The 244,367-nt window shown below is 36.2% G+C and overlaps 2 protein-coding genes and 1 long non-coding RNA gene across 6 annotated transcripts in view; 2 read left to right on the forward strand and 1 right to left on the reverse strand.

Annotated features, from left to right (window-relative positions):
• The window catches only part of LOC125277342 (collagen alpha-1(XIX) chain), a 230,833-nt gene extending 143,017 nt beyond the window's left edge, over nt 1-87,816 (reverse strand). The window contains exons 1-14 of one of the 4 annotated variants that reach the window (XM_048205746.1): nt 87,590-87,815; nt 85,966-86,090; nt 81,903-81,974; nt 79,194-79,293; nt 67,597-67,720; nt 67,092-67,367; nt 66,738-66,818; nt 62,226-62,345; nt 61,795-61,857; nt 22,554-22,607; nt 16,388-16,423; nt 11,925-11,954; nt 11,339-11,365; nt 10,972-11,025 (exon numbers count right to left, since the gene is read on the reverse strand). In XM_048205746.1, coding sequence (XP_048061703.1) covers nt 10,972-11,025; nt 11,339-11,365; nt 11,925-11,954; nt 16,388-16,423; nt 22,554-22,607; nt 61,795-61,857; nt 62,226-62,345; nt 66,738-66,818; nt 67,092-67,367; nt 67,597-67,720; nt 79,194-79,293; nt 81,903-81,974; nt 85,966-86,090; nt 87,590-87,591 — 1,164 coding nt within the window. In that variant the 5' untranslated portion in view covers nt 87,592-87,815. The other 3 variants (XM_048205747.1, XM_048205748.1, XM_048205749.1) reach the window with 3 other exon arrangements.
• Nucleotides 87,817-105,677: 17,861 nt separating this feature from the next.
• On the forward strand, nt 105,678-222,593 carry lmbrd1 (LMBR1 domain containing 1). Its single transcript, XM_048205750.1, is given in 17 exon segments — nt 105,678-105,817; nt 107,804-107,980; nt 120,095-120,127; nt 120,129-120,159; nt 146,020-146,117; nt 147,326-147,393; nt 154,546-154,634; nt 160,277-160,350; nt 167,560-167,685; nt 172,837-172,989; nt 182,384-182,448; nt 182,809-182,911; nt 187,832-187,936; nt 189,956-190,105; nt 194,263-194,344; nt 220,437-220,528; nt 221,704-222,593. Coding segments are annotated over 17 exon segments (1,665 nt in total). The 5' UTR covers nt 105,678-105,709; the 3' UTR covers nt 221,815-222,593.
• A 14,651-nt stretch (nt 222,594-237,244) lies between these two features.
• On the forward strand, nt 237,245-238,238 carry LOC125277346. Its single transcript, XR_007186882.1, has 3 exons — nt 237,245-237,563; nt 237,638-237,744; nt 237,934-238,238. It is a non-coding gene; the product is annotated as an uncharacterized LOC125277346 (long non-coding RNA).
• The last annotated feature ends 6,129 nt before the right edge of the window (nt 238,239-244,367 follow it).

The raw sequence follows: 244,367 nt of genomic DNA on the forward strand, positions 1-244,367 counted from the left end.
TGATGATGAAGACGACGAACGATCGAACGTTCAAACGAACATGATAGAACGAACGAATGAACGTTCAAACAGAATGAACGATAGAACAAACTAGAACGAACGATAGATGTTCAACGAACAAAGATGAAGAACGAATGATCAAACAAATGAACGAATGAACATAGAATGAAATGATAGAACAAACTAGAACGAACGATAGATAGAACGAACAAATGATAGAACGAACGAATGTTAGACGACGATTGAACGATAGATAGAACGAACAGAATGAATGATAGAATGAACGATAGAACGAACGAAATGATACGAACAAGCGAACGATGAATCAAACGACAGATTGAAGAACGATCAAATGAACAATCAAACAGAATGAATGATAGAACAAACTAGAACGAACGATAGATAGAACGAACAAATGATAGAACGAACGATCAAGCGAATGTTCAAACGACAGATTGAAGAACGATCAAACATAGAATGAACAATAGAACAAACTAGAACGAACGATAGAACGAACAAATGATAGAACGAGTGATCAAGCGAATGTTCAAACGACAGATTGAAGAACGATCAAATGAACGTTCAAACAGAATGAATGATAGAATGAACAATAGAACAAACTAGAACGAACGATAGAACGAACAAATGATAGAACGAACGATCGAGCGAATGTTCAAACGACACATTGAAGAACGATTCGAATGAACGTTCAAACAGAATGAACGATAGAATGAAAGATAGAACTAGAACGAACAATAGATAGAACGAACAAATGATAGAACGAACGATCAAGCGAATGATCAAACGACAGATTGAAGAACGATCGAATGAACATTCAAACATAGAATGAACAATAGAACAAACTAGAACGAACGATAGAACGAACAAATGATAGAACGAACGATCGAGCGAATGTTCAAACGACACATTGAAGAACGATCGAATGAACGTTAAAACAGAATGAACGATAGAATGATAGAACAAACTAGAACGAACGATAGATAGAACGAACGTTCAAACGGATGTTCAAACGACAGATTGAAGAACGATCAAATGAACGTTCAAACATAGAATGAACAATAGAATGAATGATAGAACAAACTAGAACAAATGATGGATAGAACGAACAAATGATAGAACGAGTGATCAAGCGAATGTTCAAACGACAGATTGAAGAACGATCAAATGATAGAATGAACAAATGATAGAAGCAACGATAGAACAAATGAACAATAGAACAAACAAACTATAGAACAACCGTTATATAGAACAAACCAACGTTAGAACAAACAAAACTAGCGATAGAACGAACGATAGAATGAATGATCAAACGATAAAACGAACAAACTATGAAACGACAGAACAAATAAATGATATAATGATCAAATGATAGAAGGAACAATAGAACAAATGAACAATAGAACAAACGATAGAACAAATGAACGATAGAACGAACTATAGAACCAACGTTAGAACAAACAATAGAACAAGCGATAGAACGAACAAACTATAGAATGAAAAATAGATAGAACGAACAAATGATAGAACAAACGAATGATATAATGAATGATCAAACAATCAAACGATAGAAGGAACAAATGAACAATCAAACGATAGAACGAACGATACAACGATGAAATGATAGAACAATAGAACAAATGAACAATAGAAAGATCGAACAAACAATAAAACGATAACAAATGAATGATAGAACGATCAAACGATAGAATGAACGATCGAATGATAGATATAACAAATGAAAAAAAACGAACGCTTGATCAATCGATAGATAGAGGGTTGTGTGCCTACTGACAACACATCAATTCATTTCATCTGTCTTTATATGTCTTTCTATACAAAAATGATAGTCTATCCATCAGTTCATCAAAAAATAATGACTTCACTAACTGTCAATAAGTAAAAGAACAATGCCACCTAAATCTCACAAATAATTTAATACTATAATAAATAAAAATACAAATACAATAATAATAATAATAATAATAATAAATTATATTTATAACAATTACATTTATAACCGTAATAATAGTAATATAATATAAATTAAGAACAAAAAGTTAAGAAAAATATGCTATATAATATACTATACTACTAATATTTATTTAAAAAAAATATTCACTATTTTCATAAAGATGAATCACTTGTATTCCTCATTCGTAAGTCGCTTTGGATAAAAGCATCTGCTAAATGAATGAATGCAAGCTTAAAATTCTTGATTTCACATCTCGTAGGTCTATTTATTTAGAATAAATAGAATAAAAAAATGAATAAACAGAATAAAACATGCTAGTATATACGTTCACTGAGATAGAGCTGCAATATTAATTGGGCTGTTAAAAAAAAAAAAAAGATGACAACACTATATATACACACTTCTCTATCGCTGTGAACGATCTTAATTGTCAAATACCTTGGCTTTGATAAAGCTGTTTTGATTTTACAAAATGGATCCAAAGTGATGATTTAATTGAACTAATTTGTTCAGGTCTTCAATGCTGAATACGGTGTGAAACAGCAGATTTGTACATTACAGTAAAGAGTGAGCTCTCCACGTCCTTAGCCGCTCAGTGAAGAGTTTGAAGCTCCTTTTGATAATACTCTGCATCCCACTAGCTTAACAGGCGATGAACACCATTATGTGTGAGTGTGAGGTGAACGCACACATTGAACACATCTACACTGAACCCACACATGACTGTATGCCAGCCAGGGCAGTGCTGAGCGCTGGAGAACTTGGCAGAACATTAAACGAGAACATGCTCCGTGTATGTTCTGGCTTAGGGGCGAGTGCACTGTGATACGCAAGTGTGGGCTGGTGCTTTTCTGTCTCCTAATAAAACCATCTATTTACTGTGGGTGTATTACAGAGGTTTGTGCCCTTTCTGTTTACCCAAGCACACACACAAACGCCCTCCCACACACACCTGTAGCACAAGTAGCTGTTCTCCAACTCGATTCTGACTAATTGCGCAAATGTATGTCAGCTGAAGTTGGCAGCTGACTATGTGTAACGTAAACTGGCAGTCCCGTTGCCATGGCATGCGTGCCTGTGCTTTTCTACGTCCTGTGGCGCAGGAAGCCAGCAGCACAGCTTTGCACACCATTCCAAGCACTGATGAATATTTCAGTGTGCCGCCATCGGGAAGAAGAGAAATCTTTTTTTTTTTTCTGCTGGCGCTCCTCTGCTTCCTGTTTGATCTCTTGTAGCTTGTCACATGGTCCCAAAGTCCTCCAGTTTTGCTCATCATGTGGTGTCAGTGCCATCCATAATGGATAAAAGTAAGCCTTTTCACATTACTATTCATGCCTTTTCTCCTAGTGCAATCCAGTCGCAACGCATTATTATTTAAATCAGCTCAATGCCAACCTCCAACATACACAGACACGTAAACAGACGCACTCGGACTCGTTCACACACACGCAAGCACATGTAAACACACCAAAGTGGTCTCATTAGCAGGGGCGTCACTAAATCTTCAAGTGCTTAGCCCATTAGCACCATACCATAATGCAAAACTGTCTGCAAGTAAATAATATATAAGTACTGTTGCATTTTTTTGCTAGAAAAAAAGCATTATCAAGTAAAAAAAAGAAGAATGAAAGATACAATTATAATATAAAGATAATAATAATAAAAAAAATTAAATATATAACCTTGCTAATAATAATAATAATTAATAATAATAATAATAATAATACATTAAATAAAATACTATATTTATAAAAAAATATTAAAACAGTAATAATAATAGTAAAACATTTAAAATAATTAAATCTATACATTTAATAATAATAATAATAATAATAATAATAATAATAATTAGTAATGCAATAAATGCAATACATACTACAAAAATAGTTAATTTTTATTCATTCATTCATTTATAAATGACCATTATAACATTATTATAGTAATAATAGTAAAAATATCAATAAAAATAAAATAATTTAAATAAAATAATAATACTACACATACAACAAAAATAATAACAACAACAATAGCAGTAGTAGTTGTAGTAGTACAATAAATAAAATGCATAAAATTATTATAATAATGTTATTTAATGTAATATGTTAAAACATACATTCATACCTCAGTGCAAAGTGGTGACAAGGGTCAAAAGTTCAAATTTTCAAATATATATTAGGAATTTGGGTGCGTTCATTCTGCGATCTGATTAACTTTACTGGAACAGTTTCTAGTGGGTAAAAAACTTTTTCCGTGGGCAGACAGACAGATAGCAGCAGAAGTGCGAGGGGGCGGTGAAGTACAGCACTGGGACCTGCTCTGAAAAAGTTACCTGCTAGGTAGCAATTCATTTTCGATGAGAGGAACAGGCAGGCAGAGTGGGCACAATCCCAAGAAACTGCTGCGGTTGAGCCAAAAAGAAGCGGAGCGCAAGGCTGTGTGGTCACAACTCTGTGAGAAATGTTATTATATATTTAGAGCTATTCAGAAAACACCATTAATTTTGGACCAATTAAATTATGTGGTGGGCGGGGCTACCTAACATGACACTGCATGAATAGAAACCAGATAGTTCTAAAACCCTTTTTGTTTAATGTGTTCTCTTATTTAAGCATAAAAAACACAATTTTGTGAGGTTTATACTTAAAACAAGAAAAAAAAGACAATGTCAAAGAGGTATAGTATATATTTGCCAAGAGAGAACTATTCAAAATATATTTTCTGAAAACAAGTCTTATGCAGTTTTGCTTCTCAAGTAAACTGATCATATTTTAAGAATGTTTGAATACTGTTTTTAGAAGAAAATAACAATTAATAAAATGATTTTTTTTGTAGTGTGAGAACACTCTTGCTCTCTCTCTGATCTTCCATCTCATAATTAACATGAGCTCTTATCCCACGGGTGGTCAGATTCATTCCATTGTTATTTTAGTGCCTTTTATTGCTATATGCTTGAGTTATTACAGATATTGACATTCAGACATTATTAATTAAACTTCATCATCTGGATGGCAGGAGGGCTGACTCCTTTGACCCCTTCCACTAAGAAATCTATGACAAAGGCTTTCCAGCTTGCTTCCATGAACATTGATTCAGTCCGCACGTCTCAAATTTCCTGAATATATTATAAGAGATATTGTATTTGCTTAATCAGTGAGGAAGGCAGGTAACCGTAATGTGATCTCTTCCAATAACTCTGAACTATTAAAGGGATAGTTCACCCAAAAATGAAAATTCTGTTATCATTTACTCGAGTTGTTCTAAACCTGAATAATATATTCTTTTGTGTTTAGAAGAAGAAAGAAATTCATACAGGTTTGGAACAACTTGAGGGTGAGTAAATGATGACAGAATTTTAATTTCGGTGTGTCTATTTACACTAAGTGCAAATAGCGTCCCTTGTTGGCAAACGCTATTTACACTAGCTCCCCCCACCAATGTCTGGTTGGGCCAATTTCAAGTTTAAAAAAGACGTGCAGAATTCAACGTCTCCAGTGGTGCAGAAGTAGCACGTGAGGCTTGTAGTACGGCTTTTATTGCGATTGACACGGTTTCGAATCCGCCTTTTGCTGAGCTCGCTCTTCTGATCATAAAACACTCTATTAATGTACAAAAATACTTAGGTGCAAATAGTATCTGCCAATATAAAATATACCATCTAATTGCTATTTACACTTCTTGCAAAGAACTGATACTTTTACATGGTGTAAACAGAATCTATCGCTATTTTTACCTAGTGTAAACAGCATATCTCTAAAAAAAAATTCTGCTATTGTCATTTAGTGTAAATAGAATATATTGCTATTGTCACTTAGCGTAAACAGCATCTATCGCTAAGAAAATATGCTATTTTCACAGTGTATATAGCATCTAATTTCTATTTACACTTAAATAGTATTATTGCTATTTGCACAGTGTAAATAGCATCATATATATATATATATATATATATATATATATATATATATATATATATATATATATATATATATATAAATAAAACAAAAACAGGATGCTTTAAAAACATTAAAACAGAGAATATATTAAATATCACGTAGAGAATACTGATTTTCAGAGAATTTGTCTTGTTTTTAACAAAATTGAACGAGGTTTCTGCTTAAAACAATAAAAAGATAATATTTGAAAACAACATCTTACACAATTTGATTTGAGCAATTTTGTTTATTTTAATGTTTATTTATTTTCATATTTTTTTATTAAAAATCCTGATTCAGACAATTATTTTTGGAAAAAGAACATATCGCAAAATAACGGCATACTTTTTTTTCAATGTTTTCTGTTGGTTCCTGGGCAATATGTGCAGAAAAAAAGGCACCAAAACTGTTACATGCACATTGTCAATGCTGTAACCTCTTGGTTGGCTTCCGAAATAAATCCACGCAAATAAATGCTTACGCTTGTCGTGTGACACAGGCCAATGAGTTAAACTTGCTAGCAGCGAAAAATTCACTGCCGCAAAGATGGCAGCCGTGTATGACTGATAGTGGTGTGGAAAATGAGAGCTGCTAATTGGGTGAGAGTCTCTCGCCAGCAGAGGCTCGTCGTCGTCTAGAAGGCCAGTAATAATGACCCATGTCCCTCCTTTCCCCAAATAGCCTACAAGACTGCAGAGCGCCGCAGTCCTGCTCAACAAGTTACCCGGCTGCATGTGACTCGCCAAATATAACCCGAAACCTTACCACATCCCTGCTTGCCGGGAAGCTGTGCAGTCATCAAAGCAAAGTTATTTATAGGGCCAAATAGTGTCTTTTGCAACAAAACAACACACTTGACACTGATTTAAATGGCAGCCGGAAAAGAATTCATTCTAACTAAGTCTCGCAGCAAACTAACTCGCGTGGGCGGTAAACGCTAGCGCGATCCCTCGCGAGCGCAGAGATTTTAATGAATTCGTGGGGTGCCGACCACAAGATCATTAGAACACAGCGTCTGGATTCTAAACAGCTTTTTTCTGTAACACCAACCAATTAAAGAGGAATCATGTTGGTAGAAGCTGACATTATGTTCAGATTTTTGCACGAAAGGTCATAATGCTAGTGGCCTTTTAATCTCGCAGAAGATAGAGGTACAAAAACATAGTGCTTGTTTTCAGAGAAAAGTTTAATGAAATGTTTAACTGTCTGTAAAATGTGTATGGGTCATTGTGCCTCGAAAGTACCCTTCTTGTTTTGTTCTCTAAGTGAGACAGTACTATCTAGCAGCGACCTAAAAGAGACAGCATTCTCAGATGTCATTTACAGAACTGTACATTTTGCTTTAAAGGGAAAAATGAAAATTCTGGCATCATTTACACACCCTCATGTCATTCCAAACTTGTATGACTTACTTTCTTCTGCAGAACACAACAGATGTTTGACATGAGGGTAAATGATTAGTATCATGAGTAAACTATGTCAGATCTATCTCTTAAAGGAATAGTTCACCCAAATATGTAAATTATTCCATAATTTTCTAACCCTCAAGCCATTCTAGGTGTATATGACTTTCTTCTTTCAGCCAAACACAATCGGAGTTATATTAAATAATATCCTGGCTCTTCCCAGTTTTGTAATGGCAATTGTCCGAGTTTTTGAAGCTTCAAAAAGCTCATCCATCCATCATAAAAGTAATCCATACGATTCCAGTGGGTTAATAAATGCATTCTGAAGCAAATGATGGGCTTTTGTAAGAAAATATCCATATTTAAAATTAAACTTATGCTAGGCCTATGTCATACATCGCATACAGTCATTGCTGGTAGCCAGTGATTATAGTATACAAAGGGCCCTATCATACACCCGGTGCAATGCGGTGCAATTGTTTTTTGCGAGTTTCAGCCCGACGCAGTTATCATTTTCACATCCTGCTCCACGTTGTTTAAACAGCAAATGCATTTGCGCCCATTTGTGCGCCCATGGGTGTGCTGGTCTGAAAACGAGGTGTGTTCAGGTGCATTGTTGGCGCGTTGCTATTTTGAGGCAACTGAAACAGACTGCGCTATTGACCAACTGAAACCTGGTCTAAAGTCAATCGTGCAATATTTGTTTTGCGTGTTAGTAATATGCGCCTATATGCCGGTGCACATACACTCTGATTATTACACACACAGGGACGTGCAGCAGCGCACAAACATAACAAATATTAAAAATAAAAGGATTACAATGTAAAAGATTATTATAGAAAAATGCTTTGGTGGAATCCAGCTTTTCATTTTTGGGTGAACTATTCCTTTAAAGCTATATCTGTGAAATATCATCATTGAATTCCGGACAGACAGAAATACTGATTTAAAAAAAAAACGTCTACACAAATTTTAATTCGTGGTATAATCCATTTCCATAAAACAACATAAAAACAAAGTGAACTGTGGTCGCTTCACATGTCAGCCAAATGGCTCTTCCTGGTTCTTCTGGCTGGTCTCTGCTACACTGTGCACCAGATCCAGATCATATGCCAAATGTCTGGATATTCAAGACTAATAATAGCAGAGCTCAACAATAAGGATGGATCTGCTGGCCCGGGGCCGGTTTGACAGTGTTTCAGGCCAGATGGCAGAAATGTCACAAAATTTTACATTCATTGATCTTGTACAACAATTTTATGCCCTGCAAATTCGTAATGATTTCATTATAGTTTTCAAACAAAATTACGATAATGTTTTTTTCCCTTTTGTTACATATATCTGAGGAAAACAAGAAAAAATGTAGGGCGGGATTTCACTGGATTGTTGGATGGTTGTCATTTGCTATCGGTCGATCTCATGTGAGTGACACGTTATCCCGCCCTTGCGGCAGTAAACACATCATCAGAGAAAAGGAGAGAAGAGATGGTGCAGCAAAAGGGATTAAAGATTACAAGGGCACATGAATTTAAATAAAAAATGATGTGCACGGATAAAACATTTATAATAAATACTGCAATATTCCCTAAAAAAATAAGAATGGTCAATTTCATGGTGACTAATGAATTTATGTGGAGTTAGATAGCTGTATAACTCCTATCTTTCTAATTTCTAGAAAATTTTAAAATAAAATAAAATTTTGAATAAAATATATATTAATAATTTAACAAAAAGAACACATTTAAAAAAATTAAATATAAATATAAAATTAAAATAAATCCTTAGAGGTGCCCTAGAACTTCTTTTTAAAAGATGTAATATAAGTCTAAGGTGTCCCCTGAATGTGTCTGTGAAGTTTCAGCTCAAAATACACCATAGATTTTTTTTTATTCATTTTTTTAACTGCCTATTTTGGGGCATCATTAACTATGCACCGATATATAGGTTGCGGCCCCTTTAATTCTCGTGCTCCCCCTCCCCCGGAGCTCGCGCTTGCCTTGAACAGCATAAACACAGTTTACACAGCTAATATAACCCTCAAAATGGATCTTTACAAGATGTTCGTCATGCATGCTGCATGCATACATCGGATCATGTGAGTATAGTATTTATTTGGATGTATTACATTTGATTCTGAATGAGTTTGATAGTGCTCCATGGCTAAAGCTAACATTAGACACTGTTGGAGAGATTTATAAAGAATGAAGTTGTGTTTATGCATTATACAGACTGCAAGTGTTTAAAAATGAAAATAGCGACGACTCTCTTGTCTCCGTGAATACAGTAAGAAACGATGGTAACTTTAACCACATTTAACAGTACATTAGCAACATGCTAACGAAACATTTAGAAAGACAATTCACAAATATCACTAAAAATATCATGATATCATGGATCATGTCAGTTATTATTGCTCCATCTGCCATTTTTCGCTATTGTTCTTGCTTGCTTATCTAGTCTGATGATTCAGCTGTGCACATCCAGACATTCTGCCCTTGTGTAATGGCTTGATCATGGGCTGGCATATGCAAATATTGGGGTCATACATATTAATGATCCCGACTGTTACGTAACAGTCGGTGTTATGTTGAGATTCGCCTGTTCTTCGGAGGTCTTTTAAAAAAATGAGATTTATATAAGAAGGAGGAAACAATGGAGTTTGAAACTCAGTGTATGTCTTTTCCATGTACTGAACTCTTGTTGTTCAACTATGCCAATATAAATTCAATATTTAATTCTAGGGCACCTTTAATCCTTATTTCTTGCCCTGGATACATACACCAATTGTGGACTGAATACATACACCAATTGTGGAACAGGGAATTGTTCTGCCATTCCGAGTGGAAACATTCCCAACCAGTGTGGACAAAATCCAGATGTCTATGGCACGGTGCATCACTCAATCCATCACTGAACTGAAAATACCCAACAGTGTTATGATAACACTCCAGTGAACACCACTGCAGTGGATAATAAATATTCATTCATTCTGTTGAATAGCTTAATGCTGCGCTTACAGTCCCTGCGGCGGACCCAAGTATTCTCCTCCATCTAAGTGGCATGCATTTTTAATACTTTTTATCACATTCAAGGGAGTCGAGAAACAACTGTACGGCATTCAGGACCATTAACCACTCGAGGAGCCGAGATAACATTTGCGTTAACAGGTGTTAGCATGCCTCTAGTGAAATGGCTCAACGGCTTAGGTAATTCAAATAAGCGGAACATGCAACTGTAATTTGTTGCAGGCAGTCAAATTTCCCATAATGCTTTTCAGGCCGTGAGCAGAGCAACAATTTAACCCTTGACCGATGGCATTAAGAAAATCAAAGATAAAATCAATAATGAAACAGTATCATTTTCTCAATACATTCAAGCATGTCGAACCGTAAATCACCCTTGAGATTGCTTCCCGCTGGGGTTGGCCATACGTGCTCTCAGTCTATGATTGACCTTACAGTTGAATATTCAGAGTCATTCCCATGAGACCAGGCCCACACAGAGCTCTCCGATCTTTTTCTCCTTCCAGCTGCTGCCGGGTCACTCCCGAAGGCTCGTCTCGCTGACGGGTCGGTTACACAAACACATTTGCAACATGGATTCAGCCCACACAGGCAGCAACCTGCTTCGGTTTACTCACCCTTTTGCCCTCTTTTCCTGGTGCTCCTGGTTGACCGGGCAGGCCAGCATCTCCCTGGGGAAGATGGGTAAAGGATCAGGGTTCTAGTTCTCGAAGCATTGCAGGCTAGTCTGGATCTAGGCTTCCACCTGTCTGTGGTCATAATTGCCCTCAAAAACATGATTAGATCCAGAAGCAACATTGATGTGAATATGAGCAGAAGCAGCTGGCTCTGCCTAGACGGGTTTACATGTCGGTGCTTATTAAAGTGCTGAGAGACAGATGTTCAAATGGCATGTTCACAACTCATGGGTGAACTTCATTAAGGAAGGTAAAAAATAAATAAATAAAATTATTCAATTTATGAAAATGCTGTTGAAACGCTTACCTTTTCTCCAGGAACTCCTGGGGAACCCTGCAAAAAAATAAATAAATAAATAAATAAAAAATAAAGATTTTTAACATTCTGAGTATCTATATAACTAGAAGTTTGGTGTCAGTAAGATTTATGTTTTTTAAAGAAGTCTCTTATGTGCACCAAGCCTGCATTTATTTGATAAAAAGACTATTTTAAATATTACCTTTTAGATAGAAAAATAGATTTAAACAAGTAGAAGAGATCGAACATTTTTGAATAATGTTATGGTGATGTCATCGATTTGGGTTACATTTTCACTGTTGAACATTCTTATAATTAAAGTAAAATTATCTACAAAAAAATATATATTTAAGTCAATACATTCTAGTTGAATTAGCTACAGAGATATCTGAAGAAGCAGACTGACATTTCTAGTTGTGTTTAATTAAAAAAGGCAACAGGCTTTCACTATGAATCATCAAAAATTCCAGGAAAATGCAGAGAACGAAGGATATCAGTAGTGAGGGCTGCCTTACAAGCACTGTAATAAAATTCTCATGAAAAAAAAGTGTGCTGGCATTCAGTTTCAGAATACAAAAATGAAACATGTTTTTACCTGGTCTCCTTTTTGAGCTTGCTTTTCAATCTAAGAGAAAGCAGAAGGGAAATTATAACACGTTTCATCAAACAAAGACGGCAATTAACTTCAGCTGTTAATACTGTTAAAACAAAGGTCAGGACCTAAGATTTCTTTACACTACATGACCTACATGAAAGGACAAACCACATGACCATTCGCATGTATACAAGACACATACAGACGGCCTTTCAGATGCAGAGTGTGGTGTTATCTTTCAGCTGGCATCCTCGAAAATACTGACACATCTTAGAAACAGCTGCAAAAATAGCCATTCACTCCTAGTGTCTGGTGAAAGTCAAAGAACAAGAGCTTTAAAAGCTCCTAAAACTGTCAAAATGTAACAGGGGAGAGACGGCCTGTGACATTAGAGGCCGTAAATAAGAACGACAGATGTCTACGCTGGCAAGATCCGTAATAGAATATAAAATAACCTGAAACACTGATAAAATCAGAAATGTCAGCTATAAGCTATTTGTATATACATGAAGAATTTCAGCCACCAAAGCTTGTTAAAATGGCTTTGTACCACATGATTTACAACTTGACTACAAGAGGGAGTGGTGATGCGCGAGTGTGTTGTCGGCTTTCACGTTTGCATCCCTGGTATTCCAGCTTGTCCTCATAAAATGTAAAATTAGCATGAGTAAATAACTGTTATGTCCTGATACAGTTCCGTTGGGATTAGTTTGCTGTTTAGGTTACATAAAGGAGCAGAGCTGTATACTGTATCCTAATACACAAAGAACATCTATCCCGCTGTTGTTTTATGAGATGTAGCAGACGTGCCGAATTGTTAGCTCCCTATTTGAAGGACATGTCTAACCTCCAATGTGTGCTTGTTCGGGTCGACCCTGAGTGATCATGTGCTGGCAGTCCTTTGACTTTTATTTGTTTTAGTTGTGAAGATAAAGAAGGCGAATGGCATATAGTATTAAAATCTACATGGAACTTCTCTTAGAACACATTTTCAACACTGTTTGGGGTCGTAACTACTATATTGCATTTTAACGTCGTGATTTTAACAGCAAAAACACGTTCTGTTTGAACTGGACCTCACAAGGTCTAGAGACGTGTTTTTTAAAAAAGTTTAAAGGTCGGTTTCCACAGAACACGCTTTTGCTGTTAAAAAAGTGAGACGCAGGTCATTAGAAGGAAAAAAGCGCAAGGTCTAGAGACGTTTTTTTTTTTTTTTTTTTTTTTTTTTTTTTTTTTAAGTTGAGCGCTACGTTTTTAGAACGCTGTGTCATTTGCGAGAGGCTGCAGAAGATGTGAGACGCAGTGTTGGGGAAACATACTTTTAAAAGTAATGCATTACAATATTGCGTTACTCCTTAAAAGAAAGTAACTAATTGTGTTACTTAGCAGCTCAAACAAACCTTTCAGCGGTGCTGCCATTCTGGATAAAAGAAGAATAGGATAAAGGAGAAGGAAGTTCAACACTCTTATTTCTAAATCTAATCTAAAGTCATTTTTGCTTATTAGTATGGTTGAATTGGATCATTGAAGGTCAGCAGCAAAGACATTGGTTAAAGGTGCCCTAGAATATTGAATTTATATTGGCATACGGTAGTTAAATAACAAGAGTTCAGTACATGGAAAAGACATACATTGAGTTTCAAACCCCATTGCTTCCTCCTTCTTATATAAATCTCATTTGTTTAAAAGACTTCCGGAAAAAACGCGGATCTCAACATAACACCGACTGTTACGTAACAGTCGGGATCATTAATATGTATGACCCCAATATTTGCATATATGCCAGCCCATGTTCAAGGCATTAGACAAGGAAAGGCAGTATTAGCGTCTGGATCTGTGCACAGACAAGGTAAGCCAGCAAGAACAACAGCGAAAAATGGCAGATGGAGCATTAATAACTGACATGATCCATGATAGCATGATATTTTTAGTGATATTTGTAAATTGTCTTTCTAAATGTTTCATTAGCATGTTGCTAATGTACTGTTAAATGAGGTTAAAGTTACCATCGTTTCTTACTGTATTCACGGAGACAAGAGCCGTCGCTATTTTCATTTTTAAACATGTGCAGTCTGTATAATGCATAAACACAACTTCATTCTTTATAAATCTCTCCAACAGTGTAGCATTAGCCTTTAGCCACAGAGCATATAGCCTCAAACTCATACAGAATCAAATGTAAACATCAAAATAAATACTTTACTCACATAATTCGAAGCATGCATACAGCATGCATGATGAACATCTTGTAAAGATCCATTTGAGGGTTATATTAGCTGTGTGAACTTTGTAAATGCACTGTAATATAGTCGAGCGCTCGTGTGGCAGAGAGCACGCGATTTAAAGGGGCGGCGCTGCCAAAATCAGTGTATAGTTAATGATGCCCCAAAATAGGCAGTTAAAAAAATTTATTAAAAAAAATCTATGGGGTATTTTGAGCTGAAACTTCACAGACACATTCAGGAGACACCTTAGACTCTTATTACATCTTGTGAAAAAGCATTCTTGGGCACCTTTAATAAAGTGAGATTAAATACATAAAGTGTATTTGTGTCATTTAATATAGTTAATTATTACAGGTTTGCATAAAATTCTGCTAATGCATTTCACTGTTTTTATTCATTTTGAGGAATACTGAATGTTTTCGTGCAAGTGAGATGAGTAAATGTATGCTCTAGATTAGAACTACAATATCCATCATGCACACAACATCTCTACACTTTATTTCTCTCAACATGGGGACAGGAGAGCTGTTAGTCAATAAATGTGAAAAAGTAACTTGCATTACTTTCTTGAAAAAAGTAACAGATATTTTGAAAAAGTAATGCGTTACTTTACTAGTTACTTGGAAAAGTAATCTGATTACATAACTCAAGTTACTTGTAATGCATTACCCCTAACACTGATGTGAACGCAGAGGTTAAAGTCACCCGTCTAGCGTGTTTACATTAAAAATATTAGAAAAGTTGCGCAGTTGAATGGAAAAACGTGTTCTATGTGAGCAGCCCCGAACTTCTTTTAACTTGAGCGCCATGTTTTTAGAACGCTGTTCCATGCATGAGACGCAAGCACAAAGGTCAACCGTCCATCTAGCGCGATTAAATAGAAAAACAATGGAAATGCCACAGTGGAATGGAAAAACGCATTTTTTTGCAACAGCTTTAACGCATGTCTTTCAAAATAAAAGTCTCGCATCAGAAAAACATTTAGAATTAAGGTTTCTGTTGTTTCTTTGACTACACAGTCTGCGACCTACTCTTGCGAAAAAAAGTTTGGGGGTAACGCATTACGAGTAACTTGAGTTATGTATTCAGATTCGCATTTTTTGACTGACGCCTCTCCATGATGATTATTCTAAATTAGTTCTAGACTAAATCAAAATGGCAGCACCGCTAAAAGGTTTGTTTGAGCTGCGCCCTCTACTGTACAGGCGTGAATTTGCATTTCCTTCAGCCTGAGGCTTATTCATTTCACTTTTGGTGTGGAAGGGCCTTAACAATTGCCAAAATTAGAACCTTTTTGTTCTTATAAAAACAAACAAACAGCCCAGACCAGATGAGAAAAAGTAACGCAAAAGTAACATAACACATTACTTTCCATAGTATCGCAATTAGGGAGTAATGCAATATTGTAATGCATTACTTTTAAAAGTAACTTTCTCCAACACTGCTTGTGAACGCCTTTTGTCACGACCCACCGGTTGAGAAAAACTGCATCAGAAATCATTCTAATATGCAAATTTGGTGCTCAAATAAAATTTCTTATTATTATCAATGTTGAAAACGCTTGTGCTGCTTAATATTTTTTTGTGGAAACTGAGATCCATTTTTTCAAGATTCTTTGAATAGAAAGTTGAAAAGAACAGCATTTATTTGAAATAGAATTTTTTTGTAACATTGTAAAATGTCTTCGCTGTGACTTTTGATCAATATAAAGAGGCCATCCTGAATAGAAGTATTAATTTTGAAAAAGTTTAGGTTACATAAAGAGGCAGAGCTGTAGTATCCTAACACACAAAGAACATACATCCCGCTGTTGTTTTATGAGATGTAGCAGACGTGTATTGATGTATTTGACAGTAAAATAGTAAAAGAAAATAAACGTGGCAGTGATTTCGGGTATTGATTGGATCATGTAAATTGACAGTTACTTACCCGAATTTAACTAAAGTTGAGGTCAATAATAGTAATTGTCTCTCAGCTCTGAAATTTTGTTCACCTGTATTTCTTACTGTATAACGATTGTATGTAACATAACACCCTATTTGAGCACCTTTCTCATATCTGTGAAAGTGTCAACCATTCTTTAAAACCTTAGCAAAGACTCTCCATAAATCTAATTTCAGTGCTTAATGCTGCTTATGCATATCATGCTTCATATGGGACTTCAAAAAGAGTCAGTTTCAGTATATTGAGCTCTGAAATGACATGCAGCGTTGTAGTAGGGTGAATTGAGATACGTACCGACAGTGTTTCCGAAACCGGTGGGCCTGGTTCCCCCTGCAACAGAGAAGCAATCAAATTCAGAGGAGTGATTTTTGTTCAAATATAAGCAGGTGTCCAAAGAGCTACATTTTGTTCCTAAAATATACAGAATGAGATGAAGTGCAAATGATAACGTACAGTTAACAGATCATTATCACAAACTAAATCAGGACCCTGGTGCGAAGGGGTTTATAGAGTGTTAACAATCAGCTGTAACTGGACATAATGCCACTTACTACACAGTTAAAGGGTTAGTTCACCCAAAAGTGAAAATAATGTCATTAATTACTCACCCTCATGCCGTTCCACACCCGTAAGACCTTTGTTAATCTTCGGAATGCAAATTAAGATATTTTAGTTGAAATCTGATGGCTCAGTGAGGCATAGGGAGCAATGACACTTCCTCTCTCAAGATCCATTAATGTGCTAAAAACATATTTAAATCAGTTCATGCGAGTACAGTGGTTCAATATTAATATTATAAAGCGACAAGAATATTTTTGGTGTGCCAAAAAAATAAAATAAGGACTTATATAGTGATGGCCAATGGCACTTTCATATAGTCAAGGTTATGAAATACAAGCAGATACATCAGTTTAAGTTAAAACCCCTTTGACAAAAACAGGCAGAGCCTGTTTTGAAATTGTTACGCAAATGTAACAATTTCAAAACACTGCTTCATGAAGCTTTGGAGCGTTATGAATCTTTTGTGTCGAATCATGATTCGGATCACGTGTCAAACCGCCAAACTGCTGAAATCACGTGACTTTGGCGCTCCAAACCACTGATTTGACACACTGATTCATTATGCTCCGAAGCTTCATGAAGCAGTGTTTTGAAATCGCCCATCACTATATAAGTCGTCATTTTGTTTTTTTGGTGCACCAAAAATATTCTCGTCGCTTTATAATATTAATATTGAACCACTGTACTCACATGAACTGATTTAAATACGTTTTTAGTACCTTTATGGATCTTGAGAGAGGAAATGTCATTGCTGGCTATGCAGGCCACACTGAGCCATCGGATTTCAACAAAAATATCTTAATTTGCGTTCCGAAGATTAACGAAGGTCTTACGAGTAATTAATGACAGAATTTTCATTTTTGGGTGAACTAACCCTTTAAGCAGTGATTATGCAAAAACATCTGACCACAGATTGCTGTGATTGGCCAATCAGAATCAAATATTTCAGAGTGTTGTGCAATAGGCTTCATGTCAAACTTCAACCAAACAAACAGGAAAACAGGTCTCATCGCATCCACTTTTTCGAAGAAAGTGTTAACGGCAGTATGAACTGACGCCGATATGGACTTCTATAGTAACATGGCTAGTTGTTTTTATTGTTGGCATTTTATTCAATTTTAATTTAAGATATTTTGAAAAATGTCAGTAACCAAATGGTTGATGGACCCCATTGATTTCCATACTATGGAAGCCATTTGGGCCCATCAACTGTTTGGTTACCCATATTCTTCAAAATATCTTCTTTTCAGCAGAACAAAGAAATTCATACAGGTTTGGAACAACTTCAGGGTGAGTAAATGATGACAGAATTTTCATTTTTCGGTGAACTAACTCTTTTTTAAGTGGTTTCTTTTGAAGGCATCTTGTGATTTAATGAAGCACATTCAAAAGTTTTTTGCGCTAAAGTTTGGTGGAAGTTTTTTTGCGCTAAAGAATTATTTTAAAATGATCTGTACTATGGGATTCTACTCATTTCCAAGTAATTATTCAGGCTGATATATTTTAGAAATAGTTCACGCACAAGTGAAAATCTTTCTACGTTTTTAAGTTAAAAAGAAAATTCCTCCATTTTTTAAAGAAACATGTTCTTCTGTGTTCCTTAGAAGAAATAAAGTCATACGGGTTATGAACGACACGAGGGTGAGTAGAGGATGACAACATTTTGATTTTTAGGAAAACTAATTCTGTTAGGCATATCTGGAAAATATTCATAAAAATAAAACAACCTGCTGTTCCCCTGTGCTTATCTGCTCTTAAATAAAGCACTTTCATATAGCCAAGGTTATGAAATACAAGCAGATACATCAGTTTAAGTTAAAACCCCTTTGACAAAAACAGGCAGAGCCTTCCACAAATTCAATTTAAATCCACAGAAACTCCACATCAAAGTTTGCTCAAATATAAAGTTGTGAACACCTAAAGCTGGCCTGTTTGAAGATATTCTGAGTCATTCTATGTTTGAAGAGCGTGACGTGTCTTTCCTACTGTCAGTTTCAATCCAAACTAACGGTTTTCCTCCCTCCCTCTGTCTGACTGGGAGATGAGATGAAAAAGAAGCTAGTTATTCTCTGCTCTAACACAGAGGAGCTCATTAGAACTTCAAGGCTTGAAAACACTGCATTGACAATTACGTGCACACACATGCAAACAAAGAAGCCCAATACTGTAAAAGACAATGGGTAATATGGTAGCTAATTAGAGAATAACATTTGATCTATTGTTTGGAAAGTAGACCCGCTGTGGGCCTTGTGTGTCTGCGTGCACGGGGGGGTTGGGGAATAAGATATCAGAGCAAGAAGCTCTCTTCTACATTCTGTTTCACTGAATTCACAGCTTCCCTGCTGTGAAGGTCTGTCTGTTCTATCAACAGCATCTGTGACACATGGGCCATTACGCTGAAAATAATACATTTGTGATAACAAACATAAATTGTGTTTACAGTACAGTGATGCACTTAAAATGACAGTCTATGGGGCAAGGCACTTGGAACTTGAGGCGAACACAGCAAAAAATTATTTTCTAAATCATTTTTGTATGGATTTACAGGGTTTTTTTTTGTTTGTTTGTTTACTAAAATTGCACAATATACTGCAAAATATATTAAATTAAGTTTTATTATTATTATTTTATCAGACTTGCATTTTTTGTTTTGTTTTAAGAATAAATATAATAACATTTAGGAAGATTTAAAGGTGCCATCGAATTGAAAATTTAATTTACCTTCAGCATAGTTAAATAACAAGAGTTCAGTACATGGAAATGACATACAGTGAGTCTCAAACCACATTGTTTCCTCCTTCTTATATAAATCTCATTTGTTTAAAAGACCTCCGAAGAACAGGCGAATCTCAACATAACACCGACTGTTACGTAACAGTCGGGATCATTAATATGTATGACCCCAATATTTGCATATGCCAGCCCATGTTCAATGCATTACACAAGGGCAGCCAGTATTAACGTCTGGATCTGTGCACAGCTGAATCATCAGGCTAGGTAAGCAAGCAAGGACAATAGCGAAAAATGGCAGATGGAGCAATAATAACTGACATGATCCATGATAACATGATATTTTTAGTGATATTTGTAAATTGTCTTACTAAATGTTTTGTTAGCATGTTGCTAATGTACTGTTAAATGTGGTTAAAATTACCATCATTTATTACTGTATTCACGGAGACAAGAGCCGTCACTATTTTCATTTTTAAACACTTGCAGTCTGTATAACGTTAATGCATAAACACAACTTCATTCTTTATAAATCTCTCCAACAGTGTAGCATTAGCCATTAGCCACGGAGCATAGCCTCAAACTCATTCAGAATCAAATGTAAACATCCAAGTAAATACAATACTTATGCGATTAGACATGCTGCATGATGAACACTTTGTAAAGATCCATTTTGAGGGTTATATTAGCTGTGTAAACTTTGTTTATGCAGTGACGGAGTAGAGAGCTCGGGAGGGGGTGGAGAGCGCGAGCAATTAAAGGGGCCGCAGCCCTGAATCGGCACATTTCTAATTATGCCCCAAAATAGGCAGTTAAAAAAATTATTTTAAAAAAATCTATGGGGTATTTTGAGCTGAAACTTCACAGACACATTCAGGGGACACCTTAGACTTATATTACATCTTGTAAAAAAACGTTCGATGGCACCTTTAACTAACAAACAAAATGCTAGGGTAAGAAAATATAAATTATCTGAGAACATAATTAAACATTAAAAAAATATGAGCTTCATATTTCTACTTTGAAACCCTCTAGAATGCCTTGTCCTATATGCTTCAATGCATAATTGATTTTACCAATGAGTTGAAATTATTAATCTAAAAGTATGCCACAGATGCTGCCAATAGAGCATAACTTGTTTGCAATCTGAAACATTCTTTTAATATTTACATATAATCTCACTATTATAAAGTCTCACAATAAATTTTCATTTTCTTGTTTGTTCATCATACTGTACATTATAGTTTTCCCTGTCACCATATGTGTCACCATATATGTGACTTCCAGTAATAAAATTGATTCCATCCCACAAAACTGAGCAGCATTCCGTGTGCCTGTTTACTGAGGCATTTACTACATGCTACACTCAGCACAACAGCACAAGCAATATAAGCTACATTATTGGATGTAGACATGTTTCCACACACACACACACACACACACACACACACACACACATACATAATGGCTGTGAAAAATATACACATACCTATATAAGGGCTGTGAAAATGAACGTGTTAATGCATGCAATTTTTTTTTTTTTAGATTAACACATTAAAAATATTTTACTTAATTAACGCAGCATCCATTTTTTCCGTCATCCATTAGCTAGAGTTACATTTTATGATCACATTCTTATTCATGCAAATGCTTTTTGCATGCCAAAATGCCCGTTTTGTTGAGTATCCTCGTAAGCAGAGTCTTAAATGAGTTCTAAAGTTTAAAATGAACAGTTGTGAGGAAACGGGATGCGCCTCATGTGCATCAGGTCTTAAAGTGACAGCAGCCTTATAAACCTGCTGCTGTTGTCTTTTAATAAAGCAATAAAAGAAAAAAGAGAAAATTACTCGCTGCTTTTGACTGATTAACTTTTATAGCTTAAATAAGGATTAATCTACATTTAATTTACAATGCATGAAGTGAAGACTGTGAAGTGTTTGACAACTTTATTCAATTTCTGTATATATTTTCTACCCGTTAGATCAAATATTTAAAATATACTGTCTTTGTTTTTTATGCATTAATTTGGAGATTAAATGTGAAGTTATTACAATATAAAATATATTTTAAAAAAAAGATTAATGTTACATGTTATTAATCACAGAAAAAAAATATAATTTTTTTTTAATCGATTGACAGCACTTTTACACACACACATATATATATATATATATATATATATATATATATATATATATATATATATATATATATATATATATATATATATACACACTACGTATATATACACACTACGTATATATATAATTGGTAAGAATTTATGTCTTTGAAAGCAGTTGCTTTTATATAAAAATACAGTAAAAATGAGGAATTGTGAAATATTAACTAATTGTGAAATATTAAATATTCTATTTAAATATATTTTAAAAATGTAATTTATTCCTCTGATAGAAGGCTTAATTTTTCAGCATCATTACTGCAGTCTTCAGTGTCAAATCATTCTAATTTGCTGCTCAAGAAACATTTCTTATAATTATTATTAATGCTATGCTGAATGTCAGCAAATGTATGTCTCATTCACCATCATTACATTTTATTGGGATATACAGAATAAGAAAAAAAAAAATTACATAAATAATATAAATGACAAATAAATATATAATAATTTCAATATGTACCTTTTTTTCTAAAAGTAGTCAAATGTTTCTGATAAAATTCAGAATTATTTTTTTGTCCCTTCTGTTCAAACCTATTATGCAGACATTTCTCCCACAAAAATAATAGTCTGACCTTTCTGACGTCATATTTGAGTTTCAACAAATAACTACTGATAAGGCTATCACCACAAATTTATGGGAAAGCAATATCAAATACCTGACTGCTAATCTGAATATTGGGCTGAAGGTGTCTTTAGCAGATATGGCCCTGGTACATTAGGACTACAGTGGGAAAAATATGAGTTTTCAAAAGTTTAGGGGTGACATTTTCAAACTTTAAAATAAAAATGTATTAGAAATGTTCAAATGGCACAGTTTCCTAAGAATGACTCGCATACAGACTATGGCTTTCTACAGTATGTATATAGGAACTCTGGAAAGCTCCCTGACTGAAAAACATCCTTAAGATCATAGATACTCTGCCTCTATCTCTCTCTGTGCTACGGTTTGTAAAGGTTGTTACAAGAAATCAAACTGGCAGGCCGACTTACTTTATCACCTTTGAGACCAGGTAGGCCTTGAGGTCCAGGATCCCCTTTCAAACCCTGAGGAGACACAACAAACAGGAACCAGTTTAATCACAGAGTCTGCTACCTCACAGCATCCTGACAGGATAACTTAGGGGAAATCTTTCCAGTCAGTGAACAATGTATCAGTTTGACTTCCTCCAAGTTAAGCATTCAGCAGGGAACCACTCCAGCCATCTTTTCGTAAAATCATGCTGTATGTGTTTGGCGAAGCGGCGAGAATGAGTGTCTCAAGGTGTTGATGTGGTCTCATTTACATGACAAATCTGTTTAGTTCTGCACTTTTTAGTGAATGATTTGCACAAATCGCACACCCGAAATATACAAAAACGCTCTCTTTCAGAAGCCCTCCGGCTGGAGTCGGGATTAGAATTCCCATCACCTGCCTGCTAGAGCTTTGTGAGGGGGAATCTGATTGGAGATAAGGCAAAACCACAGGCAAAGTCAAAAGTCATAGTGCTTAAAAGCAACAGAGAGAGAACAGGTGGGGGAGAAAAAAAGGGGAATACAAGAAGGTGAGGGAGGGAAAACTGGCCAAGAAGAGGTGGCTGATAAACGAGGCCTGACACGTATTGACAGGTTAAATTTACAGCAACTCTTGTTAGGTGTGACACATCAAGACCGGCAGCTACACAGAGAGAGATTTCTGAAATAAGTCAGAGGGTACTTAGAGAGAAGGGAACACTGGCCCTCAAAACACAGCAATTTGTCTTAGTTAAGCTTTCGAGTGAGACTATTAATACTGAATTATATTAGGCTCAGATGAGCGCCTTGCCCTTTTTTTAATCATGTCTCGGAGTTCGCGGATAGAGATGCGACTAATTTACTCTTATGATGGCGAAGCTTGTCAAGACAGTTGAGTGAAAGCTCGTTCTCGAGAACACTAATCTGGAGCCATGTCTCCATAAAACAAGATCAATACAAATAAAGTGTGTAAATCTGGAAAACCTTCTTTTGCATCAGCTGTCTTACTATGAGACTCGTTCTGTGAGAATGATGATGGTGAAGCTTTCCAAAAAAAAAGTTATTCAAAATAGAATATTAATTTTAGGTATGCAATCTTAGCACTTCCCATTCTCTGGCTGTTGTTCAAAAGAGTGCAAATGAAATTGCAAGAGAACACTTGCTTGTTAATTGGGGTAATGCACACACCTGCAGACCGGTCGGTCGGTTGGACGGACGGATAGATAGACATAGAACGACAGTATCTGTCACAAAAGAATGAACAATAGAACGATAGATATAATGATAGAACGATAGATAAAACAACAGAATGACAGAACGAACAATAGAAAGAACGAAAGAATGATATAATGACAGAACGATAGAACATGATAGAACGAAAGATAGAACAACAGAACGATAGATAGATAGATAGATAGATAGATAGATAGATAGAACGACAGAATGATAGAACGATAGATCAGTAATAGAATGTCAGAGATAGAATGACAGATAGAATGATAGAACGACATTTAGAACAACAGAATGACAGACAGAATGACAGAACGACAGATAGATAGAATGACAGATAGAATGATAGAACGTCAGAGATAGAATGACAGAACAATAGAACGACTGAACGATAGAACAACAGATAGAACAGAACGATAGATAGAACGATAGATAGAACGACAGAGAACGACAGAACGATAGATAGAACAACAGAACAAAGGAACGAACAATAGAATGATAGATATAATTATAGAATGATCGATAGAATGACAGAACATGATAGAACGACAGATAGAACAATAGAACGACAGGTAGAACGACAGAACAAAAAAAAACGAACAATAGAACGATAGATATAATGATAGAACGATAGATAAAACAACAGAATGACAGAATGAACAATAGAAAGAACGAAAGAATGATAGAATGACAGAACGATAGAACATGATAGAACGAAAGATAGAACAACAGAACGATAGATAGATAGATAGATAGAACGACAGAACGATAGATCAGTAATAGAATGTCAGAGATAGAATGACAGATAGAATGATAGAACGACATTTAGAACAACAGAATGACAGACAGAATGACAGAACGACAGATAGATAGAACGACAGATAGAATGATAGAACGTCAGAGATAGAATGACAGAACAATAGAACGACTGAACGATAGAACAACAGATAGAACAGAACGATAGATAGAACGACAGAACGATAGATAGAACAACAGTTAGAACAACAGATAGAACGACAGAACAAAAGAACGAACAATAGAATGATAGATATAATTATAGAATGATCGACAGAATGACAGAACATGATAGAACGACAGATAGAACAATAGAATGACAGGTAGAATGACAGAACAAAAAAAACGAACAATAGAACGATAGATATAATGATAGAACGATAGATAAAACAACAGAATGACAGAACAAACAATAGAAAGAACGAAAGAATGATAGAATGACAGAACGATAGAACATAATAGAACGAAAGATAGAACAACAGAACGATAGATAGATAGAGATAGATAGATAGATAGATAGATAGATAGATAGATAGATAGATAGATAGATAGAACGACAGAACGATAGATCAGTAATAGAATGTCAGAGATAGAATGACAGATAGAATGATAGAACGACATTTAGAACAACAGAATGACAGACAGAATGACAGAACGACAGATAGATAGAACGACAGACAGAATGATAGAACGTCAGAGATAGAATGACAGAACAATAGAACGACTGAACGATAGAACAACAGATAGAACAGAACGATAGATAGAACAACAGAGAATGACAGAACGATAGATAGAACAACAGTTAGAACAACAGATAGAACGACAGAACAAAAGAACGAACAATAGAATGATAGATATAATTATAGAATGATCGATAGAATGACAGAACATGATAGAACGACAGATAGAACAATAGAACGACAGGTAGAACGACAGAACAAAATAAACTAACAATAGAACGATAGATATAATGATAGAACGATAGATAAAACAACAGAATGACAGAACGAACAATAGAAAGAACGAAAGAATGATAGAATGACAGAACGATAGAACATGATAGAAGATAGAACAGAACGATAGATAGATAGAACGACAGAACGATAGATCAGTAATAGAATGTCAGAGATAGATTGACAGATAGAATGATAGAACGACATTTAGAACAACAGAATGACAGACAGAATGACAGAACGATAGATAGAACGACAGATAGAATGATAGAACGTCAGAGATAGAATGACAGAACAATAGAACGACTGAACGATAGAACAACAGATAGAACAGAACGATAGATAGAACGACAGAGAACGACAGAACGGTAGATAGAACAACAGATAGAACGACAGAACAAAAGAACGAACAATAGAATGATAGATATAATTATAGAATGATCGATAGAATGACAGAACATGATAGAACGACAGATAGAACAATAGAACGACAGGTAGAACGACAGAACAAAAAAAACGAACAATAGAACGATAGATATAATGATAGAACGACAGAATGACAGAACGAACTATAGAAAAGAACGACAGAACAATAGATAGAATGACAGAATGATAGAACTTGATAGAACAACAGATAGAACAATAGAACGACAGAACGACAGATAGAACAACAGATAGAACTACAGAACGATAGATAGAATGACAGACAGAACGATAGATAGAACAATAGAATGGCAGAATGACAGAACGATAGATAGAACATTGAACGAAAGAACGAACAATAGAACGATCGAACAAAAGAAAGAATGATAGAACGATCGAACGAACAATGAATGAACAAACGAACGACAGATAGAATGACTGATAGAATGATACAATGGCAGAACAAATGATAGAAAGAACGACAGAACAATAGATAGCATGACAGATAGAATGATAGAACATGATAGATAGAACAACAGATAGAACAACAGATAGAACGACAGAACAAAAGAACGAACAACAGAATGGCAGAACAGTAGATAGAACGACAGATAGAACATATAGAACGACAGAACAAAAGAACGAACAAATAGAACGATGGATATAATGATAGAACAATAGATAGAACGATAGATAGAACAATAGAACGACGAAACGACAGATAGATATAACGACAGATGAACAATAGAACGACAGATAGAACAATAGAACTGAATTGTCATATACAATATGCTAGTGCAAGTATATAACAATTAGTTCAAACTTTGACCTGTGGAGGGCAGTAATACACTTAGCAGTGTCTACACTGCCGGAATTCTAATAGAGAAGAAGAAGAGAGCTTCAAGATGGGCATTTATGGTTAACCCTCTGGAGTCTGAGGCTGATTTGGGGCCTGGAGAAGTTTTGACATGCCCTGACATTTGTGCTTTTTTCAGTTGTTCATAAACATATTAATGACACAAGTGTCATTACACTGTATTCAGCACAAACTAGGCTACCATAATATGTGAGGAACATGTGTGTACATGTTTGTGTTTTTGAAGGAATAACGTTTATGCGTGGTTACTGAAAAAACAAAAAACTTAACTTCACTGATATAAGGCCAATAAAAGTATATTAAATCTGTGTTCACAAGACTTTTGGGTATTGAAGGTTGTAGACTAGAGTTTTTGCTTCAAAATTATGTAAAAATTATGCTGACTACTCTTTCATTTATAACAATATACTGATTTAGTTTTTGTAAGACACTTTTTGCCAAGAAACACGGTATGCGAGGAGGCGTGAATCTCCATGAATAATGGCTCATTCTCACCTGTGAAGACAAAAGAATTGAATAGTAATGACCTGAAAAGACTTGCATATTAATGAGGCATTTCAGTCAGGTAGGCTGTGAAAAAAAACTTCTGTGATGTCTCAAGCTCATCATGGTATATGAAACATACAGAAAAATTTTATTACAATATAAAATAATGGTTTTATATTATACTTTAAAATATAATGTATTTCTGTGATGCAAAGAGTCTGAATATAGGCTTTTAGTTTAAAAGCATGCACATTTGGAGAAATATAGGATTCTCATATGTTTATGTCAATTTTCTATACAGATGAGTTATTTTTTATTTAATATTCATTATCTCTATGAGCGCTGGTGTTTGCAATTCATACTGCAGCCGGAGGGCGCTCTGTGCATTTTAGTCCACAAATTCACCTAAGAAGAAGACGATATTCCATGAATGGTGTTTACCAATTCATACTACAGCCGGAGGGCGCTAAAGAAACAAAAACTCACTTAAAACTTATCAATAGAAGAAAACAAACAGGAATTTACTGAATGTCTTCCAGAGATCGCTAATCATGGCTTTTTCATCCAGATAAACAATTTTCAAGGCAATAAATACACGATTGAGATGATGAATGCATGTGTTGTCTCTGAATTTGCCTGTGAATAGCGCTGGCTCCGTGGGTGTGGCCGCATTAGTGGGTAATGAGCTGAATCACGGACTTCTGACATGGCTCTCTTTTCATACAGATTACATAAACACAGAATGTTTGTTTTCGATTTGACTTGCACGATTTAAAACCTGACATTTCAACGTTTTGTTAGACATAAGTATGAATTTTTTGTGATTAGTATTCACTAAGTTACACTTCATTTTCTGAGAACTATCAGATTGGAGTTCGTTCAGAGGGAGATGAGAGATCACGCATCATGTTAGTTTTCTTTATTTTACAAAAAGCACAACATTTTGTTTTTACTCTGAGTGTATACAAATAAAAGGAGATATTCTATAGTTTCAATTGATGTATTACTTATGTCTCTATGACAAAAAATGACAGAGTATTTTAAGTCTGTTTTGCTGCAATGTGAAAAAAAACCTGCAAAACGCGCCGGCGCGTTTTTAGACCTCAGAGTGTTAAAACGTATATAATTTAAAAAATTTTTTAGAAAATGAGTGTTTTTTTTTTTAATCAAAAACCTTTTTTATCAATTTCATTTCGATTGAAGAAAGAAGGACATGGATATCTTGGATGACATGGGGGTGAGTAAATTATCAGAAAATTTTAATTTGAAAGTGAACTAATCCTTTAAGGCATTAACTAACATTAAGTAATGAGACCTTATTGTAAACTTACCAATTAATTAAAATGGCAAAATAACCATTTTCAAGATAACTTGCCGCCACTCACATGCAAAACTCATGTGACAACGTTGCATGCTACAATTTAAAGCATTTATCGTTGCATAATACCTATTATTTCACTTACTAGCAAGCGATTACATTTCTACACCTATCGTTTCAAGACCAAACTTTGCTATAACTTTTGCCAAACTGGAGCTATAAAAATGTATATGCAAATAAGAATCAGCACTTGAACTTAATCAGGATTGCAGTACTGTGAAAACACAGGTGGAGGTAAAGCTCACATTGGGACGGCATGATGGAGGTTAGACTGTGGCTGCTTCTAAATGATGTATGTTCAGAGGGGTCTTTGGAGAGATCACTCCCGTCCTGCTTTTAGCAGAATCTAATGACTCCTTGAGGGAACCAGTGCACCTTTCCTTTGTTGTTCCACCTCCCCGAGAGCGGCCCCAGTTAAGAACAGCTGCATTGGCCCTTTTCAGAGAGGCCTGATTTGAGCTCCAGGCCTACAGGCTGTTCCAACCTCGGGAGTGAGGATGGAGAGGCTGACTACATAGTTAGCCTCTGCTTGCCCTGGGCATTTCAGCACAAGCGGGGAGGTGAAGGATGGGTTAAAATCAGGGCTGTGTCCCTCTCCAGGTCCCGTCACATCAGCGTGAGGTCAAAATGCCGCAGGGATGCTGCTCACTTGCCTGATAATTATGTACAGCACAGCGCGTCCTGGCTGCAGAACAGGCCAGGTCACAAAACAATCTGGCATCTTCCCAATACAGAGGCACATGCAGCGTTCCCAAAAAGTGTTTGGACACTGAAGCCACTCTTAATGTATGAATATAAATCACATCAGATTATATATTTAAAGAAATGGCTTTCATTTTGTTTTAAAGAAGTTTAGCACACTTAAAACACTTCCTAAAAAGATGAACAGCTTCTACTGAAGTCTATTTCTACCTAAACAGGCTTAAATTGATCAAATTACAAAACAATAGACAAAAAAAAATCTAATGGAAACATGGTTATTCAGCTATAACATCTGTATGATTTCATACACATCCACTAACAGTTTTGGGTAGATCACTTACAAATTGTAGTCTGTTACGGATTCCAAAATACATGACAAAAATTGAGAGTTAAATAACGTAATCCATTACATTACACATTTAAGGTAATATAATCTGACTACTAGACCATTTGATTACTTTTAGATTACTTTTGACCATTTATTACATTGAATTGAATAGGATAATCTTGTACCATATTGATATAAAAAGACAGAGAAATGACATAATTGACATGAATTTGTACATTTTAATGTGTTTGAAAGACAAAAGCCTTCCAAAGACAGTAATACATGGTTAAATGACTCACTAATGATAATTAAAATAATAATGTGTTCGTCAGGGACTGATTAGATATGCAATGTTGAGAATGATTTCTGTAAATGCACTGATCCAAACCCATAAGACTTTCGTTCATCTTCGGACCACAAGAATCTTTTCAATGAGATATGAGAGATTTCTGTCCCTCCATAGACAGTCTATGCAATTGAAATTTTGATGCTTCAAAAAGTTCATAAAGAGATCGTAAAACTAACCCATATGAATCGAGCAGTTTAGTCCAAATTTTCTGAAGAGACTCAGGCCCCATTTACACTAGTGCGTTTTCGTTTTAAAATGGCGTTTTAAAATGAAAACGATCCTCGTCTACACTGGCATTTCCACAGTGTTTCAGAAACAATCTCCGTCTACACTACATGACCAAAATTGCATGTCACATGACCGTTTATGCACACTGGGCATGCGCATACAAGAGTAAACAGATGCCTATTGCGCATGTCGATGGCTGCAGTATTAAAAAAAAAATGCAGAGTTTAATGTCTGCTAAAAATGACTACAAAGCCAGCAAATATTGCAGTTCAGTCTTCATGTTATTGTTTACACGGTCGTCAAGGATACACAGAGCGAATGTGGGCAGCCATGCCATTGTTTTCAAAAGTGTCCGTTTTGATACGTTTACAATGAAAAGCAAGCCCAGTGTTTTCAAACTAAAATGGGCTCTGCAGCATTTTTGAAAGTCGCCATTTTCGAGGTTCGAAAACGCCGGCGTAGTGTAAACGACAGGCGTAACCATGGCAAAACTTATGCGTTTTCAAACAAAAATGCACTAGAGTAAATGGGGCCTCAATCATATGATGAACAGATTGAATTTAGGCTTAGGCCTTGTTCACACTAGTGCGTTTTCGTATTAAAACAGTGTTTTAAAATGAAAACGATTCTCGTCTACACTGGCGTTTCCACAGCGTTTCAGAAACAATCTCCGCCTACACTACACAGCCGAAAACGCATGACCGTTCATTCGTGTACAAGTGTAAACAGTTCCCTCTTGTGCATGTAGGTAGCTGCAGTATATATATAAAAAAAGCAGAGTTTAACTGCACAATGGCTGCTAAAAATGACAACAAAGCCAGCAAAGATTGCAGTTCAGTCTCCATGTTACTGTTTACACGGTCGTCAACGATACACTGAGCGAACGTGCAGAGCTACGCCATCAAAAGTCTCAGTTTTGGTCCGTTTATACTGAAACGCAACCCCTGCGTTTTCAAACTAAAACAGCTCAGCAGCATTTTCGAAAGTCTCTGTTTTCAAGGGTCGAACACACCAGAGTAGTGTAAATGACAGGTGTTACCGCGGCAAAAGTTATGCGTTTTAAAACGAAAACACACTAGTGTAAACGGGGCCTTACATTCACATATAAACTTTCGTCAACCAATTCTCGTGTGTTACGCACAATACGCAGCACATCCGACCTTTCGCAAGAGGTTTGTTCTCGCAAGTCAAGCAGTTTTGGTTGAACTTCTGTTTATGTTCGCTGATCAGTGTTTATATGGGAGAAAAAGCCTAAATTCAATCTGTTCATCATATAAAGTGATGGATCTCTTCAGAAAATTTGGACTAAACCACTCAATTCATATGGATTAGTTTTACGATCTCTATGAACTTTTTGAAGCATCAAAGTTTCAATTGCGTAGCTGTCTATTAGAGGGACAGAAAGCTCTAATGGTGCGTTCACACCGGACGCGAATGAAGCGGTAATGCGCAAGTGATTTACATGTTAAGTCAATGCAAAGACGCGAATTGACATCCTGCGGCACGAATCACGTCATTCGCGCCGCTTCAATCGCGCAAGTTGAAAAATCTGAACTTTGGCGAATTTCCGCGCCGCGTTAACCAATCAGGAGCTTGCTCTAGTAGTGACGTGACGTAGCGAGCTGAGGCAGAAATTCGAAACAACAATGGAGGACAAAATCATCGTCGCTATACATCTTCATACATTTATAGAAACAGAAATAAAAAGGATCGTGTTTGAAAAAGTGAGTGAGGAGGTCGGACAATCTGATAAGTTGTAAAAAACGGTCTTTACTCAATTTGAGCTATATATATATATATATATATATATATATATATATATATATATATATATATATATATATATATATATATATATATATATATATATATACACATATACATACACACACATATTAAGACTACAAGCCAACTAAAGACGACCAATTGAGCTTATTCGCTGTAATTTACAATTATTTCCCCACTGACAAGTTGTGTTTATTCAGAGGAAGTGTGCAGAAAGCAGTGGGAGAGTCTGGGATACATAAAGGAGCGGGAGAGCCCCTCTCATGACGCGAATTCGCGTCTGTTGTGAAGGGATTTTCACGCGCGAATGAAGCAAATGTCACGCACGAATGAAGCGATTAAACTCAAAATGTTCAAGCGTCCAACTACGCGCGAATAGCGCGATTTAATAAATATTGTAAAAATTGTAAATTACAGCGAATAAGCTCAATTGGTCGTCTTTAGTTGGCTTGTAATCTTAATATGTATATATAGCTCAAATTGAGTAAAGACCATCACTCACTTTCTTTCAAACACGATCCTTTTTATTTCTGTTTCTATAAATGTATGAAGATGTACAGTGACAATGATTTTGTCCTCCATTGTTGTTTCGAATTTCTGCCTCAGCTCGCTACGTCACGTCACTACTAGAGCAAGCTCCTGATTGGTTAACGCGGCGCGCGTTACTGTTTACACGGTCGTCAAGGATACACTTAGTGAACGTGCACAGCTACGCCATCAAAAGTTTTTCAAAAGTCTCACGATCCTTTTTATTTCTGTTTCTATAAATATACGAAGATGTACAGCGACAATGATTTTGTCCTCCATTGTTGTTTCGAATTTCTGCCACAGCTCGCTACGTCACGTCACTACTAGAGCAAGCTCCTGATTTATTTAACGCGGCGCAGAAATTCGCAAAAAGTTCAGATTTTTCAACTTGCGCGATTCGCGCGAATCACGCGTTAAGCGCGTCAAACGGCCGAATCGCTCAATTCGCATCGCGTCATTCGCGCCGCTTCATTCGCGCGAATCGCGCCGCAGGATGTCAATTCTTTGCATTGACTTAACATGTAAATCACTCGCGCTTACCGCTTCATTCGCGTCCGGTGTGAACGCACCATTAGGTTTGGAAAGACATGTGGGTAGGAAATTAATAAAAGAATTTTAAATTTTGGGTGAATTAACCCTTTAATTTCACACCAATTGATTACAAAAATAATAAAAGTTAGTTCTGAGAAAAGCTTTAGTATAATTTGTTTGGAGATGCCATTTAATTAAGAGTGACTTGAGTGTCCAAAAGTGTGCAAATCTGGCCAATATCTACACACAGGGACTTGCAGACATGTTTACACACTCACAGACATAATAAACACCCTATAACACCTCTCAAAAACACATTTAACATGCAGCGACTGGTTTCCACAGCGGTTTTACAACTCAAATTCAAATTCTTATCTGGAAAAACGAACACGCTCTGTCTCAGAGGCACGCATGTTTTAAGTAGAGAGAACTGTTGATATGCTGAATGGCAGGCCTTCAAAGACCTTTGGAACAAGATACAGTGGAGTAACAGAGATATCTCAAGCGCTGGCCACAAATGCCAAGAGGGTTACGCCAGGAAATGCTTTTTGCAAGTTTCCGTTTGCTCAGCGATTCATTGCTACAAATGTTTGTAGTGGAGCTCAGGATGATACCATCTGAATTAAACTTTCACTTGGAAAACATGCTGAGCTGCTTCACCATTGCCAGTGATATCTGTCTATCATAGATGACACTGAACTCTACATTTTCAGTATGTCATACGAAAAATGCTTTCTTCAGCTATTCAAGTATTGAAAACAAATTTGCATCCTTTCATAGCATAGGACATCTATATTAACACTACACGTAACCCGTCATATTCTGAAGGATAGTGTAACTAACACGCCACGTTATGCTCCGAGTGTCTCAACGGACAAGTGATACAAGGCGTCATGCGCATTCCATTCTGAACGTTCTCACATAACCCCCGTGGGCCTCAGATATCAGGTATTGACTTTAAAAGACTTAAATTAGCCAGGCATTAGAACATTTTGACTCAGGGTGGTGACTCTGTGTGAATAATGCCATATGTCTTTAGATATAGTAGATTGATCAAGCTTCTTTCATCTTTTCAAGGTGATCACACAGGGTCGGGCTCTCCGGCTGCACCCTTACAATCAAAGTATTAATACACAGCATCAGAACGCACACTGAATCCACAGCAGCATGGCAAAAGAAATGACGTTTTAGCCGAGCTGTGGCCTTGCAAGTCTGAATTGAGTGTGATGAGAAACGAAGAATGGGTGCCACAAAATACTACCAAGACAATTTATGAGATTAATAGAACAATCAGATCAATATTTCATTTGCAGTGTCCTCGCAGGTTGAACACAACAACAAACTAGTTTGATTCACAAATGCATGATTCTTATGAGCTGGTTCTTTTAGTCAGACTCACAAACGTGTGAGTTATTAGATTGAATTGGTCAAAACAGTTTTAAACACATTAATTAGCAGTTTGAATCATTCATATGACTCATTTGACCATTCTTGGCTTGAAATGAATCTTGAAAATAGGGCTGGGCAATATATCGCATGCGATTCTCACGCGCATTTCGTCAGTAAAGCCGGTTCCCTGATTACCGCTAAATCGCCATCACCTGCTTTCAAATGGAGCGCCTTTTAATAGACAGAGCCGTAGTTCACTGATAAGCCACGCAAAATCGGGTTCATTATCGAAGTCGATTCATCTTCGATACTGAACGCGATTTTACGTGGCTTCTCCGTGAACTACGGCTTTGTCTATTAAAAGGCGCTCCATTTGAAAGCAGGTGATGGCGATTTAGCGGTAATCAGGGAACCGGCTTTACTGACGAAATGCGCGTGAGAATCGCATGCGATATATCGCCCAGCCCTACTTGAAAACCGAACTGAAAAGTGTTTATGTGGTTTTTGTACAGCTTATGAATCTGTGTAATGATTGTATAGGGCTTACTAAAAAATTTTCTACATATTTAATATTTTTACAATTTTGAAAACATTTATTAGTATTTGGTTGTTGAGTCTGACGTCACACGGCAGCGCTTCCGGGTCCAAACGCTCTATCTCATACCACAAGAAAACAACAAACGGTGCTAATATACACACACGATGTGGTGTAATACTACCAAAAAAATTTAAATCATAACCTTTATCTTCATACCAAAATCCCAGATGGCCAGACAGTGATTCATCTTTTATAAATCGTTAAAATATTAATGTCTGTCACGCTGTAAGCATGGAGACTGTTGTGTAGACTAAGTATTTTAAATGTTTAGGGTTTTTGAAATGTTAAATGTTTATTATGAATACATAGCGCTCATAAACGGCCGTTGAGAACGGCATTCTCAAGTGAAACGAATCGAGGCTTGGACACAGAAACGGCGTTCCTTACGTCACGACTTAAAGGTACAGTATGTAATAATTTTGACCGCTAGAAGCCTATTCAAAACAAAGGCGTAGCTTGATGACGCCAAGTTCAAGTGCAGAATCTTGGGACATGTGGTCTCCACCTCAACGGACAGTGCAAAAGAATCGGGATAGGACTCGGGAAGAAATCATGTTCATGGATGCGATTATTAACGTTACTGTAGTATGAAGCAGAGAAGGACCGAGTGTTGTGGGAGCTGAACGAGGCCGCTGGAGCGATTGCGCAACACACGCCTCACGAGCAGCTGAACTTTTATTATGTCACAGTCGCTGGCGCCGCTTCCGCTTTTCCGGTCATGAGTAAGCAGTAAGCTAGATCGATTTTAGAATATCATATTAAATATTGGATGGCTTGTGTTGATAAATGCCATGCAATTCATTTTAAAACCTATTGTATGATGGAGAAAATTCTGTATTACTGTTAATAAAAATAAAGCCGCATCTGACTATGTTATGTTAGCTACTTGACAAAATAGTGTTTGTCTCTGAGGCATGGTAAAGCATGGTACTCGCAAAAAAATTTTAAATAAAATTAATTTATTTAAACCATAAGACTAAACATGTTGAGCTATATAACAACAATTCATTTTCTGTCTATAAATATATCGAAACAGTTGTTCCCTTGCCTATTAAAACATGTAATATATTAAAGCATCTTTGGTGTTCCATGGTTTCTACCAAATAAAACCGGAAACTGATACCATGTATGACGCAATTGACAGGCGACTCCTCACACGTCCCGGAGCCTTGGTTAAAACTGCAATTTTCTCACGATTTACAAATAGGAAACATTTGGGATATTTTAAGTACTCAAGTGAACAAAATATATAACACTGGCCTAGTGGTTTTTGGATATTTTACTGCAAAAATATTACATATTGCACCTTTAACAAGCGGATAAAATGTATCATTTTCTCAAAAGTATTTCAGCTAAATAGTATACCGTTGTTATAATTATAGGCAAATAAACCATAGGCAAATAAATTAACAAACTCAAAACTCTTTTCTGTGAAATTATGATTTTCATGATAAAATAATTTTCAACCCATTCTAACTGATGACATACACCATCACAAATCATTCAGTAACACTTTACATAAAGGGTTAGTTCACCCAGAAATGAAAATTACCCCACGATTACCCCTCAAGTCATCCTAGGTGTATATGACTTTCTTCTTTCAGATGAACACAGATATATATTTTTTTAAAATCCCTCTGCCGGAAGCTAGTTATTTTAGATTATAAAGCTTTAAATATGGATATTTTTCTTACAAAAACCCATTGCTTCGCTTTAGAAGGTCTTTATTAACCCCCAGGAGCCGTGTGGAGTACTTTTATGATGGATGGATGCACTTTTTTTGGCTTTAAAATCAGGCCCCCCCATTCACTGCCATTATAAAGCTTGGGAGAGCCAGGATATTTTAAAATATATCTCAGATTGTATTCATCCGAAAGAAGAAAATCATATACAGCTTGGATGGCTTTTCATTTTTGGGTGAACAGTATTATAGAGTCTTATAAAGGTGGTTATTCATGAGACCATACAATGCATATTATATATATATATATATATATCTTTAAGTAAAGTGAAACCAATCATTTTTGCAATTTGGACAAAAACTTCTAACCTCTAAACTTCATTTTAAAAAAAGTGTTTAAAGCATAAACATGCATGTACATTACTGAAAAAGTACAATATAGAGGTCTAGCTTTATTTTTGATCCCTGCCATCTGGCAAGTAGTTGAAGGAATCGGAACTATAATGTTCATTAAGTTTCGCAAACATGTCAAATGAAGCCTAAACTAAATTAGGGTATTGTGCAATGCTCAATCTGTTTGCACCATCTTTGCTTATGTACGTTTTAACACTAGGAAGAATTAACAAATATCTAGATGCAGAATATCAAAAAAAAAAATCAGTCCACACGTACTCTAGCGGCCTGGCTGCCTGCAATCAACATACTGTATAAAACAAGGCTATTGCTCAATTAATGTGCGATTTGAAAGGAGTTCATAGCAAAGGAAAGCGTGGAAACTGGAAAGTTCTGACTTTTCAACATCAAGGGCAATCATACTTAATGAGGGAAGTTTGGAAAAAGCCTCCATTATATTAAGAAAAGAAAGCAGATTTTCGAACAGCAGTTGACGGTAGCTTTGTTCACCCTAGAGAGTTATCCGTTCTCGCATATCCATTCAAGCACGCCTTTTTTCAGAGGGAGTAGCTCAGAAGTCTTGGCCGATGCTATCTACAATCCATCTGCCAATCATGTTTATGAAATGGCCATTCATTACTGTAGAAATGATCTTCCCAAGGAAATGTCAAAGTATTCTTTGTGTCTCATATCTGATATTGCACACTCACATTCTTAAACAATTGCAACTCTCACACTGACGTCATGTAAATACCACTATACCGAATACACCGCCTCTGCCCAGATGTCTCAACAAATCGTGTAAAACACTGGCAAAAAATGATCATTTCACAGCTGTGTACTATGAAGAGATGATATATGTCTATTTTCAATGTCTAGTAAGTTACGTTGGGTGTGCTACATCTGCATTAAGGAAATAAAAGACTATTAACTCTCAAATGCAAGACTGACTTCACTAATAACACTAATTATGTACAGAAAAGATTCAAGAAATCTTTCTCTAGAATCAAACCATGATAAATTTAAAGACAATAAAATAAAGTTGACTTTGTGTTTATGTATATTTGTTTTAGCCATGCACATAAATACCCTCATTCTAAAGTTGATGAATATGGATCATTTTAGATAATTGCGCATGCCCACAGCTAGAAATTAGCATAGAAATTAGCATAATACACCCCCAAACCATCTCCATTTAAGGGCTTTTTGTTCAAGCTCTCTCTTTGCACAGTTATTCATCATATAGGATGTATAGGATTCTAGTGTTGTTGATTTAACTCACAATGGTCGACCAATGAAAGAGACCTCACCCAATTCCAGCCTCATTCTTGCATAACACTTAGGATAAACAACCAAAAGAGAAGGGCCTCCTAGAGTAAGCAATATACTTTCATCATGAGATGTAAACCAGATCTAACAATCTACACATACATACATGTTTTTATAGAGAAGCAGAAATCAAACTTGTTGCTTAGAGTGAACTCAAGAGCTAAAAATCTCTCCCAGCCATGACATAATTCACAGAGAACAACAGCAGTCTGGTGAAAGAAGTTTATTTTCATATCAAAGCTTTGTCAGAATCAGCCACAATGAGTGTTTCTGAGACACTTTGATGGCCACTTGAATGACATGGGAGGCTGTTCAGTCTAAACACACCCCTAAAAGTATGGCTAAATCTATCAGACAGGCTGTAAAACTGCCTGTCACCACGGCAATATAATCAAGGATGGGGCCACTGTACCCTTGCCAATGTCCCTGGCTGGAGAAATAAATAAATAAATAAAAGATGACAACCGCTTGTGGTTTCTTGTCTGATACATTATATACACAAGTTGTCAAAAAACTAGTATGATGAAAGTTATACACTGTCTTGCATTGAAAAAAAAAAAAAAAAAAAAAAAACTATATATGAAAAAGTGAGAAGAAACTAGTGGTCGACCAATATTGATTTTTTTTTGCTCATGCCTTAGAGAGCGGGGTGGCTGATATTAAATCTCACACTAATTTAAAGATAGTAAAAACACATGAATAACAATTGCAGAAATTATATACTGTAATTTATATGCATTTTACTTAATATTTGCTAAATTAGAAATTAACCACTTGAAAATTAATTACATGAAAGAAATTGAAAAATAAATTGAATGTAATAGTGGCCAATTGGATAAAGCCCAGCATAGTTTGAAATAAAGGATTTAACGTTTGTCGATCGTACATCTCCAACGAAGCTCAACTCCTTTGTCCACATTCAATTTGCACAGACAGACCGTCACACAGAATACACACATTTGTATGCAGTCTACAAATGCACACTCCAGAAGATCTCACAGCTGAATTCAACTACGTCTTGCAAGGTTTGTGAAATTAAATGTTTATTAGATACTCAAAGACTTGTTTCAATTATATAAATGAGTGTTTGCTGAACACTCTCCTTGTAATCACAGAAAACAATTTTCTCTGTAAACCCTAACACTCAAAATACTTAATTGGATTGAGTAGGACAAACTGAATTTAAACATATTAGTTCAGTTAAATTAACTGTTATGAGCATTAGAACTTTTTCTTTTGAGTTTACAGCACTGACATTTCAAATAAACTGAACTGTTTCATTGTTTTGAGTTGTATGAACTCATTTATTTTGATTTAGACTAACTCAGTGGTTCCCAAACTTTTTAGCTTGGAGTACCCCCTGAAGGGATTACCATCCTTCTGAGTACCCCCTCACTTCCACTTAGACTGCAGTCACACCTTGGACGATATTTCCCCTCTTAAATTGATTTTCCAGTGCATATTTTTACCTTTATGAATAACTTTATAAAATAAATAATGTTTTAAACAAAAAAATGTTCAATATTGAAATATGCAATGATAGTAAAACATATGATAGTTAAACTATAATCGCCAGTAGGTGGCAGCAAGTCACTGTTTTTATGAATGAGTCATCAAGTCATTCATTCAGTAACGAAGCAAGTGGCTGTAAATGAATCACTGAATCATTGACTCGCACGATTCGTTCAAAGCTGCAGAATTGTTCGCGAAACACAGACGTGTGTTGTAGTTCTGCTGTGGTTTTCATTAGAACTATTATTTCATTGCAAAATAAAAGTAAATACGGACAGTACTGTGTTTAAAATGTATGTTTTGTTTTTTGACCTGTTGTGTAATAATGTCACGTTCGCAGTCATGTGGATATTTGGGAACAGTTGCATTCTTGCTTGTTATCATCATTAAATAATACAAGAACTCACACAAGGTATGTTTTTGTATCGGAGAAAGTTTGAGTCTTAAATCAAAATTAATCCACTATCTGTGTCTGTATGTTCTTCAGTCGGTGCTAAATCCCCACTTTTACAAAGGTGCACTGTCGAGAACAACAGTAATTTAGCGCGATTTAAGGCAGCATGCTGCACGCAATCTATCATATGCATGCTGTTTCTGTGGATACAGTCATTTCTGACTGCTAAAGATGAGGTAATTAGATTAAAGCACTGGATTTACGGCATTTTGGCAGTTATAAATACATGCTCAGTTTTAATATTATTTTAAGGTAGAATTAAATGAACTACTCAGCATTTCGTTCGCGTACCCCCTTTTGTCACCTCGCGTACCCCAGTTTGGGAACCACAACTTAAAGTTTAACTGAAACTGGGCTGGGAAGTGCTATACCATGCTATTGTTAACATGTTAGCAAAATAGCAAGTTGGCATTTTTTTAATTATTTTGTTATAGCTAGAAATTTATTTACGTTGAGATAACCTGATAATTTTAAGGTAAATGTATATAATATCAATAAAAATGTATGAGTACAAAATAAAACTTTGGGTTACTTAAACTTTGAGTTTCTTAAAATCTCATTCAACTTTGAGTTGACATCTTATTAGGGTTTACAGTGAAGTAAATAACTTGTTTGATTTGCAAGAAAGTTTGAAAGTTAATTAATCTTATGTTAATTGCTATAAAAATGTACAAGTTAGCTCACTCAGTACTTAGTTAGGATCAATTAAAATGCATGAGTACAAAAACTTGATAGTTCTGCTTACTTAAAACTGGGAACATCATAATCAGTTAAAATTATGTAACTGATTACTTCCAATTTGTTAAGTGTTAGCCCAACTTATTCAGGTTTAAAACAGTTAAACAAGAGATGGTAAACTAACCAAGACAGAAAACGTGAGTGATGTGTGCTCTGGCGCTGGCGTTGTCAGAACCGTCAAAATAAAAGTCTCGTGTCTGACACATCGGCCAAACTTATCGACTGATCCCGATAATTTAAAAATGTCAACTATCGGCCCTTGGCGATATATCAGTCGACCACTAGAAGAAACCTCAATTCCTTTCGAAAAGTACTGAGTATCATGGTTTATGTCCCGAAGTAAATGTCTGTGGAAATTGAGAATGCATAAACTGGCATCGCATTAGAAGCCCATTAACGATTTAATGAGTTCATCTTTCCATCGACTATGAAATTGCACATGTACCTCGGTGTGATGCTGAAACTCCTGCATACATTTCCCTCAAATCACATTTTGCCCCCATCCCCATATTTTAAAAAAAACAAAGCCTTGCTTGATGTAACAATCTCTTTCTCTGATTGAACAAAAGACGTGTCTCCTATAGGGTTTCAGAACAGATCTCAAATTCACATGCTGTGCTCACATCTGCCAAAACAAAGCAACTTAAATATAAATTTCAATTTTTTTCTAAGACTAAATGATCAGAGCTATACTATCCACATTCATTATACACTTATGTCAATCATCTCATTTGCTTCCTTCTGAAAAATTAATTAAATTAAAAAAGTTTGCCAAAAAGTATGCAAAAAGCACAGCAAAATGCACATTGAAGGAGTGGTAATATAAAAGACAGTATAAACAAATAAAACGATAATATAAACATCCCAGACAAAGTGGACCAGTTGTGTTGCTGGGATTACTGTATATTCTGGCAATATTTGCCAGAAATCTGTGCACTTACAATTGAAATAGACATACCAGCATGTACTAAGGATCAAATGTGTTTAACGGTCTAGCAGGTGAAGCTGACAGCTGCATGTCGAACCTGAGGAGACGCTAATATGTGACGGATATAGTGAGAATGACCGAGAATATGTGCACCTTGCTGAGCATTTGGTTTCTACAAGATGTCACGACAACTCTCAGTTACGTTTGATTCATTGGAGATCCAATCCAAACTACTTGGCCTCTGGTTCCTCATTGCTGTCTAACAATGCAGCTTTGCACACTGCTAATGGAGGGATCTAGCTGTTCTCTACAGGGAACAGGGACGGGTAAAAAGAATGTGAGAACTGGCTACCATGCAATTCAGCAGTGTGATTTTTAAAGTGCCCCATTACGCTTTTTCGAATATTACCTTTCACACAATGTGTAATATAGCTGTTTGTGAATGTAAAAGGTCTGCAAAGATTAAAGTGCATGACAAATAAAGGAATTATCTCCTAAAAGAAAGAATCAATTCTGTACTGCTGAAACAAGTAGTCAGCAATTCCAGTCTCACTTCTGAACATATCTACATAGGATTGTAACAAATTTGCATAATACCAGCATATTGTCTTCATTGTTGCACGCTGTTTTCTGCGCTTGCAAATCAGGATGAGGATTGTTCAAAAATATTCACCCCCCAGAGATTTATAAAGAATGAAGTTGTGTTTATGCATTATACAGACTGCAAGTGTTTAAAAATGAAAATAGCGACGGCTCTTGTCTCCATAAATACAGTAAGAAATGATGGTAACTTTAACCACAGTTTACAAATATCACTAAAAATATCATGTTATCATGGATCATGTCAGTTATTATTGCTCCATTTGCCATTTTTCGCTATTGTCCTTGCTTGCTTACCTAGTCTGATGATTCAGCTGTGCACAGATCCAGACGTTAATACTGCCTGCCCTTGTGTAATGCCTTGAACATGGGCTGGCATATGCAAATATTGGGGGCGTACATATTAATGATCCCGACTGTTACGTAACAGTCGGTGTTATGTTGAGATTCGCCTGTTTTTCTGAGGTCTTTTAAACAAATGATATTTACACAAGAAGGAGGAAACAATGGAGTTTGAGACTCACTGTATGTCATTTCCATGTACTGAACTCTTGTTATTTAACTATGCTGAGGTAAATTCAATTTTTCATTCGATGGCACCTTTAAGAATCAAGTGTATGTGAACTTTTGAATGGGGCCATAGACCCTTTTCACATGTCCGGGTTTCTTGAGGCGGAAGTTGTCATAGTTGGGTAAAAATGGCGGTGAGTGAGAGAATGCATTAAATATATTTTTTATGCCCCTTTTTCACAAATAGCAAAAGATAAACTCAACAACAGTGCTTTCACAACTTTCAAAAAGAGGAACAGTCAGAAGAGAGAAAAATGTCAACTTTACCGTAACTCCCATAGCCACTGTATTAGAAACACCCTCACATAGTGTTAAGTAGTTTTTGGGTAATTTGATTTAAAAAAAAAGGTAATACAATACTAAGTATTAGGGGTGTGACGAGATCTTGTGTCACGAGATCTCGCGAGACTAAAATGTGACGAGATTTCTCGTCGAGGCTAAAAGTAGTCTCGTGATGTTGCCATGACAGTGTTAGGATGAAGGAATATGCCACCGCTACATTTACATTACGCCTCCACTCCATTAAAAAAAAAAAAAAACATTTAATTCCGTTGGATAACGGTTGCCGCCGCTCCCTATTCACAGAGTTACGCGCGATTGTGAAAGTGAAAGTAAACGCGAGCGCGCATTCAAACGCGATTGAATACCCCGCATTTTGAAAGCGGCTCCCTGATGAATGCAAATATCTCTCAATATGAAAGCTATTTTAGGCTGGGCAGTGTAGTTGTAACCATCTCTCAGCTCTGTATCAAAGAAAAATTTGGTCTTATTTGCACTTTGAATATTGAGAGAGTGCGATTATGGTTGCACTTATTGTAAAGTGTACCATAAAAATGAATAACAGTTTTCTCTTAATCTTATTAAGCACAAACAATAAGGTTTCATTTGTTAACATTAGTTAATGCACTGTGAACTATCATGAACTAACAATGAATGACTATTTTTATTAACTAACATAAACAAAGATTAATAAATACTGTAGCACATATATTGCTCATTGTTAGTTGATGTTGGTTAATACATTAATGTTAATAAATGAGACCTTATTGTAAAGTGTTACCATTTTTATTCATACTGTTTTTATTTCTATGATCAGTTTGGGGAAAGGAGTTCAGTTAGGAGGTCAAAAGTTGTAGAAGCTCATAAATCATGTACAGTAAGGTCTGAAGAGACTGAAATCATACAGAAGAGAAGTCAGTCAGTTGAGTTAGTGGCAAAACCTTTTACAGTGCTTGAGTATTGTTGTCTTTTACTGCATATGATAATTCATACTCAGAAAGTAGAACTGAAATGACATTCATTACAAGATGATTAGTTAAAACATTTCAAATACACCTGCAGAATATTTTTTCTAGTCATGTATTTCGCCATTGAGGACTGTTAAAACGCGTCAGAGTCCGTGAAAAGGGTCCATTTGAATAAATTCAACTTTTATTGTGTCTTGTGGACTATATATAAACCTCTTTTATGTAAAATATCTTAATTATTTAGGACAGTACTAAAGAAAAATAAAAAATAAAACATGCATTTTGTATGATCTCTCTTATTTTGTTAAAAAAAATTAACAGATTCTGCAAGGTGTATGTAACCTTTTGACTACAACTGTGTATACACCTTCTATTGTATAATACAACTAGTATCAGTGAATAATTCTGGCTGTAAGCTACTCAGTGTGAGTGTTTACTAAAACAGGCTATTGTTCACTAATGAGATTCAATTAAACTGTTTTAGTGGTTTTGCATCAGTTCATAATTACAGTTCACTCTCTGTGATGCACAAAGCGCCGCCCCATGCTCTCCAGGGGCCAAAGAAACACAATCTCTCTGTCTTTCTCTATACAAGTCAGTTGTGTGTTTTCAGTCGAATCATGGTGAGATGATTACAAACTGGACAGTCTTAATTACAGCACATTAAATTGCCCATCTGCATAAAGGGATTTATATACACATGAATATGTATGCAGCTCATTGCCAATGCGCTCCTGACAGAGCACCATTGGTTTCCAAGCTACAGCAAGTCTATGCAAATGTGTTTGTTTATTTGCGTGTAACACAGTAAGAGAACATAAGAGAAAAGTGGGTTCGTGCTGTCAGTGCTTCTAAAAAGCAAACACTGACTCCACTACAGCCGTGACTCTGCAGGTAAATCAAATATTAATAGCATGGAATGGAAATCAGAATGTGAATAATTCTTGCATTCAAGGTGATAAACTGAAGCGGTTTACCTTTTCACCTGCAATGCCCTGCCCTCCTGTCACACGTTCACCAGAAGACAACTAAACTAGATACACTTTTGCAAAAAGAAATTTTCCAGTGCTTGCAAGGCAGTAAAGGAATGGTGTTAAAGTTTAAGGTAAGCTTATATTTTAGGCTTTGGATCTACACAAATTCATAAAAATGGGATTCAGAGCGATTCAAGCTTGAAATGCCAAGTTCATGTTTTCCAGAGAAGAAAGATGAATTGAATGAGAAGAAAGAGAATTCTGGGCTTTTGAGACAAGTTTAATTGTTTTTAACTTGACATGACATCTTGAAAACCTGAATAAAAAAAAAAAAGAAAGGCATATGACAATAATAGACCTATTTTGTGTTTGCAAACAGTGATGATGTTTTTTGTGGGCTGAGCCTACTTGGTGGCAGAAAAGGACAGTTCTGCAGTAGCAGTTTGTGGAAGAATAAAAAAATAATAATTTCAAGTTTATATATCACAATTCTGATTTTTTTTTTCTTGCAAATCCGAGTTTATCTCACAATTCTTAGAAGAAAAAAAACAGAATTGTGAGGTATACTCATTATTCTGTCTTTTTCCTGAGAATTGCACACAATTCTGTTTTTTTCCCCCTCAGAATCGTGATATAAACTCACAATTTGTGAGTTATAAAGTCCAAACTGGGAGATATAAACATGCAAATGCAAGAAAAAAAACAAAAAAAAAAAAAATCAGAATTGAGAGAGAAAAATGTTATAGGTTTAAATATCATTTCATACTGTAACTGCTATGAACTGCATGTGAATATTATGTAGACATACAGTTTACATCAAATTCATGCTTTAATAGTAGACTAATCATTGCAGGTTTCATCAGTCCAGTCTGTGACGGTATTCTATCAGTCTTCAACGACGGTATTTTATAAAAATTCAGACAATATTTTTTGCATTCTGATTCTGACATACCAAGGAACAACACAACATTTTTCTTGTATTCTTTGGATTTTGCCCATTTTCCTCCAATTGTTACCACTATTTTTCTGCCACCACTATGCACGCACAGCTGCAAGTGACATAATTGTGACGTCTGCTCCAAATTGGTCTATATGGAAATAATAATAAAAAAAAATCAATTACAGTACAGTCCAAAAGTTTGGAACCACTAAGATTTTTAATGTTTTTAAAAGAAGTTCACCAAGGCTACATTTATTTAATTAAAAATACAGTAAAAAACAGTAATATTGTGAAATATTATTACAATTTAAAATAACTGTTTTCTATTTGAATATATTTCACAAAGTAATTTATTCCTGTGATGGCAAAGCTGAATTTTCAGCATCATTACTCCAGTCTTCAGTGTCACATGATCCTTCAGAAATCATTCTAATATGCTGATCTGCTGCTCAAGAAACATTTAATGTGTACAATTGTACAAAATATTTGTGTACAATATTTTTTTTCAGGATTATTTGATGAATAGAAAGTTCAAAAGAACAGTGTTTATCTGAAATCTAATCTTTTGTAACATTATAAATGTCTTTACTGCCACTTTTGATTGATTTAATGCATCCTTGCTGAATAAAAGTATTCATTTCTTTCATTTCTTTTCAAAAAAATAAAAATAAAAATTCTTACTGACCCCAAACTTTTGAACGGTAGTGTATAATGCTACAGAAGCTTTGTATTTCAGATAAATGCTGTTCTTTTGAACTTTCTATTTATCAAGGAATCCTGAAAAAAAAAAGTACACAACTGTTTTCAACATTGAAAATAATCATAAATGTTTCTTGAGCAGCAAATCAGCATATTAGAATGATTTCTGAAGGATCATGTGACACTGAAGACTGGAGTAACGATGCTGAAAATTCAGCTTTGCCATCACAGGAATAAATTACTTTGTCAAATATATTTAAATAGTACACAGTTATTTTAAATTGTAATAATATTTCACAATATTACTGTTTTTTACTGTATTTTTAATTAAATAAATGTAGCCTTGGTGAGCAGACGAAACTTCTTTTAAAAACATTAAAATCTTAGTGGTTCCAAACTTTTGGTACTGTATATATATATTAATAATAATTTTTTTTGTGCATCACAGAGAGTGAACTGTAATTATGAACTGATGCAAAACCACTAAAACAGTTTAATTGAATCTCATTAGTGAACAATAGCCGTTTTAGTAAACACTCACACTGAGTAGCTTACAGCCAGAATTATTCACTGATACTAGTTGTATTATACAATAGAAGGTGTATACACAGTTGTAGTCAAAAGGTTACATACACCTTGCAGAATCTGTATATATATATATATATATATATATATATATATATATATATATATATATATATATATATATATATATATATATATATATATATATATATATATATATATATATATATATATATATATATATATAGTACAGTATACCATGTTAATGTTAATATGAAATATTGTGAATTACGCATTTCATTGTTTTGTGTTTTAGGACTGAAAGAAATATCTGTACTCCTAATGGAACTGGTATTTTTCTGCCAGGACATTGCCCTATTATTTTTACAGTAAGCAATTTCTAAAGTCACTTTTTATGGCAGAATAAAATGTACATAATGTTTTTGAATTATCTTAATTTGAGGGCTGGACTGATTCATTATATAAAACCAGTGTTATTAATTAAATTAAACTTAATAGACTGACAGCCTTAATATAAAATACATAAAATACTGAGGGCACATCCAAGTCTGAAATGATCTAAAAAACATTAAACCGTTCAAGCTGAATAAGGGCGGAGAATAAAGAGAACAATTTCAATACAGCGTTGCCTTGCAGGCACTATTGAACCCGAAAAACAATGTGTACTAAACAAAAAGCCATATCAATTTAAGACCTTTATATTTTGACAGCTTAAACAACTAAATGCCTTCAGTCACAATCTGTTAAACTTCATACAAATTGCATATCCCATCTCCAGTAGCTACAGCAGTTCTAGTCAACAATTCCCTTAAAATCAAAGCCTTTTCTCCCACAAAGTATCTCTGCGATTAAAAGTCCAGAAGTGAACAGCTCAGTCCGATACAAGCATGTGAAGTCATAAATCTGCAGACTTCATCCCCTGTGGTCTGTCACTGTCTAATCCCTAACTGACTGATGGAAGAGATCCCATCGCCATAATCTGATTTCAAGTCCCTCCAGACAACCCCTGATAAAATAAACCTTTCTAGCAGATTATATGCATCTGGTCAAGATCCACTGGAAAAACACTGCATCCTCAAACAGAATGGAATGCATTCTGAAGTGTGCTATTGGACCTCTATGTGAAGAACCACTTCAGACCAGCGACAGAAACTGTAATCGGAAGCCACTTACAAGTCGTAAGATGCTATTCAAAGTCTTTTAGACTACCTATCCTTTCTTTCAGCATTTATAAAATAGTTTGTGTGGATAAATGCTCACCTTGCCAAAAACACCATCCAGATCAAGAGCAGCTATACCCCTGTCACCCTGAGGAAAGACAACTGACTTCATTTACAGAAGAAAACACCAAATACTCTGGCCATATACGGGTCTCACAGTGATCTACAACAAGAGTTCTTGATTTTTTAAATTGTTGCTTGAAATGTACAAGTCTGAAATTAAAGAGATTTGTATAAGCGTCATTAGGTAAAGATGTTCATCATAATTGAGGTTCATGGGCTAATTTTCTCCAGAGTTTTCTTAAAATTTACAACGGCAATAAAATACTGTAGTATGCGTCCCTGCTGCTGTGGAGTTATTAGAGGGTTTTAAAACCTACTTAAAATTTATGTGACTTGTGAATCTCTCAATGGACACTTTAGCTTGGTTTTAAAACAGTGAACTACCTTGCTGTATCATGTCTACCTTCTACTACTTACATTAGGGTGACCAGATGTCCCATTTCACCATTTTGCTGTATTTCAACTCTACTTTTAGTGTCCCGACTTATTATGAAAAAAAAATCATGTTTTTTCCCCTTTGTCTTCTTTCCTAAATTTTCTTTGCTATAGGTGATCATAAAAGCGAGCAGTAGTCTTCTGTCACACAAGAATAGCCAAATCAAGCCAACTGTGTCATAGCAGCCTATATTTTGGAGAACAAAATTACCATCCAGTCACAAATCATTATCAATTAACTAGCAGTTAGTGAGGGCAGAGAAGATCAAGTCAGATGTAATGTGAATTCAGTTCTTTTTGCACCTGAATGGTCAAATACAGACACAGTTGTCAAAATGCCCATCATGGAGTATCTCACGTAAACGCAGCCGGTAAGGTGAACGTAAATATATACATTGATAAATCCCATCCCTATTCCTCCATGAGAAATCTGGTCACCATAACTTAAATATATACTCATGTCTGGCATCTATAGCCTGGTTAGTGCTCTGACACACTCTGGCGACCAGTGTTCGAATCCCGACTCTAGGTCCTTTGCCAATCCCATTCCCCTCTCTCCACCCTATACTTTCCTGTCAATCTCTACTGTCCCGTCCATTAAAAGCACAAAAAGGCCAAAAAATAAATAAATATAAACTCATAAATGACTGATTTGGTACGCTGTAAACTGGCAATTACATAAATTCAATCGCCTGACAGTTGACTTCAGTAGAGTTTGTTACCTAACCCTAGCTAACAAAACAATAGTCTAACGCATACAACTAGAACGCATAGAACAAATAAAATATTGGGTAAAGTAGTCAATTTTTAATTATATTCAGCCATTTTACACTATACCGTTCAAAAGTTTAGGGTTTGTTTTTTTATTATTATTTTATTCATCAAGGAAATAAACAAAAGGAAAAAGTTTTTTTTTTTTTTTTTAAGAGTTTTCTAATTTAAAGGTGCCCTAGATTCAAAATTTGAATTTACCTTGGCATAGTTGAATAACAAGCGTTCAGTACATGGAAAAGACATACATTGAGTTTCAAACCATTGCTTTCTCTTTCTTATGTAAATCTCATTTGTTTAAAATACTTCCGGAAAACACGTGGATCTCAACATAACACCGACTGTTACGTAACAGTCGGGGTGTACGCCCCAATATTTGCATATGCCAGCCCATGTTACCAACATTATGAAAGGCATTAGACAAGGGCAGCCAGTAACGTCTGGATCTGCACAGGTGAATCAACAGACTAGGTAAGCAAGAACAACAGCGAAAATGGCAGATGGAGCAATAATAACTGACATGATCCATGATAGCATGATATTTTTAGTGATATTTGTAAATTGTCTTTCTAAATGTTTCGTTAGCATGTTGCTAATGTACTGTTAAATGTGGTTAAAGTTACCATCGTTTCTTACTGTATTCATGGAGACAAGAGCCGTCGCTATTTTCATTTTTAAACACTTGCAGTCTGTATAATTCATAAACACAACTTCATTCTTTATAAATCTCTCCAACAGTGTAGCATTAGCCGTTAGTCACGGAGCACAGCCTCAAACTCATTCAGAATCAAATATAAACATCAAAATAAATACTATACTCACATAATTCGAAGCATGCATACAGCATGAATGACGAACATCTTGTAAAGATCCATTTGAGGGTTATATTAGCTATGTGAACTTTGTAAATGTGCTGTAATATAATCGAGAGCTCGTGTGGCAGGGAGCACGTGAATTAAAGGGGCGGCGCACTGAAAAAAAATCAGTGCATAGTTAATGATGCCCCAAAATAGGCAGTTAAAAAAATTAATTTACAAAAATTTGATGGGGTATTTTGAGCTGAAACTTCACAGACACATTAAGGAGACACCTTAGACTTATATTACATCTTGTGAAAAAGCATTCTTGGGCACCTTTAATAATATTTCACAATATTAACTTTTTCAAAAACAAAATATCTTACCAACCTCAACACTTTTGAACAGCATTGTAGGAATTTCTACTACTACTTTTAACTTTTTTTTTGGTTTGTTTGTTTGTTTGTTTGTTTGTTTTTTGTTGTTTTTTGGGATTTTTGAAGAAACCACAATTGTAAGTAGGATATACTTGTACTTATAACTTATACTTACTACTCATATTTGTTAGGATAGGCCAATATTTGGCTGAGATACAACTATTTGAAAATCTGGGATCTGAGCGTGCAAAAAAAAAATCTAAATAATGAGAAAATCGCCTATAAAGTTATCCAAATGAAGTCCTTAGCAAAGCATATCCACTCACAAAAATACATTTTTGATATATTTACAGTAGGAAAATATCTTCATGGAACATAATCTATAGAAAAATCGATAATTTTGACCCATACAATGTATTGTTGGCTATTGCTACAAATATACTTGTGCGACTTATGACTGGTTTTGTGGACCAGAGTCACATTTTGATTTCATGGTGACTAAGATTTCCCCCCCCCACTTTTTTCCCCCAGTTGTTGCAGTGCAATCTGGGATTGCCATATGCAAAGGATATGGGTCAAAATATTATATTTTTAAAAGCAGCACTGATGTGAATGTCATGCCTTAAAATACTGTCTAGATATGCATGTAGCTCACTAGGTTTTGAAAGTGTTTTGTAGTGAAATCACACCAATGCTTCTAGTCACCACTAGAGTGGCTGGCGGAAAAACCTCTACCACTTCCAGAGATCCTATTTTCAAGAGGTTTTGTCTAATCCTACAGGGCGATGCAGCTCACTTGTTTTGCATTACCAAAGTGTTTTCATGAGAGATATTCATAACATCTGCAGAGAAACATCAGGCTACATTTACCACCTGTCACAGAGTACAGTGAAATTCACAGGAACGCTTTGCCTATTTCTACATCTAAATCTACGGTTTGCATATTATGGTCCCTTTATTGCCCAATGAAAACATTGGAAAGAAACTAATGACAGACTAATGAGTTCTGAAGCACACTGAGATAATACAAATCTATTAGTATGGCATCCATCTTACAAGCAAGGAAACAGTCAAAAGCCTCTGTTAACATACACCACAGCGATGCCATACCTTCTCTCCTGGTGTAACAGCAAGTCTGTTTTTTCCTGCATCCCCCTGGAGAAGACATGGCAGATGGGCATGTTGGTGGACAATCCCGTATTGACACATTAAGCAGCGGATTTTGAGGTCTATAGTGCTCTGCACTATTACAGCTGTCTGGGGCTCTTTGTAACACACTGGCCAGCAGCTGCAGAGCTGGATAATATTACTTGATAATTGGGAGGCTACAAGCTCAAGACCCACAGTAACCTTGTTTGATGTGCCTGAGAACATTAGAGTCAAGGTTAATAGAGTAAAACTACTGCAAGTCTGTGGTCCATGTGTAGTACTAGCAAGGATATTCTGAGGATGCCATGGTTTTGGAATATTGAATTAAATTATAATTCAGTATAATTGACAAATTAAAAGGCTTCACTATGCTGGATGAACTGCTTTGGTGAGAAAATAGCTTCTCATTTAAAGGGTTAGTTCACCCAAAAATGAAATTTCTGTAATTTATTACTCACCTTCATGTTGTTCCACACCCGTAAGACCTTCGTTCATCTTTGGAACACAAATTAAGATATTTTGGATAAAATCTGACGGCTCAGTGCAGCCTGCATTGATAGCAAGATAATTAACACTTTCAGATGCCCAGAAAGCTACTACAGATGCAGTTCATGTGACTACACTGGTTCAACCTTAATGTTATGAGTGACGAGAATACTTTTTGTGCGCCAAAAAAACAAAACGACTTTATTCAACAATATCTACTGATGGACGATTTCAAAACACTGCTTCATGAAACCACTGATTCGAAACTAATGATTCATTAAGCTTCGAAGCTTCACAAAGCAGTGTTTTGAAATCGCACATCACTGGATATTGTTGAATAAAGTCGTTATTTTGTTTTTTTGGCGTACAAAAAGTATTCTCGTCGCTGCATACCATTAAGGTTAAACCACTGTAGTCACATGAACTGTTTTAAATATGTCTTTAGTAGCTTTCTGGGCATTGAAAGTGTTAACTGTCTTGCTGTCAATGCAGGCCTCATTTATCACCAAAAATATCTTAATTTGTGTTTTGAAGATGAACGAAGGTCTTACGGGTGTGGAACGACATGAAGGTGAGTAATTAATAACAATTTTCATTTTTGGGTGAACTTACCCTTTAATGACTCGACAGCCTGTCTGCTAATCTTCAAACATGTTTTACGCCAAACAATACTTTTGTTGGTAACTATATGTAGATTTTACTATGTGACAGGTAGGACTCATTTACGCCATTACCACCAGCAAATGTGTAGCAATAGGTGATGAATGAAGGTAAACAAAATATAAAGATTTTTATAAATGTATTCTTTCTACGGCTTCCAGATTTCAACAATTAAATTACAATTACATTTTTAGTGACAAGTATCACTGCTATGTACGCCCTATAAAGCTGTTTTTAATGAACAGATGCAAGTCTAATCTTAAATGTGGTTTTATGCGCAATGTAGTGACCAGTAATCTGCAGCTAAGAGCAATTCACATTCTTTTTTTACGCTCAGTAAAGCACATTCCACAAACATTGCAGTTGTACTGTAGGTTTACTAGCAACATAGCTCAAAATATAGAACATTATTTACAAGATAGACATGCTAATCCACAATAAACTGTTTGCAAAGTAAATTGTAACTGACTGTCATAAAACGTCATCAGGAACGCTGGCCACTGACGTCACTGCCATTATATAATAGGCTGAGGTGCCTCACGTGATCCAAGTTAGCCATTACCTTTTCTCTAATGTTAAAACCCTAGACCTTCACATCTGCCAATAATAAGACCATCTCTGGTTTAGCTCCAACACTAATCAAACACACCTGAACAAGCTAATCAATGTCTTCATGATTGATAAGCAGTGTCCAAAATTGCCCCCATACCCTTAAATAGGGCACTATTTGAGGGGACAGCCATTTGTAGTGATGTCCGAAAGCATAGTAGACGTTATCGAGTGTATTCATTCAATCCACAATGCACAGCAATAATGAGTACAACCGGTGTAAGCTAAACGGCTAGAGAATACCCATAATGCACTGTGATGGTCACACTGAATGAATTCCCAAGATGGCGCCCGCAGCTGAATCATCCATTCATCCATTTTCCAAACCGCTGGTCCAATGTGGCTACAGCATAATATCATACAGGTAAAAATTCATTTTTAATTGATTATTAAATTGTTTAATTAAAGGTGCCCTAGAATTAAAAATTGAATTTTCCTCGGCATAGTTAAATAACAAGAGTTCAGTACATGGAAATGACATACAGTGAGTCTAAAACACCATTGTTTCCACTTTCTTATATAAATCTCATTTGTTTAAAAGACCAGGCGAATCTCAACATAACACCGACTGTTATGTAACATTCGGGGTGTACGCCCCCAATATTTGCATATGCCAGCCCATGATCGAGGCATTAGACAAGGGCAGGACGTCTGGATCTGTGCACAGCTGAATCATCAGACTAGGTAAGCAAGCAAGAACAATAGTGAAAAATGGCAGATGGAGCAATAATAACTGACATGATCCATGATTACATGATATTTTTTAGTGATATTTCTAAATTGTCTTTCTAAATGTTTCGTTAGCATGTTGCTAATGTACTGTTAAATGAGGTTAAAGTTCCCATCGTTTCTTACTGTATTCACGGAGACGAGCCATCGTTATTTTCATTATTAAACACTTGCAGTCTGTATAATTCATAAACACATCTTCATTCTTTATAAATCTCTCCAACAGTGTGTAATGTTAGCTTTAGCCCATTAGCTGCAGCCTAGCTACTATCAAACTCATTCAAAATCAAATGTAAACATCCAAATAAATACTATACTCACAGGAATCAATGTATGCGTGCAGCATGCATGACAAACATCTTGTAAAGATCCATTTGAGGGTTATATTAGCTGTGTGAACTTTGTAAATGCACTGTATTATAGTCAACAGCTCAGAGGGGGGCGGAGAGCGCGCGATTTAAAGGGGCCGCAGCATGAATCGGTGCATAGTTAATGATGCCCCAAAATAGGCAGTTAAAAAAATTTATTAAAAAAAATCTATAGGGTATTTTGAGCTGAAACTTCACAGACACATTCAGGGGACACCTTAGACTTATATTACATCTTGTAAAAAAACGTTCGATGGCACCTTTAAGGTTTATACATAGTTTTCATGACAGAGTTCAAGATAAATCTTTTCATCTTACTACTGGAGCTGCCAGTTTGCTAAGTTTCAAATAATCATCAAACAATAAGTACAAACTATGAAAAAGCGGCAGCCCTTCCGGCGCACTCAGTGTCTGAATTCACTCATTTACTCCCTCAAGAAAACTATATAGGTGGACTAATGTAGGGAAAAATGAATGAGGGTATGGGGGTAATTTCAGACACAGCCCCAGGACTGGAATTGCCCATCCCTGATCTAGATGTTGTGTTTATTCCTTGTACAAGATATGTGCTAAATAAAGTTTGTTTTTGTTTTTTTTTACAGTGGAAGTTTATTAAAATTTGCAGTACACACTAAGAAATGAACTGGTGGAGGGGGAAAAAAATAAAAAATGTCCTATTTTGTAAGCCATGGGGTCTATCAATCAAACTATACTCAAGCTGTCAATTTTACCTAAAAATAACCTTGAAACTCCCTAGATTTTAATCAGTTTACAAAGAACAATATTGAGTAAGCTTTAATGAATTGCGATGCCATTAAAACAACTACTCCAGTTCATAAATAATTCAGGCATGCCGGTGGTCCCTGAATTCAGGTTTGCTGCCCAAAAATCACTCACGTCGTTTTGGTTATAGTTGAATATTGGATTACAGGAGGAGAGAGAGCGCTCTTAGGGAGGGAGTGTGGTTTAGAAAGTACATCTCCATAACAAAAAACCAGCCCAGGTAATTGCATTTTGGACGTGTTGTGCATTGGCTAGTATTAAGGATCTAGAAATGCTGGTTCGCTCTGAACAGAACCCCTCATGCGATTAATCCCACTTCACTCAATCCATGAAACACGATTGCGACTGGCAATTCTCATCGCTGGGTACAAACTCTTTTGAGAGACCCATTCGAAGTGATCCACAAAAAGTGTTCTTGTGTAGGTCACTGTAATTAACCTTTGGGTGACATTCGGTGAGCTTAATAGCTCAGAACACTGTAATCGCCGAGCGCTGTAATATCTGTACGCTACCTTGCAAATTGGCAGAGTTTTATACTCCGTTTCTCTTTTGGGGTTAAAGGTGACTATGTTCACGGTCAGAGACCCTTTCTGTTAGCAGATTTAATACACATCACAAATGCTTCTATTAAACACTTGGCCATCATGACAATATTTTGTAAGTGCAGTTAAATGGCTGTTGGTTAGTAGCATTACAACATATTACACTAATTGGCTAGTTTATACATCTAGTGTTTCATTGAACCGGATTTCAAATAGTATACTTAAACATAGAAACAATTGGTTTGAGCATACATTATGCTTGCAAATTCAAGATAAGCATTAGGGTCATTTTAAAATAATATAATATAATGAGGAGTAAAATTCTTAGTCGTCAATTAAAAAAAAATAAAAATGCAAAAAGCAAAATACAGGCACTATTTTAAGGAAGAGGATTAGGGCCAAGCAATAATAAAAAAATAAAACCATCTCGAGATTAAAGTTGTTAAATTTCGAAAAAAAAAGTCGAGATAAAATGTTGAGAATAAAGTCATTAAATTACAAGAAAAAAAAAAAAAAAAAAAAAAAAAAAAAAAAAATCGAGATAAAATGTTGAGAATAAACTCGCTAAATTACGAGAAAAAACTCGTTAAATTTCGAGAAAAAAGTCGAGATAAAATGTTGAGAATAAACTCGTTAAATTACGAGAAAAAACTCGTTAAATTTTGAAAAAAAAGTCGAGATAAAATGTTGAGAATAACCTCATTAAATTACGAGAAAAAAGTCGTTAAATTATGAGAAAAAAGTTGAGATAAAATGTTGAGAAAAGTCATTAAATTACGAGAAAAAACTCATTAAATTATGAGTTTATTGTCAACATTTTATCTTGACTTTTTTCTCGAAATTTAATGATATTTTTCTTGTAATTTAATGACTTTATTCTCGTAATTTAATGACTTTATTCTCAACATTTTATCTCGACTTTTTTCTCGTAATTTAACGAGTTTTTTCTTGTAATTTAATGAGTTTATTCTCGACATTTTATTTAGACTTTTTTCTCGAAATTTAACAACTTTAATCTCGAGATGGTTTTATTTTTTTATTATTGCTTGGCCCTAATCCTCTTCCGTACTTTTTAGCACACAGGAATGGTACACAAGACACCATGCAACTCAATAGTGAAAAATACTAGTATCAGGCAATTCAAAGACAGACACTTAAAAAATAAATAAGTTCTGCATGCAGTCTATAAATATAAGATTTTTTTCCCACTTTTCCATTCACTGTGCTGCAGTAAATCTAGCCTGTACTAATACATATGCATGCCTCCCATCCCTCCCTGCCTCCATAACTTTGCATTTCTTTTCTACAAAAAACATCACTAAGAATGGTGTGTCGCTGACAAATTACATCGCCAACACAAAGCTTGAAATGTCCGTTTGATACCAGCTTGCTAGTCTATGATATTCAAATGTTTCTCTTTGAGGAAGCAATAAGAGGAGAGAGTCAGCGGGAGACACCGAAAATACCACCAGTCGTGAAATGCATGTGCTTCGTTTATCTGTAATGCATTTTCAGTTTCCACATAGCAAAAATGCAGGCCTGATTCTTCTCCTAATGCTGGAGATGAGCCTTTTGGCTTAAACAACCTCTGAAACATGAGGCTTAGATTCTCATGAGTTTTGAATTATGAGTTTAATGTAAATGTGGCAAATACACACAATAGGCTTATGTAACCACAACAATCATTTACATAAAGACGCCATGAAATAAAAATCTAAGATTTGTGGCTTTTAGTTTGTGTTTATTAGGCCAACGATATATGCCAGCACACTACTAAAAGATACCAGTTTATGTGATTTGTATTCATAAATTAAATAAATAAATTAAATACGTTTACAATTTATGAATACAAAATCACAAACTAAATGGTCAATTCCCTAGTTCCATTAAGATTTATACAAAATGTTTTATTAAGCTCTAGTTTTTTTTACTCCTTTAAAATTCTTAATTCATAATATGAAGGATTATTCAATTTAATTTGATGGAATTTTACTATGCAATTGAAATTAAAAAAAGGCTTTTGTCTAGTAAAATTGCTAAGTGTAGCTTTAGCAATAGAAAATGGTACACTGCTGTGATGTAAACAAAAGCTACTGACTATATCTATAGAAAATACACAGGAAAGTTGTGTCAAACAGTTTTATAGGTTCTTATAGTGAAAAGTAAGTTGTTAAAATGAGCTTGGGCAGAAATTCATTATAATCTGTTTACAAAACTTAACATCCAATTAATGAGTGCCAACTTTCATGGAATCATCCTTTTCATTTGGCATCTAATCATAATACACATTCAGAAGAACTAATATGGGCAACAAATTAAGTGTGTCCAGACTATTTTGACAGTGAATGTTGATTAATGAGCGAGCAACAAGACAAGATAACAGCCATAAGGCAAAAATGTATGAATAATTGATACTAGACAATAACAGCTAACAAAATAACACTCAAAAAATGTATTTAAAAATCTAAGGTTTGTGTCTTTTAGTCCATATTTGTGAACTCTTAGTGTGTCCAGACTGTAGAGCTGGACGATATGACCTAAATTCAAAATCTCGATTAATTGAACATTTTACCTCCATTACGATTAATGAACATTACATTTTTTTTTTTTGCCCTCATAGTTCACTGACATGGTTTGTACTATAAATTTGTTTGACTATTAAAGGTGGGATATTTTTTCCTAATGAAAAAGTGCTCTGACCTAACAGCTCTACATCAGCAGTAATTTTAAACTGGCAAGCCTTAAAACACATGCCATTGAAAAAGTTTAGTGAAGACACAAGCAAAAGTGATCTTGTTTCTGTGTGTTGATAGGTTTTCACAACAAAACCCGCTCAATTTCAACTCAAAATTAGCCCAATTACATTTTGGGGAGTGGGGGTGTGGGGTCCCCCGGTAAAAATCAAGTTCTGGGGGGTAAAATCCACGTTTTTGGTGGGGTTTCTGTTGGTAAAATTCACATTCCAGGAGCCAAATATCATGTTATTTGGGGTTGCTTCAACCCGCGGCAACAGCGTTAAAGTAGCTCAATTCCACGGGAAAACCACGGACTTGGCAACACTGGTTGACTCGCCATTCGAGTTCGCCTCCATGTTGCTTCCATGATGCCACTGACTGGATGGGGCGGAGTCACATGATTGTTTAGGGGAAAGTATTAACAGGATAAAAAAAACGAAATAACTGACATGGGAAAATTACGGCAGTTAGAGGTTCTGAATTTTTGTTTCGATTACTTTTCGATTAATCGTCCAGCCCTACCAGACCAGTGCAAAAATATTTCACTTTAAATGAGAAAATGGCAACAAAATAAGTGTCTAAATGTCCACCAGGTAATCAAAGTCAAATTTAAGAATTCTCCTAAAAAATGACTTGTTCACTGAGGTTTATATAGTTTCTTTGTCCAATAAAATGCTATCTAGTAGAATGGTAATGTCCCTTTTGTCTAATATATCACGAACAAGGGGCAACAATTTAAGTGTATCCCAACAGTTCTGACACCGAGCGCTGATTAACGACCGCCCTACTGTGACAAGACGAAAGTCAGAGGCAGATATGCAAGAGTGTTTCATTCTAAAATAGGACAATGGAAGACTAAATTCCCCGTGATGACCTATTGACTTTAAACTACTGCAAGTGGAGATTTGAGTCTCCGACAAGCATTAAACCTGATCCTAGAATATCCCATGGGATTGTCAACTTATTCCACAGGAGCTATGTAGCATTCCAGCCATGACAATTTGAGAACCTGAGCATGCACATCTACAGTACAGCGATTCAAAAAAAAAAAGAAAACAATAGCCCTGAGTGTCATGAAATGCTGAATTATCCAATTATCTGCCCATACACTGTAACAATATTTGAGATTCCAGTAGCCAAAACAATGATTTTTATCAAGCATAGAGGCACCCTGAACACAATAAAATTCACTTTCACCTTCAGCAGGCCTCTATTAAAATGTTACATTCACAGATCTGATACAATGTCTTTGAAATGCATCATAAATTCAATATGCTATTAACAGAATGTCATGTTCTTGTTCCAAAAGTAATTACACTTGTCCTGTATTCTATTAGATTGAGAAAGTACTGCATCATATTTGATAAAAACACATATAGTTTGACATTGAACAGCCATTCGTTGAGGATTCAATCACTGAAAAATGTGACATCTGAAGGTGCAGGAGCCACAAAATGCAATAATATAACAAACTCCAGTCGACAGTTAACACCTACTGCAAAATATATGCAAAACTTCATTGTTTAAACAGAGCAATTAATTGAACAGACATTTGTCTGATAAATTTCATATATGTGGTCTGCGTTTGCAACACAGGCTATACAGTAATGTAACTGTGTTGTGTAGGATCATTTTAAAAAGATCAATAGAACAACTGTAGTCTCATTTCCTACCGGATTTAAAAACAAAGAACAATTTTGGCAGCAGCTGCATTAATTATGTAGAAAGTAAAGCAACATTTCTCAGAAGTTGGTCCTATAGGAGTGCAATTTATTGGCTGTTTGTTCCCAAAAGGTATTCCGAATTTCCCATCCCAAACTAAGCAAGTGGTTCTTGTCAAGAAACGTCTCTATTCCAAAACACAACAAACTAATTAGACTAATGACCTTAAAGACCATTTGTCTTTAACAAACATATCATCAGCTGTTCATTTGTATGCATTCCAATCATTCTTGCAGTAGCTCCAATCTCTAAGTGACACAAGAAAGGGAACATGTCTATTTACTGCCAATATCCTTAAGACTACAGAGAAGCCAAAATATCGCATTAAATATGTTGGGATAATAATAACTTCCGATAAAAGCTAATGAACTAAAGTGTGCCACAAAGTTTATAATAAATGACAAGAAAACTGCCATAAAGCAACTTTAGTAACTTGTACTGTAAACCAGAAATTGTGAATCTTAATGCACATGCACTCTTGTCATGTCTTTTAAAAGAAAAATCTATTAAATGTCAATGAACAAAGAACTAAGCAATTTTGTGTTATTAAAAAAAATAAAAAATAAAAAAAATCAATGTGTGATTGATGAAACCCATTCCTTACCATGTCTCCTTTATCTCCCTTTTGTCCAGAATGTCCTGCCAAAACCGGAAGCCCTTGATCCCCCTTTCAAATACACACAAGTTACATTATGCAATGTTAATATGCTAAATCGGCTCTCTGTATCAGGTCTAAAACACTGTGATCAAAATTCAAAGAGGAGTCCTAGCCTGAACTCTGGCTCTTTGTACTTCAGAAGAGATTAGCTGAGCATCACCCACTGATGAAGTGCATGTCTGTGCCCAAACACCCCCTTATTTGTGCTAAATTGCTTCTAATAAGCTTTTATTTCTGCCTCTGGCTGTCATCCAGGTATACGGACTGGCATAAATGTGCTTTAATTGGCCATTCATTTTGCATGCGGCATTACCGCAGGATCCATTGTGGAGTGCTAACTCGCTCATTTTAAGAATGCTTTCATGGTTTAACTTTACCTTCAGAGCGGGACAGTGGCATCGGTCGGTGGGGAGCTGAGCTGGCATGGACAGCATTCTGTGGAGGTATCCTGTGACCAGTGGGGCCGCTGTGGGGTTGTGGGTTACTACAGGTTCACACTGGTCAGATTGAAAATAAAGAAATACATGAACCAGTGTTAAATTATTCAAATGTAGACCAAGATAATCAATTATATGCTTTGAATGGGATATGTGGGGGATTTTCTACATTAGTATGTGCATAGTGCATGCGTGCATATTCTTGTGAAATGCTCAACACTGGCAAACTGTTGTGGTAAATATATCAGTAAAGTTATTAATAAGATTTCAATTCTGATGACTTTGGGAAGAGTATTTGTAAAAAAAAAAAAAATCAGCATTACTGTGCAACATTAAAGAGTACATATACTGTATATTACAAACATTTTTCTTCCAGCACTCTTCTGTTCTCTGTGTCCTATAGTATTTGGTTTACGTTTTCCTGAGTGAGAAACCACTTCAAATTTTTCCGTTTAAAAGAAAGCTCTCTGAATCATTTGGAATTAATTGAAAAAATAGTCAGACAATTTTGCTAAACCTGAATGACAAGTTATTTTTACTGAAACAAAACCACAGAAACCATATAGCCTGATTCCTATGGAGCCCCTAAAGGGACATTGTGGTGGGAAAAAAAAAAAAAAGAGATGGGAGGAAAAATTAGTCAATGCTTTTGTTCCCCCCAGAAACTTTGCATTCCCTCGCAAAAACTTTTGTGTTCCTCTGAGAAACTTTGCGTTCACTCGCAAAAACTTTTGCGTTCCCCCGAGAAACTGCATTCGCTCGCAAAACGTTTGGTGTTTTTTGAGAGGGGGAACAAAAAAAAAAAAAGGGGGAACAAAAAACATTTGTGAGAGAAGGGAAAAGCACTGACAAATAATTTTTCCTCCCATCTCATATTTTTTCCCTTCACCATGTCCCTTTAGGGGCTCTGTAGATTATGAGCCAGTTCTTTTCAGTGAATCCAATACATACAGACTACCGTTTTTTAATACATTTATTAGTACAGATTCACGACTGGAATCTTAATATCCCCATCCCTACTCTTACCCCAATAAAACTGGCTCAGTAAACTGTGGCCCCTAAAGAGATGGTCAAATGTTTTGCCTAATTATGTGACCGGCCCTGTTGGCCACTTGGACCATTCCACTTCCATGTGGAAAATGCTAAGGAAACATTATCCCAAATGCTGAGAAGGGGGATTAGCACACAATTGTAAAGACCATGTACCAATTACAACATTGAGCAGGGATGTGGATTTTCTCTAATCCAATCGTTTAAGACAGTATGTTGCCTTTAATTACTCAGAAATTATTGACCGGAGCAACTCGAGCTAAAAGGATGCCCTCAAGGGCTTTGTCCACAGTAGAAACATTCAGTCCAAGAACAATACACGGATATTGCTATGGCTCTGTTCCAAAACCTACTTCAATGCCTATGTGGACAGCATTTTAAGACAGTTTCAAAAGGTAGAATACATTCTTTAGGCCAAATTCTGAGGCAACAAACACAAAAGAGCCCATATCACACCGCTGTTTATCTATTTGTGCTGGCCTCCGGGCGCATCAGGTTCAAGACATTGTTGCTTGCCTGCAGAAAGACCACAGGTCTCTCTGATTTGTCTACATGCCCTCCAGGAACCTGCGGTCGGTAAGTGAGCGGCACCTTGTGGTGCCATCACAGAGAAGCACAAAATCACTCTCGAGAACATTTTCATTTCGTGCTGGTGGAATGATCTTCCAAACCCCATCCAGTTAGCCAATTCCAAACAATTTTCAAGAAGCAGCTGAGAACTTTTCCATCTCTTCCATGAGCACTTAAAGGGATAGTTCACCAAAAAAAAACAACAAAAAAACAACAACGTCCCCTATGCTGTTGTAAACACAATGCAGTGTTTCCAGGTTCTACGTAAGAACACCAGCTCAGTAATGGCTGATGCTGTACAACCCGGAAGTGCTGCACTGTGTTTATAACATCAACAGAAATTGTTGAATAAAGTCGTAATTTTAGTTTTTATTTTCTGCGCACAAAAAGTATTCTCGGCGCTATATAACATTAAGGTTGAACCACTGTGGTCACATGGACTATTTTAACGATGACTTTACTACCTTTCTGGGTCTTGAAATTGGTTATGATGTTGCTGTGTACAGGGAGGTCAGAAAGCTCTTGGATTTCATCAAAAATATCTTAATTTGTGTTCCGAAGATGAACCAAGGTCTCACATGAGGGTGAGTAAATAATGACAAATTTAATTTTTGGATGAACTAATCCTTTAATGTATTATTTAATGAAATTCTTGACCTTGGCCATTGGTCTTCTGTGCACGGCCGAGTGACGCGAGCATTCGTGAGACTCGTTATAAAGCACCGCAGTTCACTCCGTCTTGCCCAGATAAAACACACAAGTTGTGAGAAATCAAAATGAACAAAAACATGACATAAATTACATTGCCTAGAAATTATTATTTAAATAATTATTGTTAAATAATACATTAAATTTCTATTCATTTTTTACTAAACCCTATCGTATAACCCCAGAACACTTGAAATATACGGCACGTCACATGGGATCATTCTATGATACTTTTGTGTCTTTTTTAAAGGTGCCCAAGAATGCTTTTTCACAAGATGTAATATAAGTCTAAGGTGTCCCCTGAATGTGTCTGTGAAGTTTCAGCTCAAAACTACCCCATAGATTTTTTTAAATAATTTTTTTTAACTGCCTATTTTGGGGCATCATTAACTATGCACTGATTTTTTCAGCGCGCCGCCCCTTTAATTCGCGTGCTCCCTGCCACACGAGCTCTCGATTATATTACAGCACATTTACAAAGTTCACACAGCTAATATAACCCTCAAATGGATCTTTACAAGATGTTCGTCGTGCATGCTGTATGCATGCTTCGAATTATGTAAGTAAAGTATTTATTTTGATGTTTATATTTGATTCTCTATGAGTTTGAGGCTGTGCTCCGTGGCTAACGGCTAATGCTACACTGTTGGAGAGATTTATAAAGAATGAAGTTGTGTTTCTGCATTATACAGACTGCAAGTGTTTAAAAATGAAAATAGCGACGGCTCTTGTCTCCGTGAATACAGTAAGAAACGATGGTAACTTTAACCTCATTTAACAGTACATTAGCAACATGCTAACGAAACATTTAGAAAGACAATTTACAAATATCACTAAAAATATCATGCTATCATGGATCATGTCAGTTATTATTGCTCCATCTGCCATTTTCGCTGTTGTTCTTGCTTGCTTACCTAGTCTGATGATTCACCTGTGCAGATCCAGACGTTACTGGCTGCCCTTGTCTAATGCCTTTCATAATGTTGGGAACATGGGCTGGCATATGCAAATATTGGGGCGTACACCCCGACTGTTACGTAACAGTCGGTGTTATGTTGAGATCCGCGTTTTTTCCGGAAGTCTTTTAAACAAATGAGATTTACATAAGAAAGAGAAAGCAATGGAGTTTTAAACTCAATGTATGTCTTTTCCATGTACAGAACTCTTGTTATTCAACTATGCTGAGGTAAATTCAAATTCTGAATCTAGGGCACCTTTAAAAAGCTTGATGCTGGTCGCTAATTCACTGCCATTATATGGACAAGTGTAAGCAGGACATTTTTTTTTTTTTTTTATAATTCTCCTTTTGTGGTCCATAAAAGAAAGAAGGGCATTCGGCATTAGAACACCACCAGGGTGAGTAAATGATGACTTCATTTTCATTTTAGGGTGAACTAACCCTTAAAAATAAATAAATAAACTATTTCACTATCTACTTCACTATATTACTTTTTCTATGCTCTCACTATTTCTTATTCCTCCCTATTCTAGCTTGGACTATCCTGAGTGATGGCTGAAACTTTGTATTGCTAGCACTTCTTGGGTTTATTGCCTCTTTATGATGAATCTCTTGTATTCCTCAATTGTAAGCCGCTTTGTACAAAAGCGTCTCCTAAATGAACACATGTAAATATATCCATCACAGAGAATAAATCCTATAATGCACTGCAATGAGATCAGTAAAAAAAAAATTAAAAAAACACTGAAAACAGCAAAGGAAATGAGAAAGATTATTATAAATATACACCAAAAACTGAAATTTTCAGACCATGCCTTAAACTTTAGTCTATTACTCAAACAAAACCACCACATGAGCCCTTGTGAGGAAGCTGTCTATGTAGGCAGTAGACAGCAAGGTAGCTCACTTGATTTTGGAACAGAGCCTTTGAAAACACAAATGATAAAACAAAAAGAGACAGTTCAATCTTTCACACATTCCCTGAAAGAATAATGTTATTCAAAAGCAGTGTTAAAATGTGACTGGCCTGCTGAGATTTTATTTTATGAATATGCCAAGCCTTCAAGTTTAGTGCAGAAAATTATGGGCTTAGTTTACAGTCAGTTAGGAAGGATCACAGAGTCTGTATCATGAACAATGCAGCACCATAAACCTGAACATCTTACCGTAACTCCAGGAGAATCGCAGCATCTGTCCAGGTCGGCTATTCTAGCATCACAGAAGATCAGAATCTCTTGAAGCTCAATCTGCAAAGGTAAAACTGACATTTATTTGCATGAACACACATAACTGATAAATGAATACAACAGATTTTCAGTAAACCTTATTCAATTTTGACCTGCATCAGGTTCAGACTTAAGTTAGTGAAGTTCCCTTAAATTTATGAGTGCTTTCTATCATCATTTGAGGGAGCTTTCGCATTCACTAACTGTACCAAGCGTTTGCATTCATATTCAGCTTTAGCGACTGAGTGTAGCCTCATTTATGACCAATGATGAGAACCTCTGTCCAAAACTCACATCCACTGGACGTCCATCCTCCACTCGAGTGGTGATGAAGGTGCGTCCGCTGACTTCCATGCCAGACCTTTCAGCGGTCACCTGACGTTCAATTAATTTGCAGTCCAGGTAGATGGAGACGGCGTTGCTCTCGACAGAAACACCCAGCTTGTGAAACTGTCGATCGAAGAGGGCATGAAGGTCTCGGTTCTTGAAGATGTACAGGAGGCTGTTCTTCAGAAAACCCTGAGCTAAAAACTCTACTGTTTTTTTAGCCCCATCCACTATTAATGACACCTAAATGAAGTAGGAAAAAAAGAGATGAACATTAGTGGCTCATTAAGACAGTTAATGAGATAAGCTGACTGAAGTCAGAAGAGATTGACTTTGCAAAAGAGAACCATTTAAATAATGATCATTTTGTCAGTCTTGCAGCAGATATTGGTTTTGAGCATACCCTGATTGATCAATGTCTATTTTACAGATAAAAAGAAATAAAATCTAAATTCTTGGATCTTTTGCATACCTGTGTATCTCCACTTTTATCAAAGATCTGGAGAACAAACCAGCGATCTTTCTTTGTGGTTTTTCTGAGCCGGAACGTGGCAATAATGGAGTATTCATGAGAAAGTCCATTTGGGAACACAGATCTTTAGACAAGAGACACAAAAGTAAGTAAGAGTAAGTAAGTTTCTTATACTTACCAATTAAGGCTTGAATAAAATGTCAAGTAAAAACAGTAAAACAGTGAAATAATATTAATAAACGTTTGTACTACTTAAAGGTACCATCAAACGTTTTTTTACAAGATGTAATATAAGTTCAAGGTGTCCCCTGAATGTGTCTGTGAAGTTTCAGCTCAAAATACACCATAGATTTTTTTTTATTAATTTTTTTAACTGCCTATTTTGGGGCATCATTAACTATGCACAGATTCAGGGGCTGCTGGCCCTTTAAATCTCGTGCTCCCTGCCCATCGAGCTCGCGACTCTATAATACAGTGCATTTCAAAGTTCACACAGCTAATATAACCCTCAAATGGATCTTTACAAGATGTTCGTCATGCATACTGCATGCATGCATCGATTCCTTTGAGTATAGTATTTATTTGGGTGTTTATATTTGATTCTGAATGAGTTTGATAGTACTCCGTGGCTAAAGCTAAAGCTACACTGTTGGAGAGATTTATAAAGAATGAAGTTGTGTTTATGAATTATAAAGACTGCAAGTGTTAAAAAATGAAAATAGCGACGACTCTCGTCTCTGTGAATACAGTACGAAACAATGGTAACTTTAACCAACAGTAGCCTACATTAGCAACATGCTAACGAAACATTTAGAAAGACAATTTACAAATATCACTAAAAATATCATGATATCATGGATCATGTCAGTTATTATTGCTCCATCTGCCATTTTTCACTATTGGCCTTGCTTGCTTACCTAGTCTGCTGATTCTGCTGTGCACAGATCCAGACGTTACTGGCTGCCCTTGTCTAATGCCTTTCATAATGCTGGGAACATGGGCTGGCATATGCAAATATTGGGGGCGTACACCCCGACAGTTACGTAACAGTCTGTGTTATGTTGAGATTCACCCGTTCTTCGGAGGTCTTTTAAACAATTGAGATTTATATAAGAAGGAGGAAACAATGGAGTTTGAAACTCAATGCATGTCTTTTCCATGTACTGATCTCTTGTTATTCAACTATGCCGAGGTAAATTCAATTTTTGAATCTAGGGCACCTTTAATATTTTTGTGGAAACCGTGATACAGTTTTTCAGGACTCTTTGATGAATAGAAAGTTCAAAATGTATTGGCTGTTACTTTTGAATGATTTAAAGAATTCTTGCTAAATAAAAGTATAAATTTCTTCTTCAAAAAAATTCAAAATAATAAATCTTACTGTCCCCAAACTTTTGAACGGTAATAGACCAGGTCTAGCTGTTACTTTACTCCAGTGAATACTTCTCAGGGTCATTTTATTCTATTAAAGGATTAGTTCACTTTCAAATTAAAATTTCTTGATAATTTACTCACCCCCATGTCATCCAAGATGTCCATGTCCTTCTTTCTTCAGTCGAAAAGAATTTAAGGTTTTTGATGAAAACATTCCAGGATTTTTCTCCATATAGTGGACTTCAATGAACCCCAAATGGTTGGAGGTCAAAATTACAGTTTACAGCGATCCCAGATGAGAAATAAGGATCTTATCTAGAGAAACCATCACTCATTTTCTAAAAAAAAAGAAAAAAAACAGGTCAAAGTTTGAACTAAATTGTCAAATACAATATGCTAGTGCAAGTTTATAACAATTAGTTCAAACTTTGACCTGTGGAGGGCAGTAATACACTTAGCAGCGTCTACATTGCCAGAATTCAAATAGAGAAGAAGAAGAGAGCTAGTTCAAGATGAGCATTTATGGTTAAAATGTTTTTTTTTTTTTTTTTTTAGAAAATGAGAGATTGTTTCTCTAGATAAGACCCTTATTTTGTAGAACGCTTTGAAGCTGCACTGAAACTGTAATTTTGACCTTCAACCATTTGGGCTCCATTGAATTCCACTATATGGAGAAAAATCCTGGAATGGTTTTCATCAAAAACCTTATTTTCTTTTCGACATCTTGGATGACATGGGGGTGAGTAAATTATCAGGAAATTTTAATTTGAAAGTGAACTAATCCTTTAAATTAATTCTAAAAATAACCAGAAACACCCTTTATGTAAGAAAATAAGTGGCAAACATATGCATTCAATTAAATACAGTACCTCATACAAAGAGAAAGACTTCAACAGTGAATGATACAGTATATGAACAAAATAACTAAATGAATCAGGCTTCCTAACAAGGACGTTCTAGAAAAACATCTTTGATTATTGCTTCAGTTCAGCAGTAAAGTGCTATTTTCAATCATTTGTCATTTAACACAGTTACTAAATATTAAAAGCAACATATTATACATGAAATGACAGTTAACCTGTGTGTTACTAGCTTCAATAACTTATGTTAGTGCACTGGCATCCATGTTCTCCTCAGTATTTTTTCTTTAGTCTTGTCTGAAAAGTTCATCAGATCGAAAACAATGTAAATGTGTCCATTCATAACAGGAGATCACCCTATTGTTTGAAACCACTGAGATGTTTTCATTGGTCTAAATGAACTACAGTAGCTGTAAATGCAAATTTAAGGAACAAGACGCTAAAAATATGCTTTAAAAAACTTCTATCTGGTTATTAAAATTGTTGAAAGAATAATATTACATTTTTGAGTGAATCTCATAACACTGTAAGTGTTACAAAAAGAATTACTCCCCATTTTCCTTTTTCATTCCTTTCACACACTATTTGGTAATTTACTGGCACTTCATCAAACACAATCAGGAAAACTGACAATGGGGAAATCTCATGTATGAATACTTTAAAGGGACAAAAGAGAATGAGAGAGAGAGGGAGAGAGAGAGAGAGCAGACTTGCAAGAGACAGTCTGAAAATGAGTTTCTGTTCAAATAGATCATTCTCTATTCTCTCTAGGCACGTATGCATAGCGTGTCTAGAGCTTTCACAGGCTGAATAGGGAAAATGCACATTATTAAAATGATATATACTCTGACTTTACATGCTGCAAGATCAAATGCTTTTGGATAAGAGGAAGACACAGAAGAGAGGCTTATGGGAAACTAGTCTAGACCTATTTTGGGACAATGGCCGGATTATGACTAAAACTGACCACAAAATTTTCAAACGCATTTGGTTGGCATACTTCATTCAGGAATGAAAATTGTTATTTACTTACCCTTAAGATACTGTGGAACACAAAGAAAAATGTGTGGAAGGCTTGAGAAGATTTTCATTGAATAATGCCTTAAACTTTAATATATTTCTCAAAAAAAATCATATGGTTTCAGAAGATATGTTAAGTGGAAAAAGAATCATATTGGCCAAGTGCACACTGCAGCTAAATTTAGTTGTCAATTCACCTTATAGTGAAGAACGAGATTCATGAAGTTTTGGAAAGTCTAGCGGATTCCAAGAGAATTCCATCTAACATTTATCTAGAAAAGGAAATAGATACGCTTACAACAGTAACTTAAAACAAGACAAAGACTTTTATGGATTTGCTGAGTAATTGATTTTATGACTACAACCCTAAATTAGACTCAATACGACCAGCCGGTGGAATGGACTTGTGCTGAGCGAGACCTCATAAGTGAGGGCAGTGTTTCGAAGCACACCAACCTGGGCACCGTGACATCAATTCACTTCATCACTGAGCTGTTAAATAAGGACATCAGAGGCCATATGCCAAATATGATGGGATGTAACACTCTAAAGCAGCCCATTTTAAACTAATCTCTGAACATTCAGATTAATAAGCAAATAAATGCTGCCATTGCTACAAAAGGTATCTCACAGTTGCCATAAGTTTATTCACCCATGCATAACATAACATAATGACTAAAGTGTCCCACATTTTGATTTATAATATAATATAATATAATATATTGTCTGCTTTTGCTCAATTTTGCCAATAAAAAAAAATATATCCTATAAAGCCAGTGCAGAACTGTTGTGCGTCACACAGCAACACAACGCAGTGCTTCGTTTCTGAATGAATCCACATTTTGAGTGACTCAATCAGGTGAACCAATGATTTAATGGTCCATTCATAAAGAGAGCCATTTACTTAATTCCTGAATGTATCAGTTGTTTGAACAAATTGAATGAATAAATGAATGAATGACTCAGTGGGCCCTATTTTAACAATCTAAGCACATGGTCTGAAGTGCATGACGCAGGTGCACTTTCTGAATCCACTTTTGCTAGTTTAATGCTTTTGCTAGTTTGGTCGGCATGCCAGGCGCATGGTTTAAAAGGGTTGTACCTGGTCTCTTAATGAGTCATGGGAGTGTTTTGGGCATAAACGTGCAATAAACCAATCAAAGCGTCATCTCCCATTCCTTTTAAAAGCCAGGTGCACTTGCACCATGGCAGATTCACTATTTACATGCTGGAATATAGACAACCTCAACCTGACGAGTCAGTTTAAATACATGTGTGTATTGCCACAATTGGTCAAATAATTAACCAATTTCATTTGTCATTACAGCAAATAGGTAATTCTGATACATGCAATGACATGTAGGCATTTTTATCTTTATGTACACATTAATCTTTTACATTGTAATCTTTTATTTTTAATATTTGGCATGTTTGTGTGCTGCTGAGTGTCACGGTGTGCAACAAGCAGAGTATATGCACGTTATATAGCCCGCCTATAGGCGCATATTATTAACGCACCCTTTAAATAACAAAAACATACACAATATATATATATATATATATATATATATATATATATATATATATACACACATATATATATAATATATATTATATTGTATTATATTATATATATAAAAAAACTTTAAACCAGGTTTTTGTTGGTCAATGGCGCAGTCGTTTTCAGTTGCCTCGAATTAACAACACGTCAAAAATGCACCTGAACACACCTCGTTTTCAGACCAGCACGCCCATGGGTGAACAGATGGGCATGAGTGTATTTGCTATTTAAACAACGTGGCGCTGGACGTGAAAATTATAACTGCGTCGGGCTGAAACTAGCAAAAACACTTGCATTGCGCCGGGTGTATGACAGGGCCCAATGACTTACTCATTTAGACATTTAATGACATTTCACCTACTGGCAGCTTTAGTTTCTTATTTTAGAGTATCATTTCAGAAAAAAAAAAAAAAAAAAATAATAATAATAATAATAATAATAATAATCATCATCATATTTCCTTAATAAAAAAAATCCATTAAAAGTATAGTTCACCCAAAAATGAAAATTATGTCATCATTTACTCACCCTCATAGCCACTGAAGCCTAAAGCTGTAATAAATTCTGTTAAATCAAATCAATCTTTTTTTTTTTTTTTCTAAAGCTACTTTTTGTAATGTCTATTTGATGCTTTTCTCATTTAACACAATAATGACTTTAAAGGTGCCCTAGATTATGTTTTTAAAAGATGTAATATAAGTCTAAGGTGTCCCCTGAATGTGTCTGAAGTTTCAGCTCAAAATACCCGATAGATTTTTTTTTTATTAATTTTTTTTAACTGCCTATTTTGGGGCATCATTATAAACGCGCCAATTTTATGCTGCGGCCCCTTTAAATCCCGTGCTCTCAGCCCACAGAGCTCGCGCTTGCCTTAAACAGTGCCTTAAAGTTTACACAGCTAATATAACCCTCAAAATGGATCTTTACAAAGTGTTCGTCATGCATGCGGCATGCATGTGTCAGATTATGTGAGTATTGTATACTGTTATATTGTTTACTTCTGATTTTTAATGAGTTTGATAGTGCTCCGTGGCTAACGGGTAATGCTACTCTGTTGGAGAGATTAAAGAATGAAGTTGTGTTTATGCATTATACAGACTGCAAGTGTTTAAAAATGAAAATAGCGACGGCTCTCTTGTCTCCGTGAATACAGTAATAACCGATGGTAACTTTAACCACATTTAACAGTACATTAGCAACATGCTAACAAAACATTTAGAAAGAGTTTACAAATATCACTAAAAATATCACGTTATCATGGATCATGTCAGTTATTATTGCTCCATCTGCCATTTTTCGCTATTGTTCTTGCTTGCTTACCTAGTCTGATGATTTGGTTGTGCACATCCAGATGTTAATACTGGCTGCCCTTGTCTAATGCCTTTTATAATGTTGGAAACATGGGCTGGCATATGCAAATATTGGGGGCGTACACCCCGACTGTTACGTAACAGTCGGTGTTATGTTGAGATTCGCCTGTTTTCCAGAGGTCTTTTAAACAAATGAGATTTATATAAGAAGGAGGAAACAATGGAGTTTGAGACTCACTATATGTCATTTCCATGTACTGAACTCTTGTTATTTAACTATGCCAAGATAAATTCAATTTTTCATTCGAGGGCACCTTTAAATTATCATTTGGGGGTAATTTCCAGCCAAATTTGATGTGCGATTAATTAGATAGATAATCGCCACATTGTGTAAATAATTAGATTAAAATCTTTAATCGCTTGACAGCCCTAAATATAAAAGTCAGCGACGAGTGAAAAATGACAAAGACAAAAAATAAATAAATTAAACATTCCACAAGTCTTCCATTGTCAATGAGTACAAAATGCTACCCCAAACTTATGCAATTATATGTGCCAGCATTATTATGTCCGTTTCATTTTCAAATGAACAGATTACAATTGTGTCTGGTGGTTTTGTGCTGATAGTGGCACAGAAAACTACAGACTTCACCTTTAAGAGTTTCATTTTGGCCAAAAAAAAAAAAAAAAAAAAAGAAAATAAATTAGTCAGCCACACAGAAACGGAAACTTTAAGACAAAGAACAAGCCTCAGAAGATTCAGCCATAGCAGTGAACTGAATAAATGTGCAGTATGCCTACTATAGATAGTGCCTTTTATTAACATCAACTCAGGACTAATAGGCAAACATCAAGTCACACGATTAATATTCATGAGCAAAGCTCATAAGCTTTATATTGTGCTTCCCCCAACACTTTTCAGATCGTTCCCACGCTCCTTGCTTCTCATAAAAATGAATACCAAACATGCAATTAACGCATCTTAGCAGAATCATCTGTGAAACAACTAATGGAAAATAGTCTGGGGGAGTGAAGCCTTCTCTTTCCATGTGACCGTATCAACTGGACGACGGGCCCGGCTGCATTTCCTGCGAGTAAAGTGAGAGATGTTTGGAGTTTGTGCTGGGGGCTCTTTGACCCCTCTTCTGCACCCCCTGACACCTCCAGCTGACTAACGCCATCACCTGTCAGAGTTCAGCTTAATTGAGGTCTGGCGGGGTGGGTGTGTGTATGCGTCTGTACGGGGGTCCGGGTAGACAACTTGGCATTCTCGTCCCCCGAAACTGCCCTCCACCTCCAGTCAAGGAGACTCACAGTTGGTCCATGAGGGCCGGTCTGAGCGGCAGAGAGAAAGCCCCACAGCAGGCCGCTGACCACCAAGCACTAGGTAGAGCAACAGATCGCAAATCATCTGACCCACGGCCCCTTCAGGGTCCCAGGGAGCAAACGGTGTGTTTACAGTTGTATAAAAAAACGCTAAAAATATCCTCCCTTTCCCTGTGCAGATGACATGGTGTTATTTTTCACTGGTGAAATGTATGGAGGTACAAGAGATGTCCACTGGGTGCTCTGTGAATCTCTGTGGCCAACCCAGCAGGTGTGCTTGAAACCACAGAGAATAAAAACTAAAGACTATGATGAAACACAAATTAACAAATGGCCTACAAACCTTAAACAATGTACTACTTTAGTGCGCAATGCACAGTGTTTTTCCATATTAGGATATAGTAGCCCCAAAATATTGGACTTTTGGACACTTAATGTATTAATCTTATTGCTTTAGATAAATTATCAAACCAAGTGGCATTTGCGAAAACAAATTACGCTAGACCTTTTCTCAGAACCTCCTCTAGCAATTACATTTAACTAACTGGTCCCAAGGACATTTTTAATGGATTTATGTAGTCAGTTCTCCTTAAGTTTACACAGATGTAGCCCATCACATTAACTATGAGCATACTGAAAGTGTCCAAATGCTTTGTCTTAATCTTGAACCGTATCCTAAAGCAATGAGAGGCTGTGTGGTACAGTAATTATATCACAAGAAAGGGTCAACCTTAAAGAACAGTTTAAATGTCTGAGGACAGTAATGTTTTTTCGAGGGGGAGCAATTATTTTTAATCAGCAAGGACACACTGATTAAATGTCAAAAGTTACAGTAAAGACATTTATAATGTTACAAAAGATTTATATTTCAAATAAATACTGTTCTTTTGAACTTTCCATTCTTCAAAGAATCATGAAAAAATACATATCACGGTTTCTACAAAACTATTAAGCAGCCCAACTGTTCTGAGCATTGATAACAATAATAAATAATAATAGAAATATTTCCTGGGCACAAAATCAGCAAATTAGAATGATTTCTGAAGGATCGTGTGAAACAGAAGAATGAAAATTCATTTTACTGTATTTTTGATCAAATAAATGCCTTGGGGAGCAAAAGAGATTTCTTTCAAAATCACACACACACACACACAAAAAACTTCTGAATGGTAGTGTACCAATGTTTAATAAATTGTAATATAGTTCATTATTTAAAGGTGCTAAAGAGGATGTTTTGTTTTATACATTTTTGCAATATTACTTGAAACTGTCTTTACTAACTGATAAAAGACTATTTATTAGGTGCACTGAAAGGAATAATATTAATATACATCATCTGTGCACGAGGTAGGGCCTTAAAAACATCAGCCAATCGTTTACGCGATCATCGCGTAAATGATTGGCCCTCTGGCTTGTCAATCACTGCCATGACGTTCCTTGTGAGAGACGAGCGCGGTTGCGCGCTCCAGTAACTTTCCACACTCCAGGAGCGCCAAATGCAATGTTTTTGTCAGGAGACAGGAGTAACAACTGCAGATTATGAGTCACCTGCGGTGAGTCCGACATAATGAATCCACTAACACGTCACGAATGCCGGTGGTAAACACTCGTGTTCCAATACTCGTGCACGAGTTTTGGGAGGCGTTCCCTTGAAATGAGCTGTGAAGGAGGGGGGTTGTTCTTATGCATGCGCTCATTTCAAAAACTCACTTTGGTTTCTCAGTCGACGAAAAGATCCTCTTTAGCACCTTTAATTCATGGTTGAAATCATTTCCATCAAAATAATCACAACAGCTCACAACAATTATATTTTGCTAGTGAAGCATGCCATGCTATCTTTCTTAAAGGGTTAGTTCACCCAAAACTGAAAATTCTGTCATTAATTACTCACCCTCATGTCATTCCACCCGTAAGACATTTGTTCATCTTCGGAACAAAAATTAAGATACTTTTGATGAAAGCCGAGAGATTTTAATTACCACTTTCAAGGTCCAGAAAGGTAGTAAAGACATCATTAAAATAGTCCACGCAGTGGTTCAACCTTAATTTTATGGAGTGATGAGAATACTTTTTGTGCGTAAAAAACAAAACAAAAATAGCAACTTTATTCAACAATGTCTTCTCTTCTGTGTCATTCTCCTACACTGTTTACGTTCAGCGCTTTCAGGTTCTATGTCAGAACACCGACCTTGAAAGTGGTGGTTAAATTGCTGTCTATGGAGGAGAAAGATACCGCTCAGATTTCATCAAAAATATCTTAATTTTGTTCCAAAGATGAACGAAGGTCTTAGAGGTTTGGAACGACATGAGGGTGAGTAATTGATGACAGAATTTTCATTTTTGGGTCAACTAACCCTTTAAATAAATGATAATAGGTTTGTGTCCACTGTGCATTAAAAGACAGGAAAATAAAGCTGTGCTCCAGAAAACTCTTAACTAAAAAAATAACCACTGGAATGGCACTCAAGAACAGACATTAGACTTTGGAAAGTAGAACTATCAACCCCGAAACAGAAGCACATAATTTGAATTTGATGTAATTTCACTCAAACCACCTACGATTGATTTGAGCGTGCCAGGCACTACATACATACATTATATATATATATATATATATATATATATATATATATATATATATATATATAAATAAATATAAAATTACAAATTGTTAGTCAAAAAAATATTAAATATGAAATGCTCACAGCATCACAATGAAACTAAAATTACAAATGCAGCCTATTTCTCAATGCATTTGGCAGATGCTTTTATCCAAAGCGAATTGCATTCAAGTTGTATTTGATCAGTTTATGAATTCCCCAGGAAACAAACAAAATCTAGGTCTTGCTAGAGACATGCTTTAATGTCTAATGAGTTACAAAATGTAATGATAACAAAAAAATGTTTCGCTTTTTGTCAGATGTTTTTAGTCAAAAACATCTTTTTTGTTTCTGTCATAATTAACATAATTAGTCATGGCACCACCCTATTTTGTTTATGTTTGGCCATGACGTATGGCCGACTTTGGAACGCTTTGAAGTCGGAAATAGAGAATTTCAACTTCCCAACTCCAACTCTGTCTGGAGCACGCCAATCCCACCAGTTTTTTCAGCAAACTACAAAGGAGTTCTTTTGAACATCAATTTGAACTCATTTGAGCTCTTTGGATTCATGAATATGCCGTGGGTTCTTGCGGTCTGACCAACTTGACCTTGACAGAACACAGCGTACACAACATGCACACATGTCCAAGGCCGTCATATGTAGATTAAACATACCAGCGGTGTCTAACTAACATAGAAGCCTTCTTTGAACTTGGTGTCACCCTTGAGCTATAAGTTATTAGAGTCATTTTAAAGCAATTAATATACAGGACATGATTCCCTATTACAGCTTGATGTCTCTTCTAGGCGGCACTCCATTACAGTCACCTCTCTTTCTCCTTGGTCGAGCCCACTGCCCACGGTCTGCAAATTAATTCTGTCCAAATTATTCAACATGTCTCACGGCTCACCTCACAGTTTATCCTTATTAGCCGATGCGAGGGGAATTATCTCAGCGAGCTTGCGATATCTGGGTCATTCCATGTCAACACACCATTAAAAGCGTACGCGACATCCACCTAGTCTTCTACCGGATATCAGCTGAAGTGAAAGCAAGCTTACACCATGAGAAAATATCGGTTTGCTCTGCAGGAACCCAATAACGGCCTGGCGTATTTTCAAAACTTGAGCGGTGGAAGCTCGTGCGAACCGCTCAGAGAATGCAGTTGTTCAGCTAAGCGACCTGCGCTCTCTCTCATGGAGATTTATATGAGAATCTGTCAGAAAGGAGAACCAAAACACGCAACATGTGGATGTGGGCTTTAATTCAAACTCCCATCATAACATGCTCATCACAGCACTGATTCTGCAAGGAACTGTCCTACTTTCTGCTCTCCAGATGCGAGAAGATTCTGCACATCATCGATCACGTCCAAACTACGTAAACATCCATATGGATATGCACATTTGCTGCAATAACTTCCAGCTTAGCCGTCACAGTTAGCTGTACACCGTTTTCAGACAAAACGACCATCTGACTGATGTGCGAGTGGAAAAATAAAAGGCGCAATATCAAAACCTCATCAACATTTGCAGAACTTACTCTGTTGGTTTAAACAGGGGTTTACTCCCCAGTCTAAACAACAGCCTGTCATCCGTCACCATGCCTTTTCTGAGAAGGAACTTCTCGGCTAAATCGAATCCTGTAAACGAGAGGAGAAAAAGAAAAACATACATTACGTTTATGCATTTGCCTGTCCAAAGAAACTTACAGTACATTTGAGTGTAAACATTTGGGGAATTGAAAACATGACCTTAGAGCTGTAAGCACCATGTTCTGCTAAAGGAACAATCTTAGCTTCGGGCTAAAGAGATTTTCACTAAATGTCGTCCCATACAATCTGCTGAACACACATTTGTAGTCTTTTATGGGGAATGATTAGTGTTAGCATGGCATTACTGTACTGTTATTCATAAAACATTCTGGTTTAGGGCCTCTAAATATTAAACTTCTGCAATTTGTACAAACTTTATTTTGTAGATGATTTCAGCCTTTACACTTTATACTTACTTTACACTTAAAGGGTTAGTTCACCCAAAAATTACAATTCTGTCATTAATTACTCACCCTTAAGTCATTCCAAACCCGTAAGACCTTTATTCATCTTCAGAACACAAATTAAGATATTTCTGTCAGGACCACTATCGTCAAATATGATTGATAATGCATAGAGTTTGTATTGGCGGTATGGTTCTGTTCAAGAACTCCCTGCGCTTCCATGCAGTCTAGCATGGATAAGAGCAGGGAGAGCAGCAATAACCCCCCCTAGGGTAAACAGAACAGAACAGAACCAACATATGCAGATATCATTAATGTCAATTATTTTTTAAAGTACACATATTTCACAAATTAAGGTGTGGTCACACTGCACTTTTCGTTCCATTGACTTCCATTCAAATGCATGTGAACGCGTTAAACCGGAAACGCAAGCTCGTGCGAAAAAAAAATCGTATTTCGCTGCGTTCCAAAGTTCAACTTTGGTGAACTCTGACCTGCGAATTCGCATCCGTGAAGACGTGCGACCAGTAGAAGATCGATTCGTCACGGCATGACCTCTTGGCTGAATTAAAAGAATTATATTTTTGCAGTAAATTTGAGTACTATATTTTTTACATTTTGAATGTATTACTTTAAGTTATATGTGGAATTCATGTTTATAAAAAAAGACGCTGTAGACCGTGACGTCGTATCACCACCGTTACAGCATCCGAAGAAATTTCGCACGTTCAAAGTCTAGTGTGACCGCGGCTTTAGTCTGATTCAGGGAAATCATAAGGCCAAATCCTGACTGACGAGAGGAGGAGGAGCTGGGGATGGAGGAGGGTAATTAGCTCCTGAGAAATGCGATACGTAAACACGGAAGCTCTGCAATGTGTCTTCAATGTAAACTGCGGAGGAGAATGAAATTGTTAAATAAAGTTGTTATTTTTGTTTTGTTTTTGCACACAAAAAGTATTCTCGTCGCTTCATAACATTAAGTTTGAACCACTGAAGTCATGTTGACTATTTTAATGATGTCTTTACTACTTTTCTGGACCTTGAATGTGGAAATTTTGTTGCTTTCTATGGGAGATTTAAAGAAGAGAAAAAAAAAAAAAAACGCATGGATTTCATCAAAAATATCTTAATAATATCTTAATATCGACATGATATTATACTGTTTACGTTCAGCGCTTTCAGGTTCTATGTCAGAACACCGACCTTGAAAGTGGTGGTTATATAGCTGTCTATGGAGGAGACAGATACCTCTCAGATTTTATCAAAAATATCTTAATTGTTTCGAAGATGAACGAAGGTCTTACAGGTTTGGAACGACATGAGGGTGAGTAATTAATGACAAATTTCATTTTTGGGTAAACTAACCCTTTAACTTTTTTGATAATATCCTACTGTCCGACAGAATAGCAAATCTAACCTACAATTTGCATACCAAATCGTGATTGGACATTTTTCTTCCATTCATTTGTATATTAAATAGTGATTGGTCTTTTCTTTCTTGCTCTCTATTTAACCATTAACACTACTGTTCAGTTAAGTTTTTTTTTTTTTTGGGGGGGGGGGGGGGGGGAGTCTATACTTTTATTCAGTATGGATGCATTAAATTGATAAAATAGAAATTGTGACATTATAAATGTCTTTACTGTCACTAAAGACATTTATAATGTCACAAAAATTTCTATTTCACAAAGTTTTCAACATTGATAAATGTTTCTTGAGAAGCAAATCAACATATTAGATTGATTTCTGAAGGATCATGTGACACTAAAGACTGGAGTAATGATGCTGAAACCTTAGCTTTGCCATCACATATATATATAAAAAAAAGAAAATATTATGGTTTTTACTGTATTTTTGATCAAATTTGCTGCCTTGGTGAGCATAAGACACTTCTTTCAAAAACATCTTACCAACCATAAACTTTTGATTGGTAGCGTATATGCAGCTTTACACAGTGACTGTTGATTGATTCTTATGTGCAGCCAACGGACAGCAAAAACTCTGAACTGATGCTGTATTTCACAGAATCAAATCTTAAAAATTAAGCTTACCAACAACAGTATTCTTTAGCTGGCTTGCAAAAACTGGTATTTCCTTTAGGAAATGCAACATTAACAGTATAAACTGCTCTGTCAGCTTCAGCCATGTACAACATTAGGGATGTGTTAAACAGCCAGTTTGATGGTTAACAGCACTGCATAAGGATGAGCTGTGTTTGATTTCTATTTGTTTATACAGTATCTTTGTTTGTACCTGTGAATTCTCTGTGAATGTTCACACTGGTATGCCATATCTCCTCCAGCTTTAAGGGTGGACATGTATGATCTGCAGAGGAGAGGAATATTATACATTAATGAAGCAATTGAACTGGTAATGTTTTAGCTTATTGAACTTATATTTCTCACACTTTACTCCACAGGTGGTTTATTTTTTTAAACGTTTTGTATAGGCACATTACTTCAAGTCTTGGCTAGGTATTGCACAGAAAGAAAAAGAAAAAAAAAAAAAAAAAAAAAAATATATATATATATATATATATATATATATATATATATAAGAACATGTAAGTAGCTTTTATAAACATAACTGGTGTGAGACTTGAGACAAAACAATGCTACTGACATATTTTAAGATATGTCAGTCCAAGTTTCCTTCAGTTAAAACAGCTCAAACATGCATTTTAGTCTAGGACTAGCTTAAGCCTTGTCTGTGAAACCGGGGGATAGTTCATTAGAGAAGTTGTCACAGTGGAAATCTACCATTCAATTTTTCCTCGCCAGTGTTTTTTAAGAAGTTGCCAGCTACTGCCAGCACCCCCAGAATATTTTATTGTATGAATATATGAACATGCAATATATGAAAATAAAGAACAGAGCCTCTTCAAAGCTTCATGCATTCTTTTTTTTAATCAACACTTGAATGTAGGCAAGTTTCATTTAAAAAGCAACATTTTGAACAAAAAGCTAAAAAAAAAAAAAAAAACTGCATTTTTGTATCCATAAGAATAGTATAGAAGCTTGTTTCTGCCACTGAATAAAAATAATAAAAAAGTTATTGCGACTTTTAATCTCACAATTCTGACTTTTTTCTTGCAATTGCGAATTTTTATTTTGCAATTATGACTTTTTACTCAGAATTGTGAGTTATCTCACAATTCTGACTTTATAACACACAATTGTGAGTTTATATTCTGAGAGCAACATCAAACGTCTTTTTTTTTCCCCCCCTCAGAATTGGACTTTGAAACTCGCTTATATCTCATAATTCTGAGAAAAAAAAGTCACAATTATCTTATAAATTGTTTTATTCCGTGGTGGAAATAAGCTTCCATAGGATAGGACCAAAACAGTTACCAATAGGATAGTTACCAAAACATAAATTGAGTAGATTGTGTTCATCAACACCCCCAAAGCTTGCACAGTCCTATACCTCTTCCTGGGTCAACATTTCATTCAGTAACGTTAGGCAGTTTTGATGATCACATTATTTTACATGTGCATAAGCAATATTGCTTGTTTCCGCTTCTTTTTCACCTGTTTTGAGATCCGGAGATTCTGTACTCTTTCAGAAGATGCATAATAGAGCCCCCTACTACAGTGAAAAACGTGGATTGCTGAAAAATTCCGTCAATGGCGGGGAAAGAGTTAAAGGGTTAGTTCACCCAAAAATGAAAATTATGTCATTAATGACTCACCCTCATGGCGTTCCAAACCCGTAAGACCTTCGTTCAACTCAGTTTAAGATATTTTAGATTTAGTCCGACACCTTTCTGTCCCTCCATTGAAAATGTATGTACGGTATACTGTCCATGTCCAGAAAGGTAATAAAAACATCATCAAAGTAGTCCATGTGACATCAGAGGGTCAGTTAGAATTTGTTGAAGCATCGAAAATACATTTTGGTCCAAAAATAACAAAAACTACGACTTTATTCAGCATTGTTTTCTCTTCCGGGTCTGTGTATATCTGCTTTCAATCCACAGTGACGCTGCTTCTTCTTCTTCTGCTCCGGACAGCGACGCTGATGACGTGTTATGTATGGACCAAAATGTATTTTCGATACTTCAACAAATTCTAACTAACCCTCTGATGTCACATGGACTACTTTGATGATGTTTTTATTACCTTTCTGGACATGGACAGTCTACTGTACATACATTTTCAATGGAGGGACAGAAAGCTCTCAAACTAAATCTAAAATATCTTAAACTGTGTTTCGAAGATGAACGGAGGTCTTACGGGTTTGGAATGACATGAGGGTGAGTCATTAATGACAGAATTTTCATTTTTGGGTGAACTAACCCTTTAAACAGCCTATCCGCATGTTTAGTCGTGATGCATCAAATACCTTTCCAGGTTTAAGCCGCTACTGAGTTTCAAGTGAGAATACCATCTCAACAGACATTTATGAGTACTATTCATTCATAGCACACCTTTAAGCTAAGCTTTTAAAAACTCACAGTGTACACACAGTCTGCAGGCTCATGGTGTGCCAGACACCAATGTTTTATATATTCATAAAAGATGAACTAAAAATTTGATTTGAAGCAAAAAATTTAAGTATTTGAAAATCGGACAAAAGGTATTAAGACTGTGTACTTAAGAAGGAAAGAACTACAATTCCATGAAGTACTTCAAATGACAATCAAAACAAAAAGACTAAAACTCATGTTTGAGCCATTTTAACTGAAAGCATGTCTTAAAATATGTCAGTGCCAATGTTTTGTCTCAAGATGCACACCAGTGATGTTTTTTTCTTAAGCACATTTATATAAGATACTTAAATATCCAATTGAACTAAAGCCTAATCCTGGCTTAATCTAAGCCCTGTTTGTGAAACCAGACCTATATTTCACATTCATTGGAAAACATGCATATTTATATACAAATATTTAAATAGTTTGAGAGCGTAAGAAGACTGACTATTACAATGATTCTCAAAGCTTCATGGGAGTGAGTGGCGGTTACTTTGTTGTGATTCCTGCTGGAATTTTTTCAGAATCATGGGTAATGTAGGTTTTCATCAAGAATTCTGATTATTATAAACATGATTATTCAGAAAAATAATTTGAAATAATAAAACATACATTATTTAACAACCTTGTAGCTCACCGTCTGTCTGAATTTAACAGTTTATAAGTTAAAAATCACTTCCCTATGGAGAAAATAAATAGGATTTTTATTTCCGAAACCCCACTTTTGCACTCTAGTCTTTTCATTGAAGCTGAACCAATAAAACAACTATGAAGACATAAAATGTAACATCCCAAACCATTGTTTTGGTTGACAGATATTGTAAATTTATAAAGCAAATTACAAAATTTAAAACGTGACAACTTGCCCCAACCTAATATTTATTTAAAACACCCCAATGCTGAGAACACAATTCAATATTTCAGTCAAAATCCACCTTTGTTATATAGTTGACTTTTGCGTCGATATATCCCAGTTTTAATTCAGTATAAGTAGTAGTAATTACTGAGACCCCAATGTGACAACTAGCCCCGGTCAACATTGGCAGCCTGATATTGCTGAAGAGCGAATTCTGCTTCATCAACAACAATCATACCAAATAAAAAGGATGCTCACACAGACAAAAACGCAAAAACACACAAACATATCTACATCCACAGCCGCACCCCCACAAAACACAGCATTAACAGGAAATTCCAAAAATCAGCACATCTGCTGGCAAACTGCCGACTCTTAAGGAGAAGGAGCACATGCTGTAAATCCTCTCTAAATCTCTTCCTGGATGTCACGCTCGCACAGTGGATCACGGGAGATAGCAATTCACTCAGCTGGCAAAAATATTGCTTGCCTGTCCTCTTGTAAAGGCGACTCTCATTCATGGGCATTTACACTGTGCAATAATATTCCTTAAACCCCCTCAGGTTAATCTGAATGGGGCCGATAAAGCAATTCTATCGGACACATAACACCACGGCGGATGTGTCCCGGTGCTTTCCGACTAACGCCGCCCGGGTCAAGGGCTTGACGCCATGTCCTCGCAGGAAGGAATTTCAAATAGCTGTGCAAGAGTCCCCGCTTCTTAAAGGAGGGCGAGACGCCTTTCATCACAAACAATTCATTTGCATACAAGAATACCAAACAAGAAAGCCAAAACAGAGAGCTAATTAACAGCGATGACAGCGGTGCTCTGCAATAGAGCACTGAAGTCAACATTGACCTCTTGTGCGGAGACGAACAAGGCTTGAAAAACCAAACAGATGTAATCTCTTCTAATCAAACCTTTTGTAAACGGACAAGAATAAGCAAACATCGTGGTGCAGAGCTCTTGGTGACAGCATACATACCTATTCTCTCATTCACTGCCATTCCTGAAGTAAAAGGAATGGAATTTACGATCCACAGGAAAACAGTCCATCTGAGATAGTGAATCATGTCGTCTTTGGCACATGAGAAAGGGCTCCTTGAAAACCTAGAAATAGAAGCAACGTCACTTTTACAACTCTTTGATGCTCTTCTGGGTAACCCAGCACTACTTGTTACTGTCTGTATGACGACTGATTGCTTCTTTTTGATATTCCTTCACAATTCAGTTACGTTTCAATAGGTTTTACTGATAATCAACCATTGAAACTAACTTTAGTGTCCTATAATCGAGGATATCAAACGAATATGAGCTACTTTATCGGATGGAATATGCAGGAACAGAGCATGCTGTGTAAAATTTGTCTAGCACTTCAATTATGTGGTGAAACGTCTTAACGTAAAATGTCAAGTGTGACATTTCACTCCTCAGAATAAACTCCAGCAGGCCAGAGTAAGTTTCCAGCATGAGGTGCTTCTGGGGACCCAGTGCCAGATTCCTGTAAACTAATACGATCCGTTACCCACCGCTGACTGTTGTTATTGAGCTCTTAAGTAACAGGGCAAACAAATTGCGCTAAATAATTTAACACTTGTTGTGGAGTTTTAAAACACATGCAGTTTTGTAGGCTACAATCATTAGTGCATCTCTGCACATAAACATGGAGTAAACTGGTTTGTTGTGAACTTCAAACTCAAGTTCAAAGTTTAAACTTTCAAGAAAGAAATACTACATGGGTAGTGTAGTTTATGCAATGAAAATAGTGAATGAAATTTAAGTAAAATCAAAGTTTCAACCTGCAGTGATGAGTTCATTGAACTTATTCAGGCTTTACTGATTAATAAAATCAAGATAAAAATCTGAAAACTCCTCCTATCAATCAAAAATGACACATTTTTGTAACCAATTATGCTGTTCTTTGATCATACAAGTCATTCTTATTGCGCTATGTGGAATTTTGTACTAGTATTTTTTTGTACTTTTAAACGTGAATTTTAACATCTAGATAGCTATTATTCATACACATTTAAACCTAAAATCTTGATTATTAAAACAGCTCATCTGCATGTGTTAAGTCTAATACACACTAAAAACATAGTAGCTAATCTAAATTAGAGAAACTGTCTAATTTTATCTAAGCATGTATTCAATGTGAAGCTAAAGCTTAAGCGTTAGTATCTAATCTCAGTACATTAATCCATCAATAAGTGTGCTCAAACGCCACGTGCACTTGTTTAATAATAAATATACAGAATGAACACTGCCAAAATAGCTTCTTAAAACTTAACCCAAACTGACTAAACAATAAACAACAATAAAACATACAGCTGATACCTAAATGTGTCACGTGCATGGTCAAAAGCTACTGTTTACTGCAATTTCTCTGTGTAAACGAATGATGATAAATCAGCAATGCTGAACATTCAGTCTCTCCCTCTCTCTCTCTCTCCTTGAAGTACACGAACGCCGACAGCACAGGACTCACAGTGTCGTGTTAAACTCAGATGACATCAAACATGATCATTTGAAAATGACACCGCACACATAGTAAGCAAAAACACCTACAAAGTCACAGCAACCAAGATAAATGAACACCGGCTACTTACATTTGCTGAGAAAGTTTATTATTCCAGCGTAAACACACAGCACAAGCAATTCCTGTTTGGCTAATTAGCGCATTTTAGGCAGCTGTGGGTCCAAAGCACACTTGCAAATAAAAGTGAGAATGAAAGCTCGTGCAGGAACCGTGTCCTTATTTGTCGCACTGCCTGACCCTCCCACCCACTCATTAGAGCACCACACATCAGGACGGACAGGACACTCTGAGGGGCTCCCTGTGGAACACGCTACAGTACACGGGGTACTTGACCAATAGCATGGATACTAACTTTTTTTTTTTTTTTTTTTTTTTTTTAATTACAGGTCAACATTTTAAGAAAAACTTTAAATAAAAAGTAAGATCGTTTATATTTTATGTGCTTAGGTTTTTCCACTTTGTAATCAATTGTATGCATTTATTTTATTAGTAATATGATGTAAACGGCAAGTGTAATAATTATAATAGAATTGAATAAAATAAAATTTGAGAACAATGCTGTGGAAAATAGTTGAAGTAACTTTTAAATCAGCAATTTGTAATGTCAAAATTAAATTGAAATTCTGTTTGGCTATTAATATATGGGTATATTAATATACTGTATACAGTATTTTAATGGGATTCTTTAAAGGTTATTTATTATATTATATTATATTATATTATATTATATTATATTACATTATATTACATTATATTATATTATATTATATTATATTATATTATTTTATAGCATATTATATTATATTATAGCATATTATAGCCTATTAGATTATATTACATTCTATCATATATATATTATATTATATTATATTATATTATAGCATATTATAGCATATTAGATTATATTATAGCATATTATAGCATATTATATTATAGCATATTATAGCATATTAGATTATATTACATTCTATCCTATTATATTATATTATATTATATTATAGCATAGCATAGCATAGCATATTATAGCATATTATAGCTTATTTATTATATTATATTCTATCCTATTGTATTATATTATAGCATATTATAGCATATTATATTATAGCACATTATATTAGCCTATATTACATTATATTATATTATATTATATCCTATTGTATTATATTATAGCATATTATATTATAGCATATTATAGCATATTATATTAGCCTATATTATAGTATAGCCTATTATATCCTATTATTGCCTACTATATTATATAAATGAATGAAACCAGAGTACTTTACTCCATTAAATATTTCCCAGCATGAAGTAAAAAATGATTTCTATCACATGCTTTAAAAATCTTAAAACAACCTTAAAAAAGGTATTTCAGTAACAGTAAAAAACAATGTTTGACACACAAAACAGAGCAATTTGAAAGCTAACATGGAAATATCAGCCACCGTTTGGCTGACAAATATTTTAATAAAATGTAAAAAGTTGGTTTTGTTTCATATTTGAGTTAAGTATTGTCTTTTATTTTGAAGTTTCTATAACTTTTATTTTGTATTGTGCTTTGTCTTGCCCGTGTTCACTTTTCCCTTTCCTCTTTTATTTTTGGTTTTCTATTGGTTTATCAATAATGTCTTATCGTTGGTCATTGTTCATTAGTTTTAATAATCATTGGTTCAGTTGAGCTTGTTATCTTGTGTGTTTCAGTCTATAAATACCACAAATATTTTTTAGATAAAAATGTATTAATAAACTAATAAAAAAAAAAAAAAAAGAAATGTTACTGAATAAATCGTTTATTGCGAGTTTACACTGCATACACAATGCTTGCAATAACAAAAAAAAGCTTAAGATTTGAGTCAAAATTTGAGAAATGATATTGAAATGCAACACTACAAATAGTAACACTACAAATCCCCAATATATTGAGCACAAATCTTCAATATATGGGAGATTTGTTAAGGTGTTTGTGGTAGACCTACATGTGTTACTCAAGATATGAATTCCAGCACTGTGTTTTCAATATGTCTGCAACCTGTTTATTCCTCTGGATGCTTTTATATCAATCTACTACTTTTATTCAATTGAAGCGGGGATTTGCAGCACATTGCAGTATGTCACCTGACCATCTGACTAATGTGACCACCACTTTTGTGTTTACACAAGGCCCTCAACACTGATGAATAATGAGACACATTTTTAGGATTGTGTTTGTATTGGCCTTTTTAGTGTGTCTCCACATTACCATGCACCCCCAACCCAGCTGCTTTCAGAACAGCTGTTTCTCAGACAAGGAATCAATGAGACTTCTCAGCTGTGATTCACTTGCAGACTTGCATTTCGGCTGTGATAGCATCATAATGTCCCCTGTGTTCTGCTGAAGAATGTCCCACCATCGAGAAACAACCACCTTAAGCCTGCAGATGGGGATTTCAGCACTAGGAAAACGTGTAAGACAACATGCTGGCCGAGAATCAAACTTCCCTGTCTAGATTAGTATGAAAGCTCAATATCGGTTGTGCTATTCCCCTGGATGATGACAAATACATTTTGAGTATACACTATGAAAATGCTTCTGTTTTGTTTTCTCTTCTAATTGTAATATAGTGTTATAATATTTGTTTTATTTTTATTTACAAACACACACACATATGTGTGAATATATATATATATAAGAAGTTTCATCTGCTCACCAAGGCTACATTTATTTAATTAAAAATACAGTAAAAAACAGTAATATTGTGAAATATTATTACAATTTAAAATAACTGTGTACTATTTAAATATATTTGACAAAGTAATTTATTCCTGTGATGCAAAGCTGAATTTTCAGCATCGTTACTCCAGTCTTCAGTGTCACATGATCCTTCAGAAATCATTCTAATATGCTGATTTGCTGCTCAATAAACATTTATGATTATTTTCAATGTTGAAAACAGTTGTGTACTTTTTTTTTCAGGATTCCTTGATGAATAGAAAGTTCAAAAGAACAGCATTTATCTGAAATACAAAGCTTCTGTAGCATTATACACTACCGTTCAAAAGTTTGGGGTCAGTAAGAATTTTTATTTTTATTTTTTTGAAAAGAAATTAAAGAAATGAATACTTTTATTCAGCAAGGATGCATTAAATCAATCAAAAGTGGCAGTAAAGACATTTATAATGTTACAAAAGATTAGATTTCAGATAAACACTGTTCTTTTGAACTTTCTATTCATCAAATAATCCTGAAAAAAAATATTGTACACAAATATTTTGTACAATTGTACACATTAAATGTTTCTTGAGCAGCAGATCAGCATATTAGAATGATTTCTGAAGGATCATGTGACACTGAAGACTGGAGTAATGATGCTGAAAATTCAGCTTTGCCATCACAGGAATAAATTACTTTGTGAAATATATTCAAATAGAAAACAGTTATTTTAAATTGTAATAATATTTCACAATATTACTGTTTTTACTGTATTTTTAATTAAATAAATGTAGCCTTGGTGAGCAGACAAAACTTCTTTTAAAAACATTAAAAATCTTAGTGGTTCCAAACTTTTGGACTGTACTGTATATATATATATATATATATATATATATATATATATATATATATATATATATATATATATATATATATATATATATATATATATTTGTGTATATATATACACAAACACACTGTAAAGAAAATGTATGATTTGTTATCACAACATTTCATTTCTTTTGTCAAATCTACTTCAAATCTACTTCACATAATATTTTGAGTTTCTGTTGATTAAACCAATCATTCATTGTATTAACTATTTTTTTTAATTTCAATGAACTAAAAATTTTAAGGCAACCAGGTAATTTACTTTTTAAGTTAAACCAACAATTCTTTTTTACAGTATGCCTATATATATTTGATCATTCTAATGCATCCTTGCTGAATAAAAGTATTGATTTCCTTTTTCTTTTTTTACCTTTTCTTTTTAAATCTTACTTGAATGGCAGTTTATCCTGGTTTTCTCTAAAACATTAAGCAGAAAAAAAAAATTCAACAGGGATAATAAGAAGAAATGATTCTCAAGCAGCATATTAGAATGATTTCTGAAGGATCATGTGACACTAAAGACTGGAGTATGCTGAAAATTCACCTTTGCGATCAAAGAATTAAACTACATTTTAAATATTAAAATAGAAATCAGTTATTTTAAATTGTAATATTTTACAATAGTACTGTTTTTACTGTATTTTTGATCAAATAAATGCAGCTTTAGTGTATATATTCTCACTAAAGCTGCATTTATTTGATCAAAAATACAGTAAAAACAGTGCTATATATATATATATATATATATATATATATATATATACGCTGTAAAAAAAATCCCAGTAAAATTTACGGTAAAAAACGGCAGCTGTGGTTGCCAGAACTTTACCGTAAAAAATACAGTAGCAACGTAAAAAAAAAATCTGTTAAATTTACGGTAAAATAACATATTTCATTAACTGATATAATGTTAATTTACCAACCTAATGAAGTACTAATATCTGTTTTGTACCTTTATAATATACTGACAGTCACCAAACACAGTGGTGATAAGAGTTACATGATGAATCAAAGTTCATCACAAGCAGCTTTTCCACAAGCTGAGGAGGACAATAACTAATATATAGAAGGTGCACACAGTGTCATTCACACACAAACTAAACACCATCATGGTAACATGCATGAAATTTTAAAAATGCAATAAACATTAATTTAACAACATTAGATTTAACATAAAACCCTAATGTACATAACTGATTAGAAAAAAAATGAGAAAAACTAAGAAGAAACAGAGTTATTTCAACGAAAATATATCAAATATGAAGTGTCACGCAGGGAATTGTGGGAATGTCAATTTACGGTTTTTCACTGTAAATTTTACAATAAATTGTTATTTTTCACTTCCAAAAACTGTGAATTGAATGGTATTTTACCATAAAATTACATTAAATGTACCGTTAGATCTATTACAGTTATTCACCGTATATAGTACGGAAACTTTCTGTAAACTAATTGACAGTTTTTCACAGCAGCATTTTTACAGTCTTTTACTGTTAAAATCACGGTCATTTTTACAGTGTATATATATATATATATATATATATATATATATATATATATATATATATATATATATATATATATATATATATTATGTTTTGCTTTGGAACCCATGTACAAAAAATCATAACCAATGGAAATGGGTTTTCTCAAAGCAAGTTCACCTATTTCAGAGCCTAGAGGGCTGAGAAGTCTGAAAAACATTCACTTGTTTACGCATGCAAAGACGCACAAGGAATCTGTTAAAAATTAAAAAGCGTAATCATGTATGATTTATCATAATCCCCCAGTAACCCCTTTAAATCTTTATACACAAGTTTTATCAGCAGACATCATGTTCATCTCTAGACTGATGATGTGTCTTACAGTAATTAATTCACTTTCAAACAAACTCTTAGTACATGGATTTTAAGATCCTCTCTTATATAGCAGAGGAATACACAAATTTCTCTTCTGCTCCACTTTCATAGGTGCTGCTGTTTGGCTCTCAAATTGCACCCTTTCTGTATTCTTTCAATTTTTCAGGTTTTGAAACTTTAAAATAGGTTGTTTTCCTGGCAAACAAACATCCCAATCCACACATCATCTGATATCATACAGAACACCTGTTTTTCCAACACACCTGTCATTGAAATAGAGGTAATACTGTTTACATTCTGCTCAGTTGTTGCATATTCCTCACTACCTAAATGTCTTTTAGCTCAATGTATCACCCAGAGCATGGGTTATATTACTCTTTCTTATTGCCATATGGTTTGTATATTTTGTACACATGCTTTGTTTCCCCAAAGTGCTTCTCAGACAATAGCTCTATTCCTGCATCTCATGTTGTTTGGTTTGTCAGTGAAAACTAAATAAATGGACATGGCACACAACTGAGAACAAGAGCTCCTAAAAACCTCATTCACTTTGCTGCAGTGGTGAGCTCACATAGCCATTTATCCAGGTCTAATACAAAAGACCAACAACTAAATGCAGTCTGCCGATGTTTGGAAAGCCAAAGTCATTCATTGAAATTGAATTTGATATATTATTGTAAAACCTCACATACTGAAGGGTTGAGGATTTTAAAATTCAAATGATTAGACTTGTATGAGATATATTACGCTTTTTAGCATATTTCGAATTTTGATTTGCAGGTCAAAATGTATGTTTTAGTTTCAGAAGTATTTTTTCCATTCATTTTTCCCATAGGGATTATAAGTCACTAATAAGCAGCTACGAGGTGAATCACAACACTACAAACTTTGATTTAAAGCAAAAAAAGTTCAGACAAAAAGACAAAGGTACAACTGTGTACTTAACAGATTTAGTGAGGAAAGGAACTACAATCCCATGAAGCACTGCGAATAGCTTAAATAAATTTAAAAAGATGGAGAAAATTTATGAGTTTACATGTTGTAATAATTACTAACTACAAGCACGTTAAAGCTTTTTACAGTAATTACGATATGGAGCCTAAATATAAAACTACTCAGTTACAAATATTGATTTTATATACTGTATATATATATATATATATATATATATATATATATATATATATATATATATATATATATATATACATATACATTTATTGCAATATATGCATATTTATACTATAAGTATTTCAAGAGCATCGCGACATCAACTCAATTACATTACTTACAGTGCTTCATGGGAGTAGGCGGAGCTAAAGAGCTACTTTGGCGCATGTTGCTTTTTTGACTTCCTAATTGGTGTAATTTTTTGTACAGCATCATGGGTAATGTTTTTCACCTGGAATTTCACTGTTTTAAGGTTAAATAATCAAACATGATTATTTTAAAAATAAGCTGAAATAATGCGGGCTGATGGCTTCAGCAGAAGCATGGATTAACAACCTTTATCTTGTTTTTGTTGGACATTCGAGGAAGTAAATATAAGTTGGTATATCATATAATAGAAGGGCCACTTTGAAAATTCCTATAAAAAGGTTTATTTAGAGACTCAAATTTAGTTCAAATTTCCATCATGTTATGTACTTCCAGCTTTTCATGTCAGGTTATTGTACAAAGGACAAATGAGATTGATAAAACGACCACAAATGAGGCAGAGACTAAATGAAATCAAGGTATTAGATTCGGTATCTCACAGTATCTCAGAGCTAATGGAAGTCGCCTGGTGCCTATCAGTCTACTCTCCTTGAGACTAGACAATACAGTCCGTAGTGCACTTATAAAGAGAATGGGAGCATATATCAGTGCTGAGCATGCATTTTAAAAAGATCCTGAGAGAAATTTACCCTTCAGATATTATTTTTCAAGAGTAAATTGAGAGAATACATTTGACTAGTGGATATTGAACATAAATAGTCTTGTGATGGTACTGCTTATTAGTCACTATTTTTGCCCCAAATAGTTGTTCATTATTATCATTAGATAAGAAATTAGTTTAAAGGTGCTAAAGAGGATGTTTTGTTTTATACATTTTTGCAATATTACTTGAAACTGTCTTTGCTAACTGATAAAAGACTATTTATTAGGTGCACTGAAAGTAATAATATTAATATACATCATCTGTGCACGAGGTAGGGCCTTAAAAACATCAGCCAATCGTTTACGCGATCATCGCGTAAACGATTGGCCCTCTGGCTTGTCAATCACTGCCGTGACGTTCCTTGTGAGAGACGTGCACGGATTGGCCCTCTGGCTTGTCAATCACTGCCATGACGTTCCTTGTGAGAGACGAGCGCGGCTGCACGCTCCAGTAAATTTCCACACTCCACAGGCGCCGCATGCAATGTTTTTGTCAGGAGACAGGAGTAACAACTGCAGATTATGAGTTACCTGCGGTGAGTCCGACATAATGAATCCACTAACACGACACAGCGAATGCCGGTGGTAAACACTCGTGTTCCAATACTCGTGCACGAGTTTTGGGAGGCGTTCCTTTGAAATGAGCTGTGAAGGAGGGGGGTTGTTCTTACATGCGCTCATTTCAAAAACTCACTAACAGTCTTTGGATTCTCAGTCGACGAAAAAATCCTCTCTATCACCTTTAATTCCTGTATCTCAACTGGTAGACTATAGCATTAGCAATGCCAAAGTCAGGGGTTTGATTGAATCACATGGCCTTGCTTGTTCAAAAGTGACTGTGATTTGCTTTGGATTTACAGTAAGTGTGCCAAATGCATAAATGAGAATCTTGAGTTTACAATAAACATTCAGTGTTGCGTGTCATCTTCCTGCAGCACAGCTTGCACGAGGACCCAGGTCTCATGGTCAGTATCATATATCGGTGATTATCCTGTGGCCACTTGCTCTCCTGCATGATCACTTTGCACTGCTCTTTAATCACTATAGCAACTGTTTGAATGTGCCAAAGTGTGTAAAGTGATACCATGTTTATATAAAAACCAGATACCTGAGCAGCAAAAACAACATTCACAGGAACGAGCAATGTGACTGATGAGATTGTTGGCTTTGTGACTGGATTGCAATGCCATTTTTTCTTTATTAAAAATTAGTGAATTAGTGATTACTGATTCTTTGAAATCTTATTTTGAATATTTTTTTTTCTGAATCAGTGCTTCGAAACACGTAGACTGTCACGCGATTTCTGCAAACGAGCCTTCCTTACATCAAACTGTTTTGAAATGTAGTAGTTTTTAATCAATAAGCAAAAACGTTTGTAAACTCAATTAGTTTAATAATTTAAAGGGAGAGTTCTCCCAAAAATAAAAATTCTGCCATCATTTACTCACCCTCAAGTTGTTCCAATCCTGTATGAATTTCTTTCTTCATGCTGAACACAAAACAAGATATTTTGAAGAATGTACCAAATAGCTGATGGACCCTATTGAATTCCATAGTATTTTTTTTTCATGAAAGTCAATGGGATCCATCAACTGTTACCCATATTATTTAAAGTGTTTCTCAAACTGGGGTACGCGAGGTGACAAAAGGGGGTACGCGAACAAAATGCGGAGTAGTTAATTTAACTCTACCATACCTTAAAATAATATTAAAACCGAACATGTATTTCTAACTGGCAAAATGCCGTAAATCCATTATATTTAATCAAATTACCGCATGTTTTGCAGTCTAAAATGACTGCATCCACACAAGCAGCATGCGTATGATAGATTGCGTGCAGTCTGCTGCCTTAAATCGCGCTAAATTACTGCCGTTCTCGACAATGCACCTTTGTAAAAGTGGGGATTTAGCACTTGCATGAAGAACAAATATAGACACAGATAGTGGATTTATATCAATTTAAGACTCAAACTTTCTTCGATACAAAAACATACCTTGTGTGAGTTCTTCTATTTAATGTTGATAACGAGGAAGAATGCAATTGTACCCAAATATCCACGACTGCAAACGTGCATTATTATACAACAGGTCAAAAAACAAAACGTACATTTTAAACACAGTACTGTCAGTATTTACTCTATTTTGCAACGAAAAAATATTTCTAACGAAAACCAGAGCAGAACTAGCCTACAACACACGAATGCGGCTTTGAACGAATCGTGAGAGTCAATGATTCAATGATTCATTCACAGCCACTTGCTTCATTACAGAATGAATGACTCTATGGCTCACTCATAAAAACAGTGACTTGCTGCCACCTACTGGCAGTTTTAGTTTAATATTTAAAAGTATCACTTCGTTTTACCATCATTGCATATTTCTCTATTAAACATTTTTTATTTAAAACATTATTTATTTTATGAAGTTATTCATAAACGTAAAAATATGCACTGGAAAAATCAATTTAGGGGGCAAATATTGTCCCTTAATGGTAAAGGTGTGACTGCAGTCGAAGTGGAAGAGAGGGGGTACGCAGAAGGATGGGAATCCCTTCAGGGAGTACTCCACGCTAAAAAGTTTGAGAACCACTGATTTAAAGGTACAATATATAATAATTTTGTCCACTAGAGGTCGCTAGAAGCCTATTCAAAACAAAGGCGTAGCTTGATGACGCCAAGTTTTAGAGCGGAATCTTGGGACACGTGATCTTCACCTCAACGGACGGTGCAAAAGAATCGGGATAGGACTCGGGAAGAACTCATGTTCATGGATGCGATTATTAATGTTACTGTAGTATGAAGCAGAGCAGGAGCGAGTGTTGTGGGAGCTGAACGAGGCCGCTGGAGCGATTGCGCAACACACGCCTCACGAGCAGCTGAACTTTTATTATGTCACAGTCGCCGGCGCCGCTTCCGCTTTTCCGGTCATGAGTATGAGGTATGAGGTAACACAGCTCTGTTTATTGTTAGATACATTTGAGTGTGTTGAAAATGTTATAACGTTACTCTGTGCGTTCGCTCGGCGGCAGCTGTGAGACACTTGTTGCACACTGCAGTAAGATAGATCGATTTTAGAATATCATATTAAATATTGGATGTCTTATGTTGATAAATGGCATGCAATTCATTTTAAAATGCATTGTATGATGGAGAAAATGATCTATTACTGTTAATACAAATAATCATATCTATTAAAACGTGAAATATATTAAAGTGTCTTGGTGTTTCCATGGTTTCTACAAAATAAAACCGGAAACTGAGGGTAAAGCGTGCATGACGCAATTGACAGGCGACTCCTCACACGTCCCGGAGTCTTGGTTAAAATTTAAATTTTCTCATGATTTACAAATAGTTGGGAACATTTGAGATATTGTAGGTACTCAAGTGAACAAAATATATAACACTGACCTAGTGGTTTTTGGATATTTTACTGCAAAAATATTACATATGGCACTTTTAAAATATCTTCTTTTGTGTTCAGCATAAGAAAGAAATTCAGACAGGTTTGGAACAACTTGCGGGTGAGTAAATGATGACGGAATTTCCATTTGTGTGTGTGTGAACTATCTCTTCAGGTCCCTAAAAGCTGAATCCTCCCCCTCCCTGCATATCAATGGATTTAACCAGCAGATATCAGCACGTGGTAATTCGAGCCTATTTCGAAACAGTGAATCATTTACGAAGCATTTGGTTCGATCGACTCAAAGTTTAGAAAAGTTTCGCTCTCCTATCACTAGTTAAAATACTTTCTCTTATCCAAATTTAAATGACTGAGACAACAATAATTAAGCCATTCGTAAGCTGATTCTTAAAAAACAAAGTACATACACTGCGATTTCGTCATACAATCAGGGGATTGCTCTGTGTGCTTGAGAATCCCGAGATCCGACCACTCCAAGTCCGACACACTGCCTCAACCAATGGCATGGAGCCTGGGGTGGAGCTATTTGTTTTGTCCGACCAATGAAAGACGGGGAAGTGTTCAAGGAAAGCTGTTCGAACGTCATTTAGAAAACCGCTTGGTGTCACTAGTGCAGCTGAATTGACACACTTCACCTTAAAAAACGGGATGAAAAGTGCCTGATGTCTGGTGTCTACAACAAAATATAGAGACAAGAATTCCACTTTCATTATACACTTTGCATGGGTGACATTATATTTAAAGCAGTCTTTAGCAAATATCCTGTTAATAAAAAAAAAAAAAAACCTTTTCCTGTCAGCCTTTCATGGACACCAGCTTCTGGTGTGGATTATCACGGAGAAGGTTCTTCTTTTACACCTTTTACACTGGTAATTATCCTCATTAAATCGAACCGGATTCATTCTCCTGATGTACAGCCAAGCCATTTGAGGAGATAAAAAATTAATTAGAAATAGCGACAGAAAGCAGATTATGTTTGATGAATCTCAATGAAAGGAATAGCTTAGCTAGACATTTTCTGATACCACAGCCAAAGGGAAATCTTAGATTGCTTGTTATAAGCTTATCATTCGGTGTTAAAATGCATGGATTGTGTGTGTGTGTGTGTGTGTGCGCGCGCGTGTTTTTGTGACATATCAGGACACAAATTTGTATAATGACATGGGTATGACATAGGTATTACAAGGAGAGGGTGAATTATGAGGGCATTACCCCATGTCCCCATTTTTCAAAAGGCTTATAAATCATACAGAATGAGTTTTTTTGAGAAAGTAAAAATGTGCACAGTTTCCATGTGATGCGTTAGGTGTAGTGGTAGTGTAGGGCGATAGAAAATACGGTTTGTACAGTATAAAAACATTACGCCTATGGAATGTCCCCACAATTCACAAAAACAAACTGTGTGTGTGTGTGTGTGTGTGTGTAATTGATAATGTCTGTGGTCTGTTTAGAATAAACTCTCACATGATTTATCATTCTGCATAGTAAAGACACATTCATTGTTCACAGAATGTGAAAGTGGTCTTGTCTTTAAACTGATTAGGAAAAACTTGCTATCATAAATCACCATGTGTATGTTTAGACATACATTGTTTTTGCGTGGTGTGTTTAAAATCCAGATGTGTGACAATGATTATTTCTTGACTCCTTTGTTGTGCTTTAAAAACATACAGAAGTCAAAGTGGAGTCCTGCTTCAAATCACAGTTCACCTGTGGATGACCTCTACACTGAGTTCCCCATCTCTGGAACAGCACTGACTCTCTGCCAGTCATCTATGTGGTAATTGAACTCAGAGGTTCAAAAAGCTGGCATTAAGGACAGGCCGGTAATATTAGGTAATTGGTTCTGAGGTGTAAGAGATGGAAATAGTCTTGATTACATTAAAGGCTTAATGGCTCCCAATGTGTCACTCAGTCAAAAGTTGGCAAGCAAGCAGACACTTGAAGAAGATTTAACCCTTACAGTTTAGTTCGCTGGTTATCACCAAGGACAACTGGATTATGAATTCATACATGGTGGATCTCAAACACAGAAAGGGGAAATTAAAATTCAGCAAGTATCATGAATTATTTCAGAGACACTTGGGCTAGATTAAATATAAGAAGATGTTGGATGAATAGTTCCAGTCAAAACATTCACTCACTGTCCCAGCAGAAGGGATAAGGGATTTTAAGAGATTAAACTTTAAATCTGGAAAGCTATTTCTTTCTCATGAGGCAAGAATCAAGACAGGTGGTCATTTTGTTTTTTGTTTTTTTTGGAAATTCACATTCTCTTTTGTTCTTGCTTATTCTCATTTCTTGAATGTCTGTCAGCTCAAAGCATCACTCACAAAATGGGTGGTTGAAATTATAAGCATTATTGTTAACAACAATAATGATAATAATTATTTATTTTTAGTATGTAATTGTATTTTATGTTAATGATCTTTTTAATGAGTCTCTTTAAGTATTTACTTTTAGATTTATTCACCTCAGTGGTTGGGCAGAGTTTAGTTGGGCATATAGAAAGTGACAAAACAAAATAATTCTTCATGTCAGCGTCAGAGTCGGCTGTGTAGATATTGGTGGGCAAAAAAACACATAAAACCTGCAGTTTCTGAAAGCCAATATTGCTTTTACTTGAGAGGCAACAACATTTTAGCTATCTGCTAATGTATCAGAAAATATGTCTTGGTGTAAGAATATAATTAACATTCATACTAAGTAGAAGGTTTGCCTCAAAAAATATTTAGGCTAGTTATTTATTCAACCTACTTTTTATTTCAAACCAGTCAAAGACTATAGACCTTATTTACCAGAGAAACAAGCGCGCCGCCATCTTTATAAAATTGTCTTTGAACTTCCGTTTTGCGGTAGCTCTGTACATTTCTTTGGCATCGCTGTCAAAGAATAATTAGTTGGTTAAGTGGATTTACTTGTTGTAGAGTTAATGAAAGTTATCATGAGCATTGTTATGTTTAAAGCAGATGTCTTAACAAATGTCAGTAGGTCGGGAAGATTTTAAAACAAGCAGTTCATTCATAAATGTAATATCGCTGTGGAAATACAAACCGGAAGTCAAAAGACAACGAGCGCAACGCTGAAAAGGGGCGGGGCTACATAAGGTCTATAGCAGTGGTTCCCAAAGTCGGGGTCGCGACGAGACAGTGAGGAAGGGGTCGCGAGATGATTTCCAGAAATCAAAAAAAATAAAAAAAAAAAATAATAATAATAATAAAATAAAAAATAATTAAACGATTAGAAATAGTATATTCTATCAATAATTGTCACAAAATACTAAAAATAGTAGTTAAATTAAAAACAAAAACCATGCAAATAAAAAAAGCCATCAACCTTTCGATTTTCCTTCCCCTCGGCCGTGACTCCTGAGGTGATTACGACAGATTAATGACATAGTAGCAACAGCATCAGCTGCAGCAGGTCAGTTTACTGCAACATGTTAAACATTAAGACATGTGCACGTAATTCTTTAGGCTTTAAGCTTTGGATATTATTTTTGTCAAAATGAAACGTTGGTTAATATCGATCAAAAAAGAAAACGCAGGGAGGCAGCGGACGAGAGCGGAGAAGCACACGCTTCACATATGCCGCGTTTGCAGTGCGCAACTGATCCATGGCTGTGTATCACAAACACAACATTTACTTATTTTTATTTCAAATCCAAAAGTTGTTACTGAATATGGCTTGTCAGCACAGCGATTCTCTTTGTATAGGCCTACACTATATTTCATAGATGTCACGTTTAAACGCACTATATTTAAACGTTTTATTCATTTCATTACTTTATATTTATCTGAAGTAATACTTTAGATTTATATATTGCTCACGCAAGTGGCAAAACATTTAAACGTAAGCTTTATGTTAAAATCAAAAACGTTTTTAAAAAAAAAAAAACTTAAAATAGACAAAAACAGGCGACTCTCGTCTTTTCTTTCCTTTTAAATCTTTTTACAATAAATCCCTCAGGTCATAAAGAACTGTTTTTCCACCTTCAGAGGCGAGTGCTATTGTTTATGTCTCCTTGTTCACCTAAATGCCTGGTAAGGTGTTATTTTCCTTGCTTTACCCGAGGCAGCCGTGTTTAAACTGTGTAACAGAGACTTTGAACTATATGAATCTATGATGAAATTACTAGTTTTTTCGCGCCAATACATGTTTATTTTAATGCGAACAGTGCGCTGTTGTTTTAATTCATCGCTGTGCAGCACAGCAAAAATAGACTCGGCGCATAAATGATCGCTGCACTGCTGCAGACGCGCTGCTCCTGGAACGCACTGCCGGACCGCATCCGCGTGCAGTGTGAAATCCGTTAATATGGGCACAGAAAAAATGCGCATTGCAAACAGAGTAGCTATGTGTGAAACATGCGTTAGTGCGTGTTCGCCTTTGTGCACAACTCGTTAACCACCTCCGAGGATAGTGGGGGTCGCGAGTCACTGGCATCGTTATTTTGGGGGTCGTGGGCTGAAAAGTTTGGGAACCCCTGGTCTATAGAATAACACAAGACGTGTCACTCGTATCCACAAGTTTCCTACGCCCCATGAGGCCTTGCGTCAAACGTGGGAGCGTCTTCCGGTTCGAAGTAAACAAGCTGGACGTGACACTCATTCATTCAACATTTGACAGTCATTCAAGATTTAACGATCCAAACTTGCGAACGTTTGTTTTTTACTTAAAGATTTAAGATTCCAGCATAAATATTTGAACAATGTTTTACAATAAAAAATGTTACATTAATATTAATTTATGTCAGGAGTGCAGATCAATCATGCTAAATCTAACAGCCCCTGCTGTATTCAGTTGCGCCTGCTTCCATTTATTTACGATCACGAGAATGCACAAAACAACTCCACTAAGGCTTTTAAATCCAAAGGCTACACATTTAGAAATATATTGATAACATACCCTATGTTTACGTCACTTTTCTGAGCATTTCTATTTATTTTCCTCTAAATTATGCGATGATTGCAATCCGAGGATGTTTGCGCGATCTCTTGTCTATCTATCCTGATCCTTTCAGCCAGAGCAACAGAGGGAGCTCATGAGAAGGCAACAGGAGTTATGAGTTATACGAGTTAACCGGAGTGTGTGAATCTGTGAAAGATATGCATTTGTCAGGAATCAACAGGCACAGGGAAGACAGATAAAACATTAAACTAAATAAATACACGATTATAATCATATAAGAATTGTCTTCGTCCCTCAAGCAGTCTCTGATATTTTCCATAAACGTGTGTATTTATCGCAATGGTTAACATCAGTAGCCTTTAGCATCGCATACAGTGGAAACGCGACTGGCTCTGGCACGCACGATACGTTAGGAGTAAAATATCACATCATATGGCTTTGGTGCATCAGTGACAGGTGAAGTACAACAGCGGGTTGTTCATGTATTGCAGGGTCAGGATGCTCTAGTCATGCAGTAGCACTGTTGTGGAAGGTCAGTAAAGTAAAGGCAATTAAGGGCACGAAAACTGTTTATTGTATTGTGATATTATTAACTAATAAATGTACTAAACTGAGATGTTGTCCCTGAGCGCCGTAACGACATCTCTCATAAAGATTTGCAACTTTGCAAAGTAAACAATGATCCAAAAAACACTTAGCCTCTTCGCTAATTAGCACACTAAATACCATTGGTATGCTACTTCCGCCGCCTCACCGGAAGTTGTACCCACGTTCTCTTTTACAGTAGCGGCCCGCGGAAACAGGTGGATTGCTTTGAATGGGAGAAAGTGTAACGCCCAATATGGTGGAATAAGTCCCGCCTTCTAAATAAGAGCCAATCGCCGACTGGTAAAGTCATCGCGTCACTGCAGCGGCCGTTAGAAGCACTGGTTTCTATAGAAACAGTCAGACGCGCGCCTCAGAAATGAGGCACAAGAGACGCGCATTAGCTTGATCCAGCCTGAAAAAAACATTTTTTTGTCATGATTCGAGAGTTTGGAAAAAACATTTATGAGACAGTTGTTGTCAGATTTCATTGGTGATTTCAAATATGAAATTTAATTGAAAGCTTGGCAAACAGCTTTAGAGAATTTGATGTTTCCCCATTCAGAGATAGGAGCTGCACTTGGATGCCCGAGAGGCGTTTCAAAGATGGCCGCCGAGTGAAATGACTTGTCTTAAAGGGACTTTGAACCAGTGCAGAAATACACATTCAATATTTAAGAAATGTGCACATGGCATGCAGAATCAAAAATGAAACATAAAATAGATCACATAAAAATAGCCTAATAGAACAATTTTACATATTTTTTTTTTTTTTTACATTTAGGCCTACATTAACATAGGGCCTATTTATAAAGTGTTCTTAAGTGTTAAGTAGCCAAGATGAAGTCACAATATTATGTAATAATTTTGTCCACTAGAGGTCGCTAGAAGCCTTTTCAAAACAAAGGCGTAGCTTGATGACGCCAAGTTTTAGAGTGGAATCTTGGGACATGTGGTCTTCACCTCAACGGACGGTGCAAAAGAATCGGGATTGGAGTCGGGATGAACTCATGTTCATGGATGCGATTATTAACGTTACTGTAGTATGAAGCAGAGCAGGACCGAGTGTTGTGGGAGCTGAACGAGGCCGCTGGAGCGATTGCGCAACACACGCCTCACGAGCAGCTGAACTTTTATTATACAGTCGCCGGCGCCGTTTCCGCTATTCCGGTCATGAGTATGAGGTAACACACCTCTGTTTATCATATTAGATACATTTGAGTGTGTTGAAAATGTTATAATGTTACTCTGTGCGTTCGCTCGGCGGCTGCTGTGAGACACTTGTTTGAGACACACTGCAGTAAGCTAGATCGATTTTAGAATATCATATTAAATGCTGGATGGCTTGTGTTAAAAAATGGCATGCAATTAATTTTAAAACGTATTGTATAATGGAGAAAATTCTGTATTACTGTTAATAAAAATAAAGCCGCATCTGACTATGCTATGTTAGCTACTTGACAAAATAGTGTTTTTCTCTGAGGCATGGTAAAGCATGGTACTCACAAAATATCAATGTGTTAAGCTATATAACATTTTGTTTTCTGTCTATAAATATATCAAAACAGTTGTTCCCTTGTCTATTAAACATGTAATATTTTAAAGCCTCTTTGGTGTTTCCATGGTTTCTACAAAATAAAACCGGAAACTAAGGCTAACGCGGGTATGACGCAATAGACAGGCGACTCCTCACACGTCCCGGAGCCTTGGTTAAAATTGCAATTTTCTCACGATTTACAAATAGTTGGAAACATTTGGGATATTGTAAGTACTCAAGTGAACAAAATATATAACACTGGCCTAGTGGTTTTTGGATATTTTACTGCAAAAATATTACATATTGTACCTTTAAAGTATTTGTTTTGTATTTGACCCAGACCTCCGCACTAGCGTGCTGTGTGACGTCGCCCGTCACATGGCGAGCGTCAGCTGTGTTGCAGGAAGTGAAGCAGTCATGGCGACGCCTGTAGCGTTACTCTCTGAATCTGTGCTAGGATGGTCTATTTTCACTATCGTTTTACTGGTGAGATACACAAATTATTCACTGTAACATTCATTTACTTGTATTATATTGCTAGAGGCGGTATTTTCGCTTATTCTATCACGTGCTATGCTGGTGTGTAGCTCGATAATTATCATATACTGGCACGCCGCACTACTTTGGTTAGCCTATATATAGCTAATATCATAATCCTGTCTATGTTGATAATTACAGTGTTTTATTTTGGCAGATTTTACTAAATGTCACACTATATTGTTTTACTAGAAGTAACACTTCAGTTTCAAGCACAAATACGTTACATGTGTTATTGATATAAAAAACATTTTTACGTCTTTTATTTAATCGTATTATCTTATTTTATGTCCTAGGTTACATGTGACACTAATATCTAAGCCATAATTGATTGATTTTACAGTTCTTAGTATTTCAAATGTTAATATGTTACATTTCAGCTATAAACTATAACTACAACTATAAACACTGTCAGTGAGTTTTTGCTGTGTTTGTTTGGGGACCAATGGTTGAAAGGGGGAGTGTTCAGGAAACTTTACAAATAGTCATTATTTTTGTAATTTCATTTAGTGGCACAGAAATAACACACTTCACCTTTAAACATATAATTTATTTTTTTTCTGCCTGGTTGAGATGTTTAATTAAAGTTGTATCTATGCCTTAATTTTCTCATTAAAATGCAGCCTGCTCAAGTTTAACAAGTGTAAAGAGAGCAGTGTTTCCCGTTCTATAATTTGTTTGGACCATCCTGATTTAAATTCAAAGCGTCTGGTCATTATCTGACCAACAATTCAGGCAGAATCTAATACGCATAGGGTGCTTAATTGATCCTGTCTGAAAACAGCATCCCGTAATCACAAGCTCATTTTAGCAGTGTCCTGAGAGCTTATAGAGGATGTGTTTGGAATATGACCTTTCACTCTCAAACAAGTTCCTCTTGAAAGTTGGACTCTATTAGTGTTTTTTAATGAGATACAGCATAATGCTTTTCAAAGACAACTGTCTCAGAGGCTTCTAAATGTGTAGGCAGGATTTCTTTCTAGGTGAGGAGCTGTTAATTGTTAGATCAGAAGTCTAATACAGAATCATATTTTGAGTTATCTAAATTGCACTTGTGAGCGGTTTTAAATTTCTTTGGCCTTTGAAGTTGACATGAAACGGAAGTTGCAATCGACTTTTCTTCGCTAATGTTACGTATATCCGAGTGAAACCGCTTCTCGAACAAGAAAAGATGTAGGGCTGGACTTGATTTTTTTTTCCCATTTGGAATGGTTTGGATGCTTGTGGTTGCTATTGGTCAGTTTCATATGAGTGACAGGTTGTCCCGCCCTCACGCCAGTATACACGTCATCAGAGAATAAAAGAGATGGCACTGCAAGAAGGAGGGGAAGTTATTTTGATTAAAGATTATGAAGGCAAATGAAAAATAATTACGTGAATGGATAAATCATTTATAATAAATACTGCAATATTCCATAAAAAATACGAAAGTCAATTTTGATTTAATTTAATTTTGCCTTTAAAATTTGTTTCTGTTATATAATATGCATCGGTTTGACACCAGAAAGATTTAGGCCATTTAAAAGAGTGACGCACAAATTTAATGCACAGTTATAACAAATTATTTTTTTTATTTTTTATTTAATTTCATTTGTTTATTTTCTTATTTTTTTGAGAAAGTTTGTATGATTTATAAAAACTGAAAATTTATATTATATATATATATATATATATATATATATTTTAGTATACTTTATTGATAAGGTTTATGTAAATATATGACTAGCAGATATCCTTATTTGCTGGTCTAACTCATACATTAAAAATAAAATGAAATAAATAAAAATTAAGTTTTGTAAAGACATTTATACATAGACAGAAATTATATTTATCTACAAATCTAAAAATCATGAAACTTGTAATACTGTCTTTAAAGTTATCAATTTAAATGAATTATTTTGATACACATCTCATATTGTCCCCCTGTATCTTCAGGTCATCGTGGCCTTCTGCTGGGTTTATATTCGGAAGTATCAGAGCCGGCAGGAGAGCGAGGTTATCTCCACCATCACAGCGATATGTGCTCTGGCCATTGCTCTCATCACATCAGCTCTTCTTCCTGTGGATATCTTCCTAGTGTCCTTTATGAAGTATCCCAATGGCACTTACAAGGTAACCATATTCCTTTACAGAAAAGTTACCTATAAATGGTAACTAAATTAACTGATTCAATCCTGTAGCTCCATTATTCCAGGTGACAGATAAACCTGTCACACCTTTGTTCCAATTTGAAATCCAATTTACTTTCTTAATAAATGTCCCTGGTCTTATTGTGCATGATTCATCATCAGAACATGTTATAATAAAAATAGAAAATGTTTCTTTGCTTCTTACATGACTTTTTTTTTCTGCTAATGTAAACAACAGTATTACCTAGAAAGAATAGTATTAAAGGGGTCATATGATGGTGTTTTAAAAGTTCATTATTTTGTTTATTGGGTGTAATAAAATTGATCAACATGCTTTAATGTTCAAAAAACATTATTTTTCACATTTCTGTCTGGAACACACTGATTTCTACAAAGCCCCTCCTTCCGCAAAGCTCAGAGTGCTCTGATTGGCCATCAGACCCAGTGCATTGTGATTGACCAAACACCTCAAGTGTGTATCGGAAATGTAACGGCCCTTACCATAATCGTGAGCTTCAGCTTCCAAAGATTTAAGCAATTATAAATACAAAGTTAATAATGTTGTCGGTTTTACCATTGGTATAATTTGCGTTTTTTGCTTGGGCCAATATTGTCCCCACCACTTTTTGAAATATCTTGCGGCACGGATGCATCGAATGCAAAGAAAGCATCTCCATTTGAACTAGCAGAGTATTAATTTTTATTTGTTTGTGTTAAAGCAACACTATGTAGTTTTTCGACCTTAAAATATTGTCTCTAAAATTATTTCAGTGGTAGAACAACTCCTAACTGGACGAATTCTTCTGCTGCTGCTACCTGTGCAGCCTCCTAGCGGCTACAACCACACTCTGCTAGTTTCGTATTCGGGTTGGTACACACTGCCCCGCCCATCCCCTGCCAACGGAAGAGTGCGACCTGCTTTACGGCAGACGTCACATATTTTACTCATAGCCTGGGTGGAGTTAGCCAACAGCTAACTATAAGATGAAACGTTAATATGCAAGTCTCAAACATTTTATTCTATTATACAAATTACACCCTTTGCAAACAACGCGAGCAAAAAAACTAGGCTAACATACTACCATTCTTTTTGACATTGTACTTTTCAATTCTGAAGTAACAATAAATAAAACCACGAGGAAGCTTATACAGTGACAGTATTTACGACACTGGTAACAGACAATTGCGCTTATCAACCACATGGGGGAACCGTGAGCAAATGTTCCATGGTGTTGCTTTAAATATAGGCGATCTGACCATGGAATGTGTTGTTTTTGAAATCATGCTGAGTGTTCGTTGCTGCTGTTTTCAGTGGTGGAAGGCAAAAGTGTTGTCTTGGATCTTTTTGTGCACATTTCAGTCTTCACACAAACAAGCTCTTCAATCTACCGCATTAACAATGTTCCAGATACTCTCTAAATGTATCCCTACTCTTGATATACAATCACTGATGAACATCTTTAGTTTTAATGAGGAAAAACGATACGAACCCCAAAGATTAGAACCCCGAACCTCTGGCACGCTTATCAAAAATTCTCCCACCAGACCATTAGGACACACAAGCATTGGAGGCGGATCTACATATTTATACACTGTAGGTAAAAATGTAAGGATGAAATTGTCATATTAAACATGAGTTCTATGTCAATAAATTAAACTTGGCGTACTATAGAAATTGATTTTTGGACAGTATGCTATTTTTTTTTTTTGTGTTGTTGTGCAGTTGTTACTGTATATTTCCGTAATAGCCTTGTATTAGCCTCCCCCCACCACACACATTCTTATCCCACCTCACTTTTTAAAACAAAGTTACACCATTGGGTTTACACCATATCAATTTAAGTCCGAGTTGGACTCTGAAATTATGGATGATCAAACGATTGATCAGAACCAACTTTGCAAGCACAACTTGACATTTCACAGTCTTTCTACAGTATATAGCCAGTGTTGTACTCTCCCAGGTTGAGGAAGCTGCCCTAACAAGCAAAGTTTTGAGTTGTGCTGCTCAAGAACAGCTTTATAAATAAATCTTAACCTCTGTTTTCGGAAGATCAAATCTTAACCATTTTCGGAAGGCCAAACAAAGCGGTTTTGCTTTCGCATCCAAACACTCCGCATCTCCACTACATAACGATAGAACTTTGATTCACTGAAGCCTCATCTGACCCCTTAACCAGTAGTTTCATAGTCATCCAGTAGCGATCAAAATCCTGCTAAATATTTTATTTCATTTAAAAAAAAATGTAAAATTGGAATAATGTGCACAATAATGCAAGGAACATTACTAAAAAAAGTAAACCATGTCAATTTTGACCTTGTGTTTGCTTTAAATGCTTTGCTAATGCCGTTTTATGTTCTCTTTTATGGTGATTTTTTTCCATTCTTCAAAACCAAAGAGACTGAGAGCTCTCCACAATAAGTGATTTGGATGAATTGCATGAATGTTATTGCTGTTGGTAGTTAACTTGGACCACTTGTAAATACAATGGCATTTCTTGTTGCAATCTTAACTAAAACATGATACAGTCAAAGTACTTCAGGTTTGAGTTCAGAGATTGAATTGAGCACATCTTTCTTTTTCATTCAGACTTGAATGGTCTAATGAGACAGTGGTTACTATGGCAACTGAATGGCATAATTAATGAAACCACAGGCCCACCATTCTTCCTTACGGATAATGAATAATTAAGCATAGAATTACCTCCTCTGACATGAAATCTTTAATGGGTGCTTCACTTAGAACTTCTGTGGAAGTTGGTTCCTACTTTGCATACAATGAAAGCCTGTCAAGTTCTAAAATGGAAAAAAGTAGCATAAAAGTACTTTAGACAACCTGTGCAATCTTCTGAAGCCAAAAATATGAAATTTAATGTGTTATTCACTAATAAACTTGTACTTTTCTGTAGCCTTCAAATCTACTTTCCACTTATTCAAACTTGCTGCTTTACATTTGGTTGTGACATATTAGAACCAATGGAAATTTGAAAATGTACCAGATAGAAGCATCTCTGCATCTCCTTTTGTGTTCCACAAAAGTCATAGGGGTTTACAACAACTTGAGGTTGAAGAAATGTTCATTTTGGGTGAACTGTCCCTTTAATTGGTGAGCAAGGGCCTGAGACTTTTAATTCCAGTATTTGAATTTGATTGACTACACTACATTAAAGCAGCATAAACGTATTGATGTCTTTACAAAGCAAGCCTGAGCATGAGGCTATTTCCATTGTCTAATAGTCAAACATGTTTTGACTATAAACAGCAAGCCTGTTGTCCCCCAAAACAGTTGATCTATGAATAAACACATTCGAAATATTACAGAACACACCGCTAGAATTTTCGCCTGGCTGTGTAAAACACTACTCAAGTGTGTGCTGTCCAGAATAAATTGAGATCTGAAGACAGGGCTGGCCTGGTTTTTATTTGAGATAATGATCAGCCCTAGGATTGTTAAAAGGGGCTTGTAAAGGTCAAGACCAGTTATAACTTTATCAGAGTTACACAAGATTGATTAATGGTTTGATTTCGTTAATTGGAAGTTGAGGGTTTTGAAGTGTTCTGAAGAAGACAGACTTGCTTGATCATATCAGAGATCATCTGTCGAGGCGGAGGAGGTTAACCTAAAGAGATTCTCAGTTACTCTATCAGGTTAATTAGATCTCTGATGAAGCCGCTGATCCTTCTGTACCACACTTCCTTAAACACTTTAAAATTCATAGATGATCTTGAGTCGTAGAGCACTGTAGCATAATATAGTGAATAGATCAGCACTATGCAAAGAAGTTATTTAATCAGGGCTTGATATTAACATCCACCAACCCACCAAATGTGGCGTGTAATGCAGTCACTGCTACTAGCAACTTTGGCAGGTTGAATTGTGTGCATTTTTCAGTTGTAGTCTTTTAAAAAGGCATCTCAAACTATGCAATGAATATAGTGTTGTCAAAAATATTGATTTTTGGATATAATATCTCGATACTGAAATATCTGAAATGCTTCAAATACTCCTTTCCGCAGAATAGGCCTACACGACCTATACCAGCTGCTCTCTGCGAGTTGACACACAAACCTGCTTCCCCTCACTCACTCGTTTAATTTACTCTGGATGAATATTGTTGGTGGTTACAGGGTTTGAATTTTGCTGTGGGATTGCACGTATTGCGTATAATTTTACTCATTCCCACATATTTTGTGCTCACACCCAAAGTGCGCCCACATAATGCCACCTCTCGGTACTAAATTGAGTTCTTTTTTGCTGCTTATCACACTGAAATATCCAAATATGCACAAAACAATGTCAAAATGCAAGTCTTGGTGAGTATTCACATAAACACAGTCAGTTTTAAGTGAACGTTAACAGTTGAGAAAGAACACATTTGTAACAGTATAATGGATCTGTGCGTCAGGTCTTAAAGTGATGGCAGCCTAATATACCTGCTGCCAAATTATGAAATAATATTAATAATATCTGTCTAGCAGTTTTCCCCTTTCTATAAATATCAAAATTGTCAAAATGCTGAGTAGATAGCGACTTTGGAAAACCGCAGTGTCTGGTGAGCAAAAAAATTAATGTCAAGCCCTGTATACAATCATTATATTGTACACTGATACAGCAGTTCAAAAATATGCAATTATTAGGGTTATTAGTGGTGTTTGCTCATATGAAGTTAGAGATTTAAACAACACTTAAGTCCACTTTCCTGCAGAAAGTTTATTCCTCCAACCTTTAAACTCACCTGCCTGTAAATTTCAAGTAATACTGAAGATTTTTGGTGCGTCCGAAATTGCTTACTGTCTAAATAGGTGCTACATTTCAATTTGAATTTACTTTGCTTCCATTAAAAAAAGTATGTGCTATATCAGGATGTCTAAACTCTGTCCTTGAGGGCCACTGTGCTGGAGAGTCTAGCTCCAACTTGCCTCAACACACCTGCCTGGAAGTTTGTAGTATGCCTAGGAAGACATTGATTTGCTGGCTCAGGTGTGTTTAACTCTTAAATGCATGACTGTTTCGCCAATCATTCTTACATATTCGGGTCTTTATCGACCCGGATCAATATCTAACACGGAAGGATCTCTACCTGTCGCGATAATGTAACTCCTCTGATATTACAGTAACAATTACAGAAGAATAAAATAAATCATATTTTGTTACCTTTTGGAGCTTGAAAGGGCTCCGTTTGAGCAGATGTTTTATGCCATCATCACTGTCCTCGTCAGAGCTCATTTCCCAGTAAATTCAGCAAATAATGGGCTAGTTTTATGTTTGAGATCACGAATATGAGCCCATTCGCGATCTCAAACGTATTCTCAAAATTATATAATTTTCAACATCTTCAAAATTTATATTTTGATCGCTAACATCTTCACCAGATCCATCCAGTGACAGTTACAGTCATATTTGATTGCGTTCAGTACTTGCTCTGCAGTAAATCGCTGAGCCATTTCATGTTTGTTTTATTATTTCGTTTTCTGTCTGAATGTTGTCGTCACTTCAGCATTATGTATCAGACATTGCCACCTTGTGGAATAAAGGTGAATTGCACTTATTCCGTCATCTAAGATTCAATTATTGTTGTGCAGAAAAAATATATGTAGACTCATACACACCTCGGGTCGTTTGCGACCCTATAAAATTTTTTACAAAAAATGAATACAAAAATAGGCATTCTTTTATAATTTTATGATTTTTTTCTTGTTATATACTTTATAAAGAATTGATTGAGGAATACCAAGAAGGTTGATGTCTAAAAAAACTTTAAAAAATGAACAAGGAGGAGGGTAGTGAATGACGTCCCGGGTCACTAAAGACCCGAGGTATGCATTTAAGGGTTAATTGGGGTTGGAGCTAAACTCTGCAGGACAGTGATCCTCTAGGACAGTGGTTCCCAAACTTTTTAGCATGGCGTACCCCCTGAAGGCATTACCATCCTTCAGCGTACCCCCTCTCTTCCACTTCGACTGCAGTCACTCCTTTACCATTAAGGGACAATATTTGTCCCCTAAATTGATTTTCCAGTGCATTTTTTTACCTTTATGAACAACTTTATAAAATAAATAATGTTTTAAATAAAAATGTTCAATAGAGAAATATGCAATGATGGTAAAACTAAGTAAAACTTTTAAATATTAAACTAAAACCACCAGTAGGTGGCAGCAAGTCACTGTTTTTATGAGTGAGTCATCGAGTCATTCATTCAGTAACGAAGCAAGTGGCTGTGAATGAACACTCTCACAATTCGTTCAAAGCCGCAGAATTGTTCGCGAAACACAGACGTGTGTTGTAGTTCTGCTGTGGTTTTCGTTATTATTTCATTGCAAAATAAAGTAAATACTGGCAGTACTGTGTTTAAAATGTACGTTTTGTTTTTTGACCTGTTGTATAATAATGTCACGTTTGCAGTCATGTGGATATTTGGGAACAATTGCATTCTTGCTCGTTGTCATCATTAAATACAAGAAACTCACACAAGGTATGTTTTTGTACTGGAGAACGTTTGAGTCTTAAATCGAAATTAATTCATTATCTGTGTCTATATTTGTTCTTCACGCGAGTAAGTGCCAAATCCCCACTTTTACAAAGGTGCACTGTCGAGAACGACAGTAATTTAGCGCAGTTTAAGGCAGCAGATTCGGCACGCAATCTATCATATGCATGCTGCTTGTGTGGATACAGTCATTTTTGACTGCAAATGATGAAGTTAATTAATTTGATTAAATGTACTGGATTTACGACATTTTGGCAGTTAGAAATACATGCTATATTTTAATATTATTTTAATGTAGAATTAAATGAACTACTCAGCATTTTGTTCGCGTACCCCCTTTTGTCACCTCACGTACCCCCAGGGGTACACGTACCCCAGTTTGGGAACCACTGCTCTAGGAGAAGGATTGGACATCCCTCTTCTATATATGAATATGGGTAGCATGAATGAAATTCAGACGTACTACATCCACCATGTTGTTACTGTCACGTGACCTACCAGCATCAGTTGTGTTGCTTCACTGCCATTCGTAAAACCTCTCCCTTGGCCTTGTAGTGAAGTGTCCATCGAATGCGCACTTTGGAATCTCGGCAGAAGTAGTAGGTCATCTGGGTCATCTGCTGTTTTTGAATGCTATGTATGTACTAGGGGTGTACTTGTTGTACTTGTTCCGGTGTGTTTGAATGGGGTTGGAGTACAACTCTGCAGGAAAGTGAACCTCAGGGTTTGGAGTTGAGTACTCCTGCCCCAGCCCAAATGGGTTATGCACAACAAACTTCCATATTCTGCAAAATAAGTTCCATCGCTTTTGGTTCAGGTCTTTTGTATGTGCTTCATTAAATTTAGAAATGTTTTACTCAAGATGCCTTCAAAGGAGCTACCAATGTTGAGCAATGTCCATTGCATATGCATATTGATATCTAAGTGTGTTTTCTTCATTCTCACTAACATTTGGACATTAAAATTTAATCAAATACCATCAATAAAGATAACTTGCAAGGTTAGCTAAAAGTCCATAAATATTGCCATAAGTTCATATTGCCATTAACATTTTCTCAGAGAAGCCGATGCGATGAGACCTGTTTTCCTGTTTATGTAAAGCCTATAAAACTTAATTTCTGCAACAAAGATGAATGATATATCAAATTGCGTGGCTTGTTCAGTAGACTTGTGAGTTTTCTTATCTAAGCGATTAATAGATTTGCATTGAAGTAGGGGCAAAAACCGTACAAGCCTCAGAATATCCCAGAAATGTGAAGTTCTGCGTATGGTCTTGTGTAAGCCACACATCTGCACTTGTTAAAGAGCACAGAACAGTATTTATTCTAACTGTCCTAGGAAGATTACAGCAGATTCTGATGAAATGCGCTCACCCAAATGGGTGGGAAAATGTCGTTTGATAATCATTCTGAAGCATTCTCGCTGTGATTCACGTTGCATAATAAATCAGGCAGACAGGTACTTTTTGTTGTAGGAGGTTGAGATGGAAGGAGCCATCAAGTCTTGGCATAAACACGCAAGATTATGGCAGCGATCTCCTTGGCTCCGGCCCTCCGGTAATCCGTTTTTCTGATGTGACGATCAAATGTATCTCTTCCTCCAGTCGAGTAAGCTGGCTTAATGGGCAGAGGAACCTTCCCGACTAAACAACTTCTTAATGCAGCCTGTGCACGTAGGACTCTGTAGGTTTATTTCTGTTTCTCTGCCCTAAAGAGATTACAGCAATGATTGACAGGCCTGGGTTTGGCTAATGAGGATGCGCTCTCGAACGTTAAACTTGAAGCGGTGCAAGAGTTACTAGATAAATTGTTGTTAAATCAGTCTTGTTTTATTCTCAGATCTTTGTTATTCTGTGGGTGTTCTTTAGAAACCCACAAAGCTGATCTGCTTAAACCAGGAGACAGATTTTTGACACCTACAGAGGCCTCAAGAAGTATTTGGACACTTAAAATATCTCTGGTTTGTTTACTGTGTTGACTAATTTTCAAGTGAAATCCCTTTCCCCTTTTTTCTTTCTTTTTTTTTAAATGGGCAAAATGCTTTTATAAAGTCACAGATATGATTGGACTTGAAAAAGGTGGCATTTATTTTAAACAGTGGCACCCAGTGTTTTTTTTTTTATGCACAACATTTCACAATAGGCTTTATTATAACTCAAAAATGAATGTCATTTTCAAACTTAGTGTTAAACAACAGTTGCTAATATTTTTTTTTCCTTTTTTTTTCTCTAATGCAGTAACATTTTAAGTGTGAATTGATTGTCCAAATATATTTTGGGGCCACTATACACTACCATTCAAAAGTTTTGGGTCAGATTTTATTTTATTTATTTATTTTTTTTTTTTTTAAAGAAATTAATACTTTTATTCAGAAAGAATGCATTAAATTGATCAAAAGTGTCAGTCAAGACATTAATAATGTTACAGAAGGTTTGCTGTTTCACTAAAATGTTAATCAGTTCAAATGTTTTCAACACTGATAATAATATGAAATATTTCTTGAGCACCAAATCAGCATATTTGAATGATTTCCGAAGGATCATGTGACACTGATAAAGTAATGGCTGCTGAGAATTCAGCTTTGCCATCACAGGAATAGATTTCATTTTAAAATATATGTAAATAGAAAATTGTTAATATGAATTGTAATATAATTCCACACTATTACTGTTTTTACTGTATTTTTGATCAAATAAATGCAGTTTAGTGTACATGAAGCATCTTTCAAAAACATTAAATAATCTTTACAGTGCCCTCCACAATTATTGGCACCCTTAGTAATTATGAGCAAAAGCAGCTGTGAAAATAAATCTGCGTTGTTTATCCTTTTGATCTTTCATTCAAAAAATTCTCAAAATTATAACCTGTCATTTTAGGAAAATAATGGAAAGTGGGGGGAAACTCACATTATGAAATAAATGTTTTTCTCCAAAACACGTTGGCCACAATTATTGGCACCCTTTTATTCAAAACTTTTTGCAACCTCCTTTTGCCAAGATAACAGCTCTGAGTCTTCACCTATAATGCCTGATGAGTTTAGAGAACAGCTGACAAGAGATCAGAGACCATTCCTTCATGCAGAATCTCTCCAGATCCTTCAGATTCCCAGCTCCATGTTGGTGCTTCTTCTCTTCAGTTCACTCCACTCATTTTCTTTAGGGTTCAGGTCAGGGGACTGAGATGGCCATGGCAGAAGCTTCATTTTGTGCTCAGTGACACATTTTTGTGTTGGTTTTGATGTTTGTTTTGGATCATTGTCCTGATGGAAGATCCAACCACAGCCCATTATTGGATTTCTAGCAGAAGCAGTCAGGTTTTGATTTTTTTTTATCTGTTAGTATTTGATAGAATCAATGATACCATGTATCTGAACAAGATGTCCAGGACCTCCAGCAGAAAAATAGGCCCACATCATTAAAGATACAGCAGTATATTCAACCGTGGACATGGGGTACTTTTTATCCATGTGTGCACCAAATCCATCTGGTGGGTTTGCTGCCAAAAAGCTCTTGTTTTAGTTTCATCTGACCATAGAAGCCGGTCCCGTTTGAAGTTCCAGTCATGTCTGACAACTGAATATGCTGGAGATTGTTTCTGGATGAGAGCAGAAACAATCTTTCTTGAAAATCTTTTCTTGAAACCCTCCTGAACAACTTGTGGGGATGTAGGTGCTGTTTGATCTTTTTTTTTAGGCTTTCTGAGACTCAAGACTCAACTAATCTCTGCAATTCTCCAGCTGTGATCCTTGGAGAGTCTTTGTCCTTTCCTCCTCACTTCACATTAGGACGATTTAGACACACATCCTCTTCCAGGCAGATTTGTAACATCTTTAGTTGAATGGAACTTCTTAATTATTGCCCTGATAGTGGAAATGGGGATTTTCAATGCTTTAGCTATTTTCTTACAGCCACTTTCTATTTTGTGAAGCTCAACAATCTTTTGCTGTACATCAGAACTATTGTTTTTTCTCATTGTGATGAATGATTAAGAAAATTTGGCCTTTGTGTTTCCTCGTGTTTGTACTCCTGTGGAACAGGAAGTCATGGCTGGACAATTTCATGTTCATGATCACCCTGGTGTGCTAAAAAATGTAAATATGAATGGGAATATACTTCAGAGATATTTTACTCAAAAGAATTTCTAGGGGTGCCAATAATTGTGGCCAAGGTGTATTGGAGAAAATCATTTATTTCATAATGTGAGTTTCCCCCCACTTTCAACTGTTTTCCTTCAATGAAAGGTTATAATTTGTGAATTTTTTTGAATGAAAGATCAAAAGGATAAACAATGCAGATTTATTTTCACAGCCGCCTTTGCTTATAATTACGGGTTAAGGGTGCTTGTAATTACGGGTTAATTAAGGGTGCCAATAATTGTGGAGGGCACTGTATATGTTTAGTTTTTCAATATTAACAGAAACACAATTACAAGCAAATATAATCATTAAAGGGAATTTTAAAATTCATATTCCTAGGATATTTATAGAATTTAAAAAGGTTTACAGGAAAACTCATGGAAATTAAACAAATCTCCCATCAAAAATGTTCTAATTGCTGTCAGATAATACAGCTATAAATTTCTCTTTTTGAATGTGATCTTTATAAAATTATTGTCTAATAATCACAAGTAATTGGGTACATCATTGAAATTCAAATGTCAACATATATGGGAGCATCGATCATTATATGCATCATTTGTGATGAAATATCAATAAGTTATGTCTCGACCTGTTCGAGATTTGTAAGGGCTGACAGCAAGTAAGTGCCATATCACTTTGATCCAACACCGGAATTATGTTTTTCTAGTGCTCGTGTAGCAATTATGGGTTTGCTCTTTTGGCATGATGAAACATTGAGTTATGAATGCGGGATGGAGTTCATCGAGACTGAGGAGTCAGAGAGAGAGAGAGAGAGAGAAAGAGAGAGAGAGCGAGAGAGAGAGAGAGTGATTTACTGCAGCAAGGCAGACAGCAATTCTCTCTGGCATTTGGATCTACTCCGAGAACCTGTGAGTCATCAAAGTGTCAGGTCACGTTTTTGATGGAATCTCTGACACATTGGGAATAAAAAACACACTGTGCTTGGAGAGCCACTTCTTTGTATCACCACTGTCCCATGGCACCATTTGAAGTCTTGTCATAAAAATCATGTTTTACCTCACTGTATGGACCGATATATTTGTTGGTCATATTTTTATCCTTTGAGTTTCATATCCTGCATCATAGATTGTGCTACATTGTTTGTGTATCTTGTAGGGCTGTCAATTTAACACATGAATTTAGTAGCATTGCTGATTTAATACAATATGAAAAAATAATACAATTTATCATGCCTCCTGACCACTAATAATCAATGTTTGATGATATGGAAGTAAAACAATTTATCGACATCTAAAGCCAGTTTTATGTTTATTCTTAATGTTGAGCATATACTGAGAAATATGTCATTTTTTTTGTATTTATAAAAAATTTTAATCAATTGACAGCCCTATAGTATCTGGTGTGATCTGAAGAATTGAAGAATAGATGCATCTTGATGTGATTGAATGTATGCCAGTGTATTTCATATTTTTTTTGACGTTTTTTTTTTTTTTTTTTTTTTTTTGTAAATTCAGGAATGGGCGGCAAACAATGAGACAAGACAGCAGGATCGAAAACACAGTTTTGTACGGCTACTACAGTAAGTACTAAATGACACAGTAAATTCAATTTCCTTACCTTGCATTTTAGAAAATGTACTGTTCATATTCCTTCATCATCTGCTGCCCTTATTGTTTGGAAGCCGGCACAGTCCGGTCTGTAGCTCGTTGTTAATGTCCATTGACTTGGGTTATAAATTACGGGACTCTCATGATCTGACATCAGCCTACAAAAGCTGGCAGTTAAGTCGCTGGATGGTTTTATTTGTGCGAAACCGTCTTGGTCAAATCAAGCTAAAGTGAGTGCAGTTTTCAGCTGAATAAATCTCTTGTCTGCGAGGGTAAAAAAATGCATTAGTCAGTGACCTTTTCCGTGAACAAGGTCGGGAGGACTTGCGAACGCGGTTTGTCACATCTTTTTTGGAACCGCATCCTCTGTTTATGACTTCATAGCATTAAATATATCTCAGTGACATGCATGCACACTTTAATTGAGTCTTCCATTGCTTCCACTTTAACTAATATCTTTTAGGAATGCTGGAAGCTGGGACAAGGTAACATAAAATTGAGTTATGGCACAGTTGCTTGATTATCATTTGAATTTGCAAACAGATGCTGCGCGGAACAGGCCGTCAGTAGTAGAGCGGCACGGCGTCTGTTGAGCAGTGCCAAATGCGCTAGAGACAAGCTGTCAGCCAATACAAACCAGCCAATCAAAAACCCTCACTTCCATCGTCAGAAAAGCATCAGAAGATTAACGATGACAGTGCAGGTAGACACGCCGCAAATCCCTTGTCCAGCTGTCGGCCTGTGTTCTCCAAGAACGAAACAAAATATGATCTTGTGCTCAAAATTGATTCGATAGGTTTATTAGATATACTTTGACAACAAAACTTCTGTTTTCAGGAGAATTTTGGAGTGATTTGTGACAGAACATAATGCAGAGAAACTAGCTATATGCTGTTGTTATGGATGATGTGAAGTGTTTGTGATGCATTTACAGTAACATTTCAGAGTGAAACTGAATATTCAGTGTAAAACATCCATTGGGATTTGATTGGATCATGAAAAGTACACTATTATATTATTAATGGTCCTTATTAAAGGAGTCCTTGATTATGATTTCACCTTTTTAACTTTAGTTAGTGTCTAATGTTGCTGTCTGAGCATAAACAACATCTGCAGAGTTACGATGCTCAAAATTCAATGCAAAGCATTTCGACACAACAAAGGGGTTAGGCCATGTTGGGCTGCTTTAGAGAAGAGGAAGAGTTGTTGTAGTAGAGCGTTGTTACCATGCGGTCATTTTACGTTGAACTGCTTCACAAATGAGTATCAGTTCAATGTTGGATTTGCACAAAAGATGCATTCTAAAAGTTGTAACTTCTTCCTGAGTCTCTCCATCAGTGTCCGACTCCGGTTTGAACAATGTAAAGCTGAACACCGCTACTGACAATCATCATTTTGGCTGCGTGAGATTCTCCAGCTTTGTTGTTGTTGAGCAACCAAAGCGTGAGCTGTTAAAGCTCCACCCTCTTCTGACGGGGGCCTATAGCAGCAGCTCATTTGCATTTAAAGGGACACACACAAAAACGGTGTGTTTTTGCTCACACCCAAATAGGGGCAAATTTGACAAACTAAAAGTGATCTGTGGGGTATTTTGATCTGAAACTTCAGACATATTCTGGGGACACCAGAGACTTATATTACATTTTGTGAAAAGGGGCATAATAGGTCCCCTTTAAGACTTAAGCATCTACATTGCTATTGCTCATGCTTATGGTTAGGGGTTTGATGCTTTTGATTTGGACTAATAAGCAATCAGAACTACCCAGAACAACATGCTAAGAATATAAACCACATAGCAACTCATATTTTTCATAAAATTAAAAAAACTAGTTGTTTAAAGGGATTTCAAAGTCATTTTTACTCACCCTCATGTCGTTCCAAACCAAGGACTTTATTTATTTTGCAGAACACAAAATAATATATTTTGAAAGATGTTTCTGTTTTTTTTTTTTTTTTTTTTCCATATTATGAAAGTCAGTAAAGTTGTTTTTATTCCTACAGACTTTCATTTTATACACAAAAGCAGTTGAAACATTCTTCAAAATGTGTTGTTTTGTGTTGCAGAGAAGGAAGAAAGTCACTTTATTTAATCAGCACAGCCTTGGTTATGTCAGCAGAACAGAAAAGTTATTCCAGATGCAGAGAAAGTTATTGCATTCTGAAGAAAGTCATTAGTATTATGAAAACAACCATTTTTGTTCCCTTTAGAATAATGCACTGATGATGAATTGTGTACAATGAGACCTGGATCCTTGGACTGAAACCTTTTTAGTCTAGCAGCTTAAAACGATCTGATTGCAAACAGAGGAGCTGAAACATTACAGTGTCCCTTTTGCAAAAATTGTTTTCTTTCCAGTTTACCATATTATTTTGCTATAATGCATTGATTGACAAACAGACTTCAGAGGTTGAATTTTAAAGTTTTCAGCTTTCAAATAGTGTAGAGTTATATGCCTAGTTTATGAAGATAAATAAATAATTTATATCAAACAAAGCAATTGCCCACCAGCGGTACATTGTGGGTTAAAGGGTTAACTTTAATAATGAAACTTATAAATAGATAGATGTGATTCTACTGGTAAACATTGAGAATATAAAGTCCAAAATGAAACACGGTAAACTGCGTTTTCGTAAAGGATTAGTTCACTTCAGAATTAAAATTTCCTGATATTTACTCACCACCATGTCATCCAAGATGTTTGTCTTTCTTTCTTCAGTCGAAAAGAAATTAAGGTTTTTGAGGAAAACATTCCAGGATTTTATTTTTCCATATAGTGGACTTCTAAGTGTTGAAGGTCCAAATTGCTGTTTAAATGCAGCTTCAAAGGGCTCTACTAGGGCTGCACGATGAGGTTTACGGGGACTCTCCATAGACGTAATGGTTTTTATACTGTACAAACTGTATATTCTATCCCCCTGCGCTACCCCTAAACCTACCCATCACAGAAAACTACTTGCATTTTTTGAATTTTAAAAAATCACAGTTTAGTTGTTTTTTTGTTTTTTGTTTTTTTTAAGCCATTTGGTATACGAGGACACATGAAGTGTTTATAATGACCATGTCATTATACACATTTGTGTCCTCATAAACCATGTATACAAGAACACACACACACAGCTGCGCAGAAGCACGTGAACACCGCGTGCCGTTCTCTTCTGCGTCTTGTGGCATCCACAAAGGCTTTGATTGCTTCATTTCTGGGTTTTCTGGAAGATCAGGGGTTGCACCATGCTGACTATCCTCAAAAGATGTGAGAATGCTTTATTTGTACTTCTGAAAGAAAATGAAATTTGAAAAGAAAAGAAAACCCCATTGTTCAAGTCATCCTGGTGTGCTGTGTGGTCCTCTGTGCAGGCATCATGTGTGGAGGTGGAATAGAGAGATACCGGTGACTTTGAGTTTGGGGAGAGATGGCTGTCTGATGGCGTGTGATTATGACTAACACAGCCTCAGCAGCAGAACGATCTGTTCACTAGAAAAATGGTTATAATGGGCAAATATGTTGGCTTTGAAGACCAGTGTGTGGACTGTGGAGGGGGTTTGAGTCGATGCAAACGCAGTAGGTGTGCTGTACTACATCCGAGTCATTCAGAAGACAGGTGTTTTTGGGAAGGTAACTTTAAAGTAAATTTCTGTAAGACTTGATAAATTTTTTTCAGACAATGAACATCATTAAGTTTGTCTAAATTGTTTTGTGCCATCTTAAGATACATTAATAGAAATCAATATCTTTGCATATTCTGAACATTTGACAGGGGAACGTGACGGGTTGCTGCTCCTGTTATCAAGCTTATGGCCTTCTATCATCAGACATTTATTTATTTAGCAGATACTTACATATGTTCATGTAGCAGGTGACAAAAGCCACGACCCCCCCTCCTGGTGGAGGGTACTCATTTCGACAGCAGGGACCAGGTTCTAAATGAAGTTCCGGGTAAAAATTTCCCCCTCAGAAAGTCCCTGCTTGTGAGGTAGTACTTTTTCAAAGTTCAGGAAATTTCGGGGGTGGGACTTGGCGCTGAACATGCCGATTGGTTGAGTTCATGCAGCATTTCGATTGGTTGACTCCACGCATCATTTTTTTTTCCACATAGCATTTTTAAAAGTCTGTTGTGGTGCGTTCAGTAAGAGTTGTTTGCTATTTGAATCAACAGTGGAGTTTAAAAAAATACGACCGATCGACCGGCGATGAGGTTCAGGCTTTATTAAGCTTATATGTGGAGGACAAAATCCAGCAGGAACTGGAAAGTCAAGCGCAGTCCTACGTCACTGGACTAATTTGTCTAATCTTCATGGTACTTTAGACCACAATGGAAACCACAGTGGAAACAGCAACAGGCCTGGGGGACAAATTGTTCCAGGTAATTTCGGTGGAAATGCTACTAAAGCAAATTCAACAATATAATTGCTTTCTGTACACATAAAATAAACAAATATGTGTGTGTGTATATGTATAATAGGGTGCGATTTGTAGGGGGGGGGGGGGGGGGGGTGTATTTCCCCCTTCTGGTCTATGTATCCCTGCCTCTGCTGAATAATTTTGAATTATTAAAAATATCCCCCCCCCCCCCCCGGGTGATGCTACTCCACAAACCACCAACAAAGCATATAAAATACCAAAAATAAAAATCTTTTTTTAAAAAAAAACATCACCATGTAAAACGCTGCGTTTATATAGAACTGTCTCTTTACAGCCACAACAAACGGACACTTTTCAGACGCGCATTCCGGCTTCACCTCAGCGTCAGGTGCAAGTCAAACGAGCGAGGAAAAGGTAGGCTACAGGTGGCGACGAATGAGCCTCAGTTGAACAACAGTGAACTGCGGTCAGATGAGATGTTGTCAGGCTATGTCAGTAAAACTTTCAGTAAAATTAACACGACTGTCCTATCAGCCGTTATAAAGTGCTCGTGGCGCACACTCAAGAATTGCATGCGCAAACGCGCCGGCGCGCGCTGCATAATTACTTTATTATAGCTTAAATAAAGCACAAAAGAAACTACGAACAATGACCGTCGTTGTTCTGTTGTAAGTTAAGTCATGCAATTACCAAACATGCGATTTAAAGCTGCCTCAAAACTGTGCATACATGTATTTGCTGACATGGTTTTAAATTGTTATCCAATTTGTTGGCCTTAAAACGTCTTAAAAATGCACATATGTACACCAGGGAAATCTAAATTGTCTCGGGGGAGCATGCCCTCGTAACCCCCTAGCAAACAACATTTTCTGACCTAGGTAATTATGAAACCCTGCGTACGGCCCGGCTTATTCTATCTAATGAAATATGAGGTAAATGTGTATTTCTCTAAATGTGCGCACTTTTGGACTTAAAGTTTATATGTGTATGCACTGTGATCAAAAATAAATGGGACCAAACGCGATTGAATGTAAAGGTTTGTGTCTCGTTATTCTATTAATAACTACCGATTGATTTTGCATTTCTATTAGAAATTAAGAATTATTAGTGTCATTGTGGTGGTGCAAATATTTAAGCTATCTAATACGTCAAATCTCAAGGTTAAATCAGAAGATTTTTTTGTAAAAATGTTTCTGTAACAGCTGCCAAAAATAGTATATAGCTCCACTGTGGTTTTTAACAAATTTTCCAAAAAAAAAACATCCCCCCCTCTGTTTTTTTCACAAATTGCACCCTGTATATATATATATATATATATATATGTTCATACATTTATGTGTGTGTGTGTGTGTGTGTGTATACATATAGATACATGTGTATATATATTTATTTTATGTGTATTTATTTAATGAATGGATAGATGATATATATTAAAAGTAATAGTTTTAGTAATGTTTCTTTAATAATTTATTTGTATTTTATACATGTTTTAAACATATTTATTTTATATTTATTTAATATCAGTGGACTAAAATTAATGGGAAAACCATTCAATCTATTGTGCAAAGTTGTTTTTGACATTTACTCCTTTAAAAATAGAAATAAAACCTATATCATTAGCAGGTAAAATAATATATTTAAGAAATATATCATATAATATAAGAAAAAGTTTATAATAAGTTTTGAATTAATACATTTAAGTTTGAAAAATTCTCAATAGCAGATGTTTGAGTTTGTGATTTTTGTGTTTTGAGTTTGTGCACTTCATTAAATATGGACACAAATAGTATCTCTTGCATGGAATGACTCGTGTGCAGTTTTCAGTTTCCTGTATTTTCATATTCAACATGCTACAGTCATCGAGAGCGCAGGGGTTTATTCAGCAGAGATTTAATGTTTGCTTTTGTATTCCTGATGACAAATGTTTGTCTTTCTTTTCGTTTGCTCTCGAGCTCATCCCGCTGTCCTCGTGGGGATGGACTCGGAGAAGAACAACTGTCTCATCCAGAGAAACGCAAGCCAAGCAGGGGGAGGAATAGAAACAAATTTGAATCTTTTGCAAAAGTGTGGTGTCAACGCCTCTCAAGAGCTCATCCAAGAAATGTGCCTTTGTTCTCTGAAAAAGATGCCGCACGCTGCGTTTCCACCAGCCGCCATTAACACTCAACCATCTGAGCTTAGGGTATTTGCATTAAAATCACCTGCTGCAGTGATATCTAACAGTAATTAATAGATTGTCCTCAATCAATAGCTGCATCCTGCAAGCTGCTCCCGCAGTCTCTAGCACACAGGTCGTTATACTGCCATTAATGTATGTATATATTGTTTTCTCCATGGACATAACTGCAGAGCCTTCAAACGGAATTATCCTGCTGCTTTTTTTTCTTCCTCTTGGTGGCATTTTCGCTCTGCTGCAGTTCTTGAATTAGTCGCATTGATTGCGGGCCCCCCTCCCATCTCGGCATCATGTGCAGAAGAGATTTCCCAGCAGCCTGTAGGTGGAGATCAAGCTCCATCTATCACAGCAAAGCTGAATCCAATACATTTGAGGAGACTGGCAGGTCAAAGCCTCAAAGGCTTCTTTACAAAGCCGAATCTGAGATCCCTGTCCGCCCATGTCTGTGCAAACGGAATAATTACAGCGCTAACTTTATCTCGGTGCAGTGTGTGGCAATCACCACAAATTTGTCCTGAAGGAGGAAGAGATGGCTTTCTTCTAAAGCAGTTGGGCTCTACAGACTTGGTTGTAATTATTTTATTGTGGTGCATTCCTTTTGTCAAACATGCTTTTAAGCTTGATGTCAGGTGCATAAATATTCAGCATTTGTTATAGGCGTAATTCGTATCCCAACGTGAAGCCCTCTCAAAATCAACTGACATGCTAAACAGCCCCTTCAAGAGCTTTTTTCTTGTTACAGCCGCTCAGTTTTAATCAAACTCTGCAGTGCTGTGTCATGTGTTAAGCTGAAAATGGGTTTGTACTTTGTGTAAGACAACACTTTAGCTGTAATCATGTGACGGCTTTCAAACCCTGAAATATCTTGGTTCAGAAAATCTGACAATGAACTTCATAAATCTTAGAGGATTTTCTTGTGTATGTGTAAAGAAGACATTGTTCGAAATAGCTCTTTTCCTGATCTTTTATGAAGTGTAATCTTTTTAAAGGGAGGCATTATACCATTTATACAATTTTTGCAGAGTTGCTCGGGTCAACGAAGCAACAGGCTAAAACACCCAGATCTATCTATCTATCTATCTATCTATCTATCTATCTATCTATCTATCTATCTATCTATCTATCTATCTATCTATCTATCTATCTATCTATCTATCTATCTATCTATCTATCTATCTATCTATCTATCTATCTATCTCTGTCTGTCTGTCCTTCATTCTATCTATCTATCTATCTATCTATCTATCTATCTATCTATCTATCTATCTGTCTGTCTGTCTGTCTGTCTGTCTGTCTGTCTGTCTATCTATTGTTCCATCATTCCATATATCGTTCCATCTATCGTTCTGTCTTTTTATTTGATCTATCGTTCCATCTATCGTTCCATCATTCCATTCCTATTTCTTTTGTTCTATATTCCACAAAGCAACAGGCTAAAACACCCAGATCTATCTATCTATCTATCTATCTATCTATCTATCTATCTATCTATCTATCTATCTATCTATCTATCTATCTATCTATCTATCTATCTATCTATCTATCTATCTATCTATCTATCTATCTATCTATCTATCTATCTATCTATCTATCTATCTATCGTTCCATCTATCATTCCATCTATCTGTCTGTCTATCTATCTATCTATCTATCGTTCCATCATTCCATATATCGTTCCATCTATCGTTCTATCTTTTTATTTGATCTATCGTTCCATCTATCGTTCCATCATTCCATTCCTATTTCTTTTGTTCTATATTCCACAAAGCAACAGGCTAAAACACCCAGATCTATCTATCTATCTATCTATCTATCTATCTATCTATCTATCTATCTATCTATCTATCTATCTATCTATCTATCTATCTATCTATCTATCTATCTATCTATCTATCTATCGTTCCATCTATCATTCCATCTATCATTCCATCTATCGTTCCATCATTCCATCTATCGTTCCATCATTCCATCTATTGTTCTATCTTTTTATTTTATCTTTCATTCTATCTATCATTCTATATTTCTATCTATCGTTCTATCTTTCTGTCTTTTTATCTATCGTTCTATTGATCTGTCCTTCTATTGTTCTATCTGTCTATGTATCATTCTACCTATCTAACCTTCTATTGTTCTGTCTATCGTTCTATCTATCTTCTTTCTATCTATTGTTCTGTCGTCTTTGTCTGTCTACTTGTCTGTCTGTCTGTCTGTATATCACTCTGTCTATCCATGGTTATAAGTCTTATGTTGTATATATATATATATATATATATATATATATATATATATATATATATATATATATATATATATATATATAATATACACTACTCTCCAAAAGTTTGGAAACACCCCTGGCAAAGTGTGGTTTTGGACGATATCAGCATAAATCCTTATCATTTTGTGGTACAAATACATTGAAGTAAATTGACATTATCATTGAAGACCAACAATAATAATTTTCATTTTGATTACATAATAATGGCAATATATACATGTCAAAGTCAGACATGCCCCTTTGCCAGCTGTGATGCCTGGTTACTGGTTTAAACTTGGCCCAGGTTTGTAAAAGATTTTTGGGTCAGCCCACCTTAATAGCTTCAACAATTGATTGCCAATTAAGTTTAGAATACAATCAACCAATTAGAACCCAGTTTAGGTCAGATAGCTGCTAATGGTGGATATTTTGAGGAATGGAAAATTTAAGTTTTTTTCTGTGTATAAACTGTTTATGTAATAAAATATGTTTTCATAGTTTGTGTTGTCCCTTATCAGTGCAAAATTATCACAAATTAAAAAGGATTTAGGCCAATATTGTCCAAAACCACAAACTTTTCTAGGGCAATTCCAAACTTTTAGAGGGCAGTGTGTATATATATATATATATATATATATATATATATATATATATATATATATATATATATATATATATATATATATATATATATATATATATAAAATTCACAATAATAATAATACATAAGATGACTTGTTGTAGGGTCAGTATTTATATTTTTATTTATATGCACACACCTGTTTCGGTGTAAATTTTGCACGTTAACTTTTGTGCACACTTAAGAAAGAACACTGCACAGTTATTAGTCAAAGAGACCCAGTGCGAGCATTAATGTGTTTTTTGGCTTGCTCTCTGTTCTTCGTGCATGTTTCAGCATGATCGCTAATGGAAAGTGCAAGTCACTGGTGGTGCCCAACAGCAGCAAACACTGACAGATTGTGCATTTATTGAAGTGGGCAGCTGTGCATGGTGCAAGGTCCTTGAACCTGCTGAGATGAGAGCTCAGGCCAAAGCGTATACAGGAAGGATTCAAATGTCGCCCCGCTCTGCCTGCCATTAATGCTCGGCCCAATTTCTGAGAGGCGCATCATGGTGCCTGTGCCTCGTGGCGGGGATTTTGATGATCGGGACTGGGATGGTAAACCCAGATGGATTGCAGCTGAAGCCCCCATCCAAGACATCCCTGGAGATTAACCTCATAGGTTAAGTAATTAAAGGGAAAATATATATTTGTTCAGATGGCCTGGGGCCAAGTCCTTGGGCAGCATTTCTATTTAATGTAGTGTTCTTTAGAGTGGACAGCCACTACCTTGAGGTTTGGCTGCAAAGTACAAGGTTAAATGGAAAAGCATCCCTAAAAGTCCCTGGATACATCCGGTATCTTGAGCTTAAAGGCTTCCTATCATCCAGCCTGGAGTCTGTTACCAATCCACGTGTTTGTTTGAAATGTCAAGACTGTTTAAAAGCTGAAAGCTTTCCTGAATTTTAACTTGAAGGTTTTTGAACTTTCATACAAGGATACCAGAAATGCTTTTGCGTCTGTAAGATAATCAGATCCAACTGTCAAAGAGTCACTGAGGTGTCCAGCTCGGTGCACATTTAAATCAACATTTCTGGAAAATTAGAGTAGGCGTTCGGTTCTTTGCTCGCTCTCCATCGGCTCTTTTCACGTCCTCTTGAATAAATAAAGGCCAAAGTCAGTCAGGTGTGTCCTTGTGCAGAACTCATCATAGACTTAAAATGAGTATAAAGTATAAAAGTAAAGTCATTCAAATCATACACCATCCCAGAATTAGTTCTGCAGCTAGAGATAAAGCTCTCCTGTTGAAATGATTGAACTGTACTCAAATCAATGTTTTGTCATGGATAGTTTAGCCAAAAAATTCTATCATCATTTATTCAAACTCGTGTCTTTCCAAAGCTGTATGATCCATCCATCCATCCATCCATCCATCCATCCATCCGTTTTGTTGTTCTATCTATTGGTCTCTCTATACATTTATTTGAATTTGAATTGCAATTCAGCATCCTGGCTGCTACCCCAATTCAAATACCCCAATCCTGGAATTGAATAGTAATTGCAAAGGCTTCTTCAGTTGAGTTCTGAATGGGGCAGAATCCTGGTAACCATATTTAGCTCTCTAAAACAGCGCCGAAAAACCATATTCTGCAGTTTTGTACTGCATACTGAATATTTTCTGTCTTCATGCAATACTGATGTATAAATCATCTTGAATTTGCAACACGTGAGTTTCTTTGTTGGTATTCACCCTTTAAAGGCAATATTCAGCAAATGCTCCATAATGCAGCATTTGAAAGCATATTTAAAGGCATGGGTTGAGGAGGGAATAAACTGTGAAATCAATTCAGGAAACTGTTTGGAGTGCCAGTCTTCCGGGTCTGTACCTTATTCTGTAACTTGTTGCATAAAGAGATGATCTTACCTCCCTTTTGTGCTATTTTCACATCAATTCACCATTTGTGACTTGAAATACATCATGACTTCAAGAAATTGATGTCGTTTTCCCTTCTGTAAAGATGGCAGAGGAATCCCATTGAGTCCATGCGCCCCACTGAGGGTACAGTGCTTTCTTTTCAATCAGGTGTCAACTATTCTGAGCTGCAAAGTACATTGATACAGTTCAAATTATGACATTTCAAGTTGCAAAAATATTACTTTGCATGATTCAATGCAAATATGTTTTATCATTGTATTTTCTCTATGCCATGCAATGAAATGGGCTCACAAATTGATTCAGTTGGATTATTTTGGTTCGAAACGCGAACTTATCAATGCCGGAAGTAAATTTTATTATTATTATTATTATTATTATTATTATTATTATTATTGTTTTGTTGTCCTCTTCTCATAATACTCACCAGTACACTTGTCCCATTGTAAGTGCATTACTGAACACACATTTATGGAATATCCTGACAAACTTATTGGGGTTTATGTGTGAATTTCTTTGAATTTCATTTAATTCTACTTAAATTTAAAAATTAGAAGTGCAATTTTACTTCCCATCTTCCACCATAATATAAAATCAATTTAAATTCAGGAAATCAATTGAATCAAAAAACATTTGCAAATTAGTTCTGAATGATGCACAACCATGTTTTATACTTCTTCTTTTCAAAAGCTGGTATCATGTCTTTCTGTGAGTCCATATTGTTTATTAAAGCTATTATTACCCTACTTGCTGAAGGTGTCATCTATGCTCCATTGAAAAAGCAGAACATAGTTTTTTTTGCATTCTGTTTGCACTGGTTTGACAGTAATATGTGCTCTGTCACAGTCTGATCATGTGAAGATCACCGAACACCAGTCTCTTCAGATGCAGCGCTGTATTACCATCAGTATTCTTGCAATACTACTGTCAGAGAATGTTTGGCCCCAAGAGGTCAGTGCTTCTAACACCACAGTACAATTGAAAATTATTGCCTGTGCTGATTTGTAATCCACAGGCCCCACGTAGGCCAAGAGGCTTCGCAGACTGCTAATTTTCAATCTGGTGACAATCAGTTCCAGGTTCACCGCTGAGTAGAGTAGACTGCCTCTTCACATAAACCACCTGTGACATGCGAGCACGTTTGGAGTTTAAGTACGTATTTCCAAATGAATAAAGGAAATTTTTTTTAACAAACCCGCTTGACCTTTTTTAGTGTTCAGTGTTTGGCCACCTGCCCAGATAAAAAACTTCCTGTAATGAGCGTCTATTGGTTTAAGCTATCATAATGTTAATAACTATTGAAAGAATGTTCTGGGTTAACTACAACACAAATTATTCTGACTTGTCCTTCAGATTGTAAAATCAAAGGGAAAATGTGCGTACAGTAATGCACTTACAATGGGACAAGTGTACTGGTGCATAATTTTATTCATAACTTTTACTAAATAGTCCTTTTGAGATGGGACTTTTCTGGTGGATACATTTTTGTTTAACACCATTCTGACATTTTTTTTTTTTTTTTTTTTTTTTTTTGGGGGTGTTTACTTCATGTGAACAATGCAATGAAAAATCTAGTAAACAATGCATAACTATCTGTAAAGCACTGTTTATCTAAAGTAAACTGCATTCACAGGAATCGTGTGGCATTTGCATCTTTGGCGGTAGTACGTAATCAGAATTTAATTTACCCAGAAAGTCCTGTCTCAAAAGGACTATTTGGACAACTCTTCAGCTCACAAAGCAAAAAAAATCTGTTTTTATACTGAATATAACTAATGTTAGGCTTTATTTACATGTGTAATGTTCAAGTGTTTTTGTTATACATTCAAAACATTGTGACATTTGCACATTTTATTACATTACACTACTGTTCAAAAGTATGGCGTTGGTAAGATTTTGTAATATTTTTGAAAGAAGTCTCTTATGCTCACCAAGGCTACATTTTATTTGATACAAAAATACAGTAAAAACAATAATATTGTGAAATAATATTTGAACAAAAAATACAATAAAAACAGCATTATTCTATATTATTACAAGTTAAAAAAGCTGTTTTAAATGTAATTTATTTTTTCAGAATCATTACTCCAGTCTTCAGTGTCACATGATCCTTCAGTAATCATTCTAATATGCTGATTTGTTGCTCAATAAACATTTCTTATTATTATAACAGTTAAAAACATGATGTTTTTGCTTAATATTTTTGTGGAAACTGTAATATTTTGTTACAAATAGAAATCTTTTATAACAATGTTAATGTCTTTACTGCCACTTTTTAATCAGTTTAATGCATCTTTACTGAATAAAATAATTTCTTTAAAAAAAATCTCTCTGAACCCAAACTTTGGAATGATGGTGTATGTTTATTCATGGTACAGGTTTAAATTACTGTACATGTGTTTTCTTTTGTTTTTCTAAACTGATCCTTGAATCTAAAAATTGTCTTTAATACAGCTTACTGTGAGTTATACATTAGTGGTATATTCTTTTAAATTCACCAAATATAGTTGGAGAAACTGAAGACTTAAATCCAGTGTTTAAAGAAAAAAAAAAAAAAAAAGATTACAATGGATTCAAGGCAAAAAAAAAAAAAAAAAAAAAAAAAAAGAGATCCTGACAAGCTTCACACTTAAAGGTTATACTGTCTCACTGTAGACTGTATAGGGAGGTGAGCTTTAACCAGGCATCGAGCTCTGTGTTTTTTCCTGTGACATTAATGTCCCATTGCCATCTGCCCTGTGGTGTGTGGGTCCATGTGGTGCTGACATTTTTACAAGAAATGTAAAGGTAGAACATGCCATCACATGTGCAAAATGCTGTAGTGATACTGAGAGTTCCACAAACTGATACTGATCAGTTTGTGGAAAGGAGTTCAGTTAGGAGGTCTAAAGTTGTAGAAGCTCATAAATCATGTACAGTAAGGTCTGAAGAGACTGAAATCATACAGAAGAGAAGTCAGTCAGTTGAGTTAGTAGCAAAACCTTTTACAGTACTTGAGTATTGTTGTCTTTTACTGCATATGATAATTCATACTCAGAAAGTAGAACTGAAATGACATTCATTAAGATGATTAGTTAAAACATTTCAAATACACCTGCAGAATATTTTTTCTAGTCATGTATTTCGCCATTGAGGATTTCTTAAAAATAGTGTGTAAAAAATCTTGTCTCGTCTCGTGAACTCAATCTTGAGTCTCGTCTCGTCTCGTCTCGTCTCGTGAGATACCTGTCTCGTCACACCCCTACGAATAACTAATGCACCTTAAAGGAATAGTTGACCGAAAAAATGAAAAGTTTGTCATCATTTACTCAGACTGAAATCAGTAAAAGATTAAAATTAGTTGGAAGGTATGGAAAATAGCAGATTGAACATGCCTAGTCTAGCATAGCCAGACTTTTAGACTGACGGCAGATGGTCTGGACTCCATAGCAGCTTTCCCTGGCCAAGGACCGCCCAGAGGCCACATGACTGACACGTAAAGCAACCAATCGCAGTTTGATTTGTTCATGTTTAGAGGAGTGAAAATGTAAAGTCAACGTCCTTACAATATCAGTGTAAAACTGTTGTATGTCTTTTAAATAGCCTATGCCGCGAACTTTACATACTTCACCTACCTTTGAAAATCCAGTGTTCAGTTGAGCGTGATAAGCACTTATTGTCTTAGTTGTAAACACGATTTCTTTGTTCTTCCATGAGGGGGTTTGGCAAAACGACAGAATGTAGAATTCAACCAATCAGATAATGACTTAGAAACTCCTAAAGTGCTTCCAATTTTGTGTGCCTTATGCATCAGATATTCAGCCAACGGTCCACGTTCTGCCCAACTTTTCATTTTTGTTCAACAGAAGAACAGAAATCGGATGGGTTTGGAATTATATAATACTGTTTCTTTACGATCATGTGATATTCAAAGCTTTATTTTAGCAAACGTATGTTGTCAGCGGCTATTGAATTGTTTTTCAGAGTTGTAAAGGAGAGAGCAAATTAAATAAACTGACTCTCCCCAGAAGACACACTTGCACATTTAGTTTTCAAATAGCATGTTATTTTAGCTTGAAGGAATGTGTAACAACTCAAAACCCTCTTAAACTAATAATCATCAAAATAACTATACCCAGGAGATGAGTCTGAAGTCTCAAGTGTGTTTTTACGAGTCCAAACTGGGTATCTAGCAGTGGATTCATCTACCTTTCCGTCTCCACACCTGAGGGAGAATTGCCAGAGTGCTATAAAAGGAGCCTGAACTTAGTGGAGGACCGAGGTTGGTCATTTAATTATTTAGCTCCCTCTTCTCTTTGTCAGGGGGATTAATATGCTAAACTTTTCTCCCCAGTCAGGTGCTTTCCCATTAGATCTGGTTAGATTGAAATGGATGATCTGCAGCAATGCAGTGCGGCCTATTCCCTCGCCGTGTTAATATTCATGTTGTTATGATTAATATTACCCACTGGTTGGGTGCCTTGAGCTCACAGACTGGGGACAGAGAGCAACAATGTGTGCCACTAGCATTGGATGGTTCTGATTCAGTGTATGTAGGCAAACAGTCCATTGTTATTATAGCCAAAACGATAACAAATCGACATTTTGTCTTATGTCAATGTCCAAAATGGGGTCATGACATGGATTTTTTTCATTATTTTAATCTGTTAATTGAGGTTCACTTATAATGTTAATAACATTTTTTTTTCTTTTCATTTTTTTTAAAAAATTCATCCGTTTTTAATGGGTGACTCCTTTTAACTCTTTCCCCGCCAGCGTTTTTAAAAAAAAAGTTGCCAGCCACCGCCATAGTTTTTGATCATTTTCACAAAAATGTCATTGCCCCCAGAATATTTTAACTAAAACTACAAACCTAACTAAACTAAAATAACTAAAAACCTGTTTTATTCTAGCTTCATGCACTTGAACATGGATACGTTTCATAAAAAAAGCAACATTTTGGGCAAAAAGTGGATAAATTTGTGTTTTTGTCAAAGACTACACCCAGATCAGATTAAGAATGATGATCAAAACACAGATGAAGTTGATCCTATAGCTTGTCCTGGGTCAAATTTCATTCAGTAACATTAGGCAGTTTTGATTTATATGCTTAATGTTGATTATATGCTTAATGTTAAATGTTTTGAAAACATTATCTAAATACAATTTACAGACAAAGTGCTGCATCATCACAAAAGTTCAGGGGCGGTTTCTTCATTAGGGCAATAGGGCGATGCACCACCAAAGTTAGAGAGGGACGGATTTTTCAATCACATTTAACCACAGAGTTACGCTAGCTGTCACTGGTAGGCTGTTTGTTCTGCCTCTGGATATAGTCCAATCAGCGTCGAGTCACGCTCTGTGGAGTACCGCCTCTTTTTGGGCATTTCAGTCTGGCGGAGATTTGCCCCGACTGCTCCCATAGACTTCCATTCAAAGAAGTTTTTTTTCAAACTGCAGGCACTGCAATGCAATCTCTATGGGTTCCGGGAGGGCTCGCACTTACGTGCTTTCGTCATCATACGTAACCTTAACTTGTGCAGCAATTGGTGGAAACAAACATACCTCTATTAATTTTTTTTTTTTTAAGCTGAAGTGACATTTAATAATTTCCTCAGTGCATAATTTACATTTGACAGACATATTCTCCATCTGTAAAAGTTAGAAAGTCGAGAAAATATTTCCATTTTGCAGTCAGGCGTGGACGAGCCTTCACAAGCACAAACTTCCGTGAACGAGCGCCCCCACGTTATATTGCACACTATAAACACAATCAAAGCTTAAAAAAAACACGAAAAACGGGACCTTTAAATAAATTTTTTTTTTTAATTAAATACAGATTTTTTTTTTTGATCTCAGCCCTATGGCATGCTTTAAAGGTCCTGTTTTTCGTGGTTTTTTGAAGCTTTGATTGTGTTTATAGTGTGCAATATAACGTGTTCATGTTTCGCGTGTGAAAAAACACAGTATTTTTCACATAATTTACGTATCTGTATACCGCTGTTTCCACTGTCATAAAAACGGGCTGATGACTTCCTTGTTCTATGAAGTCCCTCCTTCAGAAATACGTAACGAGTTCTGATTGTGCCAGCGGTTCCTGTGTTGTGATTCGACAGCAGCTTAGCGAACCTTGCCCAGAAAGGTCACGCCTCTTACCATAACATGGAGATGCATGCGCTCAGTGTTATTGTAAAAATAGTTTTACATGTGGATTATAATTTTCGGGAACCGAGTTAAACATAAATTGTAACCAGTGATCTCTAAGTACAGCGTCCCTGGGAAGGCCAAACAAAGGTGATTGGACTACGGGATGAAAATAACAGCGTTTCGACGACATGGTGACAAACACACTCTACAAACGCAACTCTTGCTCTTCTCCGTGGGAGCGCAACAAGACCACGCCCCCTTTTTTGTGTATTCCTGTGGGCGGAGGTTAGTCAAAAAACTGTTTTAGTGACGTCATTAAAGAAGGAAGTAGAGGGATATAGTCCAAACTGGCCGTTCGATGTAGGCGACTTCTGTTAAATAAAATATCTCGCTTGGCATTGAACTTTGAGCTTTAAAATTTTACAGATTTTATTTATACTCTAACAACAACATTACACACTAACTAAAGTTTGAAACATGGGATCACGAAGAACGGGACCTTTAAATACTGAATTTTTCATGTTTTAGATAGATACATTATTATATCACTTGTTAAATGGTTATTTAACAATTAGCCTATTCATTCCTGCATTTCTAAATTGTTTTTTTTTTTTTTTTTTTTTGCGCCACCCCCCCAAATATTTTTTGCACCAGCCACCACTGCAAAAGTTTATCATGTGTTTTGAAGTCAATTTAAACTTGCAAATGATTTTAAACCATTCAAGTGCAAAAAGACGTGAAAGAGAACTCAATTCAGTACTCCTGCGTTGTTTACTTGCGCTTGGACGGAAAAATACACGCAACAAATGTGTGTCAAAATGCCCATATATCCTCATAAACACAGTCAGATTTGTCAATTTTGGTGTGTTTTTTATTACAATATAATGTTACATGGGTCAAAACAGCAACAACAACAAAAATTTTATTTATTTATTTTTTTTTTTTTTCAGCTGTGCATTAATTAGCATGATGACAGTGTTAGACAGTTTGTATATTGAAACCTTCTCAGAGAAGTTGCCTGTGGTTGGACAAAAGCATTTACACTTCAACATGAAATATGAAGTGTAATTCAAGATGAATGTTTCATGCAGCCTTTTTAAAACAATAGAATGAACCAAAGCAGTCGTTATCCCACCAGGGGCTGTAATTGCTGTCATTGAAACGTTGACATTTCACTTTCACATTTACTGGCCCTCGTTTTCCACAGCATGTTGTGTATTTAACCAGTATACTCTTGGTACTTCAGTGCACTACAGGAAGTGCGTTATTAACGAAGATGCGCAATCTGGTTTGTGAGGAGGGACAATTTGGATTTCTTTTCTTTTTGCCTGCTTCATTTCTTTTAATTAAAACTCTTTGGGATTATTGAGAGGGATTTAATGTGTTAAAAGAAATCTATGCTGTGAGTAACCTATATACCGACGCGGCCACTGTGGTCGTGATTGTCTGATTACGTTCTTTTTTTTTTTGGCTTCACGTTTTGAATCATGCTAATGAATCACATTATCACCTCAAGAAAGCGTTCAGCCAAGCGTGTCTCGTTCGGGAGTTATTTCGGGTTTACTGGGCCTGTCTTCAGAGACATCCATTAGCTGTAGATAACCCCCCCTCCAGCCTAAAATAGCTTTGTAGCCCCTGTATAAGTGTCTGCTCCTCACCTTCCCATGAATTTATAATGCCTAGTGGTGTTATCGTACTGCATATTAGAGCTATTTCCTTTGCTGAGAGTCTGCCACACAAACACAATATGGAGGCATTTACCATCGATGCAGAGGGGAAAGTGGAAGAATGAAGAGAACTGCATATTCACTGTGTTTTCTAGTTATGACCTTATGTAGCATGTAGATATACAATCAAAAACTTCCTGAGCATGTAGATATACAATCAAAAACTTCTGAGGATTTTTGGGGCCCTGGAGAAGTTTTGACATGCACTGACATTTGTGCTTTTTTCAGTTGTTCATAAACATATTAATGACAAAAGTGTAATTACACTGTATTCAGCACAAACTAGCCTACCATAATATGTGAGGAACATGTATTTACATGTTTGTGTTTTTGAAGGAATAACATTTATGCGTGGTTATTGAAAAAACAAAAAACTTAAGTCACTGAAATAAAGCCAAAAAAAAAAAAAAAAAATTAAATCTGTGTTCACAAGACTCCTGGGTATTGGATGTTGTAGACTAGACTTTTTGCTTCAAAATTATGTTAAAATGATCCTGCCTACTTGTTCATATAAAACAATATATTGATTTAGTTTTTGTAAGAACTTGCAGCCAGAGGGCGCTCTGTGCACCTTTAGTCCACAAATTAATCTAGAGAGCAGGTCATGTGACATTCCAGAAACTAACAGGCTTCCAGAGATCACTTTAACATCCAGATAAATAAAGCCAAAAAAACTGTAAATTATTTTAAAGCCTTAAATCTATTCTGTGAATAATTTGTAATGTCTATACTTGTTTATACATGTGGCATTTTTGCTACTTTCTCTTCTTTTTTTTTTTTTCAGTTTTTTTCATAACATTTAACTTGATGTATATATAATGTGAAATATGTTATTGCCCTTGTATGTTTATTGTTCAAAAATTGCAAAGATTGCAAAAAAAAAAAAAAAAATACAATACATGTATTGCATCAGAATTTGCATCTGAATAGTGCTGGCTCTGTGGGCGTGGCCGCATTAGCGGATAATGAGCTGAATCACGGGCGTCTGACATGTCTCTTTTCATACAGATTACATAAGCACAGAATTTTTGTTTTCGATTTGACTTACATGATTTAAAACCTGACATTTCAATGTTTCTTTAGACATAAGTCATTTTTTTGTGATCAGTATTCACTGTGTTACAGTTCATTTTCTGAGAACTATCAGATTGGACTTCCTTCAGAGGGAGACGACGGATCACGCATCATGTTAGTTTTCTTTATTTTACAAAAAGCACAACATTTTGTTTTTACTCTGATGCCGCGTCCCAATTCGCCTACTTATACTACGTCCTAAAAGTATGTACTGTTTTTGTACAGAAAAAGTACATACTTTTGAGTGTGTAGCAGAAGAGTATGCAAGCTTTGGGACATACTACCTCGTCATATTTGCGTCTTTAACGGACGTTCTGTCGCTTAGTTACGCAACCTGTAATTGTTTAAACTACCCTGTCAATCATGTTATCACAGTTAAAAATCCTCCACATTCAATTTCATGTCCTACCATTTCAGAGAGAAATGTAGTCGCACATTTATCTGCCAGTCGGGTCTTTCATGCAGAGAACTCTGCTCATCTTTGCATAATGATGCACTTAAAGGGATAGTTCACCCAAAAATGAAAATTTGATGTTTATCTGCTTACCCCCAGCGCATCCAAGATGTAGGTGTCTTTGTTTCTTCAGTAGAACACAAATGATGATTTTTAATTGCAACCGTTGCCGTCTGTCAGTGGTATAATGCAAGTCAGCGGGGACTATAAGAGTAAATAAAACACGACAGACAAATCCAAATTAAACCCTGTGGCTCGTGACAACACATTGATGTCCTTAGACACGAAACGATCGGTTTGTGCGAGACACCGAACAGTATTTATATCGTTTTTTTACCTCTAATACACCACTATGTCCAACTGCATTCATCACTCGATTCGTGAGGTCTGATCACGCTCTGACAATGGCAGTGATGTCTCGCGCATATACTTCAATGAGCGCCAGACATCACTGCCGTTGTCAGAGCGCGATCAGACCAAACGAATCGAGTGATGAATGCCTGATGAATTGAGCTGAAGAAAGTGCTTCCATCCACATCCATCCATCATAAATATGTGCTCCACATGGCTCCGGGGGGTTAATAAATGCCTTCTGAAGTGAAATGATGCGTTTGTGTAAAAAAATACCCATATTTAAACAAGTTATGAAGTCAAATCTTGAGCTTCTGCCAGACCGCCTTCCGTATTCAACGCACAAAGAAAGTGTAAAACTCTTGCTGTTCACAAAGCTTGCGCTACGTCCTACGCCTTCCCTATTCAACTTATGTAAAATTGTAACTGACACGACACCAGTTTACACTTTCGTCGTAACTTGAATATGGAAGGCGGTCTGGCTGAAGCTCGATATTTGACTTCATAACTTGTTTATATATGGATATTTATTACTCAAGTGCATCGTTTCGCTTCAGAAGGCCTTTATTAACCCCCAGGAGCTGTGTGGAGCACATAAATATGATGGATGGATGTGAATGGAAGCACTTTCTTTAGCTCATACTAGTGACCCCCTTTCACTGCCAATATAAAGCTCGGATGCGTCAGGATATTGTTTTCATCAGAAAGAAGAGAGTCATATACACCTAGGATGGCTTGAGGGGAGTAAACCTTAGGCTAATTTTCATTTGAAAGTGAATTAATCCTTTTAAGTCTTGTCATTTTAAACTTGCAAGTGAATTAAAACCATTCAAGTGCAAGAGAACTCAATTCAGTACTCGTGCGCTGATTTCTGTCAAACTATCTCGCAAGGATAAGCATGTTAAAATATGATGCATTTTAAAATATACACAATAGGAAATGAAGAGAACTACGTATTCACTGTGTTTTTCAGTTATGATTTTATGTTGCATGTAGATATACAATCAAAATCGTCCTCTCCACTCCAAAAAAAACATTTATTGCTACTATCAAACTAAAGTAGAAAAACTTAAGTAGAAAAGTATATATCAGTAAAAATACTGATCAAACTGATTATCTAAGGTGCAGCTTGTCAATAACACACCTTGACAAGCTGCACGGTTTGATGTGTCACTTATGTCTATAGCCTAAAATTACATGAATGATTATTCAAAACCCAGATCCTAAGTATGAGCTATAGAAACAGGGATGCTTTCCTTAGCAAACACACTAATTAACCAAACCAGACACTCTTGACAGACACAATAAAAATTTTTATTGTATTTCTAATTGCAGCAAATGGATTCCGGGTGCGTTGGATTGGCTAGAGTTTGATGAGCATGGGCTTTGCCTTGAAAACATAAACTGTGATAGTTTGAACTCACTGAAAGCTTTACAAAAATATTCAAAACCATGAGAAATGCTTTAATCACACGAAACTGTGCAGGAACCAAATTGAGCGATGTTCGAATGGTACAAGGTAAATTGTAGCAAGAGTGTGTGAGAGTGCAGTTTATCTGTATGAGCAGCTTTGATCCACTGAACTCACAGATATGAGCTGTATGACTGAATCCCTCACAGTAATCCAGAAAAAGTGCAGCAATCAAAAAATTAAGTTTCGAAAAGCACATGAACAGCTGGCAAAATCAGCCGCAGGGCTCATGAAACAATAACGATAAGCGTTTTCATCCCATTATGTTTTTATTTTGAAATGTTGTGGCTGCTCTGTTTTTCTCCTTGCCTGCTGTTAAAAAACATTTGTGTTTTGCCTGACAGAAATGCACTCCTCTGTCCTTTTCGCACATATATCTTTTGAAATAGAAGCGTTTATCAAGTGAACACACATGTACACATTTGACTGATGTGTGCAGAGCATGTTTACATGTTCGCGGAAATGAGCTTTTTGTCCTACTTGACCGTGGACAGAATGATGGATCATTTTTTTGCACTCGCGGAAGGTCATTGCAAGCTGTTCTGATGTGATGCCAGTATGGGATACAGTCTGTGTGATTACAGACCTGTTTCTATATGGAGAAAGATGTCCAGGGTGTTGTGTGATATGGTTATGTCTTGTGTACTCCAGATTTTTTTTCTCGTGTATTCTTAATCCACTCCGTTCATGTATACAAACATATCTCCAGGGCTTTGTGATGGCACATTTTCTGAACTAAAGAAGAATTGTGTTATACATATCGCCTATATCAACTGAGTAACCTACATGAGAAGTGAAGATGACAATTTACAGGGTCACAAAACTGTGTGATCTGCTACAGGACTGAAATAGGCCAAGCTGACGTTTTTAATTCATTGCATGACAGGGAAAGAGAGGAATCAACAAAATCACTTTTGCTGCCTGTCACAGTCTGTTACATAAACTCTTGCAATATCAGTGATCTTTGCTCCTTTAACTTGATTATTTCAGCTTGTCTGTGCTTTGGGGCTTAGGACTCATCATGTGGGAGTTTTATTGGTTTCTAGGAATCTTTACGTGTAATGACACTGATTTCACTCTTTATTTGTGGTCATACCCCATATTCCATATATTTATTATTTTTATTTTCTTTTTGTTTATTTTTTACATGTCATGTACCAATGTGTACTATACAAAATAATTTGCTTTTGATCATGTTGGTTTCTTAATGGATGTATTAATTTGTTTAAAAAAAACAACAATGGAAAAAAAAAGTTGTCTTTTATAAGTAAGTTTTAAAAAATATTTTTTCATAGTAAAAACTCTAACTTAGTATTTTTTTTCTAAATTAAAATATTCATATTTTTATAATATAATTTTACATATAATATTATTTTTTAATAAAATGTTTAATTAAATGTTTCATATACAGTGTACAGCATAAATGAGTACACCCCCTCTGAAACTTCTGAAAGTCAGCAATTACTCAATTACTTAGAAGACATGTTAGGGTTCTTTAGAGATATAATGTTCCAGCAAGTCTGCTTAATCAATTACCAAAGAAGAATGTCAAAATTATTCAGGAAAATAAGTTTTTCTTATCAAGGTGATAAAATGTTGTGTAGCAAAAATGAGTACACCCTCTTAAAAGTTACTAAATAAAAATTTTCTGGTGTAAGTTTAAGGCAATGTTTGATCAACAGGTAAGTATGTTGGACCAAAACATTTAAAGAGAAGTAATTTCTTGACAATTAAAAGTGTTATATAGCCCACTGAATCATTCACAGACTTAATGCTGACAACAATGGAAGCACTTGGGAGAGAACTGTCAGGAGAATTATTTTTAGCACAAAAGAGGACAATGGTACAAGAGGATTACCAAATCATTGTTTTAAGTGTGAAAATATAACTAAAGTAACACAGAAATTCAAAAACAATGGACTTCTGACAAGGCCTCTGAAATAATCAGGCCTTCATTTTAAGCTTTCATTTAGTGATGAGGGATTTTTTTGCTAGACAAAGAGCAGGAGACATACCAAGCGAGTGTCTCAGCGCCAGCAAAAGCTATGAAAAGAGTGACTGTTTATCTCACAGAGTAAGATGCAGCCTGCAGAAATGACATGCATGGTTGTTGTTCTCACTGGAACTACCTACTGTAGCCAAAGCACAATGAAGTCAGTTCCAAAGCCCATATTTACAAAGTAAAGATTCTGGGAATCAATACTCTGGTCTCATGAGACCAAATCAATCATTTTGGATCTAACAGCATCCAAAATGTTATGGTGTTGCTAGAGGAGGAGTACAGTGAGAAGTGCCTGGTTCCCACAGTAAAGTTCAGTGGTAGTAAAGCTCTTATATAGGGATGTGTGAGTGCTGAAGGTGTGAGGGAGTTGTGCTTTATCAATGCAGTCATGAATTCCCACACCTCTGTGTAATTTAATACACAAACTTGAAACAGATGTTACCCTTTCCTCATTCCCTGCATTGTTGGGCATTTTTTCAACATGACAATGAGGATATGCATTCTCCCAAGGTGAAAAACCTTCTGTGGACATGTATTGCACTCAGTCTTAACACTCTTGAGCACCTGTGGGAGATTCTGTAGAGACTTGTTGGAGCTCATCATCCAGGAGTTAAACAGGACAGATGTGACAATTTTCCATGAACTTGTATACTCCGTGCCTAGAAGGGTCAGAGTAGTATATTCAAAATTATGGAGGACATACTAAGTGCTAGAATATTATACATTTGCTGAATTAAATCTAGGGTGTACTCATTTCTGCTATCCTTAATTTAAACAAAATTGGCTAATTTACTTATTTTATGGCTATTAATGACATATTTCTCAGTTTTTATTTTGTATATGTTTTAATACATTTTATTTTTGCCATCTTTCCATAAATTGTATTAGTGATCATAAAGAAAATACATCTTTTGTATTTGTTCAGAGTGGGTGTACTCATTTATGCTGTGCACTGTATATGAACTTTTCCAAATTGTAATAAAATTATAATAAAATATTATAATAAAATATTAGGAATTTTAGCCTAATCATAAATCTTTTTTGACTTTGATTTGTAATTTTCATTTATTTATTTATTTATTTTTAACAATCTTGTGCACCCTTGAAATTTATTCAGAAATAATAAAAAAAAGGTCATCAAGTGTGTAAATTGCATTTTTAATGATTTTTTTTTTTTTATTATTTATTTATTTATTTATTTTTTTTAATCTAGATACAATGAAATGAGTGCCATGCCATTGATCCTGTGACATCAAAATACATGTTCTGTATTTAATGTGAACCCTGGTTGTTGAGTGTGCTCAAGGTGTGTAACTGCCCATCTTTTCTCTTTCACAGCTCTGTATTCCATCATTCTGTTCTGCGTCTTCCTCTGGATCCCCTTTGTGTACTTCTACTACGAAGAGAAAGATGAAGACAACGTCAACAAGTGCTTGGTAAACCTGACACTCCTTCCTGTCTATTTAGTACACTCATACACTCTGAAACGAAGCACTTTTTCAGCCTTTCAGGGATAATTCACACACAAAATGAAAAACTAGGTGGGAAAAGAGCTATGCTAAGCTATTTGTAGTCAATAAATAGTGTGTACTATACTAGTATGTAAAGCAAGGCTTGCTGTCTGCGCTTAGAAAAGTTAGCATTAATCAAATCAACAGAAATGCCCTTGAGGTATTGCTAAGTGATATTTGCCTGATTACAGTTATGGCAGTCCATTTATAATAACACAGTGAGTTTACCCTGACTCCATCTGCAAGAGGTTTGACTGCAGTGAGGTGATAAAATGACAAAAAACATATACTTCTCCCTATAATCCTGCTCACTTCAAATATCAACATTTTTTTCTCTAAGGACGTCACAGTGATGTGCAGCATTACATGCTCAGGGGCTTCTTCAATCTTCTAGAAGATATTTAGAGCTCTTTTCAAACTTTCCACTCCTTCTTCTCCTTTGAAGCAGTCAGAAGTGGCTGCGTCCCAAAAACTATTGAGCATCCTACATAGGCAGCCTTTTCAAAGCATCACAGGTGCTGTCTGGAAAAGGAGGCAAGATGATTATGGGGAACTTAAGGGGGGAAAAAATCAAAGAAAGCAAGAGAAGCAAGAGAAATTATTATATTATATTATATTATATTATATTATATTATATTATATTATATTATTGATTGTATACTTTTTAAATTTATAATTAAAAAGTAGCAATAAAATACTTCAGTCTAATTAAACATGCACTATTTTTGCCAAATATTTGTGTGCTCAATAAAACTTTGTAGGAATTTTACAATGTTAATTACATTTGATTATGATATTGGCATTGTTAGCTTAACAATAAGCTAACGCCAATCTCCATTATTAGTTGAGTCTGAAGCTGCACAAGTTGCTGCCTATGTAGAGTGTTCTGAATTTGTCACTTTTAAGGTTCCTTTTCAGTTGGGACACTGCATTAGCTCACTAGATTTTGGAACAGAGCCACAATGTCTCCATCAGAGAATGAACTAAGGACACTGTGTTCCTGACTGTTAAGTGCCGCAAATATGTAATTATACTCCAGGCCAAAGCTCTTCTCTACATGAAGCGTAATTTATCATGGATTGATGACTTGATGAATACAGTTTGATAAGCGTGTTTTTATTCTCTCATTACAGCAAGTGAAAAATGCACTGAAGTATACAATAGGATTTGTGATTGTGTGTTCAGCGCTGCTTTTGATTGGGTAAGTGCGCTTTTGTGAAATTATAGTATTCTGTGTCTCTGTGTGTGTGTGTGTGTGTGTGTGGAGAGGTCGATGTGAGCTTTATTATATAATTCAGACATAATCTTCAACCTCCATCTGTTATACAGAATGTTGTGGGAATGTGAAGTATTTTGTTGGACAAAACTCCTATAATGACCAGTATTTGTTACGGTCCATGTAGCTATTATTAGTTTAATATAGCAAGCACAGTGGGCACATCAATGCTGATAATATGACATTTCTGTGATTTCTGGGTCATTTAGAATACAAAGGGCTCCAGTCAGATCATGAATGATTATCAATCAACTTTGATTGACACGAAAAAAAAATAACTCATATATACGCAGTTCATAAGAGCTCAAATTCTACTGCAGGACATCAAATGTACATTGAAGTCAACATGAATTTAAAATGGAGCCTATTTACTTTCTTAATGCAGAATCCTGTGTATGATTCCTCAGTGTGGGTTATTACAAAATTTATTACACGGCTCTGTGGAATACCTGATTCTGATTGGTCAATCGCGCCATCCAGCATGTTATGTTATCCCCCGATAACAACCGGTAAAAACTGATAACATAGGCTCATCCTGGTAACTGTCACTGAAGTTGGGGCTTTACACTTGCTAGGACCTTTTTTTCCTTGTGGACGTTTTGCGTTTGGTGAGCTAATGAAATATAGTAGTTATTTAATTATGTCATCCGGTATCACAGACTCGCTCTCTCGTTTCATATAAACGCAGCTGCTGCCATTTTGTGATGATTGTTTTGTACACTAATGGATTATAAGTTAAAGGATTAGTTCACTTTTAAATACACTTTTCCTGATAAATTTACTCACCCCCATGTCATCCAAGATTTTCATGTCTTTCTTTCGTCAGTCGAAAAGAAATTAAAGTTTTTGATGAAAACATTCCAGGATTTTTCTCCATATAGTGCATTTCAATGGCTACCAACAGATTGAAGGTCCAAACTGCAGTTTCAGTGCAGCTTCAAGGGCTTTAAACGATACCAGATGAGTAATAAGGGTCTTATCTAGCGAAACGATCGGTCATTTTCGAAAAAAATACAACCGTTTATGCTTTATAAACAAAATATCGCCTTGAACGTACTTTCCGCTTCCGCATTCTTCATAACGCTTACGCTGAATGTCCTACGCCTTCCCTATTCTACTTACGGAACGAATGTGGCGCCAGTTTATGAAGAATGCGGAAGCAGAAAGTACGTTCAAGGCGATATTTTGTTTATAAAGCATAAACGGTTGTATTTTTGTCGAAAATGACCGATCGTTTCGCTAGATAAGACCCTTATTACTCATCTGGTATCGTTTAAAGCCCTTGAAGCTGGACTGAAACTAAAGTTTGGACCTTCAATCTGTTGGTAGCCATTGAAATCCACTATAAGGAGAATAATCCTGGAATGTTTTCATCAAAAACCTTAATTTCTTTTCGACTGACGAAAGAAAGACATGAACATCTTGGATGACATGGGGGTGAGTAAATTTATCAGGAAAAGTGTATTTAAAAGTGGACTAATCCTTTAACAAACAAGTAAGATTTTAAGATACCTCAGATCATGTCTTATCCCCATTATTATTTAAATGCTGTGTAAAAAGTGGTATGACAGTACCGTATCTCTTAAACGTCCATCTAGTTTGAACTTGCCGCTTGCTAGCAACTGCTTTCTTTGTGAAAGCTTTGCGTTTAAAGACCTAATAAAATATTTCAACTCAAGTCAATATTTTTTGTCTAATTATTTTTTTATTATGGCAAGTAGCCATGTAATAAGTGAGTGATAACCATTCGCTTCGCATCAGGGTCCTGATCATCACTCTATCAGGGTTTATTCTGCGATAACAACCGGCTGGATGTATATCGCTTACTTGGTCTTTGTAACCTTTGTCGTCTTTGTCGTCTTTTCATTCTCCACTTCTGATACTTCTGACATTACAAATCCCCTTATTTTCAGCCCCCCTTTAACTATTCCATTCTGCTACACTATTGTTTAAAAGTTTTTTTTGTTTTTGTTTTTTTTAAGTACTACTTTTTTCATAAAGTATGCATTAAATTGATAAAGTGACAGTAATGATACTACAAAAAATTTCTATTTCAAATAAATTCTGCTTTTTGAAGTTTCTATTTAGCACAAAATATAAGAATAAACTCAAAAGGCAAAATCTAATTATCTAGCATCTTTAAACCTGAAGATTGAAAAGACCTTGGACATTTTTTTGTCACGCCATGTAACAATTTCTTGTCCAATGGTTAACTGAACTAAAACCCACCGTGCAGTCTAAATGTGTACAGATACATGGTGTAGCTTTGTCCCATTTAACCTCGAGTTTATACTTTTTGTTCTCAGCAGTGCTCGTGCAGCATAAACATAATGGATTTTCTTTGCCGCTGCAAGAATAACACGTCTGCTCACCAGGTCATATAATTTAATGTGCTCTCAACCATTAAATAGTGTTCCTGTGGGGCAGGATACCTTCATCACACCTTCATGTCGTATAGGCCCAGTGGGATGGGTTACTTTGATCGTAGAATGGGAAGAGGGACATGCCGTGGACCAAATTTAAAAGTGGGGATGGCACTTCGGACAGAAGCAATTTGGTGTTCATTTTACCTTTTGAACCAGTGCAGTGTTTTACCAGGAGTATTGTGTCTCAGGGATCCTGATGGGGAGGACATGATGGCTTTTTCCATCGTCTTTTTTCTCAGGGTGAGACGCAAAGTTCCTGTGTTTGTGATTGTTCATTTGGAGAGTGACTTCTTTTTGTTTGGCTGTTTTGATTGGTCTGCGCTAAGGATGAGACTTCCCCACCCTCTGCAGTCCAATTCACTCTCTCACACCGGTGGAGATGTCTCGAGAGCTCTAAGTGCACTCTATCAATGCCGTACTTGGTCTAAACTCTAGACACATGGGCCCTGTCCCAAATGGACGTCTTCATGTGGACCTGCAGTCACGTGGCCGCCTTTGGTGCGTGTCTGTGAAGTCCATTAGACCGTAGAGTGTCCTATTTGTCATTTTATGTTTCAAAAAGGTGCTCATAACACATTACTTTTCATAAAAAGTAACTAAGTAATGCAATTTGTTACTTTTTTAGGGAGTAAGGCAATATTGTAATGCATTACTTTTAAAAGTAACTTTCCCCAACACTGGTCATGTCATTCCATGGAATGTTTTTAATGAATCCTCAGAGGTTTCTGTTCCTCTATTGAAAGTTCATGCAACCAAAATTTTGAAGATCTTAAAAGGTCATAAGGTGTCCCAAAAGTAATCCTTATGAATCGAAATGCAATCACTTTATATGATGAGCAGATTTCTGTATGTGCTTTGATCATAAAAAGTCAAATAATAAAGTCAAATAACCCCCTAAATTGAATCTGTTCATATAAAGGGATCATATCTCTTCACAAGACTTGATTGATTGATTGATTGATATGGATTATTTTTAAGACTCCTTTATGATCTTTTTGGATCTTCAAAGGTTTGATTGCATGGACTTCAGGGACATAAACAAGGTTTCATTACAAGTATTGTAATTTGTGTTGCGAAGATGAATGGAAGACTCGCGGGTTTAGACTTTGGAGCGACATGAGAGTGAGTAAATGACTGAATTTTCACTTTTTGGTGAAATTAAATATACTGTGAGTGCTCCTGACATAGTATTTTGGACAATAATTAATGATGACAAACAACAGGGAAAGAGAGAGAGGTCATATATGTGTCAAGTCTTTGAGCTTGTGAACCTTTGCATAAACCCTCACAAAGTCCTTGGTCAATTTATGAAACTGCATCCTGCTGTACGTACAGTTTACAACATAATTTACTGACACCCCTAAAAAATGACATTTTTATGCATGACGCAGCTTTTCTGAAGTGACACGTCAATTGAACTCACTCAGATAATGCCAGTGATGCTGAATGATTTGGCTGCATTTAAAATGAAAGTGACCCTATATTTGCAGCCATTTGCATCTTTTGTGATTTGATTGGCATTGTGATTGGATGTTAACAGTAGGTATTATGTGTATTCTTTAGGGCTGCATGATTGTTGTGTCATATATTTTGATTGCATTTTGAACTGCAATACGGTAAACATTTAACATCTTATATTGCTGCTTGAATATCCAGACAAACATTGAAATAGCATGAATAGACACAATGAATGGGAATGAAAATATAATATAAATGTATTGTTATTAGAAAATAATATGTTATAATGTAAATGTAATTATAGTGTGCACATGCTGTTTTATTATTATTATTTCTAATAAAATGTATTACAAATACCTATATAATAATAATAATAATAATTAACACCATGTGCACACTTTATATACACCGATCAAGCATAACATTATGACCACCTACTTAATATTGTGTTGGTCCTCCTTTTGCTGCTAAAACAGCCCTGACCAGTCGAGACATGGACTCCACTAGACCCCTGAAGGTGTGCTGTGGTATCTGGCACAAAGATGTTAGCAGCAGATCCTTTAAGTCCTGTAAGTTGTGAGGTGGGGCCTCCATGGATCGGACTTGTTTGTTCAGCACATCCCACAGATGCTCGATTGGATTGAGATCTGGGGAATTTGGAGGCCAAGTCAACACCACAAACTCGTTGTTATGCTCCTCAAACCATTCCTGAACCATTTTTGCTTTGTGGCAGGGCACATTATCCTGCTGAAAGAGGCCACAGCCACCAGGGAATACCGTTTCCATGAAAGGGTGTACATGGTCTGCAACAATGCTTAGATAAGTGATACGTGTCAAAGTAACATCCACATGGATGGCAGGACCCAAGGTTTCCCAGCAGAACATTGCCCAAAGCATCACACTGTCTCCGCCGGCTTGCCTTCTTCCCATAGTGCATCCCGGTGCCATGTGTTCCCCAGGTAAGCGACGCACACGCACCCGGCCATCCATGTGATGTAAAAGAAAACGTGATTCATCAGACCAGGCCACCTTCTTCCATTGCTCCATGGTCCAGTTCTGATGCTCACTGTTGGCGCTTTCGATGGTGGACAGGGGTCAGCATGGGCACTCTGACTGGTCTGCTGCTATGCAGCCCCATACGCAATAAACTGCGATGCACTGTGTATTCTGACACCTTTCTATCAGAACCAGCATTAACTTCTTGAGCAATTTGAGCTACAGTAACTCGTCTGTTGGATCGGACCACATGGGCCAGCCTTCACTCCCCACATGCATCAGTGAGCCTTGGCCGCCCATGACCCTGTCGCCGGTTCACCACTGTTCCTTCCTTGGACCACTTTTGATAGATACTGAACGCTGCAGACCAGGAACACCCCACAAGAGCTGCAGTTTTGGAGATGCTCTGACCCAGTCGTCTAGCCATCAAATTTGCTCAAATCCTTACACTTGCCTATTTTTCCTGCTTCTAACACATCAACTTTGAGGACAAAATGTTCACTTGCTGCCTAATATATCCCACCCGCTAACAGGTGCCGTGATGTAGAGATAATCAGTGTTATTCACGTCACCTGTCAGTGGTCATAATGTTATGCTGAATCGGTGTGTGTGTGTGTGTATTTATTATTATTATTTTATTCAGAAGTGCCAGGCAGTCATTTTTTGCCCCTTTGATTTGCAGATTTGTAAATTAACATGGTGTATCCGCACCAATATTTATTTAAAATAAGCAGTGATTAGGCAAAAAAGTCATATATTAGGTATAATTGATTGGCATATAAATTATAGTTGATACAAAATAAAACAGAAACTTATGGTTAAAAAACATGGGATTTTTTTTGTTTGTTTTTTTTGTTTTTTTTCCCCCCAGAGCAACTGTAGCCTGATGTACTTGCTTATGCAATCTCATATATAAGTGATATTCTCCTCACTGGAGATGACTCGCTTTCTTAGTGTTGCAGGTATTTGCTCAGAATGTGAGCATGCTGTGTTCTCAGTTGCTTTTAAAGCTTGTGGCGATACATCACATGAGCTGAGTACATGGATCTCTACTTGATATTTCACAGTAAGCACACTCGTGTCATCAGCCAGTTATAAATATATATATATATATATATATATATACGTATATAAGATAACAATTTACCTTTTGGGTAAAGGTACACTAAGTAACCACTTACATGTACTGTATTTAATTTTTTATTTTTTATTTTTTATTTTTTTGACTCTACTAAAGCGTGAAAATGCCATAATATGTTTGCAGAGATTTAGGAAGCATGCTAAGTTTATATACAATGCAACAGCCAGTTATTCTTCTTTAAAAATGTGCCTTCACTGTCGGAGTGTCTTTTTTTGTTTTTGTTTTGGTCTGTGCAATCCTGCCCACTGCCATTTTACCCAATATTATTTCGACACCCCTGGTTGCAAGTTGGCGAAAAACACAACAATGAAAGCCAGCAAAAGAAATGGGTTAGAGATCACAAATTCTACCTGAACTGAGCCTAAAACCATTGCAAACGTATATATCAGCTGGTGAATTTACGGTGTAGGACTTGTCAGTTTCAGGACTGTTCTCAATCTGGCAACCTGCATGAGCGTAGAGTCTGAGGAGGAGTTGGCAGGCAAAAAAAAAAAAAAAAAACCCTCTCCACTATCTTGAATTTGGAATGCAGTACCCAGTTCAACAACTAGTTGTCAATATCATATAATGCACATTTAAAGCTTTATAATACATTTTCACACTACGCATTCTTAATGCTTTGTTTTCGTGATAAATTGTGTATTTTATTGATAATTTGAAATTAAACTTTCATTGGATGTGCCCCCATAACTTAAAAGCTAACCCATAAAAACAGACGTTTTAGAAAAATATATTTGAAATCATATATTCATGTCTTCATATTTGCTTTATTAAATTGCATATTACTCAATTCTATTTGATTTGATTGTTTGATTGTACATTTGATTGAAGAGTCTGTGTTTGCTTTATGACCAAATTAAGTTGCAGTGTGTATGTGGCCACTGTATCAAACACATTTTTATGTTATTCGTATTCAATTTGTATAATTTTTAAAGATCTATCTAATTTTTATTTTTTTTATTTTTTATTTTTGATCAAATAAATCAGCCCAAAACTTTTGAACAGTAGTGTATAAATGATGACATTATGATTAAGAAGTATGTACCTCTTTTTCAGAACGTTTGTTCCTTTGGAATCTCCGCCCAACCAGAACTCCACTCAGTGGGAGAAGGTGCAGTATCTGTTCGAGGAGCTGGGCAGTAGCCGTAAGTACCGTAAAGGCCTCTTTAAATGAAATTGCAGCTCAGTTTTACTGACACTTGCAAAGAAAACAGCAAAAAGGGCTTTATTGAAGCCTTCCAGGGCCACAACACCAAACCGACAGGTGCTTTTTAGAGAGCGACGGATGCTGCCGAGCCATGAGCAGAGGTGATGTGTGGTTTTGGCAGCATTGACATTTAGCCTCGTCAATGTCAACAGACCTCATTGTGCTACCTAAATTTGCTGTCTTGAAAAAAAGAAAAGGCCGACTGCTTTTGACGTGTCAATCAAGGCTTCCATTTGAAGCAAGGGTGGCAGGCCCGTGTTTGTGCCTGCACTTATATATATGTGATTCTGTGTGTAACATCCACCTCTTTTTTTCTCCCTTCATGCATACTTTATGGTTATTATTGATAATTAAAACTAAGGGCCAGATTTACTAACAGCTTGCGCCAACGCAGACCCTCTTTTGCCATTAAAAACTACTCTCAGGATTTACAAAAGACACTCAGTGAAAAATTAGCGCTGAAAATGCATGGACAGTTATTTTTGTGGCTGAGCTTAAGGCATTTGCATTGGTAGGAGTTTCCCTTTCAGATGCTAAATTTATGGGCGGATAGTATTTAAATGAATCAGGCAAGGTGATTTACTAAGGTTTGCGCTAGTCAATTTACTAGCATTTGCGCCATTATTTACTGCCCAAAAAAAGCGTGTCTTAAACTAGATGCTAATTTGCACTGCTCTTGGATTGCATTGGTCATTATGGAAATGATCTTTGTTCTTTAATGTACACGTCATCAGTAAATCATGCGTAGAACTTTCCACTCCAATCGGCGCTTTTTTGGAATTGTGCTCACGCAAATTTGCCCTGTTTAGTATATCTGAATCTAAAACTTAAACTTTTTTCAGCTATTTGCCAAGGTGTCATTTCTCATTTTCATTTAGTTTTACTAAAATAGCTAAAACTGAATCAAATTAAAAAAATTATGAAAACAAAATTACTAAAACTGTTACAATCAAAACAGAAAAAACTTTTTATTTATATAAAAATAAATACAAAATCAAAATAGTAATAAAAACTACAATAGAATGTTACTTAAATAACTCAAATAACATGGCCGCTTTCACGCTGGTGAGCCCAAGGGATCATCACTTTTCACATTTTTATTTCAAATTTTTCTCATTTCTTTTCTAGCAAAGGGAAAAGAAGGGAAAGTCAGCCTCAATATTAGTGTCCATATTTGAGTGTTTTTGTGTCAATGTTCACCAGAGCCTTTCCTTCAATCTTATCATATTCTAAAGGCTCATTTGAAGGTCACATAACGAGTCACACATCTTTTTCCTTCCAGTACAAGTCATTTTTTGTGCCAAGGTTTGTTTTGCTCCGAAAAAGCAAGTGTGAGTTGCCAACATCATGGTGTTTCTTCAGAGAAGTTACCTTGTTAGGTTGGATCGTGACTTTTGGTTCACTCTCCCTTGAAGACCCTCAAGCTGGCAGGAATGGAGCCACTAAAGAACACAACCTAATCCAATAATAGCCTGGAGTAAGTCTGTGACTCTTTGAGACAATGTCTGATTCCTCTGAGGGGGTCTTAGAGCTGTCATTGCCTCTTCCCAGCAGCCCTGGCCTAATGAATAAAAATCAAGCAAAAAAGTCTTGGTTGGAAGGAACATCAGAAAAAAGCCTCTGTTGAAACAGGCTTGTTTGTCAAAATCTGCAGCAGAGCTTGAGGTTGACGGTCATGGTACCCTGTTCCTCACCCCCACTCCACATCTGAAATTAATAACCAGACCCTGTGTGCTAGATAAAGCAGGGTTATGATGTCCCTGAGAAGCCTCAGCTGCTGAAGAAGCACCTTGACCCAAGGCAAGACAAGCTGACAAATTCAACCCAGCGTCAAAATGTAGATAAGGCATTAGACATAAAATGTAATAAACTGAATAATCTGAATGCAATAACCAATTCCCCATTAGCAGGTAAGACTCAGACGAAAGAGCGAGGGAGCGTGCAGAAGGGTAGACAGCTGGAGATCTGATCTTATCACAGACATAAGCTCAGAAAAAGTTTCCACTTAATTTTGCAGCAGAGGCCCGGACCCAGAATCCAGTAAGACAGCTCTTGTTCTCTGATTTACCTTCCCGCTGAGCCCGATACGTTTCACAGAGAGTCACATTTCAAATTGGAGCTAGCGTGACGTAGTGTGACGAGGAGGCATCCGGCGTCAGCTACGCTGAATCTAATCTGGATTTGATGACATAATTTTTCATACATAGTCTGTAATATTAGCCAGAATAGCAAAGAAAGAAATCCTGTATTTAGATTGGTAAGGGTGTTTACACATTGCAAGGTGTTAGATCTGTTTTAAAGGTGTGGAAAGTGGCAGGTTATATATTGTTAATCGGTGTATTGGATATTGTGCATGCTCAGTTCCTTCTGTTTTTAAATGTAGATTACTTTTGCAGTATCTAACTATCTTTAAAAACACTAAATAATAACACATTTTAAACTGAATATCCATTTTTCATACTGAACTTTATAAAGTTGTGATGGAGCATTTAATTGATAGATTTTTTTTTTATTTCATCTTAATGGCTATAACATGAATAGAATTATTTTACTTATTGATTACCTTTGCAGTCATATAACTTTTATTTAGCATTGAATTCATCTTTAAACACTAGTAATTTAATAACACTGTTAAATGTAATCTTTAGCAGTTCTTAAAATTAGTCTCCATTTTTCATACTGTACATTATAACGCTGTAATACATAAATTAACTTGTAGCTTTTAAATGATTGAATTTTAGACTAAATTGCATTTATTTATTATATATATATATATATATATATATATATATATATATATATATATATATATATATCCAATTCTGCTTATCTGCTAATTCTGTGTGCAAAAACAAAACAAAAATAAAGACTTTATTCAACAATAACACAGAACCTGGAAACGCTGTACTGTCTACAACATGAACAGTGTAGGAGAATGACAGGGAAGAGAAGAAATTGTTGAATAAAGTCATTATTTTTGTTTTGTTTTTGCACACAAAAAGTATTCTCGCCACTTCATAACATTAAGGTTGAACCACTGTAGACATGTGGACTCTTTTAACAATGTCTTTACTACCTTTCTCGACCTTGAATGTGGTAATTTCATTGTTTTCTATGGGGGATCAGAAACCTCTCAGATTTCATCAAAGATATCTTAATTTGTGTTTCCGAAGACGAAAGAACCCTTTAAGTTTTCAATTCCGGAATTCCAACCCTAGAACTTGAATATAATTATTGATATATTGGTGCCTTGCTTTTTTCTCTGTGCAAGAGTTTTACATATTTACATATGTAAACATATGTACATATGTTACTTATTTTATATATAGACCTAGCATATGGCTATGCTCAGAACTTTTTAAAAATACACTTCAAATAAGATTAAGAAAAAGAAAATCTCTTTCGATCATAGTGGTTTGCTCCACTTTTGTTCGACAATATTTCTATCAATAATTGTTTGGGAGCAGCGCGTTTTCTCTTTTTCAGTAATCCAGAATCCAGTGAGTGAGCTAGCTTAAGCAGGCTGCTTTCCATCTCCATGAGGTTATCATAGCAAGCTCATGTTGTGAATACCCCAGCTAAGAGCTCTTTAATATACACTTCTCAGTGGCAGTAGTCTCCTCCGTGCACATAAGCCCGAGGTGCTCCGTGCATGTCGAGATAAGGGCCTCCACTCTCTCCGAGTGCCGAGGAATCAGGCGCTAGAGCAGCTGTAGAGCCGCCGCAGATAATAAACAATATATTCTCTGTCCAATCCCTTAGAAAGTCTTCCGGGGAAGCGACGGAAAACGCAGGTCCCCCTGCATTGTGAGGAGTTCATAAACAGAGCCGATTTCCGTACCAAACACGAACGCCATTGTCTCCGGCATCGCGCCTTCGCCACTTAACAAAAGCGGGGACATCACAAAGGGAAACACCTATTCAGATGTAAATGCTCATTTCAGCCATCAGACATCAAAGCGTCTCTTCTTTTTATATTCTTCCGTTTGCTACATTAGGAAGCAGGAGCGTAATCATCTTCATTTCTTCTCGTCGGCTTTTGTGTCTTGGGGCTTTTTGTGTATGGAACGTTGTGGGTGGCACAGCAAACAGTTCTCAGACTTCATGTGGTTCAACAAAATGGAAAGAAGTCATTTTGTGAGTGATGTAAAGCAGTTCCTGAGGAAAATAAACAGAGAACAGTAGGTTGCATTCAATTGAGGTAGGCTGCAGGCAGAAGGGGGCTTTCTGGACTCAGGGCTGCCAGGATGCTGTGTTTTGCTCCGCTGGGCCATAGCGCAGAACCAGAGGAAAAGGGGAATAGCGCGAATTTGTGTGTGTTCAACTCTCTCGCTCCCTGTGACAGGTGGGATCCTAACAGGAAGTACGGTGGCGGTCACTTCCCATAAATCTGCCTCAGCTGGCTTCAGATCTGACAAGCTGGCATCATGCCCTCTCCTCTTTTCATTCATTTTACTCTCTCGGCTCCATGTTTTATCCTGTATTTTGAGAACTGATGACTCACAAGATGTTAAATGTACTTTGTTACTAAGATCATACTAAAATATTAAAAATATAGCAATTTCTTTTGAATAAGAGCAGTCAAGCCATTTATAACAAAAATACAGGTGTGTGCCTGATAATTGACGGTAATATCATGAAAGAGCAGAAAGATGGCGCTGTTTTGTTTTTATTTCATTGAGTTTCCCGTGAGTCTGGTAGGCTAGTCTTTACCTATGGTCTTTACACCAGTGGTCTCAAACACAGTTCCTGGAGGGCCACAGCCCTGCAGAGTTTAGCTCCAACCAGCTCCAACTCACACCTGCTTGGGAGTTTTTAGTAATCCTGAAGACCGTGATTAGCTGGATCAGGTGTGTTTGATTAGGGTTGGAGCAAAACTGTGCAGAGCTGTGGCCATCCATGAATTGAGTTTGAGACCAGTACTTTACACGGTTTCTTTTACAGCACACATTAATATTCAGCATGTAACCAAAAGTTTGAACAACGACCGTCACAGACAAATTGCTTGTGATGCTTTTCAGAATAATTCAAGTTGTTTTCTTTTACATTTTATTATTTTTTTAATTTTTCCCCTAGTTTTAGTTTCTATTACTTGAACACTTGACAATTCAAAACTTAAAGCCTTACTTTTTTATTTGTTGCATTTTTTGTCATTTGTTTTATTCTTTTCTATTACAGATTAAATGTTTAAATGTATACATTTTTAATTTTATAAAATAATACAATTTTTATATACATTTTTAAATTTCAAATAAACATGTTCAATAGCATATTTGCACATTTTTACTGGTATTGATATCGACTACTAAAAAAAATATCGAATAACTTTACTGAATGTCCTTTATATTTTCAACATGTCATTGTGTCTATTTAAATTTAGAGGGCAAAAACTTTGCTGACCTTTCAGTAACTATGTCAGAGTAAGAGCAGGTTGAGAGAAATGATAGTGAGAGAAGATGAGGTGCATTGAGAAATTTCCCTGGGGGCAAGAACTGCTCTGAATATCTGGCGTATGACCAAAACTTAACAGAGCTCTGCATTTGGCCCATGTCATAAATAAATTTCCCCTCTGTCTTGCAGATGGCCTGGCCGCCCTGTCGTTCTCCATCAGCTCGCTCACCTTGATTGGCATGCTGGCAGTGATCACATACACGGTGAGTAGCCAACAGAGAACTGGTAATGGTGGGTGGTTACTTGTGCCCCATCGATTTGCATACGCTTACGAGAGTTGTGCGAAGAGACTGCTCAGCACTGTCATAGGAAAGCACTTTTAGACATAAAATCGATGTTTCTGTCCACAATATAATTGTCATCACAATTTCATTCTGTTTGTATCTTATTTTTCTGTAGCACTAGTGTCACCAAACTGGAAAATTGCAACAACAACAAAAAAATCCCCCAAAACTGCTTCATTTGTAATAGGTTGTATAAACAGATAGTCCCTTCCCAAACTCACGACATTGGTTGCACCAATGTTGCTATGTCAGGTTGATTGGGAAGCTCAAACAAACAGCAATGTTTTAACAATGTAATGAAAACAACACTGATTACTGCGTTTATAGCTGAAGTGGTTGTTGACCTAACTTTGATGGTGGAGTCCAGATAGGTCTTCACGTGTAGGTTTCTGGTATGACAGAAACGCCGCCTGTCTTTGATTGTAGTCATCCTGGATGATGAAGCGGCCCCTCAACATTAGAAATGTTTTGTGATTCTTGCGTTTTGGCCTGCAATCGCTCAAAATGACATGCTGTCATTTCTCACCGATGTGTGTGGACGTGTGCCTGAGACGTCGGTGTGATGTATATGCCCTGTTATCTCTCTCCTATTTATATATCTGAGCCTGAAGGCCATTAATAAACGTCCGTATTCTGATTCCTTCAGCATACTGTAGCTGTTCTATTCGGATAAGATAAATTGATTGTACTGTAACACTTGTTAATGTCATCCATTTTTCATCACCAACATCATGAGTAACCGGGCTATGAGAATCTCTGCTTTATGAGGGATTGAAAAGAATGAGGTGGAATATCTTTGAATGTGGTGCACATAATTTTTGAAAATATTTATATAAATATTAATTTTTAAATAAATTAGCATTTTCAAAAGCAGTCATTTTTGCAGGGATAACAAAATTGGTATTGAGAATTTTGAACTTTTATATTATATTATTTTTAATATATATGATGATATATATATATATATATATATATATATATATATATATATATATATATATATAGACAAACATACAGTGCTGCTAGGATCCTGATGAGGGTGCACAAATATGATCATATCACTCCTATCCTTAAATCGCTTCATTGGCTCCCTGTATCATTCAGGATTGAGTACAAGGTTTCCCTCCTCACCTACCAGTGTATGCATGGTGACGCCCCCTCCTACCTCAAGGAACTCCTCACTCCACAATGCTCTACACGTACCCTCTGTTCTGCTTCAGCAAATCTTCTGAAACCCCCTAGGACCAAGCTCCATACTATGGGAGAACTTTCTGCTCAGCTGCTTCCCGTCTGTGGAATGCTCTCCCGGACCATCTGAGGACACCACAGTCGGTGGATACTTTTAAATGTGGCCTTAAAACCCATTTTTTTAGCAGAGCTTTTGCTTTATTTTTTTATTTTCTTCTGTGTTTTTTGTTTTGTTTTGTTTTTAAATTGTAGTACTTTGGGATTTTGTTGAAATATAAAGTGCGTTACAAATAAAATTTATTATTATTATTATTATACATACACACACACACACACACACACACATATATATATCCTTTCAGAGATGTGAGATCCAGGCCGTCAGCGACCGCTCAGCGCTCATGTACCCGCAGAGAACATCTCAGCCAGTCCTTCGGGAATGTGCCGCTAGCTCTTATGTAGATCTAAATATGAGGTATAAGTCCTGTACTAACCAGAGACAAATGACAAATGCATTGACTAGCATTGTCATGGGAATGTCTTAAATGTTAAAAGGACAAAGACAAAGATATCACTTTCCTCTGTGGACATTGAAAAACTAATTTTGTGATTATGAATATATGATTGGCTGAAGAATATCAGCTAGATGCAGGTAATACACTCGCTCAGGCAGTCTCTCTCTCATAATACTCTACATATTAGAATGAGTTTCAATGAAGCGACTCAATGCTCCTTCGCTACTAGTTCTAAAGTGACGTTTTAGAATTGGTAATGGAGCCTTGGTGAAACTGTCAACTTTAGATTTGAATCCGTGGTGGAAGGAAGTAGTTCTGCACACTTGTGCCGTCAAACTGTTGTATAAACGCAATATCACACTCGTAGCTGTATGGCTGTACATCAGCCCGTTCTGATTACCTACCTACAGCCGAATCACAGCCATGCTGATATACAGCCAAATACCAGTAATTTGTTTTTAACTTTGTAACTAAAGTTAGAAAGTTGCTGCTCTATTTTTCTCATAATTAGGGCTTTCGAGGTGTTGAATACATGCTTGTATTGACAATTTTCAGAACACTCTGAGATTATAATGCTCCCCTGTCTGACCTCATGTTGTCAGAAGCTTGGAGAGTGGCTTATGGAGAAAGAAAGTCTCCTAGGGCGCTCTTGTGTTTGATCTTCTCGCTTGTGGTACAGAGACTCAGAATCAATCAAAGATTCCTTGTCAAACACCAGGGTTCACTCACTTGGGCTATTCTTATTGCTCTTTCTCTTTCCTATTGTTTCTTTTCTCATCTCTCCTCCCCTTCTACACCAGCCCTCAAAAAAGATGCCGAATCACCCATCCTCCCCAATCCTGTCGTCCTCAAGTTTCCAAGGCGATGGGTGATTTATCATACCGGCCTATGTGTTATTATTATGCATGATTAACCTAATGGAATCTAAGTGATGGGCGCCGTATGCAGCAGCAGTGTTGTCCAGGGTGGGCAGGTTAATTTATCACTGCACTTTGAGCCAAGGTGGCCACTTGCTCTTAATTCAAACGACTGGCCGAGATGTAAACTCATAATGACAACACCATGGCCGACTGCACTTCAGCTAAACATTAAAGCAAGCAGTTCAAACCTTCAGCACTTGCTGTTTTTGGCCAACATCACACTTTACTGAGCTACTGGGAAATTAATATTCAACCTAAGCACATACAAACAGGAGCCTCAGCTTGTTAATAAGCCTCTGAAGTGCCATATGGTCAGGGCGGGCAAAGCTAACTTACCTATCCAATTCTTGGATGGCCAGCTCTTAAAAACAGTCATGCTGGGAGTTTAAATCATGCTTTTTAAGTGCAACAGCATGAAGTTGCAAAAGTTTGGTTATTTCAGGCTGTTTATGGGTGAATCGCTTATTCAGGAGAATGCAGAAAAACTCCTTCTAGGTAAATGTTGTTTGTTATTTGAACTGTAGAAAGCGGTTTTGCACTTGAAACACTTTTTATTTCCTGCACGATGGCTCATATTTTGTTTTAATCCTCAGAACAGTGTGTTCAAGCATTTGCACACTTCTTTTAAACCTTCTGCCTACGATTTTTCACATCGTTCACATCACTACTATTGTGTACAGTGTATGTCAGTTCTTGCCACTTTATTTTAAACTTTTCCCATTCATAATCACCAGTTACTTCACCTTGAACCCGTCACCTCATCTGTGTTTATCGTCTGAAAGAGCCCTTCTGTGTGACACCTCTGTGTACTCGTAGACTCTGCTCGAAGATGCAGTTTCAAGAAGCCTTTATCACCCTCAATGTTATGAGGTGCAAAAGTGTGTTTTTTGCTTGATCAAGCCATATTCTGCTTAAAGCGATTCCTGACCTCCCAAAGTCTAAACCGGTTCCTGTGCTTGAGTGGTTTTAGACATCAAAAACGGCACTTGCATTCTCACTTGAACCCATTTAACGTCCTTCATTGGCTAATACAGATGCTGAGGTCATATATCAAGCTCATTTTGCTGCTGGTGCGATGTTACAATGAAAATTATTGACCCGCTGACTTTTTAATGTGCATGTAATATTTGCATATGCATATGAGTGTATATCACAGCTCTTTGATCTGCCTGCTTGACCGTGGGCCGTCTCGGTCCCTGTGCTGCGCGACACAGTGGTGATTTAAAAGTCTGGCTGACGTGCTGATGTTCAGCCCTGGAGGGTTCCTCTCCCTCTTAAATCTGCTGCCCAAAGATGCTGATTCCCAACGAGAGGGTGACCGCATTAATTTCCACTGATTTAATCACAGTGCTGCAAAAATGACCTGCGACTGACGCGAGAGCCTCTCCCTCCTTTCCACCATCTCGGGTGCATCCGAGGGGCCACTTCAACAACAAATCCCACAATTTTAATTTTCTCGGCTCTCATTTCTCTCCTCTCTTCCATACAGAGTTTCATTTCCATATCTCAGCCCTGTTCATGAGATTCTTGAGACAGAACATATTTTTTTCTGTCTTTATAAAGAGTTCAATATTTTTGAACTTTTTGGATTTTGCACTGACTCTATCGGATGAGAACTGAACTGAGCTGGATGATGACATAACTGCTTTATAGCCAAACTGAACTCATTCCGTAATTGAGGAAATTTACACAGTTCTTGAACCAGACTGAATCAACCCTGAACTAACTTCAGCTGAATAATGACACTGTTGTCCGTCAGTCCGTCTGTCCATCCATCCATGCATGCATCCATCCATCCATCCATCCATCCATCCATCCATCCATCCATCCATCCGCAACTCTGTTTTGTTAGTTCATGATACCTAATCCATTCTATTATTTATACTTTTTTAGCACTTTAGCTGGAACATTGTATTGACCAATCAGCACCTATTTTAGTTTGTGTTTTAGAAAACGTTTTTCGATATTATATTAATTTTGTTTTCACCATGACAAGTGACACAGATGTGTTTCTCCCTAACACAATGTGCTCCACACCTGCCTGGATGGTGTAAATTGACAGTTTTATATTTACAAAGCAACAGCAAATAGAATTAGCCCTTGATTTTCAGCAGTGTAACACGTTTGTATTTAATTTACAGACTACAAAAGGGACAGAAGAAACACTGAGACACCATCTGGCAAAAGACCATTGCTTGTTGCGTACTGAACTCTGTATACATCTGTTTGCAGGGTTTATTTATTTATTTTTTGGACAGTTTTACTTAGTCTATATGTCCTCAGTATCGCAATGGACACTGAGAAAGATATTGTTTTAATGTTTTAACACAATAATGCAAGATTGATCTTTTGATAGTTTAATGGTGCATGTAAATTTGGTAGATGCTCTGATTATAAAATTTATTCAGCAGATTTGTTTCTTGGGGACTGGCATTATTGTACATCCATCAGTTACGATGCTTTTGACACATTATTTGTATAATTTACAGTATGCTCCATTGACAAGAAGAAATCATAATTTGGATGTTAATTTGAATGACCTTAAAATCCCAATAAACACAAAGTTACTGTTAGATTGCTCAAAACGATCATAAAGTGTCATGGTCATGGAAAACCTGTATTTTTTTTTTTCATACAAAATCATTATTTTATTATACATTTTTTAAATCAAAATAAATAATTTTTTAAGTCAAACTTGCTTAAACTTGCTTGTGAAGTCAAAGCCATTGTGATGTCCAATTTGTGAGCTATCCTTTTAAAAAAGCAAAAACAAAAAACTAAATTCTGTTGGAACAAAATGGAACAAAATTCATTTTGAACGATTCATCAGAAAATCTTGCTGAAACAATGATTTTTAAATTAGAATTTAGAAAAGTCTCAATTAGAAAAGTCTCAGAAAAGTCCTTAATTCATTGGTCAAAAGTGTGGAAATCCTGATAAAGAGTCTTGAGGAGTATAGCAGTCTGAAGAGTATAGTATAGAGTCTGCTTGGAAAAAATTCACACTTTTTATTTTATTTATTTATTTATTTATTTTTGTAATGTCTTCCACATTGAAAAGTGTAAGGAAAGTCAGAAGAAACTCATAGTTTTGTGGCAGAGCGCACACTTTTCCCATGCAGGCTGTTGAACAAAAGCATCCTTGTGTAAGAGGGTGTACGCCTCCACTTTTTTCTCTTCTCTCTCTCTCTCTCTCTCCAATCCCCACTTTCATCCCTCTCTTCTCCAATCTCCCAGCTGACAAACGCAATCCCTTCATCTTCCATCTCTACATATTTCCTCTTAGTCTCTCTCTTCGACCTCCTTCTCAAACTATCATACTATCTTTCTCTTTTGTGCCTCAGGTCTTCTTTTCCAATCAGTACAGAACACACCTGTTTTTGTTTGGAGTGTCTCTTTTATTTTTCTCACGCTTGACGGACTGCAGGGGCGAGGAGGGCAGGAAAGAATAGGAAAGAGGAGGCGAAGGAGGAGGAGACGTCTCACCGGGGATGCAGGACAGATTCCTCTTTTATGAGGAACGCTTGGTATTCGAGACATGGTCCGGCCTTTAGAGCCCTCGTGATTCATAGCAGGGGGTGTCACGGCCCATGGCGATGGTCTTAGGAGGACGTAATGTCGCCCGCGACGACGAGTTTTACAGAGAACCTCACTTTCTCTGCTTTAAAAGCGTCTTCGGCAGGGGAGATAAAAAGGTCACCAGTGTTTTAGCCAGCTTCTGAAGATCTAATTGTGCCGCTGACTTTTGTCAGCATTTTGATATGAAAGCTTTTGAAAATGGCAGAACCCCGCGAGTGAGAGTGCATGAGGTTTTTTTCTCGAGGTGTGTGTGCACGCACAACCTGGTCTCTTTTATTCTCTGCCTGTATTGATTTGCCACTAGGAGAGTATTGAAGAAGGTCTTCATTTTTAATTAAAGTTCACAAAAGCCCATATTGCGAAGGCTAGTGGGCTTCTGACCCGAGCTTTTCTCTGCTCACTGCATAAGACCTGCACTTCTGAGAAGGGGAAAAAAAAACTCATCGATGAGCTCAGGGCGTTGAAGTAACCTCTGATTTACAGCTCTCAGAAAGTCCAGGGTTTTATCATATTTCCCTACATGAGCTCAGATATTTCTTCTCTGATGCATTGTGCACATGTACGTGAGCTCCGGCTGAGTGTCGTCACATGGGGGCACTGTTAAGCTGTGCATTGGTGGAAATCAAGCCGTACATCTCAAAATGGTCGCTGCATCCAAACACACACTCTCGCACACTTTTCCCTCTCTCATCTCCTCCTCTTCACCCTCATTGCACAGAAAACACATACATGGATTCAGTGGGCTTCTGAATGACACCATTTAGAAAGCACTCTTTTATCAAGTGCCATAATGTATGGATTTAGTTCCCTTGCACAGGGGTACTTGGGGGCGATCGGTGGGACTCTTGGTGAAATTGTGATGACACTTTACCTGATGACTGTGAATGGTGTATAAATGGTCTTTAAAACTCTTTCTTTCTCCGTCAGGCATACGGGATGTCCGTCCTGCCGCTGAACCTGATTAAAGGCACACGCAGCATCCTGTACGAGCGGCTGGAGAACACAGAAGACACAGAGGAGGTGGAGCACCAAATAGACAAGCTCAAAGCCAAGGTCTGTGTGTGTGTGAACTGAATTCAGATCAGATCATCCTTTATTTAGGATGAGCCGCTGTCCTTCAGGTCAGTGGTTCTCAACTGGCGGATCTCAACCCAATATTGGTCTGAGGATTGTCAGATACAAACAAAGAAATCAATTGATCATATATATATATATATATGTGTATGTATATATATATATATATGTATATATATATATGTTTGTATCTGACAATCCTCAGACTATATATAGACTTCCATTGTAAAAGCCACCTTGGTCAAAAATGAGATAATGATACTGAATGAATATTCTCTGCGCATAGTATACGTTCATCAAATTCTTTTACTTCAAACCTGCTAAATCCCAGCCTAAGCACAGTCAGAACTTATTCTTACTTACAGAACCGGTACTTAGAAACCTATATGTCAGACAGACTTAGAGGTTTTTGCAATATATATATATATATATATATATATATATATATATATATATATATATATATATATATATATACTTACAATGCATACACCAAAATGACATAGCAAAAAACAGATTTGTGACAACTTTGCAAATTTATTAAAAATAAAAAACTGAAATAATTGTGTTGCATAAGTCTTCATACCCTTTTCTTTTGACGCTTAAAATTTAGCTCAGGAGCATTCCAATTTGACTTGTAGATGTTAATACAATTTAATTGAATGGGGATGATTTGGAAAGGCACACACCTCTCAATAACAGGTCTAACAACTGAAAATGCATTTCAGAGCAAAAACCAAGCCAAAAAGAACTGCCTGTCAAAAGAAGTCAAAAGAACTGCCTGTAGAGCTCAGAGACATTATTGTGTCAAGAAACATATCTGGGGAAGACTACAAAAAAATGTCTGTGCATTGAAGGTTCACAGAAGCATGTAGCCTTCATAATCCTTAATGGAAGAAAATTGGAACAACCAGGGCACTTCCTAGAGCTTGCCAAACTGAGCACTCAATGGAGAAGTTAGAGTGATGACCAAGAAGCTGGTGGTCACTCTGGTTGAGCTTCATGATCATATATGGAGATGGGAGAAACTTACCGAAGCGAATCAGGGTTGAACCTGGTCAGTACCTGGATGGGAGGCCTCCTAGTTAAACTAGGTAGCTGCTGGAAGAGGTGTTAGTGAGGCCCAGCAAGGGGTGCTCACCCTGTGGTCTGTGTGGGTCCTAATGCCCCAGTATACTGATGGGGAGACTATACTGTCAAAAAGTCCTTTGGATGAGACGTTAAACTGAGGTCCTGACTCTCTGTGGTCATAAATCCCAGGATTTCCTTCAAAAAAGAGTAGAGGTATAACCCCAGCATCCTGGCCAAATTTGCCCATTGGCCTCTATCGATCATCATGTCCTTCTAAACATATATATGTTCCAAATTGCGGTCCACTAGTTAAGGCCCGGGTAAAGTTATACTTCATTTCCAATGGTCCGCTCAGTCTCAGGCACAGTTGAGCACACAAGCCTTTCAGAGATACTCCTTCGGCGCATGCACACGCGGTCCGTGGTCACAAAAAAACACGGCCACTGTTCAGTCCACACAGTCTAGTAAATGTTTCTTGTTTGCGCCGACTGAAACTTACTTTCAGTTTCTGTAGCAGCCGCGGCTCGTCTGTATGGGCAGGTGGGGCAGAGCCTCACCAAAATATTCAACCTAACATAGACCTCTATATACTGAATTAATAATAAATTATAAATGTGTTCAGCATTCTACAACAGATATTTTTCAGATTTTCTAGATTATTTTAAGTCGTAAAGTGAGCAGAATATATTAAAATGAAGCGCATGGATTTGGCAGGCATGAATTATGATACTAAGCGGGGCAGCCGGTCTCAGAGCCCTCTACAGTGCCCCACAACTTTCCTATAGGTAAACACACCTCACGTAAACCTCGCTCCAGACCAAGACATTATCATTCCGCTTCAGATATGTGTCTGCATCAGGTCAGTAACTAGTTTGCGTGTCTGTTCTTCTTATGTGGAGTAGCGTATCAAATTAATGAGGGCATAAACCCTTTAATTTATAGTAGTTCTGTTGTTTGTTTGTTCTGAAAATTGACTTTTTTTGAAAATGAATTTTTCCTCACTCGAATTCCTAAATAACTATTCTAAAACAATATTCTAAAATAACATTCTGTAGCAATAAATAGATTCTGTTCTGAATTTAAGATTCTGTCTGTCATGTGTACTAAAGTCTGTCAATCATCATTAGAGCACCACCCTCAGGCATTCGAGTTCTGACAAAAGTGTGTCTCATGTGTTCAGTGATTAAAATATATGGCTTACAAAATAAAATGGTTATCATAAACTAGTGCTAAGACCCAGAATCTGCCCCATCTATATTTATGGCCAGAAGCCGCTACTGTTCTGTAGTGAATAATTGATTGGCGTGTGAGACTTCTTCACCCTCATAATTCTCACGCAGATTTGCACATTGTTTGTGTAATATCCACTAGCTCGCCTTCATTTTCAATATTTGGAGGTGACATTTTTCTTTATCACCAGTTGCTCGCAAAATGATGGACACTGATTCATATATCGTCGCCCAAGTCATTCCCATGATAATAAAATTAAGTGAATTAAGTAAATGAGTAAATAAACAATAAGCAAACTTAAACTCATTTGCTTAAAATTTCTGCGAATAATTTGCTGATGAAACGCCTTTTTGTACTGGCAAAAAAAATAAAGAAAGAAATTCTTGCCCCCCCTAACTATAGAGTCAAATGTCACTCATGTGTATATATATAGTGATTGGCTTTATCACTCTGTGTCCTCTCCACCAATAAGCTAGTGTGGTGGACATCTGCCGCAAAATAATCCAGGTGGATGCTGCATATTTGTGGTGGTTGAGGAGATTCCCCCTTTCCATATGTAAAGTGCTTTAATTACCCAGAAAAGCGCTATATATATGTAACAAATTATTATCATTAATTATTATTAACACTTCACTGATCTAGGCTTTATGGCAGAGTGGACCTCAGTTCCAAGCATCATGTAGGGAGGAAACCAGGCACTGCTCATCACCTGCACAATATCATCCCAACAGTAAAGTGTGGTGGAGCAACATCATGCTGTGGGGGTGTTTTTCAGCGGCAGGGACTGGGGGACTTATCAGGGTAGAAGGAAAGATCAACACAGCAAAATATAGAGAGAGCCTTAATAAAAGCCTAGTCTTGAGCATTCAGAACCTTGGACTGGAAGGAAGGTTCGATTTCCAAAAGACAATGACCCTAAGCACACAGCTAGGACAGTGCAAGAGTGGCTTATGGACAACTCTGTGAATGTCCTTGAGTGACATTCACAGCCAGAGCCTAGGCTTGAACCCAGTTGAACATCTCTGGAGAAACCTGAAAATGTCTGTCCACTGACATTCCCCATCCATCCTGACAGAGCTTGAGAGGATCTGAGGAGAAGAATGGCTGAAAATTGCCTAATGTAGATATGCAAAGCTTGTCACATCATACCCAAAAAGACTTGAGGCTGTAAGGGTGAATCAACCAGTTACTTAGTTAAGGGTACAAATACTTATGCAATGTACTTATTTCAGTTTTTCCTTTTTAATACATTTGCAATGTTGTCACAAATCTGTTATTTGCTTTGTCGTTATCGGGTATGGAGTGTAGATTGATTTGAAAAAGTTATTTAAAGTTGTTTAACATAAGGTAGTAACAACAAAATGTGAAAAAAAAAAATGAAGGGGAGGGGTCAATGTTCACGGGCAGCCAATAAAAATTTGTTACTTTGTTACGTAGGTTTGTAACAGGAAGTGAGACAGGAATTGCTGATGACTCATTTCGGCAATTCAGAATCGATTCTTTCTTATAGTAGACAATAACTTTATTTGTTGTTCACACATTCACAAACAACTGTATTACACACTGCATGAAAGGTAATATTTGAAAAAGCATAATTGGGGCTCTTTAATTGCATCATCAAATGCATAAATGCAAATATGGATAAACAATAGTTAATGCCAATTTCAGCTTTCTGTGATCATTTATTGGCTGCCGAGAAAATCAAACCATCAACATTCAAGAGATGTTTTGAATTTGAAACCAAACACTCTCACTATAAAAACAATATATAAATTAAAGCTGCAAGCAGAGATGAAAGGGCCCTCGCACACAGGGCCACTGCCACCTGGTGGCCTTAGGGAAACAGTGAACTATTACTGGATATTGCCATGTAGATGTCTTTAGGCCAAGGACTATAATCAAACATGTGAAGTTTGGAGCAGATCGGACATTGTATGCCTGAGTTACAACAACTTCCTGTTTTGTGGCGTTAATCGCATACTTCAGCACTTAGCCAAGTGTTGCATGATTTGACGTGTTTCTAGCATGTTTGGTACTTCATGGCATATTTAAATGTGTTTTTGGGAGTGAATTACAGTGCAAAGCATGCCATTTCCTGTTGTCAGCAGGTGGTGCTATGACTAACTGAATATTGCCATGTAGATGTCTTTAGGCCAGGACTCTTATCAAACGTGAAGTTTGGGCAGATCGTACACTATATGCCGGAGTTCCAACTGCTTCCTATTTCATGGCGAAACATCAGAATTTGGTCAGGCCGCCACGGATACGCCCTTCAATGAAAACTCAAGATCTTTGCAATTTAACATCACAAAGGCCTTTAGATTAGGCTGACCAAATATGATGTTTATCTGATAAAATCTCCAGGAGGAGTTAATGTACAAACGTCTGGAAATGGCAAAAACTGCAAAAATTTTGCAGAGAAAAATCAAAATATCTCACTTCCGGTTGGGTTTTCAGATTTTACTCCCAGGGACTTTTTTGTAGGTATTGGGCTGGTACACGTGTCTACCGAATTTTATACCTGTACGTGAAACGTAGCACGAAGGGCGCTTAATTGAAGTTTTGGTAGGTGGTGCTATCGAGCCATTTTGCCACACCTAATTCTGAAACCCATATCAGGCATAAATTTTCACCACTTTAGACGCATGTGCAAAGTTTCATGAGTTTTCGAGCATGTTTAGGCCCTCAAAAATGCAATTCATTTCGGAGAAGATGATTAATTGACTGAGCAAATACAATAGGGTCCTCACACAATCGGTGCCTGGGCCCTGAAAAATTGTAAAAAATTTACTTTTTATGCAATAAGAAATTTTGTACTTTTCTCTTCAGTGTGCTGATGGGCGTCCTCTCTCTATGAGAGACAGGAGGAACCTCCAGGATCTTGAAGCAAAACTACAGATGCTGCATCGACGGGGCCGTCACCTGGAGATTGCAGAGAGGAACTGCTGCAATAAAGTGGGCTCTGCTCTCCGCCCCATGAAGGTCTGTTGAGTTTTGCCTCAATCACATACCTCCTGTAGTTTCAACAACTCCAACAATGAAATCCAATTTTCTATGATCTTTCAAAATTTCAAAATGGTTTTAAGGTTGAAAGAAAGAATAAATTATGACAACAACCTCAAAAAAAAAACAATGGCAGACCTGCCAACATGTACGCATTTTGCGTAGTGGGTACGCATTTTGACCTCAGAGTACGCTGGTACGATTTGTCACTCTATACTACGCAAAAACCCGGTGAGTCCTCTGTGCACGCGTAGTAGTCAAATTCAGTTCGACCAATCATAGTGCTGGGTTCATTTCCCCAAATAGCAAGCGGGGATGGTTGACAAATGCATACGGCCTATCATTAAAAAGAGACTGCATATCGAAATCCCGCTCAATCCTCCTTCCACTCCTGCCGTCTGTGACTGAATTCTCAAGCGAGGACAGTACAGCAGTCACTTCTGACTCCTTGAGGTAAACGGGTATAAAATGCTCAAGTAATGTTGAACAACAAATCTAAATAAAATTGAAATCGCTATATGGCTTAGTGATTATGAAAATGTTGTGATGTGTGACTGACAAGCGCGAGTCCGGAGAAACAGGCGTTTATTTATTTATTCTCAGTGTTGAGAAACGTATAGCCTACATGTGTTGCGTTATTGTGTACATACTAACTAAAGTACCTAATTATGTTACATAGCCTGCTTTTGTATGAAAACTAGCACGTTAGTTACTTATGCATAAAGTACCGTTGTCTCAGTGCTGCGCGAGCTCTCTCTCATAAACACAAAGGCGCGCGCAAGTACAGAGAGAGCGAGGATCATTGTAAAATGAAAATTGCTTGGTTTAAAACTTGTTCTTGCTTGTTTTTTTGTCAGAAAACATTTTTAATTATCCACCCGTGTTTTTACGATTGGGTAAATGACGGACGCTTTAGTTAACACAACCCCTCCTTATATGTAGGACTAACTTCTACTTGATATTCTTGAATACTCGATTTGTTTTGCTCTTATTGGTCCTTTCTATTCATTGTGAACTGTTTTCTATAAATATGTTTGTATTGGCTAACCTTTATTCAGTGAATGTTTGTCTTGTTTATAATTCAAAGACAGCACGTTACAATTTTTTTTTTAAAAATTTAGTATCATATTTGGATATTGGAATAATAAATTAAGTATTTTAAATGAATCACATATAAACTCAATGTTTACTCTTTTCTAAGGGTTTCTTAATTTTAGACTAGTTTTCATTTCAAAACCTGTATAAAAGACTCGACTGTTAGGTTAGTTGTATGTAAATACAGCCTACTTGAAATTGCAAACTAAATTTTTTAGTCCATATTAAATGTATGAATGCGATTCACACATTATGCAAAGCAATATTAATCATGAATTAAAAAAAATGCTTTTGAGCAGGTGTAGTGAAATGTTTAATTTTCAAATTTAAAAAAAAACTTTAACAATCAAAATTAGATTAACGAAGATGGGTGTGTGTGTGCTTTGTGTATTGTATTCTCAAAAATGTAAAAAAAAATATATGACCCCCCCCCAAAACTATCCGGTCCCGTCACACTGGTACTCGAAAAAATTTTCCAAGGTTGGCAGGTCTGCAATGGAATGCTGATGACTGTAACAATGATTTTTGGCAAGTAAACTTGAATAAACTTTGCAGTAGTTCAATATCAGTGCAGCTATTTTTTAATTTTGAAAAATGTCCTTAACTCACATTTTTGTTCAAACAGTAAATACTTTAAATTATAAACAGCTGTCTTCCCACACACTGACATATCCAGAGGTGACAGTTCTCTCTGATGGGATCCGTAAGAGATTCTAACGAGTCAAATACGTTCAGCTCTCTGTGAACTGTAATCCTCACCCTGTTGCACCACATTTATCTCAAATCATTCAAATGGGTTGCATTTTCTAAAAAGTGTTCAAAGTCATGAAATCAAAATTGACCCCGTTTTCTTCCATAATACATGTTCCTGTTTTTCATCAGAATGTTTTTCTGCATCTGAAACAACTTTTCTTTCCTTTTGATGTCAGTGTGGAGAAAATGGATTTAAAATTAAATCTTGCCAGTTTGGTAATGCAGTTGATTTAATGAAGGTACTGCAATAGATGTAAATAATGATGCATTTAGATTCTGCCTTCAAACGCTCATTCAGGTCTGTTTGAATTTTTTGTTTCGCTTCTAAATCCACTTCATCAAAGTTAAATGGGTTACTGTTCCATGTTCACTTTTAAAGATTCTCATTGGTTTTGTAATTAAAGTCACTCTGAAGTTTTCATGCTGTTTATAATCATAAAACTTTTAGAGCAGTTGCATAAAGGGTAATTTACATGGAATAGGTTTATCCAAGCGTTGACTTAAATATAATGTATAACAATTATTTACCATCTATATTCTCTTTTTTCCCTTTTGATATTTTTTTCAAGAATTTGCATCATCTTGTCCCTAATTAATTGTTCAATTATTGCCACTATCTATCTTGGGTCTACCAAGTATAGTCTATGAAGGGGGAGGTGTGAAGGAAATTAATTTTCATGGTGACTTTGATGTAACACGTACATTATGACTTCATTTGAATGCCAACACACATTCCCAAGAGAATCAAGAAATCCTTTGGTTTTTATCACCTTGGCACAGATTCACCAAAGTGAACAACCACTTTGCTAGATGCACTATTTCACCTTATTTCTCTGTTTTTGTCCAGCTAATGAAGCCAAATTTTGTAGATTGAATGTATAATATTTATATTAATGCATTTGGCAGCTCTTTTTTTAAATATGTGTGCTCACTGTGAATCAAACATATGACCTTGGTGTTGTTAAACCATGCGGTAACTCAGATGATGTTCAAAGGGGACATATCGTGAAATTCTGACTTTTTTCATGTTTAAGTGCTATAATCGGGTCTTCGGTGCATCTACCAACCCAGAAAATATAAAAAAGGACAACCCAGTAACTTTGTTTTGGCAAACCTTTCTCTGCAAGCATGTGAAAAAACAATTTTCAACAATTTCATTATGTAATTAAATATAAACAATATTACCGCCCCTGCACGTTTTCATCTGCATGTTTTCACCCACTGTGCCGTCATTTTGTTTTCACAAGCAAAAACGTTGTACCAGTTCTCTAAGGCCATGGAAAAAGTTTGAGCAAAGCATGCCAACTGTTCTGTCGTTGGCAGCACAGATGAGCACTGAATACTATTTAGAGTCTTGTTAACTTGAATAGCCTGCAAGTTGACACTGGCAAGCCGAGCGATATTTTGAAAAAATAAAAACAAAAAATTAGACCATTTATAGCATTTGGTAGCAATCATAAACGTTAGCTTGTTGTGTATGCCTCTGTTTGACAAACAGGTACACTATGTATAGCAGGTGTCCATACGGGTTTTGCACAAAAGATTAACATAATGTCACATGCTAGTCAATGAGTTGAATCAACTCTACAGCAGCATCTACATAAATTTATCCTCTAATCATTCAGAAACATCCAGATGCATTCTAAAAGTTGTAACTTCTCTATGAGTTTCTCCATCAGTGTCTGACTCCGGTTTGAACAATGTAAAGCTGAACATTGTTACTGACAATCGTCATTTTGGCTGCGTGAGATTCTCCAGTTTTGTTGTTGTTGAGCAACCGAAGCGCGAGCTTTTAAAGCTCCACCCTCTTCTGGAAAGGGGGCCGGGAGCAGCAGCTCATTTGCATTTAAAGGGACACACACAAAAGTGGCATGTTTTTGCTCACACCCAATTAGGGGCAAATTTGACAAGCTATAATAAATGATCTAAGTTATTTTGAGCTGAAACTTCACAGACACATTCTGGGGACACCAGAGACTTATAGAATATCACATCGTGCAAAAAGGGTTATAATAGGTCCCCTTTAAAGAATATCCTGTATGTTCTTTTCAATGTAATAACGTAAAAGAGGACTATAAATATGGGTGAGTAAACGATGAGAGTTTTCATTTTAGGTGAACTATTCTTTTTAATATACATTTGGTGATGCACAAAATAGCTGTGTTTATCACAAACCTCTCTGTAGTACTCCTGCATTCCTCTAGTCAACCTTTAAAATGTTTGTCATCTTCCATTCATTTTCTGGTTTTCAAATTATTTGCATCGTTTCTTCTCCCAGCATGCTCTGCACCAGAGGGGTTCCTCATTTCCGTCTTTAGCAGCCCACTAGCAGCAGACATGAGCATGGCACTCTAATGATAGACTCCAGGCTCTATTTATACCTAAACTAGGCTTGAGATTTACTAATTTTCCCACAAGAGCTTCAGGGGAAACGCATACTGTCTGCCAAACGGCTTTCTTCGTCAGTCACTGCGCCTTGTTTACGCCATCATGTAGTTCTGTGAGCGCTGCGCTCGTTTTAGCTTTGCATTTGTTGCTTACAGCCTTTGATTTACAGTGCAATTTTAGTGATTTAATGCAAAGGTTTTCAGAGCATTCCGATTTGTTTGAGATCAGCATCTCGACTTCATATCCTCCAAGGGCCTTTTTCACTTTGCGCTTCCTGCAGCGAAGTCTCACATGAACTTGTAGTTGTCATTAACACAACATGTGTACTGATATTCAACACATTTCTCGTCGCAGTACACCTTCCTGCAAGAGCCAATGACATCGCATAATGGAGTCGCGCGGCTGTAGAAAGTGAGGCCCAGTGGGTGGTTTGTTAACTGGAGCATGGGTGGTCTGATGGGGCGATTTGAGATGTGTGAGTCCCTGCTGATGATTTTAGATAAATTCAGCTGTCAGCACAGACTAATAGATCGCACACACGCTTGTGCATACACGAACACATGAACTCACACTTCTATTACCCTCTAATGTGGACCCGGCAGATGTGATTGATTCCGTTAAGAGAGCAGGTTAATTGACCTAAATTCTGTATCAGATTGATTGATTAAGTTTGATTGATTTTAATTATTGTGTTTACTGTTTCATCTTCAGTGGAAATTGGTTTGGAAAATTGAAAGTGGTGTGTAGGAGGTGCTTAGGTGTTTTAATGAGCCCCGAGAAGATGAAACGCAACACTTACCATGCAAACTGCATGTATTTCCTCCATTTGTGAGCACATTGAATCTATATTGCATACTTTACATATAGTCGTCATGGCGGTTCGCATGTAACCATAGAGCTATAGTAGATATACGTGCTGTTTCACACGTTAAGAGGTTTGCACATTAGAACCCAGCAGACCCTGGTATGACGGCAGTGGCAGGTGGTCGCGAGCCCAATTATAAAATGAAATAAACCTGTTTATGAAGCCTGAGCGAGTGTGATACCTACAGAGGATTTCATTATCATTTAACGGATATTAAAAAAATCTCTCCCGTAATACATTGATAAAGCAGCCCTTGGCAAAGCTCAGAGCAAGGACGATTATGAATTGGGCCAATGTGACCAGGGGCATCTGACTGCCAGGGGCCTCAAAGAGTTCACTATGGCCCAACATGCAGAAACAAGCCACTGCAGAACAGAGCTTTAATGTGCGCACAGTGTAAAATAAACAAAGAAATGAGACCGTTAACCGTTTCTGGACCCTCTTTAGCACAAATAAGCACCCTGAACACTTTATTGCTGCTGTTTATAGCTATTCCTTTACATATTTGTGTATAAATCACATATTGCATCTTTATTTCTCAAATTTGTGATATTATATCTGTTGCTTGAGGAAATGTCTTCGATAGTTCACCAGACCTCTCTAAGGGGAATAAGAAAATTTCAAACATGTTGACATGTAACCTTATAGGTACTGGTCATATAATTAGAATATCATCAAAAAGTTCCTTTTTCCTGAATTACTGCAGCAATGCGGCGTGGCATGGAGTCGATCAGTCTGTGGCACTGCTCAGGTGTTATGAGAGCCCAGGATTGCTCTGATAGTGGCCTTCAGCTCTTCTGCATTGTTGGGTCTGGCATATCGCATCTTCCTCTTCACAATACCCCATAGATTTTCTATGGGGTTAAGGTCAGGCGAGTTTGCTGGCCAATTAAGAACAGGGTACCATGGTCCTTAAACCAGGAACTGGTAGCTTTGGCACTGTGTGCAGGTGCCAAGTCCTGTTGGAAAATGAAATCTGCATCTCCATAAAGTTGGTCAGCAGCAGGAAGCATGAAGTGCTCTAAAACTTCCTGGTATACGGCTGCGTTGACCTTGGACCTCAGAAAAAATAGTGGACCAACACCAGCAGATGACATGGCACCCCAAACCATCACTGACTGTGGAAACTTTACACTGGACTTCAAGCAACGTGGATTGTGTTCCTCTCCTCTCTTCCTCTAGACTCTGGGACCCTGATTTCCAAAGGAATTGCAAAATTTACTTTCATCAGAGAACATAACTTTGGACCACTCAGCAGCAATCCAGTCCTTTTTGTCTTTAGCCCAGGCGAGACGCTTCTGACGCTGTCTGTTGTTCAAGAGTGGCTTGACACAAGGAATGCGACAGCTGAAACCCATGTCTTCCATAAGTCTGTGCGTAGTGGTTCTTGAAGCACTGACTCCATCTGCAGTCCACTCTTTGTGAATCTCCCCCACATTTTTGAATGGGTTTTGTTTCACAATCCTCTCCAGGGTGCGGTTATCCCTATTGCTCTGTGCTTGGACACAGAGCTCTGTGAACAGTCAGCCTCTTTTGCAATGACCTTTTGTGTCTTTCCCTCCTTGTGCAAGGTGTCAATGGTCTTCTTTTGGACAACTGTCAAGTCAGCAGTCTTCCCCATGATTGTGTAGCCTACAGAACTAGACTGAGAGACCATTTAAGGCCTTTACAGGTGTTTTGAGTTAATTAGCTGATTAGAGTGTGGCATCAGGTGTCTTCAATATTGAACCTTTTGACAATATTTTAATTTTCTGAGATACTGAATTTTTGATTTTCCTCAGTTGTCAGTTATAATCATCAAAATTAAAAGAAATAAACATTTGAAATATATCAGTCTGTGTGTAATGAATGAATATAATATACAAGTTTCACTTTTTTAATGGAATTAGTGAAATAAATCAACTTTTTGATGATATTCTAATTATATGACCGGCACCTGTATGTAGGTACCATCCTAAAGGGACTTGAAACAGGCATACATGACTTAAGGTAGCAGTGTTTATGGTGTGTATTGAAGTCTGTGGTATTGTTGTGTAGCTGAAGGCATGCTGAGTAATGAATTGCTTGATGCTGTAACTTTTGTTGTTATTAATGTACTCCTTTCTGTAAAGTTAAAGCTCTGGCTGTCACGGTTATTACAGCTATAACTGCGAGCGTTTATTACTGGTATTACAGCAACAGCTTGAGACATAAATTCCTAATATACTCTTAGAATAGCTCCAGCTGTGTTTTTAACCACAAAAGCGTATTTCTAGCATCACTAATAACTCGCAGTCATTCGTTTGAATTAGTTATAGATTATGTCTCGGAGGCAGATTCACGCTCATTTACAAATCTATGTTCTCGGTACAGTTAACAATCTGTCATATTGTTCTTGAGGGAAATGTGTGTCCAATGAGAATGTCACTTGCTTTAGTGGTTATTCGTAAGTAGTCAAAGTCGGTATCAGCATTTTTTTGGTCTAAACATTGCTAGTTATGTAATTATAGCATAAAATGATGATGTTAATGTAATTGTGAAAGGTCCATGTTGCACTCATTGTATCTGTATTATTATGCAGGAATTACTTTAAAATTTGGATGGATGGATGGATGGATGGATGGATGGATGGATGGATGGATGGATGGATGGATAGATAGATAGATAGATAGATAGATAGATAGATAGATAGATAGATAGATAGATAGATAGATAGATAGATAGATAGATAGATAGATAGATAGATAGATAGATGTGTGTATCAATAAATAGGTAGATGGATGGGTAGACAGACAGACAGATAGACAGTTTTTTTTTTTTTTTTTTGCCACCTCTCTTACTTTGTTTTGTGAAAATCTGGAATGATGATGCACACGTCAGGGTTTTGTTTACTCCCTCAAGTCAAGTCAAGCAGACGTGAGCTCCGGGAGGCCAGTCAAAGGCAGCCGTTCAGTCTGGCATATTGGTTTTGTTTTGCTTTGTGGGTTGTGAGTATTTGTGTCTCCGTCTTTGTTCATTTACTCTATCCTCTGCAGTTCAGTCTGTGCCTTATTTAGAGAGCTTGTGACCATGTTGTCCATATTACTCTTGGCAACTGTGTCAGGCTGAGGTGGGCCGCACCATATGGCCATGTGTAAAAAGTGACACAACCTCTGGGTTAGACATGATGGACCAATTGAGAGATTCAGTCTTCTGCATAAACATTTGGTGCTGAAGTGTATATTTGTGTATACTTTCTAGTGTGTTTGTAAATCAGTGCAGTGCAGACAATACATTTCAGGAAACTGCTTCAAAAGAATCAGTTCACTGATTCATTTAAAGGGGACCTATTATGCCCCTTTTTACAAGATGTAAAATAAGTCTGATGTCCTCAGAGTGTGTATGTGAAGTTTTAGCTCAAAATACCCCACAGATAATTTTTTTATAGCATGTTAAAATTTGCCACTTTTAGGGGATGAGTTAAAACATGCCATTTTTGTGTGTGTCTCTTTAAATGCAAATTAGCTGCTGCCCCCGGCCCCCTTTTAAAAAGAGGGCGGATCTTCAAGAGCTTAATAAACCGGTAAACTTTATATCTGTTAAACAACTCAGATGAACTGTAATAAAGTGCATGTAGAAAATGATAACGGCTTGTTCTGAGACACAGCTTATGATTTATGGGGATTCAAAAAATGGCACACACTGCCAACACTCATTTATGTCCAAACACCGTGTAAAAGTGAAAGGCAAAGTTCACCCTAAACTTAAAATTCTGTCATTATTTACTATTTACTATTAATCTCATGTCTCAACTATCTTTCTTCAGATTTTTTGAAGAATATCCAGGCAACTCTTTTCAGTATTTATGAAGTAAATGAGTACTGGGGCTTTCAGGATCCACAATGACACACAATACAATAAAAATTTCATAAAAGTAGTTCATATGTCTCTGTATTTCAAGCCTTTTAAAGCTATAGCTTTGTTTGAACAACGATCCTATATCTGTGTATGACTGCAAAACACTTGGAATATAGTGGTCACATGGACTACTTTTATGATAATTTTATATAACGTTTTCTATCCTTTGTGAAGCTTTTTTTTATTATTCCGAGTGGAAGAAAAAAGTTCATATGGGATTGGATCTTTGATCAAATAAACAGCCTTTTTTTTAATCTGTAAAATTTTTTCTGTTGTCACATCTTGCGATTTTGGGATATTATCTTTTTAAGGATTGTTTCTAAAATAAAGTTACTAAACTTTTAAATTACCTTGTCTAACACTGTTGTAACTTTGTCTCTTTTTATGTCTTGTCAGATCTTGCTCGGGGTCTTCTTCATCCTGGTGGCCCTTTTGTTCTTTGTGACCTTGTTTATTTCCAAGTAAGTTCCATCAACCTGCACGAAATGTCACTCTGATTGCAGACTCTACTCCTGTCTTTCTTACATACACACATTCACATGTTACCAACAAATGACTCACCCAATTGAAAAGCACAGGAAGAATGGCGTCCCCATAGAGCACAGTGCAATTTAGGGACATGTTGATTCAGTGCTGGAGTAACCATAAATCTGTTGTTATTGTACACACATATTCATCAACACCTGCAGCGCTCTAAATTAGCTCACACGTACAATAATTTACCATCATTCTATAGCAGACCATGGAGAACTGTGGTTAATGATGTTTTTAATTCAGTCTCTTATGTGATGATGTTGTTAAATGTGTTTGTCTTATTGCAGTCTGGATAAAGCTTTACATTCAGCTGGTATCAGCACTGGATTTATCATCTTTGGGACCAACTTAACCAACCCTCTTAATGAGCTACTGCTGGCGCTGCAACCGGTGAGCAGCATTCTCTCTTTTGTCTCAGAATCACATTTGTGTCCTCAAGTACCAGTGGCAGTTGTGTGCAACCATAGTTGTGTAATGACTCGGGAGGTGAAGGTGCCAGAAATGGAATGCATTGTTCGCTTTGGTTTTACTACGACACTTAGTAGCAGCCGTGGATGTGTCGCAAGAGATGTGAAGAATGCAATCTGCTCACCGTAGGCAGTTTCTGCCGAGACTAGCAGCAGTGAGAAATGCATGATTCTCTAATTGGCAAGTGCACACTGTCAGTCAAAAGTTTGGACACACCTACGTGTTCTTTCTTATTACTATTTCTTCATTTTTGAATGGTATGAAAGCTATTAAAACTATAAAATAACACAAATGTGAAAGTATAAAAAATATATAGTGACCATTAAATGTTAAGAAACTTCAGGAGGGCCAACCCAAATGCTGTTAAAGCAGTATTGAAGAGCTTTACATGAGTGCTAGTCCCTTGTCGGCTGCTTTTCAACCTTTTATAATTTTTTCTAACAAAGATTTACAGTAAATTGTTTGAATTTTAAAAGTAGTTTTCAAAAGAATTTTTTACACAGCGGTTCAAAATTTTGGGGTCGGTAATATTTTTTAAAAATGTTTTTGTACTGAAGTTGAGAAGTCTCCTATGCATTGTTGGGGAAAGTTATTTTTAAAAGTAATGCGTTACAATATTGTGTTACTCCCTAAAAAAGTAACTAATTGCATTACTTAGTTACTTTTTATGTAAAGTAGTGCGTTACTTTACTTTGGCATTACTTTTTCTCATCTGGGCTGGGCTTGCTTGTTTATTTTTAATAACAAAAACAAAACAAAAAGTTATATTTTTGGCAAATATAAAGCCCCTTTCACACCAAAAGTGAAATGAATAAGCCTCCAGCTGAAGAAAATGCAAACTCACACCTGTACAGTAGAGGGCACAGCTCAAACAAACCATTCAGCTCTGCTGACATTCTCAAATATGACGCAGAAGAAGAAAGTTTAACTCTTACGAGAGCAATGAAAACAAAAAAACACAAATGTGATGTTTAATAATAATAATGGTCAGTAGCAAAGACATTGGTTACTAAAGTGAGATTAAAGGATTAGTTCACTTTCGAATGAAAATTACCTCAAGCTTTACTCACCCTCAAGCCATCTTAGGTGTATATGACTTTCTTCTTTCTGATGAACAAAATCAGAGATAAATTAATTAATATCCTGACGCATCCGAGCTTTATAATGGCGGTGAGCGATACCAACGAGTATAAGCTGAAGAAAGTGCTTCCATCCACATCCATTCATCATAAACGTACTTCACACGGCTCCGCGGGGGTTAATAAAGTGCTTCTGAGATGAAGCGATGCATTTGTGTAAAAAAAAAAAAAAAAAAATCCATATTTAACAAGTTATGAAGTAAAATATCTAGCTTCCGCAAGACCGCCTTCCGTATTCTATTTACGAAGAAAGTGTGAACTTGGGTCGCGTCAGTTTAGCTTTAACACTTTCTTTGTTGAATACAGAAGGCTGTCTGGCAGAAGCTAGATATTTTACTTTATAACTTGTTAAATATGGATATTTAGTTTTTACACAAATGCATCGCTTTGCTTCAGAAGGTCTTTATTACTAACCCCCCAACCACCCGGAGCCGTGTGAAGTACGTTTATGATGGATGGATGTGGATGGGAGCACTTTCTTCAGCTCATACTTGTTGGTATCGCTCACTGCCAATATATTGAAAGTTAAGTAATCCTTTAAATACAAGTATATTTGTATTATTTAACATTTAATTATTGCATGTTTGTGTAATATTCTGAGTTTGCATTTCACTATTTTTATTCATTTTGAGGAATACTAAATCTGTTTTGTGCAAGTGAGATGAGTAAATGCATGCTCACATTTAGAACTAAAATAACCATCATGTTTACACAGCGCACACATTACCTCTGCACTTCTGATATCTCTCAACATGGGGACAGAAGAGCTGTCAGTCTATAAATGGAAAAACAAAAGTAACTTGCGTTACTTATTTTAAAAAAAGTAACTCAGATATTTTGTAAATTTAAATGTAATGCATTAGTTTACCTAGTTATTTGAAAAAAGTAATCTGATTACATAACTCACATTACTTGTAATTAGTTACCCCCAACACATTCACCATCAAGGCTGTTTAAATTATTTGAACAAAAATATAGTAAAACAGTAATATTGTAAAATGATATTTGAACAAAAATACAGTAAAAACAGTATTATTGTGAAATATTATTACAATTTAAAATATCTGTTTTCTATTTTAATATATTTTAAAATTTAATTTATTCTGTAATGGTAAAGCTAAATTTTCAGCATCATTACTCCAGTCGTCAGTGTCACACGATCCTTCAGAAATTATTCTAATATGCTGATTTGCTGCTCAAGACACATTTCTTATTATTATCATGTTTTTGTGGAAACCGTGATGCATTTTTATTTCAGGATTCTTATTTCAAATGTTTATAAGAAAGGCATTCATTTGAAATAGAAATGTTTTTATAACATTATAAATGTCTTTACTGTCATTTGTGATCAATTTGATTTGTCCTTGCTGAATAAAAGTATTAATTTCTTTAAAAAGGTTTGCACGGTAGTGCATGCTAGCACTATTTATATTTGTTTGCAAAACTCATTTCAAGTATATAAGCAAAAAGTGTCAGATCAAAAGGTTTTTAACATCATGAGAAACATAAATTCAGTCAAATGTGTCCAAACATTTTTTGGCAGGTAGCGTACATCATGAAATAACTTCCTCTAATTGGGCCGTATTGCTGTCGCTGTAGACCTCAAAGAATATTGAGCATTCATTATAATATATCAACAATAAATATAATATATATGTTTGACCTTAAATGATTATAGAAATTTTTGGAGTACTATAAATGTGAAATTGACTGCCTTCTAACAGTGTTACTCAGTGTGTATCAATTAAATATTGAAATACTGATAAAACAGTAATTATTATTAAATAAATAAATACATACGCAAATTTATTAATAAATGCTAAATATTTTAACAAGTTAAATAATAATTTAACAAGTTAAGCATTAATTGAAAATAATACTTTATTTTTATAATAAAAAATAATGTTAAATTAAATAAAAATAATTATTTTTCATTATAAACCCAAATACAATGTGAACTATTGGGTAAGGGTTGGGTAGCAGAATATTGAGTATGTATTGATTAGATTTGAATGTAATATGGATTTGAATGGGCAGTGAAATACCAAAGCAGTTTTTCCCGCTCACTTTATTTTTTAGTGTTGAGACTGGTTACAAACAAGACTAGGGATGTGCAACGATTAATCGCGATTAATTGTTTGCAAAATAAAAGTCTGTGTTTACGTAATATATGTGTGTGTTTTGTGTATAATAATTATGCATATATAAATACACACACATACATGTATAAATTTAAGAAATATATGCATGTTTAAATAAATATATATATATATATATTTTATATTACATATAAATATAAATATATTATATATAAATATAACATTTTTCTTAAATATATACATGTATGTGTCTGTATTTATATATACATAATTATTATATACAAAACACACACATATATTACGTAAACACAGACTTTTATTTTGCAAACGATTAATCACGATTAATCGTTGCACATCCCTAATCAAGACCGTATCTCCAAGTTTTGGATATGTATTTCACTGGATCTGACTAAACATTTACCTTGATCAGATTTAAAAACATTTCAGGACTGTATGTCTTATGTTCATAATGCTTGACAGTTGTGGTTTCATCTAGTTAGCTTCTCGAAGCAGAAACTAAGAAATGTGATGCCACTTAACCACAATACCACAATCTGCAATTACAACAATGTACAAATCCCAAAATGAAATCTAAGACTCTGAACAGTTTGGCACTTGGTCTGTGGCCGCTTGTCGCATAAAAAGATGTGATGACCTCTGAATTAAGTGCCATTTATGAATCGGAAATAAGTACGATTTTCATCCTTTAGTGCTTTTGGAAGAGATTTCAAATCCTTCAATCTTCTTCAAGTAGAGCAATGATCAGTTTCCATGTGCTTGAATAAAATATGATCGCTTGTTTCACTCGCTACTTAAGATGGCTTGATTAAACCAAATTGTTCAGGAATCCAGACCATTGATTTCAGCAATTAGGCCATATGAAAAGGGGAAAAAGAAAAGTAATTTGCAGAGAGATAAGACATGCAGGCCAGAGGATTATTGCTCATGCTTCCAGAAACATTTCTAATTTGTGCTTCATGATGTCATTGACCATATTCCATCCTCGATATGAGGGCAGCAGGTAAGGTCAGTGTGTTTTGCTCATTTCACAAAAGCATTTCAGCTCCAGTGGAGTTATGGAGGACAAGCTGCCAACGGAAGAGGCTTTGTCATTTGTAAGAGCCAGCAACTCTTCCAGGAAAAGGAGGACCATTTTTAGCTTGACTTTCAAACAGTTCTGCCATGTACTTCCTGTGGCTCTTTTGAGATGAAATGCATTGAAAATAGTCGGAATTGCTGAAAGATCACCTCAGAGTTGTGAAGCGATACATCTCTCGCACAGGAGTGGCAGTATTTTAGGCCACCACTGAGAGTGTGAGTGTAAATATATCCTTTGTGCCTCCAGCATTGTGTGGTTTGTGAAACATGCATCACTTACTCTAAAAATCACTCCGGTACACAAGGAAAAGGCACTGAAAGCGGACAGCACTATCATGGCCTTCCGGCCATCTTCATTGTCGGGTTAATAGTTCCTTAGTTGACACTGAGGCCTGAAAAGTGTTTGTTGTGTGTGTAGATGAATAGTGACAGTTTTGTATCCCTTGTGAATGGCTGAAGCAGAGCTTGCTGTCCAGACCTGGTTGATGTTTCTCTTCCTCCATCAGGTTTTCCCACTGGACTATGTTCTCATCACAACCATCACCATGTACTTTGTCTTCACCTCCATGGCTGGGATCCGTAACATGGGGATCTGGTTCTTCTGGATACGGGTGAGTCACAACATGTTTCTTTTTCATCTTCGTTCACCTGTTTTATTAAGCAATTTCAAGCTGGCAAGAGTGTTGTGCTGAATTTTAGCAAAGACTATAGATATAGGCAAGGCAATTTTTATTTGTATAGCACATTTCATACACAATGGTAATTCAAAGTGCTTTACAAAAGGAAGAATAATAATAATAGAACATAAGGAATAGAAATAACAGTAAAAACAGAGAATTTTGCTATCTGGATGGATGAGCTAGGAAGTCTTAGGGAGTTTTTTGTTGTTGTTGTTGTTGTTGTTGTTGTTGTCCGTCAGAGTGGATCTAAATGGATCTATCCATCAGAGAAGATCTGAATGGATCTTCCTCACACGACAGGACTGCTACCTGTTAAGGCACTTCAAACTGATTAACAAAGTTTCAGAAAGACGGTTCACGTTATGAATGGGAGAAACTGCAACGTGCAATATGGCAGAATACGTCCAGAGCCAGTCGCTAATTGATAAAGTCATTGCATCACTGTAGCTGCCGTTAAAAGTTTCAGTTCCCATAGAAACCTGAGACTCGCACTTAGGACTGCACATTTGCATTGGCTACTTTAGCCTGAAAAATAATTTTTTTTAACGCTGTTTGAGCATAACAAACAACATTTATAGGACAGTTCATGTCAGATTTTGTTGCTGATTTTAAATATGTTATTTAATTGTGAGTTCGTCAAGCTGTTTTTGAGATTTCAGGATTCCCTGATTCAAATAGATAGGACTTGGTCTTGGATGCCCGAAATAGCTGCCCGGATGCGTTGCAAATATGGCCGCCGAGTGAACTGACTTTCCTTGAAAGGGACTTAGTGATTACATTTAGCCTGTTAATTTGTATAGACCAATGTTTGAAAGTATGTGAGTAAGGTATGTTTTTTATCGTTTCATATATTATATAACAACAATAATTGTTGTGTATGTTATGCCTGATATATGTGTGTATGTGAGTGTGTGTGTGTGTGTGTGTATTTATATATTATTCATAACATTTTTAATATTAAAGTTAGATAATACATATTTAACATTAATTAAAAATTATATTTAATATAATATATTTAATATATCTACAATAAATATGGTATATGTTAGGCCTTATATATAATTATTTTTTGGAGTACTATAAATACTATAAATGTGAAATTTACTGTCTTCTAACAGTGTTTTTTAGTGTATCAATAAAATATTGATATGCTGATAAAATAATAATTATTAATGAATAGATACATTGATATGCTGATTTAGGCAAGGCAATTTTATTTATATAGCACATTTCATACACAATGGTAATTCAAAGTGCTATATTAATAAAGTGCTTTATCAATAAATAAATTCATAATTATTTTAGTTAAGATGTTAAACCAGTAAATCATTATTATTGACTGTATTCTTGATTTTACAGCTATTTTGCCTAAAATTATCTTAATAGGTATTTAATTGCTCATTGTTGCAGTTGGTCTGATGCTTCCATGTTGATGCCTTCTTTGTGCTTGGCCCCTTAATTGCTGCTTGTAGATATATTTAATAAATACATTCATAATATTTTAATAACTTAAGTTATACATATTTAACATTAATTTAAAAAAATAAAATTTTAAAATTATTATTTTTCATTACAAACCAAAATTCATTTTGAACTATTGGGCAGGGGTTGGGTAGCAGACCTCGATAACGCACCCAGATTCATGGCTTGGAAAAATTACTTGAAATAATTCTATTAATTCATTTTAGTATTTTTACCTTTTGCCATAACTGCACCTTTTGAACATTTTACTTGAAATTTGCTTTCATTTCAGTTTTGACCCTCTGTATTTTTAAAGTATTCACTGTAGCAGTGAGGATTTTCTACCTATCCTTGTTTTTGTTGCTCTTAATGCAATATTATTTGTATATGTATTGTATATGGACATTTCTGCTGTTCAGAGTGCTGTAGACTCATAGCACTAGGTCATATGAGTAATATATATGGATGTTCTTGTTTGTTTTTGCGCAGCTGTATAAGATCAGGCCTCAGAGAACCCGACCACAGGCCCTCCTCTTCCTCTGCATGATCCTCCTCCTCATCGTCCTCCACACCAGCTACATGATCTACAGTCTGGCCCCGCAATACGTCATGTACGGCAGCCAGAAATACCTGCTGCAGGTGAGATGTGGGTTTGTTTGTGTAACAGTCAATCCCCTGTGCTGCACTGCATTAGGATTACAGGATTACAGCTGTCGTATTCTGAGCAAACAGGGCCCACGCCGGTGACATAAGTATGTAATGATCAACCCTTTACAAAGCAAGTGTTTGAAAGCCTTTCAAAACCATCTCTCCCGACTCTCTTCAAAGCCCATTAAAGGCCTTCCTGCATCTGTTATTTATTTTATTTTTACTTCTTCAAAGGTCTGTACATTTATGTGAGGTTAAAAACTGTCTGATGCCTTTGACTTGTTCATGTTAAGTGTGAGCGCTTGCCTGCATGTTCTTTACTGCAAATCTATACATCCTCTCTTATGTAGCCTAACAACTTTTGGCATAAAATCTGATCCACGTTGCAGCTTATTCTGGCCAAGAACCACCCACTTAGACAGGAAGAGACCTTCAGACCTATATGTGACGCCTCCATCTGCACTTTGTGGGTTTTTATGTGCTAAATGATACCAAAGTAATAGATTATTGTGGAAAAAACACAACAGAAAGTTTGCTAAAGCTAGTCAATCAAGGTGCACATGGCAATTTCAGTCAGTGCTTGCCATTTTTATTTGCACTATGCATCATGTGGTCATTGAAGGGACTGTGAGCGGCCCATAGGCATCTGAGGCTGAAACTGACAAACTCTTCATCAATCAATCTGATTTCTATTCAGTTCCTTGAAGGAACGTAGCAGTCATTCTGCATCTATCCAGTGGTGCATGTTATCCCGTTTGATTACTTTCAAAAGTTATGCTGCCTTTACGTAAATACAAGCTCAAATGAAGAATAATTTGCTGTGAGTCTGACAAGCTGTCGGAAGGCTGATGGGGCAAATCGTCTGCCGAGGATAGAGAAGGAAGAACAGCTCGCGGCAAGATCGAACCTCTCGTTCTACTCTGTAAACATCACAGCATGTGTCGAAATCTGACCAATTACGTCTGTCCTTCACCCCTCTGCAGCATCAGATGTAAATATTGAAATAAGCATTAACAAACCTGAGAAATACATGTGCTTTGCAGGGTTTTGCGCAATTCAATTGAGAATGCTTTTTAAATTCCAATTGAATTTCTGAATTGGAACTGAGGTAGCAAACAGGATGCAGAATTGGATTTTAAATTGGAATGGTAGGAAGAGTAATTTACTGAAGTACAATTAAAAGAAATTCATAACTAATTTTGAGTAGCTAGAAAAAGCATTGTTTTAATTAATGTTTATGTATTTAATTTATTTAAAAAATAATATATTGTATTATTATATTATTTCATAAATAATAATATATTTATTATTTATCAAATGTTTATTATTTTATAAATATTTATTATTTTAATATTTATACATTTGGCTTTAATTTTGGCACACACAGTGAAACAGCAGCAAAAGTATATTTTAGGCTTATAAAATTTCCCCCCCAAAAAATAAAAATAAAAATCAGTCACTGGTAATACAGCTGCAGTAGTATGATAAAATATTTGTATTGTATAAATAAATAATAGTGCATAAAGTATTTAAGTATGAGTATACTAGATAGATTAATAAATGAATCCTGCACAGTAAGACCAGGATAGGATCACTTCTAAATTCATGTAATATTAAATGTGGAGACTTACAAATCTGCAAACAGGATGAATCAGATTTCTGCAAGCATCATTTATTTATAAAATTAATTATTTGACTCATAATTAAACTAACCCATATACACTGCTCAAAAAAATTACAGGAACACTCCGAAAACACATTAGATCTCAATGGGGAAAAATATCATGCTGGATATCTATACTGATATGGACTGAGTAATGTGTTAGGAACGAAATGATGCCACATCGTTTGATGGAAATTAAAATTATCAACCTACAGAGGACTGAATTCAAAGACACGAAAATCAAAGTGAAAAAAATTATGCAGCAGGCTAGTCCATTTTGCTGAAATTTCATTGCAGCAACTCAAAATGGTACTCAGTACTCAGCATTTATGCATGCCTGACAACGTCGGGGCTTGTTCCTAATGAGATGACGGATGGTGTCCTGGGGTATTTCCTCCCAGATCTGGACCAGGGCATCACTGAGCTCCTGGACAGTCTGAGGTGCAACCTGATGGTGTCGGATGGACTGAAACATAATGTCCCAGAGGTGTTCTATTGGATTTAGGTCAGGCGAGCGTGGGGGCCATTCAATGGTATCAATTCCTTCATCCTCCAGTAACTGCCTGCATACTCTCGCCACATGAGGCCGGGCACTGTCATGCACCAGGAGGAACCCAGGACCCACAGCCTAGGGTCTGACAATGTGTCCAAGGGTTTCATCCCGATACCTAATGGCAGTCAGGGTGCCTCTGTATAGCCTGTAGAGGTCTGTGCGTCCCTCCATGAATATGCCTCCCCAGACCATCAGTGATCCACCACTAAACCGGTCATGCTGAACGATGTTACAGGCAGCATAATGTTCTCCACGGCTTCTCCAGACCCTTTCACGTCTGTCACATGTGCTCAGCTTGAACCTGCTCTCATCTGTGAAAATTCTGGTGTTCAATGGCAAATGCCAATCGAGCTCCACGGTGCCGGGCTGTGAGCACAGGGCCCACCAGAGGACGTCAGGCCCTCAGGCCACCCTCATGAAGTCTGTTTTTTGATTGTTTGGTCAGAGACATTCACACCAGTGGCCTGCTGGAGGTCATTTTGTAGGGCTCTGGCAGTGCTCATCCTGTTCCTCCTTGCACAAAGGAGCAGATACCGGTCCTGCTGATGGGTAAAGGACCTTCTATGGCCCTGTCCAGCTCTCCTAGAGTAACTGCCTGTCTCCTGGAATCTCCTCCATGCTCTTGAGACTTGATACTGTGGCAATGGCACGTATTGATGTGCCATCCTGGAGGAGTTGGACTGCCTGTGCAACCTCTGTAGGGTCCAGGTTTCACCTCATGCCACCAGTAGTGACACTGACCCTAGCCAAATGCAAATGAAAAACAGTCCGAAAAGATGAGTAGGGAAAAAAATGTCAGTGGCCTCCACCTGTAAAACCATTGTTGTTTTGGGGGTCATCTCATTGTTGACCATCTGGTGCACCTGTTGTTAATTTCAGTAACACCAAAGCAGCTGAAACTGATTAACAACCTCCTCTGCTACTTAACTGACCAGATCAATTTCCCAGGAGTTTAACTGACTTGATGCTATTCTCTGATTAAAAAGTGTTCCTTTAATTTTTTTGAGCAGTGTAGCTTTAAACAAACGAGGTTTACTCGTTTCATCTAGCATAAACAGCAGTGCATTATCACCAAGCACATGGAATGTTTAATCGAAACTGTACACACTGAACACATTCCTGTAATGTAACAACCCAAAAAGCTTAAAAAATCAGTCTGCCTTTTATAATTAGTATGTGTCATATGAAATTATGCAGAATCAGTCAGTCAGAACTTTGTTTGCTTTGCTTTGTTATCAGTATTCTTGTAAGAGAGGGTTCTAGAAATATTAGTGTTGTTTATACTCACTCTAGTCTGTGTTGTTTCAGCACCAGTTTACTAAAGGAATTACGCCAGTTGGGTTCAATTATAAATTAGCTCTTTAAAATGTCGAAAGTGTGCTCGACACCACCACATGTTTGCATGTATGGCAGGTTTAATGCTCTTCTCCATCATCTGATAAATTACTACTGCTATGATCAATGTAAACATCTTTTTTTTTTTTTTTATGATGTTTTTTTTTACTGCCTGCTTTCCCTTTAACGCTAATAGAGCCATTGACATACATATCATTGCGCCAGGAATATAGAAGAGTTTTGTTAAGGTGCAGTATAATGAGTCTAATTTAAGTAGAAAGGAGGTATTGAAAAGATTGAAAATGACTTAATTTAAATACTGCAAGGCTATTAAACTGGATTGTGGGTAGTTAGTGAATATGATTTTTTTTATGTTGAAATAACGTGCACAAAACTGTCTTGTGAATTACTCCCAAAATGTAGTAAGTTATAAGGTGAGCATGAAAAAGAGACACATCTCAAATCACAGTGCTAATGTTTTACATATGCTTATGTAAAAAGATGAAAGCATATTGCATTTGTTTCACTTTCTTGCATTTAGAGTCCTATTCCATAGATCAGATTGGTCTTATTGTTTTGGGCTTTTTTTGTCACCAGACCCCAGTGCCCACAGCAAACTCATCACAGGGCAATCACTCTGCTGCCATCACCAAAATATGTGACGCAGACGCTCCTGAAGGTAAGGCTGACATTTTTTATCACCCACAAAGTGACCGACACTAGTGGATAATGCTTCATCATTCCATATAGGAAGGTTGATGAGAGGTTTAAAGAGAGAGGTATAACACTGAAAATGATTTTTTGTTGCTCTCTTGAAGTTTTTCATCTGCAAAGAAGCTAGCCAATAATAACAGAGATCGTTTACATATAGAGGTGTAAAAGAGCCTGTAAAATTCTAAGGGTCTGAGAGAGGGCAGAAAATGGTCATGTATTTTTTTTCCCCCTTTTGACAAGAAACCATGACTTTTGTTGCAAGAAACCTTGACTATCATTATAAGTGGACTTCAGGTGAAAATTGTAGTGTGGGGCTCCTTTAAAGAGTCTTTGGCCGTGGAGCACAACTGTGACGCCCACATTTTCAGCACCTTGGTTCCTGAAGTATTGTTCCCAACTTCCCATTCATCTTCTTTGCTATTACAAAAAAGGCAAAAACAGTAAAGATTTCTAAATCATCCAGCTCTAAGATGAATGACTGCAATACAAACTTTGAATTAACGAAAAAATTAATTAATTAATGAAACTAATAAAGTTAGTAAATCTAAAAAAAAAAAAAAAAATACAAAAAAGTACTTTAAAAAATTAAAAATTAATACTTTTATTCAGCAGGAATGCATTAAGTTGATCGACCATGGCAGTAAAGTAATTGTTTATATTTCCGAATTTCTATTTCATATAAATGCTGTTCTTTTGAACGTTCTATTCATCAAAGAATTCTGAAATAAATGTATCATAGTTTCCACAAAAATGTTAAGCAGCACAACTGTTTTCAACATTGGTAATATTAATAAAAAAACATTTATTGAGCAGCACATCAGCATATTAGAATGATTTCTGAAGGATCATGTGACACTGAAGACTGAAGTAATGATGCTGAAAATTCAAAATTTAAATTTTTCCATCACAGAAATAAAATAGATTTTAAAATGTATTAGAATTAGTGCTGTCAAATCAATTAATCATGATTAACTAGCGGTCAAATTGATTAATCGCATTTAATCTAACATAAAAGTCTGTAAATATATAATGTGTGTGTGTGTGTGTGTGTATACACAAATTTTTATGTTAGATGCGATTAAATGCGATTAGTCAATTTGACCTTATTAGAACTGAACACAGTTCTTGTAAGTAATTGTAATAATAATTCACAATATTACAGTTTTTACTGTATTTTTGATCAAATAAATGTAGCCTTGGCGAGCAGAAGAGACTTCTTTCAAAAACATTTAAAAAATCTAAATATGCAAGCTTTTGAACAGTTGTGTAACTTTGTTTTATCTACTCATCTTATGAAGCATTGTGAATTATGCAAATGAATCAAATTTTATAGTGCAATATAAAACTAAAAATGTATACATATAAAAGCAATAATTTTAAGTTTATTGCAAAATAATAATTCGCAAGTAGCTTGAGAGGCTTGATTACATCGTTCACAGTGCTTCATGAGAGTGGATCTCTTCTACCTCGATTTATGTTCATGGTAACAGCAATTGGTGTCAGAATTATGTTAGCAGTTTAGTTCTTCACTGGGAATTTTGCAATTAAACTCGACTGAACACACTTACGGTTTCTAAAGAATCATATATCATCCATTAACAACCTCTGAGCTCATAGTAGGTCTGTTTTGAAAGGTTTATATGTTATTGTTGGACATCAATATCTCTGTGGAGAAAATAAATGGGATTTTTACTTCTGGAACTCGACTGTTGTGCTGTTCTACCCATTATATATGCAACAAACTGATGTTTATTTGTTCTCTCTGAACTGTTTGTGTTCTCGATTACAGTGAGGTGGCCATGCAAATACAAGCTTGACTATCAGTTGTCCCTTGATCCAAACCGTTCTAAATATTTATTGGTATGTCAGAGTATGAGTATGAGCAGAGTACTCAGTAAATAGAACGAAATGGATTTCGCAGAGGACAGTTTGCATATAAGAAGCGGCAGCTTTTAATGAAGATAGATGTGAGATGAAATAGTAAACCAGCAGGAGACAGACTCACAGTCTGAATAGGAGATAAAAATCGTTTCAGGTGTGACGGACCATTGCGTTTTTGTACTGCTGTATCTGAATGTGTTTTGTGTTTTGAGTTTTAACATATCCGAGTGTTTGGTTTTGTGTGCTCAGTCAATGAGGAAAGACTGTAAATAGTCTTGATAATACAAAGATATGAAGTTAGATGTCATGCCCGCAGAACATGACCCTTGCAGCTTTGCTCTTTGTTCATTACGAAAGGGTGAGACGGCAAATAACACAGTCTGTCAGATGGAGACCTACATTAATTAAAATGCTGTAAAATTAGTGCCTTATACCAGCGAAAGTGTTAATTACGATCTATAGGGTTAATTGCCACTATACGTTTGCAATTAATTGCAGATAGATCTGTGTGTTTTGAGTGTGCAGTGCTTCTAGTTCAACGTATTATAGATACTGCCGTCAGAGATTGTATTCTCATGATGGCAGAAGGGGGGAAAGGCAACTTAAAAATACCGAATGATGTTGGGATTTACTGTAAAAGCTTTGATTTAATGTTTTAACAGCGAGATATCGTGCTCTGTATTGCGACGAGTGATTTTAAGCTCTTTAACATCTAGTTAATTTAATACCAGGTCTGTCTCTCTGTGTGTTTTTGACACATTTTATGAGATCAACTTCAAAAGCTGGGAAATAGAGCTATAAGTTATTCCTTAATGTCACGGTGGATTCAGATCAGATTGGTTATGGTTTGATATACTGCCATCGAGCCTGAGCGTGCAGTCATGATACTGTTTTCCATCCAGAGGAGGGCACTCCGATATTACAATCCAATCTCATTGAAGGATATTGGAATAATAGTGAAATCAAAAATATTAATATGCAATTGGATCGGTGAACCAAGAAGAAGTGGCCAATCTTCCTTAATGTCCTTAAGACGTGTCCCCCATCAGCTGTAACCTTTCCTAAAATATACCTCTCTGTGCTGGGCTATATTCCACCTTCTAATTGCTTCTCACTCACTTCAAGTCCTCGGATTCTGCCAGAATATCACACTGACAGGCTAAGAATTTCTTGTACTCCCCATTTTTATAGGCTGCTATTAAAAATTCAGGTCATGTTAGACCTGACTTCAGCCGCAAAGTGATCGTATTAGCTAGATATATTTTACATTTTCTGAAGTAAATGTAAGTGTTGCTTGCTCAAAACTCACTCCCACAGTAGTTGCTATGCGATTGCTAAATTGTTCTGAATAGTTTTCTGTTGCTAGGGTGTTTTAGGTGGTTGCTACGCAGTTTCTGCAGTGTTCAACATGGTTTTAGCATGTATCTACACCGTTACGGCTCGGGTCCCTTTAGTGTAAGTAAATGCCACTTGCTTTATCGCCTGCCAGGTGAAAAGAAAAATTCAAATTGCTCTGGACAGTAATAGCACACCTCTCTTCAACAAGCCGCATGATTTGAAGTATCATTCACGTTCGGAGCACAAACGGTGCGGGTTGTACATGCTGTTCAAATCCCTAACCTTACTGTACTGTATGAGCAACAACAATTGTGATGTTTTCATTGGCAAATACCTCTAATAAGAAGAACGAGCTGAGCAAAAAACAGTAGAAAATGGTTGTGTTGCATTAGTCTGTGCCTGCGTGAACACTTCCCCATATGTCTCCTTCAAACAATGCTTTGTATCATAACCCAATTAAGTCTCTCAAAGCCAAAATGAGGCACTGTCTCGCACAATGGAGGATAAATCTGTGCGACAGAAGTTGCTCTGCGGGTCACCCGAAATTGATCCATCTCCAGTTGACTCGCACTTTAGAACCAGCGTAGTTTTAAGCCGTCTGCTTGCCAACCAGCACAGCCTCCCAATCTGTTTGTGTGGGTTTTGGCCTTTTCCCATCTGCAGTCGGTCAGCGGAGCCCAGTCATTGTGTTTCTGCCACCTACCCATCATCAGCAAAACGCCTCATTACTGTTTTCAGATAGAACAGCGCAAGACAAGCTGTACACTGTCCATTAGCACGGGACTCTCCGTCGCTTCACTGTGGGAGATGTGATTTCCATTTGCTTTTATTACAATTACTGTTCACATCAGTATGATACAACTTTTGGTAAAATGGTTATAAAAAACATGGTCTAATAAAAGGTTTTTGACAATCTACATCAATCTGGAAGCATTTGAAATTTTCCTCGATATTAGCTCATTTTACTTTAACCAAGTTTTCTTTACTGAGGTTTGAATCTGTTAGACACGCTGAGTGGAAGTAAAAGCTCTCAGCAGTTTGTTTGTGGTACAAGTTAATTGACAAAATTGCTTATTATTTCGATTTTTTTTGTTCTATCTTTCTCCAGATGGCGTATCGTAACAAATATTTGACTGTTCCTGTGGTTGCCTCTGATATTGAGACTCTTGCCTCATTATTGGGGTTTGATTTCTGCGATTGGAGTCGCTCTAGCTGAGAGGCGGCTGTTTTTCACCCTGAATGATTTCTCAGATCGTTGCAGTGAAGTCAGATTTGTTGTCTTTGTTCTAGATAATAGGAACAGGCTAACAGTTTATTTTCCACGCCTGAGTCCAAAAAGAGACTGTTTTTGATCTGCTTAATGATGCTTAATGGTGAGAGCTGGTCAGCATGGTTGAGGAAGTGAGCGTAAATGATTGTTATGTGTTGATGTGATTTGTGGTTGAATAATGTCCGGTAGAGGTCATTCTTATGACAATCATTCAACAGCCTCTCAGATGAATTATAGTTCAGATATTTGGGCTCCTGTATGAATCAGCGGTTCATGTTTATTCTAAGATGGTCTGAACGTTCTACAAATAGGCTACGCTTTATATATATACATATATATATATATAGCGTCCCTTGTTGGCAAATGCTGTTTACACTAGCTCCACCCACCAATGTCTGGATGGGTCACTCAAGTTTAAAAAAAGACACGGAATTCACGTCTTCAGAGGTACAGCAATAGCGAGTAAGGCTCGCAGTCCTGGCTTGTACGATGATCGACAAGGGTTCGAATCTGCCTTTTGCCAAGCTCGTTCTTCTCAATTTCCCCATCACATATTGCATCAGAAAGTCTTTTTTTTTTTTTTTTCTTCAGTAAAAATGAATATAATGTTCTAAAAGTGAAATAAATTGCCTGACGAGTGTTTAATAATATTAAATGTATTTATTGGGTAGGGTTAGGGCAGGGGTCGGCAACCCAAAATGTTCAAAGAGTCATATTAGACCAAAAAAAACAAAAAACCTGAGCTGCAAAAAAATTAAAAGCCTTATATACTGTAAGCCTTATAAGAAGGCAACACAGGCTGTAAGTGTATATTAGCTATATTAGCCTACTATCAAAATGACTAAGTAGGCTACAAATACATAATGAGGTATTCCCAAGGTATATATTTAAAAACTGCCGAAAGCTACAGAAAAAAGAAGCAAATGGATCGGTGCAATTCACAGAAACAGCTGGACTCCAGGCAGAGAAACATTTGCATTTATCATTTTGTGTCAAATTGTTGGATTTTGAGGTAAAATCATTCCATATATATTGTATTGTTATATATTATGTTGACAAATCATCAATTAAATATTTTCCATCTTATAGCCTATTCTGCATAATTGTGTGTTTTAAAATAAACACTGACAAAAACTATACTATAAAAGTATATGTTTTAGGGCTGGACAAGATGACGATATATATAACATTGATATAAGTGATTACGCGGATTTAAACCTACCGATATTGTAGTTATATAAAATATTCACAGGCAGATTTGCTTTATGTATTTCTCCGGCGTCAAATCAGACACATATAAATGTCAGGAAACACGACTCCTGGCTGCATGTCAATATCCATGGATTAGGTTTATTTGACAAGTTATAAGAAACACTTTCGAGTCCAACCTTTAGTGTAATTCGTTTGTTTTACTCGCGTTTTCGCAGTTTCCCCTATTAAAGGTGATAAAGAGGATCTTTTCATCGACTGAGAAACCAAAGACTGTTACTGAGTTTTTGAAATGAGCGCATGCGTAAGAACAACCCCCCCTCCTTTCGAGGGAATGCCTCCCAAAATACGTGCACGAGTATTGGAACACGAGTGTTTACCACCAGCATTCGCTGTGTTGTGTTAGTGGATTCATTATGTCTGACTCACCGTAGGTAACAAATAGTATGCAGTTGTTACTCCTGTCTCCGGACAAAAACATCGCATGCGGCGCCTGTGGAGTGTGGAAAGTTACTGGAGCGCGCAGCCGCGCTCGTCTCTCACAAGGAACGTCATGGCAGTGATTGACAAGCAGAAATGTTGAAATTTAATATTTATTATACACATTTTTACAGCATTGGAAAACGTTAAGAATGTTTGTGTCATGTTTGTCCTCCTACAGAAACCATATGAAAACAAAAAAATATTTTTCCATTTTCATACATTTTTGAAAAAGCTCCAGGGAGCCACTAGGGGAGCGCTAAAGAGCCGCACGCGGCTCTAGAGCCGCAGGTTTCCGACCTCCGGGTTAGGGTAAGGTGTAGGGAGGGTTTTTATTCCCCTAATGAGGCAGCATCCATTTAATAATTTTAATAAATATAATCATTTACACTCTATGATATTATTGAATCCTGTTAATGTACAAAAATACTGAGGTGCAAATAGTATCTGCCAATATAAAGTACAGCATCTAATTACTATTTAGACTTCTTGCAAACTGCTTTTACATGGTGTAAATAGAACATATCGCTATTTTCACTTAGTGTAAATAGCATCTAATTTCTTAGTGCAAATAGCCGCTGCCTTAATTTAATTTATAAAACTTTCGGTTTTGATTAACTTCAGTTAATGTGCAGTCACAGATGTACATAGATTAATTATATTGACCATTTGTATATAATTATATTATATTTTTTTTTTTACTCATAACCAGACTACAGGTTTTATTGACTAATAATATGTACAAAATGGCAGTAAGTTGTTCATAATTTGAGTTTCCCTAATTGTTCTCTTTGTCTTTTAAATTTTATTTTAAAAACTTAAATTTTAATTTAAAACTTAAATTAAAATTAAGTGGCCACCTTTTATTTTAAAATGATTTATTTGTTAAATTAATGTTTTTAATATTTAATTAATTATTAGCTTTTCATCAATTTACTGTAGTTCCTTCATTTACCCCAGTTTAGGAAACCCTGGCGTAATGTAATTTTCTTTCTCTTTGTGTTATTTTCCGTTCACTTTTTCCAGCAGTTCGGATGCTGATATGGTCATAGTGATTAATATGATGCTCATGAATACAAAAGTGTCCCTTGTTGAGCTCTTTTTGTCTTAAAGAGAAATGAAGGACTCCTCTTTTCCTCTTTTAAAGACTAATAAATGACAAAAAGCATATTAAGACAGAGTGCCTCAAGTAGCAGCTTAATTATTGTAATTGAATGAGTAATCAATTCAGCCTTTTCCCCAATTCTCTCCAGACTCTACTCTCAACTAGTCTCAACCTATCACCTGTCACTTTGAGACCCTTGATGAGATGAGGGTTTCCTGGCCCCACGTGTTTTCATCCTCTCTGTACCTGTTGACCTGTAGCAAAAACCTGCCCTGCCAGCTGGCCTGTGGATGAAAGAATTGAATAATATCGACTTTTTCTCGCTCTCACTTCTTTTGTTGCCGTTTTTCATCTGCAGTCCACTCGCTCTGCCAGATCGTTCTCTCTTGTGCAGCAACCCGAGTCTTCTCATCACACTGGAAGCTGCTCTGTCTTGCGTAACAGCCGTTGCACAACCAGGCGTGAGTGGGAGGAAGTGTCAAGCAGGGAGAACACATGCGACAGGGAGGGCGCCGTATCCAACCGAGAGCATCTCTCCCCGCAAGGCCCGACCCGTGCTCTCGAACCCCGCCACTTCCACACCTCAAGTCGACAGAGCAAGAGGCGAGTCCTGCTTCACAGAGCACAGCTTGGATTGGCAATAATGCTGGGGTTGGGTTGTCTTTTAAGCTCTTGGAGGAAGTGCTTTGTGTTTGAGTGATGGAGAGTGTCAATTAGTGCCGGGCGGTAGGATGGGATATACAGTGCGACAGTAGAAATGTGTCATCCGGTAGATATTATGCTTTAAGGTAGTAGATATATTTGTGTTGTTGGTAGTTGGCAGGACTGCTTTACGTTATTTTCACGTGAAAGTGAAATACAAATAAATGTGAAAATACAGAGGGTGACATCCTAAACAAGTCAAAATGTGGAAGAACTTGTTATTATCGGGTGTTGTTTTAAGAGTTTAGTTGCTTACTGTCTGTTGCCAAGTCAGGCGACCGGGAGGGGACATGGTCGGTTCACTTAGTTTTATTGTGGCGACGACATATGAACTCATAGGAACGTGATCATTTGTGGCCACAAGATCATTTTTTCGAGGTAACGACATCCTTATGTTGTGGCCACGCGTTGTAAAGTCGTAGCTTCGAGATCCTATGTTGAGGGAACGGCATATTTTTCTCGTGGCCACAACTTCTTTTTGTTGAGGGAACGGCATCTATTTCTTATGGCCATGAGTTAAATGAAACAACCTGTGCGACCATAGCAACCTGGAATTATCAGAAATGGATAGGCCTATAATAATACTTACTTTTAATTAAGAATGACAAAATAAGGGCAGAATTAAGAATATATATATATATATATATATATATATATATATATATATATATATATATATATATATATATATATATATATATATATATATATATATATATAATTTTATATATTATATTGCAAGCATTCGAATAAAGTTCATTATTAGCCTATCAATAAATGATAGAATATGTAAGAGCATAAAATAATATAGCCTAGATCTACAAGAAAACATTTGTATCTATCCCATCTCACAGCCTTTAAATACATTCACTGATCATGTCTTTATTTATTTTAGTATTAATTGTTATGCCTATTAAACCTAAATAAAATGAAATATGTTAAATTCCTGAAAAGTGAACTTCCTGTAAAATTCCTGTGCGCCTACAGAAATAAAGTCATATAATCAAAGCTTTGGCATGACTGTCGGACATTTACATTATTTACAAGACATAGGCTATATGGTACTGTAAGTAGGCTATTAGATAATGCATAATGTTAATTGGGTAAAGAAATGAGATCAAATGGAAAATGTATTATATATATATATATATGTATGTATATATATATATATATATGTATGTATGTATATATATATATATATATATATATGTATGTATATATATATATATATATATATATATATATATATATATATATATATATATATATATATATATATATATATATATATATATATATATATATATATATATGTATATATATATATATATATGTATATATATATATATGTATGTATATATATATATATATATGTATATATATATATATATATATATATATATATATATATATATATATATATATATATATATATATATATATATATATATATGTGTGTGTATATATATATATATATATATATATATATATATATATATATATATATATATATATGTATATATATGTATATATATATATATATATATATATATATATATATATGTATAGGGCTACACACACTAATGGTTTATAAACAAAATTATGTGAATGGATTTCAATTACTTTTTTTCTTCTTCTTCTTTTAATATATAGCCTTTAGTAATAACAGATTATTCATTGGAATGCTGTCATGGGCAGGAGGGGCTACAAATGAAAACAGGCTAGGCCTACTATAGTCTACAGAAAACAGTTATAAAGTCAAAACTTTATTGGCATGATCGAGCATTTACAGTATTTACAAAATATAGACTTTAAGTAACATAATATAGGCTACAGAAAGGTAAAGAGATATGTGAAATGACGGGGAAAATAAAGCAAATACATAATGAATAAAAATGTAAATAATAATAAAAAAAGAAACAATCAGTGAATGGATTTAAAAGACTTGGATTGGATAAATATAATTGTATACATGATATTCTTTTAACATTTATTGATAAACTTCATTCAAATGCTGCTATAGGCACCATCGCACGCAGTACAATAGGCAATATGTTAATCATTTCTTAATTCCATGCTTTTTCTTAATTATAAGTAAATGTTATTTTAGGCCTATCCATTTCTGATAATTCCAGGTTCATATGGTCACGCAGATTGTTTACGCATTTAACTCATGGCCACGAGAAAAATGCAGTCTACTGTGAAACATGTTATAGTATACATAGTATACATAGTTAACATAGTACAAGTGCCCCAACGGTCACATACACAGAAAATTATGGTGCATATTCTCATAAACACAGGCAGTTATGTCTTAAATGAACAAGTTGGTAAACGAAATCAGAAGTGTGTCCATATATTAGGTCTTAAAGTGACCTAATAAACCTGCTGCAGTCTGTGTCATTAATGTTAATCAAACAACAAAAGAAAAAGAGAAATCACTCACTGATGTTTACTGAATAACTTTAGTAGCTTTAATAAGAATAAATGTATATTTAATTCGTATAGTGAAGACAGTGCTGTGTATGTAGTGTATGCAGTATGTAGTGTTTTATTTTTACATTTGACTACTTTATTCAATTTTTAGGCTATTTGCTGAGTACTATACTGTTAGATAGATTTACATGAAAACTTGAGAACTTTTTTTGTCATCTTGCCCACTAATCGTGTTAAATAATCGTGATTACAATTTTGTCCAAAATAATTGTGATTATGATTATCTTCTTTCAAAAACATTAAAAAATTTTATTGTTTCCAAACTTTTGACAAGTACCGGTGTAATTTTAATATGTATATAAATTATATACATCTGTGTGTGTACACATATACACATAATTTTATGAAATATTTAAGTAATAAATCAATAATATATTACTTTATAATACTTTGTGTGTGTGTGTGTGTGTATATATATATATATATATATATATATATATATATATATATATATATATATATATATATAATTAATTTAATTAAAAAAAATTTTTTTTACAAAATAAGCAGAAAATTAGCAGAAAAAGCAATATTGTGATACATATCCATAGCCTTATATAAAATTAGTCATGCCATGATATAAGATTTTGATCCTTAGTGTCAGTTAAACAGGCTCTGGGAATTATGGGATCTTGCTATGCATGCAGAATTTGTGTTCAAACCGCTGCTGAAGGCATCTGAACTGCTGAATGCACAGCTACGGAGTCAATTTGACATAAAAGGCACCACTTTTGTCTTTACTGTGTGTTTTTATGCATTCAGCAGGCAACTGTATTATCATTTTCCTTGGTCTTTCATATTTATTTTAGCTTGTGCATATCTCTCTTCCTTTCTCTCTCTCTCTCTCTCTCTCTCTCTCTCTCTCTCTCTCTCTCTGCACTCATTTAATGATATTATATTTGTTCATTTCAGTTCAGATATATGCAGTGTATCTGGAGGATCAAGTATTGTTGCCATGGCTACCATCCACCAAGTCACTTGGTGTGCCAATAGATTCAGGAGCCGCAAATTAAAATGAAACTTACAATGTTCTGCTCTCCCCTCCAGTCGGCCAGGCATAAATTTCCTCATCCTGTCAGATTGATTTCTAACCATGGTCTAATGAACGCATGATGCTCGTCTGGCTCTCAGCAAATGCACAGATGTGGTTTGTTTGGAAAAATATATCCTGTTGATTTTTAATGCACTGATCATAAGAGCTCGAAGCACTGTTGAAACAAGATAGAAAATAAATAATAAGGATTTTAAAAATGAAATATTCATGCCTCTTTTACATTATAAGGCATTTTCAGACACTCCAAAGCAGATTAAAAGATACTTTAGTCTTAGTGTTAAAGGATTAGTTCTCTTTAAAATGAAAATTTTCAATATTTAGTCAGTCATGTTGTTTTAAGCCTGTTTGAGTTTCTTTTTTTCCCATGGAACATAAATGGAAATCTGGAAAGGGCTGTAGGGGCTGTCAAGCTCCTAAATAAATAAATAATTAATTAAATAAACATAATATTAATCTATATGATGTGTGCATTATATATAATCTTCTAAAGTCATAGTTTACTTTACTTTAGGATTTAGGAAACTTGGAATATAGCATACCAAATTCAAAATACTGTATATAATATGTTTAAATGAAAAATAACTATCAAAGGTATACTATGTAATGTTTGGCACTCTAGAGGTTAAAAAACAAAACTGCATGCATTTTGCGGAAGAACACTGTTTTGAATTATATGAATTATCCTGCTGCTCATAAAACATTCACTACCAGGCTTAAGAGATATAACCAGTTTAGATGGAAAGATCTCAAGCTGACTAGCTGAAGACATCACTGCAGCTATACCCATTAATACACACGGTACTTTCTTGAAAATAAATTCCAGCGCAGCACTACAACAACCATAATGAAATGACCATTCACAATAGATAATGATTTACAATGAACTCTGATAGAGAGCTACAAGATACTGTTCAAAAAATTACCTTACTCACCTGGTCAGTAATAAAAACGGCATCTCCGCATTGTCTTTACAACATTTCAAATCCCTCAGTTCTCGCCATCTCCGAAAAGCCAAGCCAATGTTGATTCTTGTTTTATTACAAGCTATGTTGTGATCTCTTTTTGCCAGCAGACTCTCCTCAGGCTTAGACATGAAAACATAGCATACAATCCTCAACAGTGGTGACAATAAATATTCATATTGCAGTGCATGATGGGAGTTTTGTCCTATGGTGATACCCAGCATGCATTGCCGTGTGAAACGTTTTTTTTATCATCATTGTTGAGATTCATATGCTGATTCTTGATGTCTGTGTGTGACTAAGTGATGCAGTAGTTCAATTTTTTATGCACTACATGGTTTTAAAATGATTCAATATGTATGTTTGCTGCAACACTTTCTTCTTATGCTGAAGTTCACAGGGTTGGTAATGCAAAACCAAAATGTATAAATGACAAAACGGTTGCTTTGGATGCAATCAGGCAATCTCAAAATGACTTTATCATCATATAAAAGCAGCTAATATCTGCACACTGTAAAGCACTGACCTCACTGCTTTACAACAACATATGCATTGTTGCAGAGAAAAATCTAACATAGAAAGTCAAGGGTCAAGAGCCCAACCTAAGCAAATGTTGATCTCCATGATGGTGGCATCGTTCTTTTTTCTTTTCTTTTCTTTTCTTTTCTTTTCTTTTCTTTTCTTTTCTTTTCTTGACCAATAAAACAACATCTAAACATCTGTTAATTCTCAATAAGTACTTTTGTAGACGTGTGAAAATAAAGTCAATCTGGTTAGTAATATGTGAAGCTGGTAATGCTGTTTGTGGAGTTGCTTAATCAGAACTTCATAGATTTCACACGTTTTATCTTCAGTTGATTTCATCTAAGGCTGTGACTGAAGTCAGTTGTAGTTCTTGTGTTTCTCTTTTCTTCAGTGATTCTGCTTGTTAACAGCAGGTGTTCATCACGTATGCTCAATCATCACTTAATTAATTGCTTAATTATCTCATTAACTTTAACTCTGCTTCAATGTTATTTTAACACTATTTAGAGAGGGACCATATTTACTATGAGCACAGGTGATTTAACTCTGGGGATTTTGCTGTGTAGCCAGAGAAACTTTTCTCGGATATGGCGAGCCACGCACGGGCGACTGGCATATGTGCACGATTTCCCGTGAAAACCATCCAGACAAATCTGAAATAAACACTTGTAATAGGCTTACCATAGTGAATCAGGATTAGACAAAACATGTTTTGGAAGAAGGATTGATGCTGTATTGACTATTGATTAATTTTGAACAACAGCAAAAAAAAATACATAGTGTACCTTTAAGGTTTTGGAATGAAATGAGGGTGAGTAAATAATGACAGAATTTTCAGTTTGGATTGATGGGCAGTTGAAAGGAAATCAAAATTACATATATCTGATCAAGTTTACCCAATTGACTTTAATGTCATCATGACTCAGCATGCATTGCTTCCTTATAAACCTCTTAGAACTTTAGGAAACTCGTCTAATCCACTGTTTTAATTAAATTCTCATTCTCCATCTCACTGGTGTACATTCCAAATCTGCTCAGGCCTCAGTTGACTGAAAGGAACATTGTCCATAATGCTTATTACAAAAAAGTACCAAAAAGTTTCATGCTGCTGCATGGGGTGGGAGGGTTAAGTTACCAAGTTACAATGGTACTACCATGATTTTAGCCAATGCATAGTGGCTTTATTGTGATATTTTTTTATAAATTACAGTGTAATATTGTACAATGTACAAATACAGTGTAATATAATTCAGTCCCATATTGTCTAAAGAATCTTTAGATATTACTGTTACTATTTAGATATAACTATTTGATGTACTGTAATCACCGTGCAATAATATGACATTATTAATTACATGAAACTTTCTTTTAGTTGAAAATATGATTTCATAAGGGACATATGTCTGACATGGAAAGCCAGGACACATTTTAATGCTGAAGAAATCAAGTGCTCACCCTACTGTCAGGACTGTTCCCTAGCAACAGCATCAGGGATGTTCAGGAGAGAATGATGTTTGATGTGTTCAAAGATGGCAGATACTTATGCTCGTTTTTTACAATACAATTTCTTTTCTTCACAACACAAATCACTGTTAAGTCATTATCAGGATGAATTGGGCTTCGCTCTCACAGAGGTCAGCAGATGCCAGTCATTCTGTTTGTTCCTAAATCCAAGATTCTTCACCATAATGTGTCCTTCTGTTGCTTCAGATGCTGCTGTAATGAAGAGACAGAGAGGTAATACACAAATGTCAGTGATTGATGATTTTTTTGAAGGACAGAACAGAAGTAAGTTGTTTTATGATAGAGTTCAATCAAGGGTGCTTGTTGAATGAATACAGGAAATGTATTTTTCAGAATAGGCGAAGGCCACAATTGTTTTATTGAAGTATATTTGCAGCATAGTATATTGGAAATGAGGGTCTGATGTCTTCTGAAGAAAATGTACCTGGAAATATTAACATTGTCCAACAGTGTCAGAGGGACATCTAACATAAAAGAACCAGTGGCAACAGAACACTTTTTAACTTTTAAAGTGATTCTTAAGTGACTTTTAAAAAGAAAAATCTGCTCTTTTGCATACTATGAATGTAGTCTTGAACTGTCAGTCTCTGAAAATGAATAAAAAGCACCATAAAAGCAGTCCATATGACTCATGCACTGAATTGCAAGTCTTATAAAGCCATATTATGTGAGGAACAAAATAAAATTTAAATTTAAAGGTTTGACCTTAATTACCTGAGATTTGAATGAGATTTGAGATCTTTGTCATTTTAACACTTGCACTTTGATTTTTAACATACAGAATGTTAAAATATAGTTGATTGCTTCATGTATTTATACATTTATTTCTGATTGATCCCAAATTATGTTTCAAACTAATTTCCACTAATCAAAATTCTAATTTATGGAATGATAATTTATATATGATGTGTTGTATATACACACTACTATTCAAAATGCATTTATTTGATCAAAAAGTATTATTGACAAATATTGTTACATTTTAAAATAACTGTTTTCTATTTTAATATAATTTAAAAAATAATTTATTCCTGTGATGAAAAAGCTGAATGTTCGGCATCATTACTCCAGTCTTCAGTGTCACATGATCCTTCTGAAATCATTCTGATATGATGATTTGGTGTAGACAACAGTTGTGCTGCTTAATATTTTGGTGGAAACCCTGTTATTTTTTCAGGATTTTTTGATGAATATTAAGTTCAAAAGAACAGCATTTATTTCAAATAGATTCTTTAATTTTGTCAATTTAATGCATCATAATTTAATGCAGAATAAAAGTATTAATTCCTTTCAAAATCTTACTGACCCCAAACTTTTCAACGGTGTATATATGGCTTTAAATTATTCATATGGATGTTTTGATTCAGTAATAGTTTAAAAGTGAAGGATTCACGTGTTCCATTTTTTCTCTCCGTGCACATTTACCCAGAGAGGTGCTATGGGTGACTAGTATGAATCATGAGTCACGTGAGTCTCTCTGTTATATTGCTGCTATAAATATGAGGATTGGTAACAGGTGAGACAGCAGCTCTGATATCACTCATGCTCTACTGCTGCACTCCTCCACTGCACTTTCAATCTGATTTTATTCTAACCTCACAAGATTATTTGTAGTGAAAAGTGCCACCTTTTGATTGTATGCAATTTCGCACTCGATCTGACGCCCTTCTATTCTGCAGCTTCCTCAATGTGAGCATTCTCTCACCTCTTCTGGTTCTTCTTCTCTTCCCCTTGAGGTCGTTCTGGAAAGCCCATGCCTTCTCGCTGCCTGTTTTTGGATCTCACTTTTATTCCTTTGTGATAAAGATTAGCAAATGCTCCAGTTAAAGCCTTTTGAGAAATATGTGCCAAATTTAGGCATCTGTTGGCTAAACAAAAAAAGAGACCAATCGAAAGACAGAGAGAGGAAAAAAAAGAAGGAAAAGTGGAAAGTGCATTTGCTTCCAATATAGTGACTGATATCTAAGCTATTTCTGTCTGTTCCAGGATTTGTGTTTCTAGTCCTCAAAACTTTAAAATGTTGTCTTTATTTACTCACCCTCATGTTGATCTACATCTATATGACTTTATTTCTTTCTTAGAACACAACATGATGATTTTGAAGACTTGTACTGGTCGATCTTTTCCATGCATATAGAATAAATGAGGACAAGCTTCAAAAAGGATGAAAACGTATCATTACAGATGAATTGTATTCCAAATTTTCTGATTTGTATGAGGAACAGACCAACATGTAAGTGAAAATTAAGACCTTGACATGCGCATTACTGTGTTCATCAAGGTCAGAACAATTTATTCTTGAGTTTGAATTCTTTCAATGGATCAGCTCATTCAGTTCACAAAACGGTAGTGATGTAAAGAATGAATCATTCATGATACAGACAGAAAGAGTTGTTTCTGATTTATGACTGATTCATTCTTTTGAGTTGGCTCTTTTCAATAAATCAGTTCATCTATAGTTCACAAAACCGTTTTGAATGATTGCGATGAATTAATCTGCTTTTCGAGTTGACTTGCTAACTCATTGATCTGGTAACAGAGGTTAACGGCTCACTTGGGGGAGGGGGAAAGTTTCTCACACAAAGCTGTCATATGACTTCAAAAGACTTCATATCTTCATTTCAAGAATCATATGGAGCAATTTCTGACACTTTTATGTTGCGTTTACTTCCTTTTTGAAGCTTAAATGCCCTAGTTTCCATTTATTGGAAATGCATTGAAAAGATTGACCAATACCATTCTACAAAATCCTCCTTTTGTGTTCCACAAAAGAAAGAAAGTAGCTCTGGTTTTGAATGGCATGAGCGTGAGTAAGTAATGACAGAATTTTCTTTTATTAGTTGAACTATTGCTTTAAACCATCGATCGCTTGTTTTCCTCCCTTTGTCTGTTTCTTAGTCTATCTGAATTCACCCCTGGTCTGGTGCATTGAGAGCTGGCTATAATTACTCAGCTAAGCACTAAAACAGAGCAGATAATTAAGGAACACTTTAATTAATAGCCACGTCAGGCACAGCCTGGCACTGGTCCATGCCGCCATGTGCACCCCATGGTGTTACTTTAGTGGTAGAGGTGGACTGCAGGTACATAGAGAGAGTCTAATGCATCTTAATGGAGTCTCATTTAAACTGATTCAGACTCCGTGCACACAGTTCACATATACATGCTGTTACTGAGACTGCAAAGTGCAAGTAATGAAAAAGATGAGGTTTTGTGTTTGTGGCATACCCTATGGCTGTGTGTCCACAAAAGCGTTTTTTTTCCCGAGGATAGCACATTTTCCCAATTGTTTTCAATGGGAGTGCCACATTTTTAAAACTCCAGCACTGTGATGAGGCACTGAGCATCTATTTCAGCATTTTATACCAAGGGTTGAAGAATGTTCAACTTTGGGTAAAGCGCAGCGCTCATTACTGTCACTTTTTACCCAGCCGTCCAATCACAGTGGAGGAGGGGTGGGACGAAAACCACACTGACCAACCGCCACATCCAGCTTGCACAATGGTAACAGACAATGACAACAAGCATAGTAATGGAACAAAATAATTTAAAACAAGAGCCAGAGCAAATACTTTACATTGTATCAACAATTTTACATAGAAACAATACAGAAACAAACTGTGAAATGAGATACTAGTAACACTTCTGTGGATATTCTGTTGATACTGTAATAACATCATATTGGCAAAACTGATTTGTCAAACGCTCCAGTGCATACTTGTGCTCTGGAAAGTGTCAAAGGGTTTCTATTTACAAAGTGTTTTTGCAGCAGTAAGCAGTAGGGCTGATGATACACCTATTTCCCGATTCGATACTATCACGATACTTGGGTGCCGATACAATATGTATTGTGACTTTTTTTAACAATAAACCATGGGTAAAAGTTGAATCATACACTTATACAGACTGTACATCATGTATAAGATGAGCCATATTTACAAAAACGATTCATCACATCTTTAATTTTATTTCAGAAACATCATACATAAGAGTAGTACATTTTCTTGCATAAATGATTCAATGACAAACACATTTTTTTAAGTCATTTGTAAACAACAGTGTAAACAATACACTCATTATTTGAAGCGCCGTTTTCAAAAGGTGATAACTATTTTGATCGCTACTGTAGACTATTTTATATTTGAACTATAAACTTTTTATCTCAGTACTTATATGATCATTTGAACTATTGTATCACAGAAATAATGATACTATGAGGTTGAAATAATGACAATTCTCTCTGGATCAGCGGCAGCGCCAACACAGATTTGAATGTTGCGATATGATTTTATCAAAGGTTTAATAGACAGACTAATTGTTGTCATTTAGGAATATAATCGCGTGGGGTTTTGATTCGAGATCACAGTCTTTTAAAGATTAATCGTGCAGCTCTACTGTCTTATCTATAGTCTTTGCTTATACTCTCTCTCTCAGCATTGATATCTGATGCAAAGCACATAGCGCGAGGGCTTTTCAGTGCATTTATTACTATTTTAATATTCATAAAGTGAGACATCGCTATTAAAGGATACAGACCGTCTTCCACACATCCCACCAGAACCATTTCGGAACAGTTTAAATCTATTTATGGTGGTCAAAGTTGATATTGTGGAGGGCAACACGCCCGTAAATCAATGTATGGGAAGCGCTGGAGTAGTCTCATTGCTTTCGCTTGGCCATTTCAAAGGGATATTACGTCACGTGACACGCATAGATAATGACACATTTCAAAAGTGGGTAACTTCGATTTTTTTTCTTCCAGCCCTAGTGAGCAATGAAGCCAATCACAGACATGCCTGTTGATCTCTTGAACACAATGGCCAAGAGATTCATTGTGCAGTGTAGACAGCTTCATTGATTATAATGGAACTTTGAGAAATTGCAGTGAACTGAGATGAGCGACAGCTTTTGAGTGATTTTAAATGGAGTTCTCTCTTTGCATGTGTTCATGCCAATTAACATCCTTTTAGTACTTCTGATTACAATATGTTTACGATAACAAAGTTGACATCAACGAAAAAGACGTAATAGTCGACAACATGTTATGTTGGACTAATTTAAACATTGCCTGCATCATGATATGATTATAATACATCTCAACACGTTATGCATGACAGCTGAGTTATAGGTATAGGTTTTTCCTTTAGCATTCGCAACTTAAACTATGCTTTGGAAAAAATGAGTGAAATCACAAGTTAATGGCAGACATTGATGTTTAGCTTTTTTAGAACCTGTTTACTGGCAACACTAACACTGTGGGCCATTTTTGTTTGTTTTAAACTGCAAGTAAATTGCAGGGTGAGGATAGGGTGGTTTTCAAGACCCATCTCTGGGGTCCACTCAGCCAAGCAGCTTTCCATCGAGAGCAATGATCAGAGGTTCCGGAAAACTCAGGCACATAGTGAAAAATGCAGAGTGCTTTTAGAAAACATTGAGGAAAAATGGCAAAAAAATAAACAAAAATCCCCCAAAAAAGAGAGGTTGAGAGAATGTTGTTCTCATAGGGAGAGAACACTTTAGAGCACTTTTCCTCTATTTCCATCCTGTCCTTTTTCAGTATATACACAGAAACAAATGAGTCATCATTAATAATACATGCTTTCAGAGAGGGCTGCTCCTCTGTACTGACCACTCACTGAACTCACACTCTGCCACGCGCTTCCTTTCAGTTCCCTCTGTTAAAGGGATAATTCACTCAGAAATGAAAACTCTTCATTAACTCACACTCATCTTGTTCCAAACCCCAATTTTGCTTTTTCTCAGAAAGGAGAAAATTGTGAAGAATTGTTTAACAGCTCTTGCCATTACCATCTCTACAATGTCAGTAAAAAGAGGTCCAAATGCGGTCATTTCAGTCTTTTTTTAAATCATACAATAACTTTATGTGAGAAAAAGATAAAAATTTAAGTCATTATTCATGCACTTCCCCCAAAATTGGAATTCTACCAATGTCATGATGTTGATTGATGATATTTTTTAATATAGATGACTATTATTATTATTATTATTATTATTATTATTATTATTATTATTATTATTATTATTATTTATATATACATAAACTACCATTCAAATGTTTGGGGTCAGGGTTTAATACTTTTATTTGGCAAGGATGCATTAAATTGATCAATAATGACATTAAAGAAATGTATATATTTCTAATAAATGTTTCTATTCATCAAAAAAAATCCTGGAAACAAAAATTGCGTTGCAGTTTCCACACAATTATGAAGCAGATGATTTTTTTTCATCTAAGAAATGTTTCTTGAGCAGCATATCAGAATGATTTCTGAAGGATCATGTGACACTGAAGACTGGAGTAATGATGCTGAAAATTCAGCTTTGACATCACAGGAATAAATTACTTTTTTAAATTATATTAAAATAGAAAACATTTATTTTAAATTGTAATGATATTTTGCAGTAATACTGTTTTTACTGGATTTTTGATCAAGCAAATGCAGCCTTGGTGAGATTAAGAAACTTATTTCAAAAACATTAAAAAATCTTACCGACCCCAAACGTTTGAATGGTAGTGCATATAAGCCAGTCTTTTTTGTTATGTTTTACATTTGTTATAATTAATTATAATAAATATAATTATACAGAGTTATACCATTATATCATAATATTTATTATAATTAATTTTAAAATTATTTTATTCTTATTTTTTTTTGTGTTTTACCTTTAGCTTTATTCGTTTTTTGTAAAATTGTTATTTTAAACAATTAGTAAACCATTTTAAACTGAATAGCTCTAGACACAAGTGTTTTTGAGTGTGTGTGTGTGTGTGTGTGTGTGTATGCTTGTATATATGGTTAATATGGACAAAAATGCATATAATGACATGGGTATTACAAAACTTCCTGTGTCCTCATTAACCAAATAGCTTAAAAAACATCTTACATTAAAAAAAAAAAAAATTTTAATAAAAAAAATGCTAACAGTTTTCTGTGATGGGTAGGTTAAGGGTAAGGGGATAGAAAATTTGATTATTTCAATATAAAACCATTACGTCTATGAAGAGTCTCTGTAAACCACATATACAACAAATTTCTATATATGGGTAAACTACCACTTTAACAGTCAATGCTCAAAACGCCCATGTCAACACAATGCCACACAAACAGAGCGAATGAGCAGGCTGCTGGTCTGTATGGCTGTGGTCTTTGGCAGGCGTTCTCCATCAGCAGCGACTGCGATCTGAAGGTGAACCGGGTCAGTGGTGTACACCATGATTTGTTTAGCCAGAGCACTGTTGAGAACCATCTGCCCTGTAATTCAGGTGAGCATCTGCTGAGCTACAGATGGCAGGAAAAGTGCAGGAGGGGAGGACGATGCCTGCTCTCAGACAGGTCCAGTTTCTACTGAGCCAGAACCAGAGGACTGGTGCTACTGTGCGGGGCCTGTTGTAGCTGTCCTATAAAAATATTCTTCGTGCTACAAGATGTCAAAAGCTTGCCATGCAGAGCATTTTATTAGCTTGTCTGTCTGTCGTTCTCTGTCTGTCTGTGTATCTATCTAATAATATTAAACTAAATTAAACGTAATTAGACTAAACTATACCTGTACTGTCTCCACGCAGCATATATTCTCTGGCTCTGTAGGCATCATTGTCTGACTCCGGTTTGAACTGAACACCACTTACTGACAGTTTCTGACATTGTCAGTGCATGAGATTGTCCTGTTTTGTTGTTGAGTGAGCTCTTGAAGCTCCGCCTTCTTGAAAGAGGGCCGGGAGCAGCAGCTCATTTGCATTTAAAGAGACACACACAAAAACGGCCTGTTTTTGCTCACCCCCAAAAATTTTAACATGCTATAAAAAATGATCTGTGGGGTATTTTGAGCTAAAACTTCACATACACACTCTGGGGACATCAGAGACTTATTTTACACCCTGCAAAAAGGGGCATAATAGGTCCCCTTTAAGACTCATTTTAATACTAGATTCGAGCATCAATGCTGGTTCTGGCTGACCACTTGTGATGGGATCAGAGGTTGATGCCGCGTGCAAATGGGGCCTTTGACTACATACACGTGCATGAGATGATAGGATGTCTAACACAGAGTGAGTTCAGTGACCTCTGGTGCCGCTTGTGTTTTGTAATGTCAGTAATGTCAGGTCTTCATACCTCAACCAACCAATCGTGTTGCATGCTTGGAGCAGCTAATTATCTGCATAAACACTATCAGATCTTTCTCTCTACTTCTCCTCCCTTCCTTCTGTAGACCCCACTCTGTAGGGCTGCTTATTCATAAGCACCTTGACAGATTGAGCTGATTACAACCCTTCTGCTGTAGTGAAACTCACTCTGTTTGATCCATGAGCCCAGATGAACTTCTTCATACAGGAACATCTTACATTAGTTTGCACTTGATTGTGTAGTACAAACATAAGAACAACAGACATCTAAACTTCAAACTAAACCACATGAGTTCTGGACTATTAATGCATGTGGCTTAGGGCTGGGTGGTAAAACGCTAACAATAATTATTGCAATATAATTTTCCTCAATAAAATTATAATAAAAGTTTGATATAATGTTTATGCACCAAAAGCGGAACAAAATAACACTACTCGTTTGAACCACGCCACACGGACCATTTATCAGCTCGGCTCAAACGGCAGCGAAGCGCAGATGCGTTGACTCATTGATCAGTCTCGATCACATGACCGCTAAACAGCGCTGTGAGATCCAGTGAAAAGAAGTGCTTGAATTCAACAGAAAACGTCTTTATGATTTAAACTAGTTTAAAGCCAGATGAAACAGCACTGACAAACACGAGAAAAACACTGTTCCATGAAAGATCCAGTTAGAAGCTTTTTCAATCTACAAATCACCATCATTAACCATGGATTTACTGTAACTGCACCATAGTATTGTGGCAGAAATGTGGGATATTCATTTTGAATTATATTATATTATTAATGTAGACATGTTTTAAATGTATTATAGGAGTAATGGCTAATAATTACAGTATTTTTTTGTTATGTATTTAGGCAGTTGTATTTCAAATACCATTGAAACCAAATAGCAGAGGTGGTGAACACCGGTCCAGGAGAGCCACAGGCCTGCAGAGTTTAGCTCCAACTTTAATTGCACCTGAACAAGCTAATCCAGGTCTGAATGAAAGGTTACTAGAAAGCAACAGTCAGAGTTGAAGCTGAACTCTGCAGGACTGAGGCTCTCCAGGACCGGAGTTCATCACCCCTGCCATATAGTTACATTTTACCATGGTCGTGAGGTTATCATGATCTAAATGTATGATACTATGGATGACCAATGATTAATTTAAATAAAAGTCCTAAGTCAAACTGTCAGAATATTGATAATATAAAATTGAGGTTAAAATTTTATCAGAAATTTTTAATTTGCTACCATTTTTGTTGACATAAATTTACATCTACATCCCAACTCAAGCTACTGCTATACAGTCAAATCAAGCAACTGTCAAATTTGCATTTCTAAGAGAGAAAAAATGTAATATGATTAATATCGCAGCTTGCACGGCAAACTGTGCCGAAGATACATGCCTTCAAAGTCAGGCAAACCTGCTTCATGATTTGAAACAATATCACCCGTTAGAACATGCAGAAACTAAGAAGTACATTTTTCTATTAATTTATTTATTTTGTTAAGAAGAAAGACTGAAAACAGATTTTACTTGAGTTTACTCATGTGTATTTTGATGTAGAATTTTTTTTTTTTTATCATTATAAATAAATGTTTTGAATATTCTACTTCAGATTTTCAGATTTCACTCAGGAATCGAAATCTGTCTTTAAAAGAAATAAAGATTTTATATTTGTCATGATAATTATCGATAATGACTGATATGAAAAATGTTATTGTGATCATTTTTTGGCCATATCTAGAGCTAATGGCTTAGTGTGATTTGGCTTAGTATGATTATTCATACACAATATATTAAATCAACTGAAATAAATAACTGCGCTGCGTGTTTCAGAGTGACTCACAATCCACCGATTGCAAAAGTAATATTTCTTATTTTGTTTTTTAGTAATTTTTATATTTTTTATTTAAAGAATTAGTTCACCCAAAAATGAAATTTCTGTCATTTATTACTTACCCTCATGCCGTTCCTCACCCATAAGACCTTCGTTAATCTTCAGAACACAAATTAAGATGTCCGATGGCTCCGTGAGGCCTCCATAGGGAGCAATGACACTTCCTCTCTCAAGATCCACAAAGGTACTAAAAACATATTTAAATCAGTTCATGTGAGTACAGTGGTTCAATATTAATATTATAAAGCGATGAGAATATTTTTTGAGCACCAAAAAAAACTAAATAACGACTTACTTAGTGATGGCCGATTTCAAAACACTGCTTCATGAAGCATCAGAGCACATGAATCAGTGTATCGAATCTCAGAGCACCAAAGTCACATGATTTCAGCCGTTGGCAGTTTGACACGCGATCTGAATCATGATTCGATACACTGATTCATTTAATAAATGAAATAAATGAATCAGTAAAAAATAAATGAATCAGTAATGAATCAGTAATAAATGACAGAATTTTAATTTTTGGGTGAACTAACCCTTTAATAATAATAATAATAAGCAATATTGATATATAATCACAGAATTTTGGCCAAATTGTGCAGCCCAACAAGCTCAGCAATCCCGGAATTTGTTTTAATCGCATTTTAAATCGCAATAGTTTTTTTTTTTTTTTTCCCTCAAACCATGAAACCTATTTATTGGAACTTTTACTGATAAATATTTTTCTTTTCTCTGCATTTGTCCAAATGTTGGCTATTTTGGCTTGCCAAGCAGCATCTAAATATTTGTTTGTCTTTTTTATCCCAATGTTTGCTATGGTTTTCACTGATTCCCTCTTCATTTTCTATGACACGGTCATCAGCTTGATGCCGGTTTTCTGGTCAGTGTGACAGGTTAGCTTGAGGCTGCTCTAGCTAAGAGATTCTCTCATGCATTTAATTGAAAGGCGGTGTGTTGTTAGCACAAACCTGCAAAGTGTGGCTGGTGCAACACAAGGCTGTGCCGGCAATTACTGTGTCACGCTCTTTGATGAGAACACGTACCGGTGTGCATGTGTGATTACTTTCCCTCGCTCTGCATGGCGGCGGAGTGAAGACTGACCTACTGACCTTCTGACTCTGCAAACACATTAGCGTTTACTTATACCTATTAGACTTACATTAAATCAGGGACCTGAGCTGTATCTAGGGACCAGAATACAATTTTAATATATTTTAAAATGTAATTTATTCTGTGATGGCAAAGCTGAATTTTCAGCATCATTACTCCAGTCTTCAGTGTCACATGATCCTTCAGAAATCATTCTAATATGATGATTTGCTGCTCAAGACACATTTCATATTATTATCAATGTTGAAAACTGTTGTGCTGCCATGATGTTTTGTTTGAAACCATAACTTTCATAAATAGAAACAGCATTTATTTGAAATTTTGTAACATTTTAAATTAAAGGGCCGTTTTCTTCATATTTTGTTTTACAGACCAGTGCACAGTAACAAGATCATACCTGTTCCTGCACAAGTTTTGGTTCTTCAGCACCATCTACTATTTTGGCAACTGGGCTTTCCTTTTGGTAAGTTCATGAATTTGCTAAAATTTTCCTTTTTTAAATGACCTGCTTCATTATTTGAACTGTAGGAAATTATACACCGATCAGGCATAACATTATGACCACCTTTCTAATATTGTGTTGGTCCCCCTTTTGCTGCCAAAACCACCCTGACCCGTCGAGGCATGGACTCCACTAGACCCCTGAAGGTGTGCTGTGGTATCTGACTCCAAGATGTTAGCAGCAGATCCTTTAAGTCCTGTAAGTTGCGAGGTGGAGCCTCCATGGATCGGACTTGTTTGTTCAGCACATCCCACAGATGCTCGATTGGATTGAGATCTGGGAAATTTGGAGGCCAAGTCAACACCTCAAACTCGTTGTGCTACTCAAACCATTCCTAAACCATATTTGCTTTGTGGCAGGGCACATTATCCTGCTGAAAGAGGCCACAGCCACCAGGGAATAATAAAACATGATTCATCAGACCAGGCCACCTTCTTCCACTGCTCCGTGGTCCAGTTCTGATGCTCACTGTTGGCACTTTCGATGGTGGACAGGGGTCAGCATGGGCACCCTGACTGGTCTGCAGCTATGCAGCCCCATACGCAACAAACTGCGATGCACTGTGTATTCTGACACCTTTCTATCAGAACCAGCATTAACTTCTCGAGCAATTTGAGCTACAGTAACTCGTCTGTTGGATCGGACCACACAGGCCAGCCTTCACTCCCCATGTGCATCAATGAGCCTTGACCACCCATGACCCTGTCACCGGTTCACCACTGTTCCTTCCTTGGACCACTTTTGATAGATACTGAACGCTGCAGACCAGGAACACCCCACAAGAGCTGCAGTTTTGGAGATGCTCTGACCCAGTCGTCTAGTCACCACAATTTGACCCTTGTTAAACTCACTCAAATCCTTACGCTTGCCCATTTTTCCTGCTTCTAACACATCATCTTTGAGTACAAAACGTTAACTTGCTGCCTAATATATCCCACCCACTAACAGGTGCCGTGATAAAGAGATAATCAGTGTTATTCACTTCACCTGTCAGTGGTCATAATGTTATGCCTGATCGGTGTATGAATGAACACACACACAAAAAAAATAAAAAATAAAACATCATTACAAGAACCTACATATCCTGAGAGAAGTAGTATTGGCCCTAATGTGTCTTTTGTTGTGTTGCATTGCAGGTCTTTCTCATTGGTTTGGTTGTTTCCTGCTGTAAAGGGAAGAAATCCGTGATTGAAGGGGAAGTTGATGCAGATGATTCAGATCTCAGTGATGATGAATATGTACATTAACTCCTGGTGTAGTTACTACTTATGTCCTGTTTTAACTAGGTTTGGTTGCCAGTCAGAACTGAGATGAAAAAATGATACAACAGTTTTCTATCTTCTCACAACTCATCTTTCATTCGTCGTTCAGAGAGAGAGAGAAATACTGACGCTCTATAAGACTCAGTTGAATGTGTTATGATGCCAAATAGATTTTGTGTCATTAGAGGAATTGTCATGTTTAACTGATAGCAGTAGTCTGATATGCTAACCCGTCTCTACTACTGACCCTTACTACTAACTAAGGGTTTATGTGCATGTCATTTTGCATTGCTGTCTGAAATCATCAAATAAGTTTTACTCTCTAAACAAGACAAAATTTAGTTTGAAATAAGTTAAAAAGGTACAATATATTTTTTGTTGATTCACATAAAAGGGTTGAGATTCATATGCTGATTTATTTATTAAGGATTTTTTAATGCTGTGCATATCATTTTTTTTTTTTTTTTTTTGTCTAGCCATAGTGCTCCAGTGTTTGATGTGTGCTTTCTTTAATGTTACTTAAATCTCTGAGGTTGAGTTACTGTCATACTGCTTGTGGATTTATTTCACATACATTTTTATTTTTGATTGTACTTAAAATGACAGGAGAACTTGCAAAGAACTGACGCAAGATCAAAAAGTGTGTCAAAATGTATTTATCATATAATATTGGCCTGTTTTGCAGTTTTTCTGAAATTAAAGTTTCTTTTGAAAGATGATCCATTAATAAAGACTAAAAACAATATAACTTGTTTTAAAAAGAATACAGTGGCTTGATTGTAATTTATACTTAATGAAATCATCCTGAAATAATTTAGAAGATTGATTAAAGAGTTAGTTCACTCAAAAATGAAAACTCTGTCATCAATTACCCTTGTGTCGTCCTAAACCGTAAGACTTTTGTACATCAGACACAAATGAAGATATTTCTGTCCCTCCAATGACTCCAAATCCCTCCAAAGTTTTTAAAAAGAAGCGGTTTAGTCCATTTTTTCTGAAGAGACTGGATCACTTTATATGAAGAACAAACCTTATTGGTTCTTGTGGAAGCTCAAACGTGCTGCGTAACACACGAGAATGAACCACATTGGTTCATGCTTGAGCTTCCGTTTAGCATAACTGATGTGTGAGTTGATCAATATTTATATGTGAATAAAAGCCTAAACTGCGCAATTCATATGGATTAGTTTTACGATCTCTTTATGAACTTTTTGAAGCATCAAAGTGGTAGTTGTGTGAACTGTCAATTGAGGGAAAGAAAATTCTTAGATCTCATCAAAATATATTCATTTGTGTTCCAAAGATGAACGAAAATCATATGGTTTGGAACAACATGAGGGTGAGTAAATTATGCCAGAATTTTAATTTTTGGGTGGACTATCCGTTTAATGTTAAATAGAAATATGTCGATTTACAGATACGCAATCATTTATATTGTCAGAAATAACTACACTTAATTCCATATTTAAATGACCAAATGGTGTAGAGCTTATGCGATATTTCTTCAATCTTTGTAGAATAAACTACACAAAACAGTCATTTTTTGAATGAGTCAAATAGCAGATGTGATGAGCCGGTTCAAAAGAACTTCTGAGAGACTCAAATGAGCCTAAAACTATGGGCTGCATCCGAAACTTAAAAATGCTGCTTTCGGAGGACCCATTCCAAGGCAGGAAGGCATCAATGCACATCTGAATCCATTGATAGCTTCACTTCCTGTCTCCTGAGATGCCTTAATCTCTTCGAATTTTGAAGGCAGCATAGATGTATCCTTTGCTGCCTTTGATATCCCACACTCCTGTGCTTTTCATTCATAGTTGAGCTAGAAAAATAAAGATGGCGTCTGAAAGTTGCGGTTGCTGGTCAGTTTATGTGTAAATGTAAGTTTTTGACCATTTTCCACTTCTGATGTCATTTCTAGAGAGAAATTTGTATTGTAGTAATTAAATATTTGCTTATTTACCACCAAAACTCGCTCTATTTTGCTGTAGATCATTTAACCATTTTGCTGCCTCAGGAATTTCGAAACTTTCTCCGAAAAAGTTCCGTGATGTACCTTCCTGCGCAAATGCTGCGGATGTGGACAACAACTCAGAAGTATAAATGAAAAACCAACGTGTAGCTTACGGCATAGGTCCCAGAAGTAGGTTATACATCAACGTGCGAAACTTCATCTGATGCTGCAATGGTCGTGATATGGAGGTTTTTTTTAGATATATAAATGTGAATTCAACATATCATATATAGTAATACGTTCAAAATGTAAAATATACAATCTATTCGACTTACAAAAATATAATTCTTTTAATTTAGTCAAGTGGTCATGCCGTGACTAATTGATCTTCTACTGGATGCACGTCTTCACGTGATGCGAATTCGCAGATCAGAATTCACCAAACTTGAACTTTGGAAAACAGCGAAATGCAAACATTTTCACACGAGTCTGAAGCATTCACACACGTATGAATCAAGCGGCAACCTCCCTGTTTCTCTTGAAGCCAATACGGAAGTGAATTAAACTGCAATTCATCGACTGGCCGCTAGGGACAGGCTCCAAAAGAGAGCAGAATCTCATTGAGCCCCATGTTAAAATACCCACCTTTACAGCAGAAAAAAAACATGTTTACAGCCTGGTACAAATTGTGGTTTTGGTCTATATAGCTAATTTTGCCCTTCATGACAACTGTAAGGGGGGTGAATTTGTTTATAACTCGTCCGTTTAAATTATATTAAGCCTTAAAGTTCTGCATAATTAAGGGCGTGGTCACTTGAGTAACAGGTGGATTGCCGCTGTTGTCACCACTAGCCGTTTGTCTGCTGCCGTCACGTCACCTCAGCTCCACCCACTACCCGCCTCTTTGCCCATTTTCTGATATCCGGGAGTGACGCACGGTTACACTCTTCAGAAACCTACGGGTGATATCACGGACACTACGTCCATACTTTTTTACAGTGTATAGTATGAATGGAAGTCAGTGGGACGAAAAGTGCAGTGTGACCGCACCGCAGCAAGGCAACAAGCCAGCTGCCTAAGTTTTCGGGCGCAGCCTTACCGTGCGTTCACACTGCCGCCGGCGAGAGCGTCAACATTCGCCTTGGCCGCCCTGCCAACAATGCTGTACTGTTCGTTTAAACCACCGCCGACGGGAGGGTCAAAGTAAATGACAAGTCGCGTCAACCAATCGGAAGCCTCTCAAGCGAGGACCTCTACATTCCAATTGGTTGCCGCCGAACCGCGTCATAGCTCATTACCATAAAGTTAACCTGATTTCAACTCTCCTCGACGCTCTCACCGTCCAAGACGCGCCGCGCCGCTCTCGCCGGAGCTCGCCGCCGGCTCTCATTGAAAATGAATGACTAGCGTCACTTTGACGCTCTCGCCGCCGGCGGTGTGAACACACAGTTAGTGATCTCTGCTTCTTAGCAAGAAACGCTTCGACCAGTTTGATCAGTTTGTTGGTTGTATCAAAGAGCTTAGAACCCAAGAGGCGACACTTTGATAATTTTTGGGTAACAGCCACTAGATGGCGCTCCGGTAGCACGGCAGCCATTATGGGGTGAAAATACACATCTCTACGCACCCAAAATCGGCAAATTTCACTGCCAAATCAGAAGCGCAATAGAACAGTTTTTTAAATTAAAGGGTTAGTTCACCCAAAAATGAAAATTTTGTCATTTATTACTTACCCTTATGCCGTTCCACACCCGTAAGACCTTCATTAATCTTCAGAACACAAATTAAGATATTTTAGTTGAAATCCGATGGCTCTGTGAGGCCTCCATAGGGAGTGATGACATTTCCTCTCTCAAGATCCATAAAGGTACTAAAAACATATTTAAATCAGTTCATGTGAGTACAGTGGTTCAATATTAATATTATAAAGCGACGAGAATATTTTTGGTGCGCCAAAAAAAACTAAATACCAACTTATTTAGCGATGGCCGATTTCAAAACACTGCTTCATGAAGCATCGGAGCATAAATGAATCAGTATATCGAATCATGATTCAAATCGCGTGTCAAACTGCCAACGGCTGAAATCACATGACTTTGGCGCTCCGAACAGCAGATTCGATACACTGATTCATTATGCTCCGAATCTTCCTGAAGCATTGTTTTGAAATCAGCCATCACTTTATAAGTCGTTATTTTGTTTTTTTTTTGGCGCTCCAAAAATATTCTCGTCGCTATATAATATTAATATTGAACCGCTGTACTCACATGAACCAATTTAAATATGTTTTTAGTGCCTTTATGGATCTTGAGAGAGGAATTGTCATCACTCCCTATGAAGGCCTCACGGAGCCATCGGATTTCAACTAAAATATCTTAATTTGTGTTCCGAAGATTAACGAAGGTCTTACGGGTGTGGAACGGCATGAGGGTAAGTAATAAATAAACTTCCCACAAAGTTGGAATATAATGAGTTATGCAGTGACGTTATTGTGTACTGACATAAAAAGAACAACAAAATATTTTAATTGAAACAAACTGTTCATAAGAATCAGATTCGGAAGATGCAGAATTCTCATCAACACTGCAATATCCTACGCTCAGAATTGTTAATTGTTTATTTTCAGTCCGGTTCATGGACCATCTGAACAAACTAACCGACTGACTTTCGACTGACAAATTTCCCAACGCACTTATGAGAAAGAGAACATTTGCGAGTTAAACTCTGATCCTTCAAAGCAGCAAATCATAAATAGAACCAAAGATATTAAATAATCTCACACCCGGATTTTAAAAGAGTTGAAGACACCTAAGAAATGCTATGAAATGCTACATTACTTATTTCAGTATTTATTCTGCACAAATACAGGGTGCCTGGCATTGTTTTCTCAAAAGATTTGATGTAAATCTGATCGTTCAATGAGCTGACATGGAGAAGAGAGATATATAGATGCAAAGTTTTGTGTTGAATATTATTTTGTTTACTCATCGATTTGGATTTAATTAATCTCTGTTGTGAGATGAGATTACTTTGTCTTTATTCAGAGCTGGAATCAATACAACTGTAAAAGTGTTTGTAGATCAGCTGTGATTACCCTCACTGACATTCTCACAGTTAGGAATAAAACTGAAGAGCAAAGCAGACTGTGCTGCTCATAGTCGACAGTGCTCACATACTGAGAGCTGCTTGAGTTTGTGCGCATGACTGTGTTTGTGTGCTTATCATGTTCTCACCTGGACCAGATGTTCATATGATTCATGGCCCACGAAGACATACCAGACTCTCTTAACAGATGGTGCAGTCTTTGGAAAGAAAACAACAACTAATTTTCTCAAACTTGCTTATATAATCGACCAAGAAAGAGGGGATGGTGACAGTGTAGTTACTAGCAACTGTCAGTGCGACGTTTAAAATATGGGGGAACTGTCAGGGCCCTCTAGGCCCTCAGAGAGGGCCTAAACTATTGTAAAAATGATATTTACAAACTTTTAAATAACCATTTTAAACTTTTTGAATGAAAAAATCATCAGTTCTAAAATTATTTTTGGAATTCAAAATTCCTTTTGAGGAAATTAACCCTTAAAAATCTGCCTGTTCAGTTTGTGTTGTGTAGACGCCCATTTTCTCCATATTAGAAATTTTTCCACCTAATGCTTTCCATTCTGTGATTGGTGATCCAGCTATGAAATTACAGAGGGCCAAGCAATAGCAAATCAATAGCTGTGTCTCAGTTCAGGGGCTGCATCCTTCAAAGCCCGCATTCGAGTGCTGATTGCATCACAGAGGCACGGCGAAGGCTGTCCTAATTCAAAGACTCTTTTAAAGGGTTAGTTCACCCAAAAATGAAAATTCTGTCATTAATTACTCACCCTCATGTCGTTCCACACCCGTAAGACCTTCTTTCATCTTCGGAACACAAATTAAGATATTTTTGATGAAATCCGAGAGGTATCGACGCCTCCATATAGCAATTTAACGACCACTTTCAAGGTCCAGAAAGGTACTAAAGACATTGTTAAAATACTCCACGTAGGGCTGGACGATTATGGCCTAAAATCAAAACCTCGATTAATTAAACATTTTACCTCAATTATGATTAATGAATGATTATTTTGTTTCTTTTTTTTTTCTCATAGTTCACTGACAAGGTTTGTACTGTAAATATGATTGACTATTAAAGGTGGGATATTTTTTTTCCTATTGAAAGAGTGATCTGACATAACAGCTCACTATCAGCAGTTATTTTATCTATGGTTCGTAACATTTCTTACAGATTTCTGCTAGTTGTAAATCAGATAAAGATAAATTAGCACAATACCAGTATGAGTGTTTGCGTGTGTGAATTAGTTATACCGTCTCTCTATTAATTGTGAAGCTGTGAGTTGTAAATAGTTCCTTCAAAAGTAGAAAAATTGGCATAGTTAAATAACAAGAGTTCAGTACATGGAAATGACATACAGTGAGTCTCAAACTCCATTGTTTCCTCCTCCTTATATAAATCTAATTTGTTTAAAAGACCTCCGAAGAACAGGCGAATCTCAACATAACACCGACTGTTACATAACAGTCGGGATCATTAATATGTACGCCCCCAATATTTGCATATGCCAGCCCATGTTCAAGCCATTAGATAAGGGCAGAACGTCTGGATCTGTGCACAGCTGAATCATCAGACTAGGTAAGCAAGCAAGAACAATAGCGAAAAATGGCAGATGCAGCAATAATAACTGACATGATCCATGATAACATGATATTTTTAGTGATATTTGTAAATTGTCTTTCTAAATGTTTTATTAGCATGTTGCTAATGTACTGTTAAATGTGGTTAAAGTTACCATCGTTTATTACTGTATTCACGGAGACAAGAGCCGTTGCTATTTTCATTATTAAACACTTGCAGTCTGTATAAAACATAAACACAACTTCATTCTTTATAAATCTTTCCAACTGTGTGTAATGTTAGCTTTAGCCACAGAGCATACTATCAAATGTAAACATCCAAATAAATACAATACTCACATGATCCGATGTATGCATGCTGTATGCATGATGAACATCTTGTAAAGATCCATTTTGAGGGTTATATTAGCTGTGTAAACTGTGTTTATGCTGTTCAAGGCAAGCGCGAGCTCCGGGGGCGGGGGATCACAAGAATTAAAGGGGCCGCAGCCTATATATCGGTGCATAGTTAATGATGCCCCAAAATAGGCAGTTAAAAAAGTGAATTAAAAAAATCTATGGGGTATTTTGACAGACACATTCAGGGGACACCTTAGAATTATATTACATCTTTTAAAAAGAAGTTCTAGGGCACCTTTAAAACGCATACAACTGACAAAGTTTAGTGAAGACGCAAGGCTCACGGCTCGCGCACCATCACTGTGTTGAACCGGCGTTCACCTCCGTGTTGCTTTTATGCCACTGACTGGACGGGGTGGAGTCACGTGGCTACACACGCGGTAGTATGTTTTTAAGGGGGAAGTATTAACAGGATTAAAAAACCGACATGGGAAAATTATGTCGGTTAGAGGTTGTGAATTTCGGTTTACTTTTACTTTTCGATTAATCGTCCAGCCCTAACTCCACGCAACTGCAGTGGTTCAACCTTAATTTTATGAAGCAACGAGAATACTTTTTCTGTGTCACGTTCAGCTGTTTACGTTCATCGCTTCCAGGTTCTATGTCAGAATGCCGACTCCGTATTGGCCGGCTCCTGGGTCAGCATCACATGCATGCATCGTGCTGCTCACATGAACAGCACTGGCCAATAATGAGTCAGCCTTCTGACGTAGAACCTGGAAAAGTTGAATGTAAACAGCGTAAGAGAATGACACAGAAGAGAAGATATTGTTGAATGAAGTCGTTATTTTTTTGTTTTTGTGCACAAAAAGTATTCTTGTTGCTTCATAACATTAAGGTTGAACCACTGCAGTCACGTCGACTGTTTTAACGATGTCTTTAGTACCTTTCTGGACCTTGAAAGTGGTGGTTATAATGGAGGCGTCAGATACCTCTCGGATTTCATCAAAAAATATCTTAATTTGTGTTCTGAAGATGAACGGAGGTCTTACGGGTTTGGAATGACATGAGGGTGAGTAATTAATGACAGAATTTTCAGTTTTGGGTGAACTAACCCTTTAAATGCAGCCTCCAAATGTGTCCTTTGTTTCCCGCAAAATGAAAGATACAAAAGATGGATCTTTCGCGGCCTTGCCTACCCCAGAATTCATTGCGCGACAGTGACGACATTGATGAATTACACTTTATTGGGTTGCAGCTTACTCAAATATCTAATGATACAAATGAAAAACTAAAAATAAATACCTTCAGCAGTTAAAATGTTAACATATCTTACTAAGATGTTTTTTTATTATATACAGAAATTGACCATGGTGAACATATTTAGACAGTTTGTGAACCCTGTTTTGTTTTCAGACAATTTAGTATAACTTTCAAAAAAGTCTAGTACAAACATTACTGCCACTCATCAACGGCAGCTGTCACAGTTGCTGGGTGACAAGAACAATCCTCCGTACTAGACTAGACTGTCCCATTTAACAATGCTTGATCCGACCTTCACTCCCTCGAAGGATGCGGCCTCTGAAGTCAGAGTCCTCCGAAGGATGCAGCCTCTGAATTAGGACACAGCTAATGAGAGACTGATTTCAAGTGACAGGAAAACTGACAGTCAGATCGTTCCTCTGAATGGGTGGGGCTTGTTATCACTAAGTTTATGACAAGTTCCGCCCACTGTGGGGAACACAGTCGGAGGGGGTGAATGCTGATAAAATAGCTAGCGCTGTTCAGTATGGAAAATGCAAATAATGTTAGTGAGGAGGACATCGTTGTTAATTTATTATCCGCACCATTTTCAAGATAAACTTTTAAAGAAAAGCTGCAGTTAATCGGCAAAGGAAAACCTACACCAGAGCTTAATTTGGTACAAAAAAACCAAAGCTTTTAAAAGCATTACAACCCCAGCAATCATAAGCGATAACCTTGGATCACCGCATTAAAGGGATAGTTCACCCAAAACGTATTATTATTTCATGATTTACTCACCTTCAAGCCATCCTAGGTGTATATGACTATCTTCTTTCAGACGAACACAATTGGAGATATATTTAAAAATATCCTTAGTCCGCCAAGGTTTATAATGGTATTGAATTTCTGCCCAGATTTTGAAAAAAAAAAATGCATCCATCCATAAAAAATGAATCCATACGACTCCCAGGGGTTAATAAAGGCCTTCTGAAGCGAATCAATGTGTTTGTGTAAGACAAATATCCTTATTTAAAACTTTATAAAGTAAAATAACAGGCTTCCGGTGCGACAGCCATACGCATTTGACGTACGTCCAAAAAGCGAGAACTACCACCATTTGCTCCCCACATACACTTCAAAGACACTTGAGACATTGATTGTTCTCATTACAAGAATCAGACATGCAGGCCGTAGAAATGGCATCCTTTCCACTAATTCATTGCCAAATTTGCTTAAATAAATGAACATTCCCCAGTACATTTTTGTGTATTATTACTGTTTGTATATTGTTCCTTTGTATTTTGTATAGTGTTATGCATGTCTGATGATAGAACTGTTAGATAATGTAGCTCATCTACATTATCAATTTACTCCTTGTTTAATGACTCACACTTTGGTGGACATCACCATCTCATAGAATGCACTGTATGTTTGTTATATTTATCAAAGTATAAATGGATGCAAACTTCTAGCTTACTCACCTCATGCAAATGAGGTCACTTTCAAACTAAAAATCTCTCCTGCTAGAGAATTGCACCTTTCTCATTGGTCAAGCCAAAACTCAAAGTGTGACTTTTCTTCACGTGAGACCTCAGACCGCAGCCCGGATAGCAGGCCTCACTCACTTCAAGCCATGCACAACTTCCTCGACAACAGGGTCAAATTAACAGCGCAAGTTCGTCATCATTTCTTCATTCAATGCAGAAGATATTGATTACAACTTCAGCACCATCGGACCGAACCATCAACATTTTCTCCTGAGCCTGCAGATCCGGACGCTCCTCAACAGCTAAGGCATTTGCAAGTATTGTACATTTGAACCAGTGGCGTGCAGTGGTGTTCTGAAATGAGGAGGCACATTTTTTTTAATGAATTTTTTATGAATGTAAATTCATGTGCATTACTCTTAAAGTTGACACATCTTCCTTGTTAAATGAACATTACTTTACAGTACATGAAAAAATAAACCAAATACAATTCTATTTTGTAATTTTACATTAACAATGTAATGTTCTATTTATCAAAACCAAGTCAATCTCATCAAGTTAGTGTTTTAAGCATTTCTACATTCATTCCAAAATAATAACTAAATTCAATAATAATTTAAACAATATTTTTTATTTGTGTATTGCGGTTTTTCTTTTTAATTGTCAACCTAGGATATTTTGGATCATCAGTCATGCTCCATTAACACCGTCTGTCACAGAGACGAATTGTATTTTTAATTTCACCAAGCTGGTTGCACTATAACCCCCGCAGTCATCATGCTTTCAGTCCATTTCAAGTTTGATTTTGACTTGACATAAAGCAGTGATATCTAACTGTGATCTGTTTACTTACTTTTCAATTAGTCTTCCGATTGACGCCATCATTTGTTCAGTCAAACTGACGCGCGGAACGCGCACGTCAACGAGAGGCGGGATTTACTGCACAAACCAATCATATCCAATCATAACCAATTACATCCAATCATAGCGCGATGGAGACATTGCCTCCTCTCACGTGACTTTCCCCCATTCATTCTCAATTACCCCCCACAAAACCCACTGCAGGCCGGGGGTCTGATGATTTTATATGGTTTCCTATGAGAGGAAAGGGAGGCATGACTCCATAGACTGTAAAGCATGACTCCTCTGTGTAACTTTACCTGCGGGTGTCGCTGTTGGGCAGTGTTCCTTAAGAAATATGCGCTCTTTTTAATGTCATAATTTGTAATATTTGTGTTGTTTTATATGTAATATGGATTATTTTCTCATCCTGTTTTTTTTTTGAGGAGGCACTGCCTCCCTTGCCTACTTGGAGGAAACGCCCCTGATTTGAACACTAAACAGCGATTTAGTATTAAAGGTGCTATAGAGGATCTTTTCGTCGACTGAGAAACCAAAGACTGTTACTGAGTTTTTGAAATGAGTGCATGCGTAAGAACAACCCCCCTCCTTCACAGCTCGTTTTGAGGGAACGCCTCCCAAAACTCGTGCACGAGTATTGGAACACGAGTGTTTGTTTACCACCGACATTCGCTGTGTCGTGTTAATGGATTCATTATGTCGGACTCACCGCAGGTAACTCATAATCTGCAGTTGTTACTCCTGTCTCCTGACAAAAACATTGCATGTGGCACCTGTGGAGTGTGGAAAGTTACTGGAGCGCGCAGCCGCACTCGTCTCTCACAAGGAACGTCATGGCAGTGATTGACAAGCCAGAAGGCCAATCGTTTATGCGATGATCGCGTAAATGATTGGCTGATGTTTTTAAGGCCCTACCTCGTGCACAGATGATGTATAGTATTAATATTCCTTTCAGTGCACCTAATAAATAGTCTTTTATCAGTTAGTAAAGACAGTTTCAAGTAATATTGCAAAAATGTATAAAACAAAACATCCTCTGTAGCACCTTTAAGTTTGTGAACCCCTTTGTTAACAAAGGTGCTTTATAGTGAGAAACTGATGGTTCTTCTAGCTCGTTAAATTACTCTTTTCATAGCTCCTTTCCACTGTTATGCTATGGTTCAAATTCATTTCCACTCTCTCATTTCCTATGTATGTGCAAATTGTATGTCTATGTGTGTTTAGTCTAGCAATGTGTTCATGATTTAGTTAAATAAAACTTGTGTGCACATTCTTGCGAGTTGATTCTGATCTGCTTATCAACCAATGTCACTGATAACGATTACAAACACAGCTAAGAAAGCGATATTTTTCTGTGGCCACGGAAAATACCCTTTCTGAAGAGTTGATAGACGATCAATACTGAGTGTTCGCTGGCCAAACAGATTAATTGAGTGTAATATTAATTCAGCTACATCAAGTTCATTTGATTAACTGATTCAAATATTTATATTTATAACGAGTTCTGATTAATTATTCCTATTTCCCCTTTTGAGCTAATTCGTAATAACAAAATAATACAATCATAAAAATTGCATGTAATTATTTAGTACTGTTTTATAAGTAGTTTATGACAGTAATATATTTACATAATTTTAAGATAATTAACATACACCAATTATTATTGTGCTTAACAGTTTAATACACCCTACAAATAATATTGAGCAACAATATTGATCAGTTGTCAACACTTATACCAATTATAAACTTCATGTATTTTATTTAGAATATTATATTGGGGTATTGGGGGAGGGGGGTTAATATCATGAGAAACATCTTTTTTTAATCCTGAAATGTATCATTTTTTGTCATAAAAGAATGATGTAAAAGCCACATTCACTTTGAAAGACACAGTGAACTTTAAAAATGCAGGAAGCGATGAGACAGACATCTTTTTTTATCCGTTCTCTTCATTTATCTTTAAGTGGAATATATACTCTTCTTCCCAAAGGCGGAAGAAAAGATCTTTCTCATGCACCAGGGTGTTTTAGACCTAAGAATAAGGCAGTCTTTTGGGTCAAGGGGATTTTCCAAACAATACTTTAAAAGCAGTTCTGCTCTGACTGATTTATTGTTGAAAGAGAGTCACAGACTGTGTGCTGTTGTTGAAAGTAAAGTTCACAATCACACACTCCCACTGGATTTTCTTGTTTGCCTTATGTTCTTACAAACTGACTGCATAAAGCAGCATTGATTTGAGGAGATTGAATTATGTTATTAAAAATTAAATGCATTCATTTTGTTCATCTGTAGAAATCATAATTTATTTATTTATTTTTTCAATCTTCAGCACAGTAGTGACAAAAAGTGATGTCCAGAGGGGATATTGGTTTTAAACGACCCTACAATTTCGATTAAACCATCAAAATATGAGGTAAATATTTATATGTTTTAAATATTTTAAATATGAGGGAAGAACAAAACACTAAACTTGGTTAAAGGATTAGTTCACTTTCAAATTAAAATTTCCTGATAATTTTACTCACCCCCATGTCATCCAAGATGTTCATGTCTTTCTTTCTTCAGTCGAAAAGAAATTAAGGTTTTTGATGGTTTCTCTAGATAAGACCCTTATTTCTCATCTGGGATCGCTGTAAACTGTAATTTTGACCTTCAACCGTTTGGGCTCCACTGAAGTCCACTATATGGAGAAAAGTCCTGGAATGTTTTCATCAAAAAGCTTCATTTCTTTTCGACTGAAGAAAGAAAGACATGAACATCTTGGATGATATGGGGGTGAGTAAATTATCAGGGAAATTTTATTTGAAAGTGAACTAATCCTTTATGATATTTATCTGAGAAAATTATTCGGCAAAAAAGGCAAACTACAGCTACATTTATGTGTTCATAATTTCTTTGTATTTGGCATGTTTCAATTAACTCCAAGCACTATATATGCTTATAAAATTTTTAACAAATTTGAATAAAGGCTGAAGATGTCAATTTTCCTAGGTCGGACGGACATCACTTTTGGCCATTACTATATACCATCAACATAACTTAAAAAATGCTGTGCTGTAAATCTTACTGTTGCAATATTTACACATTCAAATTCTTTGTCTGTCAAAATCATACAGCCATCTTTTTGTCTCAAAGACAGACGGGGCAGTAAGGAGGATTTCTTTTGCCACTGAAAGAGAATTTAGGGGATGGTTCCTTTGACAGACATCAGACGGCATCACTGTCAGCGGCTCTAAGGAAAGTTATCCTGCAGAACATCGCTGATGCAATAAAAACACTTCTGTCAGATGAGAGATTGAAATGTACATTGCACTGAAGCAGAGTTTTGTGGTTTCCCTCTGGATTTTTCATTTTAATCTTAATATTTTATAAGTCGACAGTGGCATGAGATATTGTGCAATTTGTCCTGTAATTTTTGGTTTTGTGTGTTTTAGTCATGCAGTTTCCGAGCCTGATGGATGAGTGCTGCTCATGTTTGGAAATATTATTTGTAGGGCTTTTTATGTTAATTGTATTCTGTTACTTATATTAAAAGTATCTGAATGTCTTATTTAGTTAACACTTTACAATAAAATGTCATTAGTTAACATTAGTTAACCACTTTAGTTAACATGAATTAAGATTGAACAATATTTATACAGCACTTATTAATCTTAGTATTTCATGTTCAATGTATTGTTTTTTTTTTCTCATATTAATTATAATTAATATGAGAACTTGTACAAAACAGTAACGATAATTAATAACGCAAACCAAAATTTGGATAATCCCCGTTTATAAATGCTTTTAGACAGTTTGGCACATCATTGTCATAACAACATGATATCTCAAGTAACGTTAGTGACAGGCACTGTGATTGCAAATATTTCCTTCCACAAAAATCGCCACCTTAACACGGCCAAATTGTGCGTGTCTCTACACGTTTTAAAGAAACTAATTCAAAATTGCTGCCTTAAAGGTACAATATGTAATAATTTTGTCCGCTAGAGGTCGCTAGAAGCCTGTTCAAAACAAAGGCGTAGCTTGATGACGCCAAGTTTTAGAGCGGAATCTTGGGACATGTGGTCTCCATCTCAACGGACGGTGCAAAAGAATAGGGATTGGAGTCGGGAAGAAATCATGTTCATGGATGCGATTATTAATGTTACTGTAGTATGAAGCAGAGCAGGACCGAGTGTTGTGGGAGCTGAACGAGGCCGTTGGAGCGATTGCGCAACACATGCCTCACGAGCAGCTGAACTTTTATTATGTCACAGTCGCCTGCACCATTTCCGCTTTTCCGGTCATGATTATGAGGTAACACAGCTCTGATTATCATATTAGATACATTTGAGTGTGTTGAAAATGTTATAACATTACTCTGTGCGTTCGCTCGGCGGCTGCTGTGAGACACTGTTGCACACTGCAGTAAGCTAGATTGATTTTAGAATATCATATTAAATATTGGATGGCTTGTGTTGATAAATGGAATGCAATTAATTTTAAAACGTATTGTATGATGGAGAAAATGCTGTATTACTGTTATTAAGTAGTGTTTTTCTCTGAGGCATGGTAAAGCATGGTACTCGCAAAAAAATCATGAAAATTAGATTTAAACAATAAGACTAAACTTGTTGAGCTATATAACAATTCGTTTTCTGTCCATAAATATATCAAAACAGTTGTTCCCTTGCCTATTAAAACATGTAAATATTATTATTTTAAAGCTTCTTTGGTGTTTCCATGGTTTCTACAAAATAAAACCGGAAACCGAGGGTTAACGCGGGTATGACGCAATTGACAGAGGATTCCTCACTCGTCCAGAGCCTTGGTTAAAATTGCAATTTTCTCACGATTTACAAATAGTTGGGAACATTTGGGATGTTGTAAGTATTTAAGTGAACAAAATACATAACACTGGCCTAGTGGTTTTTGGATATTTTACTGCAAAAATATTACATATTGTACCTTAACGCGGTGCGTGATGACATTGCTCGCGTTCCGTTTAAAGAGTTTTGGCCCCGTCAGCCTTCCATACAATATGTGAACACGCAAACTTTCGCGTGATTCGTTACTGTTTTGTACAATTAAGTACACGTTTTATCGCGCCATTGCTTTTTTGCTACCGACTCTTTTTTTGTATGCTCACCGTTGGCAGATTTTAAAGTGGTTTGAGAGCGCATGTGTTGGTAAGTAATCTCAACAAAGTTGTTAGTTACAGTTCCAGACACGAGTTTGCAAGCAAGCTCTATCTTTGTTATAGGAGTAAAGCCAAGATGCCAAACAACTGAGAGACGACAGAAAATTAAACATATTTTGAAGAAGGAGGCAGCGAAAGGGACAGTTTCTCTATCAGCATGGATAAAAAAGGTGAGCTAATCTGAGACCTTCAATTTTGCTTAAATCTTTGTTCAAATAATATATAAAATACACACACACATAGGGTCTATACATTTCTGTGGCCAAATAAAGCCATAACAAAATAGGCTACTTAATAATAGAAGTGAATTTGATGTATTCATTAAATTATCAATTTATCTATTTAAAATTGAAATATAGTAGGCAAAAATGACCAGCCAGAGATGCATGTTGCGGAGGAGGAGAGAGAAGAGGATGAATGTGATATGGGTCAAGGAGTTGAAAAGAAAGCACCAGATACAGACTTTGATGAAGAAAACAACACAGAATATGTATGTCTATTACATCATAAATATCCAACAAATGTTTAAACAAACTTTACATTTAAGCATTCATCTTTCTACTCATTTTTTTTTTCTTTTTGTTGTAATTACTATATTCTATTCATTGAAAAAATAAGTCTATTTCAGTAGTCTCGTATTCATTAAAGGGGGGGTCTAATGCTTTTTCATGCATTCTGACTTATTTACACTGTTAAAGAGTTGCATTTTCATGCTAAACATTGCCAAAGATTCAAAACACGAGTTGGACGTATGACGGAGTATTTCTGTGCCAAACTTCCGGTTTCAGACCAGGTTTCTGAGAGGTTTTTTTCCGAATATGACCCTTTATCACATAATAAAGGGCGGAATTCCTTGTATAGGCATTTCTCCCTGATAAGCGTGCCATCAAAGCGCTTCGTTCGAGTTACGAAAGCCGAGAGATTTTTCAACAATGGCTGTGTTCAGGGGCTGCACCCTTCGAAGGGCGCATTTGAAGGCTGCATACATCATCGAGGCAGTCTCATTTAAGAAAAATAACCATTAGATTGCAAAGTAAGAAAGAAATTACAGTATACATCGGAGGACACAGCCTCTGAAATGAGACGCAGCTCCTGTTTCCAAAGGAGTGTGTTTTTGGTTGTGAGGGAAAAATTTCCTTTTTCAGCTTCCCAAAGAACCCAGCATTAAGGGAACAGTGGATGAAGTTTGTTTTTACGGGGCAGCAACGGAGTTGTGCGTGTATGTTCATTTGTTCCCGGAATTTCGGTGATGAATGCATTGTAAACAAGTCCCAGTTTGATGCTGAATTTTCAGATCGCGGGCGGTGAGTAAAAATGCATCAAACGTCTGTTTTATTGGCAATTGGTGCGCAAGTGCATAAAATGTAATCAGCACAAACGTTTTTATTCCCTTTTTATTTAAAGGTGCCCTAGATTATGTTTTTAAAAGATGTAATATAAGTCTAAGGTGTCCCCTGAATGTGTCTGTGAAGTTTCAGCTCAAAATACCCCATAGATTTTTTTTAATTAATTTTTTTAACTGCCTATTTTGGGGCATCATTATAAACGCGCCGATTTTATGCTGCAGCCCCTTTAAATCTCGTGCTCTCCGCCCACAGAGCTCGCGCTTGCCTTAAACAGTGCCTTAACAAAGTTTACACAGCTAATATAACCCTCAAAATGGATCTTTACAAAGTGTTCGTCATGCATGCGGCATGCACGCGTCGGATTATGTGAGTATTGTATACTGTTATATTGTTTACTTCTGATTTTGAATGAGTTTGATAGTGTTCCGTGGCTAACGGCTAATGCTACTCTGTTGGAGAGATTTATAAAGAATGGAGTTGTGTTTATGAATTATACAGACTGCAAGTGTTTAAAAATGAAAATAGCGACGGCTCTCTTGTCTCCGTGAATACAGTAATAACCGATGGTAACTTTAACCACATTTAACAGTACATTAGCAACATGCTAATGAAACATTTAGAAAGACAGTTTACAAATATCACTAAAAATATCATGTTATCATGGATCATGTCAGTTATTATTGCTCCATCTGCCATTTTTCACTATTGTTCTTGCTTGCTTACCTAGTCTGATGATTTGGTTGTGCACATCCAGACGTTAATACTGGCTGCCCTTGTCTAATGCCTTTCATAATGTTGGAAACGTGGGCTGGCATATGCAAATATTGGGGGCGTACACCCTGACTGTTACTTCACAGTCGGTGTTATGTTGAGATTCGCCTGTTCTTTGGAGGTCTTTTAAACAAATGAGATTTATATAAGAAGGAGGAAACAATGGAGTTTGAGACTCAGTGTATGTAATTTCCATGTACTGAACTCTTGTTATTTAACTATGCCAAGATAAATTCAATTTTTCATTCGAGGGCACCTTTAAATTCGTGATTCAGGAGCTCGGCTTTTTTCAGAAAGACTCTGTGCAGTGTATCTATCTTTTATAAATATGATAAAAAATAAAGATTTTTCGTAGATATGAAAGTGCAATACTACTCTACAGGTACTCAAGATTAACATGAGATTGGTAGAAACTGTGTGTTACCTACCCTTTAATTATGAACACAGTCTGTTTGCAATGTCTACCAGGTTAATAATAAGATTATCTATCAGTATTATTTTTAGCAATTTACATTCTAGAATTACTCCGTAGTGATAGATGCCCTCTTTTTTTACATTTATAACCATAGTTAAACTAAACTATACCTGTTCTATCTTCATGCAGCATATATAACAGTTCCCACATGAGCAATTTATAGATTATCATGACAGAATATGCTAATCAATGACTTTAAGATAGTTAACTTCACATCAGCTACATAAATTCATCAACTAACCATTTAGAAACGTCCTGTTGCATTCTACATTTTGTCACTTCTTTTTGAGTCTCTCCATCATTGTCCGACTCCGGTTTGAACATAAAAAGCTGAACAGTTTCTGACATTTTCAGCGAGTCTGCATGAGGTAATCAGAGCTGCTAAAAACTGACATGGGAGGAAAAATATATTTCAATGCTTTTGTGTTCTCTTGCAATCATATAGTTGGGTAATTATATTGTGGGTAATTATATTGTGTATAATTTGCGGGTATCAGGGAGCCGCTGTCAGTATGCGGGGTACTGAAATCGCATTGGAATGCGTGCTTGCTTTTTACTTTTGAATTTGCAATCATGCATACTCTGTGTATAGGGAGTGGCGGTACTGACCACACATTTTCCAAGATAAGATATTTATCAGTGACGCTCAGGATCTGTTGCGCACCAAATCCTCCAACATCGTTATGTCAGTCATCTCTCTTTACTCTCGTCACGTAATAAGTGAAATCTGATGTACTGTAAATGTGACCAACTACCACAGCAAGCCTGACCATGTCTCTAGGGGCTCCATAGAATGTGTTAGGCTATTCATTTTCTGTGCCTCTACGAATTCTGAATTATCTCTAAGGTGGACACCCAGCTTAATATATGATATTTACAATCTGAATCTAACCGTCATGTCAACAAATGTAAAAGTCAGCCAGCTGTTTATTATCATGTTAATTACTGTGCCTTTAGCTCCAACAGCAGGGGCGCCTTTTACCCCAAATACCATACTTTTACATATTCTTCAGTTATTGAAAAACTTCAATTAATCACATTGAACAAAACTGAAAAACATTAACAAGACCTGTGTGTGTGTATATAAATATATATATATATATTAGTCCCTATACACAGAGTATATATAACATGCATACATACATATGGGACAACGAGGCTATATATATATATATATATATATATATATATATATAATATACACCTACACCATGTGCAGAATTATTAGGCAAGTTGATTTTCTGATTTTTCTGATCATATTTTTTTCCAAGCACATTTTACCAAAAAGGCATTTTTCACATTCAGCCTTCATGAACAATTATATATCACTTTTAAATAATTAAATACAAAATTAATAGTAGTTATTAAAATTGATGTGGTATGGAATTGGTAAAATGTGCCTGGAAAAAAATATGATCAGAAAATCAAATTGCCTATTAATTCTGCACGTGCTTATACTTCGACTTATATTTCAAATAAATGCTATTATTTTTAGGTTTCTATTCATCGAACAATTTTTTATAACTCACTGTTTACACAAAAATATGAAGCAGCACAGCTATTTTCAACATTGATAATAAAAATACAAAGATCAACATATTAGAATGATTTCTGAAGGATCATGTGACACTGAAGACTGGAATAATGATGCTAAAAATTCAGCTTTGACATTACATTTTAAAATTTAAATAGAAATTAATAGAAAATATTATAATAGCAGTTATTTTAAATTGTAATAATATTTTAGAATATTATTGTTTAAAAAAAAAAAATCTTAAAAAAAAAACATTTGAATGTTAGTGTACATAAAAAGTTTTACCCAAAGAAATGAATAGTACAGTAAAAAATCTGCCATATCCTCCTGATATTTTATTCATATGTTATGCTATGTCCTCTGTAGAGGACACCAGGAGTCAGTAAAAAATAAAATAAGACATGAATAGACACAAAAAGGCAAAAACAGTGGGATTTTTTAAAATCACCAATACATTTTTAGGTTTAAGGACTTTTTATACCAAACTTTGTATTAAGATGATTCTCAACTATGTTATGAAAGAGAAACAGAATGATTTGATATTCCATTTTGCTTTATGCAATAAAATGGCCATAAACGTGTTTTCCCATTATATACAGTGTATCTAAACACTATCTAATTTGCATATTCATGTGTTTTTAGGACAATATGTAATGAAAAAGAAGTGTAATAATTGGCAAGATTTTCATAATAATATCTAAAATTTCATAGGAAGATTGATATATAGTTTCTTTCCATATTCACACAAATGCGTAATAAACATGCTTTAAGTCCTGGTGTCCTCTACAGTGGAGTGGTACAGTGAAATCAATGTCCTGTTTCATAACAGAAAGTCATATTTTGATTTGAAACCCCATAACATTTTCCTGAGATACAATTTGAAAATTAGTCAGATTTAAATCATATTTCCATAAGGGTGTTAAATTTGATCACTAAATTAATGTCAGCCATTTTTAAAAACCAAGGAGAGGGTGTGGTCATGGTGAAACCTCCGAACATTTAGTAACTCTGAAAAGCCCTGAATGTGCTCTTTACAGAACATCCAGACTTAAAACTGTGACTTGCAAGCTCTCCAAGAAATTCGCTAAAACATAATAACAAAACTCCATAGCTGGGTGTCAGGAGGATATCGATGCTGATATTTGGTATGACAACCACCATGTTGTCAAATGAATAAAAAAATAATGCACCAGCACTACTAAGAGACGTCACAATTTAACTTGCACACAAAGGTACCAATATCAGTATAATCATGAAATAACTAATTGTAGATCTGTTGTTTTATACAGTGTGTGCAGGTGTCACTGCACAGAGGAAATTGAGTGTATAACCACAGCTTGTGTGAGTGGTTAGACATGTTGTTTAATGGAGGCCAGTCCTCAAGGAAGCTCTGGAAATAGGCAGTCAGTGCTGTAGTAATATGCCTGTGTGTGTGTGTGTGTTTGTGCTTGTTTGTTCTTGTGCTCTGTTCTCAGCTCTCTCGGCATGTTAACCTCTCTGCCCTTTTTCCAATGGGAGTCACTACAAACGCTCCCATTGAAAAACATTTGGGTCTGTCTAGTCGAGCTGTTAACATGATCCGTTTCAGCACAAACTGATAGTTACAAAGGGACTTCCCTCTAACATCTCTGCTCTGTTGTTCCTCTTTTATGGCTGCTACAAGTCTCATAGGAAGGCTCAGACTTTACGGTTAAACATTTGTCTGTATCAAGTGTGTGATCTGCTGTAATACACTCAGTGGTCCATAAATGACAAAATCCACTGTCATATCTGCGCTCTGGTGCTGGCAAACTCAACAAACCTCAGAATGATAAACCTGCCGGAATGTAAAAACATTGAAATAGGAGCTCTGGATGCACTTAATCACATTTGAAGCTTCTTAAATGCAATAATTCAGGCAAAAAAAAAAAAAAAAAAAAATCATTATTTACTCACCCTCATGTGGTTCAGAACCAGTACCGGAATTATATATCCTAGCCTCTTTATGATACGTTGGAATTGGAAAGCTGGTGCTGAGAAGCTCTAAAACTACAAAAAAGCACCATACAAGTATTATGAAATTATTTATTTATTCTCTCTCAGAATGTTTGCATCTAATACACACAACCTGGACTCCAATTAGTGTCTTTTGCTGGTGTAAATCTGCATTGAGCAGGAAGTTTGTGCTGTGAGAGAGAAAGAGGCAGAAAACCCCAGAGAGAGAAGCACTCCTACACTAGCTATTTAAATAATAGACTTGATGGATGAGGAAATAAATATAATTTGGGACATAGAAGGCAGAAAGGCCATTGTGTGCAGTAATAGGCTCAAGCACAGACGCAATTTCAATCAGTACGAGGTTGAAATGCAAGAGAAATCTGTTGAGTTTATTTAGAAGAGGGTAAAATTGCACTTTCCCTGGCGTAATTTCAAAACTGTACAGCTTTCTTCTGTTTCGAAATGTATCAGTGAGAACTGCTCTCTGACACGTCACTGACATGACATGACATTGGGCTGTATGATAGATCGAAATAAAATCTATATTGTGATATGGCTTTTTGTGATTATAAAATGATAAAGGCTGTAATTTAATTGAATATATGCGCTGGGTTAAATATGAATAAAAAAGTGAATGCTTTGCACAAAAAAACAACAAAAAACTCCGCTCTCGTCTCAACACTACACGCA

The sequence above is a fragment of the Megalobrama amblycephala genome, linkage group LG10 (assembly GCF_018812025.1).
Source record: "Megalobrama amblycephala isolate DHTTF-2021 linkage group LG10, ASM1881202v1, whole genome shotgun sequence".
NCBI lineage: Eukaryota > Metazoa > Chordata > Actinopteri > Cypriniformes > Xenocyprididae > Megalobrama > Megalobrama amblycephala.